Source organism: Sus scrofa, chromosome 4, assembly GCF_054392235.1.
Source record: "Sus scrofa isolate SSC_HxYL_T2T_F1_AM1 chromosome 4, Sscrofa_HxYL_maternal_Yorkshire_Landrace_v2.0, whole genome shotgun sequence".
Lineage (NCBI taxonomy): Eukaryota > Metazoa > Chordata > Mammalia > Artiodactyla > Suidae > Sus > Sus scrofa.
Genome location: NC_139386.1, coordinates 72,817,754 through 73,102,970, shown reverse-complemented (window position 1 = coordinate 73,102,970; position 285,217 = coordinate 72,817,754). Strand labels below are relative to the sequence as shown.

General features: G+C 40.7%; 3 protein-coding genes, 1 long non-coding RNA gene and 3 other non-coding genes across 23 annotated transcripts; 5 read left to right on the top strand and 2 right to left on the bottom strand.

Annotated features, from left to right (window-relative positions):
* Positions 1-45,245: 45,245 nt before the first annotated feature.
* Positions 45,246-219,728, bottom strand: LOC146403860 (uncharacterized). The gene is made up of 4 exons (XR_014843727.1): positions 219,235-219,728; positions 208,840-208,947; positions 90,333-90,434; positions 45,246-48,910 (listed from the first exon to the last, which is right to left on the bottom strand). It is a non-coding gene; the product is annotated as an uncharacterized LOC146403860 (long non-coding RNA).
* Positions 120,312-204,799, top strand: DNAJC5B (DnaJ heat shock protein family (Hsp40) member C5 beta). 2 transcript variants are annotated; one of them, XR_014842764.1, is made up of 7 exons: positions 120,312-120,452; positions 148,208-148,327; positions 155,676-155,803; positions 184,363-184,576; positions 187,090-187,261; positions 190,098-190,354; positions 203,474-204,799. XR_014842764.1 is itself a non-coding variant. In NM_001206401.1 (6 exons), the coding sequence occupies exons 3-6, from the start codon at positions 155,685-155,687 to the stop codon at positions 203,566-203,568; spliced, it is 600 nt and encodes a 199-aa protein (NP_001193330.1). In that variant the 5' UTR covers positions 120,342-120,452; positions 148,208-148,327; positions 155,676-155,684; the 3' UTR covers positions 203,569-203,804. The 2 variants fall into 2 exon arrangements, 1 of the variants encoding a protein (NP_001193330.1); NM_001206401.1 differs by lacking the exon at positions 190,098-190,354 and having other exon boundaries at positions 120,342-120,452; positions 203,474-203,804.
* Positions 219,729-219,886: 158 nt separating the features above from the next.
* On the top strand, positions 219,887-219,980 carry TRNAY-GUA (transfer RNA tyrosine (anticodon GUA)). The gene is made up of 2 exons: positions 219,887-219,923; positions 219,945-219,980. It is a non-coding gene; the product is annotated as a tRNA-Tyr (tRNA).
* Positions 219,981-220,448: 468 nt separating this feature from the next.
* On the top strand, positions 220,449-220,537 carry TRNAY-GUA (transfer RNA tyrosine (anticodon GUA)). Its single transcript is given in 2 exon segments — positions 220,449-220,485; positions 220,502-220,537. It is a non-coding gene; the product is annotated as a tRNA-Tyr (tRNA).
* A 130-nt stretch (positions 220,538-220,667) lies between these two features.
* Positions 220,668-220,740, top strand: TRNAA-AGC (transfer RNA alanine (anticodon AGC)). The gene has a single exon. It is a non-coding gene; the product is annotated as a tRNA-Ala (tRNA).
* Positions 220,741-230,583: 9,843 nt separating this feature from the next.
* TRIM55 (tripartite motif containing 55) lies at positions 230,584-274,496 on the top strand. 15 transcript variants are annotated; one of them, XM_021088506.2, is made up of 11 exons: positions 230,589-230,895; positions 231,421-231,593; positions 238,971-239,136; positions 241,137-241,232; positions 253,428-253,661; positions 254,008-254,030; positions 254,135-254,259; positions 255,436-255,659; positions 256,978-257,230; positions 258,558-258,645; positions 273,488-274,496. In XM_021088506.2, the coding sequence occupies exons 1-11, from the start codon at positions 230,728-230,730 to the stop codon at positions 273,591-273,593; spliced, it is 1,656 nt and encodes a 551-aa protein (XP_020944165.2). In that variant the 5' UTR covers positions 230,589-230,727; the 3' UTR covers positions 273,594-274,496.
* Positions 274,497-275,628: 1,132 nt separating this feature from the next.
* On the bottom strand, positions 275,629-277,698 carry CRH (corticotropin releasing hormone). 2 transcript variants are annotated; one of them, NM_001113062.1, is given in 2 exon segments: positions 275,629-276,738; positions 277,533-277,697. In NM_001113062.1, a coding segment is annotated over 1 exon segment (576 nt). In that variant the 5' UTR covers positions 276,725-276,738; positions 277,533-277,697; the 3' UTR covers positions 275,629-276,148.
* Between the last annotated feature and the right edge of the window lie 7,519 nt (positions 277,699-285,217).

Here is a 285,217-nt window from a genome sequence, read left to right as displayed (position 1 = left end):
GGTAAATTTGATATAACACATAAAATTTCTTTGAGTTCTGTAATTTTTTTGTTACTGAATATAACTTTTTTGCATATTTAAATTAATAGAATTTTTTGCCACATCCACGGCATGGAGAAGTTCCCCAGGCCAGAGATCAAACTCATGCCTCAGCTTTGACCAGAGCAGCTGCAGTGACAACACCAGATTCTTTTTTGTGTGTTTTTTTAGCACCGCACCCGCAGCATATGGAGGTTCCCAGGCTAGGAGTCTAATCGGAGCTGTAGCCTCTGGTCCTAGCCTACACCACAGCTCACAGTAACACCGGATCCTTAACCCACTGAGCAAGGCCAGGGATCGAACCCACAACCTCATGGTTCCTAGTCGGATTTGTTTCTGCTGCACCCCAACAGGAACTTCCAATGCCGGATTCTTAACTCGCTGTGCCACAAAGGAAATGCAATAGACTTTTATTTTTAAAGCAATTTTATAGTTACAGAAAAACTGAGCAGAAAGTAAAAAGAATCCCCATATGCCCTCCCCCCCATCCCTACACACACACACACACACACACACACACACACACACACACACACACACACACGTACACACATACACAGTTTCTCTATTATTAACATCTTGTATTAGTGTAGTATGTTTGTTATAATTGATGAACTAATATTATTAATCAAAGTCCACAGTTTACATTCGGGTTCACTCTTGGGTGTTGTACATCCTATAAGTTTTGATAAATATATAATGACATGTATCTACCATTAAAGTATCATACAGAATAATTTAACTGTCCTAAAATTTCCCCAAACTTCACTCCCTTCTCCAAACTCCCAGAAAACTCTGATTTTTTATTCTCTTTTTGCTTTCTCCAGAATGTCATATAGTTGGAATGATACAGTATGTAGCCATTTCAGACTGGCTTCTCTTACTCAGTAATGTGTTTTTAAGGTTGCTCTGTGGGGGTGTGTGTGTGTGTCTTAATAGCTCATTTCTTTTTAATCACTGAATAATATTAATATTCCATTGTCTGGATGTACTTCAGTTTGTTTATTCTCTCACCTATTGAAGGATATTTTGTTTGCTTCCAAGTTTTAGCAATTAGGAACAGAACCGCTGTTGACATTTGTGTGCAGGCTTCTGTGTAAACATAAGATTAGAACTCATTTCTGTATATGCCAAGGAGCCTAGTTGCTGGATCATGTGTTTAGTTTTATAAGAAACTGCCAAACTGTTTTGAAAGAAATTGTCTAACTGTCTTCCAAGGTGGTTGTACCATTTTGCATTCCCACTCACAAGGAATGAGCATTTCTGTGCTCTGCATCCTCTCAGCATTTGGTGTTGCCAGTGTTTTAGACTTTCTAATAGGTGTGAGGCGATAGCTTGTTTTAATTTGTAATTCCCTGACACTGTACTTTTCATGTTTATTTGCCATCTGTATATCTTCTTTGTTGAGGTGGCTGTTTGGAGCTTTTGCCCCCCCCACCCCATTTTTCTTTTCAGGGCTGCACCTGCAGCATATGGAAGTTCCCAGGCTAGGAGCTGTATAGGGATCAGAGCCGCCGGCCTATGCCACAGCCACAGCAACCCTGGATCCAAGCTGCATCTGTGACCTACACTGCAGCTTGCAGCAACCCTGGATCCTTCACCCACTGAGTGAGGCCAGGGATTGATTTTGCATCCTCATGGATACCAGTCAGGTTCTTAACCTGCTGAGCCACAATGGGAACTCTATCTTTTGCTCACTTTAAAAACTGGGTTGTTTGTTTTCTTATTGTTCAATTGTAAGAGGTCTCTGTATATTTTGGATACCAGTACTTTATCAGATGCATGTTTTATAAATATTTTCTTCCAGTCTGTGACTTTTCTTATCATTCTTTTAACATTGTTTTTCACAAAGCAAAAGTTCTGTCATTTTAATGGATTGTAGCTTATCTATTTTTTTTTTTCATGGATCATGCATTTGCTATTGTATCTAAGAAGTCATACCAGGAGTTCATACTGTGGAGCAGTGGGTTAAATTGCCCAGCGGTTCAGGTTGCTGAGGAGGCATGGGTTTGACCCCTGGCCTGGCACAGTGGGTTAAAGGATCCAGAATTGCTGCAGCTGCAGTGTAGGTCACATTTGTAGCTCAGATTTAATTCCTGGCCTGGGAAATTCCATACGCTGTGGGTGCAGCCATTAAAAACAAAAAAACAAAACAAAACGAAATCTAAAGTCATACCAAACCCAATGTCATTTAGATTTTCTCCTTTGTTATTTTCTAGTTATTATTGGTTTTACAATTTACATTTAGGTCTATAAACTATTTTGAGTTAATTTTTGTGAAGGGTGTAAGTTCTGTGTCCAGATGTATTTTTTTGCATATGGATATCCAGTTGTTTTAGCACTATTTGTTGAAAAGACTGTCCTTTCTATATAGAATTGCCTTTGCTCCTTTTTCAAAGATCAGTTGAAGGAGTTCCCATCATGGCTCAATGGAGATGAATCTGACTAGCAGCCATGAGGACAAAGGTTCGATCCCTGGTCTCATTCAGTGGGTTAAGGATCCAACATTGCCATGAGCTGTGGTGTGGGTCGCAGTCGTGGCTCGGATCCTGCGTTGCTGTGGCTGTGGCATAGGCTGGTGGCTACAGCTCTGATTTGACCTCTAGCCTAGGAACCTCCATGTGCCACTGGTGTGGGCACACCCCCCCAAAAAAAAAGAAAGAAAGAAAGAAAGAAAGAAAGAAAGAAAGAAAGAAAGAAAGAAAGGAAAAAGATCAGTTGAATACATTGGGGCTCTCTATTCTGCTCCACTGAGCCATTTGTTTATTTTTCCACCAGTACCACACTATCCTGATTACTGTGGTCTACTGATAAGTCTTGTGGTTGGGTGGTGTCAGTCTTCCGACTTTGTTCTCCTTCAGTACTGTGTGGCTATTTTGGGTCTGGCACCTACATACAAACTTCGAATCAACTTGCCAATATACCCATATCTTGCTATGGTTTTTTGGGGGGATTGTGTTGAGTTTATAGATCAAGTTGGGACGAACTGACATGTTGACAGTATTGAGTTTTCCAGTCCATGTACATGGAATATCTTTCCACTTCTTTAGCTCTCTTTTGATTTCTTATCAGAGTTTTATAGTTTTCCTCATAGACCATGTCTACATTGTTAGATTTATACCCAAGTGTTCCATTTTGGAGTGATAATATAAATGACATTGTGTGTGTCTGTATGGTTTTTTTTTTTTTTGCTACATTTGAGGGGTGTGGACATTCCCAGGCCAGGGACTGAACCATGGCACAGTTGTGGCCTATGCCACAGCTGTGGCAATGCCAGATCCTTAATCTGCTGTACCACAAGGGAACTTTGGGTATTGTGCTTAAATTTCAATTTCAATTTTTCATTGCTGGTGATTAAATATGACCATTTTATTTACTGTTTCTTTCTTATTCTCTAAGGCTTCTTTTTCCCCTTCAATCATTTTTTAGAAATTGAGATATAACTGACATATTACATTATATTAATTTCATACATACAACATAATGATTTGACATTTGTATATATTACAAAATGATCATCACAATAACTCTAGTAAACAATATTCAGTATTTTTTAAGAGTGTAATGAGGACTGTTAAGGCCCCAACATTTGAGAACTGCTGGTGTTCCAGAATGAGCATGGTCTCTGGAGCCATGTGGAACTAGCTCCAATTCTAGCTTGAATACTTATTTTCTCTGTCACTATGAGGAAGTCATTCAGCTTCTCTCAGTCCCAATATGCCTATAGGTTAAATGTAATAAAAATCATAACTATCTCATAGAGTTGTCTTTAGAATAAACCTGGTAATATTTGAAGTACCTAGAACAATGTTTGGCACATAGAAACAACACTATTTATTTATTTTTTTCTTTTCAGAGCTGCAGCTGCAACATATGGAAGTTCCTAGGCTAGGGGTTGAGTCGGAGCAATAGCTGGAGGCCTATACCAAAGCCACAGCAACAATGGATTCCCAACCCACTAAGAAAGGCCAGGGTAGAACCCGCATCCTCATAGATGCTAGTTGGGTTCGTTGCCAATACCTATACCTATACCTATCATTGCTCATATTTTTTTGACCTGGTAATTCCATACTGGAGGAAATTACCTCAAGGAAGTAATTTCAAAGGTTGGGGGAATATTTAAACAAAAGTGTTTGTATTAGCGCTTTTAACTACAGTGAAAAACTGGAAATATGGAATAGGATAAACACATGCCCTAACAATATGATGGGTATCTAATCACTAAAACTGAGAAGTATATATAAAACTTTAGTTTTAGTGAGGAATCTGATTTGTGAAAATCAACATGTAAAAAATTTAAGGGAAAAATAATATTAAATAGTGTGTTAACACATATAATGACCATAACAATTTATTTATTTATTTATCTTCATAGGGCTGCACCCCACAGCCATAACAGTGCGGGTTCCCAGCCGTGTCTGCAACCTATACCCCAGCTCACAGCAACGTCAGACCTTAACCCACTGAGCCAGGCCAGGGATCAAACTTTTGCCCTTATGGATACTAGTGCGTTACTGCTCAGCCACTACGGGAATTCCACAAACGGGTTTTTTTTTTTTTAATTGACAAATATTGGGAGTTAATTTGAATACAAAGAGAGTTTAAGATTTGTTAACTTTTTTGTGTTAACTTGCTTACATTCATGGTTTTTTTTTTTTTTTTTTTTTTTTTTTTTTTTTTGGCTGCACCCACAGCATATAGAAGTTCTCCAGGCCAGGGACCAAAGCCAGGCCACAGCAGTGCCCCAAGCTGCTGCAGTGACAATGCTAGATCCTTAACCTACGGCATGACATGAGAACTCCCATGATTATTAAATTTTAGCAAATTCGGAGTTCCTGTCATGGCTCAGTGGTTAACGAATCCGACTAGGACCCATGAGGTTGAAGGTTTGATCTCTGGCCTCGCTCAGTGGGTTAAGGATCCAGCGCTGCTGTGAGCTGTGGTCACAGATGTGGCTTGGATCCCGAGTTACTGTGGCCCTGGCGTAGGCCGTCAGCTACAGTTCTGATTAGACCCCTAGCCTGAGAATCTCCATGTGCTGAGGGTGTGGCCTTAAAAAGACAAAAAAAAACCCCAAAAACAAAAAACAAACAAACAAAAAAACAACCAAAAAAACCCAAAAAAACAATTTTAGCAAATTCCTTATTGTTTAGTATTTTGGGGATGTTTCTCATAATTACCCTAAAGTGTTTTGTCTACTGATTTTTTTCTGAAATGTACATAAGTTTATGCACATCATTTGCACTGAGGCTACTACAAATTAATTCCTGGAAGTCCATCACGCATACCAAACGTATACCTTCTCTTGTAAATGTGCTATTACTACGAGCCTTCTTTGGCAATGTTTCTGCCTTACTCTTTCCTTCCCACTCATACATGAGAAACCTGAAGACATGAACAGAGTCTACATCAACTCTTCCTGTCTTCCAGTGTTCTGCTTTTCTTCCTGTTCCTTCCTAAAGGCAGACATTTCTTGGAACATTTCCAAACCTCTCCTGAAGTCTTGCTCACTTGCTGCAAAGCATGTTAAGTCATGGAAAAAACACTGGGATTAAAGCCAGCAGTTCTGTTGTCATTAACTAATCACGTAGTTTCAGAAAAGTTTTTCATTCATCAAGCCCTCAGTTTCTGCATCTGTAAAATTAGATGGAGAAATGACCTCTTTAAGTAACCCCCCCCAGCTTTAAGAATTCCTTGAAATCTATAATCAAAATCAGAAGTATATCCAGCATTTCTTTGCAAAAACTAGCTATGAGTTCTGAAAATATTCATGATGAGTTTTTCTTCCCATCTTTTTCTTATTCCTGCCCACGCATGGCTGCCTCTGCTCTGTTATTCCAGTCAGATTTTTTTTTGCCTTCCCAGCAAAATCCTTGGTCTGCTCTCTGGAATTCCCTTCCTTAGAGCAGTTATCTGCTCAAAAACTATTTTCAGAGAACAATTTCTATAAAGCTACAGAGGTCAAGTTTGATTATTACATAATATAGTTACCCATTTATTGAGGTCATTTCTGTGTGCTGAGTACTTTGTTAGGTGCTTTAAGTGTAAATAATATCTCATTTATTTCTCACAACCATGCAATAAATAGGTATTTTTATTCACATTTTACGGATGAGAAAATAAGACTCAAGGAGGGTTAGTGAACTGCCCAAGACTACACAAGATATTCTCAACATTTAAAAAATTAGACATAGGAGTTCCCATCATGGCTCAGTGGTTAATGAACCTGACTAGAAACCATGAGCTTTTAGGCTTGATCCCTGGCCTTGCTCAGTAGGTTACAGATCTGGTGTTGCCGTGAGCTGTGGTGTAGGTCGCAGACTCCACTCAGCTCCCGTGTTGCTGTGGCTCTGGTGTAGGCCGGCAGCTACAGCTCTGGTTAGACCCCTAGCCTGGGAACCTCCATATGCCTCGGGAGCGGCCCTAGAAAAGGCAAAAAGACCAAAAAAAAAAAAAAATTAGACATAAAGACTCTTAAATACCAGTCATTTTTCTAAGCTAGGCTGCTTAAAAATAGTCTGGCTACCACATTATGACCTTGCAATGTCCAATTTTGACCTGAACATCTCCATAAGACCTACGCTGCAAATCAAACTGGTTTCCTTTTTGCTTCAAGGAGAGAATTGTGGTATTGCTGATAAGTCATTAAGATTATTATGCCAGATCATACCATCTTTTTTCATCAGACTGCCTTAAACTCTAAATTTTACTAATGCGGTGAAGACTGGTGTACTCAGACACTGTCTTTCCCAAGGAGATCTTCTAGAAACAGCACAGAAACATTCTCAGGAATAATTTCCTCTCTACCCTTGGGAATTAATTCCAGTTACTGATTTTCCAGATCCATGTTTTGATGGCCTTTAACATAAAGAGGGTTTTGTTTTGGTTAGATTTTGGTGGGGAAGGGTTATTTCTATTCTTTTAATTATAGGATGTACTTTGTTTTGATTTTGTGAACTTCACTTTCCTGATTTCATTTACATTTAACCAGTTAAGGTATTTTTTGCAAAAATTCCATTAAAAATGATTATGCACTAGAACAAAAAAACTTTTAAATTTATATGGAAACACAAAAGAAACCAAACAGCCAAGACAATCTGGAGAAAGAAAAACAGAGCTAGAGGAATCAGGCACCCTGACAACAGTCTATATCACAAAGCTGCAGTAATCAAAACAGTATGATACTGGCACAAAAACAGATATATAGATCAACAGAAAGCCCAGAAATAAACTAATATACCAATGGTCACTTAATCTATGACAAAGGAGCTAAAAATATACAATGTTGAAAAGACAGTCTTTTCAATAAGTGGTGCTGGGAAAACTGGACAGCTACATGAAATTAAAACATTCTCTAACATGATACACAAAAATAAACTCAAAATGGAGTTGGCCTAAAAGTAAAACTGGATATTATAAAACCTCTAAAGGAAAGCATAGGCAAAAGCCTTTTTGACATATATTACAGAAACATATTTTTGGATTCATTTACTAGAGTAATGGAAATAAAACCAGAAATAAACAAATGGGAACTAATTAAACTTAAAAGCTTTTGCAAACAAATGAAACCATAAACAAAACAAAAAACAGCCTCTGGAATGGGAGAAAATATTCACAAGTGATGTGACCAACAAGGGATTAATTTCTAAAATATACAAATAGCTCATGCAGCTCAATACAGAAAAAAATCCCAAATAACCCAACCAAAGAATGAGAAGATCTAAATAGACATTTCTTCAAAGACATATGGACTATCAAAAGGCACGTGGAAATATGCTCAACATCACTAATTATTACAGAAATGCAAATTAAAACTACAATGAGAGAGTTCCTGTTGTGGCTCAGTGGGTTAAGAATCCGACAATGGCGTCCATGAGGATGAGGGTTCATGCCCTGGCTCTGTTCAGTGGGTTAAGGATCTAGCACTGCCACAAGCTGAGGTGTAGGTCAGCAGCTGCAGCTCCGATTCAACCCCTAGCCCGGGAACTTCCATGTGCCGCAGGTGCAGCCATAAAAAGAAGAAGGAAAAAAAAACCGCAATGAGGTAGCAGTTCACGTTGGTCAGAATGGCCATCATCAAAAAGTCTATAAATAAGAAATGCTGGAGAGGGTATAGAGAAAAAGGAACCCTCCTATAGTGTTGGTGGGAATGTACATTGGCATAGCCACTGTGAAAAACAGTATGAAGTTCCTTAAAAAACCAAAAATAGAACTACCATATGATCCTGCAATCCCATTCCTGAAGATAAATCAAGAGAAAACTAATTCTAAAAGATACATGCACCCCAATGTTCACTGCACCACTGTTTACAACAGCCAAGTCATGGAAGCAAATTGAATGTCCATTGACAGATGAATGGATAAAGAAGATGTGCACACAATGGAATATTACTCAGCCATTAAAAATGAAAAAATACCATTTGCAACAACATGGATGGACCTAGAGATTATCATACATGTGAAGTAAGTCAAACAGAGAAAGGCAAATATCATACGATATCACTCATATATGGAATCTGATGAAATGATACAAATGAACAAAACAGAAACAGTCTCACAGAACTAGAAAACACACATATGGTTACCAAAGGAGAAAGGTGCGTATGGGGGATAAATAAAAAATTTGGGAGTAACATATATATACTACTATATATAAAATAGATAAACAAGGACCTACTGTATAGCACAGGGAATTATACTAAATATTTTGCAATAACTTATATGGGAAAAGAATATGAAAATATATGTGTGTATGTATATGTATAACTGAATCACTTTGCTATTCACCTGAAACTAACATAACATTGTAAATCAACTATATTTCAATAAAATAGAAGTTATTATCCCAAGGAAAAGCAAATTGTCACTCATTAAAATTTAGAATATTTCAGAGTTCCTCCTGTGGTGCATTAGGTTAAGGATCTGGTGTTGCTGCAGCTTGGTATAGATTTCAGCTGCAGCTGGATTCGATCCCTGGCCCAGGGAAATTCTGTATGCTGCAGGTGTGGCCAAAAACAAACAAACAAAGAAAAAGTTAGGATATTTCAAGTTATAACAAGCTACAGTTGGCCCTCCATGTTTGGAATTCCTGGATGAGAAGCCCACAAATGAGAGTTCCTGGTGGCCTAGCGATTAAGGATCTGGCACAGTCACCCCTGGTGGCTTGGGTCACTGTTATGGCATGGGTTCAATCCTTGGTCCAGGAACCTCTGCATGTTGCAGGTGTGGCCAAAGAAAAAAAACCCCACAGATGTGAGGGCTGACTATACTACAACCATTTTATATAAAGGACATGACATCTGAGAATCTGGGTATTGGATGGGTCCTGGAACCAAACCTTTGTGGATACTGAAGGCAAATAATAACTCTATTAAAGAGAATCTGTTGACTCCTATGCGCAGAGATATTGCTTTTTCAGGATCATGCCACAAGCAACCTATTTTCAAAGACCTTTTCTATAGGGGATAATAAACCCTCAATTGTTTTGCCATCATTTTTCTCTTTTAGCAGCTTTCCTTTTCCTTATCCTATATATGATTTATCTCCTCTCCTATTTTTTTCTCTATTTTTTCTATTTCTAAGGCCCTTTCCTACAGTCCCTCACACAAGTTTTCTTCCACATTTTCTGTTTATCAATATAAAAAAGTTGCATCAATTCTCATTGTGGCTCAGTGGATTATGAACCTGACTAGTATCCACGAGGATTCAGCTTCCATCCCTGGTTTCGATCAGTGAGATTTGCCGTGAGCTGTGGTGTAGGTCGCAGACACAGCTCAGATCACATGTTGCTGTGGCTGTGGTGTAGGCCAGAAGCTGTGGCTCCAATTTGACCTCTGGCCTGGGAACTTCCACATGCCATAGGCGCAGACCTAAAACTCAAGAAGGAAAAAAAAAAAAAAAAAAAAAGAGCTTGCATTTTTCTCAAAAAATTAGAGCATTTAGGAGTTCCCATTGTGGCTCAGCAGTAACAAACCCGACTAGGATCCACAAGGACGTGGGTTTGATCCCTGGCCTTGCTCAGTGGGTTAAGGATCCGGGGTTGCCATGAGCTGTGGTGCAGGTCACAGATGCGGCTTGGATCTGGTGGTTGCTGTGGCTTTGGTGTAGGCCAGCTCTGATTGGACCCCTAGCCTGGGAACCTCCATATGTCACAAGTGTGGCCCTAACAAGCAAAAAAAAAAAAAAAAAAAAAAAAAAAAAAGGAAGAAAAAGAAAAATAATTAGAGCACTTAGAATAATGATATATATGGGAGTTCCCGTCGTGGCTCAGTGACTAATGAATCCGACTAGGAGTCATGAGGTTTCGGGTTTGATCCCTGGCCTTGCTCAGTGGGTTAACAACCTGGTGTTACCCTGAGCTGTGGTGTAGGTTGCAGACACGGCTTGGATCCCTCGTTGCTGTGGCTCTGGCGTAGGCCAGCAGCTACAGCTCAGATTGGACTCCTAGCCTGGGAACCTCCATATGCTGTGGGTTCAGCCCTAGAAAAAGACAAAAAAAAAAAAAAAAGATACTAAATGTTTAGGGTGAATAATAGGTAGAAATATTAGCTTTCATTTTGTCACTTGTTAAAGTAAAAGAGAAAAGGAATAGATGGCTTAGACTGGAATACTGAGTGTCAAAGGCTACTAAGTTAAAAGAAATGTCAGTCTTTTATTTATATGATACTTTTCCTACAAGAAACTCAAAACTCTCTTGTATATTTGCCTACATACATGGTTTTGTAATCCTACCTTAGACGATCTACCTTAGAAGATCTTTGGTAGAGGGAGATTTAGCTTCTATAAGAGTCAACACATGCAACCACTATGGAAAACATATGCACACTCCTCAAAAAATTAAAAATAGAACTACCATGGAGTTCCTGTCGTTGCTCAGCGGAAACGAATCTGACTAGCATTCATGAGGATGCAGTTTCGATCCCTGGCCTTGCTGAGTGGGTTGGAGATCTGGCGTTGCCGTGAGCAGTGGTGTAGGTCACAGATGTGGGTGGGATCTTGAATTGCTATGGCTGTGGTAGGCTGGTTGCTGTAGCTCCAATTTGACCCCTAGCCTGAGAACCTCTATATGCTGCAGGTATGGCCCTAAAAAACAAAAACAAAAAAATAAAAATAGAACTACCATATGATCCAGCAATCCCACTCCTGGGTATTTAACTAAAGAAAATGAAAACACTAATTCAAAGAGATATCTGGACCCTTGTGTTCATTGCAGCATTACAATAGCCAAGACATAGAACCAACATAAGTGTCTCCCAACACATGAATAGATAAAGAAGATGTGAGATATATATCTATATCTATATCTATCTATCTATCTATCTATCTATCTATCTATCTATCTATCTACACACACGTGCAATGGAAGATGTGATATATACATACATATATATTTATACAATGCAATATTATTTAGCCATAAAAAGAAGAAAATCTTGCCATTTGTGACAACATGAATGGATAGAGGATAGTATGTTAAATGAGAAAAGTCAGACAGAGAAAGACAGGTACTATATGATCTCACTTATTTGTGAAATCTGAAAAGAAAAGGTGGGGGTGGTGTCTCACAGATCACACACAGAGAGAACATACTATCGGTTGACAGAGGCGGGGGTGGGGGAGTGAAAGGCAGGTGAAATAGGTGAATAGATCAAAAGGTACATATTTCCAGTTATAAAATAAATAAGTCATGGGAATGTAAGATGTCTATAGTTAATAACACTGTATTGCATATCTGAAAGTAGCTAAAAGATTGGATCTTGAAAGTACTTAGCACAAGAAAGAAATGTAACTATGTATGGTTACTAGTGTTAACTAGATGCATTGTGATCATTTTGCAAGATATACAAATACTAACTCATTATGCCATACACCTGAAACTACTGTCAATTATATCTCAATAAAAAGAGTCTATACAGGATGAAGTCAGATCTGACAAGTCCCAGCTTTAATGACAGGTTCTTCCTGTCATAGACTAACTGCTAACAAAGTCACAGCATCAATCAAATTTTCCGGTCCCACTATTTAAAAGCTCATTTTAAATAGATCAAAAAATAAAATAAATAAATAAATAAATCAAAAGCCACTCTGGCTGTTTACCTTCATGGGTGACATTTAACTATGCCTATATTCAAAAGAGGTAGGGAAGAGACATTTGGGAAAACCATGATAGATAGGTAGACAGATGGACAGGTAGATAAACATAAAGATAGGAAGGAGAAAGGAAGCTAGGGGGACACAAAGGAGAGAGAAGACAGAAAGAAAGAATGAGAGAAAGGAAGCCCAGAAGCAGTGCTGCTCTAAGCATGCCATCTTAAGAGTTAAATTCATCAGAAGTATTCCAGAAAAGACTTGGGAGGCAAACTATACACCTAGCTCTGAATCTTTTGTGATGTCAGGGTTCTATTAATTCGTTAAATCTGTTTTAAATACAGATTTCACGGGGTTCCCTGGTAGCCTAGCAGTTAAGCATTTAGTTTTGTCACTGCTGTGGCTGTGGCTTGGGTTCGATCCCTGGCCCAGGAACTTCCGCAGGCATGGGGATGACCAAAACAAACACACACACACATAAACAAACAAATAAAAAAGCAGATATCATTCCTCTGTCTTAAGTCTTGATGAATAAAATTAAAAATTTATGTGAAATAACACTATATCTATTTTTTAAATTCAGGAGTAGACAAATGCTTTCTTACAGTAGTATGATGCCATTTTTACTTCAGTGTTGTCATCTCTTTTCTAAACATTAAAGAATGGAAATGAGAACATTCCCCCGTAGTGCAGTGGGTTAAGGATTCGACTGCAGCAGCTTGGGTAGCTGCTGAGACACAGGTTCAATCCCCAGCATGGGAGCTTTCATATTCTGCGGGTGTGGCAAAAAAAAGAATGAAATTGTTAATTTACTATTTTACCAAAATCTCAGAAAATCCTTGAATGGGTACATGACTCTCTAGAATTTGGAATAAAGGCCTGTCATAGACTAGCTTCCTCTTTCAGAGCTAAAAACTAAAAGGAAATCTCTGAAGCAGTTTGGGGGAGAGGACTCAACCATGAAGGTGTTCAGCTTATACAATGATTTCTATGCCTGCCTCCCTCCCAGTGAGGTCCTGAAATAATTTCTCTGAGAGCACAGCTACTGTCTGGGCCTCTAGGTGCATGGGGCTGAGGGGGTCCCAGTCACAGTGCAGCCCCTGCCAGCAAAGCCAGATCACATGACTCGTTTCCTAACCTGACGGTGCGCCCATAATTCAAACCATTGTTAGGGAGATAATGAGAAAACAATGAGATTAAAAAAAAAATTTTTTTTTTTTGAAAAATAACTTTACTCTCCCACCCCTGAAGCACTCCAATTCTATTCACTTTTGCAGGTTACTTTCCAGTTCTGTTGATAGGTAAAAATAAATTTATGCAGTTTCAATTTCAGATCTTCTTTAAGACAACGGCAATATTTAAAAGCTCATTTTAAATAGATCAAAAAATAAAATATAAAAATAAATAAATCAAAAGCCACTCTGGCTGTTTACCTCCATGGGTGACTTTTAACTAAGCCTGTATTCATAAACATGAAGTGTGAAGGGCTGGAGAGGAGAGCGTTGTCATTACATAATCTTCGCACTGATTACTCAAATCTCTAGCATGTTATCTGACCTTCCCAGTTTGGCCTAAATTTCATTTTCTGTTCATGTTTTAAAGTATCCCTCCCCCAATATTTCATTCAATTTTGTGGGAAAATAAACAGATATAACATCTGACATTTTAAGGAACTACATAATTTAAAAAAAATGGCAACCAAGAATTTTGCAGCTTATTTACAATAGACTGACAAAGCGTTGCCATGGAAGATGTGACATCATCAGGACAATGAATGTGAGAAAATTGTCTAGAGTGTCATATTTATGTAGGAGAACGAAAAAGGAAAGGACAGCTTTAACTTGCCAGGAGGTTGAATCTCCTAGAAAAGAAAGTATTAGGTACATTGACGTACCTAATGATTTTTCTAATTTAGTGTTCTAAGGATAATTAATGATTTTTCTATAGAGAGACTGCTGCAAAAGAAGTGCTGGTTTTCTTGGCTTAATTGTTTGTTATGAATTCAGATTTGATATATTATTTAAGTATACTTGCAAAAATTCTATTATATTCCCATTCAAATAGAAATGGAAAAATTGCTTGAGAAAATCTTTAAAAAATTAGAGAATAACATTTTGGTGATTTTTCTATTTTTTTTTCAAGACATTAAAAATCATCTTGCTACTTCTCTTCTGTTTTCTCAAGTGGGAAAATCATAGTGTATTAAATGCTGAAAGGCTTGATTAGCCTATAAGATTTCTAGAGAGAATTAAAAGAACAGTTTTCAAATGTTTTTGTCATTCATCTTTCTCTGAGGATAAATGTTCATCCTTCTTTGATATGAGATCATAGATTGATGATGAATGCCTTAAGAAGCCTTGATCTAATCTAGAAGGATACATTTTACAAAGGGAGTTAAAACACTTGTCTAAACACTGCCTGTTTTCCTTCTAGTTGTGTTTATCTGGCCTCTGATTCTGCCTCTAGATTTCTTCTAGGGGCGTCCTGTTAAGATCAGTCCCAGGCATTAATGCTGGAGATAGAACAGTTTCATCTTTGAGGTTTCCCATTTCCCCAGATGGGGCCTCTTTTTGTTCAGGCCTCACCTGGTGCCCCACCTGCCACGCACCTATGATAACAACCTTGGGCTAGCTGGCACTCAGAAGATTCCCACTGGTTGAGCCTGGGCTTCGTTTCCATGGTATTCATTCCTTGTTCTCTCAAAGAGGTAATTTCCCTTCATCATCCCCAGAAAATCCATTTTTTTTTAAATTTATTTTTGTCTTTTTAGGGCTGCACCTATGGCATATGGAAGTTCCCAGGCTAGGGATCGAATTGGAGCTGCAGCCACTGGCCTACACCACAGCCGCAGCAATGCAGGATCCGAGCTGTGTCTGTGACCTACACCACAGTTCACGGCAATGCCAGATCCTCAAGCCACTGAGCTAGGTCAGGGATCAAACCCTCATCTTCATGGATACTAGTTGGGTTTGTTGCCACTGAGCCACAACGGGAACTCCTCACAGGATATCTTTGTGTGGTCTGCAGTCATTTCTGCGATGTTTTAGTTGGGTGTCCTGGCAAAGGAATACTTCCAGGAAGACTTGTACCTCCCAATATGCTGGCCCACTGGGTGTCCTGACGTAAAGGGGCAAAGCCAAGGTTGACACAACATGAATGGGCCCTATCACACCTCCTTCCAGGCTTGCCTAGGGAAGAGGTGGAGAAATGTGTTTGAAATGCCCTAAGCTAGTCTATGGAAAATCCTCCCCATCATCAGATGTATAAAACTGTAAAGCAAAGGATTCAGTTTGCACTGAAGCCTAGGCAAAACCACAGCTTTCCAGTTGGAATATATATGACAATGTAATATCTACAATTATCAACACATCATATATGTCTTGCTTTTGTGACAGGACCTGCGTAAAGTAGAATTGATCAAAATTCTTTTGATTTCAGGGCATAGACCTGAAGCAGTACTAAAAATAGCAAGTATATCTTTGTATAAGGTTGTAATGATTTATGTATCCCAAGGATCAATATGCAAAATAAATTTAGATCACCTATACTTCAAGAAAGACTGAATGACTTTTTTACTCCCTTCATCGCAGACATAACAAAATAGCTGTTCTATAAAGAAACTATCAAAGAGCATTGAACCAAAAAAATGAAGAAGTATTACAATGGTATGTCAGGCAATTAATTAATAAAAATAGTATGTAATTTTCCTGTAGTTTTAATCTTTATGGTATTTGCTGGCATTAGAATGTTTTATTTTGCTTTGTTTTGTTTTTTTAGGGCCATACTCGCAGCATGTGGAGGTTCCCAGGCTAGCAGTCCAATTGGAGCTGTAGCCGCTGGCCTACGCCGCAGCCACAGCACTGCAGGATCTAAGCCACGTCTGGGACCTACACCACAGCTCATGGCAATGCCAGATCCTTAACCCACTGAGAGAGGCCAGGGATCAAACCCATGTCCTCATGGATGCTAGTGGGGTAGAAGGTTTTTTAACTTATTTAATTTGTATTATCATTCTAACTTTAAATCTAATTTTGCATTCATAATTTTATATTTTTTTCTGTAAAGAAGGGCCCCCAATTATGTAAGCTTTCATCTGTACAAAACTTGGATCTTCTCTGAATGAAATGAGATGATAGAAGTCAAGCTGATCCCTGGCCTCTAACACAATGAACTAATCAAATAAGAAACGCAGTTAGTAAGAAGAGGTAAAAACAGTCAAGGTACCACAAGCTAGGCAAGGAGCATGATTTTTTATTTTTTATTTTTAGGGCATACCTCAGCATATGGAGGTTCCCAGGCTAGGGGTGGAATCGGAGCTACATCATCACAGCCACAGCAACACTGGATCCGAGCCAAGTCTGTGACCTACACCACAGCTTTAGGCAATGCTGGATCCCTAACCCACAGAGCCAGGCCAGGGATCAAACCCACATTCTCATGGATATTAGTTGGGTTCACAACTCACTGAGCCACAAGGGGAACTCCAGGGGGAAGCCTACTTTTCATTTCCAGCATACATACAAATCTAGCTTCTTAGAAAGTTTAACTAGGAATTCAGCAGAAACTAACCTGGCTAGTATCCATGAGGTTGTGGGTTCAATCTCTGGCCTGGCTCCGTGGGTCAGGGATCCCGTGTTGCCGTGAGCTGTGGTGCAGGTCGCAGATGTGGCTCGGATCCCACATTGCTGTGGCTGTGGTGTAGGCCGGCAGCTGTAGCTCCAATTTGACTCCTAGCCTGGGAACCTCCATATGCCACAGGTGCGTCCCTAAAAAGAAAAAAAAATAAAAATAAAAACAAAACAGAAAAGAGAGTGTAACTAGTGTCAGTGACAGGTCAAGCTCTAGATTATTACAGTATCCTAGAACCAGTTTTCTGGGTGCTGCCTCTATAAATTCTTGTTATGATGATTAGTTAATTCTTGCTGTGAATTTCCGGGGCAAGCAAAGGCATATTGTTCGTGGTCGATTCTTGTCTCTGGAATTTGCATTCCTTGTTATCTTTTTGAGATCTGAGAGTTTCTGACCTTATCTATCCCAAACATGTACCGAAGCCCTCAAAAGTGCTTTTTACTCTTGGTTTCTGATTGCTGACCTTCATAATGAAGAGTAATGGGATTGTTGGAAAAGCAGGAAGAAACTCGCTTCTATTTCTGCTGCTGCTTGAATTTTTTCTTTTCACTGAACCCCCTTTTTTGGAGTATTTATTATCAGGTTTTCACTTTCCAATATAAATCTAACAGGTGGTAAGTAGTTGATTAATGATAATAACCAGATTGAGAGACTGTAAAGATCCTGATCTGACTGCTTCTCTCTTTTGCTTGAGCTCTAGACAAACTAGACAGTTTTTTTTTCAATTTATTTTTATTTTTAATTGATGTATATTTGATTTACACAAACTAGACAGTTTTTGCTCAAACTGCGAAGGCGCCCAACAAAGCACTTAGAAAATCCAATTATGAGAAACAGATTGCATCCGCCATGTTTTCTGGATATCCTAATGCAACATGGGTGTATAAAAATGTTACATGAAAAAAGCTTTGAGAGGATATATATATAGACATTGCATTGGGCTTCACTTTTTAAAAATTTCATAAATTTTATCCACTTGAGGAACTATATTTAATCCACATGTTGGTTTTATTGACATTAAGTATTTGAAATTACTTAAACCTATTGTGTTCTTTGTGTTGGGAGAATGACTCAATAGAGGTTTGTGAACTGCTAAACCAGTATGAATGATTTTCTGTAGATGAAGTGTTACACCGAATCAGAAAAATCAATCCCCAGAAACATGGCAGCAAATGTGCCAAATGGCACAGCCTAATGCCTACTCGAGCTCATCAAGTCAGAATCAGACTTTTCTGTTTATTAAACTGTGCTCAAGGATTGCAAAGGAGAGCATGACCCATTATGTCTCTACTGCATTTTAATCACAAAAAAACCCAAATTTCTTCCAGGCCAATGCTCCATAATGGGAAAACACTGCTAGTGTAACACTTTTATTCAAACGTTCCAGCAAATCATTAGCCATTGTGTCACACCACAGAATTCTCAGATTCTACTTGGCCAAGCTGAATCTTGCTAGATTTTAAGTAAGTTTTCATATATGTATATTATTAAATGTATTATCTAATATCAAGATTACATAATTTATATATGTACACAGGTAATCCTTATGCATAAAAAGACTTTAACCCAAACCACCAAAGGATTAACAAAAGAACTGGAAATTGGAAGACTAGGAGTTTCTCATTTTGTGTTTTTTTAAAAATATTTTTGTTTTAAGTATTAAAGCAATACAAATACATAAAATGCGCATTTTAACAATAGATGAACATAAAGATAAAAGTTAATAGTCTTTCCCTACTTCCTTTCCAAAAACCCTCTACCTTCTAGTGACTAAGACTAACAGGTATTTTCTCATATCTTTCTCTAAGACAACACAGCTCTATAGATCAGATTTTGCTTATATCTAGCTGGGAAACAAAGTACCAGGCTCAAGGCTTCAGTTTTCTCTTGCCAAAAATAAGGATGATTTGGGAGTTCCCATTGTGGCTCAGCAGAAATGAACCCAATAAGTATCCAAGAAGATGTGGGTTCAATCCCTGGCTTTGCTCAGTGGGTTAAGGATTCAGCATTGCCGTGAGCTGTGGTGTAGGTTGCAGGTGAGGCTCTGATCTCTTGTTACTGTGGTGTAGACTGGCAGCTGAAGCTCCAATTCAACCCCTAGCTTGGGAACTTCCACATCCCGCATCTACAGCCCTAAAAAGCAGAAAAAAAAAAAAAGATGATTCAAAAGCACAATGAGATACTACTTTAAACCCACTAGGATGGTTAAAATAAAAAAGACAGCCAATAACAACTGTTGACAAGAATGTAGAGAAATTGGAACCCTAGCACACTGCTAATGGGAATGTAAAATGCTGCAGCCACTTTGAAAAATAGTTCAGCAGTTCCTAAAAATATTGAACATAAAGTTTACATGTTTAATATATCTTAGATATAGTGTTTAATATATGTCAGAATATGACCTAGCAATTCTACGACTATGTATACACACAAGAGAAATGAAAATATACATCCACGCCAAAACAAATGTTCTTAGCCGCACTGTTAATTATTGCCAAGAGGTAGAAACAATCCAAATGTCCATCAACTGGATAAACAGGATGTAGAATAGCCACGCGATAGAGTATTATTCAGCCATAAAAAGAAACAAGATACTGACATGAGCTATAACACAGATGAACCTTGAAAACATGCAAAATGAAAGAAGCCAGTCACAAAAGACCACATAGACTCCCTGTACTTGAAATGTCCAAAATAGGCACAGCAGAGACAGAAGGTAGATTAATGGTTGTCAGACACTAGGTAGTCCAGCTTCTTTTAGCCCACAAAAGTGTTTTATAATTAGATTATGGTAATGGTTGCACAACCCTGTGAACATACTAAAAACCACTGAACTATAAATTTCAAGTGGGTAAATTTTATGGTATGTGAAATATACCCCAATAAAGCTATAACAAGAAAAGTAAGGATGTTTAATGTAGTTGCTCTACAACGTATCTTTAGATAAGAGAATTTCTATCTCTTACACAATATGAATATGCTTCCATGTCCTTTGTTGACAAATTCATTTCAATATCAAGTTCTTCACCTGTTTACTAGATCCACTACATTTCCCCATCCTCTTAAAATAGTTCCTCATGTTTATGTTCAAGTTTAGTATTTGTTCTATACCATGAATGTCAACTTTTAGTTAGGATGATATAGAATCCAAAATATCTTAGTAAAGAGGAAAATAAAAGTGAGTTGCGGAGTTCCCATTTTGGCTCAGTGGTAATGAACCTGACTAGTATCCATGAGAGGGTGTGTTCGATCCCTGGCCTCGCTCAGTGGGTTAGAGGATCCAGTGTTGCCATGAGCTGTGGTGTAGTTCACAGATGTGGCTCGGATCCTGCATTGCTATGGCTGTGGTGCAGGCCAGCAGCTGCAGCTCTGATTCGAACTCTAGCCTGAGATCTTCCATATGCTGGATGTGCAGCCCTAAAAAGCAAAAAAAAAAAAAAAAAAAAAAAAAAAGTGAGTTGTCATATCTAGTGTCTTTGTGGCTTCATATACACAGTAGGGTCTGGGTCTGTTATTCAACCTAATAATTGGTAGAAGAGTCAAGAGAGCAAAATATTGGACCAATCCTCTATGTATGGGATATCAAATTTTAGTTTCTTGATCATATTTTGTATCTCAAAACAAAATATGCAAATAAAATTCATTTTCATTTTGGCCATGGCAAGTGTCTAACAAATGAACCCCCACTGTCCAGACCTGCAAGGACTGCTCCAGGATGGCTCAGCAGGCAGGGCTTACGGGCAGTGGCCTGTTTAGGTAGAGGAGAGATTACATTTGCAAAAAACTGAGGAAGCTTCAAGTGACCACTCATGTCCATACACATTATAGAAAGATGTGTGTTAATTAGGGTAGGTCCAGGGAAGGAGGTAAAGCCTTTCCCTCACCCTTTTCTTGGCACTGACATTGGCTTCATACTAGGAATAATTTTCTCCTTGCCTGCACTTGCAATGTAGAAAATGCCTCTCTCCATCCTCAGAAAAGGCAAATCTGATCATGACCCTGACTCCTAGATGGTAGCCAACTAGACCAGAGTTGGCTCTTTTATTCAAAATAAGTTTATAACTCTCTTAGAACACTTGCTTCTCGGAACTCGGAGAAGAGATGGAGTCAGTTACCTGTGATGGTATATATTTGACTAAAGTAAGCTACAACTTTATGTGAGGCAGAAAGTAAGTTTTGAAAGGTAAGTTGAGGTTGGATTGTAGAAGGCACGGCAAGCTAGATTAAGGAGTTTGAATTGGGTCTTTGCAGTGAAACGGAGAAATGACTGGTATCGACTAGGAGATTGACAGAGTGAAGCAACAGTGCACAGGAGAAGCTGACGGAGGGCAGACACTGCAGCTGACTGTGCAGATTACTGCAGTGGTCCTATGCAAGGGTCTAGACTAGAACATTAGAGGGAGGAGTGAAGAAGGAGGGAGAACTTTCCAAGGCATTGAGGTGTAAGAGTCAATGGCAGTTTGTGGCTGACCAGACATGGGAGTGGAGGGATAAGGACAAGGAAGTAGACGAACATGAGGGTGACATTAAGTCTCAGCACAATGAGACTGCTGATGCCATAACATAAACATGGGAGCATGTGGGGATTAGGTCAATGATTTAAAATACCAATATCATTGATGGCCAGACATATGAAAGAAATGTCCAGCAGGTCACTGAAGCCAGGGAATGGGAGCCAGGGAGGGGTCCTAGTTACATCTTAGGTCTTCCTAGCATGACAGGTGATGTGCGAAGTTGGACAAGATTTCCAGGAGAGGCAGGTGGCGGGAAAGGAGCAGACAGCTGAGAGCGGATCCTTGGGGGTCCACCTCTGTCCTGGGAAAGGAGGTGTCAGGGAAGCAGCTGCAGAGAAGGAAGGAAAAGCAGCTGCAGAATCTCATCATTTCTCTGAACACCAGGAAGAAAAGGATTTCGAGGAAGAAAGTGGGGAGTAAACTAATTCAAAAGCTGCAGAGAGAATGGGAATGGAATTTAGTGAGAAGTTGCATATAAGTACATAATTGCAATGGAATCCTTGGGCCAGAGTTCCTCTCATAAGGACAGCAGTGAAGAGTTCCATGGTGGCTCAGCAGATTAAGGAATGGGGTTGTCGCAGCTGTGGCTTGGGTTCAATCTCTGGCCCCTAAACCTCCACACGCCATGGACATGGCCCCCAAATAAAAATAAATAAATGCAAGGAGAGCAGTGGAAAGAAAATGGAAGCAGATACTGGGATCAGTCCTTATAAGAATTCAGCAATGAAAGAAAGTAGAAAAACAGGAAATTATCTGGGAGGAGCAGGAAGGGTTAAAAGAAGAGCTGCCTTGTTCCACCTTCTTGTCCTTTAGAGAAGAGACCTGCACGTATGAAGAGGGCCAGGAGACAGCAAAAACAGTTGAAACTACTTAAAATGAAAAAGAAAAATGAGAGAGAAAGCAAGGCCCACATATTTCGACAGTTTTCAATTCCCGTTAGAGCTGTTTCTTCAAGCCAGTCTTACAGGGAAACCTAATATGCAAAATGAATAAAAGTGGAATTGCCCCATTGAAGGCTAGTCTGTACGTGTTTGTGCACGCATGTGGGTATGCGTGTGTGCGTGTGCTAGTGTGTGTGGTGTGTGTGTGTGTGTTGACTGGAAGGTGTTGCCTTGGGGTTCAGTTTCTTCCATGAAAAACAATGACATGCCTTATCTCATTTGGTCTCCACATCAGTGAGGAAGATATTGCTATTGTTCCTAGTTTACACCTCAGGAAACTGATTCAGAGTGGCTTAGTGACTTATTCAGAGTCACACAACCAGTTTGGGGCAGAGTCAGGATTAGAAGCCACATCTTATAGGCCCAAATCCCTGTTCTTTCTGATATACCACTTGAAATGCCTTGTCCTTTCTGCCACAGCACACTGTCCTCATTGTCTGAGGTAGGGCCATGAAAGGACCAGGTGCAAAGAAAAAAAAAAAAATAAAGTTTTGGAGAAAATATGGAGTAAATAGTAACCATAAAATCAGAGGCCCTAAAAGGTAGTGCATTTTAGGAGGGAGATGCAGTCCCGTGGCACCTTTTAAAAAATGGTTGCTTATTGAAAAAACATGATTTTTCTTTTTTTCAGAAGAGACAGGTATTCCTGGTGGGAATGTAAAAGGGTGCAGCCAATGTGGAAAACTGCATGGCGGTTCCTCAGAAAATTGAACACAGAATTTCCTTGTGACCCAGCAGTCCTATTCTGAGTATATTTCCCTAGGAATTAAAAGCTGGGACTTATAAAGATATTTGTACATCAGTGCTCATAGCAACAGTATATGCAATAGGCAAAAGGTAGAAACAACCCCAAAGTTTATCAGTGGGTGAATGGAAAACACAAAATGTGGCAAATACATACAAATGGGATGCTGTTCAGGTTTCAAAAGAAATGAGGAGTTCCCGTCGTGGCCCAGTGGTTAGTGAACCCTACTAGGAACCATGAGGTTGCAGGTTGGATCCCTGGCCACGCTCGGTGAGTTAAGGATCCGGCGTTGCCGTGAGCTGTGGTGTAGGTTGCAGACATGGCTCGGATCCCGTGTTGTGGCTCTGGTGCAGGCCAGCAGCTATAGCTCTGATTGGCCCCCCTGCCTGGGAACCTCCATATGCTGCAGGTGCAGCTCTAAAAAAAAAAAAAATAATAAAATTTTAAAAATAAAATAAAAAGAAATGAAGTTCTGATACACGCTACAACGTGAATGAACCTTAAAGACATTATGCCAGGTGAAAACAGCCAGACACGAAAGGACAAAGAGAGTATGATTCCACTTGTATGAAGGAACCCAAATGGTCAAATTCACAGAGTCAGAAAGTAGCATAGTGGTGACGGGGGCTGAGAGAGGGAGCATGGGGATTTACTATTTAATAAGTGCCGAGGCTCTACTTGGGATGATGAAAAAGTTCTGGAGATAGATAGTGGTGATGATTGCAAAACAATATGAACACACCTAATGCCAGTGAATTTATACTTAAAAATGATTAAAATGGTAAATTTTAGATTATGTATATTTTACTACAATTTAAAAAAAGAAGAAGAATCTTATCCTGTGTTGCTGTCTCTGCATATTTAACTTCTTGGCTTCCATAATCACTGTTTTAGTTGAAAAGCAAGACAAACTGCTTTTCCTTGCAATAGGCATACTTTTGCTCATCTTTAGTTTTTCTTAGCATTCCTGAGAGACCCTCAAATGAGTGAACATCAAACCTCTATATTAAAAATGAATCTTACTAGTCTTCTATCGTACCTAGATTTTCTAGTCCTAAGTTTATTTCTAGATAAAGAAATGTAAATGAAATAAAAAAATAAGAAGTCCTAGATTTTATGTTCTTCCAGGAATCTTTGAGGCCTACTAAGCAACATCCCAATATTGGCTTATTCTGATGTGGATCAGTAAACTAGGCAGATCATCTAGACCTTTGCTACATATACTGTGGTCTATGGACCTGCTGGAACAACATCGCCTGGAGCTTGTTAGGAATGTTTCGTCTTGGGTATCATCCAGACCTACTGAATCAGAATCTGCCTTTTAACAAATCCCCAAGTGTTATTCTTGCATGTTTGATGTCTACATTGCTTGCTCGCTTTCTTTTTTCTTTTCTTTTCTTTTTTTTTTTTGTGTGTGTATTTTTAGGGCTGCACCCACGGCATATGGAGGTTCCTAGGGGTCGAATTTGAGCTGTAGCTGCTGGCCTACAACACAGCCACAGCAACGACGGACCCAAGCCACGTTTGCGACCTACACCACAGCTCACAGCAACACTGGATCCTTAACCCACCAAGTGAGGCCAGGGATCAAACCTTCATCTTCATGGATACTAGTGAGTTTCCTTTCCTCTGAGCCACGACAGGAACTCCTACACTGCTTTCTTAAATGAAACACAGAAATGTTTTTCTCCTTGGAGAAAGAGAGCTAGAAATAAGGCACGAACATTTACTGTGGATCTGCCATGTTATAGGCATACAGCATGAGAATCACCAATGTTACATCATTTAATACCTAAAAGAACAGTAGAGGTATAATTTATTGCTCCCAATTAGCAGATGAAAAAACTGAGGCTCAATCTTCCATTGTCACCCAGCTAGGAAGTGCCAGGACTGACATTTGACTTCAGGTGTTTCCAACGCCAAAGCCTTTTCTATTATACCAAGCAGCCTTTTAAGCATATGAAAGAGAGCATTCTAAAACCTTTTAAAGTGAAATATTACTTAAGACTTTCACTAAGGAAAATATAGCATGAGTCAGAATCATAAAACTATAAACCCAGAGCATTTATTTTATCACTGTAAAGTGCTTTCCTTTGTTAATCCTCACAACCACCAGGTGAGGCAAAAATTATCTCCTTTCTGTAAACAAAAAAGCTGAAGCTCAGAGTAGCTAAAGGTTTGCCCACAGTCATAAAGCAATGAGTCAGAATTGGAATTAAGGTGAGAAAGCCCGACTGTTAACTGCCAACAGTCTCCTCTCTGAAGTCATTTAGATACTCAGAGAGTCAAGGCAACTCTTTTACTGCTGTTGGCTGTTGAAGTTGTGGCCAGCGAGGTTGATATGGGGCATTCGACTTTCCTTGATGTGACTAAGTGAAACCATGCGGAACCCACCCATGTGTTGATGCCTGGCTTTGCCCTGCACTATCCACCAATACATATGCATTTCTGAGGTCCTATGATCAAATTCTAAGAAGACGGTAGTTTTCAAAAGTCAGCACGATGTGACCTTTAGTGTCCCTGCTTATTCTCTCTCATCTTCTGTGACTTGTCTCTCGGCTCTGGATGCCCAGCCACCCTGACGTTCTATCACTTCCTAGAACAGACTGTGCCCCTTCCAAACTCAGGCCCATTGCACAGCTCTTTCCTTGGCTTCTAATACTCACCCTCCCCTTTGCTAACATTTTTTCATTCATTCTTCGGGTCTCAAGCATCCTTTCTCTTCCTCAGGGAAACCTTCCCCAAGCCCCTTGTTAGAGACGTCCCATCATGGCACTTCTCTCAAGTATAATTTATTAATTATTTGGTTAGTTATTTCTTCAAGGTCTAACTTCCTCTACTAAACTGTGATTTCGTAGAAGGTGAGAATCATGTTATATTTTATACTATTCTTTCCTGGCACACATACCTCACACAAAATTAATTTCTAATAAATATTAGTTGAATTAATTGATGGATATAATGCCTGCAAAAATATTTTTGTATGCTGTAAAGTTTTATATATGTGGTCTTGCTATAATCACTATTTATACTCAAAATTTATATTTTAGTGTGATTAGTATAAATAATAGATTTGCCCATGTTAAATCAATTGTAACACATTTTATCTTACTAGCTGAGCTATTGGTCAATCTGTGGTTTTATACGACATGCAAAGGAAGGGCAAAAGTTAACCAGGCAAAGGCAGGCAGATTTTCATTCAACCATGACCAGCATCCTAACAAGAAGAGAAGGCTCTCAATTTCATACCTGACCTCCTGCCCATAAGATGATGAACTGATTTTAAGAGATTCAAACTCTAACCAGAAGAGTTTTGGAAGTCTTTCTGGTGCTACTTGTTTCCAGGAGAAAGTATGTGTTTGCAGGTAAATGTGTTTGGGTGTTTGTTTTGTTTTGTCAGAAAACACAGATCAGGTTACACAAGATGCTTCCAACTTTTGCCATAGCTGCCAAGATATTAAAATAAAAGTTCAGTGCCCAACTTTAACTCTTCAAAGTCTGGTATTCTCTACTTTTCTGCCCTTTTAAAATGACTTCTGTTGTGGTTTTATTCCTCATTGTCTTGTTTTATATTGTATTAATAAGTCCAGAGTCCTTTTGGGCAGTAGGCATGATAAAACCCTAACACACACACACACACACACACACACACACACACACACACACACACACACAGCATACCTTTAGACTGAACTATCAGCAATTCAAGAAGTAATGGCGTTTCAAAGGAGGAGCTAGCAAAAATAAAGCTATTACCTTTACTACAGTAATGGAATTCAGACACTGTGGCATTTGGATTGGAAAAATATATTGCACATTAAGCTTTCTTTAGTGTTCCTCAAATTAAAATCATAGGAGTTTCCACCTTGGTGCAGTGGGTTCAGAATCTGACTGCAGCAGCTCAGTTCACTATAGAGGTGCAGGTTTGAACCCCAGCCTGGTGCAGTAGGTTAAAGGATTTGGCGTTGTTGCAGCTGCAGCACAGGCCACAGCTGCAGCTTGGATTCAGTCTCTAGCCTGGGAACTTCCATATGTCGAGGGCGCAGTCATAAAATAAAAAAAAAAAAAAATTATAGAGTTCCCGTCATGGCTCAGTGGAAATGAATCTGACTAGCATCCCTGAAGCCTCACTTAGTGGGTTAAGGATCCAGCGTTGCCATGAGCTGTGGTGTAGGTCACAGACACGGCTCAGATCCTGTGTTGCTGTGGCTCTGGTGTAGGCCAGCGGCTACAGCTCCGATTTGACCTTCAGCCTGGGAACCTCCATGTGCCATGGAAGCAGCCAAAACAAAACGAAACAAAACAAACCACACATATATAGTTTCCTTTTTGACTAAGGTGAGGTTATTTTTGACAAAGAACCTCTAAGACTAGCCATTATTTTTAGTTCATGGTATAAACTCAATAATGGTGAGAAAGCACTTTGTAAACATCATTGAGGAAAATTTCTACTCAAGCGTAATTCTATAGTTATAATTATTTTTACTCTCATTATATAAAAGTCATTTAAAATGTTAAATGCAATGAATCTTTAATACTGAATCTGGGCATTTCGAGCATCTTAAAGAGCTGCATACTGGCTATTTTCATTTTAAGCAAATAAATTTTTGCTAGCAAAATAATCATAGCTAACGTTTATTAAAAGTTTATTGTATGCCAAGCACTGCGTTAAGTACCTTATGCGGATGATCTCATATAATCCTCACAATCCACATTATTATTTTCACCTTCATTTTAAGATGAGAGGAAGGGTTAGGTAACTTACTTAGGTAACTTACAGTCCTGTTTGAAGTTTGTCAGATGTAAACCAGGGTGATGTTCACAGCCTTTAACAGTAGTTATGGCAAGGACCACTGACGATCAGAATGGATGCAAACTATAGCCCAACAGGGCTCAGAAGTCCAGTAAATTCCATTTCGTTCTTGGATTACTGGCCCGTGCAGGGGTTGTAGAGGTGGGGATCAGATAACTAGGCATTTAACTGAACACTGGCTTTGACCATAAAACAAGACATCTGTGTGGTAAGTAGATGGAGTATTAGACTGAGAATTCAATTTAGCAGACTTTGAGCCAGGCACCAAGTAAGCCCCTCAGGGTAGAACAGGAATGAGGAAGATGTCATTGGTTATCTCAAGAATCTCACAATTGGAAGACCTGAGATTTGGTCTTGGATCTCATTTGGGCAGCTGGGTGACCTTGAGAAAGTCACAAGTTCCTCGGAGCTTCTTGGAAAGTGGATTAATTTTCTAATTGGTCCAACTCAGGGCAGGCAGCAGGGTGACTGATTTTTAGGGAGCCTTAAATCATTAGTGACCACTTCTAAACTAAATGCTGCATTTAGATGGTGCTGTTTTCTTTTTTGGTGGCACTGTGATAGTTTGAGTTTGAAACTCTTCAAGGCAATAAAATTGATTCAGACTGTTAAATAATTTAGACCAACTAAATCCTGTACACAAATATGTAATTATGTAAATTGCTGCTATTGATGTTGGAATGTAACTGTTTACCCAATGAAAGCTAAAGGTGTTCCCTAATTAAAGTCTTTTAAATTCATGCTGATATTTGTACAGTTGAGATGCCATAATTATGTTCAAATGAATTCTTGGTGCTTCAGGGAACATGTGGCTATAGAAAATAATAATCTTTCTGTAATTACTTTCAGTGTTTACTTAGTTATGTAATGGTTTATGCAATGTTAATATTCAGATGCAACAGGTTGTTAATGATGTGATTATTGAAAATAGTTAACTATGTTATTTAAAAAACCTATAACTGACAATTTAATTTTTGTTGCATTATGCTAAAGCAATATTTTTCCCATGTTGAATGATAAATATCATGTGTTACTTTCATTATGGCTCATCATCAGTATAAATATGCTGGGATAGGACTTTCCAGGTTTCACGCTCAGTGTACTCTTAGAATGCACAGACTCTGGTATTTATCCACCTTCACAGAAACACCTATTTCTGAATGTTGTCAGTAACTGATATCCTGGTAAGTGAAGCAGCACAAACTAGGGATATGGGTGAACAGAAGCAAAAGACTGACAAAATATTTCCTCTTCCAGGACTAATTCCTGTCCTACCTGCAGCACGGACAGAGTGGGCTACTCCACACATTTGCTTTATTATGCTAAGGCTTGAGTGAACTATAGTCAATGAACACTTCCATGAAACAACTACACCTGCTTCAACTACTGAACAAGATTGCATTGTCCAAATCACCAATGCACTGGTCACTGGTTGCTGGAGATTTGCACATTCATAGTTAAGTTCTTTTTTTTTTTTTTTTTTTTGCTATTTCTTGGGCCGCTCCCGCGGCATATGGAGGTTCCCAGGCTAGGGGTCGAATCGGAGCTGTAGCCACCAGCCTACACCAGAGCCACAGCAATGCTGGATCCGAGCCGCATCTGCAACCTACACCACAGCTCACGGCAACGCCGGATCGTTAACCCACTGAGCAAGGGCAGGGACCAAACCCTCAACCTCATGGTTCCTCGTCGGATTCGTTAACCACTGCGCCACGATGGGAACTCCATAGTTAAGTTCTCATACCATTATGTATCAAGAATTCATCCATGGATAAGGCTGTTCAGTTTTGCTTGTCACAGCACAATCCATGGTATTGTGCTGCATGAGGCAAAGTTGGAAAGTGTCTGGGATCCAAAGTCAGGTGGACTTGGGTTCAGATCATGGCTCTGAAACTTTGCTGTGATAGTGATTTAAATATTTATCCTCTCCAAGACTTAGTTTCTTTAGACCAGAGTTTCTCTACAGTGATACTATTGACATTTTGAGAATTCAATGTTCTGGGTACTGTAGGATGTTTGGCGTCTATATCCACTAAATGCCAGAAGTAGTTCCCCCCAGTCATTACAATAAAAAATGTCTCCAGACACTGCACATCACCCCTAGTTGGAAATCACTGCTTCCGATGTTAGACCATGAATTAGAGAACCCACTTCACAGATGCGGTAGACAGAACAACCTTGGTTTGAGCTGAGTCTGCAACCTATACCACAGGTCACAGCAACACTGGATCCTTAACCCACTGAGCAAGGCCAGGGATAGAACCTGCGTCTCCATGGATACCAGTCAGATTCATTTCCACTGAGCCACGACGGGAACTCCTGTGGCAAGAAATTTCTAACGCTACTGCTTGTGTGTTTCAACTTAGAGTTCTGTGCTCTATGTTCCCAGTTCTGAGTCTTTGACTTCTTTCGCTAAAGCCTTCCTTCCTGTGGCCACTACTCTAGCCACGTGCCTTTGACTCTGGTCTTTGGAGCTCTCTCTTGAGTGTGCTATCTTTTCTTGTCTCTCAATCCCCTGCAGAGCAGCTGTGATAGGCACGTAAGACTTTGTCCTAAACCCACTGTAACCACACAAGTTGTTCTAGCTCACCAGCTAGCCCTCTTCCTGCAGTGGGTAGAGGAAAACCGGGATAACTTTGTTTTATATATTTTAAGGCTTTGTTGTTTGGTGTTTTACTTTTAGAATTGTTATATCTTCCTGATGATCCTCTTATCATTATAAAATGTCTCATTTTCTTTTCTCCAAAGTCTACTTTTATATCAATATAGCCACGACTTCTTTTTAAAAAAGTGAACGCTTACATGATACAAGCATCTTTCACTATCATTTTACCTCCAACCTACTTATGTAATTGTAGCTGAAGTGAGTTTCTTGCAGATAGCCTATTGTTGGGTCAGGTTAGATCATGTTTTTAATTTACTCTACCAATCTGTCTTTGAAGTGATGCAGTCAGACCATTTACATTTAAAGTAATTATTTATATATTAGTATTTATGTCTACCATTTTATTATTTGTTTTCTATCAGTTTCCTGTTTCTCATTCCCCTGTTTCTATTTTTACCCTCCCATGGGTTACTTGAATATTTCTCAGATTCCATCCTGACTTACTGTTTGTGTGTGTGTGTATCACTTTTTATAGTTTTCTTAGTGGTTGCTCCAGGTATTACATACACACATATAACTGGTATCAATGTTTTCCCATTTTGAGTAAAGTATAGAAAATTACTTCTACTTCAGCCTCTTTACCCTCTCTACTTTTTTTGGCATGTAGCAACTTGATGTAGGATCTCAGTTCCCAGACCAGGCCACAGCGGCAAAAGCACTGATTCTTAACCACTAGACCATGAGGGAACTCCCAATCCTCTCAACTTTTGAAATACAGTTGTCTAAGTGTTACAGCACAATAAGCGCCACATTAGTCAGTGTTATACTTTCTACTTTCATCATCAAAATGGTTTAAGAGAAACATGAGGTATAAGGGTTACAACAGAAGAGACCGAGAGCCCAGAAATAAAACCTGACATTTATGGTTAATTGATTTTCAGCAAGGATACCAAGACAATGCAATGGGGAAAAAGGACTTTTCCACAAATGGTGCTGGGACAACTGGATACCCACATGTAAAAGAATGAAATAGGATTCTTACCTCGCACCATATAAAAACCCTAAGATTTCTCCAAAGAAGACACACAAGTGGCCAACAAGCACAGGGACATGCTCAACATCATTAATCATTAGAGAAATGCAAATGAGAACCACAATGAGATTCCAACTGGGATGGCTGTAATCATAAAGTCAGATGATAACAAGAGTTGTCAAGAAAGTGAAGAAATTGGAACCCTTCTACATTGTCAGTGGGAATGTAGAACAGTCCACAGCAGACTGGACTAAAACTTCAGCCCACAGTTGGTTAAATCCGTGAACGTGAAGTGAAGCATGGGGATATGAAGGGCTGCCTTGAACTGATGCAGGCAAAAATATGAATGATTTTTGAAAGCATTATGGTCCTTGAAAGAAGCCACTCACAAAAGGATATATACCATACTCTCTAATTTATATGAAATATGTGGATTAGGCAAATCCAGAGACAAAGTAGATTAGTGGCTACCAGCAGCTCAGAGGTGGGAGTAGGGGACACAGAGTGACTGTTAATGGGTAAGAGGTTTCTTTTGGGGTGATGAAAAATAATCTGGATGTAGATAGTGGTGATGGCTACACAACTTTGTGACTATGCTAAGAATATAAAAAGAGTCCCTGAATTGTATATTTTAATAAAGTGATTTTTTTTAAAAAAAGGAACTTCTGAGGACAATCTATTATTTTTACTCCTATTTTTATTCCTCCTGGTATTTTTTCATTCCTCTCTGAAGCTCCAAGCCTTCTTGTACTATCATTTCTCTACTCTTTAGAGAACCTCCTTTAGTTATTCTTTAAGGGTAGGTTTTTTAGCAAAGAAATTCTTTGCTTTTCCTTTGTCTGAGCATATCTTCATTTTCCTGTCATTTCTGAAGGTTATTTTTGACAGATATAGAATTCATGGTTGCCAGTTCTCTTCTATTAGTACTTGGAAAATGTGCCACTTTTTTTCTTGACCTCCACAGTTTCAGATGAGAAATCTGCTGTCATTTGAACTGGTGTACCCTTGTTAAAATATTGCATCATTTCTCTCTGGATACTTTCAAGATTTTTTTGGTTTTGATTTTCCGAAGATTAATTATGCTGTGCTTTATGTGAATGTATTCAGTTTTACCCTACTTGGGGTTTTCTCAGCTTCATGAAACTGTAGATTTATATCTCCCCAAAATTTTGAAGGGAAGTTTTCAGCCCGTTTGTGTCAACTTTCTTTTTTCAGTCTCATTCTCTCCTTTCTCTCATTCTGGGATTTCAATGAGTCAAATGTTAGCTCTTTTGTTATTGTCCCATAGGTTCCTGATACTGCTGTTTTCAGTTTCTCTCTGTTCTTCAGACAGGATAAAGTTTACTTATCTGCTTTCAAGGTACTAATTCTGTTCTCTCTCATCTCTCTACTATTGAACCCATCCACAGAGCTATTTATTTCTATTATTGTACTTTTCAGTTCTATAATTTTTGTGTTTTTTAAATAACTTTTTGGCTAGATTTTCTGTATTTTCATTTGTCTCTGGAGAATTTGTAACTCTTTTTTTTTTTTTTTTTTTTTTTTGGCTTTTTAGGGCCGCACCTGCGGCATATGGAAGTTCCCAGGCTAGGGGTCAAATCGGAGCTGCAGCTGCCAGCCTACACCACAGCCACAGCAACATAGGATCGAAGCCTCACCTGTGACCTACACCACAGTTCACACAGTGCTGGATCCTTTAACCCACCGACCGAAGCCAGGGATTGAGTCCACATCCTTATGGATACTAACTGGGTTTGCAACCCGATGAGCCACAACAGGAACAATTTTTTGATGTATTTTTATGGTTGTTGCTCTAAAATCCTTGTCAGATAATTCTAACAAGGTTGAAATGGATAAACAAATGGAGTAAACAGTACTGTATCAAGAGTATTGGCGCCTTTTTTTCTGTTTTTTCTTATTCAAGTTATAATTTTCATGGTTCTTTATATAATAAACAATTTTCAGTTGTATCCTGAACATCTGGAATATTAGAGTCTAGATTCTATTTAATTTTCTTTTTAAGTAGCAGCCTCCTTTTGAGGTGTGTCATGGGACAGGTAGGTGTGTTTGCTCAGCTTACTACAGCCCCACTCCCACCTTTCTTGATGAAAGTGGGGCACCAACTTGTACTACCTGGTTACCTCCAAGCTGGGGAAAGCGTGCCAGCCCGGCTTTCCGCTGACTTCTCCAGGCCACCAATACCACCAAGGTCGGAAGCAATAACACCTCAACAAATTCCAGAACATGCTCCTGGGCTCCAGCTCATGCTTGTGGGCTCAAGTTTGTATTTGCTCTCCCCAAACTTATGTCAACCTTCCCTTCCAATCTGTTTGCCTTCCCTTACAGACTTAAAAGCTTCAGTGTCTGAAGCAGAGACAACAGCCTTCCAGAGATTTATTAAGCAGCTTCCCAGTAATATAATGTTTGCTGTAGCCAATCCTCTTTTGTATATATTCTTATCTCCTTGTGGTTCTGCCTGTCCAATTAATACACCAAAGCCAACATTTCTTCGTCAGTTTACTAATCTCCTTACCCTGCACCTGTGTCATTTTAAGCCATAGTTGGAGATGGTGACATTATTATTATTTTTTTTTTTTTTTGTCTTTTGTCTTTTTGTTGTTGTTGTTGCTATTTCTTGGGCCGCTCCCGCGGCATATGGAGGTTCCCAGGCTAGGGGTTGAATCGGAGCTGTAGCCACCGGCCTACGCCAGAGCCACAGCAACGCAGGATCCGAGCCGCGTCTGCAAACTACACCACAGCTCACGGCAACGCCGGATCGTTAACCCACTGAGCAAGGGCAGGGACCGAACCCGCAACCTCATGGTTCCTAGTCGGATTCGTTAACCACTGCGCCACGACGGGACCTCCGACATTATTTTTTAAATAAATGTTTTATATTAGAATAGTTTTAGATGTATAGAAAAATTGGGAGGATAGCAGAGAGTTCCCATATTGCTCACACTTTAGTTTACCCTATTTTTACTTTATTTTTTATTTTTTGTCTTTTGTCTTTTTAAAAAGGGCCGCACCTGCAGCACATGGAGGTTCCCAGGCTAGGGGTCCAATCAGAGTTACAGCTGCGGGCCTAACCACAGCCAGAGCAACACCAGATCTGAACTGCGTCTGCGACCTACACTGCAGCTCACAGCAAAGCTGGATCCTTAACCCACTGAGCGAGGCCAGGGATTAAACCCAAATCCCCATGGATACTAGTTGGGTTTATTAACTCACTGAGCATGACAGGAACTTCAGTTTACCCTGTTTTTATTATTATTATTATTTTGTTTTTTAGGGCCACAGTCTCGGCTTATGGAAGTTCCCAGGCTAGGGGTCCAATCAGAGCTACAGCTGACAGCCTACACCACAGCCATAGCAACGCAAGATCCAAGCCATGTCTGCAGCTTATACCACAGCTCACAGCAAAGCTGGATCCTTAACCCACTGAGCGAGGCCAGGGATTGAACCCAAATCCTCATGGATCCTAGTCGGGCTCGTTAACCACGTAGCCATGAAGGGAACTCCTACCCTTTTTTTCTTTTTTGCTTTTTTGGGCCGCACCTGCGGCATATGGAGGTTCCCAGGCTAGGGGTCGAATCGGAGCTGTAGCCACCGGCCTACGCCAGAGCCACAGACACAGCAACGTGGGATCCGAGCCCCATCTGAAACTACACCACAGCTCACGGCAACACCGGACCCTCAACCCACTAAGAGAGGCCAGGGATGGAACCTGCAACCTCATGGTTCCTAATCAGATTCATTTTGGCTGAGCCACAATGGGAACTCCTACCCTATTTTTAAATAACAGCTTTATTGTTATATAATTCACATACCATTCACCCATTTAAAATATGTGGTGCAATTCAGAGTTGTGCATCCATCACAGTCAGGTTTTTTATTTTGGGGGGGTTTTATTTGTTTGTTTTGTTTTGGCTGTGCCCATGGCATGCAAAAGTTCCCAGATCAGGGATCATACCCACACCCCCATGCCACAGCAGTGACCCAAGCCACTGCAGTGATGCCAGATCTTCAACCTGCCATGCCACAAGGTAACTCCCATCACAGTCAGTTTTAAAACATTTTTATCACCTCCTTCCTCCAAATTTCTACCTATTGGGAGACACTTCCCTCCCCAACCCTAGGCAATCACTACCCCATGTTTCTATGGATTTGCCTATGCTGGACATGTCACACACTTGGAATCATATAATACGTGGTCCTGTGGACTGGTTTCTTTCATGAGCATTAAGTTTTCTGCATTCATCCATATCGTATCAAGTACTAATATTTCACTTATTTTTATTGATGAATACTATTCCATTGTATGGCTATGCCAGATTTTAAAAAATCTATTCATTAATTAATGGACATTTTTGGCAATTTGAAAAATGCTGCTCTAAACACTTGTATACTAGTTGGGGATGAACATAAATTTTCATTTCACTTGGATATATACCTAAAAGTGGGATTTCTAGGTTTTTTAACATTTTGAGAAACTATCAGAGTGTTTTCCAAAGTGGCTACACCATTTTACATTTCCAACAGCAATGTACAAGGGTTTAAATTTCTCCACATCCTTGCCAACACCTACTATTATCTGGGGCTTTTTTTTTTTTTAATTATAGTCACCCTTTTTGATTATAGGGTGTGAAGTAGTAGCTCACTGTGGTTTGAACTTGCATTTCCCTGATAGCTAATGATGTTGAGCATCTTTTCTTGTTTTATTTGCCATCTTCTTTGGAAGAATGTCCATTCAGACTCTTTCAGATTCTTTGCCCATTTTTTTTTTTCTTTTTACAGCTGCACATGTGGCATATGGAAATTCCCCAAGCTAGGGGTCAAACGAGCTGTAGCTGCTGGCTTACACCACAGCCACAGCAATGCCGGATCTGAGTCGCATCTACGACCTACACCACAGCTGGTGGTAACTCCAGATCCTTTAACCCACTGAGCAAGGCTGGGGAACAAACCCACATCCTCATGGATACCAGTCAGGTTCTTAACCTGCTGAGCCACAATGGAAACTCCCTTTTGTCCTTTTTTAATTGAGCTTTTTATTACTGAATTTTAAGAATTCTTAATATATTCCAGAGGCAAGTCTTTATCAGATATATGATTTGCAAAAATGTTGTGGACTGTCTTTACACTCTCTTAATGGTGTATTTCGAAGCACAAAAATTTTAATGTGGATGAAGTACAAATTATCTCCTTTTCTTTTTGTTATCTGTGCTGGTGACATCATCTTTTAACTGAATTCCTGAACATTAAGCTGTTTCACAACACCCTCACTGGCAGTTGAATCATTTTACAACGAAACCTAACTTATAATTTTGATAAAACTGTTATCTCATTATTTAGAAAAGCCTAGAGAGGTGCTGGTATAAATTGAGCAAGAGACCAAGTAAAACTGTAGCTACACTCTCATCAGATGAAATGGTGCATGTCGCCACACATGTCCCGTAGAGTCTAAAACTTGCACCACTGCGATATGACCGACTGATAACAGGCACTCCAAGATGAGAGCTGGATATAAGCCCTAAAATAACCCAGACAAAGTGGGAAACTCAGCAAAACAAGCCATACTCTCCATCCCTACAGCTGTTCCTAAGACTGTAATGATATTTTTCATGTCCGTCTTTCACAATTCATTTTTATATTTTCTTCCTCCTTGGCCAGTGTGTCAGCTTCTCCAGACTCCTCGCCTGCTGGACCCAGCTAGATCCCATCTCTCAGGGGAATGAGGCCTTGGTTGCCTTATGCTATCAGACCATAGTGTACCTAGGAATGCTTGAAGGAGTCCTTCGAGTTGCAGCCTCTTCCTGACCAATAACATAATAGCAAACTTATTTCTTCATAACAATCAGAATCAGTTTTCCCTGTCAGTAGAGTACTTTTTGTCTTTGCCTGTGGGTTCATGAACATGAGCAGTCCAAATTGACCAGGCATTAGTTGCAGTTCTGGGTTTGGTGAAACATTATTATGTGTCTAATGAAAAGAATTCCCTCTCCCTGGGGACCAGGACCTCCGACCCAGCAGTGCCCAGAGCTGTACAGATGGAAAACAAAAATTCTACAAGTGGGTCCATGGGAATAATACTGAGAGAAGCCAATCCCTCGGCTCCTGGACCCATGTAGCGCACCTGTGAGGAATGGGCCCTGAAACCAAGCAGGGCCCTGTGGGGCTCCTGGGTACAAAAGCCTTTCTGTGTCCCCCCATGAGGAAATGGGCCTCACTCAGCCTCCATGGCTTTCTCTGAGTTCCAAGGGGCAGGTTCAGACAGCTGCTGATCAGAGCAGGAAGGGGATGCAGAGACAAGGGAGGAGCAGTCAAGCAACAATAGTACAGCCTTGGGGCGGGATCCTAGTTCCCCTCAAGGGACACACATAATGATGTAGGCATCTTATACACCTAAGAGAAAAGTTTTATTTCTTACTCTTCTCTTAGAAATGAATACTCAAAAACTGAACAGCTCAGAGCCCTTCCTTGTGCTTCTACTCATGTGATTATACCCTAAACACAATCACCAGTGAGCTAAAGATTAGGCACCCTGAGCACAAAGGCCTGTGGGTTAAACATATAAGCACATGATGTTTTTCAGGAACTTTCCTAGTCTCTTCTAATCTCTGATCAATATTCCTTTACTCTAGGAAAAGTCAAGATGAAATAACCCAGACGACCACCATCAGGATCACACCGAGATTTCCTGACGCCAGCTTCAATGACTAAGATTCCCCAAAAGAATGCATGTCTGCTCCAATACTGATTCTTATCAGAAACTCAGTTTTTCTCCTTTTAGACTATAGAACTCCCTGCAATTCTTCCTCAAAGCAGAAAAGTCTTTAAGGCCTTAGCTTGCTGTGGCCTCCTTTGCCTGGCAAAGCAATAAAAGCTATTTTTTTCTCCTTCACTCAAAACTCTGCCTCCACATTTCTATTCATCAGCAGTGGACAGAGGCCAAGGTTCAGCAACAGCATCATGTGTCATACACTTGCTGAATGTATGTATCACATCTTGAAGGACTCTGTGGCAACCCCATGGGGCACTGTCTCCAAGCTGGCACCTTACCCGAAACTTCCTGAACATCTATCAGGCTGAAGCTCTGGGATCGTATTGTATGGTAAGATCAGTGCATCCCATGGCCATACACCACTGTCACATACTGTTTTGCTCTGGGATGGCCCCTTTGGTCTGCGGCCGTGTTACAGAGGATCCCATGTTGGTAAAGCACAGTCTACAAACCCTCACAGGGTGGTGCTGCCAAAGATTCTGCAGGCGGGGAAGTCAAACCCTTATCCAAAGGAAGTGTCAAAGATTACTGCCTTTCAGGATTGAAAGGGTCTAAAATAATCATCTTATGTGAAAGGCTAGTTGGTTTTCCCAAAGGTACCATATTGAAACACAGCTTCAGTCTCTTGCTTTCCAGTTCAGGATTCAGCAGTGGCAAGAGCTGGGTCACCAATGGTGAGAGAGAACCTGAGATGCTGAGCCTGTGCCTAACCTCCCTCCTTGCCACCATGGTTACTCTGCCTGTAAGCACATTGTGCAAGCACTGGGCCAGGTAAGAAGAGTACTCAGTCCACCTGGTTGTTGAGTACTTCCTCTGCCGTGAGTGTTTTCTGGTAGCTATTAAAGCAAGACACAAAGATCACACTCTTTGTGCCCACTCCCAGAAATTCATCCATATACCTCTTTCCCCAGGCAGCCTTGTCTCTGATTTTCCATTTTTGCTGCTTCCTATTAACCAGATGAGCCATTCACCACTGCCCGTTTCCTATAATACTGGCTCCAAATTTTTAAAATTTCTAATGAAATGTTTGTAAAATATATCAACTGGTCAACTCTAATCACCTCAATATTAATAATTTATATATATAAATATGCAATTTATATCATGAAAACAAAATAATTTATATCTAATAAAACTGAAAAACTATAAAAAGTCTTTCAATTTTTTAAAGCTTTAAGAGGGTGTTGTGGGACATGGGAGGAGTTTAGTAAGGTTGACTGGATTCAGGGGTAAAGATGGGCCTGGGATCATCTCTGAGTAGCTCTATTTACTCCCAAATGCCATTGCTGTCCACTGCCCAGAGTCAGCTCCTCTAGCCCTCATCCGTGTTCTCTTCTGAGATGTTCATGTCAGTGGTATAGCTATGAGAAATACAAACCAACTCTTTAAAATGTGAAGATTTTTTCTTTCTTTCTTTTCTTTTATTTTCTTTTTTTTTTCTTTTTTTCTTTTTTTTAGGGCTGCACCTGTGGCATATAGAGGTTCCCAGGCTAGGGGTTGAATTGGAGCTGCAGCTGTGGGCTTATGCCACAGCCACAGCAATGCCAGATCCAAGCCGCATCTGCAACCTACACCACAGCTCACAGCAATGTTGGGTCCTTAATCCACTGAGCCAGGCCAGGGATCGAACCCTTGTCCTCATGGATACTAGTCGGCGGGTTCATTACTGCTGAGCCACAACAGGAACTCCCTGAAGTTGTTTTCTAATGCCAGACTTAAAATCTTTTTCCTAGAGTTGCCGTCTCCTTTCCCTGTCAAAGTAAACCTTCTAGGAATTGACCCATACCATACAGTTTTATGTGGGATACATTGCTCAGTGAAAGACAGTAAAACTCAAATAAAATCAGCTTCATTTTCTCTATTTTGATGCCATTTCCTCACTAATAACTCCTAGGAAAGCAGGTTCTGACATTCCATTGCCAATTATCTTAACAATTCTACATACCAGCAATTTATCAGGATTCGTAACTGACAGCAGCAATTATTCATAACAGTAACTTTGTATAACCACATTCACAGTTACACCACCTCTCTCTCCATTTTGCAGTGAGAAAAAAGAACAAATTAGAAGGAACGAGCTTCTCTTTTGATTCTCTCCTTTAAGTATAAGAACAGATCAAAGATATTTTAAAATCTTTAAAGAACCAGTATTTTACCTTCTACACTTAGATTCTATGCATCTACCCAGCTACTGAGAATTTGGGGCCTATGATATCACAATGAAGATCCTTCATTCTACGCTTCTATTACAGCATTTCTCATACTGAATGGCAGTTAAGTTTTTCCATAATTATCTCTGTCATTGTGAGTTTCTTAAGAAAGATTAGTCATTCAAGATGTCTTCAGAGGATGCTGTATATAGTGTACAAGTTATAATGATTACAACCAACAAACATTTTGTGAGAGCATCTAGCTGGTGGCAAGTAAGCAAAGAAATTCTAGGTAAAAGGACAAATCTGAAAATCAGACCTGATCAATTTTAGCTTCAATACATCAGAGAGTTCTTCTCTACAAAAGAGCTGCACGTTACAAGCATGTCTCAGAGAGGAACTTGCCAAAAAGAATGATAAGCTTTGAAGGTGAAGTGTGTACCGAACCTGATTCTGGCTGTGGGAGACAGCAGACTCCAGTGACAGTTGCATGTCTGCGAACTGTTGTGCTGTCTATGAGAAGGGGTCTGATGTGGGTTCACAGCAGTAAGAACCCTGCTTCACTGAGGGTCAGAACCTGCCTTCAAAAGGCTGAGAGCGGAAGTCTCAGGACTGGACAGAGAGGAACCTCTCTGCAAGGTAACAGAGGCGAGGAGAATGTGGGATCGCTGACCTGCTCCTTGCTGAGGGGCTACGAACGGCTGTGACGGCTGGCAACCCTCTTCAGGCAGCACTTTCTCTGGCTTCTGGCAAGCCCACCCTTCGTGCCTAGAGGGGTAGGAGCTCCCTGTGATTGCCAGCCCCAGGGTTCTTCCCCATCTTTTGGTTGGGCTCCCTAAGCCCTGCTCACACCTCTACAGTAGACTGATTATTAGTTCTCTTTAATTACTGAGTTGAGTTGTGCTGTTTCCTACTGGCATCTGAGGGATGTACCCATTCTGCTGTGTCAAGACTTGACACAGATGATTCTCCTCACAGTTCCTGGCAGAAGGCGAGTGCAGCTTTATTTACAGTTCACCATGCTCTGAGGAGGTCGACTTTTGAAGTCCCAGCCTGACAGAGAAGGAACATCAATTAGACTCGACTAAAACCTGGGCATTGTCTCTTGTTTCTCAAAAGACATTGAAAATTGGAGGTTAAGTTCAACAAGTTCAGCAAAAGTCAGCAGGTCCACTTGTCTTTTTGAGCTCCAGTCCCCAGAGAGAACTCAGCCTGAGAATTCTTTTCTTCCTTAACAGCTCAATAATGCATTTTTTAAAAAAGATGATGTCTTATCTTCAGGACTTTCCCTTGTTTTTAGCACAGGACCACCATATTACCAGAAATGGAAGTCCTCTGTGGTTTTGTTTTGTTTTTTTTTCATGGCAGATGAGATATTATCTTTCTTATACCCTTTCCCTCTGCTCCCTCCTCTTGAGTTTGTACAACATGGGAGTTTTCAGTTTAATTTAGTTTTGCTTTTGTTTATTCTATATTCAATATTTTCCTGCTTTGATATGAAAACATTATTCAATGCTGAATCAGAAAAATATTTATGATTATCTTTCCTATTTTTCCTGTAATCGGTAATCAACTTTCCTTAATTTTCTTAGTTTTGAACAAATACGTGACTATATCTGTGCTATATCTATCCTAAACATTTTGACCAATAATTTGATTGGATGTAAAATTCAGGGACACAAATCATTTACCAAAGATTTTTAAATGCATTGATCCATTGTCTTCTTATTTTAATGTTGCTATGGAAAAGTTTGATGTCATTCTGATACTCAGTCTTTTGTGTGTCTATATTTTCCCCTCTCTTGAAGATTTTAGGATCTTTTTTTTTTTTAACTACAATTCAATATAATTAAGTTGATATAAGTACTTTCTTAAAATCTTTTTACTGGGCATTTAGCTACTAATACCTGGAAATTCTTATCCTTTAGTTTTGGACAATTTTCTCGAATTATTTCTTTCTCCTTTGTTTTCCTTTTTTCCTCATAGAATGCTTTTTTTTTTTCTTTTTCTTTTCATCTTTTTGCCTTTTCTAGGCCCTCTCCTGCCGAATATGGAGGTTCCCAGGTTAGGGGTCTAATCAGAGCTGTAGCTGCCAGTCTACGCCAGAGCCACAGCAACACCAGATCCAAGCCGTGTCTGCGACCTACACCACAGCTCACGGCAATGCCAGATCTTTAACCCACTGAGCAAGGCCGGGGATCGAACCCACAACCTCATGGTTCTTAGATTCGTTAATCACTGAGCCACGACGGGAACTCCAGGGAACTCCAAGCCACGACTGGGGCTCTAATAATATGTTTTATATTCGGTCTTTGTCTTCTCGTTTTACTTTTGGTGAGATTGTTTAACTTTTTCTTCTAACACGTCTATCAAATTAAAAAAATATTTTGATGATAGCTTTAGTTTTAAGAGTTCTTTTTTGTTCTCTATTCCTTTTATATAACATACTGTCCTTATTTAAATATGAGATGTGTTCTCTTATCTCTCTGGGAATATTAATTACAGTTTATGATTTGTTTTGTGTTGGAGGCAATGCTCAAAAAACTGGTGCTACACTGGAAAGCAGATTAGAAACTGGGTAGGGCGTGGCCTGCAGACTGATAAGCTTCATTGTTGGTCAGTGGTTCTCTGCACCCACCCCTCCTCCTGCCCCTCACCGCCCAGGGACATTTGACAGCAGTGTGTCCCCCACCCCCCAACCTAGTAAAGAACTAGCTAGTTCAAAATGTTTATAGTGCTTAAGTTAAGAAACTCTGGTGTAGGGGCGTGGCCAGCATGCTTTCTCATTGTGGACACCCTTGTCAATAGTTAAGGACTCTTCTCTGCTGTGTGGTCAGTTTCTCCAGTGAAGAATCTTCCAGTCTCCTACTATAAGGTATACACTTGGATGTTCATGTTTAAAATGGGCAAAAGAGTGGGGACTGGCAGGGCTCCTGAGCCATAATATGCAGACTTTTGCCTAAAATCCTGTTTTCAGTCTTCACGTCACCATTCTCTTTGTCAGTATACTCTCTGGTTCAAATTTCTCCAGCAGGATGGTCGCCAGGCTGAGTGAGGCAGGAGTGAAGACATAAAGACCCAATTTTTCCTTTGACAAACTTTCCAATAATCTTATTAACAGTTATTAACATCCTTACCTTTCAGGGTGCTGTTGTCTCCACCTTCTGAGCCATACTGGGATCCTGTGAGTCAAACTGGCTTGCTTCTGGCCAGTATCACCTTTGCAGGCACCTGGAATTGACCTCCATGTGTTCTGCTAAGTCATTTATCATTCGTCCATCTGATTCCCCTTCTGGTATGATTGGTTTGGGGTTACAGCTGTTTCCTAGATTCAAAGATGAAATTTAAGTTTCTGTTTCCTGTTCTCCATGTGAGAAGGCGGCGTTGGAAATGTCTTTAAGAGGAAAGTAAAGCTAATTGCTTACCACTAAATTCTCTATTGTTTTTAAGAGCACACTTGGACTTGAATTTTTCTAATCTCTATTTCAAATAAAGTCCGTTCTGTTGGACAGTACTTCAGAGCTCTCTTTTCTTATGGACTGCCTGCTGTCTGGGAAAAATCTCTGAGCCCCTGTTCTAGAGCAGGGGCAGGGGTTCACCTTTATCAGAGTGACACCCCTGATACAAGCAGGGCATAGACAGAGGGGATATCCTCTGGTGAGGTTAACTGGGGTCCCAGTTTCCTCAGCCTTGCATGCCTAGAGTAGAGCTCTACCACATGAGTGGGGGCAGGATGGAGGAAGGGACCCTCCACCTTCTTAGCCACTCTCATCAGGGATTTAGCCTCTGCAACACGGAGCTAGGAGGATGAAAAATGTTGGTTGGCTTGCCTCTCCTGGGAAGATAGCCAGTCCCTTGACCAGGAGTTAAGGGTAGGGGAAGCTTCAACTTCTTGGCCATACCAACCTGGATTGGAACTTCCCTCATGCTGAACTAAGGGTGGGGTGGGAAGGAATGAGTCATGGCTCAACTGCCACAGACTTGCTGTTCTTATGGAAATTTAATAGGTTTTCTTGAATAAGAAATGTTTCTTCATTTGATGTATGCACTTGGGCCAATTTCCTAAGACCTCTTTTTTTTTCTCCTGTCTTTTTAGGGCCACACCCGAGGCATTTGGAAATTCCCAGGCTAGGGGTCGAATCAGAGCTGTAGCTGCTGACCTGCACCATAGCCACAGCAACTCAGGATCCAGAGTCGAGTCTCATGACCTACACCACAGCTCATAGCAATGCCAGATCCTTTAACCCACTGAGTGAGGCCAGGGTTGAACCTGTGTCTTCATGGATACTAGTCAGGTTTGTTACCGCTGAGCCACAATGGGAACTCCTAATTTCCTAAGACTTTAAAAGGTTCTTTGTTTTATAATTTTTACAAGATGATGGTTGCTTTGATGGAGAGTGGGTCCATGAAGTAAATTACTCCTCCATTCCAGAAGTGGAACTCCCACAGTCATTACATTTTTTTGAAAAATATTTAATTACATGAGAAAGTGGTCATGACATAGTAGCTGATCAAAGTACAATTTAAAAATATTTTCAGGAGTTCCTATGGTGGCTCAGCAGTAACAAACCCGACTAGTATCCATGAGGAGCAGGTTCGATCCCTGGTCCCACTTAGTGGGTTAAGGATCTGGCATTACTGAGAGCAGCAGTGTCGGTCACAGGTGGCTCGGATCTGGCATTGCTATTGTGGTGCAGGCTGGCAGCTGCAGCTCCGATTTGACCCCTAGCCTGGAAACTTCCATATACCATGAGTTCAGCCTGAAAAAGATAAATAATAATAATAAACTTAAAAAATAAAAATATTTTCAGTGTAGTTCCAATTTTATATACCATGCTTATGTTTCTAAATAACATATATTTTATTAAAAGAGAAAAGGATGGAAGAAAATAAGCAAAGATTTCAACTAACCTTTTATTTATTTTACGAATTTCATTTAATGAATATATATTATTCATACAATAAAAAGCAAAAATATAGTGTTTTAGTAGTTTTAGCTCAAGCGTGTTTTCAGTGACATGCCCTCTTGATTGACTAGAGCAGTATTGGAGAAACAGCAATATTGCGGAAAAGTCTGTACCAATACATTATATCAATAAGTACCAATATGTTTTAATTGAATCACTGGTATATCTGTATGAATCAAATGATAGAGACTCAAATTTGGTCGACTTTGGGTAGTAGGGAAATATAGTTTCATTTTACCCCCTTTCCACATTTGTTTCTTTAGTCTCTTGCTTGTGATGATAATGGTGATGATGATGATAGTGGTGATGATGGTGATGATGATGATGATGATGATGATGGTGATGGAGATGATGATAGTGGTGATGATGGAGATGATGATGATGATGATGCTGTTGCTGCTGCTGCTGCTGCTGCTGATGGTGATGATGATGACGATAGCAACTCTGAGCACTCACAATGTGCTAGACCCTTTTCCTTTATTATTTAGAACAATCTTCCCAATCTTATGAAGTAGATACTGCTGTTATCTTTATTTCATATGAAGAAACTGAAGCATAGATTGGCTGAGTAATTTGCCTGTTTCAATTAGGAATGTAAATAAATACCAGTAATACAAAACCTGATAAACATGGGCTGAGACATTTAGAGCTTTCTTTCCTTTTCTTTTTTTCCATGTTTAAAGAGAAATCAAGAGGGCTGGTACGTACTCCTTGTGTTTTTTCTCCCATCCTTAGTGTGCGGCATTTGGCCACAGAGTTGCGAGATCCTTCTAGGCCCTCTGACACTGTGCCCTTGTAGAGTAAAAGATGGAAGGTAAAGGGCTACAAAGATTATAAGCCAAGTTTATTCCTTTAAAAGAAACCTTTCCTCAGGTTCCTGTTGTGGCTCAGCGGTTAACAAACTCGACTAGTATCCATGAGGACACAGGTTTGATACCTGATCTCATTCAGCAGGTTAAAGATCCAGTGTGGCCGTGAGCTGTGGTATGGGTCACAGATTCGGCTTGGATCTGGCATTGCTGTGGCTGTGGTGTAGGCCAGTGGCTATAGCTCTGATTCAATGCATAGCCTGGAAACTTCTATATGACACGGGTGTGGCCCTAAAAAGACAAAAATAAAAAAAATATATAAAAAAAAGAAAGCAGAAATCTTTCCTCAGAGTGTACAAATATTGAATCATTATGTTGTACACTTGAAACTAATATGTTATACCTCAATTACATTTCAGTTAGACGAATGGCAATAACAAAATCCTTCCCCTAGAATAGCTTCTTTGTAAATTCCATTTTCTCTTCATTGGCCTGGGCTGTTTCCATGACCACTGTCATCTTCGAAGGAGTTTGAAAGAAATACTTTAGTTTTGGAGCCTCTCTACTGAAGGAGTTTGAAAGAAATACTTTAGTTTTGGAGCCTCTCTACTTGAAAAAGACAAGGGGGAAGACTAAGACTAAGACTTTTGGGTCATCAGTCCATTATGTGACACACTCCAATGTCGTATAGCTAGTAAATGGTGCAGGTCAACTTTCTTAGCCTGTCTAATAACCTGCCTGAAGGTGTTCAAAGATACTATTTAGAATATACAAATGGTTAGTGTAACATTTTGCCATTTTACAACTTCCAGAGTTGTAGCCACAGAGCCAGAAAGGATTGAGAGAATTCATAAGCCATGAGATGACATGAAGACGACCAAAGAGCTGTTGTCTGAGAAAGATCTAAAAAGAATGCAGATTCAGTCATGCAATATGGGGGTTAATTTGATTCAGTTAGGGTTAACAAGGGGAGGGTAGAGGGTGGATTGTAGAATTCCTTCTACCAAAATCAAGCTATAATAAATAAAAAATAATAAAAATTAAAATAAACAGTAATTTTAACAATAATAGAGCCGGAAAAAAATAAAGGTAAAAAACCCCAGGGAATAAGTATTAGGATCCTCTCAGGTCATACATCTTCTGTTTGCAAGTGTAAAACCTCAGAGCCATGGCGTGACTGGAATCTACTTAATGATCAGTACAAATCACCAACTTGCCTGGGATGTTAGAAATTCACTTCTGTTCTGCAAAGTATCCTTCCAACCATAAAGAGTTTTAGAAATAAATTTAAACATAATTAAATTAACCAACCTACAAATAACAGTTTTGTGTAAAGTATAGGAATAAGTAGAGTAATCTACTCCATTTGTTGTTTAAAGTGTAATGCTTAAGGAATCTGACATAACACCCATGTGTTTTCAGCTTTACTGTATTTTTTTTTAGGGCCACAACCGTATGGAACTTCCACAACATATGGAAGTTCCCAGGCTAGGGGTTGAACTGGAGCTGTAGCCACTGACCTATGCCACAGCTGCAGCTATGTGGAATCTCAGCTGTGTCTTTGACCTACACCACATCTCATAGCAATGCAGATCCTCAACCCACTGAGCAAGGCCAGGGATCAAACCTGCATCCTCAAGGATACTAGTCAGATTTGTTTCTGCTGCATCATGATGAGAACTCCTAATTGGATAATTTTATGACTAGTTCTTAAATTTTTAGGATAACTTGAGATTCACTAAATTAGCCTGTAGAATTATTTTGCTTGTAAAGATTACTTACCTCGTCAAGCATTTGAAGTCTTAAAAGAGAACAGTAAATATGTGAGATTTGCAAATGTATTTGAAATACTTAAAGAAGTGATTAAATAACTTGGGGAATTCATAAATGGGAACAATTATTAAAAGGAATTTAGCTTGTTCAGCTTGAGTTAATCAACTATTAAGAAAAGTGAGTAAAACATTCTATCAGAATTATAAATAAAAGAACATGACTTGTACATTGCACTTAAAATGTAAGGAAATTAGGTTTTAAATTTTGTAATGTTAATAAGTAAATATTAATTTAAAACCAAAGTAAGTGTAAACAGGTCTTTCTCTGCACAAAGGCCCCTCTTGGACCCTACAGGCTGCATGTTGACACATTTTCATTCTGGATGAATAGAGGCTTTATGTAGCAATTCAGTGTTTACCCAGCCCATAGCACTTGTCTAGACAAGGACAATAAGCTGCTGATGCCAAATATGAAGGGAGCAGCAGGTTCCAAGAACTCGTGGTGTACTCTGGGTATTGGAAGGGATCATGCTCCAAGATCCTGGCTGCTCTAGTCCTTGCAGAACAGTCTTCTTAAAAACGCTTTTCCTGACTATAAAGAAACGTCTGGCATTGGATTGAGGCAAACCGAGGATGTCCCGTTCAGCAGGTCGGATTACTCTGACAGTGGAGCTAAACGCACACTGCTCAGAGGAATCTGAACACATGGCGTTCGGCCTGTGTTCTCTTGGTGAGAGGCTCCAAGACCTTTCAGAAACGGGAGAGTTTGATATTTTCTGTGGAACAAATGATTTGAGGTTGTATCCAAAAACTTCCTTGTCCCACGAAACTGCAGTTTATTTTGGGTGTGTCAAAATGGCTGGATTGAGAACTCACCTGCTGAAGTGTCGTTCGATTCACTATCATGTAGGAAGACTTTTTCCTTGTTACGTGTCTAAATTGATTTTCAGTGAATAACGTTCTGTTCTGGCAGGAGGAAGGGAGCTTGCTTGTTTGTCCTTCTTGGCATCTCCCTATGTGGGCTAAGGAAAAGGCATTCACCAGTGGGTTCTCGTGAGTCTCGGGTTTGCTGGTGACCTGTCCCTTGAAGTAGGCAGCAGTGGTTCTGTCTCTGGTAATGAGTCACCTATTCTTCGATGATAATCTACTTCCCAAGAAGTCTGGAGCCCTCTAGTGCACTCCTTCCTAAAACCTCTATTACTTCAGCAAAGCTCCCTTTGTCAACTGACGTAATTTTAATTTTTAAGAACTTACCTGACACTTTTTAAGAGTAACCTCGGTTCCAAAGCCCTATTGTGTGAGAGGAAGAGAATTCACACCAAAAGCAGGGATTTCAGATCGGTTTCCAGCCACATCCTTGCGCAGAGGCCTCAGGGCCATGGCCTGTACCTCCCGGCGCGCCTTCCACACCGCCGGCACCACCCCTCCCTGGCCCTGTGCCTGGGCCCTTGCTTGCTCTGTGAACATCCTTGCCTCCCGAGTCCAGCATCCAGCCTGGGCTGTCTCTGCTTCCTCCAGCTGGGGCGCCTGATCCCAGGGTCCAGGAGAGCGGGGCTGAGGCCCTGCCACCGTCTGGAACACAGCACTGCTCACACGCTCAGGCATCACAAACCACCTGAGCAACCTCAGTAAAATGCCCGCCTGCCTGCCTCCCTCCTTCCTTCCCTCCTTCCCTCCTTCCCTTTCCATTCCTCTCTTTTTCCCTCCCTCCTTTCCTTTCTACCTCCTCCCTCTTTTCTTCCCTTCTTTCTACGTTTAACTTCCTTCCTCCCTCCCTCTCTTCCTTCCCTCCCTCTCTTCCTTCCCTCTCTCCCTTCCTCCTTCCTTCCTTCCCTCCCTCCTTCCTCCCTCCCTCTCTTCCTTCCCTCTCTCCCTTCCTCCTTCCTTCCCTCTCTCCCTCCTTCCTTCCCTCCCTTTCTTCCTCCCTTCCTTCCTCCCTCCTTCCTTCCTTCCCTCCTCCCTCCCTTTCCATCCCTCTCTCTTCTTCTTCCCTCCTTTCCTTCCCTCTTGTTACTAAGAATCCTATGTCTAATTAAGGTTATGTGGTTTCTATCTCGTCTATAAATTTGAGTTACACTTCAAAACGTCTCCATGTACACCTACACCAGGATTCCAGGAATAAGACGTGGTGGTGCTGTGCTGAAAACTCATTGTGTCATTCGAATGGCAACCTTTTAAAATGTCCTTCAATTCACAAATGGCTGTCTAGATTCACTGCAAATACTTGTTTATAATGTGTCAAATAAGATTGAAGATAATTTTCTTTATATCTCTTTACTTCTTTTTGAAAAATAACACTCAGTGTTTTTTTCTTATTCACTCTTTAGAAAGAACTTTCTTACTAAATTCTGGTGACAACTGCTACTGCTGGATCTACAGAATCCCCAGCAGTAGTTGTCAGTGACAATAAAATATATTCATGGTAACCTATTATGTACAGATGGGGAAAAATTATTTTCCATAATTAACTTTTTAAAAGCTCAAGTCAAAAGGATATTAAGCTTTGGAAGTTCCCATCGTGGCTCAGCAGAAACAACTCCGACTAGTATCCATGAGGATGTGGGTTTGATCCCTGGCCTCACTTAGTGGGTCGGGGATCCAGTCTGGCTGTGAGCTGTGGTGTAGGTCGCAGATGTGGCTCATATTCCGTGTTGCTGTGGCTGTGGTGTAGGCCAGCAGCTGTAGCTCCGATTTGACCCCTAGCCTGGGAACATCCATATGCCAAGGGTGTGGCCTTAAAAAGATTTAAAAAAAAAAAAAAAAGAAGTTTTGTTAAAAAACAGAATCGAACTAAGCAAGTTTGAAGATCTAACTGGCTTTATTCAACAGTTCTCATATCGGGCAGCATCCCTCTAGCAAGGGCAGAGGAACCTCAGAGACACTGTGTTGGGTTCTAGGCCACCATGACAGCACGAATATCGAGATAAAGCGAGTCACACAAGCTCTTGTTTCCCAGCACATACAAATGTTGTTCATACCTTACTGTAGTCTGTTAGGTGTGCAATGGCATTACGTCTGAAAAAAACAATGTCCATACCTTAATTAAAGATACTTTCTTGCTAAAAAATGCTAACCATCATCTGAGCTTGGACTTGGACTTCTTTAGGAGGAAGGGAACAGCAGGGGTCTTTGTCATCAGATTACCTTACCAGCATTGACCTTGGAATTTCAGACTGTTTCAAAGATGACATTTTCTGGGAGGGACTGAAATTAAAATTAAGTTTTTGTTTGGTGTCACTAGGGGCAAATGACTCCATTTGGGGCCTGTTGCTACTCTTTTTTTTTTTTTTAAACAGTTTCTAGTCCTTAATTTTGGAATGAAAACATGGTAGTAATTATTTTGTATGGTGTGTGCTTTGTACATTATACTGGCTTGTTTATTCTTTCCTACTATTTTTTTTTTAAACTCTTGTACCAGCTGCTGATCTCGAACACTTATCAAAGGCACTGGGTTTCCTCCCTGTGTTGTCATGTCAGATGTGGTCAATAATATCCTGTTTCTGCAGGAACCAGTACAACTTCCTTCATGCTGCAGAAACAGAAGCTGCCTCTAAGAATTAATAAATCTCATGCAGAAAAGTATTCTAAAAACCATCATAAGTTAACTTTACAAGAGAGAAAGACTTAATCATGGTTCAACACTGTTGATACCACTCCACATTCACTTCCAATTTCCTAATCTTTGCCAAAAAAGCTGCAAGCACATCAAGAAGATGCTGATAATGTTCCTGGGGCTGGTACCCCCATCTGCTCTTCAGGTACTGGTTAACTGAAGGGAACACCTTAAACCCACTAGACTGACTCCTGATAATTTCAAAGATGGACAGCATGCTTGCTTGGGTTTGGGGGGACAGTGGAGGCAGGTGGGATGGCCTGGCACCTTAGAGGAATGCATATTCACCCAAGTGAAAGAGTAGGTCAAAAATGACACTGCATTTTGCTACACTCGCTCCTAAAAAAGATTCCTTTATCATGCTGCCAGTTTCTAGTTCTGCCAACATTATTTCTATCACTTCCCTGGCACCTAAAAATCATTTAAATATGAATACAACACTAGTTCTCCTAAGCATTGACTATGTGCCAAGGGTGGTTATTTAATTCTTTCAACAACTCCTTGAAGAAATTATCATCTCCATCGAGCAGATAAGGAAACTAAGACTAGAAGTTAAGTAACTTGCTAAAAGTCCAAGAGAACGTCTAGAGGTGGGGATGGATGTGGTCAGCCCTGAGTCTAGGCAATAAGGAGGTGCACTGGCTGCAACAATTTACATATAACAATAAAACTGACTACAAGTCAGACTATCTTTTTTTTTAGCATTAAAAAATTTGTAGTAAAATATATACAACATACATTTACTATCTTAACAATCTTTAAGTGTACAGCTCAGTGGCATTACGTATATTGATATTATTATGCCACATCACCATCCATCCCCAGAACACTTATCATCGCCTGAAACTGAACATTTGAACCAATTAAACAATAACTCCTCATTCCCCTCTTCCCCTAGTCCCTGACAAGCACCATTTTACTTTTTGTCTCAATAGCTTTGACTACTCTAAGTACCACATATAAGTGGAATAACATTGTCCTTTTGTGACTAGCTTATTTCACTTAGCATAATGTCTTCAAGGTTTATCCATGTTGTGTATGTGTCAGAATTTCCTCCCTTTTTAAAAGGCTGAACAATATTGCATTGTATGTATATACCACATTTTGTTTATCCATTAAAGTACACATGGGTTGCTTCCACTTCCACGGCTATTATGAATACTCTCTTATGTGTGTGTGTTTAAATCATTATGTACCAGCAATTCTAGATAATGTCAGGGATAAAATACTCCTTCCCGAAAAAAATCTTTTGTTGGCTGTGTTTTAAGCAATTGTTGTGGGCATTATTGAATTTTAATAATATAATGTATGTCTTAAAACTAGCACTTTTTTTGTTGTTGGTTTTTTTGCTGTTGTTTTTTTAGGGCTGCACCCAAGGCATATGGAAGTTTCCAGGCTAGGGGTAGAATTGGAGCTACAGCTGCCAGCCTACACCACAGCCACAGCATCTGAGCCACGTCTGGAATCTGCAAGCAATCTGCAGCTCACAGCAACGCCGGATCCTTAACCCACTGAACAAGGCCAGGGGTCGAACCCGAATCCTCATGGATACTAGTCAGGTTTGTTTCCGCTAAGCCACAATGGGAACTCCAAAACTAGTACATTTGAAAATTATTTTTCCTTTAATAAACACTGGATTATAGGTGGAAGTGAATTCTGAGAACAAGAGTTATTCCTCTATTTATTTAGGGAATAGGTTTATGATGGGTTGAAACTTTGAGCTTGCTTGGAGTGTAATTCATTCCCTGAACCTTTGTGGTATTACCTATTCCTGTGTTTAAATACTGAATTTAAAATAAACAATGACAGCACATGATTGTAAAGACAAAGAACAGAACTTTAGTCACTCTAATGCTGTCATTCTATGAGAACAATCTGGAGTTTTTGTTTCTCTTTAAAATTTAAAGTAATAAAACAGCTGCCAACTGTGAGATAAAATCTTTTTGTTTAGTAAGTACAAATAATTCATTCATTAACTATTTGGTTTAACTTGGATAACTTTAGCTTTAAAATGTACTTTTAAAAAACTGTTGTTTTAAAACTAAATAATTAATTAAGAAATAATGACATTTACCAATAATCACATGAGTATTACTGAAAATAACTTCGTTGTATAGAGGAGAGGATGTTAAAAATAATGGTCTACTTCGGGTTGTCGAATATTCAAGGCACAGACTTCTAAGTAGCAGGGTACATGTTCAAACCCAGATTTGTCTAATTCTAAGCTTTTTACCCCTATTCTAGGCTACATAATTATTAACAAGCTTGCCTGTTTTCTAAAGATAGTTTATTATTTACCAGCACAGTATAATGGTTAAAACACCTACTACACAGCAAGGACAGCGTCATGGTGAGCATGGCCTTCTCCTTCCCCTCCCAGTGGGGAGGAGAAACTGTGTAATAGGTGGAGTGTGTTTAAAAAATTAACTGGTGTTTTGCTTTTTGTATTGCTTTTGTTTAGCTACATGGGGAGTGTTGAGCAATGAGAATCAAGATCTTTTTCTATCTCTACCTGGATGGAGAGCCTTACATTGCTTTTTTGAAGCTCAGTTACTACCCTACATGAATTGAGGAGGAATATTCTGGTTTGACTCAGGGTAGGGGAAAGAGATTTAAGTGGGAAACACAGGAATGCTTAGCCACATGTGCACCTGGAGGAGGGGAAGAGTGAAGGTTTCCCTTGGATCTAAGTAAAAGTGAGGAGTTTGAGGGGTTGCTGTATAAGGTCAGGTGAACTGCTTAGCGGGAAGTCAATCCAGTCAGGCCAATCCATGCTGAGGCTCTGAGTGACTGTGAGGGCACGATGTCCTCTTGCCGTCAGTGGAGAGGACTGCAGGCGTGAAGGGTGGTCCCTGAGTTCACCAGACAACCAGTACCCAGCTGGCGGGAGAACCACTTTTCTGGTATTGCATGAATTCAGAATTACTAGGTGTTCTCACGGGAGTGTGGGGCGGGGAAGAAGCCCAGAGACTGAATTCTTATGATTCAGGAGGATGAGAATGAGGAGCACATTTAACTTTTTTTTTTTCTTTTTTTTTTTTTTCTCTGCATCTGCACCATGTGGAAGCTCCTGGGCCAGGGATGGAACCTGAGCCACAATAGCAAGCCCAGCCATTGCAGGGACAACGCTGCATCCTTAACCTGCTGCGCCACAAGAGAACTCCCTAATTTTAATTTTAGTAGTAATGGAATGTGACAGTTCTTGCACCTGAGTAGTGAAGAGGAAAATTCCTTGCTAAGCAAATAAGTGAGTGCAACACACAGGGGGCGGGGAGAGGGGAGAGCAATGTTGGGTGAGGCTCAGAGTGCCCTGGGAGCACTCAGGAGGGGCAGGGAAGGCCTCCCAGGAAGACAGGTCCAAGCCAGGAATGAGTAGCTCCAGCCAGGAGAAGGGGTGCTGGGACATGCCAGGGGAAAGGGAGGAGGAAGCATGCTCCGGGCAACGGGAATGAGGGCACAGAGGCCAGATGGGAGAAAGAGCAGGAGTGCTTGAAAATGAACATGTATGGTGGCTGGAGAAGTTACAGGGTGAAGGGTTGGCACCAGGTGAGATAAGCTGGGGACAGATCAGGAAGGCCCCACTCTAGGAAGTGGGGTTTATCCTGAGGGCACTGGAAGAACAACTGCTGTGCTTTACGCAGAGACATGAAGGGAGGAGAATTAGGCCTTGCAAAGGTGGCCCTTGTGGCCAAGGGGAAAACAGACTGTGGTGTAACACAGCCAGGCAAAGGGAGGCAGGTCAGGAGGCCCTGTCTGATGTTCTGAGAAGCCTCATCAAAACCCTAGGGAACCCCCGAAGCACACTGAATCTGCATTTTTCACGAATCCCTATGATAAGTTCATTCTCCATTGGCACCTCAGGTTTTAATATTAGTTTCCTAGGGCCGCTGTAACAAAGTTTTACAAACTGGATGGTTTTAGACAAAAGAAATGTATCCTCCCACAGTTCTGGAAGCTAGAAGCCTGAGTTTAAGGGGTTGGCAAAGCCATGTTCTCTCTAGGGCTCTGAGGCGAAGGGGATCTGGCCCAGGCCTAGCCTTGGAGACTGCTGGTAATCCTTGGCATTCCTTTTCTTGTAGATGCATCACTCCAATCTCTACCTCTGTCATCACATGGCTTTGTCCTCCTGCATCTCTATGTCTTCACGTCATCTTCCCTCTGTAGGCCTGTTTGTTCTTCTCCTCCTCCTTTTCTCCTTTCTTTCTTTCTTTTTATTTTTTTCTTTTTCTTTCCTTTTTTTTTTTTTTTTTTTGCTTTTTAGGGCTGCATTCGCGGCACATGGAGGTTCCCAGGCTAGGAGTTGAATTGGAGCTATAGCTGCTGGCCTATGCCACAGCCACTGCAACACGGGATCCGAGCCACATTTCGATCCACACCACAGCTCACAGCAATGCCGGATCCTTAATCCACTGAGAAAGGCCAGGGATGGAACCCCCATCCTCATGGATACTAGTTGGATTCGTTTCCACTGCACCGTGACGGGAACTCCTTTTCCTCTTCTTATAAGGACATCAGTTAGACTGGATTCAGAGCCCACCCTACTCCCACATGATCTCATCTTAACTAGTTATATCTGTAAAAATGCCTTTTCCAGATAAGGTCACATTCTGAGATTTGGGGAAACACATGAATTTTGAAGTGACACTCTTCCGATACACATCACAGCTGATCACCACTGGCTCTGAATCCAGAGGCTCCCAGCTGCTATCTCAACAGTTACTTTTCTTTACAAAGTTAACCTAAATGCAAGGGGGGACTACCTACTCCAGAAATATGGTTTCCTTTCATTGTTTATGGATAGATTATTGTACAGATTCATTTTCCAGGTTCCAGGGAGGGAACATACAGGGAAAGACAAGCATCGGCCTTGCTTAAGCACTTACTATATTCTCCACTGAGACAATGTATATGTTCAATTCAACATAACCTGTAAAACTCCATGGAAACAGAAGCCAAATAAATTGTTGTTCAGGGCATAATGCTGTGCAAACATCCATGCCAATTTTACTAAACCCTGAAGCGAAAGTCTGAGTAATTAATTGTTTCAGGGGAAATAACTTCATTTTAATTTTGAGGTTAAAATCTGTGTATAATTTGGAAACTTATCAGAAAATTGAAAGCTTGTATTTTGTCACCAAAAGTTAGTTTCACTTATTTATCAAAATGATAAAACTGGGACATTGAGAAACTGCATTAAATTCTTCACATTGCACATGCGTATTCAGGATGATCGGAACACTACGTCTCTCTTTCTGCAGAAAGCAAACATCTATAATGTGCTGTAAGATGGGTACTTAATAACATCTTCCTTGCACAAGGTCTGGAGTAGAATATTTAAGCTTTATTGTTCTTTCTGTAAATTCAGACCATGCAGTCTACAATAACCAAAACTATCTTAAAGATTAAACACAGAGAAAAAAAATTCAAGGAGCCTATGCCTGTTTTTCTGGTCTTTGGAACGAGCTCCTTTGGGGTCCTGAGTCCATCATGAGTGAGGCACACTGCTTATCTCTTTTAATGAGAAGTTGGTTTTATCAGACTTCCATTAAAACTCTCTTCTAATTTGTTCATAAAAGTTTTGAACTGGAAGAGCAGAACAAGGGTCCTATACACTTCTCTTCAGATTGCCATCACCCTTTGGTAAGAGCCATGAGCCACAAACAAACCCACCTTGCTGAACCATCACTGGCCTAACCTCGTTTTCCCAGATGCCTAGTGGTGTGGTATGAGAGACTGTTGGGTGCTGTGTTAACAAACCCACTAATGCTATGTCTACTTACCTCCTTTTATTTGATTTGTTAGTAGCTAAGTGTGGGGGGAATCACGCCAAAAAAGAAATAAGGTTAACTGTAGCTGATCTGTTAGTTAATCTGATTATTTAGCTATTTGTTCGCGAAGCAGTGGTTACATCTTTCCTTTTTAAGAAAGATATTATTTGAGTTTTTGAATTTTGGCCAGGATTAACATTACCAACACACTGTTTCTAGACATAATAATAACTCTAATCATTGCCATTTTATTGAGTTCCTATTCTGTCTCAGGCACTGTATTAAGTGCTTTATTTACGTTATTTCATTTAATTTCTACTACAAGCCTTGGTGGTAGATTTTACTCCCAGATGGAGAATGAAGGCCAGAGTTGTTTCATTGCTTTTCCATATCCACACGGTTTATATGAGACAGCCAGTATCCATGGCACTTCTGTCTAATTCATAAGCCCACGCTTATAACTACAGCTCTGATCACCTGATGATATCCTCTACAAATCAATACTGCACTTTATGAATGTTTATTGTGCTATCTGTTAAGTGTGTCCCTTCTCTAAGAACCATGTCTTATTTCTCTTTTTACCCCAGCACTTAGCACAGTACTTGTTACCTAGAAACATTCTCCATAAAGTTTTGTTAAGTAAATGCATTAAAAAAATGTCATTTTATTATCCATGATCTTCCTATGTCTGAAAATTAGGAGACCTCCCTTATCCAACCTATCTCCTTGTCCACAGGGATTACAGATATGGCACAATTATCTTTACGTTTCTGGCACTCAGGGAGTCTCATAATATCCTCTCTATCCAAGGCTTAAAGAGAGTCTTTGCTTAGCTTTTTCAATCTCTGATCATCACCTGGTCAGAGAACACAAAGCAAAATGGAAAATCAGCAGTTTTCTTTTCTTTCAGGGCCATTAACTTGTCACCAGCTGTCAGATATGAACTTAAGCCTGCTATATTTTTCATCTCTAAACATAAATCACTTCTTATTACCTTTAATCTTTTTCTTATGAAACAGATCACCATGATACATTGGGGCAACACACTTAAAACTGAGCACTTTTAGGCCTAAAGTATCATTCTTTTACCTATCCATGAAATCACATTTAAAATACAATTTTAATAATTTCAGAACACTGGGGGAAGAATAAGTTAATAAATGTTCCTAATACTCTAAGAATTCTGAATTATGTTTATATATCTAGCAATCTCACAAATGGAGAAAAATTGCAAAAAATGGTGGCTTTATTCTTCAAAATGGAAAGATATTCTGTTTTGGGTTTGACGAACATCTACCAATTTTTGTCTCCTTGCCTATTCTTTTGTTTTGTTTTGTTTGTTTTTTAGGGCCACACCTGCAGCATGTGGAGGTTCCCAGGCTAGGGGTAGAACAGGAGCTGCAGCTGCCGGCCTACCCTACAGCCACAGCAATGTGGGATCTGAGCTCCGTCTGCGACCAACACAGCTCACAGTAATGCTGGATCCTTAACTTAGTGAGGCCAGCTTTCTAACCCATACCCTCATGGACACTAGTTGGGTTCATAACCTGCTGAATCACAGTGGGAACTCACTCCTTGCCTATTTGCACACACACGAACACACACACAGAGGAATACATGCTCAGGCAGTGTAGTTTGACAGTTATCTCCTCCCACCCAGGAATTCTATGTTTTGGTCAGTAATTTGGAATGTGCTTAATATTCAACTTAATGTGGTCCCTAACTCAATAGTCTACAGGGAGGGAACCAGATGGCATATATCAAGATCTCAGAAATCAAGATCTTCACTCACTCAAGGGTTGGATGCATCAAACAGATGAACTCGGCAAATGCCAGCAACAATACTGATCTCAGGAGAACCATTGGCTGAGATCCCCAACTAGGAAGGAATAAAGCCTGAGCATATTCAAGTCACACAGGAACCAGATTAAAGTCAGATGTAAGGTGGAGCGGAGGGGCAAAATGGATAAAGGGGGTCAACTCTATGATGATGAATGGAAACTAAATTTTTGGTAGTGAGCATGCTGTAGTATATACAGAAGTAGAAATATAATGTTGTACACATGAAACTTTAAAAAATAGCCAGATATGGGAGTTCCCATCGCGGCTCAGTGGTTAATGAATCTGACTAGGAACCATGAGGTTGGGGATTCAATCCCTGGCCTTGCTCAGTGGGTTAAGGATCCGGCGTTGCAGTGAGCTGTGGTGTTGGTCAGAGATGCGGCTCGGATCCCACATTGCTGTGGCTCTGGTGTAGGCTGGCAGCTGTCGCTCTGATTAGACCCCTAACCTGGGAACCTCCATATGCTGAGGGTGTAGCCCTAAAAGACAACAGACAAAAAAAAAAAAAAAAAAAAAAAAAAAAGTCAGATATGAATCTGAGTAAAAAAGGACACCATGCCATATAAATGAAAAGAGATGTTTTTAGACTAGGTCTGCCTCATCAGGAAGGTGTGTCCATTTTTTATCTTCCTTTTGTCTATGCTGTATGTCTCCAAAGTAGTGGAAGTTTATTGCCTCCTTTGAGTGCTATTTATACAGCTAGTCAATTCACTCATTAACCACCATTACTAGGAATATTACTAGATGTTCAGGATGCAAACATGAGTTAAGTCAATGTTTCCAGAGCAGCAAGTGAACCAGTCATGCCAGTCAGTACTCTTGTTCTCTGTCATAACATAAACAAAGCAATCAGAAAGCTCTAGCTCTTGGAGTTCCCATTGTGGCTATGTGGGTTAAGAACCCTGCATAATGTCTGTGAGGACTGAGGTTTAATCCCTGGCCTCTCTCAGTGGGCTAAGAATCTGGTCTTGCTGCACATTGCAGTGTAGGTTGCAGATGTGGCTCAGATCCAGTATTGCTGTGGCTATGGCTTTGGCCAGCAATTGCAGCTCCGATTTGACATCTAGCCTGGGAACTTCCATATGCTGCAGGTGAGGGCTTAAAAAGAAGAAAAGAAAGAAAGAAAGCTCTCGCTCTAAATCAGTATTACAGGATATGGAAGAGGGACACATTGTTATGCAGTATACATGCTTATCAAAGTGCTTATAAATGTAGCAATAAATATTATAAACAGACAATGTGTATTTCTCAAGCTTTTCCAAGATATGATTACAAAATAAAGTCACATATATGTCTGGACCCTACCAAGATATGCTATTTGATACATCTAAATAAAGTCAAACAAATTATTATGCATTGAGTGCTCACTCATGAAATTACTGGTTTTCAGTGTCTCATTTGCCTTTCTTCTTTCTCCCTTTCTATATATGCATGCACACACGTTATTACTATTCTTTTTTTATTAAACCGCTTGAGAATAAGTTGCAGACATCATGACCTTTCACTTATAAATACCTGATCATATCTCCTAAATACCTAAATACCTCCTAAGGACAAAAACATTCTCTTACATAACTACAATTCACTAATCAAATTCAGGAAATTTAACAGAGACATATTACTATTTTCTAATACATAGCCCATGTTCTAATTTGACCAATTAGCCCAACAATTAAATGTCCTCTATGACATTTATTTCTTGTCTCTGGGAGGCAATCCAGGACCATGCATCTTACTTGGCTGTCATGTCTCTTGTCTCCTTTACTTGAGAACACTTCTCAGCCTCTCTGTGCCTTTCATGAAATTCACATTCTTGAGTACAGGCAAGTTGTTTGTGGAATGTCCCGCAGTTGGGTTTCTTGCATTATTTTCCCAGGTTACTTTTCAGGGTTTCCCAGGGCACTGCCTCATGTGTGATCTGGAGCCGGTCCTTCTGGTTCTTCTGTCCAGCAGGTTGACTTCACTGCCCTTCACACGGCTGCCACTGCTGTTCCTGCACGTCAGGAGAAGGCCTGGTTGTCTCCTGCTGAGGCCACCACTCAGATCCTCTCAGACCTCCGAGAACACATGCCAAAGGCCCAGGGCCTCTCACTCCAAACCCTGGGCGGTGCCCCTTCACCTCTCATGGCACATCTGAGGCCTGGCTCTGGCTTTTTAACAAAACTTCCTTCCATGCTTAAGGGTGACACAAGCATAATGCAGAGAAAAATCTCAAACTTCTACTGAAAATTTACTACTCTTTGAGCCCACAGGCTAAAACATCACCTCAGAGTCATTAAGTAAAGTGGTTCCTGCCTCGACAGGGAAGGCCCAGCTCACTCTCCTGCAAATGCTCCCATGACATCCATGCTGGGGAGTCCAGACTCAGCAAGGCCCCAGGAAGAAGACTCCACCTCAGTGCCCTCACTTCCTGAGGCAGGAGGACCGTCCCAGGATGAGCGGCGCAGAGGAGCTGCATCCCCTTCCCCGGGCGCATCACCTGTAAGCATGAGTCAGGCTCACCCAGCTCAGCAGCCCCGTCCTCCCGGACCACATTTACTAACGTGAGGCTGTCCAGGTTTATGTAAGAGCACACGTGGGCTACCGAGAACCAGCCTGGAGCACCACCAAAGTCAATACGCTTCCTTACAGCTCTCCTCCGGTGCACAGCGAAGGGTAGAACGAGCCTTCCCACACCCTACTTCAGCCGGGTTTTCAGTCCCGATCTCCTGTAAACAAATGCCTGGGCCTCAATCCATCAACACATCCCCCAAGAACAACCAGCAATTTTCAGACATAAGAAATTCTAAATCTAGATTGAGGAAAAAAGTCTAACTCTGCAGGAGTATAATTGAGCTTAAGATACACCCAACCTACATTACTAAATGGACTGTTCATTTGGGTTACTTCGTTGCATTTTGGCCTTCTTCAAGAAAAACAGTGAGTACTTACTTATTTGACCTTATATCTACAAAATTAAAAGGCCCATTGAAATTATGTTTACAAAAACGGATTTAGCAGTTTGGCCCCAAATGTAAATTCCAGTCTCGACCCTCGAGGTTGAAACTGCTTATAACTTCAAGGCTGGAAGATTTTCTAGCCTCAACTATTTTTGCCATTTTAAGGCAGATTTTCAGCTTCTTCAAATATGCCCTACCTTTCCAGCCTTGTCACCCCAAGTCCTCTTGTAACATTTTGTGCTCCTGCCAGAAAGAGCACTTTGCTGATCTCTGATTCTTACTTTCCCACTTCCAGATTCTTGCTTTTTGTGGGCCTCCTATCTTTAATAGGCTCCCATCCTTTCAATCTCTCAAAATTTTACTTGGCCTTCAAAGACCTACTCTAATGCTATCTCTCCATCTTTCCAACTGGATGTGATCGATATTTCCTCTTAAAGTCCCACCTTTTTTTTCTCACGGCAATGACATCCTACTGTATGTTCCAGTTACTGGGAGCATGTCCCATCTGTACTTCTAGGCCTTCTCGAGTCCAGTGACCGGGCCTTGCTCACCCTGGTATCTCTCCCATCAACTGTACCTTGGAAACAGCAGGCATTCAAAATATTTACAGAGTTGAATTGAACTAAAACCTAGTGAATACAAGATCTCATAGTATACTGATAGCTTTGCCCTAAATTACATTGCATGGGAAATCTGAAAATATTAGTTCAAGGACGAGAAACAAAATATTTCAATCTGTTGTTAATTTACCAACTGCAACTTTGGCTCAACATTAGCAAAGTCAGGCATTGTAAATAAAGCCCCCTTTCAGTCAAAACTAATGGACATTTGATGACACAGTGTAGAACAACTAGATATAATGATTCCTGGATTTTAGAGCTTGAGATTTATGAGAAAAATATAATCCCAGCTAAATGAAAATAAGAACTGCTTCTGTTCTCTCTACTATTTGGTTGCTATATTTAAAGGAAAATGAAAAGTAGAAAACAAGGAGGTAATAGACTAAACAAAAATCTTTAATGATACATTTCTGGTGATGTTTTGGTCATTCTATCATTGTTATCAAATATAACCAATTAGAATGGACTGCTGATCAGCTAACTTTATCACCATGTAATGAGATGGAAAATTATTATATAACTAATGTCATGAGTTTCTCTTCGGGAAGACTCGCATTTTTATGGAAAAAGTCTTGAGAAACCTGTAAAGAGTTAAGAATACTTCCCTGCAGGGTACAGGTGTCAAATACTTTGAAGTCTTTTGAGGATGGAAGACAGTCAAAAAGTGGGATTTATTTGCAAGTAGAAAGAGGCAGAGGGAGAAGGGAGAGAAAGGAAAAGAAGAGGAATGAAACATGAGAAAATGTCATGTTTGGTGGAATACTATGAACTAAATAAGCAAGGCAATTCTTCTCAATGACCTCATGCACATTCAGGAAATTTTACAAAATCACAAAAGCTTGATTGAGGTGATTGGATTTCTTATGAAAACCAGTAAAGTGTCCTAGTTCTGCATCATGGTTTCTGTGGGAAATAGAGTTCTGGTGCCACAGTCTGAGTCAGAGGAGATCTAGAGGCCCTAAATTGGTGAGAGTCCCCAGAAGTTCTGGGGACTTCCCCACCCCCTGAAAATTAGAGGCTTTGAAACAAATTTCCCCCAGAGCACAGAAATGGAGAGGCCCTTAGATAAAAGCATTACAGCAACTTCAGTGGTCATGGGCTTATAATCTAATATTCCAGGGATATTAACCCATGACTGATTTATATGACACTACCTCCATTTATAAGAAAGGCAAATAATGTAGCACTATGAGCACAGACCCTGGAACCAGATCCCTGAGTCTGACTCCTGGCTCCTTTTTAGCAGCTATATGATCCTGAGTACCCTCTTTGCCTCAGTTTCTTCATGTGAAAAATTGGGAAAATAAAAGTACATGTTTCATGAGGAAAGGGTTTAACAAAACCTATTATTCTTCTGTGAGACTTAAACATTGGTTGGCTATTCAATTCTGTTCTCCTGGTAACCTGGGAAAAGCATAAATGTCAACTATGTTACCAAACATTGTCATTTATGGTAAAAATGAGTCCTGAGTGGTAAACTGCACCTGGACTTGGAGGATGGAAAAAACTCTATAAATACTTGGTGGGGATGCCATGCTGTGGGTTTCCCTCTCTTTGGTGACCCTTAGACTAGACTTGTATCTTTCAGGATCCTTGTCTGTAAAAGTCCTATGGGAGACACTGACATATGATCCAAAAATCACGCTCCTTAGTACTACCCAAGTGAGTTAAAAACTTACGTTCTCACAAAAGGCTATACACAAATGTTTACAGCAGCTTTTTCCATAGCTGCCAAAACTTGGAAGCAACCAAGATGCCCTTCAACAGGTGAAGGGTAAGCAAACTGTGGTACACCCACATACAAAGGAGTGGCACCTCTCCCTACTTCCTCACACGCATGCGGATAAAACACCATGTCACAGGTTAGATAAATCTGGTTTCACATACAGAGTGGGACAGGCAACATCAAAGAGGTCTGGGGAGTTAACTCCTCAGGCAGTCCCACACTGTGATCGGCGGTGATGACAGATTCATTTTTTCCCTATGCCTCCCTACAAAGTTCCATTCTGAGGTATGGTGTTCCAGTAAGGTCCCAAGGAAGCGGCCCCTTCTTTTGCTGCCCTGGGATTGACCTCCCATTGAAGCATTAGCAATTAAGCGCTGCCCTAGGCTGTGTTTTCTGGAGAACCTGGGCTAGCCCTTGCCCTTAATGATCCCAGTTCCTAACCCTTCTGCTCACTGCATGTGGGTCCTCTCCTTGCCCCCTTCATTCTGTTCACACTGCAGTTTCACCCAGCTCAGTGCCACGGCTCTCTGGACTTGACCTCCATCTTGGCCCTGAGTTCTTACGTCTATCCTGTCTCATCCCAGGACACCATCACACATTTGAACTCCTAGCCTCCATTCTCCCTTCTTGCTATATATTATCTTAATAATATTTTTATCTTTATTTGGGAAATTACTATTCTCTTATGCTTAGTCCGTGTGGGTCAGGTGGAGCTCAACTTCTCCCCTACGTGACCCAGGTCTAGCCAACCAGTGTACCCCCCTAGTCACAGTGGTTAGTTTGGAGACAGGCATTTGACTAAGTCAGTCCAAAGAGAGCCAGTCCAGAGGGCTTTGTGAGAATTAGTGAGGAAAAAAAAGAGAGACAAGAAGTCAAGGAGTCAGCCTGAGAATGAAGTCAGACCCAAGGGAGAAAGGAAGGAGCTGCTTTTTGGTGGAGAGGGCTGAACTACTGAATTCATTCATGCCTGAAGTTTTCTACCTTCAAACCTTTCAGTTTTCTAAGTGAACAAACTATTTTTGCCCTTCTGTCCCTGCAGCTAAGGTAGACAAACTACCATACTATAAATCCCAGCCTCCTGTGCATTAATAAAACCTGGAGTGCCCAATGCAATACAGCAGCAGAGCTTTCTAGAACCCTGTGATCTCTATACCTTTCCTCTACAGTGCTGTGGGTGAGCTCAGGGAGTCACTGCCTGGGGGCAAGGACTGGGTTACTGGTGCCAAGGGCAGACTGTACACCTCCACACCTGGCACTCAGGCAGCCATCCCACAGCACACTCTGTCTCGTCACATCTCACCCCTCTGACCACGTTTCTATCTGGGTGCCTTGCCAGCAGTCTGATGCAACTTCTTAAATTCTTAAAACCGTAGGGGAATTTTATGGCCATTCAGGCACATAGTTCTTAAGTAGAACAAAACAGGTGGAATTTCTGGCTCCCTACCAGACTGGAGAGACAGGCAAGTCTCTGGCAGAGGGATGTGGGGCAACTCTAGGAGGAACCTCCCAGCCTGACCACCCTGTGTCTCAAGGTTGGCTCCTGCTTATCATTTCTACCTGACTCATGTCGCCATCTCTTCCTAACACTTGGTTAATTGCACCTCTCCTTTTAATGTGGGTTTTACTTCCACACTCTTACATTGCCCTGGGTAATGTTTCATAAGCCTCCCTTGATGCTTTGGACTCTCTTCTTTAAGTCATTCCTGTAAGCAGGCAGGTCTTGTAAATTCTGTTCTAACCTGATGCATGGGCCAGAACACTGATTAAGTCCAGTTACCATAAAATAGAGCTATTAGTCTACTCTGACTCAAGTTCAGGGTGTACAGGTGTGTCCCCGACTAGCACCAAAGGACAACTTGGTAATTCCTCTCTTCCCTGCTAGGCTTCGTTCGGCTCTAGCTCAGGCCGATCCTGCTCTGTTCTCAGAGGACGGTTACCATGCAGTGACCAGGTGTGTACTGGCCGAGGTCTAATGCACATGCAGGGGATTTCTCATTTACATGATGAGTGAATGGCAGATGGATGAGATCTTGAAGGATAGACTGAAAAAATATTTCCACTCATGGAATGGGGCAACTTTCGCTGACATGTTAGCCTACTTAGTCCAGTACACTTTCTGGATATTTGCTTGGTGACCCTTACAGAGGCCACACCCCAATCTACTGGGCACACACACCCTGGACAACTATGATGATAGAATTCAGGTGTGAGATACATGGCACAAACAATAATGGCAAAACATATGAGCATCTTCTGCATGCAAGGCACAAGCTAGGTGCTAGTGGTTCAAACAGTAAAACACTGAATTAAAACATTATTACAAATTGTCAAATGTTCTTTCGACAAAAAGAGCAGGAGGCAGAGACAGAATAACAGAGGAGGGTGACCATGTGGGGAAGGTGACATGAGGTAGGACAAACAGAATACGAAGGCAATAATCATGGAAGCAGCGGAAGGAAGGGAAAGCATTCTAGCCAAAAGAACAGCATATGCAAACTCCCTGAGGTAGGTACGTTAAAGAAACAGAAAGAAAGTCAGGATCACGGATGGGCAGTGAGCAAGCAGCACAATGGTTAAGAAGAGAACTGAGGCATGGTCGGCAGAAGAATGGAGGCCCTTAGATAGCTTGCAGACAGTTCTATGTGAGAAATAAAGCCCCTGAAGTAGGAGAGGAACATGAAATAACTGAAATTCCAAGTCATCCTTGCTTCAAAGTCCACAGAGAATGGGCTGTAGGAGGCTGAAGAGAGAGCCAGCAAGGAGGGGAACCAGCAAGGAGGCTGCTGCTGAGCGCAGTGGGCTGGGGGAGCCGAGGGTTTCTCCATCCACTCGATGGCTGCGTCAACATGACTTCCTGTTGGATTCTATCTGAGCAGTGAGAAAAAGAGGAAGTGAGTGTGACTTAGATTTCTCGCTCGAGAGACTGGTCTATTACAGTGTCATTAACTACGATGGGGAAATCTGAGAGGAGAAGGTCCCTGTGAGAGTGGATGGAAATCCATTCAAGTTTCAGATAGTTTCAGCTATGTGTCAAACAGACAGAAGGGAAGTGGCCAGCGGGAAGCCAGAATACACACCTGGAAGCTGGGAGTGGGTGTCTGACCTGGAGGCAGGGATTTGGGGGTGTTGGCACAGAAATGGCACTTAAAGCCACAGGAAGAGATGAGGTTCCCAGGAGTGGTGGCAGAAAAACAGGAGGATAGAAGATCCTTGGCCCCAGCCCCTCTAATCAGGTCTTCTCCACAATTCCTAATCCCTCCTTCTTTAGGCTTCGTAAGCAAAACATACAGTGCCTACCCCGCCTCTAACGAAGGAGCCTAATGGCCTCTGAACAAGTGAGCCAATTCTGGTCAAACTTTCAGAAAGCCCACGCCTTAAGCCTATTCCCGTGCTTCTGTCTTCTACTCTTTCAAATACATTTCCTTCTTCCACTCCTAAGGTGGACAAATGTTCTTCATACTCAAAAAGGAAAGGAAGGAAGAAGACCCCAAACAACACTGCCATCACCACCCAGCCAAGCAACCACACAACCAACAAACTACAGCGTGAGCTCTCAGAAAGGAGAGTCTTGAGGGGTCACTTGGCGTATGCTGTTAGCCTTGGGGTGATTCACGCTTCCAGACTGCTCTGCTCGGCCCTGGCAGTCAGTTTTCCAGGGTGTAGCATGGATCGCATGGAAAGCTCAAAGAGGATAATTTCACTGGCTTTGGGCCAACCACAACACTCAGGATGAGCATATGTTCCACTGAAAGTGGGTCATGACGCTGACGTGCACCTGTAAAGACATCCTATATCTTTCCATGTGGTGTGTGAGCCTCTAAGACTCCAGTGTGTAATTACCTACTCGTTTTATGTGAAATGACAGGCTCTTCCCTGAATACTCTCTACTCTTGGCAGGTTCACCCTCTCACCTTCTCCTGCCAGACTGAGCCAGGGGCGAATCCCTGTACCAGAGAGAGACACAAACAGGAAGTGCCCTGGTTGTGGCTGTAGCTTACCCACAGTCCTGAGGTTTCCTTTTGGTGTTTGCACCTCTATTTTGTTCATTCTGCCCTGCCCCCTTTCCTTCCGGTGCAGCTTTAGGCCGCTTTCCTGGCCTTTCTCTGCAGTGCTAAAGGCTACTTGTTTCTTACCTTCCTGACTGGTTCTCACCCCCATATTTTCCTGGGCAATCAGGACTGTGCTGCCCAGACTGCTGGTGTGATTCACACTCTGAACCGCTGCTTCACTTGTACATGCATCTGGGCCCCTGGCTCCTTATCAGGTTGTAGACTTGCTGTGAAACTCAGATTCACAACCTCTGCACGTTCTTCACTTTGCCAGCCCTGGCTTCCTGCCTGTCTTTCTGCTAAGCCACTGCCCCCACAGTTCCTCTGCTGGCAAGTAATGCACACACACGCGCACACACACACACACACTCGCTACTTTTTATTTCATGACTGCTCTAAATACCTGCACACTATGGCTGTACATCCTTATTTATATATTTCATGACATTCTGATCACCAGTAACTGCTTCGTCTCTGAGTGCTTCCCACCAAGAGGTCTGCCTCCTGCGGCTTTTCCCTGGTGGTCAGCCCTGATGTGTACCACTGCACCTAAGCAGGGTTGCCACTGTTTCTCAGAAATGTTTCTATTTCCTTTCTAGGAATGCTGCGTCATGTTAGTTCATCATCCAGAGCTTCATGGGAAATCTGAATTCAGCCAGCATGTGCAAAGAGTAAGGCAAGGGTGGGAACAATAAACTGATGAGTGCCAGCTTTTATTGATTTTTGTTTGTTTTTGCTTTTTAGGGCTGCATCTGTGGCATATCATATGGAAGTTCCCAGGCTAGGGGTCAAATCTACAGCTGCTGGCCTACACCATGGTGAAGGCAACTCGGGATCCATGTCGCATCTGAGACTTACACCATAGCTCATGGCAACGCTGGATCTCTGACCCACTAAGCGAGGCCAAGGATTGAACCCTCATCCTCATGGATACTAGTCAGGAACTCCCTATTGATGTTTCATATTAAGTCTGTCTCCTAGGCAGCATTAATGAAACCACTCAAGGGAAGGATATGTGGTTGTCCTTAGCGCTGCAGACTGACTCTGGATTTCCTGAATGCGGGTGGTTCCACTGTACTTCCATTCGCCTAAAAAAGTTAGTATGTGCATGTGACTTGTTCTGGACAAAGAAATATGAGCACAAATAATGTGCTACTTCTAGGTAGAGACTTTAAGAATCAGTGTGCACTTTGGCACATTTCCTTTTTTTCTGCCAAGGCTTACCATCTAATTATTAGCACTGCCCAACAGAATCATAATGCAAACCACACGTGTAAGTTTAAATTTTTTTAAAATATTTTTACATTTAAGAAGTAAAAGGAAAATATTTAAATCAATTTTAATGATACAGTTCATATAACCCAATGTATCAAAAATATCATTTCTATAGGCAATCAATATTAAAAATTACTCATGAGATATTTTATATTCCTTTCCCATATTAAGTTTTTGAAATCTGGTGTGTATTTTGTACCTAATCTCAGTTCAGACTAGCTTCATTTCAAAACTCAATAGCGGGAATTCCCATCGTGGCTCAGTGGAAACGAATCTGGCTAGTATCCATGAGGACTCAGGTTCGATTCCTGGCCTCACACAGTGGGTTAAGGATCTGGCATTGCCGTGAGCTGTGGTATAGGTTGCAGATGCTGCTCGGATCTGCCATCTGCTGTTGCTGTGGCCTTGGCGTAGGCCGGCAGCTACAGCTCAGATTCAACCCCTAGCCTGGGAACTTCCATATGCCTCGGGTGCAGCCCTAAAAAGACAACAACAACAACAACAACAAAAAACTCAATAGCCAGAAATGGCGAGTAACTACTATGCTGGATGGACTGGGCCTCAGCCTATTAAGTTTTCAATCTTACCACCAAAAATCCATGAGCCAGAACTTTAAAAGTCCGTGACTTTCAAGACTTAAAAAAGACCCCTGGGTGCTCGCCTTTTGATGGGTAGGAGGCTAGACCCCAAGGAAGGCACACTCTCCAGTGTTCACTTAAGATGTGGTTAAGGAGGATTGGGAACAGAGAGTCAACGCACATTCTCTGCTCCTAAGTAAGGGCCCCTGCAACACTTACCCAGGGGGATTTCAGAATTCTAAATGACAGTTGCATGCATATCATACTCCCCCAAACTTTAGTGGAGCGAATATTAGGGCATAAAAAAAAAATACCAGAGGAGCTGAGTGATGGCAGAGACACTGAGAACAAAGGGAATGAGAAATGATGGATAAGCAATGATATTCTCTTTGGGATTATTTAAGGAATAAAATGTGGAATTATATTTGGCACAGTGGCTACTGGGCTGATTCCCAGAACATAACCCCTTATGGATACCGCTCTCACTGGGGCTGCAGCACTCACTAGGAACTGCTGTATCCATCCTCACACACCAACCGGACTGATGGTCAGAAACGGCAATCAGACTGCTCTACTCCCCCACTGAAATCTCTGGTGGCTCCCCATTCCCGCTAAGACTCAATTTAAGCTCTTTTAACACCATAACCAAGGCTCTTCATTAGCTGATTCCTATTTTCTTTTGTAGTCTCCTGTCTTGTCACTCACTTCCTTACGTTTCATGCTTCAGGAATACCAAAGTATTCTCAGTTTCTTGCTCATAGCAAGATGCTTCCTTTCATTCATCCTTTCCTGGAATCCCCTCCTTCCTTTCTGCCTGGTTAACGCCTACTTATTGATTGCTTAAGACTGAATTCAAGAAGTCTGTGCTGTCTTCCAGGATGATTAAATGTTCTTATCTGACCTGGCCCAAGAACTCAACATCAATCATTAAATTTATCTCTTTGCATTAAAATTCTTGCTCTGTGTGTAGCTTGTTCTTTGGAGCTTAGTAGATGCTTACGAAAAGTTTCTTGAATAAATATTTCTGAAAGACAGAGCCATGATCACAGAGAAAGGATGCAAGGACCCTTCCCAAGAAGCAGGGTTAGTGGAGGTTTAATAAATATTTCTTGAGTAGGTGGCAGTTTGTTGCTGAAATAGCAGAATCTGACTATAGTTTATAGTCCTTATCTTCAGGGTGGTGGCATTCCTATGCCAATAATGGGTCATAATTTCCAGAACTTCTTATTTTTTACCTGATGGGCCTCTAAAATTCTGATGGTATAAGCTAGTCAGCTTTTCCTTGCCAGCATGGCAGAGAAGAATCTCAAGTGCCTGATCTTTTACCATGGCTTGTCTACTTCCTAGCTTGGAGACTGAGCTAAGGCAGAGAGATTAGAAACTAACGCAATAGTTCCCGTGGCCGAGAGAGCTAGTTACACAGTAATTGTAATAATATCTTGTCTGACTGTGCAACCATAGCTAAGGCCTTAGGGGCCCTCGACACAGCTATAACATTTAGAGTACATTTTTGGATCGTAATACAAAATAACAAACATAAGCAAATGCTAAGACTATTAAAAATTTTTGGGACTGTCAGCCCCCAGAAACCACCTCTATAGCTTCTTCTCACCTTATATTGTCTCCTCCTTGTGACTACCTTGGAATCTTACTATGTGACTAGAGTTTGAAAATCAACATATTTGATTGCTACAGAGATTGTCATGTGAACTTAGATTGACAAATAAAATCCAAGATTGTCAGGCGTGGTAAAAGAAATGTTGAAAGCTGTAAGATGCAAGACTTGGAAGATGAATGTAAGCAATTTGTAAAGAGAAAAGAAAGGAAAGATAAAGCTCCTGGTGGATTTGAGGAATACTTCCAGCTATTCCTTCGAACCAACTGCTCTTCCCAGTTTTATCACACTTTCTTTGATACAGTGAGGCAGCGAACACCCATTTTTGCTCATGTTTATGTGAATTAGATTTCTGTCAGTTGTAGTTAGAAAAGTGTGTCGGGCACTGTGCTACATCCTGGTGACTTAAAGACATACACTAAAGGTCTTTGTCCTCAAGAGCCCACATTCTAGTGAAACAATAGTCTTTTAAGTCAATTGATTACTTTTATGCATACCATGTCATTCATTATTTTAGCAACTCTGTCAAATAGGTATTATCATTGTAGTAAAAACCTTGTCTTTCAGAACAGATAGATGAAGAGAATCTTTGGAATCTTAGAGTTGAAAATATAGTAGAGAAGTAGACCCTGCATTACATATTTTAAGTTAACAAATGGAATACTGAATTTGATGGTATCCTCATTCCGGTCATACTCTTAGAGACATAATGAAATTAAACATTCTTCTATTTTATTTTATTTTATTATTATTATTATTTTTTTTGTCTTTTGTCTTTTGTTGTTGTTGCTATTTCTTGGGCCGCTCCCATGGCATATGGAGGTTCCCAGGCTAGGGGTTGAATCGGAGCTGTAGCCACCAGCCTACGCCAGAGCCACAGCAACGCGGGATCCGAGCTGCGTCTGCAACCTACACCACAGCTCACGGCAACGCCAGATCGTTAACCCACTGAGCAAGGCCAGGACTGAACCCGCAACCTTATGGTTCCTAGTCGGATTCGTTAACCACTGCGCCACGACGGGAACTCCTCTTCTTTTTTATTTATTCAAAACTTTTGTTAAGTTTACATCTTCTATTTTTCTTTGGTTTTTCTTCTATTACCATTAACAGCAGACACTTTTTTATTGAATTTTTTTCCTAAAGAAATTTTTTTTTTAAATAAACCATGAAAACAACTTACATGACATCAAGGAGAAACAAAGCAGTATTAAGTTTTATGTAGATGTTTATAATGCAGCAGCCTCACAAGAAACGTAATTTCAATGGATACCTCAGCCAAAAGAACAAATTATTTCATGGCATGAACCTTCAGAAGGATTCTAATGCAAATGTAGCCATGAATCTTTAATTATGGAATATTCATACCCTATTGTATTTATAGGCGAAGAAACAGAGATCAGAGAAGGAAATGGATATCAAGATAATAATATATAAGTGAAGAATGTTAACTTGGGCTTCAACCATATTGGCTTGTCTTCTGGCTCAGAATTCCCTGACCTGTTAATGTATGGAAAACAAAAGATTCCCCTCTGCAGTGGCTTAAAGATGGTTACAATATCTTTGGCGCTTCTGCCACTGAAAGTGGAATCTATTTTTCTTCTACTTGAACCTAGATGGGCTCTTGATGGCTCTAAATGACAGAATATGGTGACGATGACACTCTGACAGCTTTTAGACCCAGGCCTTAGGAGGTGGACTGCTTTCACTTCCTATCATTTGGAACATGCACTCTTCAGAGCCATCCTCTAGGAAGAAATAAGGTACCCTGAGAGCACCAGGCTGTGAGAAGCCAAAGCCCTGTGAAGAAGACCAGGAGAATGAGACCCATGTGGGGAGACCGAGACCAAGACCATGTGGTGAGACCAAGAATGAGACCAAGGAGCCCTGAGATGCTGGACATAAGAGGGAGAATATGAGCCATCTTACAAGTAGATACCCAGCCCCAGTGGCCACAGCTGACAAAAAAAATGGATTGGATACAGTTGCCCAGCTGAGGTCATTCTGAATTCTGAACCTCCAAATTTTACTAAATTTATCCCAAATAAAATAATTGTCTGGGACACTTAATTTTGCAGTAATTTGTAATGCAGCAATAGAAAACAGGTTCTATCATTACAAAAACCTAAAATATGTGGCACTGGTTTTGAGACTGGAGAATGGGGCAGAGACCAAAAAAAGCCTCAAATCGGGTGTTAATGGAAGTTGGCAGGATAGGAGCTTATTACTGAGGATCAGCAGGAGTGTGGCTTCCATTGTGTAGTTGCAGAAGGTTTAGCAAAACTGTCACCTGCCATATTTTGGAAACTAAAAAATGTACCTAACAAACTGGTGGATTCAATAAATAGATAGATCTCCAGGTAGAATGTTAAGAATGCCAAATAGTTCTTGTATCTGTATACAGTAAAGTATGGATAGGGAGAAATACGCTAAAGATGCTATTCTTTTTTTTTTAGCAGAATTTAGAGGAAATATATAGAACCCAGAACTTGTTGGCTTCAAAAAAAGCACTATTTCTGATCTATTTTCCAGGTAAGATTAAAGCAAGAAATAGCCTCTGGGTAAAAATAAAAACCAGGGCAGTAAAACAAAGACTCAGGGTAAAGATGAAGTCAAAGCTACAAGCATAAATCCCTTTAAGATTTCAGAACCATTGAAGTTAATGCCCTATCAGCTAGATAAAAGATTTTAAGGGTGTGCCTTATCAGCCTTTTCTATTAAACAACAGAGATTCTAGTAATCTTAAGGCTATTGTCCCATCCTTAAGCAGATTTCAAAGGACCAAAGGCAGAGAATAGGATCTGTGGGTATGACTTTGATCTAACAGAATGGATTAAAGTTTGATATACAGGAATCCCATAATGTTTTTAGAGGAATTATACCACCTCGGACTGAAAGGGTCAGAGACAATATCAAACTAAAAAGAGGGCTTTGGACGTCTAAACTAACATGAGAAAGATTGAGGCTGTGAAAATTACTCAGTGGAAAACACAGGCTATTTCTTATGGAAAATGAAGAATGACTTGGCAGAACCAAGAGCCCAAAGGTTAAAAGCCAAGGGCCACAGAGAATCATATCAAGGATGCAGGTCTAGAGCTCTATCAAGAAATGGACCATGTTGCAGATGTGGCTCAGATCCTGTGTTGCTATGGTTGTGGTGTATGCCGGCAGCTGACCCCTAGCCTGGGAACCTCCATGTGCCACAGGTGCAGCCCTAAAAAGACAAAAAAAAAAAAAAGGCAACATGTGCCTACCTGGATATCATATTGTTATGGAACAGTGTCTGTTCTGTGCTCCTGGTTCTACCCATTTTTGAAAGGGCATGTCTATACATGACTGTGCTAGCACTGTGTGTGTGTGTGTGAGTGTGTGTGTGTGTGTGTATGCAGGTAGCTTATCTTTTTATTCATAGGAGGACTTGAGATTGAGAGGACATATACCTGAGGAACCAAATCTAAGGAGGATTATTTGCACCTGGCAAGAGACTTGTAATTTAAGCCTAAACCTAATGGCATAATGGGGTGAGAGCTCTATGGACTATGGAAGGGGGTTAGTGCATTTGCAAGTGGGAAGAATATAATACTTTGTGACCACAGGGCAGACTCTGGCCACAAATTCTTCAACACTCCTTGCATTAATAACTGGGGAGTCTAGGTCTCTCCCCTTGAAACTGGCTAGATTCTATAACTGTTCTAGTCAGTTGAATATGGCTAAAGTGAAGTTGCACCAGTTTCTGAATCCAGGCTTTAGGAAATCAGCAACTTTTACTTTTCTGTTTCTTCATGGTCAGCACTACACAGAGGTATGACTATTTTGATGCCATGATGCTGTGAGAAGCTCAACCATGTTGCAGAGGCCTGGAAAGTAAGATATCACATATGAGGACAGAGGCCAAAGAGAAGTGATGTGCCACATATGAGTGAATGAGTCATCCTAGAAGTCAGCATCCAGTCTCAGACACCTCAGCTGACACCTCATGGATCAGAAACAAACTCTTCCAGAATTGATGATGTATAAACATCATGAGCAAAATAAACTGGTTGTTTTAAGTGACTAAACTTGGAGAGGTTTATTACACAGCCATAGGTATCCAGAACAACTTCTACTTTAAATTCACTGTTTAATCAAAAATATTTGCTTTCCCATTCATAGAAATTGTTAATTATACAAAATTTTAATCTGACATTATGATTTCTGTGGATAGATGTGACAGAAGTGATAATGTCTTAGTTCTGAGCCTGGGCCTCAAGAGGCTCATGTGCTTCTGCTCTTTCTCTTGGAAAGCTTAGAACTTTAAGTGTGTCATCCCAGCTATACCTCCCCGCCACCAGGTTGACCGCATATCTATGAGCAAGCCCAGCTGAGATCAGCTGAGCCCAGCCTGGATCAGAAAAACCCACCTAGTTGGACCCAGCCTAAATAGCCAATGTGGAGAATCATGAACTAAAAAATGATTGTTCTTTTAAGATGTAAGTTTTGAAATGGTTTGTTACATAGCAATAGCTAACTGGATGTCAGCCGTCTATTTGATTTACTGCCAACCAGGAACAAAGTGGAGGAGTATTGGTAATTCTGTCCAGTTTTAGGTACTTTGTTTACTTCTGTTTCTTTATAAATTTGAGGATGATACCAATAAAATAACTTTCAGTATTTCTCTGCAAGCAGGATGCAATGAGACTATAGCAACACTGTAACATTCCTGCCCAAGAATTCAATTATAAGAGAAATTAGGCAAACTCAAGTTGAGGGACATTCTTCAAACATGTCAAGGTCATGCAAGGCAAGGAAACATGAGGAAACTATTACAGTTTGAAGGAGACCAAGAATACAGAACAAAATGCAAAACACAATTCTGGGCTGGACCCTTTTACTATAAAGAGCAATTTAAGGACAACAGACAAAATCTGAGGGGAGTCTTATGGCTTAGATAGTAATAATGCATCAGTGTTAATTCACCAGTTTTGATGGTTGTTCTGTAGGTAAGTACAAAATGTCTTTGTCTATAAGAATTATGTACCATCATGTAGACAACTTAATCTCAATGGTTCAGTTGTTTAGTTTTTTTTTTTTTTTTAATGGCCACACCCATGGCATACAGAAGTTTCCAGCCAGAATGGTTCAGTTTTTAAGAATCTATAAATGAAAAGAAAAAAAATATTATAGAAAAGAGAAATAACAGTAGGACAGTTCTGGTCCTGCAAGATAAACAAAACAAAAAAAAAAAACAGGTACCTTCCAGTTAAGTCAATAATTTGTTCTAATACTGGATGTAAGAAGTGAGAGATGATAAAAGATTAAAAAAAAATCTTTTTTCTGTTTTTCCAAGTTAAAAAAGAACATACATTGATTTTATATTTTAAAAAAATAGAGACGAGAGAAGAGCTGATGTTTTTTGCTTATAGTCAAGAGGAAAATTTTTCTCATGCAACTACTTAATAAGCATCACTCAAAGTCCAAGAAACAATCATACGGATGCTGGTGACTGTACCCTGGAAAGCCTAACTGGATCACAGACCACTGTAAAAAGCCAGTATCCTGCAAGGAGCTGATGACAACTCCAAATAAGACTGAGGTCATGTACCAACCTGCCTAAGGAGACTTTCCATATAGTCATAGCTGCTGTAATACTTTACAAGACTTCATAAACACATCAAACACAGTGGCCAGGAAATAAGCTTGGTAGTTAGGTATTTTTGTTGATGCTCAACATAAAGTGTGTCTGTGTTTTTCAACTTTTCATAAGGTTAAGATCACAGTGTTTTTCCATTATAAAATTGTTTTTGGAAGAAAAAAACCCAGCAGTCCCACCATACAGTATGTTTTTAATGCAGCAGCAGTCAGTAGAAAGATCCAGTTTTTGTTTTTCAAAAATCATTTGAAAAGTTCAAACTGGATTTGTGCTGGTCATATTTTAAATCAAGGAAGTGCACTGGTGATATCATTTTACTTGTAATTTTGCTGCTTCTTAGAGTGGACAATGTTTAAAGTGAATGTAATACAGTAAGAGGTAATCTTCCATTTAGCTTTACAATTCTATCAGCAAAATGCCAGGGGAGAAGGAATATCATGTTCTCTTTGAACTGCATTTTTGCAACCTGAGATTCAAGTTCATGTTTCTTGACACACCCCTGGGCATTGAATCTGAATTAATTATTGCATTTGATTTCCTCCACCTAGCCCCTAAGACAAGTGCAAACAAGCGAGTAGTGGTTGCCCCCACAGCCATGAGCGATCATATCAAAGCAAAGTGCAGGGCAGTGCAATGTTCTACCGGTAAGACTTTATCCACTGAGAAGGGTCGAAGGGAGAATCAGGTTGGCACAAATTGAAAGCTATTGGATATACTTAATATCTTCTAGTTTAATTCACACCTTCCAGGTATGGATTAAGACACCTCATGAAGTGCTTTACTGTAATGACTGAAGGAGGTTGTTTATTTCCTTCTGCGCTCTTGGAGAAATCAGCCAGGCACTGTCTACAACATAGAGGCAGGCTTCACACCAGGTTGCGTGTGTTCTAGTTGGTTTGCCACCCTTCTTTTGGGGAAAAATGGTTTTTTACGGTGTGAGATTTGTCTTCCTTAAAAAAAATGACTCATGAAAACAAAAAGCAGATTTAGACTTTTTTGAAGTTTCTGCTTCTCTGAAGATTTGAAAGGTACCAACCCTCAAAATGTCTAATTTCCTGTGATATAAAGTTCCCAATAAATAGTGAGTGGATTACCAAAAGAATTCCATCACCTTGTCCTCTAAAAAGTATACACTTGCTCTCAGATTGTTTTTTTGCCTTGACTGTCATTCTCCATAAAATCCATGAATGAAGCACTTGAAAGACTGGAGCCATGCTGCCACAAACCAAGGACTACTTAGCCGTGAAGAAGCTGGGAAGAGGAAAAGAGAGATTCTCTCTCTGGAGGTTTCGGAGGAGCACAGTCCTGCTGACACCTCAATTTCAACTTCCGCGTCCAGAACAGAGACAACAAATCTCTGCTGTTTTAACCCAGCCAATCTATGGCACTTTGTTAGAGCATCCCTGGGAAACTAACACAGCAGCAGAGGTGGCCAGTCAGGTGACTATCATTCAGCACTGTGTGAGATACCTCTTCTGCAGAAGGAAGATGGAGATCAAGGGAAAACTCTCTTTTTCAAAGCTGAGCTTGAGTTGTTGGCTATGACATTTTGTGACTGGCTGGATATCTGAAAAATTCATCACCAAGTGCCCCAGTGTTCACCAAAGGTCCTGATGTCTCATGCATGTAATCCATGTCTTGATAAGATTGTTTAAGATGGCATAAATGGCCAGGGTGACCAAGGCACTCAGGCAGTGACTAAGGGCCTGAGCTAAGACTCTGCCTCCAAAAATTGCTCCCAGAAAATCAAGATTGGGCCCTTGTAGGGCAAATGATCCATGTTCTAGCACTGGCCTAAGGATTCTCAGTTGGCAGTGGGACCCAGGTGTGGCCTTGGGGTTTTTGGCTGTCCCCATATCATGAGGATGTGTCCTGGACCTGACAGGTGTCAAGACTAAGTGCAGGACTGATATTGGTTCTGCTTTGGGGTTAACGCTGGAAAGGCATGAATGGACTGATACTAACTGCTGAGAGCTGGGTTGTGTTAAGGATTCTCATGCTATAGCTCGGCCCAGTGGACAAAGCTGTGATTGATGGACTCTCATTAGTGAACTTATGTAATGATATGGGAATGAGGACTGTCCAAGCCTTGGCTATGGGTTTGGGGACTCTGGGCTAAGGCTTGCTTACTATAGGTTAAGTAGCTGCTAGTGAAAGATGGAGAATCATTGTTCCAAAGCTGAATAATCCAAGATGTTTATCAGTTTGTTTACCGTTTCGATCCTAAGAATCCTGGTCTAAGAAAGATTCACAAACCCCACCAGTCACCTGGGAACTTGAAGCAGTCAGAGTCCGTGGGGAAAGGACTCTCAAGCAGAGTAATTAAGGTAGTTGTACTAGAAGGACTATTTGCAAAGGTGGCAGAGTTTAGAATGAGCCAAAAAGAATGTGGCTTAAGTAGGCTACTCAGAGCAGGAGGGAAGGGACAGGGGAAGAGAGACTACTGTGTGGACAGGCTCCTGATAGGAGCTGTGCATTCTGGAGAGGCTTACAGACACACTTCAGGGCCTGGATAGAACAGAACCAGGGGCATAAAACCCAGCGTCACTTTCCTCCTTCCCTGTACCTCTTGCTAGTGCCTCCTATTGGATATTAGGGCAAGGGAGCTGGTAGATGCAGTCCACCCAGGGAGCCTAGAGCAGGCCGTGCACACAGATAGACTGCTGAGCACATGGGAGGTAACCTGCACAGACAGCTTTCAGTCAGAATCCTTCTGACTGCAAGTGGCAGAACCCTATCCTAACCTAAGTGAGACCAAAAAAAAAAACAAAACAAAACAAAACAAAACAAAAAAAACCAAAAAGGAGATATATTGGAAGTCTCAGAGGAAAATGCACAAGTTTATTTGAAGCTCAGGAAAACTTAACCATGACTTAAGCATTGCTAGCTTGGGTTCTCATCTTGGCTCTCTTCTCTATTTCATCTTTATTCTCTTACATCAGTTTCATCTATCAGCTGCTTCCACATTTATACTTTCAATACCAAAGAGAGACTAAATCCCTTTGCCTGTGTTCAGTGTGAAAGATCTCAGGACTGGTTCAAGCCTCACACCTGCAAAGCAGCTGTTTCCAGGGCTGCAGGGGCTGTGACTAGCCAGCCCCATTAGACCCATGTGCTTAGGTTGGAGGGAGGAAGAGTTCCCAAGAAAGGGTGCCAAGCCTGGAAAAAGGGAAGCATCCTAGCCAGAAAGAGAGAATAGGTGTCCACTGCAGGAAGGACCTGGAAGCAGGGGAGAGGATGGAGAAATGGAGGAGGGGGAGGGGCATCCTGGGCTATCTGCCACAACAGGGCTCAGGCTGAGACCTGGGGATAAAGGGCAGAGGTGGGCTTTACCCAGAAGCTGTGTAAATCATTCTCCTTCCTGCTTATGGCTGATACCCTACAGACTACCTTTGAGATGGACACAAAGGGTGAAATTCTCAGCTTGGTGTACAATCTGAGTCTGGCATATCCTACTCAGTCATCATGTCTCCCATGCAAATTATGGGCTGGGGTGTGTCTCCATCTGTCATAATCCTACTCATTATTCAAACCCTGCTCAAATCCCACACTGTCTCCATCAGAACATCCCAGCTCCCACCTGCAGGAAGGAAGTTCTCCGTCCCCTGGTTTTGTGTCACTGCCAGAGAGCTATTTAGATATTTATCAAGGCCAGCTTTCCATCAGACTTCTTTATCTGTGAATACACAGATACTCCCAGATACTCTAGGTCTGCACACTTTCAAATTGTTGGAAGAACCCTGGGAGCTGGGAAGGAATGGGGATTTGAACCCTGTTTTGTGCTCTCCCTCCCATTTCATTCCCCTAGTTACTTTCTCCTTCCTCTCATTCCTCCTTTTTGCTTAGAGTTCTTCATTTGTTGGTTGTAGATATGGTTACTCTTCTTATCCACATTGGGATATATTTAGGATTGGAGACTGGCTTTTAAGAGCATGTGTCTAAAACACCAGCTCGGAACTCTACTTAACCCCATGGTGATGAGGGTTGTAAAGCAACTGTAACTATGTTTCCTTTTAGAAACTGACAGTGTCTCGTAAATGCCAGGGTTAAGTTCTTTAGGGAATGATATTTTTATAAGAACATTTAGTAAAGCATCGATTATGAAACCAAATCAGTCAAATGTGCAAAGGCATCAAGCATCATTTGCTCATCCAAAGGGAGCACTTGATCTGACCCCTGCATCTGCTGCTACATTATAACTCTTTTTGTTCAGACATTTTACTTCAACATTGGTTTACACTTTACAGTTAAGATACAGAAGTAAAACTGTTCATTGAGTGGATTGAGGGGTGATGGGCTTCTTTCTTTTTTGGTGTTAACCACAGGTGTCTTTAACTGTACATAGCCTTTCTAAATGACCCTTTCAGTTTCTAGAGTTACTACTTTGTGGACCAAAGTTCAACAGTTTGTATGGGCTGGTCAATTTGACTTGGTAGCCCCTAAGCACGTCTAAAAAGCAAAAAAGAATGTATATATGCATGTGTAACTGGGTCACCTTGCTGTACAGCAGAAATTGACAGAACACTGTAAACCAGCTATGATGGAACAAATAAAAATCATTAAAAAAACAACCACAAAAAAACACCCAAAACAAAAACACTTAACATCCTTGTGAAGGGATGTGTGAAATTCAGGTAAACAAGAAGTCTTTGAGTTTTATGATGACTAGTAACAGCACATCTGTGCCAGGCCATAGGAATCAATCAAATAAAATGCAGCTTCTATTTGTTAAATAAAGCCACAATTTCTTTTATCAAAAGAGATAAAGGAGAGGATTTAAACCTTTCTGTCACTTCCAGGATATCAGCAAGCAACCCCACCCCCCTCCTCCTTTTTTTTCCATCAAACTAAAGAAGGAAGGAGGTGGTGGGGAGAAAGAGGTAAGGAAGGGGAAAAAAATCCAAACATTTTCAATAATCAAATAAGGAAAAATTTAACTTCTCAAGAATAGGTGCTATGTTTCTTAGATGAAAATCTTTAATTTAGTGGGGTGAACTAGAAACTGTGGCACTATTACTCTTTTGGCTCTAAGCCCCCATCATGAGATTTTATTGAATCCACATTTCTACACTAATCACTATAATTTTTCTAGAGTAAAACAGAGCATCAGTACAACAAATGTGATGACATTCAAAGTCTCCACTGTGACACATAACTGACCCAAGCTGCAAGGGAGATTGAGAAAGAGGATATTTAGTATTTCCAGCTTTTACAGTAGATGACAAGAGAAAAAAAGGAACGACAACTGGGTTAGTCAACAAGTGACAGAAATGGCTTGGGCATAGGCAGGGGTGGGATGTGCAGGGTATGGTGGAGGAAGGACAAGGAGACGACGTCTCATTGGGGCTGAAGGTAGCCGAGAATTAAAAGATGAGATTAGGAAGATAGCTTGGCATCAGGACTTTACCCCCCAAATCAAGGAGTTTGGAATTTATCCCTTTAGTAATGGGGACCCATTGGAAATTTGTGAGTGGAAGAGTGATATGATTAAAGCAACTACAGAAAAGATTATAAAGTATGAATGGCCAGGGCTTGTTGACCAGCAGGGCACTAAGAAGAGGAAGCATCAAAGATGATTTTACAGCTTTAAGCCTGCATAACTGGGAAAACATAATAGAAATAGGAAATCAAGAAGGGACCTGGTTTTAGGAAGAAGTTGATTAAGAAGTTCAAGTTTGGGAGTTCCCGTTGTGGCTCAGTGGTTAACGAATCCGACTAGGAACCATGAGGTTGCGGGTTCAGTCCCTGGCCTTACTCAGTGGGTTAAGGATCTGGCGTTGCCGTGAGCTGTGGTGTAGGTTGCAGATGCTGCTTGGATCCCACGTTGCTGTGGCTCTGGCGTAGGCCGGTGGCTACAGCTCCGATTGGACCCTCTGGCCTGGGAACCTCCATATACCACGGAAGCAGCCCTAGAAAAGCCGAAAAGCCAAAATGCCAAAAAAAAAAAAAGAAAAAAAAAAAAGTTCAAGTTTAGATGTTGAACTGGAGGTAGAGGTAGCAAGATGTGCAATGGAAACATGTAACAGGCAGATTAAACATAGCCCACAAGATATGGGACGTTAAGAATAATGGTGCGGCTGCTTCCCAGGAGATACATATGCACAGGAAGTGTGATGGTGTTTCCTAGAGGACAGTTACAGAGTGGAGAGAGGCTAATTATTCTATATACAGTCTGTACTTGCTACAAGTGAAGCCTGAGCACTTTTTGAGATTAGTAATAATAGCCCCCGGAATAAGAAGTGGGTGTTCCATGACAAGTCGGATAAAATATCCAGAATTATTTCCCAAATCCTGGGAAAAAAGAATCCAGGCTGTATAACAGCTGAGACGATTCCTACAACCACACCAAGTGTTGTCACCAATTTCTGAGTTAAAAAAAAAGGGTATTCAGAATCACCTGAATGTTTATATCCAAGTTACTTGTTTAGTAAATTTTAGGTGCCGTTCTCTTTCTAAAGGGTGCTGTTACTCCCTTGTCAGGTCCCTGAGTTAAAGATCCTTTCTATAAATTGTTACAGACAGATAACTAATCTGAGTAGACAGGAACTAACCAACACAGTGAAGTTGCTGTGCCGGAACTGACAAAATCCAGACAGACATTTCAGAATGCTTTCTTTGCAAGGCCTATTTTGGTTTGATCACGCCTGTTGCTCCAGAGTTGATGCTGTCTGAAGCCTGAGCTGAGCAAATGGTGATCTCCATGCATCAGTCATTCACCTTCAGGTTGAGAAGATTCGATATTCAGAGGTAGAGGAAATAAATGGGTTTATCAAATTTTCTGCAAGGAGTAGGAATGTTTTTTCTTAAAAGTTATTAACAAGAAAAACAACCCAGAAAATTAAAATATTTTTCAAAAAAGTATTTGAAGGAGCTATAAAAGGGAAATGCAGTTATCCTTATAATAGTATAGTTTTGAATATCTGACCTTCTTTCCAGGGTTTTCATCATTTCGGAGTTTATTTGTACACAGGGTTGCTAAGGCAACCAAGAAAAGTAGGACTTGAGTATCTAAACTAATTTTATGAAAGCCAGCTACCATATTTCTTTTACTTTGTGTTATATAAAGCCCAGAGCCCAGCATTCACAGTCTACTTTGGTTTCTATTTTGAACACTGCTTTCACTTCATAGGTAAGGATGGTTATGAATGTATACCAGATATAATCATATACAGAGTTACATGATGTACTGTCTATATAAAAGATGTAAGATGTATGTATCCATGTATGGGGAAGAAAGTGTAAGTATGCCTGTTTTAAAAGCATAAATATGGGAGTTCCCATCATGGCTCAGTGGTTAACGAATCTGACTAGGAACCACGAGGTTGTGGGTTCAATCCCTGGCCTTACTCAGTGGGTTAAGGATCTGGTGTTGCCATGAACTGTGGCATAGTTCACAGACGCAGCTTGGGTCCCATGTTGCTGTGGCTCCGACTGGACCCCTAGCCTGGGAACCTCCACATGCCACGGGTGCAGCACCAAAAAAAAGACCAAAAAAAAAAAAAAAAAAAGCGTAAATATGGCACAACTGCCAATGAAAAATGATCTCAAAGAACAAACAATAACAACAATCTTGATTATTTACATGTGAATTAAAATTAAAGGTTAAGTTTTCTATATTTTTTTTTCAGAAAAAAAAAACAGACATGTAAAAAGTGTGATTGCTATCAGAGATTTATTGAAAATGCCATTGTTTGTGCTCTGGCACTTTCTATAATGAGAGTCCTTGTCAGTCATGGGCATGGGGCCCCAGAGACAACTGGGAAAGAGGGTATAGATGCGAGTAGTAACTGTGACACTGGCTGCTCAGGAGACCCACAGGGGTCTGGAAGACACCAGTGCCAGAGAGCACATGGGATCACTTCAGGTCATCAGTTAGAAACTGGGCAATTCAACTCCACAAACATGCATTAATGCAAAGCTCTGGTGAACACTATAACCAGACCTCTGTCTTCACCTTTTCAACCTGTGGCCAGAGGACAACAGAAAACCTGAGATCTTGTCCTTTGGCCCTGAGAAAAATGCCTGAAAACTTTCCATGCCAAACCTTGAGTCCCGTTGGCCAAGCCAGACTGCTTCAGCTCCTTTCTTGCTTTAGGCACTTGCTCAAAGTGAGGTGCTTGGCTAGGACTCCTGCCCCCTGGTGCCCAAACCCTTTGCCTGCTGGGTGGCTGACTCCAAGGCCCTAAGATTCTTTGCCTGATTTCTCCTTTCTCCTCTAAAAGGCTGGAATTTGTCTGCCTGTAAGACCTTCCAGAGCCTCTACCATGTGGCGTTTGCCTCCCCTCTCAGCTTCCCTCCCCTCACTCCTCCTCCTAGTTGAATTCCCAATCGTGGCTCCTAAGACTTTCCATACTGAATCATGAAAAGGAAGATCTGAAGGAATGCAAGTTCTTCAACCCTGTAAGCTTGGTCAGGGGCTGGAATGTGCCCGTGAAGTTCACTGCAGTGCCCACACAGGCTTGGCACAGAACAGACATGAATAAAAGAACAAAAAATGAAAATATGTTGGAGTTTCTGCTGTGGTGCAACGGGATCGATGGCATCTTGGGAGCACTGGGATGCAGGTTCGATCCCTGGGTGGGCATGGTGGGTTGAGGATCAGTCGTTACACTGCTGTGGTTTAGGTCCCAACTGCAGCTTGGATCTGATCCTTGGCCAGGGAACTCCATATGCCTCGGAGAGGCCACAAAAGGAAAAATAAAAAAGTGATAATGTATTATTTAATCCCAAGTAGGAAACTTAGAAGGATTTTAACATGGATAGAAACAAAAAGTGTTTCTGGAGTTCCCATCATGGTGCAGCAGAAACGAATCTGACTAGAAACCATGAGGTTACCGGTTCGATGCCTGGCTTCACTCATTGGGTTAAGGATCTGGCGTTGCCATGAGCTGTGGTGTAGGTCACAGACGTGGCTCAGATCCTGTGTTGCTGTGGCTGTGGTGTAGGACGGCAGCTGCAGCTCCGATTGGACCCCTAGCCTGGGAACCTCCATGTGCTGCAAGTGTGATCCCAAAAAGCAAAAATAAAAAAAGTTTCTGCTTAATCATCAGTTTATTAGAACAATTTTAATGTGAGAAAGTTTATCTATTTATAGTTAACTGAGATTTAAATCCTAAGTAGTTCATCCTGGCCCTGCTCAGTGTCCCTCAAACACATCAAGTAGCTCCTACTATTAGGGCCTTTGTATTTACTATTCCACTGCCTGGAATTTTCTTTTCTCAGTTACTGCATGGTTCATGTGTTCTAGAATGTTCTTTTCTCAGTTTCCTGCATGGCTCATGTGTTTGCATTCTCTATTCAAAGGTCACCCCAGCAGGAAGGTCTTCTCCTGACTCCCTATCTAAAATAACACCATCCCATCACTCTCTAGATCCTTTGCCTTGTTTCATTTCCCTCCCAGCTGACACATCCTGCATTTAACGGTCCATTTCTGTGTCCTCCCACTGGAACGTGTAAGCTTCGTGGAAGAGCACCTGTCTTTTCTTCTCTACTGTATCCTCACTCCCTGGAATAGTGCCTGGTGTAAGGCAGGTGCTCAGTAACTATTTCAATGACTGAATGACTGAGGGTAGAAACTGAAATATGCACTTTTAAATCTTGAGCTTGAAACTACATTCTGGATCAGTATTTCTTTTCAATGGAGAAACCACTATTGTTGGATGATATAAGAAATTATTAAAGAAAATAGACTATTGCATTTAATTTTATTGTGTTTAACTGCAGACTAAGTTAATTCTTTTTTTTTTTTTTTTTTTTTTTTTTTTTAAGGGCTGCACCTGCGGCATATGGAGGTTCCCAGGCTAGGGGTCAAACTGGAGCTACAGCTGCCAGCCTATGCCACAGCCATAGCAACGCAAGATCCGAGCCACCTCTGCAATCTACACCACAGCTCGTGGCAACACCGGATCCTTCACCCACTGAGCAAGGCCAGGGATCGAATCCACATCCTCATGGATCCTAGTCAGGTTCATTACTGCTGAGCCACAGTGGGAACTCCAACTAAGCTCATTCTTACAAACATTGCATCATGTGGGTACATTTTCCTCACTTCAATTTACCCTTCTGATTCCCATTAACCTATTCTAAAATATGTTATCGCTTACTCAGTAATATTTTATCTTCTGGCTCAATAAGACAGAACATCTGCCTCCTAGATACACATAATGAATCATAAAAGTCCAGAGCCAGCTTAGGTATAGCAAAAGCAGACCTCTTCAAGCATGCTTATGTTTAATCTTTAAATGGATCCTTTAGTAGGGCTTTTGACGATCTGATAGCCAAAGTACATTTATGAATTGATGCTTTTAAAGCCACTCACTACTCAATCATGGTTAATTCTACTGAAAAAAAATTTCTTGTGTCTAACAGGAAGTTCCAAGATGACACTGTGGGAAAATATACATCAGATATGGGCATTTGTTATGAAACCACATTTTAGACATCAGAACCTAAACTCTGGCTTCCCTGCCAAGTCAGAGCACCCAGAAAACTATACACACAGCTGTCATCAAAATGGATATAAAAGGATTATAATTCAAGATCAGAATAACTGAGAGAGGGAGCAGGCAGGGGGTGCAGGGACAGTGGTGAACCAGAATGTCTGAAGAAAACGTCTGTGTGTTGAATGGTGGCTGGGTCCTTAGTGTTTTTTTTAAGGATCCCAAGCAAATTTAAACTTTATCCTTTAGTTACTGAAGCATAAGGCAGAATCTCCTGCTATTCTGACTCTCATATGAACAGTTGTTACTAGAGCTTTACAGTGATGCCCCAAGGCCTCTCCCTCTCTCACCAGAAGCTAGATTTAACAAATAAGAGCCCTGGTCTGGAATCAGGAAACCGCTCCCCTGGCCTTAGGAAAATTACACAACTTCTCCAAGTCTTCTCACCTTTGAAAAAGAGGTAATCATGTATATCATAGGTCACTGTAAGTATTCAACGAGGTGATATACAAAAGTGCTACCATGGCAGCTTGTGATTTAGGAAGCACTCAATTAATATTAATGATTACTTCTTCCACCTTCTTTCCGCACCTTCACTTTTTTTCTCTGCTACATTTCCTTTACCTTACCATAGAGCTTAGTTGTAACTATTATTTGTAAATATTTATTGAGCATCAGTCAATTACCATTAAACAATAGTTCAGAAGAGTCAATAGTTTGTGAAGATTTACTAAGCAATTATCAGAAGCCATGGGCAGGGAGAGGCAGTAGACATCGTCCCTGCCCTGCGGGTACACAGCCACACAGCAGGGCTTGCGGGTTGTTATTCTATAACTTGGGGCAAGCTCACTGTTTAATTGCTGAAGATGGCTGACCTCGACAGAGGAAGGACCTTCAGTGTTTGGAGTCCTAGGAAGCCTGCTCCCATTTGGGAGCAAGAGGCTCCGAGGTAGGCGTATCCTGGGATCATGGGTGGGAGAGGGCTGCTTCCTAGAGTCCCTGAGCTCAGGGGAACAGGCTCTATGAACTGTGGAGCACTGACACTCTTGGGGCTGTTTCTGAGAAGTGGGTATATCTAGAAAAGGCTGTGTCCCACCTGAGATATTTGTCTCAACTACAGATGGACAGGGAGCTGCAGAAGCTGTTTTCCTGGAACCTCTCCACTCTTTTCTTGCTCGAGCCTTTGTCCTACCCGACCTGCTCCCCACCCCTTCCACACTGTTCATGGGACCAGCACTCAAGCCTCCAAATTTCTATTTCTCCATTCTGAGGTTTTTACAATTTCCTGAAGGAGTCTTGTCTTCTCTCCATTTATTAAAGGCAGAGATGACTTCTTGTATTTGTCCTGAGGACCCAGCCCAGGAGCCACCTCTAGGCAGTCTTCCTGCATCCCTGTCCTATAGCAAAGTGCTCTTCAGTGGGTTCCTAGGGTTTCATAGATTGTGACCATCATGGCCCTTGGTAGTCAGAGTGCAGGTGCAGCTGCTCCCACGGCCAACCCTTCTGGAAGTGCCTGGAGAGCAAGGATCAGGTTTGCTTGTCTAAAACTCTGGGTTCCTAACACCTAGCCAGTGGCTGACACTCAGAGAGTCCTTAGGAAATGTTAGTGGAACAAATTAATTAGAATATCTATTACGTTTCTCCCTACATCCTCTGTCTGCAAGTGAGCGGCTCTGTTCTCCCTAAATAGTTCACAAAATTGTGCTGAGAAGTGTACACTTTCACTGATCTCCTTGGGGACTGGAAAGATTAATGCCTATTTGGCAATGCAAGTTTTGTAAGAAGTATTAGAGGAAAGGGACCATGCATATTTTAAAATTCAGTAACAACTCTGATCCATGGGTATTGCCACATCTTTCTTGTGTCCCCCTTACAAAGAATTCAGGTGCCCTAAACTACTCAGGAAAGTGGTATAATTTTTAAATGACTAGAAATGACCCTCTGTTATCTCACATTCTTCTCAGATGAAATGAAACAGATTTTGTGAATGCGTAAACAAAACAAAACAAAAACAGCCACTCATTTGACTCCTCACATACTCTCCATCCTCCAATTGGGAAGAACCAACAGTTTTTATTTTTTAATTTTTTTTTTAAGATTGTGTAGACTTCCAAATGTTTCTTATTTTTTCCCTGAGATAATATATCCAGACATCACATGCTACATTGTCATAAAAAAGAATCCACAAAAAGAATATTCACTGGGTATCAGTGCCTGTTCTTTTGACGTCTAAGAAATCCATAGGGGGTCCACGCTGAGTAATAGGGAGGATTTATTGAACACAAAACACTTCCCCCAAACAATGAGCACTATGGTATCCCTTAATTTTCTTCAAAATGAACTCTTCTACCTACCTTTGCTTCAGGGTGTCCTTGGTATTGATGACTGTCCTTCCATGAGTGCCAATGGGTAGAACGGGGGGATTCCAACTCCAACCTACTTTCCAACATCACCACCTGGAAGTTGTGAAATAAATGTAGAGAAAATGGCATTAAAAGCTTGAATTGTCTGAGTCTCTTCAGCAAATGGTGTTGGGAAAGGTGGACAACCTCATGTAAATCAATGAAGTTAGAACACACCCTCACATCACACACAAAAACAAACTCAAAATGGCTTAAAGACTTAAATATAAGAGATGACACCATAAAACTTATAGAAGAGAACATAGGTAAAACAATCTCTGATATAAATTGCACCAAAGTTTTCTTAGGTCAGCCTCTCGAGGCAATAGAAATAAAAGCACAAATAAACAAATGGGACATAATCAAACTTAAAAAACTTTTGCACAGCAAAGGAAACCTTAAACAAAATGAAAAGACAATCTAAAGAATGGGAGAAAATATTTGCAAATGATGTGACTGACAAGGGCTTAATTTCCAAAATATACAAACAGTTCATACAACTCAACAACAAAACCCAAACAACCTAATCAAAAGATGAGCTGGGAGTTCCCACTGTGGTGTGACAGCTCAGTTTGCTGTGGAGGTGCAGCTTCAGTCCCTGGCCCATTGCAGTGGGTTAAAGGACCTGGCATTGTCACAGCTGTGGCATAAATCACAGCTGGAATCAGATTAAATCCCTGGCCTGGGAACTTCCATATCCTGTGGGTGTGGCCATAAAAAAAATGGACAGAAGACCTAAATAGACATTTCTTCAAATAAGACATATAGACAGCCAACAGGCATATGAAAAATACTCACCAACACTAATAATTAGAGAAAAGCAAATCAAAACTAGCACATCGCACTGGTCAGAATATCCATCATTTTAAAAATCTACAAGTAACAAATGCTGGAGAGGGTGTGGAGAAAAGGAACCTTCCTATACTGCTGGTATAAATGTAAATTGGCATAGCCACTATAGAAAAAAGTATGGAAAAAACTAAAATTAGAGTTACGATATGATCCAGCAATCCTACTCCGAGGTATATATCAGAACAATACTATAATTCAAAAAGATGCATGTTCACAATCTTGTAAATTGAAGTATACTTCAATAAAACTTAAAAAAAATACATGCAGCCCCATGTTCACAGCAGCATTATTTAAAACAGCCAAGGCATAGAAATAACCTAAACGTCTATCAACAGCCGAATGTGGTACAAACATACAATGGAATACTATTCAGCCAAAAAAAGAATAAAATAATGCCATTTGTAGCAACATGGATGGACCTAGACATTATCATATTAAGTGAAGTGAGTCAGAAAGTCAAATACCATATGATATCACTTTCATGTGGAATCTGTATGATATACATGAATCAATCTACAAAACAGAAACAGACTACAGACTCATAGACACAGAGAACAGACTTGTGGTTGGCAAGATTGGGAGGAGGGATGGACTAGGAGTTTGGAATTAGCAGATGCAAAAAAATTATATAGAGAATGGATAAACAACAAGGTCCCACCATATAGCACAGGGAACTATATGATAAACCATAATGGAAAAGAATATGAAAAAATGCATATATGTATTTATGTATAATAATCACTTTGCTGTACAGCAGAAATTAACACAACATTGTAAATCAACTATACGTCAATAATTTTTTTTTTTTTTCTGTCTTTTTGCTATTTCTTGGGCCGCTCCTGTGGCATATGGAGGTTCCCAGGCTAGGGGTCGAATCGGAGCTGCAGCCACTGGCCTACGCCAGAGCCACAGCAATGCGGGATCCGAGCCGCGTCTGCAACCTACACCACAGCTCACGACAACGCCGGATCGTTAACCCACTGAGCAAGGACAGGGATCGAACCCGCAACCTCATGGTTCCTAGTCGGATTCGTTAATCACTGCGTCACGACGGGAACTCCAATAAATTTTTTTAAAAGCTTGAATTTTCCGGGAAACTTCAAAGATGAACATAAAAATACACAACAAAGACAGAATGGTTGAAATACTTCCTGTATCCCTGAGACATCTGTAACAAAAAGTCCTAAAATTTCACCATAAAGAGACACAACATTATCACTCTCAGCAAAGACAATCTACACATAAATTTCTAAAGTATAAGAAGAGCTTTGATCACCTAAGAGGTGGTGTGATTGTGTAAAAAAAGGTATGAGCTTTGTAGTAATTGACCAGGTTTAAATTCTGTTCCCTCACTTAGTAGCTGTATAACTTTAGGCTTTCCATGAAGCCTATCTTATCTATCTGTAATTTGGGTTCCAGACTATCTCATAAATTTATTGTTGATTAACTTGCATAATTAATAAGTGCTTATTATTAGAAACCAGAAACCAGGCTGGGTGCTGGATATTCAATACTACAAAGTTTTCCCTTGAGGATTTCCTTGTCTAGGAGTAGAGATATTTGGATAAATAAAATAATTGCAATACACTGTGATACCTGCCTTAATACCGGTAAGTTCAAGGTAGCATAAAGGAGAACATGATCAGTTCATGTGGGACAATCAAGGAAGGCTTTGAAGAAGAGATAAGGTTTCAGCATCATCTAATGTTTAATAGAAGAGCAGGGGTAGGGAATAGAAAGACACTAAATGCAAACACAGCAGAATGCTCAATGGCATGATGTGAAAAACTTAGAAACTCCAAGAGTTTAGGAAGCATCAAGTGGCTCAGCATGTGATATATTTAAGAATTAAGAGATAACTGGTGACCATGTGGATGAGAAGGCTTAGCAAAGGGAAAGAGGATACCCAGATTTCTGCACTGGGTGGCTCATCTGATCTCACACTGAGGAGGGACATTAAGAAAGAATGATGAAGATAAAGGGGTAACTTTGGGACAAGCTGACTACGAGGATTCTGGAAATGTCTAGAAGAAATATCTTGTAAGCTGTTTCATGTACTTGTCTGGTGCTCAGAAGAGAGAAGTGACCTGGAGATTCAGGTTTGGAACCCAGAGACTCATTTGTAAGATCAGATGAGCACTTTGGAACTCTTCTCCCACACAGACTGGCCACAAGCAAATGAGGAAGTCTTAGTCGTGAGGGTGGGGCCCAAGGGGGATCTGTGCCTCAATTCAGAGTCTTGCGGGGAGGAGTAGTTTGCTTGGGAAGCCCCGTGGTTCATCTTTAGAGCAAAATTGCCATTAAGGAAAATCTGCGAAAACCCCAAAAGTATTGTCAGAATTATTCAGGTTATTTGCTTACATTTCTTTAACATTTTGAATGAACACATAGACCATACTAATATCCCCTAAACCTCACCTCTTTCCCATTTATGTCCTCTCATCACAAACTGCTCCTCCAAGCCTCATACATGTCTTAAAAAGTCCTCCCCCATGCCCCCGCAGGGTCCCACATATCCTGTTCCTATCTCTCTCCCACTTCCTCCTTATTCTACATCAAAAATCCCCAAAGATGAGTCTGGTAAGGCAAGAAGAGGTTTCTTTGGGGGGTGAGGGAGGAGAAGAAATGAAACCTGCAGAGTCAGGATCTTTTAAAGGTCAGAAGGAGAAAGGTTGGAAGGACTCATACATTAATAATTTTGTTTTTGTTACAGTAGACTCAGAAGCCATGCTAATCATCTAAATAAGTCATACATGCAGAGGCTTAGCAGAGAGCAGGGATCCTTTCTAGGGTGTAGGAGGAAACCAGACAAGAGAAGAAGGTTCTAAGTGGTGGATGAAAGATGTTGCCTAGAGAAATTCCCTGGGCTGCAGGAAACTGCTTCAGCAACTTGTATAGGTTCTAGTGAGTTATGGCTCTGGGAGAAAGGAGCCATTAAAGGCCTTGGTAAGCTCTGGACATCACTGGAAGAGGTATAGAGTGAGAAGAAAAGAAGGACAGAAGCTTAGGGAACAGGTCAAAGGAGAAAGTCAATGAAGGATTCAGATGAGAATATGTCAGGACATGGAAAAGAACCAAGAGTGTGTGGTGTCCCGGAAACTAGGAAGTATGTTTTGAGGAGACAGTGTCAAGTGTCCCATAATCATCAAGTGTGATAAGGAATGGAAAGTATCCACTGGATTTGGCAATTGAGAGGTCAGTGGTAATCTTAGCAAAACCATCTTTAGTGAAATGGTGGAGGCAAAAGGCAAATTGCAGTGTGTTCACAGAGAGCGAAAGATGAGAAACTTGAAAAACATGAGGACAACTATCTTGGGAAGTCTGTCTGAGGACAGGAAGGAAGACCACAGCCAGAGGAGTTTTCCCCCCGCCTTCCCCTCTTTCCCACTCCCTCCCTTCTTTCCTGACAGATGAGATTTGAACCTCTTGGGTAGGATTTTATGAAAAAGAATCTAAAAGTCCAGAAAGGAAATGATAGAGGAGGGGTGTATATGGGGAGGAATAGATGGAGGGATTCACCCAGAATAAAAGAAGGAATACCCTTTCTTCTGAGAGTGGAGGAAGGAAGGAGAGTGGCAGATACAGGAAGGTTTAAGTGGGAAAGCAGGTGGTGACTGCCCTGAAGTTGAGGGCATTTCTGTCTGCTAGCCTCAAGTTCTCTGTAAAGGAGTTGGCAAGGTCATCTACTGAGAGTGAGGTAAGGAGGCAGGAGTTGGGTAGAGGGACATAGCAAGGGTTTGGAACAGTGACAGTAGAGAGTGGGAGAGAGGGGACAAGATAAATGGCACAGGGCTCAAGTGCATGGGACCATATGGTGGAGATAGCTAGTGTATTTGAGACTTACAGTATATTTTCCTCCAGCTGCACCTGGATAAGGGGCAGAGATGCTATCGTGAGATGTATTCAGGGAAAGCAGGTTGAGGCAGGTGAGGCATTCAATAAATATCTGCTCCCCCACTAGGAAGCCTAGGTTGGCTAGAAAAACATGCAGCTGTGACCTTCCAATGGGGAAAAATATTTTTATTTGGTAACTTTAATTTCAAGGCCATGAAGGTCTTCTAAAATTGTTGGTTTCAAGTTTGGACAGATAAACTGTAATATCAGGTAGTGCCACCTGGGTATTAGACCTAGGGTTGTGATTGCCCTTATCATGAGAACACAAAAAGGATAATCAATTCCTTTTTTGTCCTACTCAATCACTGGAGACAAAAGAATTCCAACAGACCAAATCCTCTTGCCCTTGCAGAAATGGTCAAATTCTAGGAAGTAGAAGGACAGTGACTTTTCGGGCAAATGCTCACAAAGTATCCACACACAAGACCATTCTTTGAAATTACTGCACAAAGGCAAAAAATACTTCTTTTTCATAAAAGAGATCTGAACTCAGATGAGGAGGGGTAAACATAAAAGAGCAAGAGCCAGACTCAACAAATTTGCCCTCTTTTACCTGGCAAAGAAAGGGGATGAAACTTCTAGTAGATAGAAGTCAAAGCAGGAGCAGGACATGGGGATGAATCAGATACACTGAGAAGGTGTTGAAAGGATTTAAAAGTAAGGCTGAGGCTTCCTAGAAGAAGAGGAAGAAGAAGAAATTCTACTTGCAGAGAGCAGCTTCACTCTATGCCTCAAGCCCGTCCCTATGGCTTTCCAACTTTCTTAGCTTCTGAAATCAGGTAAACCAGTTGCAACAAATCTCTCTTTTTAATTGTAGTATAGTTAATTTATAATATTATATTAAACCCACCGCCTAAATGAATTAGAAAAAGAAGAACAAACAAAACCTAAGGTCAGCAGAAGGAAGGGAATCATAAAGATCAGAGAGGAAATCAATAAAATAGAGATTCAAAAAACAATAGAAAAAAAATCAATAAAACCCAAGAGCTGGTTCTTTGAAAAGGTAAACAAAATTGACAAACCTCTGGCCTGACTCACCAAGAAGAGGAGAGAAAAAACCCAAATCAACAAAATAAGAAATGAAAAAGGAGAAATCACAATGGATACTGCAGAAATACAAAAATCCATAAGAGAATACTATGAACAATTGTATGCCAACACATTTGACAACCTAGAAGAAATGAACGACTTTCTAAAGATTTACAGCCTGCCAAAACTGAATAAGAAGAAATATATCAACTGAACAGACTGATCACTAGAAATGAAATTGAATATGTCACAAAAACATTCCCTACAAATAAAAGTCCAGGACCAGATGGCTTCACAGGAGAATTCTACCAAACATACAAAAAGGAACTTATACCCATCCTCCTTAAACTTTTCCAAAAGGCTGAAGAAGGAACACTCCCAAAGACATTCTATGATGCCACCATCACCCTAATTCCAAAACCAGACAAAGATTCCACAAAAAAAGAAAACTACACCCAATATCTTTGATGAATACAGATGCAAAAATTCTCAGCAAAATTTTAGCCAACCAAATCCAACAACATATAAAAAAGATCATATACCACGACCAAGTGGGATTCATCTCAGGTTCACAAGGATGGTTCAATGTACACAAATCAATCAACATCATACACCACATTAACAAAAGAAAAGTCAAAAAACGACATGATCACTTCAATAGATGCAGAAGAAGCATTTGACAAAGTCCAACATCCATTCACGATAAAAACTCTTACCAGAGTGTGTATAGAGGGAACACACCTTAACATAATAATAGCCATTTATGACAAACCTACAGCAAATATTATATATACTCAATGGAGAAAAGCTGAAATCCTTCCCACTAAAATCTGGAACAAGACAAAGTTGCCCACTCTCACCACTGTTATTCAACATAGTATTGGAAGTCCTAGCCACAGCAATCAGACAAACAAAAGAAATAAAGGGTATCCAAATTGGAAGAGAAGAGGCAAAATTGTCACTGTATGCAGATGACATGGTACTATATATAGAAAACTCTACGGACTCAACCCAAAAACTACTTGAACTGATCAACGAATTCAGCAAAGTAGCAGGATATAAGATTAACACTAAGAACTCAGTTGCATCTCTGTATACTAACAATGAAATATTAGAAAAGGAATACAAAAATATAATACTTTTTAAAATTGCACCTCAAAAAATCAAATACCTGGGAATACACCTGACCAAGGAGATGAAAGACTTATATACTGAGAACTATAAAACATTAATCAAGGAAATTAAAGAGGATTCAAAGAAATGGAAAGATATTTCATGTTCCTGGGTTGGAAAAATTAATATCATAAAAATGGCCACACTACCCAAAGCAATCTATAGATTCAACGTAATCCCTATCAAATTACCCATGACATTTTTCACAGAACTAGAACAAACAGTCCAAAAATTTATGTGGAACCACAAAAGACCCAGAATTGCCAAAGCAATCCTGAGGAACAAAAACCAAGCAGGAGGCATAACTCTCCCAGACTTCAAGCAATATTAAAAAGCCACAGTAATCAAGACAGTGTGGTACTGGTACCAAAACAGAACAGAGAACCTAGAAATAAACCCAGACACCCACAGTCAATTAATCTTCAACAAAGGAGGCAAGAATATAAAATGGAAAAAAGACAGCCTTTTCAGCAGGTGTTGCTGGGAAACCTGGACAGCTGCATGTAAATCAATGAAACTGGAACACACCCTCATACTACGCACAAAAATAAACTCAAAATGGCTGAAAGACTTAAATGTAAGACAAGACACCATTAAACTCCTAGAAGAGAACACAGGCAAAACACTCTCTGACATCAGCCTTACAAATCTCAGGTCAGGAGTTCCCGTCATGGCGCAGTGGTTAATGAATCCAACTGGGAGCCATGAGGTTGCGGGTTTGGTCCCTGCCCTTGCTCAGTGGGTTGGGGATCCGGCGTTGCCATGAGCTGTGGTGTAGGTTGCAGACGTGGCTCAGATCCTGTGTTGCTGTGGCTCTGGCGTAGACCAGTGGCTACAGCTCCGATTGGACCCCTGGCCTGGGAACCTCCATGTGCCGCGGGAGCGGCCCAAAGAAATAGCAAAAAGACAAGAAAAAAAAAAAAAATCTCAGGTCAGTCTCCCAAAGCAACAAAAATAAAAGCAAAAATAAACCAATGGGATCTAAATCAAACTGACAAGTTTTTGCATAGCAAATGGAACCACACACACAAAAAAACCAAAAACAAACCCCAAAAGACAACTTACAGAATGGGAGAAAATAGTTTTAAATGATGCAACAGACAAGGGCTTAATCTCTAAAATATACAAACAAATTATACAACTCAACAGCAAAAAAGCCAATGACACAATGGAAAAATGGGCAAAAGAACAGACATTTCTCCAAAGAAGATATATAGATGGCCAACAAACACATGAAAAAATGCTCAACATTCCTGATTATAAGAGAAATGCAAATCAAAACAACCATGAGGTACCACCTCACACCAGTCAGAGAGCCATCATTAATAAGTCTACAAATAACAAATGCTAGAGAAGGTGTGGAGAAAAGGGAACCCTCCTGCACTGCTTGTGGGAATGTTAAGTTGGTACAACCATTATGGAAAACAGTATGGAGGTACCTTAGAAAACTATGCCATATGACCACCATAGAACTGCCATATGACCCAACAATCCCACTGTTGGGCATACATCTGGACAAAACGTTCCTTGAAAAAGACGCATGCACCTGCATGTTCATTGCAGCACTATTCACAATAGCCAATACATGGAAACAACTTAAATGTCCATTGACAGATGATTGGATTAAGAAGATGTGGTATATATACACAATGGAATACTACTCAGACATAAAAAAGAACAAAATAATGCCATTTGCATCAACCCAGATGGAACTAGAGACTCTCATAAAAGTGAAGTAAGTCAGAAAGAGAAAGACAAATACCATATGATATCACATATCTGGAATCTAAGATATGGCACAAATGAACCTTTCCACAGAAAAGAAAATCATGGACATAGAGAACAGGCTTGTGGTTGCTGAGGGGGAGGGGGAGGGAGTGGGATGGATTGGGAATTTGGCATTAACAGATGCAAACTATTGCCTTTGGAATGGATAAGCAATGAGATCTTGCAGTATAGCACTGGGAGATATGTCTAGTCACTCTATGACGGAGCATGATAATGGGAGAAAAAAATGTATACATGTATGTGTAACTGGGTCACTTTGCTACACAGTAGAAAATTGACAGAACACTGTAAACCAACTATAACGGAAAAATTAAAAATCATTATAAATGAAAAATATATAATATTATATTAGTTTTAGGTGTACAGCATAATGGTTTAGTATTTTTATACATTATACTACATTAAAAGTTATTATAAGATAATGGCTATAATTCCCTATGCTCTTCATTATATCCTTGTTGCTTATCTATTTTATACATAGCAGTTTGTATCTCTTAATCCCATATCTTGCCCCTCCCTGCTTCTCTCTCCCCTTTGGTAATCACTAAATAGAAGTTTGTCTTCTGTATCTGTGAGTCTATCTCTGTTTTACATGTACACGCATTTGTATTATTTTTTAGATTTCACATAAGTGATATCATAGAGTATTTGTCTTTTTCTGACTTATTTCACTAAGCATAGTATTCTCTAGGTTAGTCAACTGTGCTGCAAATGGCAGAATGTCATTATTTTTCATGGTTCAGTAATATTCCATTATGTATGTATAATATGTAATATATAGTCATACATATTATACATATGTATAATATGTATAATTCATACATATTATACATATGTAATATATATTCATATTATATGTATGTACCCCATATTTTCTTTATCCATTCAACTTTCAGTGGGTATTTGGGTTGTTTCCATATCTTGGCTACTATAGATAATGCTGCTCTGAACACTGGAATCTGTGTATCTTTTCAAATTAGTGTTTCTATTTTCTTTGTATATACACTCAGGAGTAGAACTGCTGGATCATATAGTACTTCTATTTTTAGTTTTTTGAGGAATCTACATACTGTTTTCTTTTCTTTTTTATGGCTGCACCTGGGGCATATGGAAGTTCCCGGGCTAGGGGTTGAACTGGAGCTGCGTCTGTGACCCATACCACGGCTTGTGGTAATGCTGGATCTTTAACTCACTGATTGAGGCCAGGGATCGAACCTGCATCCTCAAAGACAATACGTTGGGTTCTTAACCCAATGAGCCACAAATGGGAACTCCCTGTTTTCCATAATGGCCATACCAATTTACATTCCCACCAGTAAAAAATAAGGGTTCCCTTTTCTCTGTATTCTTGCCAACATTTGTTTATTTGTAGACTTTGTGAGGAGAGCCATTCTGACAGATTTTATAAGGTGAAATCTCGTTGTTTTGATTTACATTTCTTTAATAAACATATCTGTTGATGTATGTCTCCCAGTGGTTTTGTTTCTCAGGAGGACCCGACTGATAACAGTACTTCCTTCAGATGGGCTATGAAAATTAAATGAAGTAATGTATTTCTGTATAAGAAGCACCTGACACAGTGCCAGGAACATTAAAAAGGGTTTGAAAAATGGTATTTACTATTATGATGGCTTGGAAAAAGTTGAACCTACATCTAGTTGACTCCCAACCTGACTCTTCACCCAAACTTGGTCAAGAACTGTAGTTCCTGGTCTGGGCTCTATCACTATTTCAATGTAAACTTGAGCAAGCCACATCCTCTAAGGGCCCCAGTTCCCTTTCTGCAAAATGAGGGACTGTGTATTAAATGATTTGTGTATAAACTCTTTCAGCTTTCATATTCTCTGGGCTAGTTTTGACCCAATTTATTAGATTTTTTATGAGGCTGCTCTACTTTCTCCAGCCACCAGGTAAGATCTATTTCATTACTGTTACATTCAAGGCTGCCTCTATACAAATGACCCTCTAATTACTGGGTGGTTTATGGCCTGAGAATGCAAACTAAGTTTAATATTAACCTGAGCAAGGCATTTCTGTTTTTTAGTTGGTGATTATACAGGTCCTGCTCTACCCTAGAAGACAGGCCATACGGGGTGTAAAAAAAAAAGCATTAAATCTGGTCCCTGCCCTCAAGGAGCATAGGAAGACATCTAAAAATCACATACTACCATGAGGGCATATATAATAAAGTCTAAGCACCACAGGAGTTGAGAGAATGGGACAGTAAGATCACTCTGAACTGGAATGACCACAAAAGGCTTAATAAAAGGGCTTAGAGAGATGAAATGTCCATGTAAGAGATGAGTGAGAAGTTAAATCTTCCGTTCTTGCCGTGTATCATGTATTCCAAAACTGAATGTATGAGGTTTGGGGAGCTCTTTATATTGCTGCTTGCCTTTGTTGGCACAGATTATGGGAAAGTGGCTGCTTCATAACTTCAGGCTTTCTCTCCTATTCTCCCCAGCATGTCCTGTGTAGGTAAGGAAGGATGTTCTACTTTGCATGCGTTTACACATGGACACCCACAGTCACCACGGCAACCCCTGTTATCCATGTATGGGGATCCCCCCGCAGAAAATTAGGTTCCACTAAGGTGGGGGTCCATACTTTTCTTATCCACTGCACAAATATTTATGGGCTAAATTAGTAAAACCACCACTCTCCAGAATATGGGAGACATAAAGGCAAAGTTTTCCTATCTGAAACTTCCAATGGCATCAAAACCTTAAAAATAGTGATTCTTATACTTTAGAAATTCTTTGATTTTCAATGTCAGCCCAGTCCGAACCCCTGTTCCCACTCCCTGCAAAATGCTGCTTAAAGCCTACTGGCAGGGCTTCTTATCCAAAGCGCCATTGACAGAACTACTGCCAAAAACTTGCTGGAGCTGAACAAAAAGACCAGTGGGTGTGGACAGAAGAAAAGTTATGCTTGAATGATAAGCAAACACCAGAAGAATTAATTTTACAAGCTCACCTTTGAGATCAGATAAAGGCAGCTTGACTTTTTAAAGACAATATTCAATTTTATCAGTTTAATAAACAGCTCTTAGCAACTTGATAGTCATCTTTTACGGGCAGAAACAAAGAAGCCTTATTAACAGTTAAATTTAAATTGTTCACTAATCTTACTTTAGTTTATTGCCTCTTTCATGATGATCTTTTACTAAATGAGTCTAAAAAAATACTTGGTGATGTGTGTAAACAAGCCAGAAATTCTCAAGACTGTGGTCTAATGAAAGCAAATAAACATAGTTTACAAAATAATTCAGAATTCTGAAAGGGACAGTGTTTGGGGTGTAAATATAGGTTTCTACAAACAAGATGTTAATAATCACAAGTCAATATTCATAAAGATCACTATAAAGATGGGAAATGGAAAAAAATGTCCTTTGGATTCAGAAATATATCCTAATCAATTACAAAACAATTCTGTCCGGGGTTATTAACATTTATATTCCAACAGATTTTTGCAAATGTTTATTGAATTCCAGCTATGTGCAATGAATAGTTCTCAAAGTATACGCATCCAGTCAATGCAATCAGCCATTAAATTTTTACCAAGGGCTGGACTATGAGCAGTCTGGGTAACATGGGTACACACTGCTTTTGCCTCTCCAGCCTCTATGTAGTGCTCCTTCTTTTATTAGTAACACCTGAATCTTCCTTTGGGGAATTCATCTCTTTATTCCACACTGCATATTTCCATAGGATTTATTCCACCCTATTAGCCCCAAGGATATTCAGGTGATCATGACTGGCTCAGTGGTCTTTTGGTCACAATGGGTGATTTACAGATGGGCATAAATATAGATTGAAACAGAGATGGGTTCAGAGATATAAGCCAGGCTAATGAGACTGAATTCTGGGTTTCTGTTGAAGAAACTTGGGCAAGAGAAGCTTTCTTCCCACAGATTGCAAGCTGTAAGGGTGATGAGCTGAGACTCTGCCTAGAAGGACACCCACACAGAAGATGGGAGGGAGACCATGTGCTGTTGGGTATTTTCCACTTACCTCGAGATCTCTCTCCTCCTCTCCTGTCAGCTGATTAAACAGGCTCTGTTGACCTCCCTCCCGCTTTGGCTGCTGGGTGGGAGTGCTGGTCAGGAGGTCAGAGACACTGATTACTTCTTTCCCACTCCCTTTCTGTGGAGTCTCCTCAGGTTGGCTGTATCTCTACCAAAGGCTACGGGCTTCTGTCAGGGGACCTGTCTTACAACTTGCTGTCTTCAGGTTCCAGTAACCACACCTGTTTTCCCCCTCAGGCCTAGAGATGGTAACCATGTCCTACTCTTACTTGTAACTTGCTCTGATACTTCAATATCTCTTTTAATTTTCCTAAACCCTGCCCTCATCTTTGTAAGCAGTGCTCTTTTAAAACTAAATTTGAGGCAGCCATCTATTTCCTGCTAGTACTCTAATAAATCAAATGAAATTATTTGAGTTCTGGATTTAGACATACTTAAAGACAGTGACATGTCTGACTTTTCAGTCACTTGAGCCAAAAAATTTCCTTTTTCCTAAAGGCTGTTTGAATTGGGCTCTCTGTTGCTTACAACAGAGAGTCGTAATACAATTTGTTAGGTTCTTTTGATTACATAGACTTACACTTAACACTTAAAAAAAGGGAAGTGACAACATCTGGGCCCCTCAAACGTACATGTTGAAGTCCTAACCCCAGTACCTCCGAATGTGTTTGGAGACAGGGTCTTAAAGAGGTAATCAGGTTAAAATGAAGTCATTACAGGGGCCCTAATCTAATCTGACTGGTATCCTTTTAAGAAAAGGAGATCAGAACACAGACACAACAGAAGGAGAACCCTGAAGGCACAGGGAGAAGAGAGCTACCTATGAGCCAAGGTGAAACCAACCTGCCAGCACTTTGATATCAGACTTCCAGCCTCCAGAATTGTTAGACAATGAATGTCTGTTGTTTCAGCCACTTAGTCTGTGGTACTTTGTTATAGCAACTCCAGCAAACTAACAGAGGCGCCTATAAACTAGAATTAGGGCCAATGACTTTCTCCAGCAATCTGAGCCAACACAGTCTCTTAGCTAAGGCGTCTGTGTCCCTCTGTAAATTGGTTCCATTGACCTTTATACTCACTGGTCAGTCTCTCCATAGTTCTCAATCCAAAGAAACCTAAATTAATTGGTTTGGCTAACGACCACTGATACGATTGGGGTGAGACCTTTGCACTGACCCACCTCATGGGTCTGGCCAGCAATGGATAAACTACCTTTGGATCATACACCCTTGTTTGGTTCCACCAGTGACTGCCACATGTAGAGAACATGCTGGTTTTCTGCACAGAAAGTGGTGGAAAGATGAGTTTCATGGAGAAAGAGAAGGTGGATACAGCTGGTATTTGACAAATTCAGCATTTGGTCTCCTGGGCTACTGGAGAAACATCAATACCAACACATACCACTCGGATTTGGCTTCAGTTTTCACCAGAGTAGCCAATTCCTCATTTCAGTTACTCACAAGACCCACCTTCTTGACCCTGAGTTTCATAAGGGACCCTAGAATCCTGACAATAACCACACTGCTTTGCTTGAGTTAGTCTGATGTGTTTATTACTTGAGAACAAAGGCTTGTTAAAATAATTTCCAAAGAGAACAGTAATTTTGTCCAGGGAAGAGGGTCTGTTAGTAAGTAGGACTTTTAAGGATGATTCCTGACAGCACCACCAACTCAGTGACAATGCTTCACTTCTTCAAGTTCAACACAGGAAATGGAAGGATCACCAAAGGGCATTGTCTGCCTGCCCACAATGCAGCCAGACAACCTTGAGAAGGCACCTCGGGAGGTCATCTCCTCCTACCTCAGGCAGGAACTGTTTTTTCTAGTTTCTGGAACACTAAAGAAGATTTTCTCAAATTTCCTAAACTGATAATTTTTTCCCCTTATGCACTGACTTCTCAGCAGCTCTTTCTTTACTCACTTCCTGATACCACAGAGAAAGAAGCAGATGGGCACAGACTAAAGTTTCACAATTTGTGGAGCTGACACCATGTGTCCAGCAGTGTGATTACATTTCTGTCAGTGGTCATTTCCCCCTTTGGGGAGGTCGGAGGTGGAGGCTAGGCTGGGGTGAGCATAAGCATATGGGGCCCCTAGGCTTTCAGGCCTACCCCGGGGGCCCAGGAGGCCCATCCAGCAGAATGGCCAGGGCCATTTCATTATATCCAGGAGCCTGCATGTATGGGAGTCTGGGTGGGTGGGAGAAACCTGACCCTTTACCAAAGACGAATATTTTGGAAGAAGTTGAGGGTGGGTGAGGGGCACACGTGGAAAGCCATCTTTTATTTACTAGGAACAAAATTAAAAAACATTGAAAGATTTAAGTTGAAAGAGCCACAAGATGAGATTTTCACCTGAGAAAGACTACTCTGGATTACTCTGAATGAAGTGGTTTGGAGATAGAGCTGGGTCCAAAGGTTGTTGAAGGAAGCTGGGCTAGAGGTGATGATGGCCCAAAAGAACTGGAGTCAGTGGAGGTGAGGAGAGGGGGACACTGAGAAAAATGCAGGGATTATAATGTGGTCAGGCCTGTTGTCCATACCCCAGGAGGAGCAGGTGCCAGGGTACATCAAGGTACATCTGTGGTGCAAGGATCCTTGGCTTTGGTGTTGGGGGATGGGATGGGACGGGATGGCCAGGACCATGTCTGAGTGCTCTGCCTTCAGTTCTCTCTGCCCAAGGCCAGGAAAAAATGCGGACATCTATTAGCACATTGCAAATTCCTTAAAAAGGCAAACGGATCATCCCACTTAGGAGAGAGTGGTAAAAGAGGACTATGCAACAGAGGTAGAGGGCTAGGAAGAAAACTCTCTGCATTATTTGGAGCTGGACACAACTGGTGAAGAGCAAGACAGCAGCCCTTGGGGAGAGCCGAGGAGCATGTGGAGCTGAAGAGTCTACATATGCCTCTCAAAAATTAATACTGACACAGCCCAGCTCTGGCTGGTCTTTTAGGGAAAGGGGCTATTTAAGGGGGAGGAAAATTTTTCAGAATTTTGAGTATATGGTAATTTTATTTATTTATTTATTTTTTGCTAGCCATATTTTTATCCCTTCACTTCCTGCTCCTTTCCATTTTAGGGACTGTCCAAATGGTGAAGACTGGAGGTCAGACTTTTGTCTGGTGAGGTAGACTGCGTCATTGCCAGGTAACTATTTGCTCTCTCCTCTCCTCCCTCCATTGACATTAGGTCTGACTGTATGACTCACACTGATCAATAAAATGTGAGCAGAGGCTTAAATTGTGATTGTATGGTTTGGCTTAGCTTTTTGCCATAAAAAGAGCCCTCTCCTGCTGCCGGGTCCTGAAGTAGGGGCGGAGAAGCAGACCTGAACTACCTGCAGGTTGGAGCAGAGCCACTGCAGGCAACCTAAGATCCATGAGCCACATACCTTTGTTTTGTAAGTCACGGAGATCTGGGGGTTGTAGTAAAACAACATTATTGCACAGCATTATTGCAGTAAAAGCTAACATAAAAACTAGTCTCTGAAAATGTGATGCTGCTGAGATAAAAACTTAAAATATGTGTCCTTGGCCTTGGGACTGACTGAACAGCAGGCAGCAAGAAAGTGTTGGAAACTGGAAAGATGATGATCCATATTATGTAGTAGTAAATATTTGGTAAAACTGCCACCTGAGATAACCCGAAGACATAAAATATATCTTGTGAGCGCATGGTTTTTGGGTGAAGAGATTTCAAGATAGTATGAGTTGGATGCTGCCTTTGATAAGGTCTTTCAAGAAGGAACTGACCTGCTTGCAAGCAGGGCTGACAGAATAGAGAGTGACTCCATAAATTCCAAAACTTGCAAACTTGAAAAGTAGAGCTGTTTCTCATCTTCAAATAGAACAAGAAAAATTGAGTAATGTTTAAAGCCACAAAGCCTGATTAAGATGCTAATAAAGATCAAGTCTCAGGACAAAGATCAAATAAAAATCACCATTATACTCTTTATAAAACTTTGGACTGGATTAAGGTGGCTCCTAATAAATTCCTTCATCTGGACAAAATAGCTCATAGAAGGGAAATAAGAACTAGGTTTCACAGAACTTGATAAATTGCAACTATCTGTAATTAAGTATGTAGAGAGGGAAGCATGACTTAAAAATGATATAGATATAGCTGTTGCCTCATGGAGCTAACCTGAATCACACACATAAAATTTTTTACTAGTTTCTGACAGAGATTTAGGTCCTAAAGCAGCCTTGCCTAGATTAAAAAAAGACTGGTTTGCTTTTTTTTTTTTTTTTTTTTTTTTTTTCTTTTTTTCCTGTTTTTAGGGCCATATGGAAGTTCCCAGGCTAGGGGTCAAATAGGAACTATAGCTGCCGGCCTATACCTCAGCCACAGAAATGTGGCATCCAAGCCCCGTGTCTGTGACCTATACCATAGCTTACAGCAATGCCCAATCCTTAACCTACTGAGCAAGGCTAGGATCAAACCTGCCTCCTCATGGGTACTAGTTGGGTTCATTACCACTGAGCCACACAGGAGCTTCTTTTTTTTTTTCTGAATGAGACTGAGACTCCTTGAGCCATAATAAAAGATCTTAGGGTAATAATAATGTGTCAGTATTGGTTCATTAATTGTGACAAATGTACCTTATTAATGTGAGATGTTAGTAATAGGAGAAACATGGTGTTGGATATATGAACTCTCTGTACTATCTTAGCAACTTTTGTGTAAGTCTAAGACTATTCTCAACTAAAATTTTATTTTTTCAAAAAGACCTTGGGGTCCCCAACATTCCACAGGCAGATAGTAGGATGAGGAAGCTCCTTGGCTGCTGGGGAGGACATATACTTCTTCAGATGTGACCAAAAGGAATAATGGAAAACTACCTCCCCGAAAGTGGAACCAAGAGCCATGAGAACAACGGAAAAGAAGAGCCATTCCCAGGGAACAGAACTGGAGACTGATCAAGGAACATTTCCTACCTCCAGGTTGGGAACCTGGCCGTGTTTGCCCAATGAGATTTTAGAATTGCTACAGACCAGTGACTGCTTCCCCTTCTGCAATGGGCTGTTGATTTTTGGAACCCTGTCTCTGGTCTGTGGTATCCCACATACTTTGGGATTATGGTATCCCAGAATGAAAGACTCATGGAACATACCTGAACCTGACTCGCCCCTCAGAATAGGCTGCCATGTGTGCCCAGCCAACCTGTAGGCAAAATGTAAGTGTTTCATTATTGCAAACCACTGAGATTTTTTTGGTACACAGCAAAAGGTGATTAGTACACTGGGCAAAGGTTCCCAAAGAACTGAGGAATGGCTCTAGATGGGATCTAAGCCTACTAAAGGTGAAAGAGTAGGTGGAGGAGAAAGTAATAGGGCCTCTCTAGATCATGATCAGCTCTATCTCCAAAATCAGGTTCGAGTATTCCAAACATCTCATCTACATGACATGTAAGAAATGTTCTCAAATGGCTAGAGTCCAAAATTTTATATCAAACTTTAATAATGAGTGATACTATTAAAACCCAGGCAATAATTATAGTCCCAAACAAGGTCTTATTGTAGAAAAATTCCTTGGGAATGAGACAGAGATACAGAATGCTAATGAATAGAACCTCTTAGATAATTTTTATGCAGGACACATAAATCTTAATAACAATGTCTCGATTGTGTTTTTCTGATAAGTATCTTGAAAGCAATTGTTGAAATAGACATCTGAGACAAAAATTAACTTCTCTATATAATGAGATGAAAAAATCACTTGGTCATTTTTTTAGCCATAAATCTGCACCCATTAAAGATGAATATAGGAAGAATTACAACTCTTTTATTGCAAAATTATTTGAATCTGCCAACACTGGCCACATTAATAATAATATTGATATTTATTTTGCTCTGATGCAAATTTCATATTTTTAATTTCTGCTAAGCCATACTTGATACAACAAAATAGCAACATAAAATAATTCAGACCTATCCATGGAGTTTTGTTTTAATGGGAACTGACCTATGTTCAACGACTGAAATCACTTTAACAGGTTTTACTTGTTTATATAAGAGACATTTTAAAAAAGACATTTATTTTTCATTTTTCCTGGCATTAACTTGGGACAATCTTGCCACAATTCTACTTTATAAAGCTACAAGGAAGGAACATTAAATTTGATGTTCATGTGAAATATAACTACCCACTTTTCTTCCTTTACAACATGTACTCCATAGACAGGATGACAAGCCAAGAGGTACATAATACACTGTCTGTCATTAATAACAAATATGCTCTTCTGAAATTATTATACAGTAACACTTATTCAAAATATCCTTTACTTGCTTTTTGGACTATCATGGATATTATAGTACTTTAACAAGTACTGCCTGTTTCAAATCAAAGATATAAATAGGAATTTATTGAATAAATGAACTGACCAGGTACAATCATAAGCAAGTACTGGAAAGTTCACCATGTGCAAAGTTTCATCTCTGCCCATAATGCCTAGGGTGGTTATGCTGGCAGGCTCTGGGTCCCCATGCCAGGACTGGAGATAGATGCAGTTTCTCCATCTTGCCCTAAAGAAATATCACGTATTCTTCAAGGCTTTTCACAAGGGCCACCTACTGAATGAGGTCTTTCTTGAGTCTTTGAAGCACATGGGATCTCTTCTTCCTTCAAACTCATACAGTATCTAGTTTATCTCTCCATAATAATGATGATGAAGCTAATAATAGCCAAAATCCCACTGACTTATCGAGAACCAATATGCTTCACCCATGATAAACTCTACTTTCACCATCTAGCTCATTTCTTCTTTGCAGCACTCCTGCAAAGCAGGTATCATTATTTCCATTTTATAGATGAGGAATCTGGGCAAAGATTTGAACTCAGGATTTCACTCCAAAAATTGTAACCTTAACAACTCTGCTGGAATACTCAGTTTGTATTTGAACTGTGTGTGATTTCTGTCTCCCTTCTCCGCTAGGGAGTTCTTTGGGGAGGTACCATATGTGATCATCTCTGTGTCACTTTATATCTCTTCACAGTGTCTTGCATAGTGAGTAGTAAAAAAAAAAAAATACTGCATTTCCTATATTCCAAAAAGCAGTTACTTTTCCCCACATTTAAATGTCTCTTAAAGTGGAACATATGCTCAACCAGTGTCTTGATTTATACGGTAGTCTTTTCCTTATTTCTTTTCCTAAAAAGCTATTACTGGTCCTTAGGCGTCTCCTACTAATGTAATCACAGGATCAAGTGGTAGTTAAACTTGAGTAGAAGTTTAACTACACAGAGAAAAGCTTAGGTCGCTGTGCAAGCACATTCCTTTAGATTTCTGAAAGCCACCTGAGTATTAAGCAGAGCAGGATTCGGGGGGGTGGGGGGAGTCCATGTGAACGTGAAAGGGAAGGTAATCAGAGGTAGCTTATTAAAAATAAGAAGTTGGGAGTTCAGTGGGTTTCAAGGGAGCCTGCAGATTGTACTAAGAACTCATGGGGAGGAAAACCGCTGAACACTTAGATCTCTGTGATTCCCTAATTGAGGTAAGACAGACACACAGACGGTGGGCAGTCAGGTGTCTAGGTCCATCTGACTCTGACTGCATATCATCCATTCCCACATGTTCTGGCAATGGCATTAGAAAGAGAAAAATCACATGAAAATACTATAAACAGTCTTTTAGGCAGGGACATGAATAGCCTGTCTAGCTAAGCTTGAAGGGAGTCCTGGGAGTTTGGGACTGATGTCATGAATGGAGTCTTTATGTATAAAATGGTATCAAGCCTGGGTTCTTTTGTATCCTCCTTGTCTTACTTTGGACATTGGTATTGTGGCTTGCAAGGTATTAGTAGTAGATTATTCCTTCCATTAGCTTGGCTTGGGAAAGGAGGAAAGAGAACTGAAAGTAGCTGTGCTGGGGAGAGGGGTCTGGGTTTAAGGGAGGGTTTGTGTTTTTATAAATAGAAGAGACTTGAGACTGTTTTTATGTTGAGAAGACAGAGTCAGCACAAAGAGACAGAGTGGTAGAAATTAGTTAAAGGGGATAATTAAAGGAGCAAGGTCTCTCAAGTAGCAATACTGAAGGGGGCTCAGGGCACAAAGAGAGATGCTAGCCCTGGTCTGGGAGAGAGATGCCTTTTCCACTGAGCTGAAGGAAGGAGTTAGGAGAGGGTGTGGATGGATGTGTTCAGAGCGGTGTGAGGTGGGAGCTGGGAGAGAGAACAACACTTAATGACTTCTAAGTTCTTTGTAGAGGAGATATGGCTCACTGCTAAGAGTGAGAGGGAAACAGGCAAGACAGAAGGCTTGAGGAGATTACAATGGCTTGCAGTGGACAATGGAAGAGCTGCCTTGTGTGGAGGGCAGGAGTGAGGCTTCAGACCATGTGTAGTGGGAGCAACTGCATGGTGTTAAGAGTTTCTTCAGCTGTGATAACTATTTGGGGTAAAGAAAGGGGAGAAGAGGCAGATTTATGAAGGGCTCAGATGTTGCTGGAAGATTTCAATAGACACTGGAGCAAAGCATCTAAGGTGTGCACAAGAGGTGACTGATTGGATGAGGGCACATAAGCTAAAAGGGTAAATTGGGAAAACTCGCATGGTCAATGGACTGTAAGCTTCAGTGAGTTCCAAAGAGCAGTTGAATAGGAAATGGTGGGTTTGGAATGATAGGAAGAGATAGTCAGAGAATGACTGGAATTTAAAATTTTAGAATAGGGTGATACAAGATCTGGGAGACTCCATTGATGTGAGTGGAGCCAGCCAAGTTGAGTTGAAGAACTCTAACCTTGAGGAGGATGGAGTGTTAGACTGGATCGTCCATAAGATAATGTAAGCCACCTGTGATAATATCCAGCATTAAAGTGTTGAAGAATTTTCCTTAATTAAAAAAATAACTGAACTATAACAGTCTACCTTTATTTTTTAAAACAATAACCTTTAATATATACATATATTTTTTTCTTTTTAGGGCCGCACCCTCAGCATGTGGAGGTTCCCAGGCTAGGGGGTCCAACTGCACCACAGCCATAGCAACGTGGGATCCAAGCCATGTCTGCGACCCACACCACAGCTCACAGCAATGCAGGATCCTTAACCCACTGAGCGAGGCTGGGCATGGAACCCACATCCTCATGGATACCAGTCGGATTTGTTTCCGCTGTGCCACAAGAAGAACTCCTGATTTTTTGATCTGTGTTAGGTTTAGAGGAAAATTAAGCGGGGAGTAAAAGCATTCCCATATAATCTTTATTTTTAACTATCCTGTTTTATGTGAAGTTTAATCATATGTTCTCTCAAAGCCTCTGGAGTGGATTACAAATAAATGCATATCTTGACTGTATTTCATAGCACTAAGACTTTGACTTAATTAGAATCATTGGTAACAGATAAGCTCCAGCTGTGTTCAGAAATTCCTTCTCATCTCTCACTCTCATCTTGTCAAAAAAGTACTCATCTTTTCACTCATTTCATCTGCCTTCTACCTCATGAAGCGTCCCCTGGTTGCCAGACATAGATGTAAGTTCTGTCTCCTTTGATATCTCATGGTACTTTGAGAATTCTCATGTGACACATATACATTGCTTTCTAGTAGACTGTTTTGTTTTGTTTTGCTATTTAACTCTTGCCCCATTAGGCTCTAAGCTCTCTGAGGACAATGTCTTTGCTCAGCTCATCCCCTGGCACAGTGCCTCGTGCCCTGTAGTCTGAAATAAACATCTGTGGAAGTGGCTGAATTACAAAGTGGAAATTCCAGCTTTACAAAGGAGGTAAACTAGGATGTAAATACCCTCTCGTTCAACAGAGGAACTGACTTCATGCTTTCGTTAAATAATGAGTTCTCTGAATGGATTTAATATACAATGTACAAAATTTCAATTGAACTTAAAATAGTTCAGTTCCAAAATTTTAACTGAATTAGAAACAGGAATTCCTATTGTGGCTCAGTAGGTTAAAAACCCAACTAATATCCATGAGGATTTGGATCCCTGACCTCGCTCCGTGAGTTAAGGATCTGGCGTTGCCTCAAGCTGTGGTGTAGGTCTCAGACGCGGCTCGGATCCTGTGTGGCTGTGGTGTAGGCCGGCAGCTGTAGCTGAGATTTGACCCCTATCCTGGGAATGAGGGCTGCAGCCGTGGCCCTAAAAAGATGAAGCAAGCAAGCAAGCAAGTTAGGTTTTTTGCACGAAGTATGTAACCACTAATTTTGGATTATTTGAAGCAAGTCCTGCTCTCATGCTGTCGTTAACAGAAAGGGTTGATATTAAAGATCTTTGTTCAGACCTTGCACTCTCTCTTGTTTATTTGTGCTCCTCCTGGAAACTCTAGCTTAGCTTTTAAGCCCAAACATACTACGATGTAGAGGAGAGGATTAGTAACATAACTCACTTTAGGATGATTCACTCTGGGGGAAGAGTACACAACCTGGGGAGTCAGATGTTCTCAGGTTCATCTTATTTCCATTCACTACTATGGACCTCAAGGACAATTTTACTTCTCTGGACTATGTCATTACAGATATAATGGCAATAGTAATACACCTGGTTGAGGACAAAATACAATGTATGTCAAATACCTAATCACAAAGCTCAATAAATGATATATTCTCTTACACCTGAGACATGACTGTGTCTGCTTTTGTTATGGATATAAGAAGCAGAAAAATCTTCTGAAAAGGTGGTGTGGCAGGAAAATTAGACCAATATAAGTTTCAGTCTTTGGGAAAATAGATCATCACAGTGTGTTTTTATCTGGTTTAAGGCATTTCCAAAAGGCCAGGTCATCATGTCCAAAAGGAATTACACATGGGTATTACAGAGCAAAATATAACTTTTAAAAATTTCCTAAGATATGTGTAATTGGTCCTGTATTTAACTTTCTTTCTTCAGAGAGGAAGCGCATAGCAGAGGGGGTCCTATGGAGATCACCTTACAGGATCTAAACTGAGGAGTTCCTGAAACTTTAATTATGATACAGCAGAAAATGTCTCTGCTAATGACTTGAGCATTGTATTTCTTGGATCCGTGATCACTTATTATTTTAACCTTTCAAAACCAGTAATTTTAAAGCACCCAACACAACTACAGTACTTTTATTGGGCTGGAAATGTTTTATTGCAGCTTGGCTGACATTTTCCTTTACTAATGTCATTAGCACTGCTTAAAAATGAATTATGTTAGGGTGTACAGTACTACCGTTGTTTTGAGAAAATGTTATGATTTTGTGAGTATGTGAAGTGGGTCTCATGGGAGCAAACATTAGCAATATACATCTTTCTGATTCTCCAGGCATGCTTACATTTTTAGTAAGTATAAGTAGTTTGGCTTGGGAAAAGGCTTGGATTTAGGTTTACTTTTTCAGGATTATGTTGAATTCTCATAACATCCTTTAAAGGAGAGTCCAGCCTCAGAGTCACCAAGGCTTAATTGGAATCTCTAGCACATCATCTGTTCATGTCCTTTTTACCTATTCTGTAGCTGTAGCTCCTAGTATCTATTGAATGCTAACAGTGGTGTTCAATGGGTCACTGAAATCAAATTAATGCAAGCATTTTTAAAGTCAGATGTAATTTGTGTTCATCTACAACATTTTCATATATAAAAGGTACAAAATAGAGGGAAAAGTGATTTTAACTTTGAAGACTCCTGAATGGGTGGACAAAGACCACAAGAATTTTAGTGGGAAAATAAAAATTATTTGTGGAAATAAATCCTTGTTAAAGAAAATAAAAACAGAACAAAATTCCATGATATACAAATTCTTTTCTGTGGTGTTTTTTTGTTTTTTGCCACGCCCAGGTGTGTGGAAGATCCTGGGCCAGGGATTGAACCCACACCATAGCAGTGACAGAAGCTACAGTGACCACACCAGGTCCTTAACCCACTGCACCACACGAGAACTCCTCTGAGTCTTTCCCAACTCCATTTCCTAGGTCTTTGAAAAGTGTCTTCAGGATTTCCTGGTTTCTCCAGCTGAGCACAGGGATTCTCCAAGTGTGTCCTGACTGTCAGCCCCACCAACATCTGGGGACTTGTTAAAAATGCAAAGTTTGGGCTTCCCTCAGGCCTCGGAACCAGAAACTGGAGGGTGGAGCCAGAGATCTGTGTTTTTACTAGTCCTCCAGATTCTCTGATTTTCTGCTCTAAAATGTGGGAATCTCTGGTCTCCAGTATTTTTTCTCAAACATTTCTGAGCAGCAGGAGCACCTGGAGGGTTTGCCTAAACATGAGCCCCTAACCCAACCCCTGAGATCAGTGGCAGTAAATTCTGGGAATTGTGTGGCAATCTGCAATAACATTTTTTTTTAAGGTTCTAGCGCAGGGGATCTATAAAGCACAACTTGAGAAATATTTTTTTTCCCTACGAAAAGTCCCCTCCACAACTGAGCAAAAACCTTTGAACTCTGACTTCCAAGTATCTACAACATTCGTTTAGCCTGAAGAATGCCTGCTCACTGAGGCTCTCTCACTGCAGGTGTCCCTCGTCCCACTCCAGAGTGGGGGGAACCTCTGTGGGCTCCAGCTGTGAGGCTTTGCCCACCTCTTGCACAGAGGTGACATGTTTCATTACAGAAGTCTACCTACAGGAGAAAGGCTGTAACCCATACATCTGCACAACCTAAAAGATTAACACTGCTCAGCTGAGATAAAACAAAAGTGCTGATCTATTTTTTTTTCCTGAGATGACAGCTGGATAAAGATCATTTTGAGAAAAGGGAGCTCCATCTTACATATCCTGCCTCAAGAACACTCTGTTCTAAGCAAGGTGACCTTTAAAGGAACTTTGGGGAAATACTTATTTAATCCACGGACACTACTAAAAATATTAATGAAATTAGGGAAATTGTTGGTTCATTTTATGCGTCCTCTAATGGATTCCTGCTTGCACTATAGGTTTTTCCACTGCGTGTTGTAGGAAGAATATGGTAATGAATATTTTTGGATATCAAAAAAATAAAAAGCATGCTGTATTTAGCTAGCTATGATATAAAGTTTATTATAACATTTTTGGTTCAACTGAAACTCATTTATTGTGTTTACTAGTGTATCCCTTTCAACATTTTTGTGTTTTATCTTCTACTTTCTTAGATTTTTTAAAAAAATAGCTAAAATAATAATGCTTGTTAAAGTCAAACACTACAGAGATGTATATGTGAATATAAATGTCCCAGATCTCCCTCCAATTTTATCTCCCTCCAATTTTATATATATTTCAAATAGCCTTTTTCCCTTAATTTAAGAATACATGTCCAAATAACGAATGCTGGAAAGGGTGTAGAGAAACGGGAACCCTCCTTCCCACTCTGTTAGTGGGAATGTAAATTGGTATAACTACTATGGAAAACAGTATGGAGGTTCCTCAGAAAACTAAGTAAGAACTACCACTCCTGGGCATATATCCAGACAAAACTACAATTCAAAAAGAAATATGCACCCCTATGTTCACTGAAGCACTATTCACAATAGCCAAGTCATGGAAACAACCTGAATGTCTACCGACAGATGAATGGATTAAGAAGATGTGGTAGGTATATACGATGGAATACTATTCAGCCATAAAAAAGGACAAAAATAATGCCATTTGCACCAACATGGATGCAACTAGATATTCTGATACTAAGTGAAGTAAGTCAGAAAGAGAAAGACAAATACCATGTGATATCACTTATATGTAGAATCTAACATATGGCACAAGTGATCCTATGTACAAAACAGAAACAGATCATGGAGAGGAGACTTGTGGTTGCCGGGGGTGGGGGGGAAGGGGAGTTTGGATGCAAATTATTACATTTGGAATGGATAAGCAATGGGATCCTACTATACAACACAGGGAACTATGTCCAATAAGATTGGGTCACTTTGCTGTACAGCAGAAATTGAAGAAACATTGTAAACCAACTATACTTTAATAAAATTTTTTAAAAAGAATACATATCCATTCTAAAATATTTATAAAGGGCAGACAAACAAAAGAAGTGAATTACAGAGTCTCACATTCTGATATAACCACCATTAATATTTTGCTGTAGATCTTTACGTTTTCCCAATGTGTGTATTTATTAAAAACAGAATCGATTTTTTTTGCAATTGAAATTTTTGCTCACTACTATCTTGTGGGCATTCTCCTCTACCATAAAATGGAGAACCTTGTATTTCCCAAAGCATGTGCCACAGGTGATGTGTGGGATGATTTTTCGGTGCTACACGAACATATTTTAAACATTTTTAATGGTTACATCTTTTTGTTGGTAATTGAAAGATATAACTAGTACATTAAGCCTGTAATTTTGCAGATACTGTTGCTTGTAACAAGGTGAAAGAAGGTAACTGGCTTTCTGAAGAATGTGTAGATACAGTGTGATTCTTAATTGTGCTGTGAATGTTTTAGATGACTTTTTGGACTTGATGAATGTGAGAGTAATGAGCTCACCCTCTCAGTCCCAGTGTTCCCTTTCAATGACAAAATTTTAACTCACCTTGTCCATCCCCAAAGTGATAGTCACAGATAGCCTGTCTACCTAATTTAATAAAAATCAATATAATGCCCTAACCCTAGATAAAAAGGAGAACAAGAGAGAATAATTTGTATAAAAGAATATACCTTTCAATGAATTAGGTGGTTGGTCATGACCTCCATGTTGGACACAATGGGAGATGCACTGAGAATGGGAAGCTGGGAGTAAAGACATGCAGGTGGGTTTCATGGTGACTCGAACACCATGGAAGCATGGCCACTGGTGATGTTGACTTTCCAAAACTATGGGCAATTTCTGGTAAAGTTTTGAACAAAATAAAGAATGGTCTTCCCTGGTGTGCTAATTAGCTATATTAAAGCTGGGCAAACATTTGGCATTTACGTGTTAAATGGATTTAGGTCTGGCTTAGGTAATTATGAATTATGAGTAATATTTAGGTCTGGCTCAGTAGGGTTTTTTTTTTACCGGTTTGGATTTTCTTGAAGACATTTGAAGTCACTTGGAATTCCTAATCAATTCCTGGTTAAGTGAGACCATGCCTGGTGTTGTAGGCTGTCTAACATCTCTGGCTCCTGCCCAACAAAGGCAGTAGTACCTCTAACCCCAATTATGGAAATAGCCAAAAAAACACCCACAAATTTCTAAAATGCTTCCTTGGAACAGTTTCTGAAAACTGTAAGTGAAAACTGCACAGAGAGCTAGTACAATTACTAGTACTAGCCTCTGAGTACTGTAACAGCTGACTGTCAATGTGACAGCTGCGCTCTTTTCTGAGGTACATCAAAAGGTCACTTTTGGAAGTTAGCAATTATTTGGTATGCAAGGTATGTATAAATATATACAACTTCGATCTGGAACCAGACATGGACTTCGCTTTTCTTAATGAAACTTCTACATGTACATCAGTGAAATAAGACGTTTTTAACACAGAATGGTTAGTGTGTAACAGAAATACAGGGTATTAATGGTGATTTGATTAAATCAGTCTTTTTTTTTTTTTTTTGCTAGATATACCATTACAATGCTTTCTTTATATTTGATTTTATGACTGAGACCTAAGGTACTGTACTTCCACTTATGTGGTGATTAAAAATTACCTTTAAACATTCTTATCTCAGTAAAATATGTGAGTTAATTTAAAGGAAGATGTTAAGTAGATATTATTACAGAGGCAATATTCCAAAGATGGTGCATGAATGATTAAAGACTGCAAACACCTCATCTACAACAATATTTTCATGAATTACGCATAATCCATTTTACCACTTTTCTAATGTTGAGGTTTAATTTGTTTTTCTATTATAAACAATACTTCAAAGAACCCTTGTAGCTAAGTATTGTCATATTCATGATGATTCCCTTAGGAGAATTCACAGATGTGGAACTGTCTGGTGGTACGGCAAGGGTTATATTATTTTAAAGTTTGAAATTAGTACTCATTAACTATTTCTCTAAGTTTCAATGAAGACATTTAGGAGGTTAGTAGAGCGGTATTTATGACCCACGGGAATAATTTCGTCTTTGTTACTCAAAGGACTGCTTAATGCAATTGCCTTTAAGTGTGTTCTGGGACCAAAGAACAATTTCTTCCACCCTGGGGAAGCCCTGTGGTGGGCAAAATGCTTGGTTGGAAGATCTGGTTTGTAGTTAATGTTACCCTTTCCACTTAATTAGCTTTGTGATCTTGTGCAAGTCACAATCTCTCTAAGCTATAATTTTCTCACCCATAAAATTGTACTAAAAATAATACACTATATACCTCACCGAGCTGTGAAGATTAAATGAAATGATATATGTGAAAGAGGCTTGTAAATGCTAAAGCATTATATAAAATGTTACTTGTTGGTATTACAGAAGTGTAATATATATCCACCTCTTGAGAGATTCTGAAAACACAATTCTCTGGCTTCACAGATACAAGTTGTCTCATGCAATGCAGATAATTTTTAAATACCATCTGGGGACAGCATCTAGAAAAAGAGAAGGGGATGAAAGAGGAAAGAACTAATTCCAGTGAGAATCTATTTCTTTACTGATTGTTTCTCCCCATTCTCTCCTTCGTTCCTTCCTTAATAAACACTAGAACTGGATATGGCACTGCAGCAACACTAATCTTGGGCTTTTGAGCTTTGTTCCTTATCATCAAATCTCACTGAAAATACTGGTTACTCAGGAGTCATATTACTTGTTAATCTAGGATTAGTCTGGTAGCACAGGAGTTCTGAGTTCAGGCTAGGACCAGAATTAGCTGTTTTTGGCACCCATAGATTGTTGGAAAAACTAATGACCTTCCTTGAGACTCCGTTCTCCTTCCATAATGCAAATTATTCCAATGGTCTTTTCACTGTGGGTGGATTCAGGTAAAAATCACCCAGTGAGCTGCCTATCAGAAAATGGCAATGTTGACAAAATCAAGAGAGTAGAGCTTGGCGTGAGTACAGTGTGTTCAGAAGAGCAGGGGGACAGACAACACGGAAAGCACCTGCATTTGAGATTTAGCTGCCACTTAACCACCCAGGGCCTCAATTTCCCATCTGTAAAATAAAGGAGTTAGACCAGGGTTTCATCACTAGGTCTCCAGTGTCTCTGCCCACAGTAAGAGTCTATTATTGTCTGGTCAGTTTAGAAATTAGGGTCCTGGCATTCCCAACCTCCTGCCTTGGGCCAGAGAGGAAGTGCTTGCAGCTGGGGGTGGGGGTGGGGGTCTCAGCTGGGCTTAGGGGAGGAGCAAAGGTTCTACTCTGTGACATCACAATATCCAGCCCAGCTCAACCTTGGCTACTGAGACGGAGATGGTAACAGGAGGTTCAGCTACTGATATATGAGAGGTGGGACACTACCCGATGGAGCTAGAAGGAATCAGCCAGCCATGACTCCGGGTCAGGTATGTGGCATTTGCTAAGCTCAGAACAGAAAGGACTGTGTCTAACGAAACAGGAGGAAAGGACCACAAAATGGGCATGTCTCTAGGCTTAGGTATAACAGTATAAGCACAGACTAGCACCAGATACTTAGGGTAAAGTAAAGGATCCAAATGAGCAGACCAAAGACCACAGATGGTCCCACCAGAAACAAAGCTGAGGTGCATCCCTCGACAGCCAGACTTACTACCATGCAGCCAGGCTACAAGGACATTTCCAAGACTCTTAGCCCCTCTTGTCCTCTCCACAACCACTGGGGAAATGCAAAAGAGGCACAGGTACCTCAAGAGGTCAGTGTAAAATTACTCTTTAAAATAGTTTACATGTGTTGCCTGGTGATGTTTATTCTTTTATCTGGGTGCTTTTCTTTTAATAGCTTCTCCCCCAGAACGATACGGAAGAAAAAACTAAACAAAAATAAATTAACAGAAAGAACTATTTTAAGAGAAGATAGTATAAAAATGCAAGTGAAAGTAATAGAAGGAAGAGAAAAAATCATTATGTATTAGCAACTGATATTGATTCTAAAGTCTGGTTTTGAAATTTCAAGGCTTAAAAGGCAAAAGGCACCCCCCCATAAAGAAAGAAAAAGAAGGGCCTTCTGGTTGAGAAGTAAGTTAAACAGTCCAGCTGAAACCATCTACAGCTCCACCCCTCTCAGGAGCTCACAGCAGTGAAATCATTGCTAGAGATGTGGACAGTTCTGTTTTCTTTACCTTGCCTTAGGGTTTTGGCTTCTAAAGTATTTGTTTCTTCCTGGAGTCTCAGGGCCCTGAGAGGCTCTGAATGACGGCAAATAGCTGTTCTGTTTACCAGTAGGGCGGAGTGTGGGGTGGGTGCCAGGCCCTGACTCATCTGAGCACACTGCGACCCCAGAGAGGAGTACAGGACTGCTCAGGCAGGCACACTGAGATTCACCCCAAGATCCAAGTTCACTGCCATGTTTCCCCCCCCAGTGGAAGCAGGAGTCCCATGTTCTAAAAGGTAGATCAGTTGCCCACAGGAGACCCCAATAGCAACAGACAAGGGGAGCCCCAATCTCTATCCCTAGGACATAAATTTAACATTCTTTGGCCTCCAGCACATCAGGAATACAGATATCTCAGCTGCAAGGCCAATACGCTGTAAAAGTACTAATAATCCAGAGCATGTCAATCAATTCAGGGGTTCAGATAAGACAAAATGTACTTGCACACATTCAACTTCCAGCTAGAGAAGCTCCCCTGATCTTCACAGTTAGATTATGATCCAGCCTCTGAAGTCTTTGAAAATTAAAAGCTCAATGGTCCTGTTTTTGGATTTTATTCATTTTATAGTCATTGAAAACTAAGTTTAGGTTTAGCCTCAAATAATATCCACAAAACACACAATGTCCTAACTTGTCTACCCTGTATTTATTGACTCTAATGTTCTCTGACCATTCTGTTAGTCACACACCCCAGAATTCTGGAGTTGGAGGAGAACTAAGAGATCACCCATCCAGCATGCTCACTTCCAGAGGAGGAAACCATCACAGACAGGCACAAGTGTCTTGACCTGGCCACTGAGCCTCTTCGTGCTGGGCTGGGTGTCAAAGCGTAGGGTCCCTCACTCTCAGGCTGGCGACCACCTTGGTCCTCCTGGCCCAAATTCATCCCAAAGGAATGTATTGGTTCATATTTGAACTATTTTAATTTCCAAGTCAGAATATTCTAAGGTGAAGAAATCTTATTGGTAGATTCAGATCATCTAGGTAGGTAGTCAGCAAAGCTCTCCCAGCCTTCATAGCTCCAAACAAAACAAGCTGCAGTCAAGGTCAAGAAACCCAAGACCTCATCCAATAGTCTGAGACTACAGTGAAAGTAAGTCCAGGAAAACTGACAGGCTATTCTGCCTTGAGACCTAATTAGAAGTAATCCGTTTTTTCAAGGCATTTATACAATTAATGAGATTCTTACTAAATATGCAGACTTCCTGTGGCCCTTCCTAGTTTAGGTGATCACTTTGTTTACGTGCACACGTATGTATACTCTGTGATATGTACATAAGCCCTCTGTAAATGCACATGTGAGTAAACCCTTCATCCGGCAGCTGTGTGGCTTGATGCCACCTGCAGTAACTGACCTATCCTTATTATCTAGTATGTCTCCTATAGAGCCTTTTCTGACTTAAATCATGAATTAACATTTCATTTGAGTTATCACAATATTTAGGAGTAGTCTTAAGTTTGTCCAGGGTTTGTTTTATGTAAAAAAAAGCTGTATATGTCTTATATCTCCAACTACTCTGTAAGTTTGAGTCCAGACACTCCCTAGATATAGATCTTCTGAGCTTTTTCCAACTGAATTCACTGTAAATGTATTAATATCAGCCCAAAGTCCCAAATCTGAAAGAAAATGAAACGAAGAATTGTTGAATATAAGCATAGACCTCATTTGCATAGTTATCAGCTCCAAAGGTCTGATTAATATTTTCTAGGCCACAAGACTGTTTTTTAACCCAGGATGGTCCATATGTTTCTGGTTTTTCAAACAGATTGTCTTTTAATAAAAAAGACTTATGAAATGATTACCCACAGCAAAGAACATTCCATCATGGCATAGGCTTTAAAACAAGGCTGTGGTAATATCTTTCGGCTTCCATATTAATTTCAAAAGTTGGGTAATATATTGAGTAATTTTGCACATATTACCGCATAAAACTGCAGGAGAAAGCTGACTATGAGAAGTAGAGGGATAAAAAGAGCTTTAGGTTCAGATTCTCCATTGTGGGTTTTGAATTCTCAAATCTCCCCAGCGAGCTGAAACACAGGGATGCCAAGTGTACTTTTGAAATGTTCTGCACCTGAGCAGATGCAACCTCACAAGCCCTATTAAGAGCTGGGGGAGAAAAAAAAGTAAAAGCTACCGCGCCAGAGATCCTGAGACATTTGCTCCTCTCTCTTGCTGCCACCACCTGGGGTGCCTTGGCAGACAGCCACACCTGGATCTCTGACACATGCTGGACACTCCCCTTCTCAGCCCACTCTCCTAAGAATTGCGCAATGAAGCCTTTGTAACCCGAGGCCTGTGAAGTCTGGAAAGGAATGTGACCCAGAGCCAACAGGCGTTGCTGCCACAGGGGCCAAGAAGGTGCTCTCCTGCTGTTTACTTCAAACTTGGGGAAACCTCAGAAGGGGAAGGTATGTGCCAGAAGGAGCAGGAATGGAGCCCCTGACGGGTGTGAAGCAAGCACTCCAGTGCGTTTCCCCCTCGTCTTTGCCAACTTCTAAAGGCATGCTTAGTGCCACTCCCAAGAGAAGACTCAGATCCACTTTTGAGCCACTTCTTTTCCCACTCACAGTTGCCCCCTCTTTTTTTTTCCTTTTTTTTCTTTTAGGGCCGCACCCATGCCATATGGAACTTTCCAGGCTAGGGGTTGAATCGGAGTTGCAGCTGCAGGCCTATGCCACAGCCACAGCAACTCAGGATCCAAGCTGCATATGTGACCTATACCACAGCTCACGGCAACGCCGGATCTTTAACCCACTGATCGAGGCCAGGGACTGAATCCACATCCCCATGATCCTCATGGTTACTAGTTGGGTTCATTACTGCTAAGCCATGACGGGACCTCCTCTTTTGAAAGCTTAGGAGTTGGAGTTCCCATCGTGGTGCAGCGGAAACGAATCAGACTAGGAACCATGAGATTGCAGGTTCAATCCCTGGCCTCGCTCAGTGTGTTAAGGATCTGGCATTGGGATGAGCTGTGGTGTTGTGGTATAAGTTGAAGATGTGGCTCGGATCCCGCGTTGCTGTGGTGTGGTGTAGGCCGGCAGCTGTAGCTCTGACTGGACCCCTAGCCTGGGAACCTCCATATGCTGTGGGAGGCTCCATTAAATAGCAGTGTTGATGGTATTGTGCCAAGCGCTGATGGCAGGACCACTAGGGAGGTCGTTGTGATCAGGGGCCTACAGGTACTTGTTAAACAATGACACAAAACCAGCTTCCTATCTCTTCTCCTTGAGACACATTATCCTCCAACATGACAAGCGCACAGTCTGGCCACTGGCAATACCTGCCCAGGGAGTTATGTCATGGGTACTCTTAATTTGCCCAAAAAACATGACGCACACAAGTGGACATCCAACCGAAGGAAAGACTAAAAGGAAGTGTCATTTGAGCACTGTCTAGTAAATTTGTAAATTCGTGTAATTTGCTGTAAATGACGTTCTATATTTTATTTTACCAATACTGCTTAAACAAAAGGAAGTCCCAGAAAAACAGGCTTCTTATTAGTAGAGAGGAAAGCATCCTTTTATGTTAGCAACTATGTATGTTAGGGATTAACACCATCCCACTCTTGGAGTCAACATATCACCTCTGCACTCTGTCTTTCAAGGTGGTTTTGACACTTTCTCCTTCTTATCCTAAATGCATTCAGTGTCAGCATCAATCCAATTTGTAGTTCCTGAAACCTTAAGACATACCACGCCCTGTGGCAATAACAAAGTGAACTGTCTGGCATAAATTGAGCTCTTTAAGAATTAAGAAGTAAGGTGAGGAGACAAGAATCACACACCTGTGAAGAGTTTGAAAGCAGAGAAGGAACTGAGTAACTACATGAAAAACGTTCCTATGGACTCTGAAGTGTCCCAGGGGCTCAGTGCAGGGCAGAGGCCACGTTGTCTCCAGTGTTTAGGTTGCTCAGCACAGCAGAACTGGGACTTGAGAAGAATTTTGAAGGAAGAGAAACAGAACAGTCACTGACACAAACTTAGGGAGGAAAACATTTTTCTAGTCCAAACCTGGTTCCCATACGATGGGTCTTCTCCCACTCACAGACTCTATCTCCGTCTTTCTGTGCTCTGACAACTCCCTTTGCATGCAAGGCAAACAGTTCACATGGCAACTTATGGATAAGGGAAAACAGGAGTCATGGGAACATGCCATGAAGGATGAGACCCACTGTAATGGGGTTTCCGAGAAAGGTCCTTCATGCTGCAAGCAGGGTTGTGTCTGACTTTAATTATGGACATGGGCTTCCTGACCTTACACCCCAAGTCGACATGTTCTAAATCTAATTTATCATCTTCCTCCAAACCTGATCTTTTTTTTTTTTTTTTTTTTTTTTTTTTTTTTTGTCTTTTCTAGGGCTGCACCTGCAGCATATGGAAGTTCCCAGGCTAGGGGTCTAATTGGAGCTGTAGCAGCCAGCCTACACCACAGCCACAGCAATGCCAGATCTAAGCCACATCTTCGACCTACACCACAGCTTATGGCAATGCCAGATCCTTAACTGAGGCCAGGGATAGAACCCTCAACCTCATGGTTCCTAGTCAGATTTGTTAACCACTGAGTCACGACAGGAACTCCTGATCTCCTTTTGTGACTCCCATCTCAGCCAATGACCTCACCACATTCCTAGCTATTGTGGCCATAGAATCTACAGTCTGCTCTGATTCCAAGGTCTCTCCTCCCCAGCATTTGGTCATTAGGCCAGGAGGTTTTATCCCCAGATCTCTTTCAAATCCATTGCTTCCTGCCAGTTCTGCCTGCTGCTAGCCCTGGGCCAGGCTTAGGTTTCCCTAAGATCACTCATCTCCAGCGTCTCTTCTCTCCACTCTATTGGTCATATCTTTCTAAAAGAAACACTAGAAATTGTGCCTTGCCAGTTTAAAATTATTTAAAAAATTAGGACTAGATCCTTATATTGGCTTTCCAAGTCCTTCACCTTCTCTTGCCCCCACCCCCTGCACCAGAGGGGTCCCTCTGCTCCCCAGTCTCCAGCCTGCCCCCCACTTTTCTGCCTCTATGGTCTTTCTCATGCAGGTCTCTTCTTACAGCTGAACGCCTGCAGGATTCCTTCTCAAAGGGGTGGCCACTTTCTTCCTCCATTATTTATGATCTTCTCATGACATTCTTCTTATTTACACTGAGGAATTGATGGGGTGGGCAGGGAGTTGGAAGACCAGGCAGAAGGGAATAGAAGAATGTTTTAAGACAGGGACCAGAATGTCAAAGACTCAGAGGAAAGAGAGAATGGTGTTCAAGGAACACAGTAGATGGTGGAAATTGGGTCCAAGTTTGAGAGGAAGAAGTTGGGAGGAGGTGTTGGGGAAAGAGACAGAGGCTGGCCCTGCTGAGTTGGGATATTAGCTTAAGATCAGTAGGCCAGTTTAAAGGGTTTTAAGCAGGGAAGTGACAGGATACTATTTGCATTTTAAAGTAATGTATTGTCTGGAGAACAGGTGGGAATGGAGAGAGACTGGAGAAAGGACTATCAGTCAGGGTGCTGGTAGGGTAAGCAAAGGAGGTGATGAGCTTGGTGCAGGGTAGTGACAGCAGGAAGTAAGAAAGGTAGTGGCCTTCAGGGAGCTTTAGAAAGGAGAACTGATTAGACCTCGTTGATTGACCAGGCATGGCTCAAGTGGAGAAGGAGAAAAAGCCCAGAAATGGTGCTGTACTAGGTTCAGTATCACTTCCTGATAATGCCTCACTAAGGAGACTTTATCCTGTAGGAAACAGGAGGCATAAGGATTTCTTCTACATTTCTGGAAGAGAAAACTGGAAGTGGAGGGAGTATGGCCAGAAAGGGGAAGACTGGTCACAGGCAGACTAAAAAGGCACAGAGGTGGGGTGTTAAATGCTGACAGTGCACAGCTGCTCAAAGCAGCGGGCCCCTCTCAGCACTGGCGATCCTGCCTCTCACATAGTTTAATGGAAAAGTATTGTTTTACAGCGTGGTATTGGCACAAAAACAGACATATGGATCAACAGAATAGAGAGCCCAGAAATAAACCCACACAAGAATATATAGCAGAGAAAAGACAGTCTCTTCAGCAAGTAGTGTTGGGAAAGGTGGACAACCTCATGTAAATCAATGAAGTTAGAACACACCCTCACACCACACACAAAAATAAATTCAAGATGGCTTTAAGACTTAAATATAAGACATGACACCATTAAACTCTTAGAAGAGAACATAGGCAAAGCATTCTCTGACATAAATCGTACCAATGTTTTCTTAGATCAGTCTTCTTTTTTTTTTTTTTTTTTTAGGATTAAAAGGGCATATTTTATTTCTATTTTTAAAAAAGAAATGAAAGACCATGATAAAAATACAATTGCACTGGATTGTTCAGCATATTTCCTGGAATTGGAATAACTTAATAGACCCCCCCCCGCCTCCGCCACATACAAAAGCTATAGAGAGGACATGGCAGAAATGAATAATGCTATTTATAAACCGTAGATCAGTCTTCTAAAGCAATATAAATAAAAGTAAAAATAAAAAAATGGGACATAATCAAACTTACAAGCTTTTGCACAGCAAAGGAAACCGTAAACAAAATGAAAAGATAACCTACAGGAGTTCCCGTCGTGGCGCAGTGGTTAACGAATCCGAGTAGGAACCATGAGGTTGCGGGTTCGGTCCCTGGCCTTGCTCAGTGGGTTAACAATCCGGCGTTGCCATGAGCTGTGGTGTAGGTTGCAGATGCGGCTCAGGTCCCACGTTGCTGTGGCTCTGGCGTAGGCCGGTGGCTACAGCTCCGATTCAACCCCTAGCCTGGGAACCTCCATATGCCGCGGGAGCGGCCCAAGAAATAGCAACAACAACAACGAAAAGACAAAAAAAAAAAAAAAAAAAAAAAAAAAAAAAAGATAACCTACAGACTGGGAGAAAGTATTTGTAAACGACGCGACTGACAAGAGCTTACTTTCCAAAATATACAAACAGTTCAAACAACTCAATAACAAATAATAAAAAAAAGAATAACATAATCAAAAAAATGGGCAGATGACTGAAACAGACATTTCTCCAAAGAAGGCATACAGATGGCAAACAGGCACAGAAAAATGCCCAACATCTCCAATTATTAGATAAAAGCAAATCAAAACTACCATGAGGTACCACCACACACTGGTCAGAATGGCCATCATTAAAAAGTCTACAAATAGCAAATACTGGAAAGGGTGTGGAGAAAAGGCAACCCTCCTACAGAGTAGGACTAGAAACTGGTTCAGCCACTATGGAAAATGGTATGGAGGTTCTTCAAAAAACTAAAAATAGCATTGCCATATGTCCCAGTGATCCCACTCCTAGGCATATATCTGGAGAAAACTCTAATTCAAAAAGATACATGCTCTCCATTGTTCACAGCAGCACTATTTACAGCAGCCAAGACATGGAAGCAATCTAAGTGTCCACTGACAAATGAATAAAGGATATATAATATATATCCATATATTTCCAATGGAATACCACTCAGCCATAAAGAATGAAATAATGCCATTTGCAGTAACCTAGAGATTACCATACTAAATCAGAAAGAGAAAGTCAAATACCGTATGATATCACTTGTATATGGAATCTAAAGTATGACACAAATGAACTTATCTGCGAAACAGAAACAGACTCACAGAGAATAGATTTGCAGTTACCAAGGGAGAGAGGAGTGGTGAGAGGGATGGACTGGGAGTTTGGGATTAGCAGATGCAAACTGTTATATATAGAATGGATAAACAACAAGATCCTAGTTATAGCCCAGAGAACTATACTCAGTATCCTGTGATTAAACCATATGGAAAATAATATGAGTGTGTGTGCGTATACATATATATGTGTGTGTGCATGTGTGCGTGTATACATAGCTGAATCACTTTTCTATTGAGGAACAACATTGTAAACCAATTATAATTCAATTTTTAAAAGTGTTTAAATTGAAAAGTTATATGTGCATGTTGTAAAAAAAAATTAAACAGTGAAGAATGTTATGCTATGAAAAACAATTCTCCCTCCCACCCCAGTCCCTAGTCCTTTTCCTTCAAGGAGCTTTTGCAAGTTTTACACCCTCTCCAGAAATGTTCTATGTGTACACAAATGTGTCCAAGTCTGTATTATGCACACAGAGATTCACTCTTAAAAAATAGTTTAGTATACATATGCCTTGCTTTTTTTAAACTGTGAAAGTGTATTTTGTTACACCGTTTTTATATAAGCTTGTGTAGATGTGCCTCACTCTTTTTGATGTCTACAATGATTTACTCCTGCAGTTGTCTCTCAAACCCCTTACTGATTATACTGAAATCAAACTTGGCTTTCAAGTGCTCTTACCTGTCCTTATCCTCAGCCACCATCCTCAGCCCCTGTTGTGCTATTGCTTTAAACCACTTAGAGTCCCACCCTAGGGCATTTCTCTTTCCATCTTTTCACACAGGTCTCTTTTCAGATCTGAAGTAAGAGAACTCCCTCTGCAGCTGCACAAATTTAGCACACCCTAAGTTTGCTTCCCTCATGGTGTCATCTCTGCTGGAAGCATCAATTTGGCTTATTAGATTCATATTCCTTGAGCAAAAGACCAATCTTTTCTCTAAATCTGTGGAATGTTCTTTGAAAATCCTTTACTTATACAGCCACACCAAGGGTGTTATAAACTCTAAAGCGTCACAGCCCCACTGCTAATCAGAGACTAGTTCTTTGTGAGTCAGAATGAAGCTCAGAGTAGTGGATCTGTCTTTCTCAGAGATGACACTTTCAACAAGGCTGGTCAATAGTGGCTCAGACACTTTGCTTTTAGAGGGCACAGCAGTTGATACAGGGCCTGGGTCTCATTCATGTGTAAGAGTTCCCAGGGTACCTAGGAACTCAATAAATCTTGGCAAACAGGCATCTGTGCCTCTAAGTATTGCCCCTGATAGTCTTCCTACTATTTTTATAAAAATAATCATTGGGCATTTTAACCTCTATTGCCCTTCACAGTGAAAACTGTGATCAGACCCTTTCTTCCTCCCAGCTTGGATTTCAGTGGAAAGCCTTGACTAGGAGGCAAGTCTCCTGCCTGCCAGGTCACTGGTGTCCCTCAAAGGCTTCCTGGCATTCCTTGCAGAGGGTCTACTATGGTCATCACCAGAAAACCAAAAAAATGTCCTTTGACACCACCCCGAGCTCTCCTCGTCTGCTTCCTACATTATCCTTTCTCAGTCATGGCCTGTACAATTCTTGATCAAATACCCTTTGGAGCCCTATGACCTTTATTCCCACCGGGAACGAAGTCACTGAACATTCAGTTTCTTCTGACTGCATCTTTCCTTTCCTTATGAATCATTTTAAGGTCCCTCCTATCACCGGGGAACAGCACATCTCCAGCCTCAAGTCAAAGTGGACTTGCTCTACCCTCCTTGGCCGCCACTGACCTCTTCCTGATGCCTAGTCTCGCAGTGGCAGCTTTCTCTGGGTCCACGCTTGTCTTTGTACTGGGGTCCTTCACTACCTCTGCAGACTGCAGAGAGAGGAAGCCTCTGGGGGTGTTCTTTACCATCTTTAGATGAAAGTCAAGTTTGCATTTCAGCGATTTCATCATAGTTAAGAATCTTCAGTATAAACATTAGTAGTACAAATTATATAATTTTAAAATTTTCGAAAGACATGAAAACAAGAAGATAACTATGAATACATATCCAAAATGTCTTTCCCGGAGATTAAAGTAATAATATTGTCAAAATTATATATGCAATTTCATATAACATATAATGAACATTATGATATACATACATATATAAACATAATGTGCATATAGTATCTTGATATACACATGCATATATGTTATGTTTGTTGTAGATGATCAAAGGCATCTTAAATAATATGAATAACAAATGTTATTTAGGCTATTATTAGCATTTCCTGTCTCTTAAACAACATAAATTCAATCAGCTTTATGTATAGACAACATGTCTCGCCGAGTTCTGAAATAACAGAAATAGCAATCATAAAAACAACCTTTTCAGGGTTATTTTGCACTTGCTGTATTAGGGTTCTCTTGCAAAAGAGAACCTATAGGAAAAATATCTATCCATATATCTGTATATTATTTACTATAAGGAATTAGCTAATACGATTACAGAGGCTGACAAGTCCCAAGCTTTGTAGTCAGCATGCTGGAGACCCACGAGAGCCAATGGTGTGGCTCCAATCCAAAGGCCAGCAGGCTAGTGACCCAGGAAATGCCAATACTTCAGTTAAAAGTCCAAAGGCAGGAAAAAAACTGATGTCCCAGCCCAAGGCAGTCTGGGAGGAGGAAATTTCCTCTTACTTACAGGAGGGTCAATCTTGTTGTTTTAAGATCTTCAACTGATTGGATTGGGCCCATTTACTTAGGGAGGGCAATCTGTTATACTCGGGTTCTACGGATTCAAATGTTAATTTCGTCCGCAAACACTCTCAGACACACCCAGAGTAACGTTTGACCAAACATCTAGGCACCCCATGGCCCAGTCCAGTTGGTACATAAAATTAACAAACATACCTATTATGTCATCAATAGGCTAAAAAATTATCTCATTTAATTTCCACAAAGACCCATAGGGAAAGCAGTCTTATTCCCATTTTCTCAACAGAAGTTTATTCAATAAATGTTTGTACATTTTAGAATGAAGAAACTGAGGTTCAGAGAGTTGAAATAGCTTGTCTAAGGTGGCACAGCTAATAAATGGCAGAAGTAATATTCTAACCCAGGTCTAAATGACTCCTGTGAATTCCTAACTGGTGTAATCACCGCCTCCCAGCCCTGATGCTGTACTCTCCATGGTCCTGAGGCTCCCCCCTTGGGGTGAGACATATCTGAAGGCACTGGCTACGGTTAATGTTCAGGGTAGCACGGGTAGGGGCTCAATTTTGTCTTCACAGTTTTGAACACGTTGGACTTGAGCGCAACTTGGAGCTATAGGAGGGTTCTACTTTCCTTCCCTCTGAGGTCCTCCCCAGAACACAACTAGGTGCTACTCATTATTGAAAGTCTCATGCTTGTGCTTTGCATGGGTAATAACAGCTAATGTTCACAATGACCCATGTTCTCCCCACCACCACGCTCTGCTGGGGGAGAGAGAGGGGGACCCTGTCATCCATGGCCGCCAAGGGCAGGGACTATGAGACGTCCCTCTTAAAGCACTATCCTTGGAACCACCAAGAGTGCCCTTCATCGCCTTAAATGTCCTTGTGGGACAATCCAATCCTGTTCTACTCCTCCCCAGAACTACCCATGAAGCCAGTTTAGAGTATTCATGGATACTTCTGCAGGTGTCTGCTGACTCACCCATGGAACAGGTCTGGGCTTCCCCTCGTCTGGGTTGCTCCTTGCGGCCTGGCATGCCGCTGCTCCTCACTTTCTTCCTCCACCAGCACTCTCAGGAAATGCTGTCCAGGGGTGCACTTCCTGGGAGCCCTAAATCAATCTCTATTAAAGGAGACTCCTCTGTCCCCTCTCCCTGTAGGACTCTCTGGGTTGCTTTCTGGGAGTCCCCTTTGTTGTGACAACATAAGCAGTCCTTACTGTGCTGGCGAGTTAGCTGGGCCACAGCAAGCCTCTTGCCCCAGACAGGAGGAATCTGAGGCTCTGGTGTGGGGGTGGGGGCTGCCTGCCTCTTACCCAAATTCATGGGTAGGAGCCAAGTCCTTCGCTTCCCAGTCCGGCGCTTCTGGTGTCCTCATAGATATCAGTTCTGATGTGCTGGAGGCAGGGCTGCCTCCCAGTCCCAGCCAGTGGAGATGGGCGGAAGGAGAGCATATCTCCAAGGCAGCATCTGAGGGGCAGATGTGCAGGCTGCACCAGATGACAAGGGAGATGAGCACCTCTTTTGCATGTCTGCCTCCATGTACAGCAATGGACAACGATGGAGGTGCAGAACAAACCAAAGTATTGCTAGAGAAACTGGGATAGGGTGGACCTTTTTATAGACAGAAGCAGATTCCCCTTGGTCTGGAGGCTTCACTGGAAGGCCCCAGAAAGAGCTGCGAGTCCCATCTGTCTGGAATTGCAGTGAATGACTCATTGTGGCCCCCATTCCCAATGGAAGTGGCTTTGGCTTACATCATGTGTTTCTACAAAATCAGCTCGACAGCAAGTTTGCATGACTCCACCCAGAGGATTCCCCACGGCACCTTCCACAGGCCAGCAGGCACACATCTGGGCTCTGCAAAACGATATTTCTAGATCAGATCCATGGTCTGGATCTCTCTCTCTCCTTGCTGGTGGTGTTTCCAGAGCCTGTGAACCTGAGGATAGAAGCTGAGGGCAAATGGGCTCGTTTCAGCCAAGGCTCTGAGAACACAATCAAATAAATACTTACACAGGGAAAAAAATCATTGGCGAGAACAACTCTCAAAAGAAAGGAAAGTAAAATTGCTTGTTTTCAAGATCATTCTACTTTTTAATCTTTTAAACATAACGGGGAAATGAATCTCAGATGCTTTGAGAGCAATATCACCATTGCCAAGAAGGCAGCACACTCTGGAGATGGATAAGAAAGGTCTCAGAATCCAAAAATTTATATGGAACAACAAAAGACCCAGAATCGCCAAAGCAATCCTGAGAAACAAAAACCAAGCAGGAGGCATAACTTTCCCAGACTTCAAAAAATATTACAAAGCCACAGTCATCAAAACAGTGTGGTACTGGAATCAAAACAGACAGACCAATGGAACAGAACAGAGAACCCAGAAATAAACCCTGACATCTATGGTCAATTAATTTTTGACAAGGGAGGCAAGAACATAAAATGGGAAAAAGAAAGTCTATTCAGCAAGCATTGCTGGGAAACCTGGACAGCTGCATGCAAAGCAATGAAACTAGAACACACCCTCACACCATGCACAAAAATAAACTCAAAATGGTTGAAAGACTTAAATATAAGACAGGACACCATCAAACTCCTGGAAGAGAACATAGGCAGAACACTCTCTGACATCAACATCATGAATATTTTCTCAGGTCAGTCTCCCAAAGCAATAGAAATAAGAGCAAAAATAAACCCATGGGACCTCATCAAACTGAAAAGCTTTTGCACAGCAAAGGAAACCCAAAAGAAAACAAAAAGACAACTTACAGAATGGGAGAAAATAGTTTCAAATGATACAACCGACAAGGGCTTAATCTCTAGAATATATAAGAAACTTATACAACTCAACAGCAGAAAAGCCAATCAACCAATGGAAAAATGGGCAAAAGACCTGAATAGACTGTTCTCCAAGGAAGATATGCAGATGGCCAGCAAACACATGAAAAAATGCTCAACATTCCTGATTATAAGAGAAATGCAAATCAAAACTACCATGAGGCACCACCTCACACCAGTCAGAATGGCCATCATTCATAAGTCCACAAACAAGTGCTGGAGGGGTTGTAGAGAAAAGGGAACCTTTCTGCACTGTTGGTGGGAATGGAAACTGGTACAGCTGCTATGGAGAACAGTTTGGAGATACCTTAGAAATCTATACATAGAACTTCCATATGACCCCACAATCCCACTCTTGGACATATATCCGGACAAAACTCTACTTAAAAGAGACACATGCACCTGCATGTTCATTGCAGCACTATTCACAATAGCCAGGACATGGAAACAACCCACATGTCCATCAACAGATGACTGGATTCAGAACATGTGGTATATATACACAATGGAATACTACTCAGCCATAAAAAAGGATGACATAATGCCATTTGCAGCAACATGGATGGAACTAGAGAATCTCATACTGAGTGAAATTCGTCAGAAAGACAAAGAAAAATATAATATGATATCACTTTTAATTGGAATCTAATATCTAGCACAAATGAACATCTCCACAGAAAAGAAAATCATGGACTTGGAAAATAGACTTGTGGCTGCCTGATGGGAGAGGGAGGGGTTGTGAGGGATCGGGAGCTTGGGCTTCTCATCACAACTTAGAATAGATTTACAAGGATATCCTGCTGAGTAGCATTGAGAACTATGTCTAGATACCCATATTGCACAGAACAAAGGGTGGGGGGAAAATGTATACATGTAAGGATAACTTGATGCCCTTGCTGTACAGTGGGAAAAAAATAAATCAAAAAAAAAAAAAAAAAAAAAAGAAAGGTCTCAGAGACATTGGTGCTTGTCCTGGCTGCCAAGGACTTGCTGTTGCCCTTGGACAAATATCCATTTCACTGCTTGACTGGAGATTCTTGGAGCTGGGAGACGCGTGCGCCTATCCAGGCTCTGTTCATAACCGTCTGCTCACACAAAACTCCTCTGAGCCTCAGGTTCTTGGTTTGTCAAATGGGAACAAGAACATTTTCCCTGCCTATCTGTCCCAGTTGCTATGTAGGTCAAATGAACACATGTGAAAATATTTTGTAAATAATAGAGTACTCTATATTTTTCCCTGTGATGTAGGACACAATATCTTTTGTTGGAAGTGAGGTAAGAGTTCGGGAGGAGGGTGGCAGAGAATGTTGGAAGGATTATGGTTCCCCTGGGACACACACACACACACACACACACACAGCGTATGGGGCAGGGCTGCAGCTGGGATTGGAGACCATGGTCTTTGGTGGTAACATCTGCCTCACCAGAGGCTCAACAACTGAATACTGGATGGGGTGGGAGAAGGAATTAGGAGTATGGACAAGGGAATACTAGAGTTTCAGTGGTGTCAGACTATGCTGAATGAGGAGAGGGGTGAAGAAAAGAACAAGGCTGATAGATTTGGGGAGCTAGAATTATTAGTGAGACGTAAGTACCATGCACTTGGGGGTGGGGGTGGGGCTGGCTGGTGAGGCAGGCAATCATGGGGGAGGCTGGAGTTCAAGTTTGTAAGCTAGAGGACAGGCAGGTGTCTGAATAGGGCAAGGAGCCATGTGGGAGAGGGTGCTGGCTGGGAGGACTGCATGAGAGCTGAGTGCCAGGGTCCTGAGAGAATATGGGTGAGCTGTCAGACCCAGGGACGGCCATGGGGAGAACAGGACTTGTGCAGGGACGTCACAGCTGGGGGCGGCGGGTGCGCAGGGTGTCTGGAAGGGCTGGTAAGGGAGGCTGATGCTGATGCTGCTTCTGGTAAGGGAGGCTCAGGATACAGAATGGCCCAAAGGCACACACAGATTTAAAACTTGATAGAACGATACACAATCGGTCATTTTATATACAGATAATCAAAAGCTATAGGGGCATCTTGGCCTCAATATGTAAACATATAAGACAAATTATATGGATAACACCTTTTAGCTGTTGATATTTTAAAATATAATAGGTTCAAGGGCAGGCTGGATCTAGTTAGTACCAGTGGATGAGGGCCATGCACTCTTAAATTTCCTGGAATTTCTGCAAACTAGGTATTAAGTTGGTACCTTGAAATAAGCCTGGGAGGAATAGTTACATCATGGAAATCTGCAAACACTACACACTAGGGCTTTTTCTCCCCCTGGAGATCCAGTTGTTAAACATTTTCCAGCAAACTGCTGAGTAGGCCTAAATATAACCTTCAAATCTGTCCCACCTTACAGTCCTGTGTGGATTTGTGTCACTAAAAGAGATAGGTCCCAACCTCCAGTCCCTGTGAATGTGATGTTATTGAAAGCAGGATTTTGGTACAGGTAATTAAGATGTCAGTGAAGATGAGGACATCTTAGAGTAGGGCGAGTCCTTAATCCGGTGTAACTGTAGTGTTTATGACAGGATCCGCACCAACAGATACACACAGGGAACAGCACATGAGGGCGCAGGTTCAGGGGGACGCCACGGCGGGCGAGGCAGAGACCGAGGTACGCCAAGGGTTCCCAGCAACACCAGAAAACTTAAGACGATGTTGTGAAGTAGACGTCCCCTCAGAGCCACCAGAAGGAACCATCCTGACCAAGACCTTGATTTCAGACTTCCAGCCTCCAGAACTGTGAGAGGATACACTTCCATCGCTACAAATCAGCCAGTCTGAACTATCCTTGCTCAGCATTGCTAGAAAATGGAAACACCTGCCATGCCATCAAATTTGGGCACAAGGCAAGTGGAAGTCCCCATGGAGAACTGTGGAAGAAAGGTCCCTATTCCCTGTGCTCTGGCTCCCAGGGAACGACCCCTCCACCTCCACCAGCACATGTTCTGGGCCGTCACCTGCTCCTTGTTAGCTGCCTTGTACTGCGGATGATGCTGTAAGTGTAGACATGCTGCCTCCTCTTTTAGGTGGTAACCCAGAGTTGTAAACTCAGATGCCTCATGGGTCAAGGTTGCTGAGTGTGACGCCAGGGTAACCATTTCAGACTGGAATGTGTGTGTCTTCCTTTAAATAAAACACTTAGCACACCCTGCTGGGCAAGGAAAACCTGACTAAGACCTGCCATCTGGGGACCTCTGCACTGTGCCAGACAGAGAGGGAATGTTTCTTGGCCTTTGCCTCCCCAGCACAGCCAGCAGGCCCTGATTCACTGCTTGTGAATCTGCTGCCTGGATCTCTGTTGGTTCTTCTGTCCTGGTCCAACCAATGGGTCTGAGACTTCAGAATTTCAATAACTGCCCCCAAGTTTCCCCCTTCAGACCAAAGCTTCAAAACAGATTTTTAAAATAAGATTCTAATTTAAATCCCCTAACTTACTAGCTACTCAAAACTACTGCAAAACTTCAGCGTCAGAAGAATGCAGCAAGAGGGTGGTATCCCCTTTAGACATGGCTTGCCCCACCCTGAGGTTTCCATGAGTGTTTTTTTTTTTTTTTTTTTTTTTTTTGGCGAGTCCCAGAATCTCAGGTGGCTGAGGGAGAGGCGTCAGGATACTTAAAAAAAAAAAGAAAAGAAGAAAAACAAAAAACCAGGTGATTCAGGGCAAAGAATATTTCAAAGTTAAAACCCTGTTTTCAGTTCATTACTATTTGAACACCAGAGGGCGACGCAGTCTCACGGAATAGCTGCTCTGCCTTGCCTTTTGCACGTTGAGAACAAATGTTGAAAATTTGTTCATTTGACTGTTTTGCCTAGGTCTCTAAGAAAGTTACAGAGAAGACTACTGAGGGCACTTTCCAGACGTCCAAGACTTGGGGCCTGAGGCTGCGGAACCCAGCCAAGGGTTCCTCCGTGGGGATGCACCTGTCACTCACCCTCCCACCCCATCTGACGAGCTCCAGTCAGCTTTTCGGGAGGGTTTAGAATGTGTCCCAGGTCAGAAGCTAACTTGTGTAGGGACCCAGCTAGTTACTTCCAGGCCAGTTATTTAAAACTGGTTTCCTGAGTTCCACTTAGTATCTGGGGGTGAGGCCTGGCCCTGAGAGAATGGAGAAGCCTGAGAGAGGAGACCCTGTGAGGAGGGCTGAGCCCCTAATGGCTGTTACCCTGACCTAGGGGGGCTTTGGTGACAGGGGGCCGCTGACCAGACTGTGTGTGTGCGGTCTGGGACCAGCTCCCACAGACGGCCTGATTGTGAGGACATCTGGCAGAATGTTCATGGTTTCTGGAGCATTATGGGAAACTGTATGACTCATGGAAGAGTCTGGAAGGAACAGCAGGAGAGCAGTTGGGGATGCCTATGGGAGGCTTGACACTGGTGGTGAGGCCTTGGGAAGGGACAGCTGGGCTCAGCTCTGGAGCTGTGAGGCCTATGAGGAGAGCCCAAGCTGTGCACGTGCCTGCCTAAGTGGGCAGCAGGGAGGAGACCAGCAGAAGCCATCTAAACCCTCAGGCCTAGAAACCATGATGTGTGTGTGCACGCAGCTGTAGAAGAATCTGCATCTGATTAGGTAACTTGTTCAGAAAGGGGCCTGTCTACCTTCACCCACCAGGAGAGGCCGCTCAGCTCTACCTACTCAATTCTGGGCACCTTCCAAAGGCATTCAGCAGAGCGTGAGACTGTCCTTAGCAGGGACATGTGGTCGACAGTAAAGTAACACTATACGAGATAGAAGGTGGCTTTGGAGACAAAAAAAAAAAAAAAAAAAAAAAAAAATCTGTGCTGAGTTGATTTACAATTTAGTGGGCCCTAGTTCATCCAAAACGGACAACTTTGGCAAAATAAGGGGAAAATGTATATCTACAATAGAAGGCACAAAGTCATTGCCATTATCGTAATGAGTTAGTTGAAATGCACCACTGGAGAATCCACTATGGACACTAGAAATCGGTGCAAGGCAGTGATCTGCTTGGTGTGGTGGGCCCAGAAGGCACATAAAGGACTGCCTTGCTCCCAGGCCTGTGATTGCTGCAGGAGCCATCTGGCCATGTGCACTTATAAGAGAAGATTCTCTGTCATTTGTAATTCAATGTTCGATTCAGCATTTAATTTACTTATTTATTTTTTGTCTTTTTAGGACCATACCTGTGGCATATGGAGGTTCCCAGGCTAGGGGTCAAATTGAAGCTGTAGCCACTGGCCTACACCACAGCCACAGCAATGCAGGATCTGAGCCACATCTAGGACCTACATGACAGCTCACGGCAATGCCGAATCCTTAATCCACTGAGCGAGGCCAGGGATCGAACCTGAATTCTCATGGATGCTGGTCAGATTTGTTTCCGCTGAGCTACGGTGGGAACTCCTACACTGCTTTGGGTGTGTAGCAGTGATTCAGTATTTTTATAGATTATACTCCATTTAAAGTTATTACAAAGTAATGGCTATATTTTCCTGTGCCGTACAATATATCCCTGTTACTTATCTATTTTATACATAGCAGTTTGTATGTCTTAAACCCATACCCCCATTTTGCCCCTCCCTCCTTTCCTCTCCCCACTGGTAACCACTAGTTTGTTCTGTATATCTGTAAGTCTACTTTTGTTCTATTCATTTGTTTTATTTTTCAGATTCTACATATAAGTGATATCAGAGTATTTGTCTTTCTCTGACTCATTTCACTAAGCATGATACTCTCTAGGTCCATCCACATTGTGCATATGGCAGAATTTCATTCTTTTTATGGCTGAGTAATAGTCCATTGTATACACACACACATATACACACACACAATCTTTATCCACTTGTCTGTCAATGGGCATCTGGGTTTCTTCCATATCTTGGCTATTATAAATAATGCTAATATGAACACAAGGATGAGTGTATCTTTTCAAATTAGTGTTTTTATTTTCTTCAGATACATACCTAACAGTAGAAGTGGTGGATCATATGGTAGTTCTATTTTTAGGCTTTTGGGGAATCTCTGTACTGTTTTTCATAGTGGCCACATCAATTTACATTCCCACCAGCAGCATAAGAGAGTTCCCTTTTCTCCATGTCCTTGCCAACATTTGTTACTTGTGTTGTTTTGATGACAGCCATTCTGACAAGTGCAAGGTGATATCTCATTGTAGTTTTGATTTGCATTTCTCTGATGATTAGCAATGTTGAGCATTTTTTCAAGCGTCTATTGGCCATCTGTATATCTTCTTTGGAAAAATATTCAGTCCTGCCAATATTTAATTGCATTGGTTTTTTTCTGATGTTGAGTTGTATATTTTGCATATTACCTTGTCAGTCACGTCATTTGAAAATATTTTCTCCCAATCCATAGGTTGCCTTTTCATTTTGTTGATGGTTTCCTTTGCTGTGTAAAAGCTCTTAAGTTTAATTAGGTCCCATTTGTTTATTTTTGCTTTTTTTTGCCTTAGGAGATCCAAAAAAATATTGCTACAACTTATGTCAAAGAGTGTTGTGCTTATGTTCTTTTTTTGCAGTTTTATGGTTTCAGTCTTACATTTAGGTATTCAGTCCATTTTTAGTTTATTTTTATGTGGTATGAGAAAACGTTCTAACTTCATTCTTTTACATATAGCTGTCCAGTTTTCCCAGAACCACTCATTGGAGAGACGGCCTTTTCTCCACTGTATACTTTTGTCTCCTTGGTTGTAGATTAACTGACTATTAATTGGGCTCTCTGTTCTGTTCAATTGACTTATGTGTCTGTTTTTATGTGAGTACCATGCTGTTTTGCTTACGAACTTTGTAGTATAGTCTGAAGTCAGGCACATGATAGCTCCAGCTGTGTTCTTTTTGTCTCAAGTCTGCTTGGGCAATTTGGGGTCATTTGTAATTCCATATAAATTTTAGGATTATTTGTTCTACTTCTGTGAAAAATGTCGTGGATATTTTGATAGAGATTACATTGTATCTGTAGATTGCTTTAGGTAATATGGCCACCGTTTTTTTTAATGGCCATAGTCATAGCACATGGAAGTTCCTGGCCCAGGGATCAAATCCAAGCCACAGCTATGACTCACGCCACACAGCTGTGGCAATGCCAGATACTTTAACCCACTGTGCCAGGCTGGGGATTGAACCCACACCTCTGCAGTGATCTGAGCTGCTGCAGTGAGATCCTGCACCACAGCAGGAATTGCAGTGTGGCAATTTTAACAATATTAATTCTTCCAGTTCAAGAACATGCGATATATTTCTTTGCATTTCTTTGTATTATCTTCAATTTCCTTCATCAAAGTTTTATGGTTTTTAGAGTATAGATCTTTCATCTCCTTGGTTAAGTTTATTCTTAGGTATTTTATTCTTTTTGATATGACTTTAAACAGGATTATCTTCTTTCTTTCTCTTTCTGATGGTTCATTGTTAATCTATACAAAAGCAACAGATCCCTCTATAACAGTCTTGTATCCTGCAACTTTGCTAATTCACTTATTCTAGTAGTTTTTTGGTGGAGACTTTGGTATCTACTTTGGTACATATAGTATCATGTCATCAGCAAACAGCTGCAGTTTTACTTCTTCCTTTCCAATTTAAATGCCTTTTATTTCTCTTTTTTTGTCTGATTGCTATGACTAGGAATTCCAACAGTATATTAAACAGAAGAGGTGGGAGTGGGCATCCCTGTCTTGCTCCTGACTTTAGAGGAAAGGCTTTCAGCTTTTTACCATTGAGTATGATGTTACCTCTAAGTTTGTCATAAATGGCCTTTATGTTGAGATATGTTCCCTCCAGACCAACTTTGATGAGACTTTTTAAAAATCTTGAATGAATGTTGAATTATGTGAAATGCTTTTTTGGTACCTATTGAGATGATCACATAATTTTTACCCTTCCTTTTGTTAATGTGCTATATCACACTGATTTGCAAATACTGAACCATCCTTGCATCACTGGAATAAATCCTACTTGATCGTGGTGTATGATCCTTTTCTTTCTTTCTTTTTTTTTTTTTTTAGGGCTATGCCTGGGGAAGTTCCAAGGCTAGTGGTCGAATTGGAGCTGCAGCTGAAAACCTATTCCACAGCCACAGCGACAGCAGATCCAAGCCATGTCACGACCTACACTGCAGCTCACAGCAATGCTAGATCCTTAACCCACTAAGAGGGCCAGGGAATAAACTCACATCCTCATGGATACTAGCTGGGCTCTTTACCGCTGAGCCACATTGAGAACCTGATCCTTTTTATATACTGTTGAATTTGGTTTACTAATATTTTGTTGAGGATTTTTGCATCTATATTCATCAGAGATATTGGCTTACAGTTTTCTTTTTTTGTAGCGCCTTTGGCTTTGGTATCAGGGTAATAATGGTGGCCTAGTGGAATGAATTTGGGAGTACTTCAGCCTCTTCATTTTTTGGAACAGTCTGAGCAGGATAGATATTAGTTCTTTTTCATATTTTCTAAATTCCCCTATGAAGCTGTTCAGTCCTATACTTTTGCTTCCTAGGAGCTTTTTAATTACAGATTCAATTTCACTACTAGTGATCAGTCTGTTAATATTGTCTCTTTCTTCCTGATTTAGACTTAGAGAGTTGTATGTTTCTAGAAATTTGTCCATTTCTTCCAGGTTGTCCAATTTGCTGGAATATAACTGTTCATAGTGTTCTCCTGTGGTTTTTTGTATCCCTGTGATAATGATTGCTGTTCTTCCTCTTTTGTTTCTCATTTTCTTTATTTGGATCCTCTCTTCTTGATGAGCCTGGCTAAAAGCTTTATCAATTTTTCCCATCTTAAAAAAACAAAACAAAAAAACAGGTGTTCCTGTCATGGCGTAGTGGAAACGAACCCAACTAGGAAACATGAGGCTGCAGGTTTGATCCCTGGCATCACTCAGTGGGTTAAGGATCCAGCATTGCTGTGAGCTGTGGTGTAGGTCACAGATGCAGCTCAGATCTGGCATTGCTGTGGCTGCGGCTGTGGTGTAGACTGGCGGCTACAGCTCTAGTTAGACCCCTAGCCTGGGAACCTCCATATGCCACGGGTGCAGCCCTAAAAAGACAAACAAACAAACAAAAAAACAGCTATTGGCTTCACTGTTGGTTTCAATGAAGTTCCCTTCTTCAAACTTCAATGATTCAATGCTTTTAGAATACACTTATTAGTGCATTTTGCATCAAAGAGTTATTTATGTGCTTACCATGGGTTATTGCCTTTTACTGACATTATTTGAAGCTCTCCACCTTTAGAAAGCCTCACCAGTTTAAAATGGAATATGATTCCATTAATCTCTGGCTATATCTCTAGATTATCTATCAGAAGCCATAGGTATACAGCCATGTGCTGATATCCTATGTAATATAGCACACATCAGCACAAATCTTTTATTTCTTCAATTGAAATGCCCAGAGCCATTGAATATGCTTTTCCACCTGCCTAGAATACATTTGCTTCTACAAACAACCCCTTCATCTAATTCTTTTCAGATGTCTGCATGGCTATTTTGTTCAGGGAAGCAGGATCTTCCCCTGCTCCACCGATCACATGGTCTTACAGCATCTCTCCAAAGTCTCACTTATATCCTTAATTTGAGCAATCATTTGATCAATATCTGTCTCTGCTGCAGGTTATAAAGTACAAACCCAGAGTCTGCATTTTGGTTTGTTTGCTGGGATACTTGTAGCACTTAGCTCAATGCCTGGATCAAGTAGGTAACTAACTGTTGAAAGACTAGATGAATAAGATACATAGCTACAGTTCTACTTCACCTAAGAGTTTTGCAATACTTAATTATAAACTCAGTGTATTCAATACTTAAAAAATTAAAAAGCAGTGATTTAATAAGAGGGTGATTGTATAAAAATGATGGATTTTACACAAATAGCTCATACAGCTCAATATAAAAAAACCAAACAACCCAATCAAAAAATGGGCAGAAGCTCTAAACAGACATTTCTCCAAATAAGACATACAGATGGCCAAAAGGCACATGAAAATATTCAACATTGCTAATTATTTATTAGACAAATGCAGATCAAAACTATAATAAGTTATTACCTCACACTGGTCAGAATGGCCATCATCAAAAAAGTCTACAAATGATAAATGCTGGAGAGGGTACGGGAAAAGGGGAAACTCCCTACACTGTTGGTGAGAACGTAAATTGGTACAGCTGCTGTAGAGAACAGTATGGAGGTTCCTTAAAAAACTAAAAATAGGGAGTTCCTGTTGTGGCTCAGTGGTAACGAACCCAACTATTATCCATGAGAATGTGGGTTCTATCCCCAGCCTCGCTCAGTGGGTTAAGTATCCAGCATTGCCATAAGCTATGGTGTAGGTTACAGATGTGGCTTGGATCCTGCATGGCTGCAGCACCAATTCGACCCCTAGCCTGGAAACTTCCATATGCTGCAGGTGTGGCCCTAAATAGCAAACAAACAAAAAAAAAATCCCAAAAACTAAAACTAGAGTTACCACATGATCCTGCAATCCCACTCCTGGCCATATATCCAGAAAAGATGGAAATTCTAATTTGAAAACACACATGCACTCCAGTGTTCACAGCACCACTATTCACAATAGGCAAGACATGGAAGCTACCTAAGTGTCCATCGACGGATGAATGGGTAAAGAAAACATGGTATACACACTCAATGGAATACTACTCTGCCACAAAAAGAATGAAATACTGCATTTGCAGCAATATGGATAGGCCTAGGGATTATCATCCTGAGTGAACAAAATCAGAGAGACAAACATCATATGATATAGCTTATATATGGAATCTAAAATATGATACAAACAAACTTATTTACAAAACAGAAGCAGACTCACAGACATAGAAAACAAATTTATGGTTACCAAAGGGGATAGGGAGGGTGGGTGGAGAGATAAATTAGGAGTTTAGGATTAATATATACACACTATTATATACAAAACAGGTAAACAATAAGGATCTACTGTACAGCACAGGGAACTATACTCAGTATCTTGTAATAACCTATAATGGAAAAGAATCTGAAAAAGAATATACATGTACATATACACACGTATGTGTGTGTGTATATATACTGAATGACTGCTGTACACTTGAAACTAACATAACATTGTAAATTAACTATATTTTAATTTCTTAAAAAACAATGCTGTCCTAGAGTGAAGTGAAGCTGGAACTTGGGTATTTAGTTCCAAATGTCTTTAGTTCCCCCCACTCCCCACCCTATTTCTTTGCATGATGATGGGTGGCTTCCCAAACTCTGGCTGGAGGTGAGCATCTCCAAGACACAGCCTTTTTATCTAAGAAAACCAATGCCATCTAGAGGTGAAAGTGCTCTGAAATGTATACACGCAATAGCCCTAGGCTCTGCTACCTGTCATGCTAAGACACAAACTTAAACTCTACCTTCAGCTTCAGGAACCAGACCCCATTTTGCAAAATTCAGGAGTAACACCTGTCTTTTTCAGTCTACAGGATCTTACTCAAATCCATAGGGAACTATTCTCTCTTGTGACTTTTCATTTTATATGAGAGTTTAAGCATTATTTTAATAAGAAATCCCTAATTCTTAAAAACCACCTCAGTTACCACTTTGACTCAGTGTCTCTCTCTCTCTCTCTTTTTCTTTTTAGGGCCACGGCTATAGCATATAGAAGTTCCCAGGCTTAGGGGTCAAATCAGAGCTGCCACTGTGGGCCTACGCCACAGCCACAGCCACAGCAATGCAAGATCGGAGTCACATCTGCGACCTATGCCACAGCTTGTGGCAATGCCAGATCCTTAATCCTCTAAGCAAGGCCAGGGATCAAACCCGCATCCTTGTGGATACTAGTCAGGTTCTTAACCCACTGAGCCATAACGGGACCTCCTTGACTCAGTGTCTCAACTAAGATTAGGATAAGATATGAAAATAGTTGGATTAATGTAGTGAGCAATTTCAGTTTCCCCCTTATTAATGTTACATGGTCTTTCCACTAATTTTAAAGCAACTGATTAGTACTAGCCTTAGACCAAAGGAAAATAAAATTTAAAAGAACCCATTTTGACCCTGAGTAGCCAAAGCAAGCTTGAGAAAGAACAACAAATCTCGGCGTATCATGCTCCCTGACTTCACACTATAGTAATCAAAACAGTAGAGTATTGATGTAAAAACAGACACACAGATCAACTGAACAGAATACAAAGCCTGGAAATAAAGCCATGTCTCTTTGGTCAATTAATCTATGACAAAGAAGGCAAGAATATACCCTGGGGAAAGCACAGCCTCTCCAATAAATGGTGTTGGGAAAGTTGGATAGCCACATGCAAAAGAATGAAACTGGATCACTATCTTACACTGTACACAAAAATCAACTCAAAATGGATTAAAAACTTGAATGTAAGTCCTGAAACCAAAAAACTCCTAGAAGAAAACGCAGATGGTGGGCTTCACAACATCTGTCTTCATGATGATATTTTGGATTTGATATCAAAAGTAAAGGAAACTAAAGTAAAAACCAACAAGTGAGGATATGTCAAACTAAAAAGCACAGCAAAAGACACCACAATAACATGAAAAGGCAGCTACTAAATGGGAGAAAGTATCTGCCAATTGTTTATCTGATAATGGGTTATCTAAAATATAATATAAAGAATTCACACATATCAATAGCAAAAAGCAAGCAATCCAATTTAGAAATGGATAGAGGATCTGAACAGGTATTTTTCCAAAGAAGACATACAGAAGGCCATCAGGTATATGAAAAGGTACTCAACATCACTAATCATCAAGGAAATGCAGGTCATAACTATAATAAGATATCACTTCACATCTGTCCAAATGGCTATCATCAAAAAATAAACGTTGGTGAAATGTGGAGAAAATGGAGCCCTTTGAGCACAGGTGATATAAGAATATCAACTGGTGCAGCAACTATGGAAAACAGGACTGAGTTTCCTCAAAAAGTTAAAAATAGAACTACCATATGATCCAACAATTTCACCTCTGGGTATTTATCCAAAGGAAACAGAAATATTAACCTGCACCCCCTTGTTCACTGTAGCATTATTTATAATGGCCAAGATATGGAAACAACCTAAGTGCATATCAGTGGGTGAATGGATAAAGAATATGTGGTATAAATCATTTAGCCATAAAAAAGGAGGAAATATTGCCATTTATGACAACATGGATGGCCTTGAGGGTATCATGCTAAGTGAAACAATTCAGACAAAGGCAAATATCATATAATCTCACATGTGGATTTAAAAAAAAGCCCTGGGCTCATAGATATGGAAAACAGATTGGTGGCTGCCATAAGCAGTGGGGGGTTTTGGGGAGGCAGTGGTGGTAGTGACTGGTGGGTGAAAGGGGTGAAGCTGGTCAAAAGGCACAAACTTCTAGATATAAAATAAATGTCATGGAGATATAATGTACAATATAGGGATTATAGTTAATAATACTGTATTGCATATTTGAAAGTTGCTAAGAGAGTAAACCTTAAACGTTTTCATCGCAATAAAAATAACTGTAACTATATATGGTGATAGATGTTAACTAGACTTACAGTGGTGATTTTTTACAATATATACAAATATTGAATCATTACATTGTACACCTGAAACTAATATGTCAACTGTATCTCAATAAAAAATAAATAAAAGAACCTACTCTGCATGTCAGGAGAAAGTACGTTTTCTTAACTGAAAGTTCTGGTGGAAACCTGGAGGTGGTTCCACAGCAGCGTTTGGCTGAGCCAAGCACTGGCTGACTAATGATCAAATTAGAGGTAGCTGCATTTTGCTATCACTGGATGCCTTGTAATGGCAGCCTTTATGGTCATGCATGTTTTATTCTCTCTTTGTTATGTTTTCCAGAGGGATAACCAACTGGCTGATAGAGTAACAAACGAAAAGTAATTTGACGCCATTGACCCGCTTAACCTCGCATGGGAACGATGGAAAGGAGCAGCGGCTTACTTTGAAACAGCGGAACAGGTATGAAATAGTTCCTTCCCCTTGTTACCTTTATTCCTTTGCACGACTCTTTCCAGACCAGCTGAAAACAGCAAGTCGTTCCTGTTTGAAAACACAGAATCGGAGTTACAGGAACAGGTACTGTGGGTTATTTGTAACATTCCCAAGTTGTCTTATCTTCAGGTTCCTGTTTATAAAAGTACCAGTGCAATAAGAGATAATATTTTTCAATAGCAAATTATAATCACGCTGTTTAAAACATAGGGTTAGCATTTTGGATGTGTGTTTAAGATACAATACTCTTCGAATAAGGAGATTTTGCTCCAATAAATAGATTTCTATAGAGGAATTACAAAAGTAAGAATAAAATGGAAAAGCATGTTGGTTCCACCAACCACTGCCATGGAAAATGTTTTTGTTGTTTAATGATCTAATATCCCCCGCTCACATTCATTTTCTCAGCTGTGAAGGGACCCTGCCAAGAAAGGCATACTGATTTCTTTTTTCCACTTTTCAGAATTCACATAATAGTTACAGGTGAACCTTCTTTTAATCTGAAGGAGACACTTCATGTCAACATGAAAAATCTAGAATAGCACTTGCAGGACTCTTGGAATTAGAACCTTTAAAATATGTGTTTATTTTGAATCGGATGTCCATCATCATTAGCATGCTGAGCCTTCTCTGAATTATATATTTGTCAAGAGACAAAAGAGCTGTATGTGGTTTGGTGGTGACTGTTTAGCGGTCACTGCTTTAAGAAATTGTGATATTATGCAGCTAGAAAGTAATTTAAGTTCAGAAGATTAAGTATCATGTACTGAATGATCAAAATTAAATTACTTAACTTTGCATGACAACATTTTTCCCTCCATTTAATAGTACACATGAGAGACTGAATACGTAATAAAGACTTGAATTTTACACAGGAATGTCAACATTCAAAAGGCTACAGAGAAAGAACTCATAAAATTATATTTTATGTAAGGAATTAAATAAGGGTGTGACCCCATTATTTAAGTTTAAGCAGAGTTTTTTGGGGGATGTTTTGACTATTGCGCTTAGTGTGTTCTCAGGGTATATTATCTTTATTTTTACGCATTAAAACAACTAAGGGTTTAAATATATTACTCTACTGAATTTGAAACTAAATGTCACCTAGATTAATAATATATGAAGAGTCTGGTTTCTAGCTCAGCAAGGACACAGAAAAAGAACAGGATGTTGCTTGACACACAGAAAGCATCCTTGCAGTATTCGGGTTCCTTTATATTTCAATTTATAAAGCCAGCCAACTACTAACCACATTGATTAGCTATTGACTAATCATCTTTTTCTTGTGTTCCAGTATTGATGTAAATGGTTTTTTAAAGTACCTTAATTAAGAGAAATTGACATCATCGTCTAAAAGGAAACATTTTGATCTTTTGGGAATAGTGCAAAGGTGAAACAGAAAAAAAAAATCCCAAACTCTCTATAAGAGCACATTCTAAATATTATTCAATCCACAACATAAAACAAGTCAGCTACTGTATTTCACTTAGCATGAGTAGATTACAGTGTGATTAGATTTCTAAATAAAGACATGAAAAAATATATAAACCAAAAGAATAACCAGTTACCATGTCTTGGTGTGTTTCTATGTATAAAGCTGCTTGAGAGAGAGAATCTTCTTTTTTCCACTGGGGTGAAGAGTATGAGAAGGACTGGCTGTGGGGTAGGGAAGAATGAATCCCCAGACTGTTTCCAGGACTATTCTCTGGAAGACACTGGGGGGAGGCCCCTAAGTGACCCTTCCTTATTGTTCCACACCTGGGATAACTTTGGGAGGCAGTCTTGAGGAAAACGAAGTCCCAACCCAAACTGGGAAATTGTGCAAGTCTGTGCTTTGCTGAAATTGATTTTAGGACAATATGTTGATTTATCGGAGCCATGACAACTCATTTCTTGGGAGAGATGATGAAGAATGAATACTAAGATTTTATTCCCTCAAAATTACAACTGTTTCTTTAGAATGCTGAATATAGAGAAAACAAAGATAACTATTTGCCATACTTTTATTTTTTCTTGAATACTTCTCCTCAAACTTTTCTTATGAAAATGTATTGACCCAGATTTATCATTGCTTCTTTATCCATATTAGGACTGTCTATACAATACATCTGAATCTGTTTGGTTGGAATATCTTAGTATACACATCATTGTTATTAGCCTAAAGTATTCATTCCCAAGTACCTGGAAGCCATGTTAAATTTAAAAGAAGAGTAGGTGCAGTGATTTAAGAAAAATCCACAATAGGAGTTCCCATCATGGCACAGTGGTTAATGAATCCGACTAGGAACCATGAGGTTGCAGGTTCGATCCCTGGCCTTCTCAGTGGGTTAAGGATCCGGCGTTGCTGTGAGCTGTGGTGTATGTCGAAGACATGACTCGGATCCTGCATTGCTGTGGCTCTGGCATAGGCTGGCATTTACAGCTCCAATTAGACTCCTAGCCTGAGAACCTCCATATGCTGTGGGAAGTGGCCCTAGAAAAGGCAAAAAGACCAAAAAAAAAAAAAATCCACAATAAATTAGCTTGGCTTGGAGGTGCTCAGGGACCCACTATTGGTGTTTGAGGTATATGACTCTAAAGAGAGTTGGTTGACAGGGACCAAAATCTAGCTAAAACATGATGATCAAAAGAAAACAATGTGCGTAAATTTGTATAGAGGGAGGAGTTTTATTGGCTCAATTCAAGGAAGGGTTGATTGACAAACTGCTGGAATGGAGAGATGGCAAGTGTACTGAAAAACAACCAGAACCAGGGGACTGGACCCACTGAGGCTCTGTCTCCATCTTGTATCACTGCTCATCTCCTGCAGATCTGTTTCAATCTCTCTCATTTCAGCCCTACCAACAACACCCAAATTTTACATTTTATAGGTTTTACATTAAAAAAAAAAATCCTAAGGGGAGTTCCCATCATGGTGCAATGGAAATGAATCCAACTAGGAACCATGACATGAGGTTGTGGAGTCAATCCCTGGCCTCCCTCCATGGGTTAAGGATCTGGCGTTGCTGTGAGCTGTGGTATAGGCTGGTGGCTGTAGCTCCAATGCAACCCCTAGCCTGGGAACCTCCATATGCAGTGGGTGTGGCCCTAAAAAACAAAAACAAACAAACAAACAAAATCCTAGGGAAGGATTCTAGTTGACTTGGTTTGCATAAGGTACCCACTCCTGGTCTACTCAACTGAGATCAGGTAAGACTGAGGCAGGTCTCAGGAAAAGCATATGGTGCCATGGAAAAGGAGGAAAAAAGAGAGTTAATGGGCTAATAAAGTTGTTTACTACAATGATCTCCATCAGAATGCCCTAGAAAGCATTTGTTAAGTTGTCTTAGATGTCCTCTAACTCCATATTCTATGGTGCTAGGATTTGAATCATTAGTGACTTTGGGAATCTTACTACCTAGCAAGACAAAGCATGATGACTATGGCCCTACTCCTTGTCTACCAAGACACAAAGAAGTCCCTGCTTTCCAAATTTCCAAATCCCATTCATTCATGACATTTAGTGTGGCTTGTGAGAAGCCTCCCTGCCAGCTGTCGCCATTACCTGGAACAATTAGGTGGAAGTGTAGGGCAGCATATCAGCATCCTGAGCATACATATGTGGTGGCAGCAGGAGACAGGGGACAGGAAAGGAAGTAGGGGGAGGGTGTCAATTACTCAGGCAGTTTCTTCTTCATTTTTGAATAGTCAGCTAGGCTGTGGTTCCAAGATGGGACTGTGCTGCAGGCCTGGAACACAGGGATGAATGACCCAGCCCCAAGTCTTGCATTATTTCCTTCCTAGGGAAATTGCGACGGCTAAGTGAGAAAGGTAAGCGAGATCAGTAATAAAAATAAGTGCTGTGGTTTACTGAGTGAGTATCAGTCAGTACAGACATGGGCTAGGTTTTGTTTTGTGGCAGACAAAATTAAGATTCCTTATAAATTGGTACAACCTCTATGGAGATCAGAATGGAAGTTCCAAGAAAACTCAATATAGAACTATCATATGATCTAGCAATCCCACTCCTGGACATATATCCAGACAAAAGTACAATTCAAAAATATACATGTACCTGTATGTTCACAGCAGCTCTATTCACAATAGCCAAGACATGGAAACAACTTAAACGTCCATCAACAGATGAATGGATTAAGAGGATATGGTACATATAAACAATGGAATATGAGTCAGCCATAAAAAGAATAAAACAATGCCATTTGCAGTAACATGGATGGAATTAGAGATTCTCATACTAAGTGAAGTCAGAAAGAGAAAGACAAATACCATATGATATCACTTACATGTAGAATCTAAAATATGGCACAAATGAACCTATCTACAACACAGAAACAGACTCATGCACCGAGAGAACAGACTTGTGGTTGCCAAGAAGGAGAAGGGAGAGAGTGGGAGGGACTTGGATTTTGGGGTTAGTAGATGCAAACTATTACATTTAGAATGGAGAAGCAATGAGGTCCTACAATATAGCACAGGGAACTATACCCAGTTTCTTAGAATGGAACATGATGGAAGATACTACAATAAAGGGAATGTGTGTGTGTGTGTGTGTGTGTGTGTGTATAGTATCTTCCATCATATATATATATAGTATCTTCCATCACATATATAGTATCTTCCACCATATATATACATAGTATCTTCCATCATATATATATATAGTATCTTCCATCACATATATATATATAATATATATAGTATCTTCCATCACACATATATATTATATATATAGCATCTTCCATCACATATATATATATTATATATATATACACACACACACACACATATATATGAATGACTAGGTCACTTTGCTATACCGCAGAAATTGACACAACATTATAAATCAAGTATACTTTAATAAAAAAAAAGTTAGGATTCCTCCTCCTCTTGTCCTTGTGTGAACCAGAGATTGGGGACTAGAGGCCCTCTGGGCTCCAGAAGCTCCACTTTCATGGCAGGCTAACTGAGGAGGAGACAATGCAGCCCTGCCTCTGTCCTTGTTCTGTCATCTTCCTTAAGTCAGTTTTGTCCCCAGTGTCTTCAGGGCTGCAGGATTGTTGTCTGGGGTCTGATTTCCTTCAGTACTGGCTTCCTTTTCTCCACTCAGGAAGCTAAAGGCTCACAAAAACATTTTGAAGTTCTTCACATTGTTCTTCTTAACTAAATTACTTAGGACCACAAGCCATGTGGGGACTCACTGTGCCACGTGGGGTCTTAGGGCCCTAAGCTGCCCTAACCCACCAGGTGAGAGCCTGTGGGTTCAGTCAGTCTGGTGGCAGCAGAGCTGGGAGGCTGGCTCCAACCAAGCCCTCCCACCACTGGGATGTGTCCATTTGGTTCTGCTGCTGCCACTACTGTTGTCACCAGGGATCCTTGTGTTGAACATGAGTATCTCCACAGCCCTGGTACCATTCTCTGAGCCCTGGTATATTTCTTCATTCACATTCATTCATTCTTACAGCACTTGCTGCACAAAGCCCAAAGCCAAGAGAGATAAATGATTTTTCAAGGAGGAACTGATTTTCTTCCTGGTCAGAGGAACTTCCAATACAAGCAGTTATTTTTTATTTTGTTTTTGTGATAAAATATTATATAAAATTTACTATTTTAACTATTTTTTAAGTAGACAACTCAATGACATGAAGTAAAATCACAGTGATATTTAACCATCACCATTATTCCAGAAATTTTAATTATCCCAAATAGAAACTCTGAACCTATTAAGCAACAACTTCCTATTCCCCATTCCTCTAGCCTCTGGTAACCTCTATTCTACTTTCTGTCTCTATGAATATGCCCATTCAAGGTACTCATATAAGAGGAAGAACACATAATATTTGTCCTTTTGTGATGGGCTTATTTCACTTATATAATGTTTTCAAGTTCATCATATTATAGCATGTGTCAGAATTCCATTTCTTTCTATAGCTGAGTAATATTTCATTTTATCTACATTTTCATTTTTCTGGTTTCCATGAATAATGCTGCTATGAACACTGGTATTTGTTTTTATTTTTTAATATATTAACTCATTTAATTCTTACAACAGCTCCATGAGTTTAGGCCTATTTTTGTGTGTAATTTGTAGATCAGGAAGGTAACGCAGCTGGTCATGGCAAGGCCAACATTCCAGCCCAGAGGGTCTAACTACAGTGTGCTCTCTGAATTACATACTATGCCTCCTTTAATAAAAATCTTTGAAGTTACTACGTCCTAGGTATGTTATATGCACTGTTTCTAAATACTTAAGGTATCCTTATGATGTGGGTTTTATTATTCTTACATTACGAGTGAACATTAAGGCTTGGAGAGGTTACGTGGTGCATGCAGGAATGTCCAGAGGTGTGCTTGCTTCTCTGGGTTCCCCTCCTACAGCCAGAACATAGCAGGAAGATATCTCTGTGGGACTTGGGGTGGCACAGCCCTTTCTGTATAGACCACAGGGAAAGGAGCTATCTCAGGTGCAGCCCCCAGGAACACCGTGGGACAGGGGTGGGGAGGACGCTGGTATCCCACAGCTGCAGAGAAGTTCTAATGGGGTTCTCAGAGGAGACTAGGATTTTTTTTTCCCATACTTTAAACAGTCTGTTTGTTTTGTTTTGTTTTGTTTTTGTCTTTTCACCTTTTTTAGCGCTGCTTCCCGCAGCATATGGAGGTTTCGAGGCTACGGGTTGAATCAGAGCTGCAGCCACCAGCCTACGCCAGAGACACAGCAACGCAGGATCCGAGCTGCGTCTGCAACCTTCACCACAGCTCAAGGCAACGCTGGATCCTTAACCCACTGAGCAAGGCCAGGGACTGAACCTGCAACTTCATGGTTCCTAGTCGGATTCGTTAACCACTGCGCCACGACTGGAAGTCTGTTTGTTTTTTTAAAAAAACTCTTACTCTAACAATAGCTCAGCCCAAAGGGTTGAAGTACAATAGACGATTATTTCCATTGCTGGCTAAATTTGAAAAATACACAAAAAAGGAGTTATATAAATTCCAACCAAAAAAACTACATATACCTGACCTATGAGGATTGATTTTTAACAATTCTGAGTTAGGTGGATATTTTGATAACATTTTGCTTCTGTTTAGCCATGTGGACAATACCATATTCCATTTGCATGGCTGCCTGTAGCCTTTAACACCCTGACTTGAAGCCCTAGTGTTGGCTCTCCCAATCTTTTTCTTCTTGTGTGCAGCTGGCACAAAGATGTACTTCAGATTGTCATTTTACAAAAGGTCAGAAATGAACTATCTTCCCCTTTAGAGAGTGGGATCCAGTATACACAACTTACATGGCTATTTTTCACGCTTGGTTTTGCAGCTGGAGAAAATGGCATGTAACATACCTAACGAAAGACAGCGGACTATGTCAACATCTGGAGAAGCTCTATATGAAATTCTTGGTCTGCATAAGGGAGCATCAAATGAAGAAATTAAGAAAACCTACAGGTACAGAGGAAGTTCAATGATGACACTTCCTGTACTACTAGTGATAGTTATTTTGTGATTGGCAAGTGCCTCCAATTAAAGACATAAGCTTCCTTCTAAGACTCAGTAATCAGAGTTCTGGAACTTGTGTTCTGTTCCCCATTTTGCAACATAGGCAGTTGCGAATGGACAAGCATGACACTGATCTTATGAAAGAACTCTCTTACAATGCTGGGCCTTACAAAGAGCAGCCTGTGTTCTAGGCCTGCATTATTAGAGATAGACAGACAGTCAGAATGACCAGGAGTTGTGATTTAATCCCCATGAGATAGCTTTACCAAATCTGGTAGATGGATTTTAAGTAATAAAGAGGGGCTTTTTTTTTTTTTCCCCCGCAATCTCTATATTGTGCCATGCTTTTCAAGTCTTCAACTTTTACCTTTCATATCTGATTTAGTTCCAAGTTAGCTATTCTGAAAAAAAACGGAAATAACCTTTTTCTTTAAAGTGCCAAAGAATTTTTAGAAGGATTAAGTAAAAAATAATTTACTTATTATGGAAACTTTGGAAATTATTAAAATGAAGACAATAACATTTATCCATAATTTTACCTCTAGTGATAATTATCATTGATATTTTTTCCTTCTAGCTTTTAAGAAAGCATAGATAAGACATTTTACACAAAAATTGGATTTATCTATATTCTCTAACCATGTTTCTGTTTTTGGTCATATCTCACTGTTATTTATTTAAGTTAAAAATTTTAAAAGGTCATTTTACATGTACAGTTATTACAAAATATTAGCTATATTTCCAGAGTTGTACAATATACCCTTCGGCCTATCTTAGAACCAATAGTTTGTAACTCTCACTCTCCCACCCCTATACTGGGTGCATGTCTTTTTGAATTAGTGGGGTGTTTTTGTTTTTGTTTTTTTCCAGATATATACACAGGAGTGGAAATACTAGATCATATGGCAGATCTATTTTTAGTTTTTTGAGAAATCTCCCTATTATTTTCCACAGTGGCTGCACCAATCTACATTCCCACCAACTAATTAGCTTTCTTTTTTAACAAGGTTCAATGATGAAAATATTTTGGTGCTATTTAATATTGCAATTTTTCAATGCCATCAGACTATGGCTATTCTAAACTAATTACCTCATAAGCTATTTTTTAAAATATAAATCTTTAATTTTCCTATACTAAATATCCTTAATATACTTAACATCTTTATACAAAAATGATGATGCATATTTCCAATCATTTCCTTATTTATCAAGGAATAAAGCTGTGTCTTTAGAAGAAAAAGGAATCAAAACAAAAATGAAAGTTTCAGATTTTAATCAGTTACTTCTTGATGTCTTTTTTTTTTTTTTTTGTCTTTTTGCCATTTCTAGGGCCGCTCCCGCGGCATGTGGAGGTTTCCAGGCTAGGGGTCAAATCTGAGCTGTAGCCTCCGGTCTAACCCACTGAGCAAGGGCAGGGACCAAACCCACAACCTCATGCACGGTTCCTAGTCGGATTCGTTAACCACTGCGCCACGACGGGAACTCCAACTTCTTGATGTCTTGAATTAGGTTTTAAAACTTTGTTTTTTGCTCTGTGGAAGTTCAGAATATTTTTGGCCCCTTTTTTTTTTTTTTTGTCTTTTCCAGGGCCACACCCATAGCACCCATAGCATATGGCGGTTCCCAGGCCATAGAGCTGTAGCCGCTGGCCTATGCCACAGTCACAGCAACGCAGATCTGAGCTGCATCTGGAACCTACACCACAGCTCATGGCAACACCAGATGCTTAACTCACTGAGTGAGGCCAGGGATCAAACCCACAACCTCATGTTTCCTAGTCAGATTCCTTAACCACTGAGCCACGACGGGAACGCAGGAAGTTCAGGATTTTTAACTAGGCAAATTTCTTAGTCATTTCCTTAATAGCTTTTGTTTTATTCATCATGGTTAAAAAGCCTCTTCTGATTACAATACTATAAAAATATTAACCTATATTTCTTCTAGTACATTTATGATTTTGCTTTTATATTAAATCTTTGATCCACTTGGAGTTTATTTTGACACCAAGAATGAAGGTAGGACGCCAGATTAACTTTTTCCCAAATCACTAGACCACCAAAATTTATTGAATTCTCCATTTTAATCTACTAATGGAAAATTATTTTACTTTGGATTGGAACCTTCACCATGTGATAAAGTGTGGGACCTGAAATGTCCTCAAGAAGCATGTGTTGAAGAATAAATGACAGTGATAAAAATTGCCATTTGGATCTGAATAGCTTTGTGAAAAGGGTTGATTTTGGTCAAAGTCAAAATCAATCTCCTAGTTTATATTTCACTTAAAGTGCTGGAGAAGAAACAGCCTTTGACGTTTCACTGCACTCTAGAGCTACCCAGGAGTGTACCTGGGAGCTATTCTCCTCTCTGAGGGTAGATGACCTTGGTTGAGGGTCACTAAACTTGACTTTTAAGGCTTTGGGCTAAGATAGTATGATGTGGGTGGGATTGGAAATCAAAGTAATTGCATTGTAACCATAATACCTACAAATATGCTCTCCAGAATGAGAAAAAAAGCAATACCTAACTACAAGTTCTAAAGCCCACTTTACTTTTTAATTGCCTTTATTTATTTTGTAAGCTAAAATTTCAGGTCATATCCTAATTAAGGCACTAATTATGCTGAGTTGTTTGCAAGTTTAATAATTACAACCTAAAGTCTTTTCATGTAATCAGTGTCTTCCTATTAATTTTGTTTTAATGTCATACAAATATTATTTTTTCAGCTGATTAGGGTACTAGTATGCTGCCAAAAGCATCTACTTCTAACTAAATTACACATTTGTATTCTGCAAGTTATTCAAAATGTATGAGCAGGCTGAAAGTCCACTGAGAATATTCTTCTTATATTCAGGGATCTGGATCAAAGCAGTGACAATATAGTGAAATTAAAAGTCAGTGAAGTTCAATAAAATTACCAACTGTTGAATCCATACGCTGCTTTGACTTCTGCTGTAATCCTTGGTTGTGCTCTTGAAAACAAGGCTGAACTAGAAGATTTTTTTTCTCATATTTTATTTTTGACTAGGTTAAAATGAGAACACAAAAGCAAGTATACAAAAAAGTCTCCCTGCTATCTCCCAGGTTCTCTTCCCAGGGAGAGCAATTCTTTTTGTACCTTTCTAAAGACATCTTATGCCTATTAAACATATATAGAGCCCTTCTGGTCTGGGCAAGATGGTACAGGTGTCTCTCTCCCAGATCCTCCCTGTATGCATGACTTAAAGCCTTGGAAATAACACGAGAAAAAAAAAAAAAAAAGAGAGAGAGAGAGAGAGAGGCTTGAAAGGTAAAAAGAAGAGGTGAATTTCTTGAGGACCACAGGACCAAAGGAATGACACAGTGACTAGGTATCTTATGACTCTGCGCCCAAGGAAAGGTAATCCAGGCCTGCCTTTCCTGACACCCACTCTAGCAATGGAAGGCAGCAAGGTAGTCTTATTCTTCCTCCAAACTGAATAGGATTCCTACCAACAACTCTAGAAAATCCCAGCAGAAACAGCAGAGGACTAAATGAACATTCCCCTAACAAAAGCCAGCCAGTGGACTTTCCCAGCAGCCTGAAACGCTGCTCTCTCACCCAGAGACCCTGCTTTACAGGGGATTCTGCCACAACACACACCCAGCCCAGGAAGTGTTTTTGTCCCTGTAGCCTGGAGATTCCTTTCCCCAACCTAAAGGCACTAGGCAACTCAGGCTAGAGAGCCTTGCACTTACTCAACTAGTACTAACAAGCACCAGTGGGGGAAACAGGAGGCAGGAGACAAACCAAACCCACCAAAATAGCACCACAGAGGCTCTGAAAATTAGACTGTCATTGGAACCATTGCCCATAAAAGTAGGCTAGGACTTGCATGTTAAACCCAAAGTGACTATCTGCTAAAATAAACAAATATGAACAGGAACCAGAGTCTCCTAACATAATAGTCAAAATGTCCAGATTAAAATCACTCATTGTATACAAAGAACAGAGGAAATCCCAACTTGCATGAGAAAAGACAATCATCTGACTTCCACACTGAGATGAACCAGACACTGGAATTATCTAAGTATTTTAAAGTAATCATCACAAAAATGAATGAGCAATTACAAATTCTCTTGAACCAAGTGAAAAAACCAGAAAATTTAGTAAAGAAAAAGAAGTTATAAAATTAAAGAACCAAATAGATATTATAGAATTGATACACAACTAACTGGATGATCTCAGTAGTATAGTGGAGATGACAGGGGATAAAATCAATGAAGACGGATCAATAGCATTTATACAATCGAACAGCAGTGAGAAAATAAACTGAAAATGAACAGTCACAGGAAACTGTGAGTCCACAACAAAGGATTCAACTGGTGTCCTAGAAGGGGAGGAGAAAGAGAGTAGGCCTGAGTGTTACTCAAAAAAATTATGCCAGAAGATTCCCCCAATTTGATAAAACATATAAACCTACAGATCAAATAGTATAAAACTAAATAAATCCATGCCAAGACGCATCACAAGTAAACCTCTGAAAACCGAAGACAAAGAAAATATCTTAAAAGCAAACAGAGAAACAAATAATACGTATGTGGGGACAGTAATTCAAATGACAACAGATTCCACATCTGAAATAACAGTGGCAAGAAGTGATACAACATTTTTTCAAGTGCTAAAAGAAAAGAACTGTGAATTCTATATCTGGTGAAACTATACTTTAGGAATTAAGGGGAAAGAAAGACCTTCTCAGATTAAGGAAAAGTAAAAGAATTAATTACTACCGAATCTCCTCAAAGAATAGCTAAAGGATGTTCTTCAAAAGAAAGGAAATGATGAAGGAAGGAATTTTGGATCATCAGAAAGGAAGAAAGAACAATGAGGAATGCAGAAATATGGGTAAATACAATTGACTATTCTTCTCATGAGTTTTCTAAATTATTTATGATGACTGGTATAAAAATTATAACACTATCTGATACTTAAGACAATGATAATTGAAAGTGGAGAAGATAATGGGACCTAAATGGGAGTAAGATTTCTGCACTTCACTCAAATTGGCAAAACACTGATATCAGTAGACTGTGATAAATTACACACACACACACACACACACACACGTATTATGTATAAAATGTGTCCAACCACTAAAAAGAGTACACAAAGTAATACATGCCAAAAAACTACAAATAAATCAAGATGGAATCCTTAAAAATGTTCAAATAACCCCCAGAAAGATGAGAGGGAAAATGGAGAAATGAGAAACAGAGGACACAAACAGATAATAAAATGAAGGGCTTAAGCTCAAACATTAATAATTAGATAATTAGATTAAATGTAAATAGTCTAGGTATGTGTTAAAGTTTTCCTTCCTTGATATACAAATTGTGGTGTACTATCTACTCCTATCTTATGCTTTGCATTCTTCTCTTTATATATCTTGAAGATAATTCTAAGTGATCAGTTCATAAAAAGTTTCATTCTGCTCTATGGTCTTCCATGGCATAGCTGTCCAAGGATTAACTCATTTATTTGTTCATAGATACTTAGGTTGTTTTCCATCAAGACCTCTTTAAACAAACCTAGAGCTTCTCAGAGGGGGAAACAAAGTTTCCCTTGGTCCCAGAAAGGAAGATGGAGGAGGGAAGTGAGAAACTATTTTGCTTCCTGTCCACTTTCCACTTATTGCCATGTCCCAATTTCAAATTCCTAGAGTTAGTATCTAATGGACCCCGCTGGGTCAGCTGTGCACCCATGTCTATCTGGCTCTGACCAGAGATCTGGAATCACAAATCCCCACTACCACTTAGCAAGGGCTGTGGGATCCAACTCTATGAGAAGGAAAAGGGGCAATGTTCTCTAAGAGGGTATAGATTTGGGAGGACATTATCAGCATCTATAGTTCTTGATTTTTTTTTAAAGAGAATACCAAAACAGCAGGCTCACACAGACCTATCTTTGTGTCTTCCTATGTCTATTTATAGATCTTTATCATAGAATCTTTCTGTGAATAAACCATCTTTCTCTTACATCATTGTTTTTCCCACATAAGAAGTACAACCATACTTCATTAGTCAGCTAAGTTGGAACCCCCAGCTAACTCAAAGGATAGCAGGGAGGATGACAGAAGGTTTCTACTGTGTCAGTCCCTAATCTACTGAAGCACTTGTCTCATTGAGATTTTGTAAAGAGAAGTGAGATCGCTTTTGCAAAGTGCATAGAGCCCTTGGTGGAAAAGCACAGTAAAAATACCAGGTACTACTAAGAATCGACAGATATCCTCATCATCCTTAAAAGTCTAAAATTAACCTGCCATCACAAACCATTTATCTAGCATAAGGTGAGCTTTTGCGCCATGTCAAAAGTGCCATATCACAGAGTGAGACTCTCATGGTCTGAGTCTTATCCAGGATCTTCATTATGGAATAAATCTGCCTTTGGTCATGCAGAGCACAGTAATTCCAAGGAGTTTGAAGTCTAAGGTTTATTTAATCCAATTTTTTAATTGTTGGGTCATGTCATTTAATCCTACCAGTGTTTCATGAGATGAACCAATGTTTTCCCCTTATCCTCCCACTGCCTGAAGGTCTTTTCATGCTGTCTAAGGGAGATTCAACTGAGTTAATCTTTTAAAGTTTAGATACCCACCTTTCACATATCTGCCATAGCTTTAAACAAGAATGCTTTCCCCTCTCACATAATTTAAACAATCTCTCTGAGCCAACAGGAATTTTGAGGTAGAAAGCTTGTGGAGGAAGAGAGGAGGAGAGAGACACCAGTGAATGGTGGGACAACTGGGGAGATGGCAGGTTGCTGAAATAAGAGTATTTTCTACATAGCTCCCAATACAAGCCTCTTTCAAATAACTCAGATTCCCTATAAAGTCTCTACCACCCAACTCCTTCTAGAAGGTTCCCCTGGGAAAGTTTCCCAAGAGCCAGTTCATTCCCATATAGCAGTGTTGCTCCACCAAACCAAGTATCTACCCTGTTGAGATATTTGCTTTCCTGCTCACTCGGTGGGCATCTCCATGGCCACTACAAGATCCTTTCTCAAATGCTTGGTCATCGAGCTGAAGAGGAAGTCATTTACTGATTCAGTAAATAGAGAGGGGCAGATGAACAAGGAAAGACCATAGTTTCAGTATGGACACAGTATACTCTATATAACTCTGGGGCCTCCAAGTGAGAAGTAGTTAAGGGATAAGGAACGGGAAACTATGTAGAAAATAGAGCTGCTTATGTAATTCAAAAAATGTAAGTTTTAAGTATTTAAAAATCTCATATGTAATTTAAATGTTAATTTATATTTACACTGATGTATACATTTTTTTTTTTTGTCTTTTTGGGGCTGCACCCATGGCATATGGAGGTTCCCAGGCTAGGAGTCTAATCGGAGCTACAGCTGCCAATCTACACCACAGCCATAGCAATGTGGGACCCAAGCCATGTCTGCAACCTACACTACAGCTTACAGCAACACTGAATCCTTAACCCACTGAGCAAGGCCAGGGATCGAACCTGCAATCTCATGGTTCCTAGTCGGATTCGTTCCACTAGGCCACAATAGGAACTCCTGATGTGTACGTTCTAAAAATCAGATAGAAACAAATTTAAGATGCCCAAAAGGAAGGATGACTGGTTTCCCCGGTGTTCTTGGGGCAAGAACCTAACATAGAGCTGGCCAACTGGATAAGAAATCAGAGAAATGTCAAGCTCTTCCTTAGCTCCTCAGAGAACCACAAAATCAAAGCAAACTGTTCTGTACATTACACCTGGTTCTCTGTGCCCACAGGTGAGTTTAATTTCTTCTTGTTGACAAGGTATCAAATATCTTGGTTCACAGAGTAGCAAGCACTCGATTCTTCTATGTCATTCAATTTAACATGGAAGTTTCTGGAAATCATCTTCCACCTCTGAAGAGGTGAGTTGCCTCACAGTAGACCAAAGTGAGGCAAATGCTGTTTCCACAAGGAGCAGGAAAGAGTGTCATTTCCATAGTGATCTGTGACAACCCCAATCTGTGGTGCTTTTACCCATGTTTATTAGCAATTACAGGTCATAACAGAGGCTGCTTATGAATAAAGTTTAAATGTCAGGGGAACGCATAGCTAATAGAAGAATTGTAAATATTTACAAGGCAAAGTGATGATTCAAGCTCACAAGATAAATTGAAATTAATCTTTATCAAGCACTAATTTGTTTCCTGAGTTCCAAAACCTTCCACTAAAAAGAAGAGTATATGAGGCTATGTTGGAGTTATCTTCCAGGTCAGTGTATAAGCTCCCTTCTCCTATGGCAAATCTGCCACTGGATCCTCTTAGCACTTCATGCAGCTTTAACTTCAGTTACTCTTTGGCACTAGAATCATTAAGATCAATGCATTTTTTTTTCACCCATTCACTCAATACCAATTTACTATTGGATACTTATTACATTTTACTGTGAGAGATGAATATACATATATATCTATATATATGTTTATCTATATCTACCTATAAACACATACTTTATATCATTTAAAGAGCTTACCTTATAAAAAGTTAGATTTAGCAAGGGTTTAAAGATACTTACAAAAAGACAAGCAGAACAGGAGTTCCCCTTGTGGCTCAGTGGCAACAAACTCAACTAGGATCCAGAGGATATGGGTTCAATCCCTGGCCTCACTCAGTGGGATAAAGATCCCGCATTGCACTTTTTTTTCTTCAAGTTGAATCATGGTAGTAACAGAGAACTCCATGGCATTTTAAGTTGTCCTAGTCTGACACTGTGCTCACCATGCAACCTGGAAAATAAATGCTTGAATTCCTGGTATCAGTGGTACCAAAACAAGCAGAAAAGACTTCAGTGGAAGATAATCCATTGTCATTAGATGATCTACCTGATGGCTCCTGGAAGATCTGCTACAAAGGCTTGTTTTAGCTTACCTAAAGCAAAACTTATACAGTGCTAAAGTTGCTATGAAAGGGGGGGGGGGCATTTGTTGAAAACATTTATAGGCAAATTTTTAGTCAGGGCTGCATGAGGTAGTGGGTAACAGTTGTGGCAACAGTAGACTCACTAGAGAAACTTGGGAGGAAAGGCTGGGAATGAGGTACTTTGGGGAAGAAGAGCTTTGAAAATCCCTGATATATTCCTGGGAATCTAGAAGCTACTCCCATGACCAGGGCTCTGCACATGCAGAAAGTAAGACCCATGTGCAAGGTTAAAAAAAAATCAATAGAAACTATCCGTGAGAAAGTTCCAAATTTGGACATATTAGACAAAGACTTAAATAAGCTAAATATGTCAGAGGCTAAAGAAAATCATGTATAAAGAACTAAGGGAAAAGATCAAAGTGATATCTTGCCACATACAGAATATCAATAAAATAATAAAAATTACATAAAGGAACCAAATAGAAATTCCAGAGTTGAAAATTATAATAACTAAGATGAAAAATTCATTGGCAGGCTCAATAGTAGATTTGAGTAGACAGAAGAAAAGAGTTAGTGAAATTTAAGATAGGTCAGTTTCACTGTATACAACATCATGAATAGCAACATACACATAACAAGAGTCCCAGAGGAGAGGAGAAAGAAGAAGAAAGATTATGTGAAGAAACAATGGATGAAAATATTCCAAATTTGATGAAAAATATTAATCTATATATCCAAGAAGTTCGATGATCTCCAATTAGGATAAACTCAAGTAAATCCTCACTGAGACACATCATAAAAAAAAATATTCAAAGCCCAAAAAGTATGCTGGGAAAGCAGCAAAAGAAAAGTGATTCATCATGTATAAAGGGTCTTCTATATGATCAACAGCTGATATCTTATTAGAAACTATGATGCAAGAAGGCAGTAGGATGATATATTCAAAGTGCTGAAAGAAAATATATGTCAACCAATGATTCCGTATTTACCAAAATTACCCCTCAATAATGAAGGAGAAATCTTCCCTGTAAGAAATTCTAAAAGGAGTCTTTAGCCTGAAATGCAAATACACTACACAGTAACTTGAATCCACATGAAGAATCAGTGGACACCAGTAAAAGTAACTTCATAGGTAAATATAAAAGAATGAATTACTCTGCTTGTAATTCCTCTTTTTTCCTCTCTGATTTACAAGACAACTGCATACATCATACAACGCGACATCAAAACAAACGTAAAAACCTGATCAAAAAACAGGCAGGGAGTTCCCAATGTGGTGCAGCAGAAACGAATCCGAGTAGTAACCATGAGGTTATGGGTTCGATCCCTGGCCTCACTCAGTAGTTTAAGGATCTGGTGTTGCTATGAGCTGTGGTGTAGGTCACAGACATGGCTCAGATCTGACGTGGCTGTGGCATAGGCCGGTGGCTACAGCTCTGATTCAACCCCTAGCCTGGAAACCTCCATATGCTGCAGATACAGCCCTAAAAAGCAAAAAATAAAAAAAGTAAAACAGGCAGAAGAGCTGAACATTTTTCCAAAGAGGAAAAGCAGATGGCCAACAGGCATATGAGAAGATGCACATCACCACCAGCCATCAGGGAAATGCACATCAAAACCACAAAGAGATATTACCTCATACCTGTTAGAAGGGCTATTATCAGAAAGACAAGAAATAACAACTGTTGGTAAGAATGTGGAGAAAAGAGAACTCTTGTGCACTGTTGGCAGGAATATAAATTGGTGCAGCCACCTTGGAAAACAGCATGGAGGTTCCTCAAAAAATTAAAAGTGGAGCTATGATCCAACAATTCCACTTCTGGGTATTTAAAATGAAGGAAACAAAAACAACTTAAAAAGATATCTGTGCCCATGTTAACTGCAGCATTATTTACAACATCAAGACATGGAAACAACCTAAGTGTCCATCACTGGATAAGCAGATAAGGAAAATGTGGTACATATGCAATGGAATATATATAGTATTATCAAAATACATACCACAATATATATTATCACAAATAATGTGTGACCTCACTTATATGTAGAATAAAAAAAAAAAAGACAAACCAGACTCATAGCTATAGAAAGCAGGTTGGTGGTTGTCAGAGGTGGAGGTTGGGGTGGGTGAAATGAGTAAAGGTGGTCAGAAGGTACAAACTTACAATTATATTGCTTTGCATGCAGCTGTCCAGGTTTCCCAGCAATGCTTGCTGAATAGACTTTCTTTTTCCCATTTTATGTTCTTGCCTCCCTTGTCAAAGATGAATTGACCATAGGTGTCAGGGTTTATTTCCGGATTCTCTATTCTGTTCCATTGGTCTGTCTGTCTGTTTTGGTATCAGTACCACACTGTTTTGATGACTGTGGCTTTGTAGTATTTCTTGAAGTCTGGGAGAGTTATGCCTCCTGCTTGGTTTTTGTTTCTCAGGATTGCTTTGGTGATTCTGGGTCTTTTGTGGTTCCGTATAAATGTTTGGATTGTTTGTTCTAGTTCTGTGAAAAATGTCATGGGTAATTTGATAGGGATTGCATTGAATCTGTAGATTGCTTTGGGTAGTATGGCCATTTTCACAATATTGATTTTCCCAACCCAGGAACATGGAATATCTTTCCATTTCTTTACATCTTCTTTGATTTCTTTGATTAAAGTTTTATAGTTCTTGGCATATAGGTCCTTTACCTCCTTGGTCAGGTGTATTCCAAGGTATTTGATTTTTTGAGGTGCAATTTAAAAAGGTATTGTATTTTTGTATTCCTTTTCTAATGTTTCATTGCTGGTATACAGAAATGCAACTGACTTCTGAATGTTAATCTTATATCCTGCCACTTTGCTGAATTGATTAATCAGTTCAAGGAGTTTTGGGGTTGAGTCCTTAGGGTTTTCTAGGTATAGTATCATGTCATCTGCATACAGTGACATTTTGATCTCTTCTCTTCCTATATGGATGCCTTTTATTTCTTTTGTTTGTCTAATTGCTGTGGCTAAGACTTCCAAAACTATGTTGAAGAGCAGTGGTGAGAGTGGGCATCCCTGTCTTGTTCCAGATTTGAGTGAGAAGGCTTTCAGTTTTTCCCCATTGAGGATTATATAAACCCATGGGACCTCATCAAACTGAAAAGCTTTTGCACAGCAAAGGAAACCCAAAAGAAAACAAAAAGACAACTTACAGAATGGGAGAAAATAGTCTCAAATGATGCAACTGATAAGGGCTTAATCTCTAGACTATATAAACAACTTATACAACTCAACAGCAAAAAAACCAATCAATCAATGGAAAAATGGGCAAAAGACCTGAATAGACATTTCTCCAAAGAAGATACACAAATGGCCAACAAACACATGAAAAAATGCTCAACATCACTGATTAGAAGAGAAATGCAAATCAAAACTACCATGAGGTACCACCTCACACCAGTCAGAATGGCCATCATTAATAAATCCACAAATAACAAGTGCTGGAGGGGCTGTGGAGAAAAGGGAACCCTCCTGCACTGCTGGTGGGAATGTAAACTGGTACAGCCACTATGGAGAACAGTTTGGAGATACCTTAGAAATCTATACACAGAACTTCCATATGACCCTGCAATCCCACTCTTGGGCATCTATCCAGACAAAGCTCTACTTAAAAGAGACACATGCACCCGCATGTTCATTGCAGCACTATTCACAATAGCCAGGACATGGAAACAATCCAAATGTCCATCGACAGATGATTGGATTCGGAAGATGTGGTATATATACACAACGGAATACTACTCAGCCATAAAAAAGGATGACATAATGCCATTTGCAGCAACATGGATGGAACTAGAGAATCTCATCCTGAGTGAAATGAGCCAGAAAGACAAAGGCAAATACCATATGATATCACTTATAACTGGAATCTAATATCCAGCACAAATGAACATCTCCTCAGAAAAGAAAATCATGGACTTGGAGAAGAGACTTGTGGTTGCCTGATGGGAGGGGGAGGGAGTGGGAGGGATCGGGAGCTTGGGCTTATCAGACACAACCTAGAATAGATTTCCAAGGAGATCCTGCTGAATAGCATTGAGAACTATGTCTAGATACTCATGTTGCAACAGAAGAAAGGGTGGGGGAAAAAAGTGTAATTGCAATGTTTACATCTAAGGATAACCTGACCCCCTTGCTATACAGTGGGAAAATAAAATAAAAAAAAAAGATTAAAGCACAAACTTACAATTATAAAGCAGACTAGTCCTAGGGAAAATACAAGATAAAAAAGCAAAAAGAATAGGCTATAAATATTTTAAGAAAGATCAAATTACCATAACGATGTTGTGTGTATAATGCTTTGCCATTAATATTGCACAATGTATCTAACCATTTACCATAAGGAAAAAAAGCATCAAATAATTAATGATATAATAGCATTTCAACAAAGTTGCAAAGAAAGTGTTAAATAGCTTTGAAGCTAGCAATTCATGTATACATTAAACAAAGCAAAACAAAACAATAAATTTCTATCTAAAGTAGTTAAGCTCACAGAAACAATACAGAATTATGATTTCCAGGGACTTAGGGGAGGAGGAACTGGAAAGTTTTTAATAGACACAAAATTTCGGTTTTGCAAGATAAAAACGTTCAAGAAAAAGAAGAAAAGAAAGATATACATATATGACATGACATGTGAGTTTTTACAGAGCATCCCTTCACAGATGATTCTTAATAGCAGATGTTGAAAACCACTGATTTAACTAGGGGGCAGAGGAGAATGATAGGCACAGATGACTGTAGCAACAAAGTGGATTATCTACTCTGTTCTTGGTCCTCTTATGAGAAGTGGTCATCCCCTGGCTTGTAGAGAGTGAATCAAATTTGATCTCTCATGTGTCCACTGTTACTCTCCAGTTTCCGCTCTTGGCTTCCTAGTTCTTTGTCAGCTCTATCCTTCCTTGGTGTTTGAATAACTCCTTGTTTTTTGGTGCACTGGTCATTTTGGATGAAACATACTCCTGTCAACCTAGGCCCCAAGGAACCCATATATGTTTGTACCACCTTGTCTAGCCTCCCAGTCAGGGCAATGGAAGAACTGGGAAGACATCCTAGAAGCCAAGGGAAAAGAAGGAGTGGCCAATAAACGCTGTAGAACTGTGAAGGATGAGTTGAAAATGAGTCATGGAATGGAGAGCAAGTTCAGTAGAGACCTAAAAGTAGAAGATCACAGCGCATTGAAGAGTGGATGGACACTGAGAATACAGCCCTTTTGTGTAAACTATACTTTGAAGAAATATATGGGGGAGGGAGGAGACATTATATTTAGAATGGATAAGCAATAAGATCCTACTGTACAGCACAGGGAACCATATCCAAGCTCTTGGGAAGACCATGATGAAATATAACATAAGAAAAAGAAAGTCTATATACATATGACTGGGTCATTTTGCTGTATATCAGAAACTGGCACAAATTTGTAAGTCAACTATACTTTAATAAAAAAAACCAGTCCAATAGTTTGAAGGGGAGGCAGGGACAAAAAAATTAGTTTCCCTTTTTACAAAATGAAGAGCATGTTTGCTTGCTGAGGAGAAGGAGCTAATTGGAGACATTCTTGAAGATACTGGAGATAGAGAGTAGGGACTGATGACCAATGGATCAGGATTTAGGAAAGTGCACAGACAGATTCTAAAACACACTGGCAAACTTAATCTTAAAAAGGAGGAATTCTTCTTCCCTCTAAATAAAAGGAGGATGGAAAGATGGATACGATTACACAGAAGTATTGAAGTAAAAGGATGTGAAGAAGGAATTTCTTTCTAATGACTTTTTAACCCTTTTGAAATAGGAAATGAGGTTTCTTTTTTCTTTTTTTTTTTTTAAGGGTGCAGAAAGGGTGAAACTTTAGTGAGCATTTACTGAATGCCAGGTGTTCCGGGAAGCGCTTTCATAATAATTAATATTTACTAAGCACCTACTATGTCCCAGGTATTCTGTTAAGTAATTTATATGCATTATTTCATTTCATGTTGATGATCATCTTATAAGGAAGGTAGGAATATTATTCTCATTTTGCGGGCAAGAATTGAGGTTCAGAGAGGTTAAGGGACTTGCTTAAGTGCTGCCTGCAAGTGGTGAACTAGGATTTTAAATGTGGGATTTAAATCCATGTCTGTGCAACAGAGAAACATAGTTTTGTTTCTTTGTTGAGGTATAACCAATATACAATACACTGCACATATTTAAAAAGTACAAGTGATAAGTTTCAGTGCATGTGAAACCGCCATTACAATCAAGATAATGAACATATTCATTGGCCCAAAATTCCTTTGTGCTGTTTATAGTGCCTTCATCCTATCTTCAACCAACCACAGGCCTTCTATCATTTTGTACTAGTCTGCAGTTCCTAGAATGTATGGTTCCTAGAATCATATAGTATGCTGTCCCTTTTTTTTTAAAAACTTTTTAGGGCCTCACTGGCTAGAGGTTGAATCAGAACTGCAGCTGCTGGCCACAGCCACAGCCACAGCCACAGCCACACCAGATCCAAGCCACATCTACAAACTACGCCACAGCTCATGGCAACACCAGATCCTTAACCTACTGAGTGAGGCCAGGGATTGAACCCGAGTTCTAAGGGATACTAGTCGGGTTTGTTACCACTGAGCTTTTTTCATTTAGCATCCTCATTCTGAGCTTCACCCATGTTGCATGCATGTCCATTCCTTTTCATTGCAGAGTAGTATTCCTCCGTGTGGCTATACCAGAATGTGTTTATCTAGGAAATGAGGTTTCTTGTGGAGAGGAGTAAGGGGATGAGGAAGAAGAATCAAGGAGAAGTGGTAACAGCTGGAGCATCTGCTGCAGGAGACTTGAGTGGGAACTTGAGTGAGACTTGAGTGAGGTCAGTGAAAGGTCTGGCAAGCATCATGCAAGGGCAGCTGAAGAGGGAGTTGTGCGCCTTTACTGCCCCCAGTTAGCCTGGCTTCACAATCTCCTCCAGCAGGGTTGATCTTCCAGAAAAAAAGAGTATAAGTAGTGTGTGGCTAGAGTCATCTCCTTGGAGATATGACAGGAAATCAGAACTTTTAAGAAAATGAATAAATTGACCAGAGTAGCACTCAAGAGTATGAACACAAGATTGAGTCTGTATAGTTAAGGAAACTGTCAGTGAATTGACAGTCTGGAAGAACAGATCCTGGTAGTTTTAAAATATCAGTTTAGGGAAAAATGGGTTTAGGGAGGACAAGAAACTGAGCACTGGGAGGCTGACAAGAGCTATTGGCTGGCCTGACCCTGGAAATTATCAGGACCTGCCTGTACTTTGACATTATTCACTATCCCTGAGCTTGAGGTGGGAGCCAGCAGGTGGAAAGCTGACAGAGAGCAAGTGCCTGCTGAGGTCTCTGACGAGCACCAGTGGTAGGAGCTGCTGCTGGAATAAGAAGACAAAGTTTGCAGAGCCATTTCTCCTACACCCTGGTCTTATGATCCCTTGATATTCAGTTCAATAGAGATTGCTGATTTTGAAAAAAGAAGAATGCAAAAACTTCCTCAGGAAATGTGATAAGGTTAGAGGCCCAGAAACTTTTGTTGGGAACCTGAGCCAGATATAGAGATCTTGAACTGTGTGCAGCTTTCAGATGCTAGGTGAGCTGTGGGCTGTAGGGGGGAAAGGACTGAATCCAGCTCACAAAGATCTGAGTGAGCTACTCAAGGCTGTCAGAGGTCTACTGGAGTCCACACTTCAAGTCCTCACTCCATAAAGTAGCCCATTTATGACTAGTGTAGACAAATACTTCTAATATTGACCACATTTTATCTACTGTGTTTGCACAAAATTAGTTATTCTATTTTATTAGGGAAGGTAAAGAGTTGCTCTTAAATTTAACCATAGAAAAGAACTGTAGTGATCAGAAAACTGAAACAAAGCTAAAGCAATTGGCCTTTGAACTTTGCAAAAGTTTAGGTACCTTTAAGTCTCATATTAAAAAAAGACAAGCATAATGCCTCATAAAGTCAAGAATTTGGCAAAGAATCATTGAAGTAAGGTGGTATCACTGCCTCAACTGCCACTAGAGGTCAGCACTGGACTCTCGAGGTGGTTCTTTAAGAAGAAAAACATTCTCTGAAACAGATCGTCTCTCGTCACTTACGGTTCCCCTTGTCATCTCATGCAGTCTGTCTCTTGAACCATGAATGTGACTGTGGATCCCAGACAACTGGAAAAAACAGTAACAGTTGCTGGGGTGAGCTGCTCAGATGTTCCACCTCCAAATGTGAGGAAATCTTAGGACATGTAACATGGCCCTCACAGGGCCCTGGGTGGGGCCTTGGTAGTCAAAGTACTTGAATTAGATACTATGGCAGCAGGTGTTTCAGAAATAATTACACAGCAGGGCTACTACTGGCATCATTATTTGCAGTTTGAAGTCATGGGGCCCCGACCTTGCTATTCTGTCCCTAGACTCTACACTAACCTTGGCCCAGGGGCTCCTGCTTCCTTGTGTCCCACTCAAAAGCTTACTGTAGTAAAGTGTCTTGTGAGGAGGAAAACTGAATCGAGTACAAGTGTACAAAATAGTTGTGAAGGTTTGAGAGATTTGGGGGCTGATCAAAGGAAAAGAGACCACGATAAGAGCCAATAACACACAACAAGGTGTACTGGACGGGGCTTAAACAGGGTTGCATAAGAGGGGAAGTCCCTCAAGGCAGGAGCCCATCCAGAGCCCCATGACGTGGGGGTTACCATCATAAAGGGAAGGGGGCAAGTGAGCACCCAGGCAAGACAGAGGTGGAAAGGGGGTTTACGTATCTAAGTGCTGTTACTCAGAAGTATGGTGGGGAGTCTCTGAGCCAGAGTTCCAACGGGCCATAGCAGCTTGCAGTCTTAGAACCACAGGCTCTTGCTTACCAATGGCCAGCAGATGTGGGGTGAGTCTTGCAGATATATAAAGCAGAAAGGCTCTAAATGGCTAACAATCTGCTTGTTTGGGTTATTATTAAAAAATAACTGAAGGTGTGAAAATTTGAGTTTGGCACGGCGGGCTTTTGAGCTAATGGGTCTCAGGCTGCAGTAAAGAAATAAACAAATTAGAGGTCAGTACACAGAGGCACTCTTTGGCTCACTTATATAACAGTGACAAAAAGCTCTTTGTGGAATTAACATAGAGTTGAACGAAGAGAATACAACATGAAAGATAACCAGGAATTTCTGAATCAGATGTTTCTGGTTATCACTGGCTAAGCCACTCGTACCAGTTCTCTCTCCTGTTGAGAATAGAAAAACTGAAAGGAAAATTATATTTATATATGCATGTCTTAAAAGCATTTGAGAGTAAAGAATTACTGCTGACTAGGTCATGATTAAGGAACAAGAGAAGCTGAGAGGCTAAGCATGGTGAGGAACAAGAGAAGCTGAGAGGCTGAGGAGGACTCAGAGAAGGGGGAAAAACCTGGACCCTGGACCAACAAGAATGAAAATGGTGCAACTTTATTTAGACCTTAAAGCACTGCACCCCAGGAGAAAGGGCAAAATGGAACAAACCGTCCGTGGTTGACACTTACTTTGGCAGTCCTCCAGAAACGACATCCCCGGTGTTCATATCCCGGTGCAGCCCTCTTGAATCTGGGCTGGCTTTCTGGCCTGATTTAACTAAGAGAATGTGGCAGAAGGGATATTTAACCTAAATCTTGAAAAGGCCTAGCAGCTGCTACTTTTGCAAACTACTTTTGATAACATTTGAGAAATATGACTTCCCTGAGACCATCACGTTGTAAGGCCTCTCACCTAACCATGTGGAGAAGCCACGTGGAGGAGAACAGAGTCCCGACCAGTACCAACTTACCAGCAGGTCAGTGAACCTATCCTGGAAGCAGATCCTTAGCTCCAGCTGAGGAGTCCTGGTCAAAACCAAATAGAGCAGAAAACTATCCCCACAAAGTTCTACCCAATCACAACATTATAGGCAAATAAATTAAAAAGATTGTTTTAATACTAAATTTTATTGTAACTTGTTGCACAGAAATAGATAACTGCGAGACCAGTCTTGTATGGACTATAACTGAACTTTGAACCATCTGAGTGACTGAGAAAATCTCAATTCCTAATACCGGATGATACCAGTTTTGTTTAAGTGCCTCCAGACATCTTAAAGTAGGAAATAAAAATTCTCTCTGGTAAACATGTTCTCAGTCCTTCAATTATTCTTTAGAAGTTTTAAATATCTGGCACACAGAGAAAATCGAGGACACAAGACAAGACAATAATGAACAAGAATCAGCAGAAATGAGACAACAGAAACAGAACTCTGGAAAATTAGGTATTAGAGTTATCAGATACAGACATTAAAATATCTATGATCAAGAAGATAAAATACAGGATTGGGAATTTTCACAGAGAGCTGAAAATTATGAAAAGGGACATTCCCGATGTTTTAAATGAACAGATACATTTTGCAACTAAAAATTACAACAACCAAATTCAAGAACTCAGAGCTAAGGTTTAACAGATTAGCGAGCTGACTGAATCATAGACCAGAAGAAAATAACGAGAAACAATTACAAGAAGACAAAAAACAATGCAAGAAAATAAAATACATAGAGGATCCATGAAGAAGGTCTTACATTGTGCAGCTGGAGTCTGAAAGAGTAGAAAGAGAAGGAGGAGAAAACTATTTGAAAACATAATGTATGCGAATTTTCCAGGCTCGTGAATGTTATCAATTCATATATACCAGAAGCCCAATAAAAACCGAGCAGAATAAATAAAAATAAATCACTATAGGTAGTGATTTAAGCCCATCACAGAGAAAAAAATGTTGAAAAAAAAGATGGCAAGCTTCTACAGAAACCAGAAAAAAAGTGACAATTACCTTCAAAGAACAAAAATTAGGCTTCCAGCAGATTTTTCAACAGAGATGATAAAATTCAGAAAACAATGAACAGAAATATGGATGAAAGAAGATAACTGATAGTCTACAATTCTATATCCAGAGAAAATAGCATTAAAGAAGGAAAATGAAATGAAGACTTTTTTTTTTTTTTTTTTTTTTGTCTTTTTGCAATTTCTTGGTCTGATCCCGCAGCATATGGAGGTTCCCAGGCTAGGGGTTGAATCAGAGCTGCAGCCACCGGCCTACACCAGAGCCACAGCAACGTGGGACCTGAGCCGTATCTGCAGCTCACAGCAACGCCGGATCTCCAACCCACTAAGCAAGGCCAGGGATCGAACCCGCAACCTCATGGTTCCTAGTTGGATTCGTTAACCACTGAGCCAAGACAGGAACTCCTGAAGACATTTTTAAGTTAAACAAAAACTGTAAGAATTAATCAGCAGCAGATCTATACTAACAGAGATACTAAAGAGCGTTCACAGTAGGAAAATGATGCTGATGGATAGTTAGAGATGCAGGGAATAACTAATGGCAACAAAATTAGAAAATATGTGAGTAAATGTTCACAAATACTAATTGTATGAAATATCATCATAGAGTTGACCCTTGAACAACATGGGTTTGAATTGCATGGGTCCACCTATATGTGGGTTTTTTTCCCCCAATATATACCATGGTACTACATGATCTGTGATTGGTTGAATCTGCAAATGTGGAGCCATGGATATGAAGAGCTAGCTATGAGACTTGAGCATCCACATATCTGGGTACACACAGAGGGTCCGAGAATTGATTTCCCATAGATACCAAGGGACAACTGTATACTAATTGTATTAAATAACAATTCTTGAGGGATTAAAAGATTAGAGAATTAAAGAATATACTATGAACAACAGAAGTTGGGAGGGACTAGTTGTGTTAGTAGTCCAAGATTTTTATATTGTCTTGGAGGAAGACAAAAGTACATTGATATTACACTTTGATAAGTTAAGGATTTCCTAATCTCTAGGAGAACCCCAAAAGAAATAATAACAGAATGTGGATTTTCCAAAGCATTAGAGGGGAAAAAAAGTAGAATAATGAAAAATAATCAACTAGCAAAAGCCAGGAAAGGAGAGGAAAGAAATGTATTGTAGATGGGACAAAAGAATATAATGAAGTCATAGATTTAACCTGAAATACATAAAAAACTAAATTAAAAATAAATATAGAGGAGTTCCAGCTGTGGCTCAGAGGTAATGAACACAACTAGTACCTTTTGAGGATGTGGGTTCAATCCCTGGCCTTGCTCAGTGGATTAAACAGCTGCCGTGAGCTGTTGTGTAGATCACAGATGTGGCTTGGATCTGGCGTGGCAGTGGCTGTGGTTAGCAGCTGTAGCTCCAATTCAACCCCTAGCCTGAGAACTTTCATATACTGCACATGTGGCCCTAAAAAGAAAAAAAAAAAAGTGTAATGCTTCAATTGAAAGAAAAAGACTGTCACTGTGAATAAAAAAAAACCCCAAACTATATGATGTTTACAAAAGACACATCTAATATATAAAAGGACACAGAAAATTTGAAAATAAAAGAGAAAAATAAACTCTATGTATTAATTAGTCTAATAAAAAAAATCTAGTGTAGCTTTGTTAATATCAAAGTAAAGACAAAATATTACTAGGGCAAAGAGGCATATAACTTACCAGGAATATATAACAGTTGTGAAATTGTATGCTTCTAAAGAACATGACCTAGTAGCTTTGTTAATATCAAAGTAAAGACAAAATATTACTAGGGCAAAGAGGCATATAACTTACCAGGAATATATAACAGTTGTGAAATTGTATGCTTCTAAAGAACATGACCTAGGCGCAGTGGTTAACGAATCCGACTAGGTTCGATCCCTGGTCTTGCTCAGTGGGTTAAGGATCCAGCGTTGCCATGAGCTGTGGTGCAGGTTGCAGACGTGGCTCGGATCCCACGGTTGCTGTGGCTCTGGCGTAGGCCGGCGGCTACAGCTCCGATTAGACCCCTAGCCTGGGAACCTCCATATGCCATGAGAGCAGCCCAAAAATGCCAAAAAAAAAAAAAAAAACCAAAACAAAACAAACAAAAAAAACATGGCCTAAACCAAAGAAAGCAAAAAAATGACAGAACTATAAAGGAGAAATATGCAAACCTACAGTCACAGTGGGAGATTTTAACCAAAACAAAAAAAGCAAAGGAAATTTACTGATCTTATATATGAACAAAGCACCCAACAAGGACAGAATAAACATTCTTTAAAGTATACATGGAACATTTATAAAAATTGAGCATATAATGAGACATAAAGCAAATCTCAAATTTTGAAGGGCTTATATAGAATATGCTCTCTCACTGTAGTGCAATAAGCTAGGGAGCAAAAGTAAAAAGACAGCAAGAAAATTTCCATATGTTTGAAAATCAGGAGGCACAATTTAAAATAACTCGTGGGTAAAATAAACCATAACGAAAATTAGGAAATACCTAGAACTGAATGTTTGATATTAAAATTTGTGGAATGTATAGTACTTAGCGGGAAATTTGTAGAATTAAATGCACATGTTAGAAAATTGAGTCCAGCAATAAATAAAAAAATACACAATTAAATTGAGTTTATCCCAGGAACATGAGCTTCATTTAACATTAAGAAATCAACCACACCAACAGACTAAAAGAAAAAAAATCTCCTCAACAGATACAGAAAAGACATTTAATACAATTCAACATTCAGTCACTTTCAGTGAATTAGTAAAAGAATAAGGAGAGAAGGATGCCTGCTTTAGTCATTCTTAACATCATACTGGAAGTCTTAGCCAGGACAGTAAAACAGGGAAAATGTACATGATATATAAGAACTGAAATGAAAAAAGCAAGCATTATTTTCAGATTATATATGCAGAAAATGCCAAAGAACCTATAATTTAGTAAAATTAATAAATGAAAGCTCAGAAAAATTTCCTAAGCAGGAAATTTGTAGGATAAAAAATATATTAAAAATCTTTTATATCTATAATAAATTAAGAAAAACATTGTAATATTAAAACCACACAAAAAGTTAAGTTCCTAGAAATAAATCTCATAAAATATATGCAGAACTTATACAGTAAAATGATAAACTTTGAGTTCTAAGTATATATACAATGTCAATCTCCAAATTAATCTACATTCAAATGCAAATGCAATGAAAATCCCAATTGTGTGTGTGTGTGTGTGTGTGTGTAAGCTATTTCTAAAATTTGTGTGGAAATTCAGAGGGTCCAAAAGAGCTATAGAACTTCTGAAGAACAATAATACAGGAGAACTTGTTTAAGATACTAAGACAATTTAACAGTATCATATTTAAGACTGTTACTAGCCTAGAAGTAGTCACATTAACTAATGAAGCAGAATAGAGAGCCTAAAACACAGAAAAAGTATTTTATCTTTTTAACAAATGGTGCTAGGACAATTGCCTGTCACGTCTTTCCTTGAAGCTATGCAATAACTCCCCCTCCCCTCCCCCACACGAGAGCAAGAGCTAAAGCCTTTGCAATGTTCTACAAGTTACTACATGATTTTGCTCCTCAGCACCTCCTTTTTTTTTTTTTGGCTGCGCCTGCAGCATATGGAAGTTCCTGGGCCGGGGATGAAACCCGCATTACAGAAGCCACACTAGCTGCGGCAGTGACAACACCGGATCCTTAACCAGCTACAGCACAAGAGAACTCCTGGTGCTAGGATAATTAGATACTCGTATTTTAAAAGTAAGACTGTATGTATACTTTCTACTACACTAAAAAAATCAACAACCAATGGATCATTGACTCCCACGTGAAAGGCAAATCTATAAAGATTTTAGAATTAAAAGAGTTTATAGGACAGGATCTTCCCCAATTCAGGAAAAGATTCATTCAATTAATGAAAATTAAGAATTTCTGTTCTTCAAAAGATTCCATAAAGAAGCTAACAACAACAAAAAGGCCCTAGAAATGAAGAATATATATGTAATGCATAAAACTGACAAAGGATTCATACATAGAATACTATACATATTTTTTAAATCCTACAAATTGAACAATCAAACTAAAAACTGGTAAATGATCAACATGCACTTAAATAGAGGATATCCAAACAACATATATATCAGGCTGTAATCGAGAAAATGCAAATTAAACACAAAAAGAGACAGACTGACACACACACACACAAACCATCAGACTGTCAAGCATTACAATGCCTGTCGATACTGAACGTCAGGGAGATGTGCATTGGAACCCGTGTACTGGTTTCTTATATTTCACCTGGGTGTTGCCTGAGTGCAAGGGGGCATGAGTTCCACTGATCCTCCCCTATGAAGACATATATCAAGTTCCATGTTTGCAATACATGCCATATATCTGAAGTACTTAGCTAGAGTTTGTTTTCACCTGAAGTTCATTTTCCTAGCTACCACCAGGCTCCTTCCCATTACAGCCATTTTTTCCTCTAGAAATAATAGTCTATATCTAATATGAGATCAGGTTTTTCTTTTCCTGTCTTTGGTGGGGGGGTGGGGGTGGAGGGCTACCTTTGCTGTAGATGATGCTGGTTTGGCCATTAGGGCAGTTTTTAAGGTTCTAGATGTAGGAATGCCTTACCTTCCCGCTTCTACTTTCTTTTGGGACATGGAGGGGGCAATAAATTTTGTGGCTGAGGGAGTTTAGTAGAAAGTCACAGAGCAATGGGGAAATCTCCGAAATGGCAAGCAACAGAAGGTAATTGGAAAAGGCAGCTAAAAATGTGCTCAGTGGGATAAGGGGGCTACAAACACAGCTGTGCCGTGGTGGAACTTAACTCCCTGAAGCTCAGGGGCCAGCCTTTACAAAGAAGGTCTCCTCTGGCATTCCAACACCATGGAGATAGATCTGGCCGTGAGCTGGGGCAACATGGTCAGAATTGGGTCTTAGGTGATTCACAGACTGGTAAGTAAATCTCACCCGAGTGTTAGATGGTAGAGGAAGAGAACTGGGCATTACAATTCCTGGAATTATTCCACTGCCTCGAAATAGGTAGATCTTAGGAGTCATGGTAATTATAACTATAAATCCATGTTTACATTATCTGCCACTCACTGAATTCACTATGCACTTCAGTTGACAGTTGTCACTGGATTCTGAAGTGGAAATCAGAGGCACTGATGCTATTTCTAATATTAGTTAGAGCCATACAAGATTAACAGTGGCTAAGAGTATAGAGAGATTTGGAATTAAAGGTTTATATTCTGGTTGAACATTACATCACTTTTAAGTATAAAATGAGAAATTCTAAGAAAGATCTTTAAAATGAATAGGGAATGTTACATTTGAATGTACTCCAAGCACCTCTCCTTTCACCATAAAATCCATATGTGTTTTCTTGCTGTATAGATAATACCCAAGGGGGTGGGGTGATCGATCAATTACCTCTTTGAAGAATTGTGTAACTTTGGCAGCTGCCTCTGCTGGCCATATTTCCTGAGGATTCCTCAGAGCCAAGAGCATCTGTGCCAAGAGGAGTCAAAATGCTGCTGACGACCAGGAATTGGATTTAATACAAATGGAGGTGCTCCAGCCTCTCTGAACTTGCCAATTCCATTGTTAGAGGCATGTGATAAATGAGTGAGTGCATCTGCCCTTGTGAGCTGACAAAGATCCAAGCTGCTTAAAATATGGCAGACTCCTCTGGCTAGGTCTTGGACAGTGTGCATCAGTTCTACAACTGAAGCCTAGAAATAAAGAGGCATTTTCCAGGGATTTTTTTTTCTTTCAGGGGAGAAGTAACAGCCTTGCATTTGGTTGGCCTAGACATGATTTCTGAAAGCAGAAGGGGAAAATGCTGCAATTTTATTCCAGGGCACAGAGTGAGAATTCCAGGAAGACTGAGCCCTTATAATTAATGTGTTTAAAAAATTCACTTGAGGCTTTTTGATGATTATGTATTTATTAAAGTTTGAGGACTTCTTTCTTCCTTCTTCCCCTCTCTAATTTGGTACTGGGTCATTTAAGGGAACAAACTCTAAACTTTCAGTTATTAAAAGAGCATAAAATTTGTATCTAGAGCTTAGAAATGCTTAGAAAAGGAAAATACACAAATAATAAGTGTATCTTTTTATAACAAGAAAAAACAAAGAATCACCTATAATCCCATCTATGATCACAGCTGCTGTTACAACCTTTCATTTTCCTCTTTATTTCTACTTATTTTTCTGCTTTATTTTCCCTATATAAAGACATATACACAACTACCTGTGTATGTACAAGCATGTATGCATGTGTGTGTGCACTGTATGTGTGTGCACATGCGCATGTGTGCATGTGTCAAGGTCACTAAAGATTTCTCTATCATTAAACCCAGAGGTAACGTCTTAGTCCTCATTTGTACATGACCTGTCAATGACATCTGACACAGGTGACCACTTTCTTCCTTGAAATACTTTGTTCGCTTGGATCTCAAGATTCCATATTCTCCAGATTTTTCCTTCTGCATCACTGGTCCATCTTTCATCTCCTTTGTAGTTTCTTCTTTCCGAAAGTTCAGTCCTTGGACTTATTTTAGATGTACTCACTTGGGAATCTTTTCCAATTCAATGGCCCTAGACACCATCCACCTGCTAAGAACTCCCAGATGAACATCTCCCAGAGTAAGTCTTGTCTGCACTCAAGGCTCATATATCTGTCTACCTCCATCACACTTGCGAGTCTAATAGGTACCTCAAAGGTGTCCAAAATAAAACTCTAAATCCTAGCAAACTATTCCCTACTACCAAAAAAGAAAAAAATCTCTTGCCAACTCATTAAATAGAAACTCCAAAATTCCAGTTGCTCAAGCCAAAACTTTATTGCCATCCCTGTTTTCCTCTTTGTCACCAGCTAGACCTCAAAATATATCCAGAATCCAATCACTTCTAACTAACCATCTATTACCACACTGGTCCAAACCACTATGAACTTCCCCTAAAAGAATCTCTTACTTTTGCCTTTGTCCTCTACAAGACTGAGTGAGCCTTTGAAAACTAAAGTCAGATCATAATACTTTTCTTCTCCAAACACCCCAGTCGCTTCCCATACCATCCAGACCAAAGCCAAGGTTTTTACATTATCTTATTAACATTTTTGTGCCTTATATTTTTAACTCAAAAATATGCAGGAGGCAGCTTAGTGCTCCAGGTTAGATTGTCTATGTTCAGATCCTGGCTCTCACTATTAGAAGTATGACATTGGGCAAGTTACTTAACTTCTCAGTGGCTAAACTTCCTCATTTGTAAAATGGGATTATTATAATACCAATATCATAGACTTATGGTGAAGATTAATGAATTAATATTTATAACATGCTTCCAATAGTACTAGCATGTGGCAGACATTATAAATGTTTTTTAGAATGACAAAATACGCATTTTGTGTCTTTAGCACAAGATTTCATTGCAAATTTTGCACATAAAAGAACATGTCTTTAATAACAATTGTAGATAGCACAAACATCTCTCAAAGGATAAAAATGTTTTGGTTAAACAAGTTTAAAATGAACATCATCATTTTATTCTTTTTGTTATTCTGAGTTCAGAGTTAGAATGGATTTTACACCATGATTTATGCTTTTAAGTTTTTTTGGTACTTTTTAAGCATCCCAATGCTAATCTGCTTTATTACTCATCTACTTCCTAACCAGCAACACTTTAATTCCTAAAATAGGTGTGATTTTTTTCATTTATTATATAGATTGGCTTTTAAGATATACTTTACTTTTCCTCTACTTACGGCTTTTTATTGTTGCATTAAAATGAAACAAAACAATAAAAATAAACAAAAGTTTAAGGTGCATTCCTACATATGAGCACAGTAAGGAGAATAAGTCATGGAATTCCCAGTAGAAATTCATAAAATTTATTGACTTTGTAGAGAAAAAATACTACACACTCAGTACAGAAGGAAGTGAGGGAAAGGGCCCCTAGCCAGAGCCTGGCTATCATAGCTCAGTTCTTACACTTAATTTACAGTTTTCTAAATACTTGATTATAACTGAAGAACAAGTAATACTCACAAATCACTCCCCTTCCCCCCCCAACACACCCCCTGCAACACAGCACTCATACCCTTCTGCAATTGCTTTATGACTCACAGAGGAGAGAGGGCCTTGTACTCACAAGTAAATTTCTACAGATTATTTAAAGTGGGAAGACCTATTCAAAAAGAGGTCAAAGACACATCTGAATTACAAGGTTAAGTCAGAGTATTCATAAAAACAAAAGGGAGTTAGGATTTGTGAAAGGGTCATAAGGTTTATTCAAGGGTGTATAAGTCAGAGATTTTTTTTTTTTTTTTTGACAATTGCGTTTAAATTTTAGAATATGTGATGTGAAATTTTGTTAATTCTGGAAAATTCCTCCAGTTCTAAATTGAATTTTGGGGTAAACTTGCCCCGTTGCTAGAACTCTTAAAGGCCTCTGCATGTTGAGGTGAGCTACTGATGAGCTTCCAGGTAAAAACAAACTTCACTTATCTGCCAAGAGCAAAATGCCTCAGTCTCAACAACTATGCAACTACTGAGAATTTCCTTGAGGACATGAGGGGAGAAAAGATACTATTGTACTTGCACATTAGAAATAAGAGACAACATTTAACAAAAACTTGCTTAGTTAAATCAACATTATCATGAAACATCATTTCATGGTACTTGCATGTATAAAAGAGGTACAAATGAATACTGCCTCTCTAAAATATCATAATTTTTATCAAATAACACTTTTCCTTTTTTTTTTAAATTTTAAAAGAAAATTGGCCTTGAAACACCATCCAGACAAGAATCCAGATGATCCAGGTGCTGCTGAAAAGTTTAAAGAAATCAACAACGCCCACACCATACTAACCGACATGTCAAAGAGAAACATATACGACAAATATGGCTCACTGGGACTCTATGTGGCCGAGCAATTTGGAGAGGAAAATGTTAATACCTACTTCATGCTATCAAGCTGGTGGGCAAAGGTGAATTGGATATTTTTTTCCCTCAAAAACAATTTCCTGGAAGATCATGATATTATTCACTCTTTTAGACTCTATCTCAAAGAAAGCCTAGCCTTAGTATATTACTAAACTCTTGTAAATAAAAGGAGATATCGCTTCAACTGAAAGGTGTTATTTAAGGATTGTTTTTGCTTTAGCTCATCAGATAATTATAAAATACAGTATGACTTTAAATACTTCTAGACGTTAATTATATTTGAATTTGAAGCTTCAGATTAAGTCTGACTGCCCTCCCTACCCCCATAATGACTAATTAAGAACTGACTCATTGCTGAAAACCAAAAATAATTTATTAGTGTGACAACTTCTTAAAAATTATTATAGGACAAATTTAGCCATGTACTTTCCTATCTATAGCATAGGCTACATTAGCAAACACAATATTGGGGAGAATGTGTGTTAATTATGTCACAGGCTCACGTGGAGCCTGCTGTGAGTAGTAGAGCAAGAAATGAGGGGGAAAAGGTGAGAATTAAGTAGTGGAGGACACTGAGTTGGGAGAGAGAAAGAGAGGGAGAAAGAAAAAAAAGTATTTGGTCAAGAAATAGGCAGCATTTTAAAGACAGTGCAATCACAATTGACTCTTGACAGTAAATTTTGTGTGATTTCTTAGGAATCCCTAGTACATGTATGTTTGATGATGGTTTTATGTTTATTTATGAATATTAATATCCTTATCTTATAATAAAGGTATATTTACAGATGAATCATATATATAGTCCACCAGCATATCTTTGGACAGTTTGTATATATACATGTGATAAGTTCATGGTTTACACATTTGGGGAAATCATATGAATTCACATTCACATGTGTTATAATTAATAACTTACATGAGTTGTAATTAATAATTTAAGAAACTAGAGATATCCAAAGAGGCAGGTGCTGTGTTCAGCATTATTTTGCTACTTTCTTCCACTAAAATAAATCTTGCTAAATTGAAGAATTTTATATACACAGGATGAGAGGGCATATGTTTTTGCACATAAGCATGAAGAGAGTGTTTTATAACCTAAAGCCTCACTTGCCTTCTCCAGTCCCCAGAATTCCTTTTTGTGGGGATAACTGCAATTCCCACTGAAACCCCCTTTCTTTATTGTTGAAGACTTGGGAGGGAGACAATTTCCTGCCAAGAGGATTTGGAACTTGAACTAAGACTATACATACTGCCAATGTCATTTATGATGATAGATTGAAAGTTCACATAAAATACAGGGTTTTGTGGGCTTGCTGGGGAACCTAACCTCCAGGTATGACACTATTTCCAGGGGAAGGTACATCTGGAGTTCTGGATAATTATAAACTAACACCTGAATGCATACTGGTGCCTACCTGTGTAAAAAGGAGAATAGGTTTCCTTGCCCAGGAAGTTGGCGAAATTGATCAAACTTCATACAGACAAGCAGAAGCTGTTCAGTAGTATAAGAGCTATAGAAAATAATTCCTGATGTGGCTCTTTTAAAAGGCTACAGGAGTTCCCTCTGTGGAACAGGGGGTTAATGATGGGGCTTGTCTCTGTGGAGGCGCTAGTTCTATCCCCAGCCCAGTGTAGCAGGTTAAGGATCGGTGTTGCTCCAGCTGTGGCGTAGGTCACAGCTCTGGCTAGGATTCCATCCCTGGCCCAGGAACCTCCATATGCCATGGGTATGGCCAAAAAAAGGAAAAAAAAAGGCCATAAAAAAAAAGTCTTCCTTCCCCTTCTGCTTGTGCCAGAGCCTAATTCCACAGTGCCTATTAGAGTGGCCTGACATGTAGAGATGATGTATTAAGTATGCACTGCACATATGAATCAGTGTACCAATTCAAAAATGTGCATTTTTAAAATAATGGACACCTGCTTATGTCTTGTACTGAACTAGGCACTGCAGGATGAGACAAGGTTATTTCTGCAATAGGCAAACAATCTAGTTAGAATAATTAAAGAATAAAACAATATATGAATTAAAGGAAAATTTCAGAGAGAAGAAAAAATATGGGAATGGAATATTAAAAGCAAGAAAGGACAAAAGTAGGTAAAGAAAGAAGGAACTTGTTGGACTGGGTGACTGAGAGGAATGTGGGGGTGGCAAGATGAGCTATCAATAGTTCTTTGATGAGAATGATTCAGCACCCTTGGTTATTAGCTCATCTGACTTGTAGGGGTTATGTTTGTTGGTTCACTTATTGTTTTGTTTGCTTTACTCTTAATAATGATCACCATGGCCTAAGAATAAAGAAGAAAATGTCAAAAAAAAAAAGGTCATTCTTCATTACTTCATCTGCAAGTCACTTATTCCTGCCTTAACTTACTGGACAAAACTTTATAAGGCATGTATTTCCAAGGAAACTAAGGGAGTCCTCCATGGAATACAGACAAGGGTGACTGTGTGGTCTGTGGGGTGACCTGTGATGTCTTCATGTCTTGAATGTACGCTGGGGGTTTCCCACACCCCACTACTACTCACCCTTGTTTTGCTTTGCCTTTGTTCTCCTAGACTCTGTTTGTCATCATTGGCCTCTTGACCGGCTGCTATTTTTGCTGCTGTCTGTGCTGCTGCTGCAACTGCTGTTGTGGACGCTGCCGGCCTAAATCATCGATGCCAGGAGAGGACTTCTATGTGTCCCCAGAGGATCTTGAGGAGCAGATCAAGACCGACATGGAACAAGGTGGAGTAAGATGAGAGTAGAGTAGTAGGTATCCCTACATAGGCTGGCCAAGCACCAGGTTCTAGGGTGATGGTTATCACTAAAGTGAGAAATAACAACAAAATGGGGGAATTCCACATACTTTCACCTTTGTTACCTCTTTGGGAGAGGATGAAAGGACAGTTAACTTTACCAGTCACAGAGAAAAGCAGAATCTTACATTGTTAGAAAGAAGTCATGAAGTATGTTGATCAGAGAGCAAAGCCAGTACAATTCACAGTCTCATTACAAGAGACTGAGATGTGGGTTCAGGGAGATTTGGGTGAGAATCCCCAGTGGTAGGAGAACCAAGGTAGAACTTTCTCCCAGGAAAAGCATTTCAGCCTGCCACTTTAGGGTCTCTATTCAAATAGAAGGGAATGGACATCATGAGATGCCAGCAACTCTTGACTTTTCTTCTTTTTGATTACTTGATGAAGAGTTTCAGGTAAAACTGGGGGAGGATAGTCTTTCTTCCCTGGAAATGGAGCTTCCTTCCAAATGCACACATTCAGCACTAGCCTCAAACCAGCATCAAGAATACTGTCCTATAGAAATAGGACTGTTTGCTTTGCTAAACCACTTCCACATGCCTATCAATGTGTATTTATGGCCATGATACATTACTTGATTGATCAAGTTCATTCTATCTAGCAATGATAAAGAAAAATACAAAGAAAGATAAAATCTCACAGAATTCATGACACCAGGAATACTTCATATTCTCTGGGAAATAACTTTGTTCAAACTGGAGTCAAACCTGCCAATGTCCTCTCTGTCTTGCAGTCATAACCCTACTGTCATTTTCTCCTGCAGAAAGCATCATTATCCTAGATAACAGACTATCACTAAGTCGCAAAGGAGCCTGGACAGCCAAATAAAAGAATTACTTGATAATTCAGACAATCTACTGTTGTGTCAGAATCAGGACTGTACTCTGATTCTTTTGATCACAATGAAGCATAAATTCTATGACATTAGAGCAGAGGCTGTTTAAAGGCTTCCACATACTTTTAATTCCCTATCAAATATGATACTAACTAATAACCAGTTATTACCTTCCTGACTCTAGCTTAAAGGAAGAGTCTTCAATCATGTGAATCATTCTTGGTCTTGGCCAATTTTAGGGCTCTAGGAAGTCAGAAAGGACAGAAGGGATCTTCCTGCAACTTGTGATCCCTTCCTATGGGGACCACTGTGTGGCCAGTCTATAGACAGGAGGTTTGCTCTTACTATTTTGTATTACTGCCCCTGGAGCCAAATTGTAGACTCCTAGTAAAATACAGTTACAAATTCCTTTTGCTTTATTTGGGATATAAAAGGACAAATCTCACAATGGTACATACATACCAAAAAGAACAGGCAAGCTGTTACTCATAAATGGGTTAAACAGATACATATGTGTAAACTCCTCTTCTGGGAAGAACCAGTGACCTTGGCATAACTTATTTAAGAATGATGAACCCAGTGCATTCATCCCATCTGCTCTTTTGAGGGAGATAAACTGTTCCTAGATCATGTCAGGGGTCGCTGGCCCCATCTCCTCTAACATCCATCAACCCAGTCCAGTCACAGACAGAAGCAAGGAAGGCGCAGTGAGATAGGAGAGTACTGTCATTGTCATACTGTGTGTCAGCCTTAACTTTTCCTTGATGTTGGGGAGAAAAAAAACTAGGTAAATTGAACTCAGATATCTCAAACCCATTGTTTCACACTTCTCTGAACAGCCTCAAAGTCTTTCCTTTTTAAATTAGATAAAAGCTCCACCAGGTCATTTCAGCAGACCTTCTTTGCAGAAGATTTCTTTTCTGGAACAGAAATACACACTCGATGCCAAATTCCACCCAGGTTTCCTTCCTGCAGAGTCACTGGTGATAAATCTATGTGCCTCTTACTGTTCTCAGTTCTGACACCCCAGAGTCACCAGCTCCACTGCAGAGGTCAGATTACAGACTAAGTAAATCAGGATCCCATTTGATTACATTCCTATTAGTCTTAACCAAAAGGAAAAGCTCTAGCCTATTCTTAAATATATAAAAGCTCCTATGCAGAGTTAATCCAGGTTTTCTAGGGCCTGGAACTTATACAATTTGGGCTGTCATTTTTAAGAAAAAGAATATAAAGTACAAATACAAAACCAGATATGAAAGTGAAGATTTCTTTAGAATGAAAAAGAAATTAAAAAATTGCAAAGCTTAAAAACTGATAAATATCTTAACTATCACAAAATTTGAAAATAGCAATAGTTTAATTAACTACCTGTCACACCTTTATAATATATGCTTTCTGGGTGTATTTTCTTTTATTGCCTCGTCACTTAGTAACAGTTTCATAATATTTTCTGTAGGTAGAACAGAAAAATAATTGTATTTCCTCTTTCATGTTTGTTCAAAATTTGTTTTTTATTATTGGAAGATTAGAAAAATTTCAGTTTTACAACTCATTGATAATGTCGTCAAACCTTTTAGGGATTGTTGTCAAATTTAAGAAAACTCCTATCTGGTTTGTGTCATATATAAGATGTAAAATTTGGGATAATTTTTCCATAGACCAGTTTTTGACTGCATATTTTACACCTTGTTGCCCCTTACCCAATACTTGCAGGATCAGAGCCCACTGACACATTCATAATGTGTGATAACACCTCTGGTGTGGATCTTCATGTTCCCTAGGCAATTAAATTAGGGTAGGGCGCTATAGGAGTTATCTCTAAAGCCATTCCTATGCCAGTATGGCTAGCAATAATTATACTGAGCTGCTGCAAACCACAGAAACACACCCCACTGAGACATATCCCCAACTCCATTTCCCTTTACAGACTCCTCAAAATGTCTATACCTCTTCTGTAACTACTCATCAAGAAGAAAAGCATAATGGAGGGACAAAGTGGAAAGAGACAGTGTTTGGTTGCGATAAAGTATCTTTTGCAAATCTACAAAGCTATGTATACATTGCTAGGACCCCAAGAGGTCCTCAGAAAAACCTGAGCAGATAAAGGCACCTGAAGCTTAAAATTCATTAACTGTGCACCACCTCAGCTCTTCTTTCATTCTGAGAACTTATGCCTTATTTGCAGTTAAGTGCATTAGTTAGTTTCAAATTTTTATTATAATTCAGAGACTACATGTTTATAGGTAAAATGAATGCAAATCAATACTCATAAAGATGAAAAGGCAGATTCCAGGTGAAGATTATGCTTTATGAACTGTGATCCAGTTCATGGACTGTGGTCTCTTCTGTTCTGCAAAAGAAAGGGGCCCACTTAAAGTTGCTTAGGAAAACACACTTGGAAGGGGCTATCAGTCACTTGAATATCATGCTACTCACGGCAGATGATAAGCAGCATAATCAAGATTTTTAGTTCATTAGAAGTGACATAAGACAATGGGGTTTGAGTACTTTATTTCAATGATTCTCAAACTGAATAAAGTATAGCAAACATTTTCTCACTTAAGACATTTTAAATTATCTTATGTTAGATCTAATCATAAAATCCTTAAGATTTTAAAGTTGGAAGGAATCTTGGGTCAACCCTCGCCTCCCTACAGCTTTTCCAGCAGACTGCTGACCAATTTCAATTGAAAGTTGTCAATGGTAGGGAGGTTTGGGACTTTGTATGAAAATAAGAGATACTCATAAAAGTTCAGCCACCACAGGAGGGTATAGAGTCAAAGGTAAGACACACCAACCCACTAGCATCAGCTCCCCAAAAATAACAATGTTTTTAAAATATTTGTGTAAGTATTTATGGGACTTTGTTTTACCAAAAAAAAAATGTTATCATGCCTGCATGTTATTTTTTATTGCTTCTTTGCAGAGCAAAATTTTTGATGAAAAATTTATTATTTTTTAAAATGGATCATGTCTTTCACAACAAATCTAAGAACTCTTAGCCTAACCCTAAGCCATGAAGGTTTTCTCCAACGTTTTCCAAAAGGTTTTATAGTTTTACGTTTAACATTTAGGTCTAAACTCATTTTTAGTTCATTTTTGTATAAGATGTAGTAAGGTTCTGATTGAGACTTTCTTTTTTCTTTTTGCATATGGGTTGTTTGTTCAATATATGCAAACATGGTTTATTGTTGGTTGTTCAACACCATTTGTTGAAAAAATTATCTTTTTTCCATAGAATTCTCTGTGCATCTTTGTTGAAAATCGATTGACCACATTTCTATGGTTCTATTTATGGACTCCCTATTCCATTTTATTTATTTATGTATTTATGTATTTTTGTCTTTTTCTAGGGCCGCTCCCGCAGCATATGGAGATTCCCAGGCTAGGGGTCTAATCGGAGCTGTAGCCACCAGCCTATGCCTAGAGCCACAGCAATGCGGGATCCAAGCCATGTCTGCACAGCTCACGGCAATGCCATGAATTGAACCCACAACCTCAGGGTTTCTAGTCGGACTCGTTAACCACTGCGCCATACCGGGAACTCCTTCTGTTTTATTTTGATCTATGTTTCTAACCCTTCACCAGAAACACACTACTGCCTTGCCTTCTGCAGCTTTAAAGTAAGTCTTAAAATCAGCTAGTGTGATTCTTCCAATTTTGTTCTTTTTAAAAGTTGTTTTGGCTATTCTAGTTTCTTTGCCTCTCCATATAAATCTCAGTATCAAATTGTCTAAATCTACAGAAAAATATTGCTTATTTTTAAAACTGAAGCTGCATTAAGCTTGTAGATCATTTTGGAAAGAAGTGACATCATTACTGTCCTGAATCTTCCAATACACCAATCTGGTGTACATCTCCAGTTATTTAGGATTCATTTGATTTCTTTTAAGAGAATTTTGTAGTTTTTAGTACACAGAGCTGGCACATATCTTGTTAGGTGGATAACTAAGTATTTTATTTTGAAGGAGAGCTACTGTAAATGACACTGGGTTTTGATTTTGGTTTTCAATTGTTCACTGCAAGTATTTATAATTATTTTTGTGTGTTGACTTTGCATCTATGTTCTTGTTATACTCACATATTAACTTGTATTTGTGTGTGTGTGTGTGTGTGTGTATAAATTCCTTGAGATTTTCTACGTAGACAATCATGTCATCTGCAAGTAGAGACAATCTTATTTCTTCTATTCCAATTTGTATGCCTTTTATTTTTTTGTTCTTGCTTTACTGCACTGGGTAGGTTTCTAAGACTTGCTTTCTTGCTCTGCCATTACCATCTTGAAATTCTTAGCTTATGCATCAAGTATACCACATTCTCACTGAATTTTGCAAACCATGTAGCTAACACTGTATGAGCTATAAGTCTGGATTTCAAACTTGATATCTGCTAGCAAGGAATAGGACAAAATGCCTCCAGAGCATAATACTCTGTTTTTAAGGAAGAGGGAAGCTAATTGAAATGATAGGAGGGATGGGGAGGAGTAGGTGAAGCAAGAGTTTTATATTAATTATCAATCTAAATGCTATGCTACAGATTATACTGTGCTTAGAGATTTGATAAGTGAAGATTACAACTGAAATTTATTTTTCATACGAGTTATTAATTTTTAAAGAATTATGGTTAGTAATTTTTTTATATTATTCTGACTTTACAGAAATGCCAAAATACAAAATATGATAAAGCTAATATGAGATAATCCTCTCTCCAGAATAAAAGTTTTGGCTGCTTAATAACGTTATCATCTCCTTATGTCTCACTAGACTAAAAAAGAATAGGAGCTAATTAGAGAAAGACATTTCTGATATGAACTCAGTGACTAAAACACCTCAAATTTCACTTCTACAGACATGTTATAGGATACTGTAGATATTTCTTAATGTATGAAAATCCAAATTTGAAATATAAAACCCTTTTCTTCAACCAGCTGACATAAAAACATCAAGAATAATTTTTACCTTCCTTTAGATAATTTATTAATTCTAGTTTTATATCTAAAGCTTATGATTTTTTCTGAATATTTTTATTATGCCCATGCTACAGCCTGACATTAGCTAAAGCCTAAGATACTTTTTGACCCTGTAACATGGTACCAGTCTCTGTTCAAGAGTAGTGGTAGAGAGTTGTATTTGCTAGTAGAGAGATTTGCTTGGGTTATTGTGTCTCTTTCAACTATGTGAAAGGGTGTAATCCAGCTTCTACCCTTAAGAAATATCGGGGGGAATTTCAAAACAGTAGCATTTTTAATATTCCCTGGAGACTATAGAACCTGTAAATTGATTCCCATTTCTTTATGAAAATGAAAATATAATTCCCATGGGATTCTACAAACAGAGAAATTCTATTATTCTTATGAATCAATCAGGAGCAAACTGAAGAGAGGGTCTTAGGAGGTGGCCCATCTTCTCTTTTTTATTTTGGAAAATTTGAAACTTGAAGGGTTAAGGTAATGGGTACCAGGTTATTTCCCTTCTTTTCAAATGTTCACAAATTAGAAGTTCCACTTTGGGAAATTTTGAGTGCCATATTAAAACAAGCTCATTTACCCTATACTTCTCTGTTAGATGTAGGCTACAATGAAGTCAGAATGCTACCAGTTTAGAGGGTTTTAGAGACTATCTTGAGATAGAACCACATTACCTGGTACTGTGTGTGTGTGTGTGTGAGGGGTGAGGGCAAAGAGGAAGGAAGGAAGAAGGGGAGGAAGAAGAGGAGGGAGGGAGGGGAGAAAGAGAAAGAGAGGAAGAAAAGAAGAAGGTACAGAAGCAAGAGCATAGATAGGAATCTGTCATCTCTAAACACCTGACAAAGCAAACCAAAAATACAAGATAAATTAGTTTTTTTCCAAGCTGAAAGCAGTGGACTGTAAACTATCAATTAAACCCTAAAAATTTCTTGTGGAGTCATGATTTCCCCATATTTTTGAAGGAGAGGGAATAAAGAATCTAAGGGAGAAGATTTTATAGTGCTGACCTTGGACCTAAGAATGTGAGATTCAGTTCAGAGAAAAATCTGTTGACTGCTTAAGTGTTCTTGCTACTCACCTGGATAAAACTCAAATAAATTCACAGTCACTGAGCTGAAGAGGCCATATGGCTTGTAATTAGACTCACTCTCAGCCAAGATATTAAGACATTTATTACATTTACTGTTCAGCATTCATCACACTTTACTGCCCAGGAAAAGGGCACCAAGAAAGAGGTTCAATTCAATTTCCTCTTTTCACCCCCCCCCAACTCAATGTCTTTCTATCCCCTTCCCCAAAACCAAAAGGAACTGATGTCTAAAAATAATTCATGGAAAATAATTCTTATAACTAGTGCAAAGCCATTTGCTACTTCTTTACATGAAAGTATCAACCAAGCATCATCAAGGCCCTGGGCCAGGAGAGCAGGACAAGTGAATCAGCTCAGAATGCTACCCTAGAAGCAGCTCAAAGTGGACCCAAGTTTTCTGTGAATTTTGCCTGCCAAGGTTCAGTGAGCCAATTTACTAGACGGCTTTATCAAGATAGTCTTTTAACAGCATAACTTTTATTGAGCACTTTGTATTTGCTTGACACTATGCTTGGTGCTAGAGAAAAGAAAAATGCAGTTCCTACTATCTTGGACCTTACAGTCTAGCAGAGGAAGTTGGAAGACAAATATTAAATAAATAATCATGCAATGAACTAGTTCATTTACAGGTATAATAAGCCTGCCAAAGAGAAGCCAGGGGCTGTGATAGTGAACACTTACTGGGGACCGACCTGGATGCAAGCAAGTAAGGACAGCTTCCCAGAAGAAGTAACATTTAAAGCTAAAAACTTGAAGAACGAAGAGGAGTTAAGGGTAGGAGATTATGGGGATAAAGAACCCTAGAAGGAAGAAATCTTGATACCAACATTGCACTTGGCACAGAATCTCCTTATATCCTGTGGATAAGATGCTGAATGGAGCTCTAGATGCCAGACAAAGCAGGTATAGTCATATTAGACTGTTCCATAAAATAGTTTTATCAAGAAACTGAGTGAAGCAGAAGTTATGCAGACATCATGGTCACAAGTAACTCCAAACTGGGGTCTACTCAGACAAGGGTTCATGTCATCAAAGTGAAATGTGATAGATGGAAAACAGCTAGAATCTTGGAGGCTTGCTGGACAAGAGAAAGAGCAGTAGGATTTAACTAGGAAGGGGAAAGGGAGTTGAGAGAAATGCAGGAGGTTCTAAGGAAGAAGAAACAAAAAGGTAGAGGAATAAGTGATATATTACTCAGCCATAAAAAACCAAAATATTAATACATACCACAGTGTGCTGAACCTAGAAACGTCACGCTGAGTGAAAGACGCCAAACAAAAAGGATAAACACAGAATGATTCCATTTACATGAACTATCCAGAACAGGTAAATTCAGGGGGCACTGATAAACTACTGGTGGTTGCCAGTGCCTAGGGGGAGAGGAGGAACAGGGCGCAGCCCCTTAAGTGGGTACTGGGTCTCCAGTGGGGAATGTTTCACAATTAGATAGAAGTAGTGGATTATATACTTGGTACATTGTGAATGTACTAAATTGTTCACTTAAAAATGGTCAATTTTGTTATGTGAATCTCATCTCAATTTAAAAATATCTATAGTAGAGAAAAAGGGTATACCAAGATTTGACTACAGAAAAAAACTAAACACCCTTTCTTCAGAAGAGGAAAAGGTTCTTTGTTTCCTGCAAATCCATCCATTGCAGGGAGTAGAGGATACCACAGGCCTAAGCAAATCATCAATATTCACAAAGCGTGGGGAAATGGAAAAGCTGATTATCAACCTTTTATGCCAGCTACCCTGAGAGCAATATACTGCTAGTGGCTAAGACAAAAAGGCTTTGGAGTCAGTCTCATTTCAAGCTCCAATTCTATTAGTTACTGGTAGAGATTTGGGGTATAATTCACTTAACTATTTTATCTGTTATTGTTTTTACTTATTAAGTACATACAAACAAATATTATGATCTATTGCCATTACCTGTAAGTTTTTGCTTGCTGTTCCCTATTCAGAGATAACTGCTATTGTAAATCATTTCTAACCATTTTCCTTTTTTAAATTTGTTTTATAGAGAGAGTTAATTGATGTATAGCACTGTATAGGTGTAAAATACACAGCATAATGACTTGACTTACATATATTGTGAAACGATCACCACAATAAATTTTGTTAACATCATCTCATACACACAAAAAAGGAAAAAATATTCTTTTCCTTGTTATGAGAAGTTTTAAGATTTACTTTCTCAGCAACTTTCAAATATACCATACAGCAGTGTTACCTATAAGCACATATGGTATGTTACATCCCCAGTGCTTATAATATAACTGGAAGTTTGTACCTTTGAACCACTTTCATCCAGTTTTGTGTCCCCTTACCCTCTGCCTCTGGTAACCACAAATCTATCTCTCTTTCTCTGAGTATGGGTTGTTTTTGCTTTTGCTTTTTTGGATTCATATATGAGATCATACAGTATTTGCCTTTCTCTGTCTGATTTGTCTTTCACTTAGCATAGTGCACTCAAAATCCATCCATGTTACCACAAATAGCATGATTTCCTCCTTTTTTTATGGCTGAACAATATTCCATTGTACATATCCACATCTTATTTATCTATTCATCCATGGATGAGCATTTAGCTGGTTTATACCCATGTCTTGGCTATTGTAATACATTTTCTTACTATTCTTTTTAATATTGCAACTATATATACTTATATTCCAACAGTTTATTGTTCGGTTTTGCATTTTTGAACTTTAAATGCATGAACTTATACTCAGCGATTATCCCTCAACTTCTTTTTTTCCTACTCAAATACTTCTGAACTTCATTCATATGTGACTGTCTTCATTTACTGTAACTTCTGTATAATATTCTTCTGAGAACATCCCATAATGTATCTGTTCTACTGCTAGTAGATATTTGGGTAGTTTCCGCTTTTTTGCCATTACAAAAGGAACTGTTGCGAATGTTCTTATTATGAATGTCTCCTGGTGCATGAGTGCTAGTTTTCTCAGTCAAGAGCAATGCACATCTACAAGCTAAAAAAATCAGTAAGAAAAAAAAAACCAAGTTGTTCTACAAAATTGTTGCACTAAGTTCCATTAGCTAATTAGAGTTCCTACTGCTTCACATCCTTGCCATCAGACTAAACGTGTGCCAGGCTGGTGGATGGAAAAGGGTATAGTGGTTCAATTCCTAGCCCCATGATTACTAGTAAAGTTGAATATCTTTTCATAAACTTACTGGTCATTTGGGTTTCTCTTTCCATGAAGTGCTGAGATGCCTATTCAAATCTTTTGCAGGGTTTTATTATATCCTTAGCTTTTTTCTTACTAATTTTTTTATATTTGGGTATTGACTCTGTTTATTATGTTTGTTTAAAATATATTTTCCCTGGAGTTCCCATCGTGGCTCAGCCGAAACGAATCTGACTAGCATCAACGAGATCACAAGTTTGATCCCTGACCTTGCTCAGTGGGTTAAGGATCTGGCATTGCTGTGAGCTATGGTGTAGGTTGCGGATGCAGCTCAGATCTGGGGTTGCTGTGGCTGTGGCGTAGGCCACAAGCTATGGCTCCAATTCAACACTAGCCTGGGAACTTACATATGCTGCAGGTGCAGCCCTAAAAAGACAAAAAAAAAAAAAAAAAAGAAAGAAAGAAAAAATGAAAAAATAAAATATATTTTCCCAGATCGGAACTTGGTGTTTCACTCTAAAGCATCTTTTGATAAGCTGAAAGTTCTTAATTTTAACATAGTCAAAATGCCAATCTTTGCCTTTATATTTAATGATTTCTGTGTTTTAATTAAGAAATCTTTCCCTATCCCAAAGATGTAAAGGACTGTTTTCCTATATGACCTTCTCAAAATTTTATAGTTTTGCTTTTGACATTTACATTTAATAACCTGGAATTGATTTTTCCAAGTGGTATGAGGCAGGGTTCAAATTTCATTTTTTTCCCCCATACAGAAAACAGACTGTCTCCTCCAGCACACTGATTTCTAGTCTTGGTTTTAATATATATTAAGTTTTAAAAGATACATAGAACAGCTTCTGGGCATTCTGTCCTGGTGCACTGGTCATTTTGTCTATATGTATACAAGACCAGGCCCATTTAAAACAATTAAAACACTGTTTAGGCAAGTCCTCCTAATTTGCTCTTCAGGAGAATCTCACATACCCTTGGCCTTTTGCTTTTTCACATAAATTTTAGAACAGGATTTGTTAAATTTTTTAACAAAACTTCTTTAAATAAAATATTTGGGATCTTGATTAGAATTGCAGCGACTCTGTAGATAGATCAGGAAGAACTGACATCTTTAAATGTGAGTCCTCTAATACGTAACATGGTACACCTCTCCATTTATTTGGGTTTTCTTCATTGGCTCTCAATAAAAGATATATCTTATATATCCTTGGTTGCATTTATTCCTAATAATTTGTCCTTTTTCATTCAATTAAATAAATCATTATATATTAGTTTTCTACTTGGTTTTTTGGTATATAAGAATGTGCTTTTTTAAAAAAACACTGATTTTTGAATCCAAGACACTAGACAAACTATTTTAAATTATTTATCTGTGAATTCTTTAGGGCTTCTATATATCTGTTTATGTCATCTGTGACTAGTGTTAGTTTTGATTATTCCTTCCCTTCTCTTTATTGTTTTTCAAATCATTTTCCTTGCTCTTTTGTGTTTCTTGAGACTACCAGTAGAACACTGAAGAGAAGATGCTTTCAAGATTGAATCATAATTATAAAGATTGCTGTAGGTTTTTGATCAGGTTAAGAAAGTTGTCTTCTGTTACCATTTTGTTAGAACAAATACTTTTTTCTTCATTAATTGAGATGGTCAAGATTTTTCCCCTTTAAGTTGTTCATGTGAAGAATTATATGAATTGGTTTTCCAATGTTAAAACAATCTTGAACTCCTGATAAAAACCCAATGCAGTCATAATGCATTAAATATTTTATGTGTCGAAGAAATGGGTTTGCTAATATTTTGTTTTAAATGTTTGCATCTGTGTAAATGAGTGGAATTGGCCTATAATTTTCCTATCTCGAACTTTTCTTATGGGTTCTATATCAAGATTTTGCCTCATGAAATAAATTAGAAAAGTGTTCCTTTTTAAATTTTCTTGACGAGTTTGTGTATTACTGGATTTCTTTCTCTCTACAGGATTTTGTAGAGTTTTCTGGGTGAATGCGTTTTGTACAAATTTTAAATTATTGATACAATATATTTAATGTTTATAGGTCATTTAGATTTCCTTTATTCTTTAATCATAAAATTAGCTCTTCAAAATTTCCTCTTGTTACCTTTTAAACATCTATAGTATCTACATTATTTTCCCATTTTTTCATTCCTTATATTGGTTATTTCTGCTTTCTTTTTTTTAGCCATTCTCACCAGATATTTAAAGCTTTTATTTTTCTCAAATATTTTTGGTTTTATTGATTCTCTTGTATATTCCCTCTACTTAATTTATATTGTTCATTATTTCTTTTATTCTGTTGTTAATTTTCTAACTTAATTTTTATACTTAATTTTCAGCCCTTTTTTTTTCTTTTTTCTTTTTTTCTTTTTTTTTTTTTGTCTTTTTTGCCATTTTGGGGGGGGGGCGTTCCCGCGGCATATGGAGGTTCCCAGGCTAGGGGTCGAATCAGAGCTGTGCCCCAGCCTACACCAGAGCCACAGCAACGCGGGATCCAAGCCATGTCTGCAACCTACACCACAGCTCAAGGCAAGACCGGATCCTTAACCCACTGGGCAAGGCCAGGGATCGAACGTACAACTTCATGGTTCCTCAAATTCGTTAATCACTGAGCCACGATGGGAACTCCCTTTTTTCTTTTCTGATATTAAGCTATTAAGGCTATAAATTTTTCTTTAAGTATCAGTTTGGCTTCATATACACACACATGCATATATGTTCATAAAATCTAAGTTCTAAATATTTTCTGATTTCCATTATGGTTTTTTCTTTAAAATTAGGCTGATATATGTCTTAATTTATAAACCTGTGGGTTTTCTTTTTTTCTGATTCTTTATTATTGTTTGTGTCTAACATATCTGTGTTGTGATCAGAGAATGTGGAGCACATAAAACAATATTTTGAAATGTCTTGAGGCTTGCTTAGAACTCAATCAATTTTATAAATGTTCTACATTGCTTCAAAACAGTACATTTTGCATTGGTTAGGTTCACCATTCCATGCATGACTATTAAAGTTAATTTGTTGTATGTATTAGTTTGCTAGGGCTGCTGTCACAAAGTACCACAGACTAGATGACTTGAAAAACAAATTTACTCTGACAATTCTGGTAGCATAAGTCAAAGATCAAGGTGTCATAGCACTGGTTTCCTTACGGCCTCTCTTCTTGGCATGTAGATGGTTATTTTCTCTTTATGTCTTCACATGGCCTTCCCTCTGTTCATGCCTGTGTCCTAAAGATACCAGTCACACTGGACTAAGGCCCACTCTGAGCATCTCATTTTAACTTAATTACCTCCTTAAAGACCTTTTCTACAAATATGAGGGGCTGGGGATTAGAACGCCAACACAGAAACGGGGTGAGGGAAGGGACACACTCCAGTGGACAATACTGCACTTTTCAAATTCTTTATTACTCTTAAAGATATTTTTTCTTGCTTTATCAGTCAGTTACTGAGAGAAGCATTCGAGTCTTCCTCTGTGATGATGGATTTTTTTATTTCTCTATAAAGTTCTGTCAATTTTTGCTTCATATATTTTGAGGCTACATCACTAGCATATATAAGTTTAGAATTTTTATAGCTACTTGGTTAACTGAACATTTTATCATTATGTAGTTACCCTCTAGCTCTAGAAATACTGTTTGTCTTATATTTTTACTTTGTTAAAATATAGCTATATTAGCTTTCTTTTCATTAGTGTTTGTGCAATAAATATGCTCCATCCTTTAGTTCTCAACTTTTTGTCCTTATATTTTTTGATGTGTCCTTTGTAAAGACTATATTACTGGGGGGGGTTATTCAGTCTGGCCATATTTTTTCTTTTAAATATAGTATTAAGTCCATTTGTTTTTTTTTTAAATGATATATATTTTTTTCTAACTTACTCTTTCTGAGAGACAATATAGCATAGTGTTTTAGAGATTCTAAGAAATACTGCCTAGGTTTGAATATTAGCTCTATTACTTACTACCTGTGTAATTCTGGCTAGTTATCTAAAACATCTGTGCTTCAGTTTCTTTTCTGTAAAACAGCTGTAATTATTACCTACCTTGTAGTGCTATTATTGAATTAATATAAATAAAGTACTGAGGACAGTGCTAGACACACAAGAAGTACTATATACACATGGTTTCTGTTAATATTTTATTATTAGAATTATTACTTTAAGTTGGCATATTTTTGTTTCTATTTTCTTTCCTTTTTTCATTTCTTTTGTATTGATAGAATTTTTTTTCACATGCCATTTCTTTCCCTCCTCCAGTTTATACATATATATATATAATTTTAGAGGTGCCCTAAAAATTTATCAAGCATTTTTAAGTTATCAAACTTCAAAGTTAATTCTTATCCATACCCTCTCCTGAAAAATTCAAGAATTTCATAACTCTTTAACTCTGATCATCTCCTTTCTGCATACTATTATTATAATAGTTTTATCTTAATTTTAAGGCTCATAAATTATTATTTTATTATTATTTTTTGGCCACACCTGCAGCATGTGGAAGTTCCCAGGCCAGGGATCGAACCTGCCCTACAGCCCAACCCAAGCTGCTGCAGCGACAATGCCAGATCCCTACCTTGCTGTGCCTCAAGAAAACTACTATTATTGCTTTATATAGTACATAATCATTTAGTTTTACTTATATATGTACTATTTTCTTTACTAATCATTTCTATTCACAGCACAAATTTTCCATATAATATTCTTTTTCTCAAATGACTACTTTTTAAATTGGGTCTGCTGGTGGCACACCTTCTGTTTTTGTTGTCTGAAAAGACCTGTATATCATGCTTTAAAAAAATGTAATGAGAGGGTTTATCAATAAATTTAGGTTGATATCTTCTTACAGTATACTGTAAATATAATTTCATAGTTGGCTGCCTTCCATAGTTGCTATTGGGAAGTGAGACTGCTTTAAAAACCATTACCTTTGGTGTTCTTTAATGTCATGAAGATGTTTAAATATGAGTTTCTCTTTAATTTATCCTAGCTGGTTCTTGAATCTGTGTATTGGTGTCTTTCACCAATTCCAGGAAATTCTCAGCCATGAAATCTTCAAATATTAGCTCTATTCTTCTTTTCACTTATGAAAGTTTTATTAAATATGTCTGACATTATCACTCTATTCTTTATGTCCTTTAAACTTTCATATTTTATGTCTTTGTTTCTCTGTAACATTTTGATTAATCTTCTCAAATATATCTTTTATTCCATTCCCTCTTGAGCTGTTAAACCCATTCATCAAGTTTTTTAAAATTTCAGATGCTTTAATCTCTAAAAGAGATTTTTAAAATTAATTTCAAAATCCATTTGATCATTTGAAAAACAAATCTGATTCTTATTCTGTGTGGTAAGTGCATGATTTGAAGTCTTCCTGAGTTTGATTTGGCCTCCTGTTGTTTCTCTTGACTCTCCCTTGGTGTGCATATTTCTATGTGTAACATTTCCATCCCTCCTTCTCAGTCTCTATCTCTAGCTCTCCCATCTCTCTATTTGTTTTTATTATATGTTCATGTTTCTTGCAATTTGGGGGGATTCTTTGAGGCCTGGGTTGAAGGTTGAGGTCCTTCACTTCTGCTCATTGCTTGGGAATACATGTATGCACTGGACCATTTTAAACTAAATTATCAGCTTGCGGTTTCTTAGAACACACAGGTAAATTTGGTCTGCTAAACTGTGTGCTCCCTGGCTTGCCAATAAACTTTCTTAAGGGAACTCTTCCCTTCCTCACCAAAACTGAAGACTAGCAATTTTCCAGGCAGATTTAGGGATATGGTGATGTAGAGAGGACATAACAACTTGGGATGCTAGCTTTATGTGGGGGAACTAAAGTTTATCAGCTTTAGCAATTGCCTCATGGTGAAAGCTGGATTTACCGCTTTGGTGTTATAATTCCATAACCGGTAGAACTTAAAAAGACAGTATATCCTCCCTTTTGAAGTCATAGGATCCTCAATGTCTTAGCAACTGATTTGCCAATTATTTCAACAAAAATATCTACTATTTGCCCCATTAAAGAAAATGTAACATGATAAGAGAGTGTTTACTGGTTTGCTTTGTTTATTTTTAGATATGGACTTTCCAGTTATTCTCCAGCCTACAAATGCAAATGAGAAAACACAACTAATCAGAGAAGGACCTCGAAGTTATTGTACAGACTCTTAATACTGAGCCCACTGAGGGTCCACAATACCTCCTCTTGGTTCAGCCATGTCTCCAGGTGGTCTGGATGGGGGACAGAAGTGGACATGAAATGCTGTGAACTTTTCCACATTTGTATTTTATTTTTAGGTTAAGGAAAGATGATTGCTACATAATTTCTCAGTATGCAGATTCACACTTTGAGTAGAACTCCTAATGGAAACACATTCCATTTTGATGAATAAAGGCCTTAAGAGTTGCTTTATGCTCTTTGCATGAGGTAAGACAGTGGCATCTGACAGGCTTTATGAGCCTGCTCTTTATGTGAGCCAGACCTCATCCCTTATAGACTAAAGTAGTATTCCAAAACAGAAGCCACTTTTCTAAATGCAATATTCATATCTGCCATTAAATATCATCAGCAAACCATACATGAGAATTTAGGAGGAATTTGTGTGTGTGTGTGTGTGTGTGTGTGTGTGTGTGTGTGTGTGTGTAGATTTTTCCCATCAATATATGGCTACAGAAATATTTCAAGAGGCAGAAAGAAATTATTAGGTAAAGACAAATCATTTTATTTTAAAGTATATTTTTGAAAAATTACAAACTGTCACTTACTGAAAACTGACAATCAAAACCACAAAGAAAGAAGTTTTCCGTATATTTTTAGATTGGCATAGAAAATAAAACAAAACTTTAACCTGGTTAAATATTATAAATGATCCAGAAAACCATTCTGGCCCCAAACCAGCCCCAATGTGTTAAACAATTTTAAGTTAAAATAATTTTTGTCCAACAAGCTTAGATTAGCCAGACTAAGAAAAAGAAAAACATGCAGTAAAGAAGAGAACTCTAAATTCTATAGCCTAAATTTAAATTTAAAGGCACACTCACCCTATTTTCAGTGGGATTAATAACACTGATTAGGAAATGCTCAGCTCTGCGCATGTTGAACATTTATGCTCAGAGGTCATCTCTGTATTTACTTGTTTGATTCTTACATTCATCATGTAGTAGAAGCCATATGCTATTTCTAAAATAGTAAGCAGCAAATGTTTAGTTCTTTTATGTAATATTGCATTTTCCAAGATCTCATTATGTTTTTATATAATATTGCATGAAATGCCACTTCCATTTTTCTTTGTTTCTTACTCTCCACCACCACCAAATTACAGCTAATCAAGATTAAATATACATTGTGAGGGTTGGTGTTAACAGCTCTGATAGTTCTGACATCATTAAAACTCTACCCTAACTCTTGAGTTACTGGTATTTTTTTAAAGAACAACATAATCAAGTAGAAATAGCCCTGGTTTGAAAATTCAGCACCTGGTTCTAAAATAAGCTCTCACAACTAGTCCTGTAACATGTGAAATGAGAATAATAGGGCTAATCTCCATATGTCTCTATGTTCATATCTGCTCTGTCCACCTTCCAAACTGCTGCATGACCAGGTGAAATAGCTGAAGTGAATGAACTCTGAAAACTCAAATGTTTAACAAGTATAGGATGGTTTTACCTGACTTTGTATATGCTGATACACGTGGTCAAACTTAATATGACTTCTTATGTATATAAACTCTCTCACACAAGACCCATGAAGGTACCCATGAAGGTACAGCAGCAGTGACCAGTAAGTGCTCAGAACCCTGTACTCAACAAATGAGTGCTGCTTTCCACTTGAAGGGGAAAAGGAGATAACTATCTCCACCTGTGGATAATTTGAGCCACTCCATTTCCTTCTTGAGGACAATAAGCAAAACCTGACTCCTGTTTCTGAACAGCAACCTGCAAGTCACAAAGCTCATCATCTCTCTCTCCCAGACCTCATTTTTCTTTCGCAAGTGGAATTTTTTACCTTCACTTCCAGCTTTCCCAGAGCAACGGTACAAGAGTGGTTACAATAAGAATAGGACATGAAATAGAATCAGAATAAGATGGTGGAATTAAATTCCCAGAGGGGTTCTGGCCAATGTTTCCTCCACAAGACTAGCTTCTAGCTGCAATGATGTGTGGCACATGCAAGAACATGGCTGTCTATGAGTGAGCGAATGAATTCTACATAATGCCTCTCAGCGGCATAAAAATAAGGATCGACTCTCCATCTGAGGAGGGGCCACGTAGCATCTTGTGGGAGCCAACAGGAGCTGCCATCTGGAATCATGTGCTGTTATTCTGAATCCACCAGCATTTCAGCAGAGAGACATCAAGGAAAGAAGGGACATGCTGACCATTGTCCACAGCGATGGTTGCATGGCCCTGGTTCATAAAGGGTTAAATAAACTGCCCACTTCAGTGGCTCACTACCTAATCCTGGCCTCCAGGCTATCAGAGTAGGGTATTTCATATAAAGTTTCATAGGCAATCCATTTTTTGATGTCTTACATTAGAACACGATAAAAATAGGTATGCATTTTTATTTATTAAAATACACATTTCTTTGAGCATAAATGACATTCTATTTCTACATTTCAAGTGGTACATAGACTAAAACACATTTGCCATGGCCTAGTCTGGAAGTACACTTAGCTGGTAAAGCACTGCCTCATCTTCTGATCTATAGAAAAGGTTTCAACTTAGGCTAGAGGATCTCCGTGATAGGTATAACATTGGTCCCCCAAATGTGCAGGTCCTAATTCTCAGGATCCACGAATATAGCAACTTTCAAGGCAAAAAGGATTTTGCAAATGGAATACTAATGACCTTGGGATAGGGAGATTATCCTGGATTATTCAAGGGGCCCCAGTCTAATCACTCTGGTCCTGATAAATGGAGAGCCCTTCCTAATGATGGAGAGAGAAAGGTGTGACTACAGGAGAAGGTCAGAGAACTGCAACTGAGGATCAGAGAAGCATCAGAGATAGGCTTTAAAGATGGAAGAGGAAAAGGACCACGAGCCGAGGTATGTAGGCAGCCTCTCAAAGCTGGAAACACAAGGAAATGGATTCTCTTCTAGAGCCTCCAGAAATAAACACAGCCTCAGCACCCTGATTTCAGCCCATGACCCCTGTGCCGAACTTCTGACCTCCATATGAGTTTAACACTGATGAGTGCTCCTCACTTGTTTCTTCATTGCCCTTTTTACTCCTTAGTTCTCTTTTGTTTCACTCCCTCATCCACTGTCCCTTTAAATTTACTTGCTCCTTTGTCCCTTCTCTTCCCCGTTTCTCAACACTCCATCTCCTTCCCTGTCCTCCTCCCTTCTCCCACTACCATGTGTCTGACATTTGACCTCCATTTCTCTTTTTTTATCTCCTGGTGTCTCTGCTTACCATTGTCAACTTTCTACCTTCACATTTACTGGGACTTTTAGGCAAACTGAACTATTGGCCATCTGCTCCCAACTGGTGGGGGTGAGAGAAGGAGAGATAGGGTATAGTCTGGGTAACAGAATGCTATTCAATTCCCTTCTCCAACTTCAAGCACAAATAATCATAATGGTAATAGGCAAGGGGAGAACAAAAGTATTTTTTCATTCAGTTCTCTGAGTGTATTGACAAATAGAAATAATTTGTAGTCACCATATTATCTAAATGTATGGCATGGTGATTTAACAGTCACCAATTTCGGTTTGTCCTTAGTGCTTAAGAAACTCAAAGGAATGAGGGCTCTCCTGATTTATCTTTAAGAGGTCACTTCCTTGCTTCCATAAGCCTTAGAGGTTAAAAACAAAGGTAGTTAAGATACTTGGAAAGCAACCACCTATGCTTTTGTTTGGGCACTTGGGATGTTAGAAAGGTGCCTGCTGAAATTTTAGGAAGAGAAGGCCATCATGAGGGGCCTCTAGATTAAAGATGGGTTTGAGAGTTTTGGGGGAAGTTCCAAGAGTAGCCCAGATTTGTGTCCCCACAGTGGGCAGCCTCTGATGAAGACTGCACTTGGATGCCTGGGTGACGAAATTAAGTGATGACTTTGTAAATGTAAGGAAAGATTCCTGGGCCCACACCTGGTCCCTAAAAGGAACCACACAGAGCTAGACACTAAGACCTCAGGTACAACCAGGCTGGAGTAAGATGAGCTGAGAACTAACATGAGGAACAAAACACAAAATCCTGCAGACCCCGCTTCAATCCTAAGAAGGAGAAGGACTCACAAAACGTGGCTGAGGTGAAACTTCTTGCTACTCTGTTAAACTGCAGCTCTGAGTCAAAGTTAATTTAAAACATAATCAAGAGACTTCCCCCAGTTCTTTCTCAAATATCAGTTCTGCAGGCTTTCCTGTCTAGAACTGTAACATCCCCCACCTCACGATTCCTAAGCTCCTTCTCTACTTTTTCTCCTTAGGATCTTTCACTTTTTATTTTTCTCCCACACCATGAGGGCAAAGATTTTTTTTTCTGTTTTGTGTCCTGAATCCGTGTGCTTAAGACAGTGCCTGACATGTGGTAGACAGTTGTGGAACGTTTATTAAATGAGTAAATTTTTAACCTGTGTCATTGAATAAAAAAATTCCTACCTGCTAGAAATGCGAAACCTGCTAGAATCCTTAGTTTTTAGAGAGGCTTAGCATATTAACAGCAAAATTAACTAATTCAACTAATGTAAAAATTAATGTTAGCTTGGCACCCCATCAAGCCTCTGACTCAATTACAGTTATCTTTTTTTGAAATTTCAGCAGCCTGCCAGACCTCACTTCCCATTGATTAGAAGGCAAATGTCCATTTCCACGGCAGCAGTCCCTCTCCAGGCACAGAAAAACCTTTATTCAAGAAACACAAGTCCTCCTCTCCCCACCCCTCTTTTGCCAGCCTGCGGCCCTCCTAAGCACCTAAGTAACAATAATCTTCGCATCATTCCTGAGCAGTACTAGACTACAAAGCACCAGACGCTTTGATTGTCATATGTAACCGGTTGCTGTAAAACAAAGCCATTTCCAAACTGTAGGTGGCTCAAATTAGCAGTGATTTCAGGAACTACAGTCAGCATTTATATTTGCATTTTTGCACAGTGCTAAAAATGAAGAATCAAGTAAATACCTGTTGATTAACTGATTCTCACAGCAAATATCATTTCCAAGAAATGTCTTTCTCCAAAAGAAGACCAAAATATGCTCAATGCCAAATGACGGCGCACAACTTTCTGGAATTTTCATGCTATTCCAGGGCTGGCCCCAAGAAGCAAAACTAAGTTCCTAGAATCGAATCAGCAGTTATAGGACAGCTGTTAACACATTCTGCTCACTGCTGTGCTGCCAACTAAGCTTTCTATAGCTGAAAAATTCCCTGTCTGCTTCTCCAAAGCCTGAGGGCCCCCCAGGCACATTCTTATTCTGAGGGCCAGGAAGAGGGGTCTTACCTGGGAGGGTTTTTTCTTTTGAGTAATCTGCTCTGGTATATCTCCACTCCTGAGATGTTGTCCAGATTCATCTCCTCTCAAAGTTTCATCTACAATGCACTCTCTTTTCTGGTGAAGAATAATTGGGGGAAATTTTTAGTACAGATATTCACTTTAGGAATGAAATTCCAACATTTTCTTAAATTTTTTAACAAGGACCTATTTGGGCATTCACATACATTAACAGTTTACTAAACTGACATTTTCAGAAGTATCATAATCACACAAAGCAATATTTTAAAGCTAACCTAGGTTAGCTTTATAAAAGTAATAAATGATTGATTTTGGGAAATGAGAAGTACTGACTATATATTATTAGCATATCATTTTTCTATAAAATGCTTTCATTTCAGTTTATTGTATTTAGCATGAAATTTATTTTTTAAACTCACATACTAGGAAATTTAATTTTTAGCTAACAAAATCTGAAAGATACATGTTATTCTGAGTAAGAGGGTAAAGTTTTCAGAGAAAATAAAAACAATTCACTTCCCTGCTTCTCTTCTGCTTTTCTTAGTTCTCTCTCTTACCTCTTCTTAGCACATCCCGCTCCCCAAATTAAAAGGTTTGAAAGAGGTGGAAAGTGTTGGCTTTTAGGATCAAAGGTGCATTTGTATTTGAAAGAGATGATTCATTCTTTCATAAATTAAAAAATAAATCTGTTGGAGTTCTTGCTGTGGCTCAGCAGGTTAAGAACATGTCGTGGTGTCAGTGAGGATGCAGGTTCGATCCCTGGCCTTACTCAGTGGATTAAGGATCCAGCGTTGCCATGAGCTGTAGTATAGGCCAGCAGCTGCAGCTCCAACTTGACCCCTAGCCTGGGAACTTCCGTATGCCACAAGTGCGGCCATAAAAAGAAAAAAAAAATTGTTGAATGAACAATAATAACCAACAGTCACTATGCTTAGTACCTGACACTGGGCTAAGAGCTTTATATAAGCTTTTTATATTTTCTATTTATATATTCACTTAATGCTCACAACTACCTATGGGACAAATACTGTCAGCATTATTAATGCCATTTTTTCAGTTTAAAAAACTGAAACAGAAAGGTTAAGTAACTTGTCCAAAATTACCCAGCCAGCAAGAGGCAGAACAGGGCTGTCAAGTCCTTGATATTAAAAGCTCCACTCTACTGACTCTCCGTGATGAACCTGTATTTCCAACTACATTTGAAAATGAACCCTGTATACCTCCCTGCCCAGCTCCTTCCCAAGGTGCTTTTATTTTCAAAAGAACACTCACTTCTGTCACTCCTTTTATTATCTACCTTTCTCTTCAATTGCCCTTTGCTGCTCCAGAAGATTACTCTGGGGACTGGCTCTCACTTAATTCCCCTTGACTTCCCCAGCAAATCTTAAAGGCTCAAAATCCTCAAATTCCCCAAGAGCAAATTCCTGAAGACTTGCTCTGTGCCCTCCTCCCCCTCCTCCAATTCCCTGCAGCACCTCCCTTGGAGGCTTGAGTGGCCTTGGTAGGGCTACCTGCCACTTCTCTCGTCTGGCCAAGCACAGCAACTTTAATGAAATGAGTGATGAGTTGGATTTTTTTATTTTTTTAATTTAAAAAGTGATTCTAGATGTTCCCATTGTGGCACAATGGAAACAAATCCAACTAGTATCCATGAGGATGTGGGTTCGATGCCTGGCCCTGCTCAGTGGGTTAAGGATCTGGCATTGCCGTGAGCTGTGGTGTAGGTAGCAGACACGGCTCGGATTTGGTGTTGCTGTGGCTGTGGTGTAGGCTGGCAGCTGAAGCTCCAATTTGACCCCTAGCCTGGGAACCTCCATAGGCCTTGGGTGCGGCCCTAAAAACCAAAAAAAAAAACCCAAAAAACCCAAAGTGATTCTAGAGTAGTTGATGTTAGTAAACTATTGTGATTTTTAAATTTTGATAAAGTTCCTGCCATAATTTTCCAGGGTGTATAGATAGTACTAAGAAAACTTAATGTTTTTAATAACACATATATGGCACTTACTTTATGCCAGACTATTCTTAATATAATACAACTTAGTGTAGATTGATTCATTTACTCCTCATAGAAAACCTATGAAGTAGGTACTATTATTTCTTACTTTGCAGATGGGAAAATTAGAGCCATTAATTAACTCACATCATTAATAACGGGAGAACCAGCATCTGGACTCAGGCAGTCTAACCCTTGGGTCTGTGGGCTTAATTACTACCCCACTTCTGTGCCCTAAGACAAATGTGGGTTCTGTAAAGTCAGAAGCAATTATTAATTTAATGTCAAAACAGTGTTTACACTCAGTGCTTTTATTAACTTGTCCCTCCCACACTGAAAGTGAATACCACAGGTCTAATAATCCAAGTTAATACAGTCTGTTCCATTATTCTGATACCATAAGATTGGGATAAGAACATTTGCTATTACATATAAAAATAAGGCATTTCAATATCACTCATACAATGAGATGTATAATCTTTTCATGACTTTAAATGTTACCTATTCTAATAAAAGTGAAATTATACTTCATTTCTCTATTGTACAAAATAAGCTACCAAAATCTGAAAGATACATGTTGTGAAGTTTCTATTAGTAAAAATATACCATTACTTACGTCAGACTACTAAATTAGCAATCCTGTATTATTTGCTCATAGTAGAAAGGAAGTACAACTTGGCAAATTTTAACTTTTTTTTTTGTCTTTTTGCTGTATCTTGGGCCGCTCCTGTGGCATATGGAGGTTCCCAGGCTAGGCGTCGAATCAGAGCTATAGCCACCGGCCTACGCCAGAGCCACAGCAACGCGGGATCCGAGCCGCATCTCAACCTACACCACAGCTCACGGCAACGCCGGATCGTTAACCCACTGAGCAAGGGCAGGGATCGAACCCGCAACCTCATGGTTCCTAGTCGGATTCGTTAACCACTGCGCCACCACGGGAACTCCAAATTTTAACTTTTTCTAAAGGGACTTTATCTGCCACCATTTAAAATAAATATGTGTGGGTGAATATGTATATATTCTGAAGCAATTCATTTGCTTTTGTCCTAGGTCAGTGTCCACTGTTAGCAGCACAGTGCCCTCCACACTCTAGATCTACCTGGGCTTTATTCTTCCCCTTGGTACTCACCCCTGTCAGCCTACTCTGAATGTTATTTACTGCCAATTTATTGTCTGATGCTTTAGAATGTGTGTTCCTTCAGCATAGGGGTTTGTGTACTGCTTCGTCTCTAGCCCTAGAACAATGTCTCATACATAGCAGAGACTAAGTAAATGTTTGGTAACGGAATAAATATGAATATCTGAAGAAAATATCGCTGCAACATCCTCCCCCGGCCCACCCTCCAAATCATACCTTTGGAAAAGACACTGTATGGACAAGATGATTGCCCTACTTGCCTTGAGTGTGAAAGACTGCAAATGAGTTTGCAGAGGCTTATGGAGCCCTGGGAAGTGGATGGGTTGGTCTTGCCAACTCCCTGTAGCACAAGGGCTCCTGTTAACCTCCTCAATGGAGGTGGGGATGGGGAGGGGGGAGGTAGTTTCATTTAGATTTTTGATCTAGTGATTCAGTATATAATTCAGGATTTAGTGGAGCTTAATAGTGGTCAATTCTTATCACAGATTCCATATTTGTGAATTTGCCTACTTGCTAATATTTATTTGTAACCCCCAAAATTGATATTCATTGTGCTGATTTCAAGGTCATTCATAGACACACACAGGAGAGCAAAAAAATACCAGTTGTCCAGTGCACCTGTTCCCAACGGAAGTTGGCAAGGCAACATTTTATGTTTCTGTTTCAGCTCTCTTACTGAAAACAAGCGTTTGGGGGTTTTTTGGTTTTTTTTTTTTTTTTTTTTTTTTTTTTTCATTTTTGTGCTTTTTGTTGGTAATTTCAGTTTAAAATGTTTAAAAATGTGCTGAAGTGTTGACTAGTGTTCCTCAGTGCAAGAGGTTATAATGTGCCTTAGGGAGAACATATGAACGTTGGCTAAGTTTCTTTCAAGTATGATTAATAGTGCTGTTGGCCATGAGTTCAATGTTAATGAATCAACAACATAAAGTATCTTAACAGAACACAAAAAAACAAGATTGTGTATTGATCACTTAATGATGGAAATGTGTTGAACAGAGGCTCACAGGCACTTAACCTTGCTTTTTCCCCAGGGGCAATGGTTCAGTATTCATTCACTAAAGCAGTGTTTGTGGTGACTTTATAAAGACTAATTACCACGAAAAAAACAAGTATCAACTGTAGCTTTCCTAGAGTTCTCCCGAATGTTTCCACTTTCAACCTTGGAAACATCATCTCCATTATTTCTCACAAATAACATTCTTGGAGATAGCACATGTTTACAAAAAGCCATGGATGTGGAATCGATAAACTTGAATTCAGCCCTGCTCCCCCAATTTGGAGGGTCACCCTGAAGAAAGTATTTAACTTCTCTTGGTAGAGCCTTGCGATCTGCAGAATGGTTTCCTCAGCTGGAAGAAAGAACATGAAAGTTCTTTCATGTGGATATGTGTAGAGCTTTCAAGTTGAACCTCGGCTTTTTTTCTTCAGATCCTAGGGTATCCTGAAAATTTTTGTGGAGCACTGCTGTTACCAAACTTTAGGAACTTGATCTTTGGTTCTAGAGATGAGAAGAGAGTTCTCTTTGTTTCTCTCAGAACGCCCTGGCCATCATCTAACATGGCCTGACATCAGAAACCACCTTTCACCCTCCTTATTCCCAGGAAGCAGTCCAGCATCCAGTTTGTCTCATGCATCTAAGGAGTGCCAAGGAAGGAATCCCAAGGAAGGAGTCCTAGCTGGTGACTTAGGAGATCTGAGACCTCATCTGTCACTGTTTAACTTTGTTACTGAAGGTAAGTCATTTCAGATCTCTGGGCCTCAGCTCAGTTCCTTCTTCTTCCTCCTTTTTTTTTTTTTTTTTTTTTTTTTTTTGTCTTTTTAGGGCCACAACCGAGGCATTAGACTAGGGGTCTAATCAGAGCTGTAGCTGCCGGCCTACGCCAGAGGGACAATAACACCAGATCCAAGCTGCGTCTGCAACCTATACCACAGCTCACAGCAATGCCGGATCCTTAACCCACTGAGGAAGGCCAGGGATCCTGCAACCTCATGGTTCCTAGTCAGATTCATTTCCACTGTGCCACAATGGGAACTCTCAGTTCCTTCTTCTTAAAGCAACTTTTATTAAATGCTGTAGTAGATGACAATGATGGGACAGTCTGCCCCACACATTTACACATGGTCAAACAAAAATGCAAACAATACCAAAGGATGCAGAAGAGAAACCAAATTTCTCTTTTCTTACCATCCCTGTTAGTTTCCTAGGGCTACCATAACAAAATACACAGACTGAGTGGCTTAAACAGCAGTTTATTTCCTCACAGTTGTGGAGGGTAGAAGTCCAAGATCAAGATGTCAGCAGGTTTGGTTTCTTCTAAGGCCCCTCTCCTTGGCTGGCAGATGGGTGCCTTCTTGCTGCATGGTCCCATGGTTGTCTGTGTGTCTGAAGTCTCTCTCTCCCTATACCCTAATGTCTTAAGGACACTAGTCATAGGGAATGAGGGCCCACCCTAATGACCCCACTTAATTATCTCTTTAAAGGTCTATCTCCAAAGATCATCACACTGAGATACTCAAGGTTAGAGGTTCAATATAAGAATGGAGAGGAGCAGAAGTTAGCCCATGACCGTCATCAATTTCTCAAAATTATGCCAGATTTCAGTTTGCTTTATATTTGGACTATGAGTTCTTTTTCAAAATTTTTTATTTTATTTTTTAAAACAGTATAATTGACTTACAATGTTATGTTAGTCTCAGGTGTACAGCAAAGTGAATCAGTTATGTACATACATATATCAATTCCTTTTCAGACTCTTTTTCCCATATAGGCCACCACAGAGTATTGAGTGGATTTCTCTGTGCTCTGTAATAGGTCCTTGTTACTCATCCATTGCATACACAGTAGTATATATATGTCAATCCCAACCTCCCAATTTATTTGTCCCTTCAGTGTTTCCCCTTTGGTAACCACAAGTTTGATTTTAAGATCTTTCAGTCTGTTTCTGTTTCATGAATAAGTTCTTCTGTATCATTTTTCATTACATTCCACCTATTAGTGATCTTGTATGATATTGTCTTTCTGACTTCACTTATTATGATAATTTCTATGGACCATGAGTCCTTACAAAGCTCTTCATACTTTTTTTAGAAATTCCTAATTATTTTTGGTTTGCTTTTTGAAAAAAGTGACATGCCTTTATCATACCTCTAAGTTTTTCCTCTTCTTAATCACATTACTACTTTGGAAGAATCTACTTCCTTCAAAGATCATCTTCCTAGAGCCCTCTGACCTCTTTTGTTTTTTCCTAACTTGTCCTGATTGCTTTCTTGGCTTGCTGCATCATTGGAAACCTGGTATTTACTTTGAGTTTCTGCATTGATTCTTTTTTTTTTTTTTAATCCTGAGTACTCTTCTTTCTTAGATTGTTTCACTGAAGAACATCTGTGGCATGTATTTGCTGCTAGACTGCCTTTCCAGAAAGGACTCACTGCCCAGCTGCAAGGAGGATGGTTAACTGAGACCCTCTCAGTTTTAACTCCTACAGGCTCCACCTCAGCCTTCCAGCAGAGGTTATCTGCCTCTGGACAGTAACTGAGCTAGGCTGTCATATGTCCTGGCCATTTCTGCCCAACTCAGGGGTCCACTGCAGGGAAACTGTTGCTCTGCAGCTACCAAGTGGGCTGGCAGAGACTCAGTCAAGTCTGCATCCATCACTAATAGCTACCGTCACCCAATCCTGTGTCCTCCCCTGTTCCGTTCACAGATGGAAATTTTCTTCAAGAAAATTTTATACTCAACTTATGTGTCAATTTCTGCTCCCTGGAGAAACCAGTCCTTATAACAACCTCAAGTAATGTTTATTTTTTAATGTTTCAGAAAGGAATTATGGGATTTAAACTTTATGAGACTTCCTAAGTGTGAATTACCTATTTGTCCTCATATGTGATCAGTACTTCGACTGGTTATATAATTCTAAGTTCAAAATCACTTCTTCAGAGAACTTTGAAGGCCTTGCTCTGCTGTCTTCTAGCATCCAGAACTGCTGATGAAAAAAAAAAATCTGTTCATAATCTGATTCTTATTACTTTGTAGCTAACCTGTTTTTGTGTGTGTGTTTGTTTTTTCCCCATCTCTGAAAGCTTTGGGGGTTTCATTTTTATCTTCAGTGCTTTAGAATTTCACTAGGCTGTGTCCAGGCAGGATTGTTTTTCATTCTTCCTACTTGGATGGCCCTTTCAGTGACTAATGCCTTTATTCCATTCCTTTCTCTACATTGTCCCTGCATTCTCTTTCTGGAACTCTGAGTACATAGTTATTGGGTTGTCTGGGTCTATCCTCCACACTTTTACATTTTCTGCTCACTCTATTTTGGTGTCCTGGGAGATACTTTCCATTTATCTTCTCTTAAATTTGATTTTTTTTTTTTGCCATAATCAATGTTATTTTTCACCTTAGCAATCACACCTTTAATTTTCAAGAAATCAAATTTTCTCTTATGGCTTTTTTTTTTTCTTTTTAGGGCTGCACATGCGGCATACGGAGGTTCCCAAGCTAGGGGTCAAATCAGAGTTTCAGCTGCCAGCCTATACCACGGCAACAGCAATGCTAGACCCTTAACCCACTGAGCAAGGCCAGGGATTGAACCCACATCCTCATGAGTTAACCACTGAGCCATGACAGGAACTCCATCATTGCTCCTTTTAATATCAGCTTGTTCTGGTTTTTATTGCTACAATATCCTCTTCAATGTGCCTAAGGATATCAGTTAGCATTTTAAAAATCAGTTCTGTACTATTCCGTGCATTATCTGTTTCCTTCTGAGTCAGTTTTGTTTGTTCATCTTGGACTTTATTTCTTTTAAGTTGCTTTTGATTCCTCTCAAATATCTGGGAGACATATGTTCATACTCATGAGTCAAGGACTACACATATTCATATTTTTTAAATGCCTGGGGCCTAAGGAAAAGCATGTTTTTTCATTTACATGGTGCTGGCCCAAGATGCCCCAAAGTGCCAACCTATTGATGGACTCTGAGAGTGGGGTGGGCAGCCTTTCCTCTTCTCCATGTGTATTATTATTAGGCTCTACTCTGCCTCTCTCCCCAGCCCTATACTCAAGCCATAAGCTCTCTCCAGGCAAATCTACTCTGCTTAAGCAGTTCAGGTAGCTCCAGCTGGGGCAAATGCAGCAGCAGCTGTGCAGTGCAGTGGACCTCTGACCTTTGAGCTGCTACCTCTGTGCCCAGAGCCTCTTGGGAGCTCCATGGGGAGATTGGTTCTGTTTCTGCAAGCTTCTAGAATGTGTACTCTGAGCTGTGATTTTCTCCATTCTGGGCTATGTGTCCATACAATCTTATTTGCCTTCCACATTCCAGCAATTATTTAAAAGCTCAGGTTTGCTGATTGTATCTACTTTGTTTTCCATGAGACACTAGACTTTTTCTTCTTGTATATATTATCTTTCACTGGGTTCCTAGGAAGGAGGGATGCAGTTGTATGTGTCCAACACTTCACAATGTATCCTCATATAATGATTTTTATTTTTTTCTATTATAGCTGGTTCACAGTGTTCTGTCATTTTCTACTGTACAGCAAAGTGACCCAGTCACACATACATACATTTTTTCTCCCATTATCATGTTCCATCATAAGTGATTAGATATAGCTCCCAGTGCTCTACAGCAAGATCTCATTGCTTATCCATTCCAAAGGCAATAGTTTGCATCTATTAACCCCAAATTCCCAGTCCATTCCACTCCTTCCCCCTTGCAACCACAAGTCTGTTCTCCATGTCCCTGATTTTCTTTTGTATCCTCCTATAACTGCAAGAGAAGAAGGATCTCTCTGAGGCCTCTTTTAAAAACGCACTAATCCCATTCCTAAGGGCTCTGCCTAATCACTTCCCATAGGCTCCACCTCCAAATACCATCAGTTTGGCATTAAGCTTTTAACATGTGAACTTGGGGGAGGGGCGGGGAACACAAATATTCAATCATCAGCATCCGTCTGAGGGATAAAATTCAAGAACTTTGCGGGGGGGTGGCGGCACCGTGTCGTGGATTTCTATCACAAGTACAAAAACCAAAAATCAAGAAACATCTTGGCCCTCTTGGAGTATATCACCCCGGTGTGGCTGACGAAGGCGCAGCAGGGGATTACACTAAGGGGCCAGTGTTCCATCACAGTGACCTGAGCAGATAATAAACACCTTACTGCCACTCTCATAAAATAGAAGGTATGAATCAGACAGAGGCCCTATTCTCTTAGCCCACTTTACAAGGTTCTGTCCATAAACTTGGGAGGGGTGCAACGTATCTCCCCCACTTCTCATGGAGATTTTATATATATATATATATATATATGTATATTTTATTTATTTATTTATTTATTTTGTCTTTTTGCTATTTCTTTGGGCCGCTCCCGCGGCATATGGAGGTTCTTAGGCTAGGGGTCTAATCGGAGCTGTAGCCACCGGCCTACACCAGAGCCACAGCAACGCTGGATCCGAGCCGCATCTGCAACCTACACCACAGCTCATGGCAACGCCGGATTGTTAACCCACTGAGCAAGGGCAGAGACCGAACCCGCAGCCTCATGGTTCCTAGTCGGATTCGTTAACCACTGCGCCACGATGGGAACTCCGAGATAATATTTTTTAAACTCAGAAACACGATATAACTCTAAAGAGCTATCAGCTGGTTACGTGCCCCCAAAATGGCAAAATGTTTGCTAGGAAACAAAAATAAAACCCACCATCATTTCGTTCAAACCGTCTGTGCCTGCCCCACCCCCAAGCCTCAATGTTTAACTCCTTTTAACCATGTTTATGGAGTCTTAAAGAAGCCGCTTTCCCACATAAACACCAGCTCACATTTTTCTCTTCCTTAACACATCTTCACATTTTATTAAAACTTTTACTTTGGGGATTTGTTGCGCTACTGGGGCGGGGGGGGGGGGAAGATTAAGAACTAACCCTAAACTCCTTTCCACAAATAACTTGAAAATAAAAACTCAGTTTGCTCAAACCAGCATTATGCCCTCTTGGTTAAAATGGTCTCGAGGGCCGAACCCAAAACATTAGTTTTCCTGCTCTGCTGACAACCAAGGGGCTCAATCAACACTTTGGTCAAAAGAAATGTAAAACAGGAACGGGTTCCAAACGCCAGTGTACGTAACGTTGGTAAGGTAGTTTAGTGCCTTAGGGACCTCAAGGTCTTCAAGTATCTTATAAGCCTCCGGGAACCAAAGCAGCCAGCTTTGTCCCGGGACCTACGGGCTTGACCTTGGGGCTTCCCTACCCCCTTCCTACCTGGAACCCGCCGGCACCGCCCCTCCTCTCCTGGGCTTTGCCCCCGCGCTGCCGTCTTCCATGCGCAGCCCGGCCTCCCCGAAGTGCTTGAGAACATCTGGAAAGTTCTACAGGCGGCAGTGGAAACGAGGCGCCGCAGCTCTCCGCCCTCCAAGTGCGGAAAACATCTCTTGGCCTTTGTGCTTTGCAGAACCCAGAGGAAGTAAAAAAATCTCTGATTCTGAAAACTAAGGTGACCAGAACTGCTGGAGAGGAGGAAGGACTGGGACCTGGTCCTCTGACTCGTGGTCAGTCTTACCCTGCACCACCGGCCCCTTCCAGGAGGAAAGGTGAAGGGACATAAAGGTTACAAAATGGTGAAGCTACAACCAAGAGTAAGTCCCCCAACAAAGGGTAGGAAGGGAAAAGTGCGACAGTGGTGTTTGCCTCGGAGCCTGAGACTTGACACTCAACTTGGAGGCCTTTTCCCGCCCAGACAGGCTCCGGGGAAGAGCAGCGGCTGGTTTTTCTGCGCACGCGTAAAACACCCGGGCACGCCCCCTCTGCTCCCCGCCCCCTCGGTTACGCATGCTCAATTGATCTCTGGCCAAGAGGCCAACTCGCGCCAAATTCTTTTGTATCGGATCCCCGGGGAAACAGCGACCCAGCCGTCCCTTCGATAGCTCAGCTGGTAGAGCGGAGGACTGTAGTTGGTTGTCTAACTAAGAGGCATCCTTAGGTCGCTGGTTCGACTCCGGCTCGAAGGAGACAAGTACACTTTTTGTCAAACTTTGGAAGATTTGTAGTCGCTAACACATTCCAAGTAGAAACTGGCTCTATCGTTTTGTTTGGGTGCGTAATCTTTTGCAGATCCGGGAGCGGAGACGTGACCTACAAGTTCCCAGCGGGGCACTGAGCTCGTGCTCCGCAAGGCGGCTGCCGGCCCGCCTTCTGCTTGTTTCTAAAGCGTTTTTGGTGGTTCCCAGCCCTTGAGTCGCACAGAAAAAGCCAGCGCGGGCCAACCGCCGGCTCCCAGGAGCTAGGTCTCCGACCTCCTTCTAAGAGAGCGAGGCAGGGCCGCGCCGCGAGTGCTCGCTGCGGCTGCATTTCTCGCTAGCCGAGAAGTTAGCGCTCAAGGAACCTGGGAATCACTAGGAAACGCTGCTGAAAGCGCAGGAAACGTAGAGAAATGACTAGAAGTTATGGAGCGAAGTTGAAGCACCAGTTTTCCACTCCCTTCGATAGCTCAGCTGGTAGAGCGGAGGACTGTAGACGCAAGTCCGCGGCCATCCTTAGGTCGCTGGTTCGATTCCGGCTCGAAGGAGAGTGCACATTTTGTTAGTTTGGCTTCAATTATGGGGCAAGGTCAAGAGTATGGTCAAGAATCTTTATCTTCATTTCTAAATAGTCTGACCTCTCTCTAGGGGAAGAGATAACCAGCCGTGGCCAGCGGTGGGGGATTAGCTCAAATGGTAGAGCGCTCGCTTAGCATGCGAGAGGTAGCGGGATCGATGCCCGCATCCTCCAGTTTTTCTCCTAGTCTCACGTGGCAGTTTTGCTTTCAATTCCCTTTCAACTCTAACGAGTAGCCACCAGGCAAGTGAGAAGCTGGGGGACATTAAGGTTACCGCTACTAAAAACTTCCCAGATAAGGGGTAATGGGTGCTCACGGGTTTAATTTTTCTAATTTTAAAATTTTAGACCATTTGCTTTGTGGAGTTCACGAAATTGGTTCTCCTCGCACTTCCCCACCCCCCCACCCCCGCCCCGCAAGAGGACTGCAGTCGCGTCTGTGGACCCTAAGTCTTTTGTGATTCGTGACTGATGGCTGCATTTACAGGGACCCATCTGAATCTAAGCTGCCCATATTTAGGGGGAAGTGACTGAAAAACAAAATAAAAACAGAACTCGGAAAAGGACGCTTGTTACTTTAAACCTACGTTGAGCCTAGGGGGCGAGGACTATCCTGGTCCATTTCGACTGAATACGGAGGGGTGCCTGGCTCTTGGCAGATCCGAGATACATAGGCACAAAGTGTTCCTGAGGATAGGTGAGGACGTGAGAAAGCCCTGGACCAGAGGCTTCTTGTTGGAGGAGGATTATAATGCCGTTTTCCTTCTGGGAATTAACTGTGGTGATTTAACTAGAGGCCACCACTGAGAGGTAATCAATTGGAGAAAAGTTCTACCTAGGGCCCTTGAGTGTAGTCTATTTTGTTAAACAAAGACAGGACAAAAACAAAATAAACGCGAATATACACACACCAAAAGATTGAGAAATTCAGCAGAACACACACAAAGGCTTTTCTGGTAATAAATTCTATCCTGATGTTCTAGAATATAACCATGAAAAAGCTTTTGAAACCATACCGCAGTTCTCAACACAAAATATAAATCTTTTAGACAAAAGCACCCTTTTTTGAAGATTACAATTAAGAAATGAAAAATACTTTTATCCTATGCCCATTTTAGGATTTTAGACAACCTGTATCTTTTTGTTACTAATAGGTACAACCTGCTGGGTTTTTTTGGAATATCTTTCATTTTCTAGGGCAGCCCCCATTTAAAATTCTTTTAATTGAATGTATAATTATTCACTTAAAATATATCATGATTTTCATAAAAACAAATTTTATGACCATATAATAGTATAGCCACTGAAATTATACTTATTAGGAACTTCTATTGACATGGGAATGTTAATAACTGAACGTTAAGTGAATAAAGCAGGTACAGAGCAATATAAACAACAACAGTATAAAGCTTAAGTTATCTGTAGAAAACACTGAAGAATGTAGTAAAATGTTAATACTAGTTATCTTTGGGTAGTAGGATTATTACGATTTTTTCTTTCTTGATTTTTTTTTTTTTTTTTTTTAAGGGCTACTCCTACAGCACATGGAAGTTCCCAGGCTAGGGGTCAAGTCAGAGCTGCAGCTGCAGGCCTACACCACAGCCACAGCAAAGCCAGATCGCAGCTGCATCTGGGAACTACACAGCAGCTCAAGGCAAAGACAGATCTTTAATGCACTGAGTGGGGCCAGGGATTAAATCCATGTCTTCATGGATAGCAGTCAGGTTCATTACTGCTGAACCCCACCGGAACTCCTCTTTCTTTTTTTTTTTTAAGGGCCGCACCCACTGCATATGAAAATTCCAGACTAGGGGTTGAATCAGAGATGTAGCTGCTGGCCTACACCACAGCCACAGCAATGCAGGATCCCAGCCGTGTCTGTGACCTACACCAAAGCTCAAGGCAATGCCGATACTTAATCCACTAATCAAGGCCAGGGATCAAACCTGTGTTCTGATGGATGCTAGTCAGATTCATTTCCACTGAGCCACAATGGGAACTGCTCTCTTTCTTAAAATTTAAAAGTATTTTCTAAGTTCTGAAATAAACATTATTTTAACTGAAAATGTAGATAAATTTTTGGAAAAAATAACAGCTAACATTTATTCAGCACTTCCTACAAGCCAGACGCAGTTCTAGTTATTTCACATGAGTTAACTCATTTATTTCTCTCTCAAAGAAAACACCAGGCCCAGATGCCTTCAGTGGGATTCTATCAAGCATTTAAGGAAGCAATAATACCAATTATACACAAACTTCCAGAAAATTGGAGAGGAGTAATGTCTAGTGTATTCTATGAAGCCAGCATTATCTTGATCCCCAAACCAGGCAAAGATAGTGCAAGAAAATAAAACTACAGACCAGTATCCTTCATGAATACAGATGCAAAAATTTCAAACAAAATTGTAGCCAATTAAATCCAACAATATATAAAAAGGAAAATACATCACAACCAAGAAGTTTTTTCCAAGAAAACAAGACTAGTTCAACATTCAAAAATCAGTGTAATTTGGAGCGCCCATCATAGTTCAGTGGAAATGAACCTGACTAGTATCCATGAGGACACAGGTTTGATCCCTGACCTTGTTCAGTGGGTTAAGGATCCGGTGTTGCCATGAGCTGTGGTGTAGGTCACAGACGCAGCTCAGACCTGGGGTTGCTGTGGCTGTGGTGTAGGCCAGCAGCTACAGCTCCATTTGGACCCCTAGCCTGGGAACTTCCATATGCCAAGGGAGTGGCCCTAAAAAGACTGAAAAAAAAAAAAAAAAGTAATTTGTCATAGTACTAAAGAAGAAAAACTACGTGATGATTTCGGTAGCTGCAGAAAAAGCATCTGACAAAATTCAACATCCATCCTGATTTTTAAAACTGTCAGCAAACTTGGAAGGGACGGCAAAGGGAACTTCTCCAACCTGATAAAGGGCATCAGTGAAAAGTACACAGCTAACATTATACTTAGTATGAATGCTTTCCTCTTAATATCTGGAAAAAAAAGCAAGGAAGTCCATTTTGGGGTCTCTAGCCAGGGCAATAAGGCAAGAAAAATAAAGAAAAAGACCTCCAGATTGGAAAGAAAGACATTAATTATCTCTATTCAGAAATTTCTCATTAGTTAAAATACTGATTACACGTTGAAATGATAATATTAATATGCTTTGAAATTCAACAAAATGTATTGATAAAATTAATTTCACTGATTTTTTAATGTGGCTACTTAAAATTTAAAATCACATATGGCTCATATTTGTCACTCACATCTTATTTCTATTGGACAATTAGGTCAGAGAGGTAAGTAGGGGCCAAATCATGTCAGGTCTTAGTATCGATGAGTATTAATATCTTTATGCTAGGGGTAATATGACCATTAATGGGATTTAAATAGACAGTGACACATGAGAAACAAATTGCAGAAGACAAGGCAAAAGTGAATTCAGAGAAATCAACTGGCAGGCTGGGGTGGAGGGGAGGTAAGTTTAGACTGTGTGCATTGAGGATGGAGCCTAGACTCCTTGACCTTGAAGCCAAGGTCAAGAGTTCAGGTATAGCCACTGGTCAGGCCTTAGGCTAAAGTATTTGCTACTTTTGTCACTGTTTATTTCTGGCATGTTATTTATGCCAAGAAATGTTCAGAGGAAAGAACAATATGTTAGTTTTTAAACATTTCCTTAGAGATATTTATGAGGAATTAAAATTTATGAACAATAAATTTGGAGGAGTAATTATCAAGAAGAAAAAAAGCTTTCAGCCAGAACTTTGCAAACTATCTAATGAAAGAAACATTAGCTTCTGTTAAGTTCTTTTCAAGTCAGTTAATTTTTTATTTTAGATTTTATAAAAATGTTTCTGTTCATTAAAAATTTTTAAATCACACATTCAGCCTGCCTATTGCGAGAAAAACAGCTGAACTGAAAGACTCACAATGTAGACAAAAGGAGAATGTTAAGTATTTTGTAGACGTCATGAGTTGGGTCCTTGGTGTAAGAATGCAAGAATCCTTTTCCTTGAGAGTCCTGGGTTGTATTTTTTCCCAGTATGTGTAATTTTTTCCCCTAGTATATTTGTTGTATGAGGCGAATTCTTAAGTTGAATAGTGGTTAGAAAGTGCTTTTTTGGATCACACTCTGAGCTCCAGGATACCACCTTCCTCCCAAATAACATTATGTCCCCTGTGGTCAGATGGGTTATATCCCGCAGGACTGATCAACAGAGCCTGGTACTTGAAAAACCAGCTCTGAGCTGCTGCAGTGGCGCGGGTTCTATCCCTAGCCCAGGAACTTCCGCATACCATGGGAATAGCCAAAAAAAGCCTTGCAAAACAAACAATCAAAAAAACAAAAACAAAAGAAGTGCTGCCTTTGGTCTAGATAGAGCACTCCCACTAGTCAAGGGAGGAAGGGAGAGATGGATGTGTGGGTGGATGGATGGGTGGATGGATGAAAATGCAGAGAAGAATTAACAACCTCACCGTCTTGTTTTTATTTTTGTTTTTGGCCAAGCCCATGTCTGGGACCAGGGATTGAACTCACACACCACAGAGGTGATCAGAGCCACAGCAGTGACAACTCTGGATCCTTAACCCACTGAGCCACCAGGGAACTCCCTCGTCTTTGTTTAAGAGGACCAGGTCTGCAAAATATTAAGCATTGGCCTCTTTTTTTAAGCATAGGATTTCATTTTTAGGAGCTTTATTTTAAATTTTAAATTTTTAGGTGACTTAACTAGTGCTGAAGTTGACCTGAAAGTCTCAGTCCACCCATAACCTAGTGTTGCCGTCTAACTAAATCTTTTTCCACAATCCCCAACTCTGTCTCCATATCCACCATATCCACATCATCTGGTGTTTCTCTCCCTGTTTTAATGATTTAGCTAGCCACTAGCCACCAGCTTTCTCTCTTCTGGTGGATACGCGAAGGAAGAATTCACTTTCCTCTATCTTGGAGGCTGAGCCAGAGGCAAGATCAGCCTTCTAGTTCCTCTCATTTTCTCCTCCACCAGGACTGCACTCTGCCTCACTGCTTCACTTCAAACTGTATCTTTTTTTCTTTTAAGATGTATCTTTTTTTTTTTTTTTTTTTTTTAACAGCTGCACCTGCACATGGAAGTTCCTGAGCTAGGGGGTAAATCGCCTACAACCACAGCTACACCAACACCAGATCCTGGCCACATCTTCGATGCCAGATCCTTAACCCACTGAGCAAGGCCAATGATCGAACCCTCCCATCCTCATGGACAGATTATTTACCTGCTGAGCAACAAGGGGAACATCAAGTATCTATCTTTTTTTTTTTTTTTTTTTTAGCTCCACTTTTCATCTTTCTTGTTTGAGGAATGACTACCCAGTTCCTTGAGCTAAGCCTAGGTTATTTTTAAGTACATGGGTTTGCAATTACCTGTGTGCAAGAGACCTAGAGAACCTGTGTGCAAGAGACAAAGAGAACATGGGTAAAGGAAATGCTGAGGACATTCTAGCATTCCTGATACTATTCCCTGGGCGCTTACTAATGCCTCCTATCCCCAGACTGCTTGCTCTGTCTTGTTTTGCAAGCTGGAATCTACAGTTGATGATGCTTTTTTTACTACTCTGGGGTTAGAGGAGTTTCATGTCACCCTAATCAGAAAGTACAAAATCTACCAATGAGGTAGACCCAGTTCCTGCTGGAGAATCCTTTATACACATTTCAATTTTCCCCAAAGATTTTTTAATATCTCATGTTTTAGGGCTGGTGTCCAATACGGTAACCACTAGCCCCATATGGCTGTTTAAACCTAAGTTTAAAATAAATGAAATTAAACATTCAGTTCTTGAGTCTCACTATACACATTTCAAGTACTCGATAGCTACTTATGGCTAGAGGTCGGACAGCACAGATACAGAAATTTTACATCATTGCAGAAAATTCTATTTTTATTTTTATTTTTTTTTGTCTTTTTGCCATTTCTTGGGCCACTTCCGCGGCATATGGAGGTTCCCAGGCTAGGGGTCGAATCGGAGCTGTAGCCGCCGGCCTACACCACAGCCATGGCAACGCAGGATCCTTAACCCACTGAGCAAGGCCAGGGATCGAACCTGAAACCTCATGGTTCCTGGTCGGATTCTTTAACCACTGCGCCATGACAGGAATTCCCGATTGCAGAAAATTCTAATGGACAGTGTGCTGCAGGCTCTGGACAGTGCAGTGGAGCTTAGTGAATGAGGTCACATGCTCTGTAGTCAAAAGAAGTGTCTTTGAATCTGCTTCACAACTAGTTGCCCATATGACTCTGGGCAACTACTTAATTTCACGGAGCCACAGTTGACTCAATGGAGATAATAATATCTATTACAGACGTCTATTCTAAGAAGTGACTGGTACTCTGCAAATATCTATGTTTGTGTTGGTACTAAAAGCAGGAGAGTTTAGAACCTCATTGCCTCCCTTCCTGAGATGAAGCACACACTGAGGTCTACACTTCACTCCTATGCCCTGGACCCTTAAGCCTGAGTTCCCTTGGCCTGGTAGCTAGAGGCTGAAAGAGGTCAAGAGTCCTCTCTGTCTATTGTCAGCCCTCAGTGCCAACTCCACTGTTAGGTATAAACTCGGGTACTTAGGATCCATCTTCCTTCCTCTGACTGATGAGGGAATTGGGAAACTTCTGGAGAAAGTGAGAGCCACGATGGTTTTGCTTCCACTTCTCAATGTATCTGATTGTACCCCTGGCACAGCGCACCTCAAACTGTGGCAATGTCCTGTGTGGTTGCCCCTGGTTGGCCTCAACCCCCTGTGCTAGGTGGGGGTGGGGTGGGGTGGGTAGGAGAGGTGAGGAAGTTGTACACCCCCATAAAATCCAGGCCACCTTCGGGAGACTAAGCTAGTTTCCACACCTCCGTGGAGGCCCAAGTCCATTCCAAATCCCAGAGCCTTGAAGGTGACTTCAATTCTGATATAGGTCCAGAATTTTTCCCCATCTCTCAGATTCTGGATGATTTGGGAGCAGACAAAAATTTTCTGCCCCCCCCCCCGCCCGCCTTGTCCCACTCCCAATTCACATCCCCCAATCCCAGACGGCTGGTCTCTGAGAGAGGGGAGGAGCAAGGAACAGAGGAAAGAGGATGAGGAGGGGAAGGCGCTTCTCAGCCATCAACTTGGCTCTTCCTCCTGTGGGATTTGCACTGGTTCCCTGTGTAGCTTCCAGGAGCAGTTTCAAAGCCAGATCAAAGGCAGAGATCAAGAAGGAGCAGAGAATAACAGAGAGCAGAGGAGAGAGCACAACTCTACAGCAAGTAATTTAACTGGGGAGTCTCAATGTCAAAATTCGTGCTGGTACAGAGTGGTTTTTCTACAAAACTGCTAAGTTAGGTTATGAATCCCACTCAGAGATGAAAGGACTGAAATATAGCTAGGTGAGGTCACTTTCCCAGGATCAGCCAGCGAGGCAGACATGGGAGCTGGCTCTCCTGACTCACTGTGCAGCTTCTCACTGCATCCCCGTGGTTGCTCAGGCTCAGGCATCTGAGTCACCTCTGTGGATTTTACTTTCGTCGCTGCCAGAGTCCACTTCCTCCTTTCCTTTCCCACTGCCGTCGCCCGGTGCCAGGGCATCTGACCTCTCACCTAGGCTACTGGCAACAATCTCCCATCTGGTCATTAGCCAGGTCACCTTCACCCTCGCCCATCCCAGCCACCACTGAGATAAATGTAACCAATGCAGAGCTCTCAGGGAAACTCTCAACGACTTCCTGTTGTCTAATTTATTAAGTGTTAAAAACTCTTCAGCACAGTGTCCACAGGCTGCCAGTGTGCCAGCAGCATGCTCTGTACTCCAGCCCAAAGCACCATTTGCTCTGAGCTTTCCCTGCACTCCTGTCTTTGCTTCTGTGCCTTCTCTTGGAAAGCTCCACCTATGTCCCCTGCAACAACAGGCCCATCAACATCTAAGTTCCTCAGTGGATCAACTCAAATGCCACCCCACCCATGAAGCCCTCCTGACTCCTCCACATCCTGCAGTTTTTGTCACATGTTCTTTGGACTGTGGTTCTGTATATGCATGTTTTATCTCTGCTATATATCAGACTGAGTTCCTTGAGGACAGTGACTTGTGTCTTATTCAGTTTTCAATCCCCAGAGCCGAACACAATAGAGACACCTGAGAAACGCTCAACCAATATATATTTTTTTGGGCCGCAGGTGTGGCTTATGGAAGTTCCCAGGCTAGGGGTCAAATCAGAGCTACAGCTGCTGGCCTACACCACAGCCACATCACACCAGATTCGAGCCAGGTCTTCAACCTTCACCACAGCTTATGGCAACGCCAGATCCTTAACCCATGAGATCCTTAACTGAGCAAGACCAGGGATCGAACCCTTGTCCTTGGGTTTGTAACCCACTAAGCCACAACAGGAACTCCTCAACCAGTATTTTTTGAGGGAATGATTTCCTCTTAAAAGGATAGGCTTGGCTACAATGTACATTACTCATTTAAGTGCTTTTCCTGAGGTTGCAAGGTCTTTTACAATAGAAACTTCATTTTGTTTAGAAAAGAGTTCTCATGTCTTGCTCAGACCATCACAGCCCATGTGATAATAAACACAGTTAACGCCTCAGCTAGGTGAACTAATTACTCACTAAAAAAATGTCACCAGTTCTCTCCTTCGCTGTAGTTGCTAAAAAGCTATTGAAAGGAATAAGAAAATTCTCCAAAGATCTCTGAAAGGTTTATGAATACGCGTAACTTATTATTTGTTAATAGAGCTTATTAGATTCTCAGTAAGCGCTCAGTGCACTAGCATGAAGGGCACCCATGACCAGTCACAGCCCCCTACTCTTTGCTGGTAATTAAGTGCACGCTGGGGATGTGCTAACACAAGGTGTTCATTGCAGGAGGTTTTTAAAATCAAGGAGAAATAAAACTGCAAATTTAGCACATAAAAAATAGACGTGTTTCTTTTTCATTTTTGATCTGATTTTAAATATTTAAACAAAACATATAGCTGAAACAGTGGTTTCACAAAATCCCGGCAAATATCAGAACTGAAACTGATGGCTCAAGAAACAGTCCAGGAAATGGCCAGAGAAACTATCATTAAAAAAAAAAAAATCACCTTGGTAAGTGAGACAAATGCCAAGGGGTATAGGTATTTCAGACCAGATAAAACCCAGATCTGGAAGCAGGACTCGGTTTTCATGTCCACTGAAGATGGCCCTGCCATCTGTTCCCCACTGTGTGGCAAAACGAAATAAGGGGTCTGACCCCATGTCCCAGTTACTACTGTATTACTGATTGTCGATGGAAACTAAATTTAAATGTTTAAAGGCTGTCCAATTTTCTGGGCATTTTGGGGGTGGGGGTGGGGTATAGGATGAAAGAGGAGTAGGCAAAAGGGAGGGAAACGCACACTAGAGCTTTCTTTCACAACTTCTAAAAAAACCTGGATCATCAAGTGGCATTTGGATATTTTAAAATTTTGTGGAGCCTCCTATGGTGAAAAGATTAGCAATCAGTTTTTAAGTTGGAATTTTTCGCATTTCCTGACCCTCACAAAGAGGAAGTGGTTAAGACGAAGCGAGGCTTTTTAGATGACTACCTTTGTGAAGCCAGGATGATGCTCTTCAGGACCTGTTTTGTCTGTTTTCACCTCAGGCAGGGGGGTCATTGCTCCTTTTGGTGACTGGCTTCCTAAATTCTCAACACAGAAATGGCTTTCGTTCTACTTGGATGACATTCTCCCCAGTCCTGGAGAAGCCCGTCACCGAGTCCTTATTGAGTGCTCACAGAGGGCATAGCTCAGTGACTCGGCACGAACATTCCCATTTGTTGTTGACAACTGTCAGCGGCACCTCCCGCTCCTCACAACCCCTGTCTAAATGGCTTTTGCAGTCCTCCTTCCCACCCACTCTCTTCACTCCTTGGGCCAGGAATGTTGGCCCCTGTTCCCTGTCACCTGTCAGAATCCATCCTCCTGTCACTGGCTTATATGGAGAAGTCAGCCAGCTGTCACGTGACCCTCGGCTGCTAAAAACAGCTCGAGCACTGCTCTGAACCCCAGCCTGAAACAATGTCCTCCACCAAAAGAAACGTAAAGGACGCTTGATTGTACAATCCTTGGAATTATTTCCAGGAATCACTCGCCGAAACCGTTCGAAGCACGCTTTCCCTGGCAGTGCACACGGGGACGGCCAGGAGATGAGCGCATCTTTGAATTACAAGTCTTTTTCCAAAGAGCAGCAGACCATGGATAACTTGGAGAAGCAACTCATTTGCCCCATCTGCCTAGAGATGTTCACAAAGCCCGTGGTCATTCTTCCCTGCCAGCACAACCTGTGCAGGAAATGTGCCAGTGACATTTTCCAGGTAGGTTTGTTTGGAATCTAGGGGTAGAGGGAAAAAATGTTCTCATCTCCCAATCAAGTGCTTAAGTCTGAGGTGAATTTCTCTAGGAAGCGTTCTAAGGTTGCATTTATTTAAAACAACAACCAAAAAGAAAGACCATTTTTAAAAGTGATTTGCTTTGTGCTTTGCCATCAGCCTCCTCCTGGCTCTCAAATCTAATTTTATTAAAATATTAAGAATCATATTTGTCCTTTTAGAAACATTGAATCTGTTTCAAAATTGTAAATGAATTACTGCCCAAGGCATTACTGTTGGAGTTTCTGGCTGGAACTTTTGGTTATGAAAACGTTAGGTGGAAAAGGACCTCATGCTGAAAATGGCACATTGCAGTTGACCATGGGTGAGGGTTGGTCCTGTGTTTTGGGACCAGTTACTATCTCCCAGCAAGGAGTTGATGTTGTTTGTAGTAACTGAGAGGGAAAGGAGGTCCCAGGAAAGCTACCTGTGGCAATGCTCAATTCCTCTTTTCTTGCTCGGCAAGAACAGGCCTCTAACCCGTACTTGCCCACAAGAGGAGGCACCACTGTGGCCTCGGGGGGCCGATTCCGCTGCCCATCCTGCAGACACGAAGTGGTTTTGGACAGACATGGGATATACGGGCTTCAGAGAAACCTGCTGGTGGAGAATATTATTGACATCTACAAGCAAGAGTCCACCAGGTATGCGCCCCCCTCCCCTGCCCCCGCCGGCCGTGTCAAACACGTTGGAAGCTTGCTTTTGTTTATTTGTTTGTTTTAGTGGGTCGCTATACTGAATGCTTGTTTGCCAATCACGGGCTAATTGTTTTATAGGAAAATGTTTTTCCAAGTCAGTCCTTACCAATGGGAGAGAGAGTTGCTCTTGGGAGGAGAGAAGGAAGCTGGTGCCCATGCTTTTCTATCAATTTAAGAATGAAGTAACTCATTATCACTAATCCAGTCCAGATGGTGATCTTGAAAGAGGCATGATGCTGCCCCTGCTCCCAGCCTGGTATTACATCCACAGGAGACGTTTCTGCACTTCACAGGTCCTTTAGAGCTCCAGAGTCTACACAATAGGAAATTAACAGAAATGACATCTTCCAAAATCAACCTCTTAGATCAGACAGTCTCACTTTAAAATTTTCTAGAGGAGAATCATAAAAAGAAAATCCTCTGACGTGGTCATGGTATTGACTCTGGAAAGGAGCAAAGCAAGGCAGAGTCCTAAGCTTTAGCAACTTAAAAGTTTAGAGACGAAGAAAAAAAAAAGAAGAAGAGGGTGCTCAGGTTATGTTTCCCTGTTCTCTAGGTTGTACTATGGGCTCTTGGCATTCACTTGCTGATTGACACGCAGTATACACATCAGTCATTAAAAAGGGGCAGTGGGTGCATCTTACTCATCGAATCACATTGGCTATAGTATTCCTTTCCTAAAGACAACACTGCAGGAGTTCATTCCTAGAAGGCATGGTGTGAAGAGCCCCCTTTTTAATGGTACAGTCAGTGCAGCCCACAACACCAGATAGCAATACTGAGACCATCTAGAAATGACCTCGCTGTGCTTCCTATTAGGAGACGTAGACTCATGGAACATCTGCAGGGCCCTAGGAGCCTTGTGCTCTTAGAAAGAAAGCTGTTCTATAAACCTAACATATAATTATTATCATCGCTATGGCTATTCATTTCTGCTTAAGATTCAAAACTAAATTAGATAGTGCCAGGATATAGATGGCACTGGGAAGAATTGCTGACAACGTACTGCAGAGATGGAGTTGGCTATTTCCCTTGCTTCCAAAATCTCTTGAGAAGAAGGAAAGTACCATTTTTGTAATTACGATTTGATCTCATTTTATTTCATTACTTTAAGATGCAAATAGATAAACTGTCTCTTAAATTAACCAGCCAAATAATAACCAACTGATCATTAAGGCTCTTTATGTAACAACTGATTCAGTGCCTAGTACAGTGGTTTGCACGGAATACTTGCTCCCTAAGTGCCAGGTGATTATGCAACCCCATAAATCTTCTTACACATTCTATTTATTGCAATAATTTTCTGTTTTGCTACTTGCAGAGTGAGAGCTTGAATGATATGAAATAATAATAGTAATTGTTATGTAATCCAGAAAAGAGGAGATGTTAAAAATTTGTAGCAGTAGTAAAATGACAAGACACATCCTGGCTTTAAAGTCTGTGCAGCGCGACTGCCAAATACAGTGCCCGGGTGAACAAGCTGCATAAAAGCAATGAACCAAACTTCCAACAACGAAACTCATGACTGAGTAGACTAGCAGTGTTTTTGTGATTATCAAATTCTTCTTATGCTGGTGTTTCTGGAAGTTGAGACTTGCCTTTGGGACATTTTTACTTAGTGGCGAAACCACAAATTGTACAGAGGGCTTGGGCACATGTTTGAACATAAACCCAGTTGTTCCCTGGAGGCTGGCAGATTTACCAGCCCAGAACCCTAAGGCCCAGGGTATGTTAGGTGACTCTGGAATAACGAGGATACATAGAGTGAAATGAACTGACTCTGGCCCATGGTCAGGGTGGGCGCAGATAGGAGAGGAGGCTGGTCCAGTCTGGCTTCCCACAGAATGGCTGGAGATGGTAGGTCTCAATGAAACCTGGCCTTCTAACCTAGCATTCTGCCTGGTGCTGAACTAGCCACAGTTTGGGAGTGGGATGATGAGAGAAGGAACTAATTTCACTAATATTAATAATGAACATAATAACGAGTAACTGTAAAACACAGAAAGTAAAACAATTATGTGTTGAATATGTGTCAGCCACTGTTCAGGCTGCTAGACACATGAATCATGTGTAATTCCTTAATTCTCATAATAATCATGTGAGATTATAGTTATTATTATTATTAACACCTTATTAAAATATTAAAAATTTTTAGTCAAAGTAATTCCTATGCACATGCATAATTTTAAACATTCCAATAGCACTACAAGACCTCAAATGAGGGCTGCATTTTTTTTTTTTTTTTTTTTTGTCTTTTTGCCATATCTTGGGCCGCTTCTGCGGCATATGGAGGTTCCCAGGCTAGAGGTCTAATCAGAACTGTAGCTGCCGAGCCATAGCAACTCAGGATCTGAGCCACATCTGCAACCTACACCACAGCTCACAGCAACGCTGGATCCCTGACCCACTGAGCAAGGCCAGGGATCGAACCCTCAACCTCATGGTTCCTAGTTGCATTTGTTAACCACTGAGCCATGACCGGAACTCCAGGGCTGCCTTTTCTGCCCTACTCTCTCTTTGAGCACTGAGGGAACCACATTTAACTCTTTCAGCTGTTCTTTGGCCATTTGTCACCCAGTGACAGGGGAGGAGTATGCTGCTAGTCTGCTCCTAGTCCTCGACTTTGCAACTGTAGACAGGGAGGACTGAGCCCTTGCGTGGCTGGGCTTCACCTCCTCTCCCCTGGCTTGAAGCCCTTGTTTCTGGCTCGAGGTTGACCTCTTTGTTGGTTTTATCTACTGCTTTAGGGAGCATGCCTTCAAGTAATCCCCCAAATGTGCAAAAAGTCCTCTTCTTTCCAGCCTCTCCACACTCCCGCCCTCCGAGTGCGTGGCCTTTGCAGCCCCAGGGCCTTCGCAGGGGGAGCAGCTTGCTCCCTGTACACTTCTCCCCTGCAGGCTCTCAGCACAACTACAGTGCAGCTCAGGCAGGTCATCTCCGTTCATCCAGATGGTCCCAATTTTCAGCACTTGGTTGACATCTCTTCTCTGCTTTCATTTTGCTCATTTTTGTCCTTATTTTTTTTTAAATCTGTATTTATTTTTTGTCTGTAGCATGTAGCAACTTGTGGGATCTCCGTTCCCAGATTAGGGATTGAACCTGGGCTGCAGCTGGGAAAACTCCAAGTCCTAACCACTAGGCCACCAGGGAACTCTCTGTCCTTATTGATTTATACCTTTTGATTCCCTTACTCTCATTTTAGTGGGATTTCAGCAAGGAACACATAAATTCACGTGTTCACTGTGTCATACTTGATTAGAAGACAGACCCCTAGTCCAATTTTCAGATACGAGTAAAAGCTGATCCTGAAAGAGCTGCAGGAACTCTAGACAACTAAGGCCACATAGCCACCACATGGAGAAACTGAGCTGGAGGCAGGCTTTGAGATCAGCTTAACTGTAAAGGTACTGCCAGGAACACCTCATCCACACCAGATGCCCACCCTTCAGGAAACCTGAGGATTGGTCCCAGCCACTTAGCAGAAAGCAGGCTACGCACACCCTGAGCGGAGCCTGCACTGAACAGCTGGGGGCCACCACCAGTGCCCTGAACCACAACTGAGAGTTCAGCCACCCTCGCCTCATGAAGCTGCCTTTACATCTCTACATGCCATGCCCGTCCCAAGTCTGTTAGGTGTTTTAAGGGGTCTGAAGGTTTTCCTTATACACCCACTTGTAAGTGGGGGGTGTCTCTGCCTCTGCGCTGCCATCTAAACAGGAAAAACCTATAAGGAACATTGGAGGAAGTCCTCATGTCTTATGGCATTATGAAAAAGTCATCACCATCCGAAGCTAAATGAAGAGCTGATGGCTGTTTCCACCTTAGTGTTGGACACACTGAAAATATCTGAGCTCTACAATGTCATCTCTGGTCCCTGCTGCTGACCCTAGAACAGTACACGGGCCACAGACTGCCCTGAGGAAACACCTAGAAGAGAGCTGCAGCCTTGCCGTCAGCTGTGTCCCCTTCCACCAACTGTGCTCCAGACACTTGCTTGACATTTATCACCAGGTGGAGGTACCCAGTAGGGAAGGTTTAAGAGGTGGAGCAGCCTTTGACCAAAGACCATCTCGCCCCTCCCAGCCTTTGGATAACCCTCAAGGGCTTTGTCATTTATAAATGGAGTCTTCAGGTGCTGTCTGGTCTCTTCCTTTGCCACTCAGGAGAGCCAGGTGACCAAGCGTTCTCACGGTCACAAGCTTTCTCCAGATGAGCGGTTTTATGGTTGAGCCCAGGGAATACTGTCCACTAATTGGCAAGTTCCCTTTCACTTCTCACTCATTCATTCAACAAATATTTACTGAGTAGCCACTCTATGCAAAGCACCGCTGTGCACAGTGGGGATCTGGCAAAGAAGAAGACAGGCCACGGCCTCTGCCCTCATGGCGCTCACATTCTAGTGGCAGAAACAGACCTGGGACATGGAATCATTTTCTCAGGGGTGGAGTTTACTTTCCTTAGTTGACTTCCAAGCGTGTGGCAGAAATCAGTCAGGAGGCTTCCTGGAAAACATATCCTATGCAACCAGGTGTAAAAGCCTTTTGCCAAAATCAGATTCTGAAATCTTGAAGCTGGAAGTCCATACATCTTCCTCACCACACCCAGGGCTTCGCCCAAAGTCAGCCCAACCTCAAGCACTTGACAGTTACCCAGTGACTTCCAGATGGAAATAAGCACATGCTCTGCTTTTCTCTGAGTCCTGGGGCTGCAACTCCATGATGCCACCCATCAGTATCAATGGTATTCAAATATTTTTGTTAAGGGCTCAAAGCAGGAAGTATATTTTAAATTGTAATCTTATGACCATTACATACATGGATGGCCTTCCCATGTATATATATATACACAAACACACACGCACACACACACACACACACACACACACACACATACACACACACACACATATATATATACACTTTTGTTTTAGGTATACATAGGTATTTGTATACACATTTATGTACATATATATAAATACATGTACACCTGAAACACACATCAATATTTATCCTTACCACATGCAGTTCACGGTATTTATTATTCTATTTTGATTTTAACAATGCTGATCATGACCCCCAAACTGATTTCATGGCCCACAAAACCCTGAAGTTTTAGAAAAGTGGATCATGATAACAGCTTAAGAAGCTCAGTCCCATAAAAGGGAACCAGTTTACATTCCCATCAGTGGGAATGTAAACTGGTGCAGCCACTATGGAAAACAGTAGGGTGGTTCCTTAGAAAACTAAAAACAAAGTTATCACATGATCCTGCAATCCCACTCCTGGGTATATAATCTGGAAAAGCTGATAACTAATTCAAAAAAATTCATGCACCCCAATGTTCTTACCAGTACTATTTACAATAGCCAAGACATGGAAACAACCCAAGTGCCCATCAACAGACAATTGGCTTATAAAGATTTGAGATCTATCTATAAAATGGAATATTACTCAGTCATAAGAAGAATGAAATATTGCCCTGTGCGGCAACACGGATGGACCTAGTGAAGTGAATCAGACAGAGTAAGACAAATAATAATGCAAATGAATCTATAATCTATATACAAAATAGAAATAGACTCACAGACATACAAAATAAAATTATGGTTACCAAAGGGGAAGGGGAGGGTAAAAGGGATAAATTAGGAGGATGTAATTAACAGATACAAACAACTCTAGGAAAAAATAGGAGTCCCCTGGTGGTCTAGTGGTTAGGACCGGGCACTTTCACCACTGTGGCCCAGGTTCAGTCCCTGTTCTGGGAACTGAAATCCTACATCAAGCCCCTGCATGCTGTGGCCAAAAATAAATAAATAAATAAATATATTTTTTAAAATAGATAAGCCATAAGGATTTACTGCACAGCACAGGGAATTATATTAACTATCTTGTAATAACATATAATGAAAAATAATGGGGAAACTATATATACCTGAGTAACTTTGCCATACACCTGAAACTAACACAATATTTGTAAATCAACTATACTTCAATAAACTAAAAATTCAGCTCCCAAACTGTGATGTTTCTAAATAATCATGTGTTGGGGAAGATATGAAAGTTTTTAGAATTGTATTTAAAATTTTCGAATACTTTTGAAAACTATTAGCAGCCTCAGTCTTTGGATAGGCCGCGTCAAAATTCCAGATTTTATGTAAGAAGGCTACATCCACGTGTCCCCCCATGGTCTCCAGAGGGAGCCTAAAGCATCACAAGGTGACACCCTTTTGATCTTGGTCTAACACCTAAGTCATGCTGATTGATGGTTGGGGGCTATACAGGTTCACGTGATGTGAACCAGTGCTGCTACAGGTGATTTTGCAGCTAACAGGTTCTCCTTAGGCAGCAAGGACTTGTCACTGCCTTTCTCCTGCTTCTGATTCTTCATGGCTTGGCCATCATCTCACAAGCACATACAAACCCATTGCTCCATTATTACCGCCCAGCTCTGAAAAGTTATAGTTGGTGCTGACCTATTGAAAAAACGGAAATTTGGCCATAATCTGTGAGATGTGCACTTCCAGAATATCACTGTGTCCCAGAACAGCACTTCACATTTTTCTTATTGTCTTAAGTATTCAGTGTAAGCGTTCATATTCACTGAGCACACACTACCCACTTTTAACCGCCACCGAGTCCTCGGGAAGTTATTTACATTTAATTTTCTGTGCTGATGGCAGGAAGAGACCCGAACCAATTAATAAAGCACTCGCTGACATTTTTCCTCTTAGACACAACAACTTCCAACCAGTGCTGAGATGAATAAACAGAGATTTGGGCTCCCCCAGCCCACCTCTACCCCCAGTCCTTTTTTGGGGCCAGAGGCTGCGGGGGTGGGGTAAAGGGCCTCCCCCAAGGTCCGGCAAACTTGGCATTGAGTTTATCAGCAACCTCCTCCTCCTCTGTACCCAAAACTGTAAAGTATCACTTGAGAGACCTGTGAGCGTCCTGCGGAGGTACAGCCCACTCCTTACGAAAGGTTCCATGTTCAACTTCTAGGAACTGCACTAGCCGGCTTTTAAACCTTGAAATCGGCCATGTGGGGGTGGGAGCCAGTGGTACTCACACCGCAGAAGTTGGCAAGTGCTACGGGTCAGGGTCTCCACGTCCTCACCCCCAGGCTGGCTGTTAATTTGTCAGGACACTGCTGCTAACCCCATAGAGAATTTGGAGGGCCCTGAGCACGTGAAAGGGGCCTGGAGGTCTCCCGGGGCAGGGCTGCTGGACGTCCCCGGGCTAGAGGGGGCTTGCGATGCTGATCACCCCGCTCTGCCGCCCTGCTCCGCTCCGCCCCAACAGAGCTTATCTGCCCTCCTCCTTCCAGACCAGAGAAGAAGTCCGACCAGCCCATGTGTGAGGAGCACGAAGACGAGCGCATCAACATCTACTGCCTGAACTGCGAAGTCCCCACGTGCTCTCTGTGCAAGGTTTTTGGGGCGCACAAGGATTGCCAGGTGGCGCCCCTCACTCATGTGTTCCAGAGACAGAAGGTACGGAGCTCTCCCACCTCTCCTCCGAAGCCCCCTCCAAGGGCCTGTGGGATCGCCTCGCTGCCCCAAGAAGGGTCGCCCCCACCCCTTCCCAAACAGGCCCACAGGGGCCCCTGAGGCTGGGCGGGTGCAAGGTAGTGCCGGAGGAGGGGAGGGGATGCTGTGCGCATGTGCCATGCGCTGCATTCTCTGGAGGGTGGGGGAAAGGCCCGGGAGGAAAGGGACCCGTAGGGTCAGAAAGGGATGTGGCGGGGAAGGGTCCCTGTTTCTGCGCCCTTTGGAGGTTGCCGAAGATGAGCACTGTTAAGGAACCCGCTCCAGCTCAAGCTACCTAAACATTATTTGAGGTTCAGATCATAGGTAATAAGAGGATAACTGTTTACTCCAGTCTCTGGATATTTTTCTTCATTCGCCAACCAGAGGCTCCTTTTGCCCGCCCCCAAGGGACTTTTCTCCCTACTCCTCATTGGTGGGAGTTACAGTGAACGGTACTTTGTTAAACGTTGCCTTGGGCTGGTCTTCAAGCCTCGGTTAAACTGGCCTCCTAGACTCTCAGCCTAGGCGGGTGCTGAAGTTCTCCTCTGGCGGGGGGCGCAATGCCCCACCCCAGGGCCTCCGCGGCTGCCCATTATCCTGACCAAATACTGGGTGTCCCAGCTTATTGCTCACCTGCCCACCTGGTGTCACCCATCGGCAGGTAGGAACTTACTCATTTGATGCAAATAAACATGAGGTGGCTGCTCAGATCCCTGCAGCCAAGTTTTGCATCTAGAATTTGAGCAGCTCCATGCCTCAGCTTCTTTCTGTTAGAATCATAGATTCCACACTTGGTCAGTGTTTTACTGACCAAATACAGAGTTGGAATTAAATTTGGAAGCCAAATTTTTGGGTCACACCAGTTACAACCAGTGAGTACTAAGTGCTAAAGAAGCAGGATTTAACAAGCTATCTATAACATTTATTTTTCAATCCACTTATGATTATTCCCCTTTTTCCTTTCACTGGCCCCCAAGTCATATCCTGTCGGAAGTGAATGATACCTTTGTCACTTCAGAACCTGGAGACCCACGTGGGATGAGTGGAGGGCAGGCTTCCAGGGTTTCCACCTTGCCCCTCTTTGGCCAAAGAAGGCTCACTTTTACCTATTGGGATTATATATTAACTTCTCTTTGAAGAAAGGGTTCTGCAGGATTTAACAACCATTGTTCTCGTTCAGTCTTCTCACTTGATATGTGAAAAAATTAGGGTCTAAGGTGATTACAGGTTTTACCTGACATCACAGAGAAGTTGAAGGCCAGGTTGGACCAAGCATGTAGGTTTACAGAGTCCCATTCATTCAGTGCTCCTGGCGTTCCAGAGGCCAGCCTTGGGAAGGGGGCAAGGATGAACAATAGAATTGCTTCAGGTCGAGAGTCTGAGAGGAATTTCAAGCTGGAATTTTTTACTTGGAAACAGTCAAATGTTACAGCTTCAAGTTTGTAATGATTCTGTCTAGTATATGAGTATTTGTTTGCACCTAGCACACAGAAGGGTGCATAATAGGTATGTATTGAATAAATAAGTTAATTTTTCCCCCAGTAAAGGAAAATTATTCCTGAGCCACACTAGGAAAATAATTCATTTTGGGTCCTTGATATCATCTATTGGTCTCCATTCAATTTATAAATGATACTTGGAATTCTTTACCTTAAATGTGCTATTCTCTATGTATGGCCTACAATTTGCTATTCTTAATGTTTTTTAGCAGGGTCGCAGTCTCCATTAAGAATTGGAGGAAATCAATGAAACTTCTTCCCAGACAAGTGCATTTATATACACATCCATTCAGAATTTTGTATAAGATCAGAAGGTTTTCTGGCCTCTCAAGCCTGACTGTTCTTCCTTCAGGGGCTTCTATGGACCCTAGATTAAGAACCAAACCCATGAGGACATTACTAAGGTTAATCCACAGTGTTGCCTAGAAAACCCTAAGATCTTGGTCCCTCTATTCCCTCCACTAGTCTGAACTCAGCGATGGCATTGCTGTCCTTGTGGGGAGCAACGATCGGGTCCAGGCAGTAATCAGCCAGCTGGAGGACACCTGTAAAACAATCGAGGTGAGTCAAGTGGCTTCAAGGGAGTGCAAATCAAGCCTGAACCCCTAGGGTTTTGCGGATCCCTCAACACCTCTCTAGAAATGGCCGACATTCTGATCTTCCTGTTAGAATGACCTTCCTGATACTCCCCTAAAATATTCACCTCCTGGCACAGGAAGAGAAGTTAGCACATGAGACAACAAGGCAGATTTTACCATACTTATTAAGGTGGCTGTTACGTGTGTTATTCTTTCTTGGGCAAGAAAGATTTTGAAGGATGAGCTATGAGAAAAATCAATTCCCAGTAATAACAATGAGTGTTGTCCATCATCAGAGCACACTTTCTTTGCAGAAATCCATATGGTCTTAAGACATGCTACTTAATGCTTTAGAAAGCCATGTGCAGATTTGAGCTGCATGTCTAAGCTCTAACAGCAGGGCCACAGGGGGCGGGCAGGAGGAGAAAGCCCCACGGGCCTGGGGGGAGAGAGGGGTTTGGTAGCTGGAAGCTTACAGAGGCCAGAGTCCTGGCTCCTTCATCTCCGTTGCCCCTCTGCCTGGCCCGGTGCCCAGCACATAATAAATACTCAATAGAAACTTGTACAAATGGATGAAAGACTCACACTTAGGTTTGGCATGTGAGAAATAATTGAGAATCCATTTTTTCTCAAGCTCTGTATAGAAACTGTATAAATACTGAAGTCAAAAGAGGTTTTGCTACGTGGCCGATATCTTTACAAGAATTGAAGATTCCCTGGTTGAGCCCTGCTGCATGGGTGCTGCAAGGCACCTGGATTGAGGCCAGGGCTCTGGATCTGGAATAGTTTATTAGGACCCCTTGTTTTGTTAGTTGGACCTCGGGTGCTGAAGCCTGTACTACCCAGTTAATGGCATGTTGTCCTTCTTGCTGGGGGTATAGCCCCTCTTGTTATCTATTTATTTCCTTTTATTCTCATTTCTCACTCCTGTTCTCCTCTCTGTAAATAACCACTCTAACATATTTAATGGTTCATATACCTGAATGCTTACAAAATGTGTATTATTTTATGTTCATTTTTTAGTTTTATAAATGGCATTGTGTTGTACTTCTCATTCTGCTTACTTTAAACAAACTAAACATTATTCTTTAAGATCCACTCACATATACATTCATCCCTTCAGTTTTCTGGAAAAATAAGGCAGAGTACCCACTTTATAAAGTTAACCATGTAGAATTAAACAAGCATGAATGTAATGCTCAGTGCAGCGCCTAGCATAAGGTGAAGGTCTGATAAATGCTCTAATCTTATTATTTTATTGTTTGAAAGGCAAAGTCTATCTAAAGCCAAAAGCCAGTTCCTCGATGTTGACTTCAAAACACTGGCCTGTATCATCTCATTTTAGATTTACACATCACTAAAACCAATCTCCTCTCTTCTCCATACTCATATTCCTGAAAAGATTCATGATGGATCTGGAATCCATTTATAGAAGGAAAGTTTTCTCCTGGTGAAGAGCTCAAAGAAATTCTGAAATGGACAATATAAACTTTTTCCTTTTACTTCTTCACAGTAAAGGCCAAGTACAACTTAACCATCAGGCCGTGAATCAGCACTCCAGTGTGGTACCTTGTAGTCTTGAGTGTATAAATAGAGTGCATTGCTTGTGGGCAAGTGAGGTCACCTCTCTACTGGTCTCTGCTCAAGGCCTTCACAGGAGACCTCTGTCGGGGGGAATGGGCCTTCTGTCAGGACGTTAAGGCTGGAGAACACAAACAGAAGAGAAGCCCTAACCCTAACACTGGGCCTTGAGCAAACGCAAAGGACTTGGCTCCATTTAGGCAGCATCAGAGGACACCAAGAGGGCAAGGAGAGAGTTGACAACTGGTTCTCTTCCTGGAGGCCGGTCAGGGCACAGCAGGAAGCAGCTGTTTCTTCTTTCATTGACAACAAGACAAGAAGGAACAGGTTTGAAGTTAAGCCCGCAGGAGGGCCTCAGCATAGACATCAGGAAGGACTTCCTGACAGTGAAGGTCAGGATCATTACCCTGTTATTACTGATAGCAATGTTTGTGGGATGTGACACCCTTTTACAAATATTTTCAGTTTCCTGGAGGAAGGTGTGTAATTGTCTCCCACAACTTCAAGAAGAGATGGCAAATTAGCAGGAGGCTTTAAAGTCTCCATCTGTTTTACTTGTTTAATTCACTTCTGGGATTTTAACTTAAAGAAATCAGATGAAAAATTGGTATATAAACAGGACAGAATGTATGTATTCATGAATAACCCCATATCCATTCATGGGGGGTGGGGGGGGGAAATGCCAGAAGCCCAAAGGTTAAGAACAGAGAATAGTGAGGCTACAGGCGATGTTCAAGGCCTTTCTTATATATTCCGGTATTTCACATTTTTCTAAGATGAGCCTGAGATTTTTTAAATAACCAGTAAAAGAAAGAAAGACTAGATGAATGGATATGGCTCAGACAAGCCCAGTCCTTTCAGTTCAGTTTAAGTGGCTCACCTGGAACCGCGGGATTGGCTCAGAGCCCCAAGGAAGGCTCTGATGTTTTGATTCCTACTTGGTGCAAATATTCTCCACTGAAGCTGGAGGCCCCGAGGACAGAGACTTGGCCACGAATGGCCCCAGGGCGCACCTGGAATGGAATCAGTGGGCCCAAGCAGGGCTACTCGGAGTGAAGCACACCGCGGCCTACCTTGCCAAGCAGGTGAAGTCTGTACTGGAGTTGGGGTCACAGAGCTCCTGCGTCTACTGTTCCACCTTGAGTGGTTGTTTTCCTCTCTGGCTTTGCCTGCCACCTGCCTGGAAACAGTCTCCAAGAAGCCATTGGTGGCTCCCAGCCAGGGGGTGGGGAGCTGTTGTTAAAGAGTTCTCTTTTCTGATTGGTGAGGAGCCCTGTAGGGATGGAAATGGAGCAGCCCCTAGGGTGGGCGCTAGACTTCCCTAATTACATTGCCTCTCCCCACTTGGGGCCCTGACAGCTGTCCTTTGGAAGCAGTGCCCATTCCATACAATGTCTAATTTTGTCCCTAATTTTGTAATGTCTTGCAGGGCTGATTTGGGCAGGCACCTGGCCCAAGACCAGGCCTGGAGAGCTGCTGAGCTTAGGGTAAATCTCACTGGGGACTCCTTGTTATCCTTTAAAAATAACGTATGCAGTTGATGTGAGTTTGCGGTGATGAAGAGAGTGGCTTTGAGAAAGGACCAAGGTCATGAAAGGGCAGTGTGTACTGTGTCATGGGGGAGTGGCATGTCCCTCTCTGCTGTGGGCTGATGGTGAATGGAGGGACCTGCAGTCTTCAGGGCCGTCCTGGCTGAGGTGGCTCAGCCTGAGACAATCTCAGAGCTCAGGACTTCAGGTTGTTGGAGGGCCTTCTGGGCTGTTGGAGATGAGCCCAGCATGACCTAAACCTACATTTGCCTTTCCAGGCCGGGGATGTTCAGGGTTGAGCCGGGAGCTTCTGGAGCTCTCCATGTCCAGAAAAATGTGCTTGACCTTCATTCCTCATCCCTAGAAAGCGTAGCCTCCCCCTTGTGGTCTTTACAAATGGCACTAATCTTGTGATTAAGAAGATGTGGTACATAAATACAATGGAATACCATTCAGCCATAAAAAAGACAAAATAATGCCATTTGTAGCAATGTGGATGGAACTAGAGACTCTCATGCTAAGTGAAGTAAGTTAGAAAGAGAAAGACAAACACCATATGATGTCACTTATATGTGGAATCTAAAATATGGCACAAATGATCCTATCTACAAAACAGAAGTAGATCATGGACTCGAGAGCAGACTTGCGTTTGCTGGCAGGAGGTGGGGAGAGGGGAGAGGAGGACTGATGGGGAGTTTGGGGTTGGTAGATGCAGACTGTTACATTTAGAATGGATGGTTGATGGGGTTCTGCTGTACAGCACAGGGTACTCTATCCGGTCTCTTGGGTAAGAACCTGATGGAAAATGAAAAAAATGGGGGTGTATGCCTGGCTGGGTCACTTTGCCGTACAGCAGAAATGGAAGGAACATTGTAAATCAACTATACTTTCATAAAAAATTGTTTTAAGTGTCACTTATCCTTTGTCACTGGAAACCCAAGAGAGCAGGCTGTTCCCACTGGCCCTCCCACAGCGGGCAGGCAGGCCTGGAAATAACTTTGTTCTGCAAGGATGCCCATCTTGAGAAAAGAGCTGCAAACTGAATAGCAAATATTTGCTCTTGAGCATTTCCAAAATCTGAAAAATGACACCTTTAATAAAATCCTCCAGTGAGTTTTCAATGAGGACAAATCCATTATATTTCCAAAACAGTGATTTCCCCACCCCCCCAAACAGCTTTGAGACAATGTAGAAACTTGTGAGTGAGGGCTATGCAGTTACAAATAAGAAGTGTGAATATCCTAAGAATCACCTTAATAAACATGCCAGAATTTGTAAAGCAATATAGCATATGCTTAAAGAACAGATTTCAGAGTTTGAATTTTAGCTCTGCCACCTACTGATAGGACCTTGAGCAAGTTGCTTCAGCTCCCTGTTTCCTCCACAGACTCAGTGGGGTTGAGAAATCTTCTTCACAGTGTTGCTGTGGTGACTAAGTTGGGGTAAGAGGCACATGACATGCTAGGGCCCAGTAAGTGTCACCTTGTATTGTTCTCACACTCAGCTTGGAAAGAGCGCACTTAATCTAACGATGCTAAGAATTGTTGGAACCACTATAGCATCTAGAGCGCATTACACATGGTGCTGGAATGACTGTCAAAGTCTTGATCAATTATGATGGCAGGGTGAAGCAACTCCCTGCAGTGGGAACAACTGAGAGTGAAGGGAAGTAGACATTAGCTCTCTTGGCGGTTTTGTGATAACTCGCAATATTGGCAACAAAGAGAGGCTGAGCCCCTTCCAGGAAAGGTGCTGACCAGCCACAGCAGAAGAGTGAATTAAACGGCTGCTCAGCTTGCCTTGATCTCGTGCTTTCATTGAACCATGAGGCTCAGGTCAGGGTAGGCTTACCTGACCCTCCAGCCTCCAGAGGGCTTCTCAAGGATCAAAATGATCTGAACTGGCCCAGAAAACCCCTGATACCAAGAACCTCAAGAGTTAGCATTAGAAATCCCATAAATTATAACATAATTATTCTTCTAACATGGAGTGGGGGCAACACAATATGGCAAAAGAGAGCATAAATTTGGGAGTCCTGAGACCCACGGCCACTGAACAGAGATGTTCCTCTATGCACTGCACAGAGGCACCAAGCTGGTGGGAGAGGCACTGAACTCCAGGCTGTGGGCCTGGAGGGACGAAGCTTTTCTAATTTGCCTGCTTCTTCTCTGGGAGCCGGTCAGAGACTTGGGTTCTTATCCTAGTCTGCTCTTATGAGACTTGTCTCACGTGCTTGTAGTTGGCATTGGGCTTTACCAGTGAAGGGGTGAACTTGTCTTTCTCAGGAGAATCTTCCTACCGTGATGGAGTTCTTTCTTGTATTATTAATCTACTGCCTGACCTTTTTTGAGGGGAGGGGGTTGAGGGAAGAGAAAGGCTTTGCGAAGGGACATGCTCAGTACTGCATGTCAAATGACGCTGAGGGGGCCCTTCCAGACCCAGAGCTGCAGCTCTGAACAAGTGTGTCTCAAAAGTTGGAGGAATGTGGTGGAGATAGGAAAGGGCCGAGTAGAGCCACAGTTGCTCGATGACAAGTGGTGGGGCTCAGAGCTTATCTTCAGCTCTATTTTGGTCACAGAGCCAGGCTCCTTACAGGATAAAAGCAATGGTCACAATTGTCTTAGGTTTTCCTGTCATGGCCATGGCACATTCCAGAGCTGGGATTGATGTTGCTGGGCTAGCCCCTGTAATTCATATCTCAGCACTGTAGATGACCACTCTGAAATTTGCCAGGAGTGGAAAAGGGCATTTTATCTACTTTTTAAAATATATTTTATTGAAGTATAGTTGATTTACAATGTTGTGTTAATTTCTGCTGTACAGCAAAGTAAATCAGAAATATATATGTATATAGATATTCTTGTTCATGTTCTTTTCCAATATGGTTTATTACAGGATATAGGATATAGTTCTACATATTCAATAGGAAAACCTTGTTCTTTATCCATTTTGTATATAAGAGTTTACACCTGCTAATCTCAAACTCCCCGTCCATCTCTCCCCGACTGCCTCTCCCCCTTGGCAACCACAAGTCTATTCTCTATGTCTGTGTGTCTGTTTCTGTTTTGCTGCTAAGTTCATTTGTGTCATATTTTAGATTCCACATACAAGTGATATCATATAGTATTTGTCTTTTTCTCTCTGATTTACTTCACTTGGTAAGATAATCTCAAGATCCATCCATGTTGCTGCAAATGGCATTTTTTTTTTTTCATTTTTGAAAGAGGCGTTTTTTAGTAAAGATTCCAAATATCTCCACATTTACCTGAAGTTGTAAAGCCTTGGAACTGTAGAACTGGAAGGGACCTTAGCCATCATCTGATCCCAGCTCTTAGGGCAGAGATCAAAAAACTGTCATGAGGGTAAATGTGTTCCCTCAGGTTGCCTAGATAGTTTTTGCTGTTTTCTTTTGAGTGTTGAATGAAGAAGAGGTTTGGAGTATCCACTTAAATACCTATGTCTTTGGAACGGAACAAAGGAGAAACTGGTGAGTGGGGGCTATTCCTAAACACATGTCATATTTCATTCATCCAACCATTCATTCAAACCGTATTTCTCATATGTGGATTATGGGCCATATTCCATACACAAAATGCTAGGAAATATTGATGAGCTAAATAGAAAAGTTTCCTGCTCTCAAGAAGGTTTTATTCTAGTAAGACAATACAACAAATGAATAACAAGATTGTTTCAAAGAGTAATAAGTGCCTGGGGAAAGGGTGAGCCACTGACAAGCTAATGATGGTGCTTGGCTTGGCACCAGATCTACTCTTTAGTATAGATTGTCTGTTGTTGATTTTTTTCCATGAAAAGCTTCTCTTTGCAGTCATGTATCTTATTTTTTCTTATTACCACTAAAATATAAGGATGGCTAGAATTAGAGTCTGTCCATTTTAGCATCTCTATAAAGGCAACATCTAAACAATGTTTTTTAATATATATATTGAAGGTTACCTAATCATGTCTAAGGAAACCACCAAACGACTACTTGATTTTTTTCTCTTCACCCAGATATGATGGTGTTAGTTAGAAAAAAAGTATTCTACCTGTCATCATCTTACCATTTCAATGTGGGCAGAATAGCCTTCTCTTTATGAAATCACCCATTTTTGATAAATTGCATCCATGCTGGGTTCCCCCTAGAGATAGTGTGGATTTTATTTTCATATTTTTTGTGAAATTGTTTTCATATTGTTTATGATTTATTTTCATGTTATGTCATATTTTCAAGTATTACAGACAATTTTAATTTATAACTTGTGATGGAACGTAATGGAGGATAATGTGAGAAAAAGGTAATGTCCCAAAAGTGGGACACTTTGCTGTATAGCAGAAATTGATAGAACATTGTAAAATTGTAAATCAGCTACAATAAAAAAGAAAAAGAAAAAAATAATTTTAAAAAATATGTAACTGTACTGGCAGACATGAGAGGAAGGTCATGGTGCAGTCAGATTTTGTATCAGAATATGCTTGGAGGCCAATATTCAGTGCATTTACAATGGAAGTTACTTCAATTGCTGAACACACTCATGCAGAAACACGTGTGTGCATACACACACACACACACACACACACACACACACACATACTCCACAACACCACACGTAGAGGGGACATAGGAGCCACAGGCATCAAAATGAAAATACGGAGAATATTTGAAAAAGTAAACTTGAAAGTTCAAAAAGTATGTATGTATCTTCATTCAATTAGTATCCAGAGAAGTTTGTGTGTGGCAGGTATACAGCCCCCAAACTGGGCTTAAAGATACATGTCTTCTTACTCAAATAAATGAAGAGTATGATAAAAGCAAGGAGAAATCTTTGAGGTGAGGAAGTTTTTGTGGAGAAGAGATAAGCATGGCTGCTATCATGCTTTTGCAGGTAACAATCATCCCTTAAACTATGCTATCTGCAGACATTTTGAATGCATTGAATGTGGAATACGGTAGTCCACATTTTTTTCCATTCCATTTTTAGGTTACTAGAAAGACTGTTGAAAGCATTTCAGGTCCACATTTACAAAGGCACAGTAGATACTAGCATTCAGAGTAATCATTATCTATAATGAGGTGGCCTCTGAGAGGGGTTTTTTTCCCATAGCATTTATACCTGATCCATAATTTACCTCAGAGGGCAAGCCGATAAACCTGCTTCTACCTCAGAGAGAATATGAAAAAACAGAAGATTTTCAGTCTCCTGGAGTATTGCTGTTTCTCATTTAAATTTGACATTAGGTTAACCTGAACATCTTAAGTGAATTTCTAAAAGTTTGTAACTACCAATTTCATGATTCCAAAAAAGAAGCATGCATTTTTCCTATTTCAGAAACAGATTTGTCTAACTCTTACATATTCTGCATAGAATTAAAGGCACATTCAGCAGAAGAAAAAAACAGTGAGGTTTTTCTGTTAGAAATTAGAAAACGGAATAATTTGTCTACCATCCTCCTGAACATTGGAAAAGTATGGCAGGTTTTTAGATCTTATACTGCCTGATACATAGTAGCACTTTATTGTAAGAATTAACCAATGAATATAATTATGAAACAATTTGAGGTTTCTTGCCTTAAAAAGCCTACTTTCAGCATAGTCAGTTTGTTAGAAGGCATATATTCAGTTCATAAGCAGTTCATATAAAATTTAAAGTTACTTTAAAGTATAGCAGAGCAATGACCCAGAAGTTTAGAAACCTTGGCTCTCTACCAGGTGCCAACACTATGGCAGAATGGTTTGAGAAAGTGACTTAACTCTGCTGGGTTTCAGTTTCCACATGAGTGAAATGATTAGTTTGGAGCAGGTCACTTCTCATAGTCCATAAATCTTCAAAATTCTACAAATGAAAAATTGAAATTAAGGAAAATTGTATCTAAATTTAACAAACACTAACACAGTGCCTACTAGGTGCCAGGTAATATTGTAAGTGCTTTATACCATATGTCATCCTACAATAGTAATAATTGAGCATATAATATGCATGGGTATCATTTTCTATATTACAAAGTATAAAGGAAATGATAGTTTCTCTTAAAATGATAGTAATTTTATTAAAATTCAATATAGTACAAATCATTAAAAAACAGAATAGAAATAAAATAATACTCAGAATTCAAAATAATATAAGAATAAAGTAGTTTTTCCATTTAAACCACTAAATAAACTTTATATGGCTGAAATAGGTGATCTAATTTCTCTTTGACTTAAGAGAAGATACTAACTGTGACACATCTTCATTGTCAATCTCATTGCAAATCATTTGGCTTTCAGAAGCTTGAACGTTCTCACACATATGAAGTTATAGAGAAGACAAATTATGAAACAAAAACAGTCTATCAATATCATATCTTAATATGGTCTTCATTATAAATGTTTCAAGGACAAAATTCATTTTAGAAAAATAAGCTTAAAATCATCATATGATCACAGAATACAGTAGAGATTCTGAACATCAAAGGCATATTTCAGGAAAGCAGTAAGCACATGGTTGACTGTAAGTTTAGAACAGTAAGTGATACAGTGAAAGAAAGTTGGGGAAGAACCCATGGGCCTCATAATATTTCAAATCTCAAGCTAAATGGCTGAAAAATGAATGGAAATTTGGAAAGCACAGCAATTTCCATGTCTGGACATGCTGCACAGGCCCTCGTCCTATGACAACTGCCTTTGACAACTGCCAAGACTCCGTGCATGTTCATCCCCTTCCTGTGCTTCCTCTGCTCCCACTCATGCTTTATGGCCAAACGCGGGCACCGCTTTCTATAAGAAGTTCTTCCTGAGGCAGTCTCTTCCTGCTCCCCTCAAGTGGCCCCCACCACACAAAAGGTTGATTAAGGCCCCACATCTATGCTTCCATAAAACCCAGTATGAATCTCTAACATAGTTTGATTATTCAGACTACTAGGTTATATTATATCAATAGCCCATAGACTTTCTCTTGAAGTAAACAGTGAGCTCCTTGAGAACAAGAACTATGTTTAATTCATTGTTGGATCTCCAGAGTCTCCCATAGTGGTTGGCACAAATGACATACTGAAGAATTGTTTGTTAAATGAATGGATGGATGGATGGCAGCAGTAACTGGTATTTACTATTAAAATGGTTTGAACCATTGGCTCGCCTTCATGCATTATAATTATAATTAGTTAGAAACTGCTCTAAGAATCAACTGTGTTCCAAGGGAGGCAGTGGAGTGAGGAATGCATTTCTTGCACATTTGAGGAGTATCTTCATAATCAACAGTTTGGTTTAGTTCATCCTTCCCCTTCTTTCTACTCTGAGAACAGTAGATAAATTGCAAGAAAATAAAACATAAATTTAAAACACCTATTCAACAGATATTTACTCAGCATCTACTGTACATGTCCCAAGCAGACCCAGATTCCATTCTCAAGGAGACTATAGTTTTTTGTTTGTTTGTTTTTAGGGCCATACCTGTGGCATATGAAGGTTCCCAGGCTAGGGGGTGAATCAGAGCTGTAGCTGCCAGCCTATACCACAGCCATAGCAACCCGGGATCTGAGCCACATCTGTGAGCTATACCACAGATCACAGCAAAGCCCAATCCTTAACCCACTGAGTGAGCCCAGGGATTGAACCCATATCCTCATGGATCCTAGTTGAGTTTGTTAACCTCTGAGCCATGAAGGGAATTCCCCAAGAAGACTATAGTTTAGATATTTAAGAATCATGTAAAGGAAGAAAGTGACATGTGATATCAAAGAGATCAATGTTTACTAAAATGAAAAACATGTAATCAGGGTCATACAAAAGTCAGAGATTTCAGAAATAAATTGGCTGGATTCCCAAGAACACCCTACCAGACAAGAGACCTAGGTTGGATCATCATGGCTCAAAACCTGCTCTCAGTTTTAAAGATCTTGGGCTTAGAGATGGTCAGATCCAAGGAGATTGGCCTACACACAACACACACAAACCAAGCTTATTAGAATTTGGAAAACCAAAAAGCCAATAACTAGGCCAACTGGAAACATAATTATGGTTTAAACATGGACTCGGAGTAAAGGGAGTTGAATGGTACTGGAGATGCTTCAGCCACGCAACATAAATGCACAAGCCTGACGTCCAATGCAAGCTTTTCTCTCTAGGAAACAAAGACCCGATCTAGTATTTCCTTTTCTTGAACAGTAATGGATAATAGAGGACCTGGTGGGTACAGGTCTATGCCATGACTAGTAACCATTACAGGATTCCAGAGGACATAGAGATTCTTTATGGAAGAAGTGGTATTTCACCAATGTCTTAAGATTGCTTAGAGTTTGCAACTATGAACTGGGAGAAAGCATTCCAAACAGGGGAGAACATGAGCAAAGAAAGTGAGTGGTTTGATTTTGCTGGACCCAGGGTATGTGACAGAGGATATAGCAGGATAATATGAAGAAAAGCTGGAATCAGGTCATGGAGAGGCTTGAACGGTGGTTATGAAGTTTAAGTGTGATTCTTTGGGCAATGTGGAGTCATAGCAGAGACAAAGCATTGTACTTCAGGAGAATGAATTTGGCTGCAGTGAGTTGATCTGAAGAGGGGAATCCCAGATGCAGAGGCCACTGGGAGGCTTCAGAATCTTCATGGGAAGACTGACACTGGGACAATTGCAGTGTAGGTGATGCAGGAGATACAGAAGTGTTCTAATCAGGAGGGAACATGGTTTTCCCATACATACACCGGTGCGCGCGCGCGCGCACACACACACACACACACACACACTCATTCCAAAGCAAAATATAAAACTATGAGTGATATAATCAATATGTAATTGGAAAACATCTATCCTAATTTCTATAAAATTCTGCCTTTATACAGAATAGAAGATTGACAAACCATCCACCCATTTTAGCCAATTTGATTGATTTGGGATGGTCTAAGTATCAAATATGGTAACAATGGGATTTTCAATGCATCAACACAGTGGGTATCTAAGGGAAAGCTTAAGGGAAAGGAAAAAAAAATATCCTACATAAATAAATTTTCTTTTCTCCTGAAAATTTCAGGTGATTTCTCCAGCTAGACACTCTTTCAGACACTTTCTAACATTAGCTAACCCAACTAACAGGAATGCTGCAGAAAACAGAAACAGGAACTTTGTGAGAAGTTTGATTACCTGTACGGCATCTTGGAGGAGAGGAAGAATGAAATGACCCAAGTCATCACCCGAACCCAAGAGGAGAAGCTGGAGCATGTCCGTGCTCTCATCAAAAAGTATTCTGACCATTTGGAGAACGTGTCAAAGCTGGTTGAGTCAGGAATACAGTTCATGGATGAGCCAGAAATGGCAGTGTTTCTGCAGGTAAGTATCCCTTTGGCCCCAAAGGAAACAAACCAAGACAGTGGGCGCTGGGGAATAGTTGTCAACCCATTTTCCTTATTTTCTATACATCTCATTTTGATCTATCTTCTCAACTAAAATATATGTGCTTATAGTTCCATCTATTTAAACTATTTCATAAGCATATATTGAAGGGGCCATGGCATTGCTTAAACATAAGAGGGTTCTGTTATAAAACAGCAGTTATTTACAGCATTGAGATCTTAAGCTATGAGAGGTTCAGCATCAGCAAAGGAAAGAATTAAATTTCAACATTGTCCTTGATGAAAAGGATTTAAGTAGGCTTGTCTTTTGCTTGCTTCCACAGAATGCCAAAACCCTGTTACAAAAGTAAGTACTTTTCATTTCATGAAAAAAAAGTATATCTTTCATTTTTACCCAAGGCTATCACACTTTACACAGTGACAAAAAGTGGCAACTGGTCTTTGTTGCAGAATTTCTGAAGCATCGAAGGCATTTCAGATGGAGAAAATAGAACATGGTTATGAAAATATGAATCACTTCACAGTCAACCTTAATAGAGAAGAAAAAATAATACGCGAAATTGATTTTTACAGAGGTTGGTTATTCTTGCGACCCATTTGGCCCAAATTGAAGGTGTGTGAGAGCGGCAGTGGGAGGAAAAGGGGCTTCAGGATCATCTCCACAATGGATGTTGACAACTTCACAAGGATCGTAATCCAATGTGAAACTCTGTTTTCATGACAGTGTCACAGTGTGTTGACAGTGTTTGTTTAATTTGCATATCACAGTATTTATTATAATTCTATTATTGGGCATTTAGCACTGGGTAGTCAAGTAATAATTGATGGTGATGACGATATCTCAACTGCAACCCTACACAAGGTGTTAACTATGATGATGTAAAGTCTCACCAGGTGCAAGGTTAAGGATGAGATAAAAATAAAACGTAGAAGACATTTGGGTTAGATCCTGTAGCACTTCCACTTAAACTTTAGAGGGCAAGAATAGTAATGGGTCAGATACTAAATCACAACCTGTAAATAATACCGAGGCTGTGTGATCACATGCACTCCAGGAGTATAAACACATCTCTACCATTTGCCCAGAAATCCTCCTCTTGGAAATTTATCCTGATGAAATACTTGCAAAGAGGAGACCACACAATGTCATGAACTTGTTGTCAGTGTCCACAGATGGAACTTTAGAAGCAAATCTTCAAGATGGATCTTTTTAAAAAATTATCTTATTTTGTCTGAGGAATTACTTTATTTGCCTAAGGAAATACTAAGATCAATGGCTTAGGGAAAGATTCACGGCATTAACTGGGGCAAAAGTCAGTATTCACTGAACAAGGAAGCTGAGAAATGAAACAAGACCAGAGTTTGTGTGTCTTCTGAGATAGAGAAGAGAATTGCATTTCCAATTAATTTGCAAAAGATAAATAAGTGACAATCCCAGCCCTCCAGGAGTTTGCAGACATGACAGAGTATGTTAAAAATGGGAGCAGGCTCCAGGGGTCAGGTGCATGGTACAGGGTGGTGGTGAGGACTGAGCTTTGTACCATGGAGGGGAGCAAGGAGGATGGTGATGGACCATTTTCCCAGTTGTCCTGTCCACGTATAACTAAGGTGCACTTGGGCCACTGTCAAGTGTCTGATGGAGAGGATTTCCCTAGCCCTGACCTTAATCTGAGCCGTAAATACTGGCCAGTAATGTTTTTCATGGCTGCAGTGGTGATTATGACGGTATGAAAAATGCATTACCTTACCAGAAGATGAAGATGAAGAAGAAGGAGAAGAAGGAGAGGGAGAAGGAGAAGGGGAAGAAGAGGGAGTAGAGGTGGAAGAGGTGGAAAGTGTCCGAACAGAGTCATCAGGAGGAGATGAAAGTCCGGAGAAGGGCTCGGAGCCCCAGGCTGCCCTGGAGGCACTTCCAGCTTCCTCTCCAGAGCCACCTTCAGCCCTGCCACCTGCTGCAGATGCCCCAGTGACACAGGTAACCAGTCCCAAGTTCCTTCTTACAGAACATGCAGGCAAGTCTCCTTGCAGAGCAGCCTGAACAATTTATTCTCCCCCAAGGGAAGGAAAACTCTGTGCCAGACATTCGTACGTGGAAGACAGAGGACTTCAGGCACGGCCATCACCATGTCAGGGAGAAAGTGCACTAGGTGACCCGGCAGGTTCTTTGTTGTTATAATAGTTGACAGGACTTTGTTTCACATGATTTTCCCACTAATGACACCCTCAAACGTGAGATAATCTTTGGAAACAGCGTGTGTGTGTAACATGTTAGTTCATAGAGAGCTGATGTCATGAGCATTGCCTCTGCTCTGAATACAGATATAGGGTAGAGGTTGACAACCTGAATTGGATATATTTTCAGAACTTGGAATTTTCTATAGATACTAAAGGAACTAAACAGAGAAACCCTGCTAGTTTAGGTCCCTGTTACTTACCCTGAAATACAGCTATCTTTTGTTCAGTGGCCAAAGAATGAAGCTTAGTTTCCTATGTGTCTGTCATTTGATGAGGTTATGTATTGACAGAATTGTTTGAAAAAATTTCTTAGGAAATTAGCTCATCCCAGACTGGCTGACTTTATGTTTCTAAGATGTCACTGTCTAGTTTTCAAGCCTCTGTACTACTGTGTAACACCTTCAGCAGACAGGTCCCAACCTGTTGTGTTTGTGGGCAATGAAAATGCATTCAAAAAAAAAAAAGGCAAAGCCCTGGTTTCAAAATAGATTGGTATCATCTATAGAAACAGAACCTCAGAGGGGGAACTCGGAGATGGCATTACATCCTCTGCTCTGTCTCCATAGGAAACCAGGCTCAGACACTATTTATAACTCCTAGAATCTTGAGATTCTGGGTATACCAATTGCATTGGATTTGAAAGAGATACAGTAACTAAATGTGAGTTAGGTTTGATCATTTTTAGGTTTTAGAAAAGAGGTTTTAGGGACCCACATGTAACATGAAAAAACAGTTCTGGTCAATAATTTTCCCTTTCTCCCATGCCTGAGATTTTATATGCAACCTTCATTTTTGGCTTCTGCTGTCTGCCTGCCCAGGCAACCATCTCATGAAAGACAAGCCCGGGAAAGAAGAGGTGGCCCTGGCCGATGCCACCAAGACTGAGGAGCGCTGTCTGCATTCCTGCCCTTAGTGCTGCAGAGGGTGGGGTGAACTGAAACCTGGGCTAAATCAGGCACACACAGAGCCATCGGTTTTCAAATCTGAGGGGAACTAAAATCAATGGCTTTTCTTTCCTTCTTCTCCTTTTTTACTTTTGAATTTATCTTCTTATTAAGGGGGAGGTGGTGCCCACTGGCTCTCAGCAGACCCCAGAGTCTGAAACTCCAGCCCCTGCAGCAACGGACACTGCGGATCCCTTGTTTTACCCTAGTTGGTATAAAGGCCAGACCCGGAAAGCCACCGCCAACCCACCTTCCACTGCAGGGAGCGAAGGTCTGGGGCACGTAGGGCCTTCAGGTTCTGAGGATGCGAATGTGCAGAAGGCAGAAGTGGCAGAAGCCGCAGCCAGTGAGAGGGCAGCGGTGAGTGGTAAGGAAACTAGTTCACCTGCAGCTACTTCTCAGGTTAGTGACCTGCTCTGCTGTCTGAATGCTCCCTTGCTGCCCAGGGTCCCGCTGGAATGACAGCAAGAAGGAAGGGCTTCTGAAGGGGCAGAGAGAACCCGGGGCCTTGGTAAAAACAGGAACAACCCAGTCTCCCACAGGGGCTGGTTTTTCCAAGGCTTCCATAAAACCAAAGAAACACAAATGTGACTTTCCTCTGCCCTCACGCCCAACTTCCCAGGGGTCGGGGTCAAGCCAGCCTGGCTCTTCAGCCTGCCCTGCCGTGGAAGCTGCTGTGCCTGCAGCGACTGCCTGCTGTCCCTGGGTCCCCTCCGCAAAGGCCACTTGCCTTGCTCAGCCTTTTCTGCATCCTTCCTGGGCTTTTAATCACCTGCTTTTGTGTTGCTCCCAACAACCCCCCAGGAGCACGTTTGTCTGCTCTGGAAAATAACCTGATTCATAGATTCCAGGCGTGTGCTGGCGACGGCTGGACAAAGATAGTCTTGGCTTAATTAAACCAGTGCTTCCCAAGCATGTGCTCTGGGAGCAGAAAAGCACAGGTTTCCCTCCATTGGATTTTTTTTTTTTTGAAAGGGTCATTTAATACACCGTTTTTTCTTTTTATAATGCAAGTTTGAAGTCCATGTCTCCTTCCTAACACTGGCTTAGATGTATGCATGGCTCAAAGATTCCATAGAAGAAATCTTCTACAATTTCTTCCCCAGGAAGAATGTTCATGGTTACTCCATACCCATGAGTATTCTTAAATGACGTGTGGGCATGAGTGTTGCCCAGACACAGGGCTGTCAAAGACACATTCTCGAGTTCCGTGCTCCTGGGTCATGAGGTGATTGTAAACTTGAGCATTTTCTTGAAAATCATAAAATGACTTCTCTCTCGACCTTATCTGCTCAAGTGAACTTCAAGTTCCATGAGGTAATCCATAGAGATGATTTTTGGAAAATTCAAAGATGAACATGCTTTTGTGCTATATATTTATTTTCATGGGTGAAAAATGACAAAAATAAATGGTGTGAGGACACCTTTGGAGATGGTTTTTTGGTTTAAAAAAATGGCGTAGAAAGTTTTCTAGAAAACCGATGGGAACTTTATTTTTAGAAGGCTTATGGGATTCCTTTTATTTTTAGTGGAATTTGAGTCAGGAGGAGCTGTTTTCTGAAAACAGTAGTACAATACCCCCATCATAGGAGCACATAATAGGGCTCCAGACAAAAATGAAAAGTCCATCTAAATGATGTTGAAAATATTATTTGTGATCGTATCAGTGAAGCTTTCTTCTTGTTTTCTCACAGGAGTTAGCAATCTGCCTAGCACTTTTGGCTTTTCTTATACTTCACTACATCTGGCGTCAGATTCAGTGCTTGGTTTTTACTCTAATGGGTAGGAAATATTTTCTTTTCCCTTGACTAACCTCTCATGTAGCTTTTCCATAATGCTCCTCTTCTATAGGCCTGAGATGAGTTTCTCTCCACCTCTGAGGCTTAGCCATCTAAAAAGAACCCAGTTCCTAGGCAATGCTCATAGGAGAATCGACCCATCATCCAGTCCTGCATGGGGAGGGGGGGTGGATCCTGACTCAGCACAGGGGCACGGTGGGTGGCTCTTCAATAATCCAGTAGGAGTGGACCCTCCAGGATAGCCATTAGGGGAGGCCAGTTTCAAAAGGTGTCCATAGCGTCATGACAATTTGCTGCTCTTACGGTGGAGGAGGGGAGGGGCCAGCACGGGAAGCCTTCAGGAACATGCAGGGCCTCCATCAATTAAGTAGCCAGGGCCCAGGAGGTGGCCAGCTGAACCCTGTGGAGGACACTTGACCGGACTGGATGACAGTTCTCTCGAAAGCTTCAGACTCTATAGCATCTCTCCTGAGAGAGGGGAGCCCTGAGAGAAAGGTCCCCTGGGAGCAGCAGCAGCAGGGGCATGTCAGCCAGGTGACATCTAAATGAACAAGGAGCTGGAAGATCGGGGTTCAGCTACTGGCCAGAAAGAATTAGAACCAAAGAAGAGTCACGAGGCCAAGAAACAGCATCTTGTTTTTGATACGCTTTCTCATAGTCAAGCCTTTTCTTGATGACTGGGGGGAGGTTTGCTGAGGGACTGACAATTTACTCCTTTCATAGCCTTTTGAAAATTATCAACTTAAGGAGTCATATTAAAAGATTCAAGCCCCATGTACTTTGGAGTAAATGACCCTCTGGGACCTGAGGCCCAGCTCCCTGTGCCGGGAGCGCAGAAGCAGTCCAGAGTGACTGGTGCTGAAAGGGCTCAGTTATTTCTAGCTCGCTGACTTTTCCCTGGTTGACACTGAGTCTTCTGGAAGATCCCATCATAGTCCCTTTCTGCCTCATTAGCTGTCTGCCCAGCAGTGGCAGTGGGCTGCCAATGGGTCCCTGTCCTATATCTGTAGCTGTGTGTGAACAGCACCTGCCCCAGCATCTCCTAGTCAGCCAGAAACCCATGTACTCTAGAATGTTCTATGCATCCTTAGAGTTGGCTTGTGTGTATAACTCTTCCTCCTGTCATCAGTTGTGGTGCAGAGCAGGGAGAAGAAGTCTTGGCCATGGACTCAGGGGGGGCATATGGAGAGAGAGAAAACTCCATGCTTTATTAGAATATCTGAATAAATGTGGAGCTGAATAATTGTGTGAAGAGCTCAGTTTATAGTCTGAGAATTCAGGTTTGGGGCTTTGTTGCCACACATCCTTCTCTGAGGCTGCAGAGAAAGTCATGCTTCCTGTCTGTGTCCCCAGAGCCAAAGTCCTGAGGGCTGACATGACATTCAGGGGCCAGTCCAGTGAGGGGGAGGGGGAGGCCAGGGGGAGGTGTGTGTGGCTGCGGTAGGTGCATGGACCTTCACTATTGCAAAGAACCTTGCTGGTGTGGTCCTTGGTGCTTGAGAAAGGATCTTTCACGTAGAGAAAGAAACCTGTTTGAGATCCCGGCCTGAAAGGGGATGTGGACAGATGGAGGGGGCCTCAGCCCAGCCTCAGACTCCCAGCCTCTGGGAATGTTCTGCCAACCGGATTCAGCTTCACTACCTCAGAGCCCAACTGGCCAGACTAACATTTGTCCAGGGCAAGGTCAGCTTGTTAGAGTTTCACACCCCATCATTACTCTTTCCCTGAACATTTAGGACATGATACAAAAGTTCTCAATTCACTGGTGGTCTTACCTCTCTTTATCATACAGTTCCATGTCAGGAAATGAGGCTGCCTTAGAATTTCAGAAGCATCTCAGGCTCACTTGCTAATCAGTAAACTCACTGCAGCCCCATCAGGGGAACTGCAAGCCCTTTAAGAAGGCAGATGCCTCCAGATGCTTCTCTCGGGGCCCTGCACACAGGGCAACCTGCCCTTGCTTTTTGCTGCCTACAATTTCTGATGCTGTATAATCTCTACTTTATCACATACCTTCTCTCTTCACCTAGTTCCATAGGCACATTATGTGTGAGAAGCTGGCCATGTTGAAAAACCAGACGTCAGCTCTCTGCACTGATGGTGAACACCATGATTCTGCCTTTTGTTAGATGGGGGGCATATCACTGCCTTCCCCACCTTCATCCCTGGGGAAAAAGGAATTTCTTAACGAGGTTTGAACTCAGCCCTGTATCACAGTGTGCAGAGCCCCTGTACAGGAACTGGTCTTTACTGCAAAATCACCCTCTAAGTTCCCAGCTTCTAGACCATGCCTGTGGTATGCTCAGTCAATGCAGAGTTTGGTGGAAATAACATTTGACCTGCTTCATGTGTTTGAAATTTAAAAAAAATACAGGGCAATAATAAGAGGGAGAGGACCCTGAGAGACAGGTCAGCTGCCCTTGGACAGCAGTCTTGGGGAGCCCCCTTCCTGGGCCATCTCGTGGTCCAGTCTGCTTCCTCCTGCTCTTGTCTTCCTACACTGCTTACATGTAAAGCGTTAACCCAGGGACCACCCCCGCCTGGGACAACTGAGTATTTTATTGAGAAGTTGTGTGGCATTAGATTTTTCTAGAAGTGGGAGCAGCAACAGTGAAATCCCCTCCTTGTTCTCCTTCCTCCCTTCCTGGTGAGGGTTGGTGGCCTGTGGTGGAAAAATTTATCCAAACCATTTCATGAGAGCTGTTCGGGGATTTCCAAAGAAATGTCTCCCTATGTGGTAGATTAACTTGGCAGCTGCTCTGGCTGACACTTGAGCTGGACCACTGCAGTTGCCTCAAGGTCAGAGGACCCCAGCCCCAACACACACACACACACACACACACACACACCCCAGCAGAGAGCTAATGGCTTTGGAGATGGGGTTGTTGACATTAAAATCTCTGGCATTTCTGCCCCTGTGAAGAACCACTGCTCATATATTTCACTAGAGCATGAAGCTATAGTTGTAAGAGGCCCTAAAAGCTTTTACCATATCGCAGCTATTGGCAGTTGCAAGAATAGAATATTCACTTTTCATTTTCATATTCTATTCTTCAAGCCTGAAAATAGACAAATGAGCTGGATGGAAACCCTGCTAAGGCTCGGGGCTCAGGAAAGATCAGTGGAATTAGGAGAAAGGACTTGGGCTCTTGTCCTACGGCCTGTGCATCTGATTCTGGGCATTTAATTTCTTTGAGCCTCAGTTTTCTCACCAGGAAAACAAAGCAACTACTCAATGAAAGGATTTATTTATTTATACAACATTAAAGAGTGAAAAGGCTGGTGCTAAGAATTTTACACATTGTTGCAGGATGTTTTCTTTGTGAGCATTATGGACCTGAGCCGGAGACAAATCACTCTGGGCAGCAGTAATAGTAGATTCTTCCTGAAAGAAATAGCCCATTGCATTTCTCAAAACGTATCTCTTGCCTTGAAGTGCTTACATAAATCCCTACTTCCCAAACTGTTTCCAAAATCAACTCCTAGACACCGTTTAGCTGAATATTTGCACAGCTGCAACTACCCTTTTAGATGCCATAAACCCCATAAAATCCATGTCTGAGGTCCACCTAAAAGGTACTTAGAGACCTCATTGCCCTGTAGAGCAAAGACTTAGGATGTACACCATAGTCACAGGATTTTGGACGAATGAAGAGATGAAAAAAGTGATTTTTAAACTATGTTAAGTGTAAGGTTCAATACGTTTTCACAAACATGTAGCATTGTATAGCCACTGCTTCAGTTAAGCTGCAGAGTGTTTCCATCACTCCAGAAAGTTCCCTCACCTGCCTTTGCAGTTAACCTACTTCCTGCATCCTAGCTGCTGTTTTGCTTGTCATAGTTTTGCCAGTTCTAGAAGTTTGTATAAATGAAAACATCCAATATATAGACTTTTGTGTCTGGCATTTTTCACTTCACATCATGCTCTTAAGAGTCATCTGGCTGGTTGGTTGCATGTATGAGTAGCTCTTTTTTTTGTTTGTTTGTTTGTTTGTTTGTTTTTTAATTCCTGAGCAGTAATCTATTGTTAAGGGGATTTTCCAGATTTTTTTTTTTTTGGTTGATTTCTGGCTTGATTCCATTGTGAAATTGTGGAGAGTAATATTCATTATATTATTCCGGTCCTTTTAAACGTATTAAGATTTCTTTTATGGCCTCAAATATGAGCTAGCTTGGTGAATGTTCCGTGTACAGTTGAAAGCATTGTGTTTTCTGTTGTTGTTGTTTGGTGGAGTGTTCTATAAATGTCCATCAGCTCAGAGAGTGCTGTTCGGGTTCACTCTATGCTTCCCAATTTCCTGTTTACTTGCTTTATCAATTGCTGAGAGAGGAATTTTGATATCTCTGACCATAACTGTGGATTTGTCTATTTATGCTTGCAGTTCTATCAGTTTTGCCTCGTGTATTTTGAACCTCTGTTTAGGTGCATATATTAACATTGTTATATTTATCCCAAGATGAGTGTTAAAAAAATAACTCTTTTTGCAGCTGCCTATCGGGATGGATGTAGAGAGGGTCCTCACTCACATATATTCTTTTTTAAGGTAGGGTAGAAAAGTTGAGGAGAGCCGGAAGGAGGAAGGTGCCAACAGTCCTAAGGAATCCAATGGCTGGCAGACCTCAAATCCAACACACCTGCCTCCCCTCCTCCCTTAGCCACATGCAGGGCCAAGCGTCCCCAGGGCCAGGATGGCTGAGCTGCCTGATTCTTTTAAGTGACTAGGCTGAACTTTACAATCTGATGATGAGTTTTCACCAGTCTGTGGGGACCTGTTTTTACTTTAGATGGAAACTGCTTTATGAGCTAATATGTCTGTGCATTTTAATGGCATGCCTATGCCCTGGTCCTGTCTACACCAGTTTCTGTGGGACCACAGGGGCCACCCTGTCATGGGCCATGGGCATCCAGCACTGGACTCGTCCTCTTGGCTGAGAAGGACTGGTCCCAACCCAAGGATTGACGAGAAGGTGCAAATGGTCCCTCCTCCTGTCCTGAGTGTTCCTGGCTCCTTCTTAGCAAACACAACATGAGCTCAGAGACAGAACATCATCTCGTGAGAGACAGAACATCAGGAACAATGTGAGTTACCCACACCTTTGAGCTCTTCACTCTTAAACAGCGAAAAGGATGTGTGGAGGCCAAGGCCAGTGTGGAGGCCAAGGCCAGTGTGGAAAAGGATCTCCAAGGAAAACCAGTCCATGGCCATCCTAGTCCCCAACCCAGGCTCTGTAAACGTCCAGTGAGGTTATAAAGGTGCTCCCAGGAGGAAATAAAAAACATTTCTTAGAAGAAAGAAGGAAGGAAAGAAGGAAGAGAGAGCGACTACAGGGCACTAGCCAAGGTTCTTTTTTCTTTTAAGGCCCAGAGTTTATTTCCTAGACTCTCAGAAACCAATCAATACACATGTCCCCAGACCTGAGACCTTATTAAATTTCTCTTCATCCCAAGATTCAGTCCCCTTGAAAATAATCATATTTTCTTAAACTGGAATGAACAATAGCCAATATTCCAAGGAGAAGCAGGTCCCCCAAGTTGTCACATGCAAGAAGATAAAATCATTTTCATGCAAATGACCTCTGAGATCAAATCATTCACTCAGATTTCAAGGGCAAATATCAACTCCATCTGCCACTAGATACTGAGTGGTGAGAGATGCCTGAGGCCATAGGCCGGGAACGCTTCTTTTCTAAGCAAGATTAATTTCACAAAGTATCACAGAAGATTTTAAAAAATAAAGCAGGAGACCAAGAATATGATTTCCCATGAGTGTGACTGTAGGTCCTGTGTTCTTTGAAACAATCTATTTAATTTTCCAAAACACACTGAAATGAATGAAAATTTAACTATGTTCTCTAAACTTAATTGAAGGATTCAGGGTGTCAAATTATTTTCAAACAGAAATTCTTACTGAGAGCAATTGCTTGTGTTTTACAAATTAGGAGATTCAAGTTTATGAATCAAATCGCTGATAAGCCAGGCGCCCTGACTGTGCTGGAATTTCACTTGGTAAAAATAGAGAGAAAACTGATCAGCACTCAAGACTGGCCTACTTTTACTGCATAATATTGTCTAGGACTTAATAGTCCTGGAAATTACAAGAAGTTCTGATAATAAAATACAGGAATTTATACCTAGAAAAAATGTTTGGAGAAAGTAAGGTTTTTATTTAAAGAAGTATGTTTTGGTAAGACCATCATATTAATATTATTGATGCTTTTTCATTTGTATCCTGCAATTGCAATTTTCTCTTTCCGGGATTTTTTTTTTTTTTTTTTTTTTTTTTTTTTTTTTTTCCTGCTGGGAAAGTGACATCCTAATCCTGTCAATTTGGGGGCTTTTCTAGAAGGGCAAACAAAATCTAGACTAAAACTCTAGGCTATATTTCTCAGGATCAAATAGCTTCCTTAGTAAAAGTCACTTTAATAAGAAGCTAAAATGGATATATCCATTTTAAAGAGGGAAATGCAATATAAATTCTGTGTGAGCAGTGTAATGAATTCATTTCCCCTGGCAACCTGTGCCTACAGCGCTACAATTCCGTGAAAACAGTAACGCCGGCACCGGCAGAGCTCTCTGGGGGAGTTGTTATGACACAGCTAGTTGAGTTTTGCTTCCTGTGTTTTTTAAAAATGTTTATTATTCTGATTTAACCTAAGACCCCTGTTAGCATTGTACATCCTGTGGACTTTTTTTCTGTCTTTATTTACGTATCTCAGCGATTTCCGTGGGATGCCTTTTCTCCACTGCAATCCACAAAGCAAAGAACTACTCTACACCGTGTTAATGCCCCTGAAAAACCAGCGCGGGGTGGCAATGGCTGTAGCTAAGGTGTGGGTGTGCGCAGAGTCTGTCTTTCTAGAGATGTTCTCATTGAAACCTCACAACAGTCCTGCACACTGGTTGTTCAACTTCCCATTTTTGAGAGGAAGATCATGGAGGGTGAGTGACTTGCTGCAGATCATAGAGCAGCTGGGAGCTCGGTGCCTGGCAGCCCCCTTGCCCGCCACCGTGGAGCGCATGCGTGCAGTAGGATGGAGGCTGTGCCAGCATCTAGGACTTACTGGGTTGATGTGACTAAAGCAAAAACAGTGTGACCGTGGGCTCCCCGGCATTGACCCACCACTTGTGATTCACTGGCACACAGAGGTCATTTCCAAGCCTCCGCAGCTGCAGCCGTGTGCCTGTCCATTGCAAATGAGAGCGCCTTGGCTGCCGCCCACCCTGCGGCCCGCTCGCCTCCCTCTCTGACTTCCGGTGCTGGTGCTGGAGTCAGCCTGTCGCCTGAGCATCATCTGCTGAGCGGCACTCGCGGCCTCTTTTCTCTTTGGGTTTGTGGTCTTCGCACTTTATCCTTAGGGTTCCTTTGAGCCAGTTTCTCAAGTGCCCCATGTTGAGACAACCATAAACTGGGCCTGGCATCGGCCCCCCGTGACTCCTGAGGAAAACCTGTTCCCTTAACACAAGGCAAAGAAGTCCTGTCTGTGAGGAATTAATGACCTATTTAGCAGCGCTGTGGGATTCAGCGCTCCTTTCAGAGAGCCTGGGGACACACAAGCTCTGTACTGGACACAGTGTCAGGTCCAAGCCTGAGAAGAAGGCTGGCTCTAGGATAGGTTTTTGCTTCTCCTTCCTGCTCCCCACCCCGACCCCATCAATTCCTAGGCAGATCAAAGGGAATACACCACCCATCTTCCTCCAGGTTAAAAAAGTGAGTGAACTTAATTTCTCCTCATTTCATAGGCTTGGTTTCTGATTGCCCCTTACTTAGTATGAGGGAAGCAGCTAATGGCAACGAGACCCCCAAACCAGCTCCCTTCACCCATTCTTCCCCTCCCCCAGTGCATACAGCCAGAAATTCTCCCAAGGGGGGAAAATGCTTTAGTGACTCTTCCTTCCAGGGCTCATTGCTGGGAGGCGGGGGGTGGGGGTGGGGTGGGGGTGTACCTCTTTTCTTCTCCTCTAGCATTCATGGAGAGCCCAGGCTGTGTTTTCACAGCTCTGTGCTGTGTCCCTAACGTACCCTGGTTGCTCTGCCACTGAGCAGAGATGACCGCATTCCTATGAAAGAAATGCCTGTGATAGATCCGCCCAACTGAGTTTCCAGGGCTAAGACCCTTGGCTGTGAGTCACAGACCATGCCCCAGTCACTTCTCAGGCATCAGGGACTGGCCCAGGCTCTTGGCCATACTCTCTCTTCCAGTCTGGAATCCATAACGCTTAAGCTATCCGAGGGGCTGAGGTTCAGGAACGCTAGGTAGGGAGCAGGCCAATGCTTGGAGGTTAGTCTCCCTGAATAAACATTCTAAACATGACCTCAGCATTCCTATTCACACCTGTTGCCAGCATCTGGCTTTGATTCTCTGACACTGCCCAGCAGGTGCAGCACAGATGCTGGTGGTTGCCCACTCAGCAGCTTCAAGGCCAGCCTCACCGCTTCTCCCCACATTCCTTTAATGCAAACACACTGTGTTGTAGATGGGCAAGGGTTCTTTTAGATTGACCTAGAAAGACTGGCCTTTAACATGCAGTGGTAACCAGATCCTTCTGTCAGGTTGCATGTGTGACTGGTATTCATGGTGGCAGAGAGGAGGGGAGGCCTAAGTGTGGGGCCTGGACATAAAGTTTCTCACTGCCTCTAGCATCCCCTCCCACGCCTGGCACAGAGGCTAACATGCCCACAATTGCCCTCCCTCAGGATATGGCATGGCCATTTCTAGGGAAAATGTTGTCTGGCAGGGTGGACATTAAGCTGTCATCATCCATTTGTGTCTTAGTTGCAGTTCAGGTGAGCAGATCAATTACTCTCTCTTGGATAAGCCTGAGGGACTGGAATGTGGGACAGGTGACTTTTGGATCAGAATCATGGGTGGCGTAGAGAATGATCATTTGGGTTAGGGCTAAGCTGGCACCTAAGGAGGCCCCAGGAAGCTTAGAGGCAGCCCGAGGGCACGACGTGTTACTCATCAGAATGACCTGGCAGAGCTCACTCTTTTATTGGGGGCCAGCAAAAAATAATTGCTCTCATAAATGTAGCTACCCTGACTTATGCCAGAGTGGAGAGCAGGAAAGCATCTGCTGTGTTTTGTTCAGTCAATGAATCAAGTGGGCCAAGCTGTATTTAGTTAAGGGAGCTCCTGGGATTGTCCCCAAGCCCAAACAATAGTGTTTCCTCCACAACTGCACCTATGCTAAGCGCCCAGGGGCTCAGTTAAAACTGAGGGCAGTTTCACTGCTTTGATTGCAGGGATTCTGCCACAAGAAGCATGTTGGCTTTAAAAAAAAAAATCATCGGATTTAGCATAAAAATCAAGCCAAACAGTCTGTTGAGAACTTCACTCTCTTTACCTTGACACTTTCCTACTAAAAACTAGTCTTCTGTTAAGAGTAACAAGTTTACGTGCCTTTAGAGACCCAGGAGGTAGCATGAATGCGAAAACAGGCCAGGGGAAAGAAAAATGTCGATAGAGGCAGAAAGACACCTTATCATTTGCTTTCCTCTTAACTTTCTCTGAGCATAGCAGCTGTATGAGCCCAGTGACAAATGGTCCCTGAAACGGGCCCTGCAGCAGAGGAGACAAAAGGGAGTGACAGGCACCATGGAAAGTGGGGGATGGGGGTGGGGGGCTCCCAGCCCCAGCTGCTCAGCCGTCCCTGCAGGTCCCAGGTTGCTCAAGTTGTGCTTTGTCAAGAGGGCCTGCAAATCCAGATTTTAAATGGGAAATCTCCTAATTATAAAAACTGCAGTAAAAACACATACCATCAAAATGACCATAGTAAGCATTTTTAAGTGCAGCAGCATTAAGTAAATTCTCACTATTATGTGATGGACCAGAACTTTTTCATCTTGCAAAACTGAAACTCTATACCCATTAAACAACGTCTTCACCTTGCCTCCTCCCTCCAGTGCCTGGCAACCATCATTCTACTCTCTCTTTCTATGAATTTGCTGCCTCTAGTTACCTCATCTAAGTAGAGGTATTTATCTTCTTGTGACTGGTTTATTTCACTGAGCGTAATATCCTCAAGGTTCATCCAGGTTGTAGCATTTATCAGAATTTTCTTCCTTGTTAAATGGAATAATATCCCATTATATGTATATACTGCACTTTATCTACCCACCGATAGGTAGATTCTTGCGTTGTTCCCCCCTCATAGCTACTGTGAATAGCGCTGCTTTTATCATGGATGTTCAGATATCTGTGTGAGTTCCTGTTTTTGGTTCTTTGAGGGTTTTATACAGAAATGGAATTGCTGGATCATATGATAATTCTATGTTTAATTTTCTAAGGAACTGCTATGCTCTTTTACACCATTTTACATTCCCACCAACAGTGCACAAAAACTTCTATTTCTCCACTTCCTTGCTTCTCAATTTTTAATGTTTGCAACTAATTCAAGTCTTTTTCAAAATTCCATGTGCAATTCAGGCCAAGCAAACACTGGCCATAACCCAGAACTGTCCTGTACCCAGAGACAGATATCCACAAGCCCCTGGCAGAATGCATACTCCTAATCCCATCAGCAGGAAATGGTACGAGGCAACATAACGTGCCCAGACGATGCCTGCACTTCCCTCAGCCCTGAGCAGAAGCACCTCTCACCACCCTGCTCTTTTGTGCAAGGAAAAGATCCCCTAGGTCCCTAATCTGACATTAATTTTTTTTCCTTTCAAAGGACATTTAATAGTAACAGGGAAGAAATCACGGAAAATAAAAGAAGTTGTGTTTCTGAGTGAGTCTGGTTCATGAATACTCAGAATTTCTAGTCAAATTCATCTGAGGAAAAGATTCTTTGCTTTAAGCACTGGTGTATCACTCCTTCCTGGTGGTCTTCTCTGCATCTTGACTGAGCCGAGTCTCACAGTCAAGATGGAAAATTCTGCTTCCTTGTTCCACTTCATGGTTGTATTTTATGACTAAAACTCCTATTTCTCAAATTATCTGAAGCCCTAAGCCAATAGAGCAGTGTTAAATGATGGTTGTAAGTTTGTTCATTGTTTCATCACCTGAGGAAAATGTGTAAAACTTAGAAATGGTACAGGACTAACAGTCCTTTCTTCCCCTTTACACACACCTCAGCCTGAACTGGAATGCAGGGCTAATTCAAAAGCAGGCAGAAGAGCTAAAGTGCGCATTTTTCTCTGTCCTTTGTCAGCTTCATGGGACATCATTATTCCCCCCAAAACAGCACGTCCTGTAATGAAGGAGAGCCAGCATTTGGAAACTATTTAAAGGGTTACATATGCACAATTCCACTCGGGGAAGGCTGTCTGCTTATGATTTAATGGACTCTGTGTATAGAAAAGTTTCGAAATTTTTGACTCATTCTTCCTTTATGAGAGAGCCACATGGCCACAAAGAAAGTCAGGCCACTTGAAGATACACTGGACTGGGTGATGGATAACCATGGTTACACCATGCCAAAGGAACTAAAACATATAAATGATGTCTGAGTCTGGAGAGATGAGCTTCGAAAATACAACTGTCTCTCTTTACTAGGGGCGGGGCTATTGTATATTGTTCCTCATTAACAGTCCCCTGCTGATTCTGCATAGCACAGGAGCCTCTTCACTAATTTTTTTTTTTTTTTTTTGTCTTTTGTCTTTTTAGGGCCCGACCCTCAGCATATGGAGGTTCCCAGGCTAGGGGTCTAATCAGAGCTGTAGCTGCTGGCCTATGCCACAGCCACAGCAAATGCAGGACCCAAGCCACGTCTGCAACCTACACCAGAGCTCACAGCAACACCAGATCCTTAACCCACTGAGTGAGGGCCAGGGATTGAACCTGCAACCTCATGGTTCCTAGTTGGGTTTTAACCACTGAGCCATGACAGGAACTCCCTCTTTACTAATTTGAGAGAGGAGAGGGGAAGGGAGGAAGAGCAGAGAGAGGGAGGAAAGGGACATTTATGAAGCATTTAATATAAATGAAGCATGTGCAAAGTGCCTTAGATGTATTACTCTATTCATTCAGTCCTTAAACAATCTTTTTTTTTTTTTTTTGGTCTTTTTGTTGTTGTTGTTGCTATTTCTTGGGCCCCTCCCACGGCATATGGAGGTTCCCAGGCTAGGGGTTGAATCGGAGCTGTAGCCACCGGCCTACGCCAGAGCCACAGCAACGCGGGATCCGAGCCATGTCTGCAACCTACACCACAGCTCATGGCAACGCCGGATCGTTAACCCACGGAGCAAGGGCAGGGACCGAACCCGCAACCTCATGGTTCCTAGTCGGATTCGTTAACCACTGTGCCACGACGGGAACTCCTTTAAACAATCTTGTAACATAAGATGTCATCTCTGTTTTACAAAAGAGAAAACTAAGGCTCAGAGAGGTTAAGTAGCTAGTCCGAGTTATACAGCTAATAAGTTGTTAGGCTGGGATTCAAAACCAGGCTAAGCCTCTTTGCATAAAACATCCCTGCTGAGAGGGTTAGGGGGTCCTCAGGTTTACATCAACAAGACCAAGGAAACGGTGTAGTCACGTACAGATACCCAGGATAATCTCTTTCTTGCCCCCTCCCCCGCCAACTCTGGCACCAGCCTTTCTTCTCTGAAGGCCAGCATTGGTCCATATTGTTTGGGAAATCAATCTAATAATTGACTGAAAACATGAGGGTGTAAAAGTAACAAACACAAACTATTTAATATCAAGTTTTGAAGGCTGTAGGGTTTTAACAGCTAAAACATTTAAAATGGAAGATAGATTTTAATCTCGAGTATAAAAAGCACAGAAATATATACAGATTCCAAAAGCAGTCCCAAACGGTTTGTAAGCCACCAGCAGTGTCACAAAGATTCTATCCCTGTGCAGAAAATACTTTACCCAACTAGTTTCACTCCTTAGATATTTCAGAACAAATGTCATGGAAATTTTCTCTAGGTTAGAAATTGCCTTCAAGGCAAAGGGGAGACAAAATGAACTTTGCTGGTCCATTCTTCTAGGCAGAGTTCGGCAGAGTTCACTATTCACCCAACAGAATGGTTAGAAAAGTACTTTACACATCAATGATATGCCCAGATTACTTGTGCTTTTTTAGGATTCATGAGAGCAAGGTGACTGGGATGGGGAAGAGAAGAGCTAGTCATGTGTGCCTAAATAGGCACAGGGTTCTGTCGGGATGATATTTACCCAACCTCAACTTCAAGGACATTGACGTAGCTAACCCATCACCAACAGAATCTACTAACAACTTTTCCAAAAAAGCCTGATCACACTTGATGTCTCAACTATGCCTTTATAGAAAATCATATGCTTAAATTTTATTCTACCATAGCTAGTATGATTCCATGGCCCTTCTTAACTTTCTGTCAGGGAGCAACATGGCAGAGGGATGTATAATCCTAAAGCCATAGGACTTAGGATAATTTTATTGAACTTGAAACATTATCTCAAATAGGTATTTAGGTTAAAATCTGGTAAAGTGCAGGAAAACCACTCATTTTTCTTTTTCTTTTTCCCCCCATTTATATAATTTTTTCCCCATTATAGCTGGTTTACAGTGTTCTGTCAATTTTCTACTGTACAGCATAGTGACCCAGTTACACATACATGTATAGATTCTTTTTTCTCACATTATCATGCTCTGTTATAAGTGACTAGATATAGTTCCCAATGCTACACAGCAGGATCTCATTGCTCATCCATTCCAGAGGCAATAGGCTGCATCTATTAACCCCAAGTTCCCAATCCATCCTGCTCCCTTCCCCTCCCCCTTGGCGACCACAAGTCTATTCTCCAAGTCCATGATTTTCTTTTCAAGCACTCGTTTTTCATTGGAACTATTCTGCGTGGCCACAAAGAACATACTCACCAAAGTTCGCTTTGCCTGTGCTAGGAGTATCCACTCACACGGCAGCTTCATAAGGTCACCCGGGGCTTCTGGGTTGAATGCATGTGTCTACCTCATTGCTTTGATATCAGTGGCATTCTAATCCAGTGGGATAACTTTACCAGTGAGGTCATCAGAATATGTTAGTCTGTGTTTGGTAGTTCTCCTATAAAGGATTACGTTTGTCATGGTACCTTCAGTGTAAGGAATTTGAGTTTTTACATCAAATCACATTTCAACAAGACTTCTCTAGGATTGTCCCTCACTCCACTAAGTTACTATTTTTTACACGCAAAGCATCATAGAAACATTTCACTTATGAGATGAGATTGATCAATTACCTCCCAATCATAACATATTTGTCTGGAATCTATAAAAGACAGCTATCTGTTTAGAAATATTGGTAGTATTAGATTTTATTGCCTAGAGAAAAAAGTCCCTTTATTCATAGTTTGCTCAAAACCAAGCCTGTGGTTTTGTAAAAATTACATATATATCAATATAAATTTACATAAAGTTACAAAATTACATATATATATACATACACATACATATTTTCACATCTTGGTAAAAAATTTCTACTTTAGCACTTTAGCAGTTGAGCGATTATGTCATGTGACATAGTAAAGTCATTTAAATTAGGATTTTTACCCATTTCACAGACTTTTCTAAACACAAATTCCATTAATTGTAATGTCATTTTCATCTCAGTAAAGCCTGTACAAGTGGACTTAAAAAGAAGTAGAATAGCCTGAACTCTTCCCCAAGAACTTTCCTCTACTGCATGCCTTACGGTAGCCCCTCTTTAGATTATGAGTGGGATTCCTTTCATGGCTCTTGGCCAGAGCCAAGATAACCTGAGCTTGCTTTCCATCCCTAATAATAATTATGTCCCATGTCATTATTATTATCCTTTCTCCTCAGTAGAAAAGTGACTGGACCAATTCACAAAAGACTAGGCTCTTCTTCCTGTGACGCAGCTTTGCTTCTGTTGCAGATCGGAGTTGAGGACCGGCCCCTCCAGGGCCAGGCTGCAGCTGCGGGGAGTGGGAATGGAGCTGATTCTGAGCCAGCTCGACATGTCTTCTCCTTTTCCTGGTTGAACTCCCTGAATGAATGAAGTTCATTCCAACTGCTGCCCCTCTGTCTGCCTGGCTGAGATGCACACAGGCAGCAGGGAACCAAGATGAAAATAATATCATGCCAATGATGAAAGGGACCTCTGAACAGGATTTCTATAAAAGATACCTTTTAATTCCAGATGACTTATCTAACACAGTGAGGGAAAACCATGCTTTGAGAAAATAGTTGCAGAAGGCATTAGGAAAAAAAGGGGAACTTGATCTTATGCAAATCTTTATCATGTGGGAAACATTACAAAGGGTGTGTAGGTGTGGTATGTGTGTGCGTGCGCGTCAGTAAAAGTGGCAAGTGTTGAAAAAAGTCGGCACTACACTCTTGTCTCTGATAGGCGCTGCCTTTGTTATGATAGCATAGTAGCTCTTATTCTCTTTCCTCATCAACAAGGCAGGTGGTCAGTAAAATTCAGTGTTAATTCAGAAATGACCGATTTATCAATATATGGACAAAAGGTAAATCATCGACCAAAGGCATGAGACGCTTCACAAAGCTTTCCTCCTTGTGAGATGTCGCTGGATGGATACCTGGAAATGTTCTCTGACTCTGGTGCCACATTCTTGGTCCAGAAAGCTAAAGGCCTAGGACATTTCTTGTGCCATTTTTCTAATCTTAGTTTGAGATATGTAGATGTCAAGCACTTTAACTGTAAAAGACTTTTCAACAGGAACTGTCTACTTTCTACCGAGGCACCAATTTGCTGAGCTGTAGAACAACGGCATGTATTTAAATATATATGTGCATATAATACACACTATATGCATATATATATACATTTAAATCATGCTTTATTTGTCCCACCATAGTGCCTCCTTCAAAACATACGTATTACTCTGTATGAACTCTTAAATAAATGTTGTTTTTAACAACTTAGTCTAACAATGATTTTATGTGTTTCATATCATCCTATTATTACTCCATTAGTCAAGTGTATTTAAAGAGTCCCAAGGGAAGAAGCATCTTCATATATTCGAATTAATTCTGAAGTATTAAACATTTGATTGAAAAAAAAATTTTTTTTTTTGGTCTTTTTAGGGATGCACCCAAGGCATATGGAGTTCCCAGGCGAGGGGTCCAATTGGAGCTGTAGCCACCAGCCTACACCACAGCCACAGCAACGCCAGATGTGCCTACACCACAGCTCACGGCAACGCTGGATCTTTAACCCACTGATGGAGGCGAGGGATAGAACCTGCAACCTCATGGTTCCTAGTTGGATTCATTTCTGCTGCACCATGACGGGAACTCCTCGATTGAATTTTTAAGTTAATAACTAAACTACCAAAGATGAGTGCACTGTAAAACCAATTAGGTGTGCTATTTGATTTTAGAAGTGCACAGTGATAGTATATATTCCTAAGAATTAAAGTGATTAGGGTTGGCATAGACAGAAATGAAGTATTTGTGAAGTTGTTAAAGCCAAAATGTGCTTTATGGGAAAAATGTTCCCAAGGGCCATTTTATAGCAACTAAATTTAGTTGTTTTAAGTGGAGAGGCTATCAAGTTTTTCCTATTAGAAAAGGAAAGTCAGCCATGGAAAACAGCTTAAAAATTTTTTTAATGGTGCCAAAGTAATAGTTTGATAAAGTAAGCCTTTGTCATAGAAAAAAATGGTGCAGCATTTTGGTCCTATCATGGGAAGAAATCCCTGCCCCAATGTTTCTCTTTTCTTTTCCTCCTTCCCCACTCTCCCCAATTATTTCACATCTTATAGTTAATCAGGGTTACATGTTATTTTCATTATGAATCTGTCTTCCATTTATAGAATTACCAAGCCTTAGAACTGGAAGCAACTTTCCAAATTATTTATCTCAATCTCTGAGGTACAGAGATTAAGTCCAGGGCAGTTGCATTATCTGTGTAGGCCACTGACAGTTGCTTGTGTTTTTAGAAGAAAATAAGATGCAAGGAGTTTTGTCTTTTCTTGTGCTGAAGTCAATCTGGAGGAAGTAAGGAGCTCAGAATATTCCCCTGTGAGCAATGAAGAGGAAAAGTAAAGTCATCTTTACCTTTGCAGCTTTTATTAGAAATATAAATATTCAACATTCTCTTACACAAACAAATTGACCAAGGATTGGAAAGATGTTTTATTACTGAAACGTTTACAAGGAAAAGTTGATTCAACAAGCTTACAAAATTTTATGTCACCCACCCAAGAGAATGACATTCTCTTTAGCTCAAACTACAACAAAATCATTTGGGTGACTTACGCCTGCTTCTTCAAAACATTTCCCCCTGGGTCTATTTGCTCTTTAAAACATCATTAAAGACACCTGGAAATAAAGAGAAACTAAACACAGACGATACAAATTACATTTTGTTGCCCTGTGGCACGTGAATACACTTTGTGCATGCTTTTTAAGGGGTACGAGCGCTCTTGCTGCACGGTCTTCTACTTCTCAAGCTATATAAAAATAAACAAATGGTATCAGAGCAACGCTATGGTACAGAATACTGTAATATTTTTTATTTTTGTTTTTTTGTGCTAAATGCAGAATCTTTTTGGCCAAACGCACCGTTTCACTTCCCAATAATCTCCATCAGTTTCCTGTTGCTGTGAGCTTGCTGCGCTAACTGCTCCGCCCTGGCCATTTCCAAGACTTCTCTGAGGAGGTGGAAGGTGAGATCCAGCGAGATGGGAGGTTCCTCGGATCGCCTCTCCCTCTCGGGTGCCTCCTGGCGGCTGCTGAGGGCATTCTCTGCGCCGCGCTCCGCGGGACCCGAAGGGCTGTCAAGCGGGCGCCGGGGCAGCGGTAGCTGCTGCAGCAACGCGCGGAAAAAGTTGGCAGCCACCTCGTCCGGCCGGTTGCCGCTGCTGCCGGTGAGAGGCGAGGAGGCGGGAGAGAGTGGAGCAGCGGGACTCTTATTGAGGTTACCCAGGCGGAGGAAATATTCCTCCCCCATGCGGAGTAGGACCGGCCGAGGCTGCGGCTGCTGGGGCTGCTGCTGCGGCTGGAGGAAATCCAGGGCCTGGGGGTGCTGCGGGGCCTGCCGGGCACCCAAGACGGGGCCCCGGCTGAGGAGGGCCCTGCATGGCGGGCAGGGCAAGAGAGCCACCAACAGGACGCCCGCGGACACAAGCAGTGGCAGCCGCATTTTAGGGGCGCTAGCTGCGGCACAGCGGTGGGCAAAGGGCGGAATGAGAGAAGGAAAGAGAGAAAGAAAGAGTTGATCAGAGTTTAGCTCAACTGGGAGGTGCGCTTGGGGGGGTCTTCCTACAGGACAGCACAGATGTCAGGGGCTCCAGCGGGCGCTGTCCGCGGTGCTGACGCGCACGGACTAGGACTTCCAGAGTTGGAGTGAGACCCAGACCCAGAGCAGGAACAGGGGCGCCTGCAGGAATTGGCGCCAAAGCTCAGCCCCTCGCCAGGCTAGAGTGACCCCTGCGAGACTCACCAAGGGACAGTCTCGAGTCCCCTTTCTAACAATCCTCTAAACCAGTCCACCGAGCTCTAGAGAAGACTACAAGTTTAAGACCCCACCTGCTTTAATCATGCCCCCCTACCCCCGCGCTCTTTCCGGATGTTTCGGCATTTTTTCCTCCAAACTGAGAACTGCTGCCTCTTCCTCCCTTTTCTCCATCCCTGCCCTCGCTCCCTTCTCTCCTCGGGGAGGTGGGGGTCGGGTTGGATTGGGGGCTCGCCTACACAGCCAGCGAAGAATAACTGCCCGTTCGGGTAACGTTGAGCAGCCGTCTAAGTTTGCTTTTGCCACATCCCAGCTACTATCGGAATCTTGAGGCACAGTCAGCAAATACACACACACATACACACACACATACACACACACGCGCGCGCGCGCCGAGGGCCAGCTGAGTGGAGTGAGCGGCTCATCGCATGGTGGCAGCTCAGGCAGCGCAGTGCGAGGTTGGGGACGCATGCATTTCCGTCTAGGGACGCCCTACCTTCTGAGGCGCTTCTGTAGGTGAGCTGCGCGCCGCGCCTCTCTGCAGAGGAACGTCTCTGGGGTTTTCAAGGGTTTTCTTTGCTTCTCCTTTCTGTCCCCACTGTTCTTCTTTCCCTCTTCTCTTTCTCTTCAGTCTCTCAACGGACTTGGGCTCTGAGTTTCTCCACACCAGAGCCTGGAGTGGGATTTTATAGTGTCGACCCTCTTCAGAAACAACGCAGCATTTGCCTAATAAGCTGACGCTCTCTTGACAGCTCGATTGCGTGCTGCCTCTGCTCCTGCATAAATCATAGGGCCCTGCCGGGGAATGAGGGGCAGAATTTTTGCTATCTCAACACTGAATCTCACATCCAATTATATCAACAGATATTTATCGCCTCCTTGGTGACGTCAACGAGCCCTAAAATGGAAGGGCTTCTTATGACTTGTCCATTGACAAAAATTCTTGAATGAGATTTCCCAAGTGTGAAAACATACTGACCTCTTACTATGAAGGGCCGAAGTGAAGGTCAGAAAAGAGCCGATGAATGGGAGGGGAGAGAAGAGGAAAGTGTGAAGGAAGGGAGGTGGACCAACCCACAGTCCTGTGGGGAAGCAGCATCCACTTATAGGGGGCTCCTGAACCCCCTCTTCCCTCTTCCTCCTAACTTCTCTGACCAGTTGTCTCAGACAAAACCTCAGTATCTGAAAACCTCCCTCTGCTAGAGACGTGTCCCATTACCTTTCTGCCTGGATAAGAATGAAGAACAAGGAGATGGGAGTGCATAGACCTCCAGCTTTTAAGCCTCTCTCTGCTTTTTCCTCCCAAGAACAGATAAAGGAATTATGAGCCTACAGAGGTAAGACCAATAAGCCTCTTTGGGAACACAGCTCAAGTTTTTTAAATGATACAAGAGCTACTTCCATGATGAAGAGGCACAAACCAAGATCAGTTAGGGGTGCAGCAAAGATTTTAAGTTCTCCCAGAACCTCACTGTTCCTCCTTCATCTCTTCTCTCAGAATGTGAAATTAATTGTGGGCTTTTCTGTTCCCAAATTAGAGAAAGAAAGGACCAGTGAGAGGCGGATGAGTTAAACAATTTTTATCTAGCTTACTCAATGCAAGCCCAATGACAGAAACATCCATTCTAACTTTCTATTCTATACAAATAGGACAGAAATCACTCTTCTTAACTGCCTGATTACAGGGCTAAATTTACCAGTTGCATGTTTTTATTGATGAATACTGAGTCTGTAAAACAGTATCTTCATTCATTTTACTTCCAAATACTATTAACACCCACAATAGTATCCATATCAGAAGCACCCAGTTTGTTGCTGTTTTAATCATTTCTTTTTCCAAATTCAAATGTGCTGCATGGGAGCCTGATAAATAAATACTCTCTAGCACTACCAAAGAATAAATGCTTATAAAACCATACTCAAATTTCACAATAAATTGATACTATCATACAGGTGGGAGGCAGTTACCTCTAATTCTCCAATTCAAAATGCAATTCCAAACTCTGGTATCTATGATTCAGTTCAGCTTCTAGATAACCACCAGAGTTGTTTATCAGAAATTTCCTGTTCCTCATTTCTGGTTACCTCTGGCTGCTTCCTTTGCATTGTAGCTCACATGACAAACGATGCAATACACACTGCAACTCCTGTTTTGGGGTCTGTATTAATCCACAACCATTCTCATAAACAAAAGGAAGGTAGAAAGAAAAATTCTGGCAGTTTCCAGAGAAGCCCATAGTTGGATCATTGCATGGAATGTGCTTCTGACATAAGAGAATAGAGAAAGAAATGTGCCTTCTGGGGAAGATGTGAGTTATTAACAGAAGATCATAAATATGGAAAATGGTTGTGCTTTTTAGAGGAAAACTGTATTTTATGTTGGTAGGAGATGAACCCTCCTCTGTCTCAATTGGCAGATTTTAGCTTGGATGTCAGCCTGGAGGTGAACATAGATTTGGAAGGGGAGGGTCAGGTAAATGGAAAGAGAGTAAGAACTAGGAAAGGAATAAGATCAAAGGTTTAGCTGAGAAGGCCTGGGAAGTTCCTCCAGAGAAGGAAGAAACAACATGTTCTAGGCTTTGACTAATGCCAAATCTCATCAGATCTCTCTCCTCTTGGGCTTATTGAGGATGTTGTTTTAGTACAGCTCCCTCATCACTATTGAATCCTTGCTGTGAGATTTCCCTGGAGTAGGTAGTTGGTTAGGCAAAGTGGCTCTGACTAAGCATGAGGAACAAAAGACCTAGATCCCAGAGGAGAGGGAACTGTGCAGGGTAGCCCCTATTCACCACAACTTAGCCAAAAGTTAGAACTCATCACAGCACTGACAATTCATATTAAAAGTGACTGGGAGAGATCAGTCAGTTTTTAATGAGAACCGGAGAGGTTAAGTGACTTACCTGAAGTCACTCAGCTAGTTAGTGATAAAAGTCAGAATTAGAACCTAGTTCTTTCAGGAGTTCCCATCTTGGTTCAGTGAAAATGAATCTGACTAGTATCCATGAGGATGCAGGTTCGATACCTGGCTTCGCTCTTTGGGTTAAGGATCAGGCGTTGTTGTGAGCTGTGGTATAGGCTGCAGACTCTGCTTGGATTCCAAGTTGCTGTGGCTGTGGCATAGGCTAACAGCTTCAGCTCTGATTTGACCCCTAGCTTGGAAGCCTCCATATGCCGCAGATGTGGCCCTAAAAATCAAAAAACAAACAAAAAACCTAGTCCTTTTGACTATCAACCTGTATTATTCCCATAATATAATGATACCCTTTGAACTTCCTTTTCCAGCAGAGACACAGGAACAAATTGAAGTGAGAAGATGAATTTAGTGAATTTGGTGAATATTCTCACATCAGTCATAAGTTACTTTTTCTCAGACTTTGCTTATATTGATAAACCTAAGATATGAGAGCACAGAGATTCTCTGTACATGCTGATGTCTCAGCACCTGATCTGTGCATACACTGCTGTTTACCTTTCAGCTGAATCTCATCATTGCTACATGAGGTTTTATAAAACAATGCATTGCCAACTTAGGACGTGTGAGTGTAATTCTCCACCTTAGTTTTACCTTGGAAAAAAGAGATCTTTTGATAAAGTATAGAGTGATGTGGTTCTCAAAATAATGATAATTGTGTGATTGGAGAAATAACATATATGTACAGCAAACTAAATGCCCAAGTCCATAAAAATTACCACTGCTCTCAGTCAATCTTACATGTAGGAATAACTTCCTGAAAGGAGTCACTGGAGAACCAATTTAAATTGCTTTTAGAACTATCCACTATGGGCACAAAACAGATTATTTCATGTTTTCAACTATTTTTCAATAAGAAGATAATATAGGAAGGGTATGGTTAAATGTAAAAAGATATGGCACAGCAGTCCAATGAATAAAGAAATATCAGAAAGAATAGTACCTACTGGATATATTCCAGCATCTCCCTGACTTTTGAGGAGATCTCAACACATACTTCTATTAGCAAAGCTCATGGCAAAGACCGTCTCCAAATCTGCTAACAAATATTTGTTGAAACAAATCTACCATCTCCGATGACAGCCTTTAAAAATGCCAAGGGTGGATAGGTGGTTTGATAATTTTAACTTCCAGAGGTAAGTCCAGGGAAAGGACCTAAAACAGCACAAATATCCAACAGCTTCACTGGTAACAGTAACTTTTATTAATCTCTTCTGATTTTCAAAGCCATTCGTCCTCCTTACAGAAAACTTTAAAAAAAAGAAAAGTATAAAGAATACAAAATTCCTCATATTCCAGAATATACCCTCCATTAACCTTTTATTGCTTCCCTTGAGAATTTTTTCCTGAGCATATATATTTTACATAATTGGGATAAAACTGTGTTCCTGATTGTGAATTTCTACCTAACAAAAACAACAAACCTTATTAAAACCTTAAAAGTAACTGGTTGGAGGAATCTTTCCCAGATTCCTAGACTAGGTTTAGGACCTGTGCTCTGTGTTCTGCTAACGTCATGAACGTCCTCCATCATAAAGCTCACATTTTCACATTCTTACTACTACCATGTGTGTCTTCCTTGCTGGATTGTCAATTGCGTGGCAGAGACTTGACTGTCTTTACAAACTGCCATATTCATTACTCCAGCCCCTGCCGCAGGGCTAAAACACAGTAGATACTCATAAACCTTCTGGATGGATGAAAAAAAAAATCATCCATAAACCTATCAGACTGAAGTTACTAGATAAAGTTTTGTAACTAAAATTTTATAATCTACTTTTTTCCACCTAAAATAATATCTCATTTTCCTATATCTAAATGACATCCACTTATTGACTGTATGGCATCCTGTTAAGATATACCACTTTCTATTCATTCCTCACAGATGATCACCATTCTAATAACCTGACTTTTAATTTTTCTCCCACATCTTACCCTTGTACCTTCAAGTAATCATTTCCTGATCCTTCTTGTATAAACAATATCTTTTAACTCCTCAGATTGTAAAACGAGAATATTAGTATTCCTTTAGCTTTTCACACACCCTCTTGCACCATGATATCCCAGGTCTTATCAGGTGTACTTTTATTTTATTTTTGTCTTTTTAGGGCCGCATATGCAGCATATGGAAGTTTCCAGGTTAGGGGTAAATTGGAGCTGCAGCTGCGGGCCTATACCACAGCCACAGCCACATCAGATCTGAGCCACATCTTCGACCTATACCACAGCCACAGCAATGCGGGATCCAAGCTACGTCTGTGACCCACACCACAGCTCATGGCAATGCCAGATCCTTAACCCACTGAGCAGGGCCAGGGATTGAACCCATAACCTCATGATTACTAGTCAGGTTCGTTGACTTTTGAGCCACGATGGACACTCCTCAGTTGTACTTTTAGATTGTCAGTGTTGATATTTATATAGCCATAGTTAAGCATTCTGTGCATTGACCATAGATTGATCTAAAAGTTAAAATCAATATAGTTTATAACCGTTGACTATGTAAAAAGTGTTCACTGCATAACAAAGTCACAGATTCTGATATATTTCCTTTTTTTTTTACAATTATTAATTATCTCTTTTATATTCCCAGTTTGGTTTTTCCTTGAATTATTAAGCTTTGTTCCCAATTTCTTTCATGATAAGAAATCTATCAAGCCCTTCTCCTCTTTTTAAGGCCTATTTGAGTACTCTAACCTTCTGCTTTGAGATTGTTCACTTTCTAAATCTGATGATGCACAGCTCTCTTCCTGGGACTATTTCCTGTTTAATTAAATGAATTCACTATCCAGAATCACATGATTTATTCCTTCTTCTTCTTCTTTGTTTTTTAGGGCTGCACCTGTGTCACATGGAAGCCCCCAGGCTAGGGGTGGAATCAGTGCTGCAGCTGCCAGCCTACACCACAGCCACAGCCACATCAGATCTGAGCCACATCTTCGACCTACACCACAGCTCACAGCAATGCCAGATCCTGAACCCAGTGAGCAAGGCCAGTTACTGGTAACTAGTTGGGTTCATTAGCACCTCGCCACAATGGCAACTCCGATTTATTTCTTCATGACTTCTGTATTTATTTTGCTAGAGCAGCACATCCAGAGATAACTTGCTAAGAAAGGATGTATGCAGGTAAATTTTCTGCGTTCTTGCATTTCTCAAAATGGTTTTATTTAACCAAGATAATGGTTTTTCAAGGTGAAAATTCCAAGTTGAACATAATCTTCCTCCAGAACTTTGAAGAGTATTCCCTTGTGTTCTACAATCCAAGAAATTCAATGGCATTTTGATTCTCATTTCTTTTTTTTTATTAAAAAAAAACAAGAACAGAATTTATTGGCTCATATAGCTAGGAAATTCAGGAAGGTATCTAGCTAAAGACATGGAAGGATCAAGCTACTAACATTATTTAGTTAGGGCTATCCTTTCCCAACTTTCCACTTCTCTCCCCATCATTATATTTTTTATTATTGTTGTTGTTGTTTCAGGTGTACAACATAAATCAACATCTTTATATGCTGTAAGTAACCACCTCCAAAAGTCTCGTTACCATCCCTTACCATACATTTGATTTCCTTCACCCCTTTTGCCCAGCTGCCAGCCCCCTTCCACTCTGATAGACACCAATACATTCTCTGTATTTGTGATTTCTTTTTTTTTTTGGTTTGTTTTGTTTTTTTAACATGCCACATATGAGTGAAATTATATGGTACTTTGTCTTTTTCCTTCTGGCTTATTTCATTTAGCATAATACCCTCAAGGACCACCTACATTGTCACAAATGGCAAGGTTTCATTCTTTTATGTGGCTGAGTAGTATTCCATTATATATATACATATACATATTATATATAGTATATTCATATATAAAACACATATCTTCTTTATCCATTTTTATCCATTTTACCCATCAATATACACTTAGATTGTTTCATATTTGGCTATTGTAAATAATGCTGCAATAAACATAGGGGTGCATATATTTTTAATCCGTGTTTTTGTTTTCTTTGGATAAACACCCAGAAGTGGAGTAGCTGAATCATACAGTAGTTTTATTCTTAATTTTTTGAGAAACTTCCATACTACTTTCCATAGCACCTGTACCAATTTACAATTTCATCAATGGTGTTCCCTTTTCTCTACCTCCTTTTCAATGCGTGTATTTCTTATCTTTTTGATAACAGCCATTTTAATAGTTGTGAGGTGATATTTCATTATGGTTTTGATTTGTATTTCCCTAATTAGTGACATTGACTATCTTTTCATGTATTAGTTGCCATCTGTATTGTATTTTTCAGAAAAATGTCTGGTCAGATTTCCTGCCCATTTTTATTTTTATTTATTCATTTATTTTTTGGCCATGCCCATGGCATGCAGAAGTTCCTGGGCCAGGGACTGAACCCATGTCATAGCAGTGACCTTAGCCACAGCAGTGACAATGCCAGATCCTTAACCCACTGAGCCACAAGGGAACTCCAATTCTGCTGCTTTTGGATTGAGTATCCTGTATATATCTATTAAGTTTATATATCTAATGTGTCACTTAAGGCTGATGTTTCTTTATTATCTGTATGATCTATCCATTGCTGTTAGAGAAGTGTTAAAGTCCCCAACTTGTATCTTTCAACTTTTCCTTTAGATTTACTAACATTTGCTTTATAAATTTTGGTGCATCTATGTTGGGTGCATACATTTTTATAAATGTCCTATCTTCTTTCTGAACTCACTCCCTTAGCATGATGTAGTGCCTTTTTCTTTTATTTCAGTCTTTTGTTTTAAAGTCTGTTTGTCTGATATGAATATAGCTACCCAGATTTCTTTTCATTTCACTTGCATGGAATATATTTTTTTCAATCCCTTCATATTCTGCCTGTGTGTTCTTCCTTCTGATATGAATCTCTTATAGGCAGCTTAAGGATGGGTCTGTTTTTGCTGCTTTTGTTTTTGTTGATGGTTATGCCATTTTGTTTGTGGATTGAACCCGCACCACAGCAGTGACTCAAGCCACAGCAGTGACAATGCTGGATCCTTAACCTGCTGCACCACAAAGGAAATCCTGAGTCTTGTTTTTTTTAATCCATTCAGCCACTCTATGTCTTTTGATTGGTGAATTTACTCCATTTATTTAAAGCAATTATTAAGTAGGCATCAAATGAAATGAAAACATCTTGTTCATTGATTTCTGGCTATTTTTGTTTTTTGTTTTTAGTTGCT

Bases quoted from the DNA above. Each gene is read 5' to 3' on its own strand.
- TRIM55 (XM_021088506.2), top strand. From the start codon at position 230,728: ATGAGCGCATCTTTGAATTACAAGTCTTTTTCCAAAGAGCAGCAGACC. The intron at 230,896-231,420 runs GTAGGTTTGTTT...CGGCAAGAACAG, and splicing joins GTGCCAGTGACATTTTCCAG to GCCTCTAACCCGTACTTGCC. The intron at 255,660-256,977 runs GTAACCAGTCCC...CTTCTTATTAAG, and splicing joins CAGATGCCCCAGTGACACAG to GGGGAGGTGGTGCCCACTGG.
- CRH (XM_021088452.2), bottom strand. From the start codon at position 276,724: ATGCGGCTGCCACTGCTTGTGTCCGCGGGCGTCCTGTTGGTGGCTCTC.
- DNAJC5B (NM_001206401.1), top strand. From the start codon at position 155,685: ATGGCATGTAACATACCTAACGAAAGACAGCGGACTATGTCAACATCT. The intron at 155,804-184,362 runs GTACAGAGGAAG...AAATTTTAAAAG, and splicing joins GAAATTAAGAAAACCTACAG to AAAATTGGCCTTGAAACACC. The intron at 187,262-203,473 runs GTGGAGTAAGAT...GTTTATTTTTAG, and splicing joins CAAGACCGACATGGAACAAG to ATATGGACTTTCCAGTTATT.